Raw genomic sequence first — 288,358 nt, forward strand, 5'->3', positions numbered from 1 at the left:
CTTCAATGTAGTAGTAATTGTTAGATGGCAGAACCACAGAATATCAAAGTCTATTTTTTTAAATCTTACCATATGGGACATGATATCAGGAACAAAGTGGCTCATTCCTTTTATTAATAAAAGAGCCTCGTCTTATTTTTCCAGGAATCTCTCTCCCTTCAAGTCATGACATTAAGCTGTTCAACGCCTTGTTATCAGTGGAATTAAAATTCGGAACATCACACGAATACACAAACAGCAAGCTCACGCTAAAACCCTGCTTTGGCTGTCACCATCCTATTCAAAAAACGACAATCAAAGCACCAAACATTTTGGCATTTTTTCTGGGAAACGGGTGGCTGCGGCTGTCGGGACAAAAGAGGTTTTCTTCTGGATCACGTTTGTTTCCTTAGCCAGCCCACGTGAGACCGGGACACAGATCGCCAAGGCGGGACGAGATCCCTCCAGCGGGAGCTGCGGGAACCATTGCTCGGGACAGAGGCAGAGGCAGCCCGGTGCTCCCGGGGCACGGCAGAGTATCAGGGGCACGGCAGGGTGACCAGGGGCACGGCAGGGTGTCACAGGCACGGCAGGGTGTCACAGGCACGGCAGGGTATCAGGGGCACGGCAGGGTGATCAGAGCCACGGTAGAGTGTCACAGGCACGGTAGGGTATCAGGGGCACGGCAGGGTGTCACAGGCACGGCAGGGTGTCACAGGCACGGCAGGGTGTCAGGGGCACGGCAGGGTGACCAGGGGCACGGCAGGGTGTCAGGGGCACGGCATGGTGACCAGGGACACGGCAGGGTGTCAGGGACACGGCAGGGTTACCAGAGGCATGGCAGGGTGACCAGGGCACGGCAGGGTGTCCGGGGGCTCCGGGCGCGCCCTTCCCGGACCGGGATTGCAGCTCCCGGGAAGGAGCCGCGGCCCCGCCCCTCGGGCCGCACGGCCACGCCCCATCCCCGCCCACTGGCCTCGCCCTCAGAGGGAGGCGTGTCCTCCCGGAAAAGCCGCGCCCCTGGGGCCGCCGCGCACGCGCCCTCCACGTGTCGCTGCCGAGCCCCTCCCCGCTCTTTGTTTACCCCGCGTGGGGCCGCGCGCCGGCCGATGGCGTCAGCGCGCCCGGCCCCGCCCCCAGGCCGCGTCCGCTGCGGGAGCCGCCCGCGCTCCTCGGTGTGCCCGGTGCCCAGCCCCGCACACGCCGCTCGCCGCCCGGCTGCCGGCGGGCGCATGTTCCCGGCCGGGGTCGGCGCGCCGGCGGTGAGCGCGGGCGAGCATGGCCACGCCCGGGTCGGAGAAGAGCAGCAAGAAGAAGACGGAGAAGAAGCTCGCCGCCCGCGAGGAGGCGAAGCTGCTCGCCTCCTTCATGGGCGTCATGAACGCCATGCGCAAGCAGGTACGAGAGGCGCCGGCCAGGACCGGCAGCCCGCGGGCTCCGTGCTGCCCTCAGGGCCAGTCCCGAGGGTTTCCCGTCCCTCGGGCCCGACCGCGGGGGAGCCAACGGAGCCGGCACCGCCGTGCCCCGGCCTCCGGAGCCGCACGGCGAGAGGGCCGAGCTCCGGTTGGTGTGTGCCGGCCCCGTGTGGTGCTGCCGGCAGAAGACGCCGTGGATCTGTTTTTCCTTGCGGGCGGTCGGGCAGGATGAGGCTGTGGGTGATGGATGGCCCGGTGTCCCCAGCTGGAGCATTCACGGAGCCCGTTTCGGACAGAACCCCGAGGGCAGAGGGCAGGCGCTGCTGCTGGATTTTTGACCAGAAACTCTTCTCTGAACAAATTGACTGTGTGCTCTCTGAACAGTGAACCTGCCGCGGGAGGAGAGGGAAGAGTAGAACCATGGTTTGGTTTCACAGATTGTGAATACGTCTTTTGTCTTGAATACCTCTGGCCATCGCACTAGGAAGCCAGTGGCGGTGTAGGAGTGTGGTGGCTTCATCCAGCCTCAAGTTGAGAAACTCTTGCCTGATCAGCTTCCATGGTCAATATTTTAATACTGTTAAAGGTGACTCCTCTGTTCACCAATAGAGCAAGAGCGGTAACCAAAATCACAGTCATGCAAGTGCATTTCAGTTGAGCTGTCCAAACTGAACATTCATTTTTAATTTTTTTTTTATAAAAACATTGAACTAATGGTACAAGAGCAGAAGGATGATAGATGTAACTCCTTGCATATGAAGAAATCTGTCTTCTCAGAGAAGGATCTAGATTGGTTGTAGAACTTTATTTAAAAACAGTGATGTGCAGGCAGTTAAAGCTGACTCTAAACCCAGGCCATGTAGGGGCTTCACACTTGGCACTGTCCTGTGTTGTATCTTCTAGGGTTTAGTTGCTTGTCCTCCAGTGTTAGTCTTGCCAGAGGCTCAGCCCATCTTTTAATGCTGTCTGCACCAGCAGTCTGGGTCCTGACCTCACAAGTATTGGTGTTGGTTCTGCTTTTCTCTGGCACTTAGCCCTGTTCTTCTCTCAGTAATAGACAGTCAGTTATGCCGTCTGCATAAACCATTTCATGCAGCTAAGCTCTTAAGTATGAAAAGCTAATTTTTTTTTTCAATGACTTCAGGTAGTAAAGACTTAAGGCTTGTGATCTATGTTTTTTATGTAGGCTTTGTTTCTGATCTGAAAGTGTGAACATATTCCAAGGTGTGGCTGAATTAATAACTTGGTTCCTCAGTGTTTAGTTCATACCTCTGCCATTGTTTAACAGGACATGCCAGATGCTCTTGTGATTTGTGAGTAGATAAAGGAAATATTGCCCTCCTGTGGATATATGTGCAGTCCCCAGCACAGAATTTCACAGTGCTTTACAATGTCCCTGTTCCAGTGTGTGGTGCCGCATTGTTCTGTGGTGCCTCATCTTGCAGTGCCGTGGGGTGCCAGCTCTCATGTAGCCATGAGCCACTCCAGACAAGGAGTGAGAGGGTCAGGATTAAGTGCTATGAAGTCTGTGTGTACTTCTGATTCAGATTCCAGACTCTGTTATGCCCAGGCAGTAGCTGCTCTGAGTTTTGCCTGCAGACTTCTCATCTGACCTCAGATGAGCTTTACGTATCCCACACAGTGCTGACTGGTCCAGACATTTTTGCAGATTTCATGGAACTCATGCTTCTTTTATGAGTTGTTTGGAAGAGGAGCTCAAGTATTACTGAGGGAGTGGGGGAGGTGTGGTTATACAGGATAAATTTGGGAAGTCAGCAGGAGCCAGAGGAAAACACACTAGTTTCAGCTCATTAGTTGTGCTAAAGTTGTAAGAAGGATTTGTAGTCAGCTCTTTCCTCTTGTATTTTGGCAAGTCAAGAGCTGTGCTGTAGTTACAAAACCTGAATATGAGTTAAAATGTCCTGTGATGGAAGTGTCAAAGTGCACCTGCAGCTCTAGATATTTAGCTCATTAGTTAATCCTGTAGGAATCTGGACCAATGGGAACTTACAGCTCATTTTAAGGAGGCTGCTTTTTGTGTGAGCTGGGATCCTCCATTAGTTTGGGAGTTTACTCTAAACTGTGGGCAAACCTGCACTCAGTACAGGTGAGATGTTGGGCCAGGTGTGTTTAGTGCTTGATGCTTGTCTCCAGCATTGATGACCCACATCTTTGTGGGTTTTCCAGAGCTATTGGACAGCGTGTGCATAAATCATTTGTTGCAACATTGGAGCTCAGTGGAGGTCAGCCAAGAATGAAGTCATTGGGAATGAGGCTGGGATAGAGCTGCAAGGTGTTGCTGAACCTGTTATTAGAAGGTGAGGTGTCCTTTGGTTAACACCAGTCACCTGCTGCATCATGGAGGTGACCCCCTGACAACAGTGGGGCCCTCTGGGAAGAAGTGCAGCAATCCTCAGAAGAGCAGTAGTTGAATGGAACCATCACACCCAGAAACCTCCCAGGGAAAGAAGTTGAAATGATGGTCTGTTTGGGTTGGCAAATGCACCAGAGCAGCCTCAGAGCATCCGAGGTGTCACAAATGCTGAGCTGAGGCATTTAAAGTGTCTCAGAAATGCAGTGTGGAGCTCAAGCAACAGCTGCAAGTCTTGGCAAAGCTTGGCCATAGGATTTTATGGTATCTTGTACTGCTCGTTTCCAATGCTTGTTTTGAACCAGAAGTGTTAAAAATTTCAGCTTTTAAAGGATTTCCTCTGAAGCTTTTCCAGAACAGGAGATCATTTTCCAGAATGATCTCCTTTTGTGCTGTTGTTTCAATCATAAATTGCTTAAAACTACAAAGGAAGCTATCTGTCACCCCCATCTAACTTCCATTTCGATAATATTTTTGAAAGTATTAGTTTTATTTTGTCCAGTATGAGTGTCCTGTAAAAAAAAATAAAACTAGGCATGTTTAAAGGAATTGTAAATGTGGGTTATCAGCCCTAGATAATATTGTCTCCATGTGGAAAACTCGCATTCTAAGCAAGTATGTATTTCCCACACTAGAAACATTTTTTGCTGGGGCTGGCCTTGGATGGGTGTATGTAGATGTTTTTGAGAGCAGTTCCATGAACTTTAAGGTAATAGTCCAAAATTATTTCCTATTTTTTGAGGAAGCTCAGTTTTTCTCTTTTAGTAGATAGTTATAATTAGCTGTAGTATGATATGCATTTATTTCACTCAGTATGTTCTTAGAAGAGAGATCATTTCTGAGTGTGTTAAAATTATGTGGTTTTACCCCAATGGCCCCTGCCAGCTTTTATAAGTTATGTTTCCCTTCTCCTGGAGAATGACAGTTCACATGTAGGGGAGAAACTAGCTGCCTGCATATAAACAGCAAACAAATGAGAAATCAATGATGTTTTGTTTGGAAGCTAGTTGCTCATTGGGTATGACCAGTCAAACCGTTCCACAGAAGTGGTATTTTTTCATGCATTTTCTTTAAAATGCTCCATTGAGTGCTTTAAACTCATTCATCACTTTGACTCCAGTTGGGAAATAGGATGGCTGTCTTCAGATATGAGGTTCTTGTGAATTGTTTTGAAAATCAGTGGCAGAGTAAAGGAGAGCCCCTGGTAGATGAAAGCAGTGCAATATAAATGCAGCCCCTACTAGATGCTGCAGAGCTACATTATTGTAGGCTGACGTAAAAGCTACAGGAAATACTTTGATCAGAGTTGATGTTATTTGTGACCATCCTGTACAAATTCATGGGTAAACTGATGTTTGCTAGTTCTCCAGGCTACTGAACTTTGACTTCCAGAAAATCTTTTTGTCACATAATGCTCTTGACTTTTGTGTGTTACAAAAAGTAATGAATTTCCATAAGCTGTTTTTAAAGAAATGTTGTTGAAATATTTTCAAAAATGCTGATTTTTGTCTTTTTTTCCCTCTGATCCAGAAAACTCTTTGTGATGTCATTCTTATGGTTCAAGAAAGGAAGATCCCAGCTCACCGTGTTGTGCTTGCTTCAGCCAGTCATTTTTTTAACTTGATGTTTACTAGTAAGTCTTTTGAAAATTGATTCATTTCAAACTTTCATTATGATATGCTGTTATATATGTGTCTGTCAACCTGTCAATCTTATGAAAGTGATTAATTTGAGGGATAAGTGTAAGTGAAGATATCTCATTTTGTCTCCTTCCATTCATCTCTGTTCACCCCTCTCCTCATTTTTCCTTTAATTCTTGTGATCAAGTGTTACTTTATATATAAGCTCTTTTAATTAATATCTGGGGCCTATACACTGTATTAGTTTATCATCTCCCTTCCTTAACCTGAAATTTGGGAATTTCTTTTGTCCCATTACAGAATTTGTCTGCCATCAGGCATTTCTGCATATAAATTGGGTTATCAGAGGTTAGAGACATAATTTAGTGGCTGGAGTGGATGATCTTAGAGATCTTTTCCAACCTTAATGTGATTACTTTAACTCAGTGATTCTGTAATTATTTCATTTATGCTCTCTTTAAAACTTCAGTCATGGTTTAAAACTACAAAGGAAGCTATCTGTCACCCCTTATCTTTTCTATGCTTTACCCATGAATTGTAAAATTACTCTAAAATCAAAGTTGAGTGGAAGTGAAATAAATAACCATTCATTCTAGTGCTCCTTGAATGGAATTGCCCATCTGTGGGCAAACCTAGTGCTGTGTCTGGATGTGGGGAGCTTGGAGCTGTCTCCATTGTTATCAGCTTGAATGTGGAAATGGCTTTTGACAGTGGTAATGCCAACATGGCAGTCTGGCTGCAGTCAACAACGTCTAGGACTTTTTCTACTTAACACATTTTATCATAATTTAGATAATACAAGGATGTACTCACACCAGTTATCTTGTTTGTTCCACTGCCTCCTTTCCTGACTTGCATTAGCAATCCTGGGAAAACAGCAATCAACTCTGAGCAGTTTTTGGGAGGTTACCACTTTGAATAATTGCTTTATTTTCTACTGTTTGCAAAACATACAATAACTAGAGTGAGTTCTTGATTAAAAGTTTGTCTTTTAATCTGTTTGCAGCAAATATGATTGAATCAAAGTCCTTTGAAGTGGAGCTAAAAGATGCAGAGCCTGACATTATTGAACAGCTCGTGGAGTTTGCTTATACTGCAAGGTAGTTTTGTTATTTCAAGCTCATACTTTTCTAGGAAGCCTGCCAATTTTAAATGATAAAAACTTAATATAATGTTTTTGTGATTCATCAGTTTTGTTACCATTGAAATTCCTTCCTTTGTTTAAAGCCTGATGTGACTAGACCTTCTATCCTGCTTCCTTCTTCCTTTTTCTTTAACCAGTAGGAAACCCTACAGACTAAAGGAAACAGTATTTGTCTCCAGAAAGCAATTCAAAGCACTTCAAGCTTTTGACTTCAGTGTTGGAGTCAAATGATGTTTCCCACGGTTCTGTAATTCAGATCCTTATTGATGTCAGCAGGATCTCTCTTTGTGGCCCTGGTAGCTGTGGCACAGAACCATTTCCAGGAAGTTATACCTTCATCTCAAAACAGGCAGGGTGGATAACTCCTCTGTGAAAGTGTTTCCCCCCCATCTCAGCTTGTTCCATGTATTTGGGGGTTTTTGTGGGTCTTTTTTCTCTTCCAGCCCCTCCCCCCACCCAAGCAGAGCTCTTGCAGATGGCTGGGATTGTAAACAGAATGTAATCAGCTTTAATCCAACCTGTGCATGGCAGGCCTTTCATCTAATGGGGTTAACTCTCATTAGGGAGGCTTTCTCCTTTCTTTTGAGAGCAATCTTCTTGTGTAGCCGTCGGTGGTAAGAGACAGTCTGTGTCAACAGCCCACCCCAGCCACATGTTTGCCTGCCCTGATAGCCAAGCCCTAGATGGGCTGTGACTTCCATAAGTTCTCATGAAGCACTGCCAAATGTTCTGCTTATGCACTTTGGGCAAATCAGACACACCAATTCTGACAGAGTTTAAACAGATTTTGCTGATACCTGTTTGGAAGTTGAAAATCATCATTCAAAAGGTTCTGGATTTGGGTTTCTTTTACCTTTTGTGAAAGTGGTTAATCACACAACTCATAGCAATAGTATAGGACTGCAGAGGACCTGTGTTAAAGGCTTACTCTTCAGATCTGAGGACTGGTTACTCTTTGCCCTGCCTAGGTGAAGTAGAGCAAACAAAAGCAGTTTGGAAAGATCATGAAGGATGTGTCCTTAGACTGTATGTGAAAGATTCTTGGGTAAATAGGAGGGAAATCATTTTGCCATTTATTAAGTTTCTTTTTTTTTTTATTGCCACAACTTAGGTCATTTCAGTGATGCTAATTTTACACATTCTGTTTTGCAGAATCTCAGTTAACAGCAATAATGTCCAGTCTTTACTAGATGCAGCAAACCAGTATCAGATTGAACCTGTGAAAAAAATGTGTGTGGACTTTTTAAAAGAACAAGTTGATGCTTCCAATTGTCTTGGTAAGAGAGATAGACTTAAATTTGCTGTTTATTTTTTAACTTTGCTGTATTGTCTGTGTGTGGATAGCAATAACATGTAGCTAAATCCAGGCATGTAAAAATAATTTTTCTCTGAATCTGAACTGTTGCCCCTTGCCACGGGGTCTGCTGACTGTGCAAGGTCTCATCCAGCTTGGCAGGATGCTGGGGCTTCTTGTTTGTTAGAGAACTGCATGTGTTTAGTGAGGTGGAGCTTTCAGTTGTTACTGTACTTGCAAACAGAATTTTACATATTTGTAACTTCTCCAAAACTAGCATATCTTTTACAAGTATAAACAGAGTAAGTTTAGGCTACTTTTGGTTTTATTCACTTTTTATTTTGACTGAAAACAATGAATGTTATCTGGACAAGTTTGATATGTTCTGTAGCTCTGATGTGGACTCGGTGTTACAGAAAAGGTAAACAACAAGTAGAACTAAGTACTTTTTCATGCTTAAGATTTGGTGCACTTTATATAATCAGAAATTTAAGAGAATTTTTTTTGTGTTTTTTATTGTCATTGTTAGGTACTCTCCAAGTAACATCTCAGTCATGTTACAGATGTTTATAGCAGCAATAGAAATGTTTTGCAGAGTATATCTGAATTACAGTGACTCAGCTGACACTTCAGTGCAGCACAGCTGTGGCTCTGAAACAACTACTAGAAGAAAGGTGTTTTACCTAAGGAAAATACCACTTAGGCTTGCTTTGAGGCATATTTCTGCCCTGTGGCTTCTGTTAGGTGAAAAAAAATAATTATGGTCTCTAACACTTGCATACTTTGTTGCTAATTTATTGCAAAAAGATTGAATCAGTTTTTCCTTATGGCATTGTTTTTAAATTGGAACATGTTTTGTGCAGACTCATAAGCAAGTACACAGTTCATTTTTTAAAAAAAGTATTTGAAAGAATAATTGTCTCAATTTGAATCTTGAAATTTTGTCGTACAGTTTGCATTTTACTACTCTGAGCAGCTCAGACTAATTGCAACCCGCATGTTAGTGAGTCGCTCCTACCCCACTTGCCATTTCCTCTGTAAGAAGGAAGACCTGTGGCATGATGAGAAGTTGCTGCTGAAAAGCTCTGTGCTTACCTGGTTTTTAATGGCAAAGTTGGCAGTGATGCTTCTCAGCTGCTACTGCTGTTTATACCTTTATGCCAACCTTCTGTCCTTCCAGCAACATCAATTTGACTTTGTGTTGGTCTGCAGCTGACTGTGTTACATGTACAGAAAAATCCCAGTTCACCATGGCTCTTGAAGGAAACTGGGCTTGGCTGGTGACTGATGGTGCATGAGCAGGTCAGGAGAGGTTGTAAAACATGGATCCAGTTTCTCAAGCTGTTCTGGTTAGACGTGGTTAGGGTGGCTTGGCTCAGACTTGGTTAAGGTGCTGTTGTCTGCTTTATAATTGGGAAAGAAGCAGTGAGGAAATAGTGCTGGAGAGACAGTTAATACAGCAAGTGTTACAGGTCTGACTGTCCAGTCAGTTCAGTAGGGGTAGGGATCAGCAGCTTGCCCCTGTCTTAGTTTGCCTTGAATTGCAGATGAGTTGTGATAGCGTGTGTTTTAATGGGGGTAAAAATGGCATGGTAATAAATATTAAACTGGATTTGTAAGTATCACTGAAATTACAGTAATTGTATTCTATTTTCATATATTAAAGGTAATTGCAGTTCAAGTTTAAAAGGGGCTTTTTCTGAATTTTCCTTCATAGGCATAAGTGTGCTAGCAGAATGCCTAGACTGCCCAGAGCTGAAAGCCACTGCAGATGACTTCATCCATCAGCATTTCACTGAGGTTTACAAGACAGATGAGTTTCTCCAGCTCGATGTTAAACGTGTGACACATCTCTTGAACCAAGATACACTGACAGTGAGGGCAGAAGACCAGGTGAGATCCCTGTTTCATAGCAGCTAAAAGCATTGAACTTAACTGAACTTTTTTTTAATCAAGAACTGGCTTCAGATATTCAGGTGTCTCACTGATGTTCCTAGAGGATAGGATGCACATAGTGCTTGCTAAATTGTGGAGTAAAAGGTTCATCCTGACTTGGTCAAAACCAAGTATTAATAAATATTCACATTTCAGGTGTAGTTTGAAGATGTGTTGTTTCAGCAAAGTTGGAAGAAAGAAGTCAGAGAGGGAATAAACAGTTTCCTTTGTCATGATAGCTGTAGGGCTTCTGATTGAATAGTACATAGGCTAAATTATGTAACGGTTCTGTTACTTGTCATGCTGTGTGGTGATGTACCTTATCCCTTTCTCTCCTTGTCTCTTGTTGAAGGTTTATGATGCAGCAGTCAGATGGCTGAAGTACGATGAGCCAAATCGCCAGCCCTTCATGGTTGATATTCTTGCTAAAGTCCGATTTCCTCTAATATCAAAGAACTTCTTAAGTAAAACTGTTCAGGCTGAACCACTTATTCAGGATAACCCAGAATGCCTTAAAATGGTGATCAGTAAGTTGACCTCTAGCTGAAATCTTTATGATGCTCTATATAATTTTAAAAATACTTTGAAAAATTTTGAAAATTGTTTGCTCTAAAATGTTCTAACATTTTCACATTAAATCCATCTAGGATTGTCCAAGCTGTGTTTTAGTTGAAGTTGGATTAGCAGATTATTATGTAAATAAAACTCATCTTATGTAACAGTGTGACTTTCATTTGTTTTCTCCTAGCAAATGGCTTGAACTCCATGAGAAGTAATGGAATGGAGATTTTGTCAATGACTCCTTAGGGTAACTGAAAGTTAGCCTGCCTTTGTGACAGGCTTGTAACTTCAATATTGTTCATGTTTGTGTGTGCATTAATAAAATAAATATGTCAATATTTTGAATATTTTAAAGCTTTCCTAAACAAGTTAGAATTTTAGGTGTATGTTTTACTCTTTCTATCTGTTATATACTGACCATTGATCCTACAATGATTGGTCCTACATTTGCGTTCTCAGGGTGCAGACAAAATAGGAAACAAGCTTCCCTTTTGTTTTTAGACACCATTTGTAAAATTTTATCATGTAAGAAAGAAAAGCAATTTCAATAGCAGTTAACCAGTTGGCTTCAATTTAGTGTAGATCTAAAAACCAGTACACAAATGTTTTCCTTCACTCAATGAACAGGATTCAAATTAACCCATATGTTGGTAAGTATCTGCTGACATTTGACATCAGAGTCATACTTCTTGTGTGACACCAAGTTGGGTACATTGTATAGGAAATAAGGATTTTTGTCATCTGATTTTAGTGGCTTGTAATGTCACCGGTATTTTTGCACTCTTAGGAATGCTTTCTTTTGTCTGTTTCAATGCAATAATCTTAATTGCTTGTTAATATTGGATAAAAGAGCTGATCAATCAATTGGTACATAACATGAGTCTGTATCTGTCCTGTTTTCACATGGAGCAGCCGGTTTGGAATAGGGTGTAAATCTGGATGTATGCTCCCACCCTTTCATGCTGCTGTGCATTCTTCCATTTTGAATCAAAGCTGTATAGATGTCATGTAGAAACTTGGTGTTCCTCTTTTTCTTCCCTTCCCTCTCTCCCCCATGCCTGCCTCTGAAAGCTCCCAGTCCATGTGTGAGCTGCAGTGGCTCTGCAGCTGTTGCTGTTTTCCTGCAGGTGGGATGCGGTACCACCTCCTTTCCCCGGAAGACAGAGAAGAGTTGGTGGAAGGCACGCGGCCGAGAAGAAAAAAGCACGATTATCGCATTGCTTTGTTTGGAGGCTCTCAGCCCCAGTCCTGCAGATATTTTAACCCCAAGGTAATCGTTACCTCAGAATGCATTAAGATTCACTGCTTGTAATCGTACCTGTTTTCTTTGCTGGTGATATTAACTAAGACATAATGATCTACGAAATGGTCTTAGGAAGGAAGTATTCCATCCCTACTGGGTATACAGTTGGAAGAATATAGTTAATTAAGTATTTTTGAGTCTGTGTACCTAGATGTAATACTTTGTTTTGAATGGAATGATTGTGTTTGCTTCTTAGCAATATTAGATATGGAGAGCTGATCAATCTGTCTGAGTTGAACATTGACTGATATGTGTATTTCTCAGCTGCAAATAAACAAAAGGTCACTAAAGTATCATGCAGTTGGTTAGGAATATATGAAAGTCTGTATGCATGTGCATGCACATAGGTGTTTAGAGATTACTCAAAGCAGGTTTTTTTAGCATATTATAATTTACTGGCTTGTATGTTAGTGTAGAACCCAGTTTTTATTGGGATTTTTAGTGCATTTATTATAAATATGCAACCACTTCTAAATTCTAATGGTTCACAATTTTGTTTGTTCTTAAAAGTATATAAGGAGAAGAATGGGGAGCCAAATATTACATAAGTGGAAGAAAGTGAGTTTTTACAACAAAAAAACTTAGGGATGATCAATTTAGACCAAGCAAGTTCTGCCTGAAATTTGTTTCCATATTTCTTGAATAAAATCAAGGAATAGTGTAGATCTCAGCTATGCAGATTAAAGGGTCTAAAAACATCAACTGTATGCAGAAGGATTACCCATACCCTATTTTACCAGGCAAGCACATACAGTAATAGAGAACAAATTTGCCACATAAGCATCAGGGCTCTCTTAAGTTATGAGATCCCATGCATGTAGTAATATTTTGTTGAAGAAATTTTGGTTCTAATTCAGCGTATCAAATGCTTGTTAAAATTTCAAGCAGTTTTGTGGGCTGTGTGAACTTCAAAGTGTGCCTCATCAAATCTAATTTTGAATGAATGAGCCTTTGGGATGAGTTTTGAACTTTTCTTTCACATTCCTTTTGTAAGATAAAATTCAAGCCACCTCTGAGAACCACTCAAGTCTGGGGGTAAAATCCCCAAACCCACCAGCTTTGCTGGCTTAGCTTGAGAGACACTTAATATGTATTCCTATTGGGAATTCAAAATTCTTAACTAATGACTGCCTTTTTCCTTTATACATATACTCAAGATAAGTAGGGGTAAGGAGGTAAGGGGTACAGAGCAGATAATTCTCTCCTTCCCAAAATCTAAGTTTGGGAAGCCTTTCATCAGGGCATTTGTAACTTTTCAAGCAGTTGCATGGTTTTCGCAAAGAAATCTGTTTTGTAGGTAAAGAGTAGTGTCTGTGAAGGTCTACATAAAGCATAGGATAAAAGAGCTTTACCTTTCATAGACTGCTTGTCCAGGAATAACACCAAAAAATAACTTGAGTTTGGAAGAAATGTTGAAGAATTGCCTCTTAGTCAAAACTTACAGCCTTGCATGTGGGCTAAGGAGTGGGGGAAGAATGGGGCAGGGAAAGAAAACTAAAAATGGGTAATTTGAGATCTTTATTCTAACAAGCATGTGTTCCTTCAATGTTTTCCTAGTGCTTATATGTTTCCTTGGGTATTCTTAGCTAGCCTGTTATGTCTTGTTGAACAGCTTTTACCTAATTTCCAACTCTTAAGCTATTTAAAGGTCCTTTTCTGGATGTTTTGCTTGAGTATTTGATTTTAATCTTTAAACTCTGACAATAGCTTATTAAAAGCAACAAACCAATGATCCAGAACCGCTGCTGAATTACCATTTAACTCACTTTAATTGGTCTCATCAAAAGATGATGGGAGGGTCACAGAACAGAGAATTAAGCTTGTGTATGTACTTTTGCAAGGTTAGGTCCTTGGGAAAAATTGAAATTTTGCTTGTCTGTTGAACTGATTGAATAGTGACCTAGTCCCTCACTTCTGATATTAATCAAAACCAGAAATTTAATTAAATTATTACATGTCACATAAACAATTCAAAACAGAAGTTATATTTTTCCTGAAAATATTTTCTTGGTTGCAATATGAGTTTCCATAGCTGTTATATGGTAAAACTAGTGCAAAAATTTTAATTTTCACTGATTCCTTTGCACACAAAATTAGTCTCTAATGCTGATAGTCATTTCCTTGTTATTGGAAGGGTTCTTTAAATAAGACTGGATTGGATACTGTGTTTTATTTGTTGAGAATGTTAGCAGTATTATTTTAAGACAATATTTGCTCTCTTTGTTGCACTGTGACTGGTATTTCTATTGATGCATGTTCTTCATCAAGAAAGCAAAATGATGCAACGGGATAGATGCAGACGGGCATAACACTTGTGGAGCAGTCTGGCACTAATTTCAGTAGGCATACATGATTTCAGAATACTACTAGAAATCCTAGATGTTCTATTAACAGTTGTGGGAAGCATTTTCTTGTTGAATTTTTCACAGAATTAAAAAAAAAATCCCTGGGTTGGGAATAAAATACTTGTTGTTTTGTTTTATGAATTCTCATTACAGAATTTATTTATGATTGAGATTTTGTGTCAGCAATATGCTTCTTCTTTAGAAATTACTATCTCTAGTGGCCAGAAATGGTTGGAAGTTTTAAATTCTCAGCAGTGCAAAATTCAACAATGGCAAATAAAGAGTAACAGATGCCTGGCAATGCTATTTCTTGATGATCAAGGGAACCCAGTATATCTTTTAGGAGGACATAGAGCTGTAGTCAGTAAGCTGTTAATGGGGAGGTTGTCCATAGTGGACCTGTCTGCTGGTTTTTATGACAAACTTGGAAGAGGAATCAATTGAAAATGAGGAAAAGTCTTACACAAAAAAAGTACTTTTTCGCAGGGCCCGTAATTTTGTGTGCCATTCTTGTCACAGGGTCTTGAGGCTCTCAGGAGTTCAGGTAGTTTTAATAAGTGATTCAATAAATTGATGACAGAGAAAAAGGTATAGCTTTTGGCTCTGGTGTCCTGCATTGCAACTTGATGAAAACAGATCAGCAGGGAAAGAGTCACCATGTACTTACCTTGGTCCATCTTTCCCTACTCAGTCCCTGAGAACGGAGACTTGCACTACCCAGGGCTGTGTGGATCTTGACTGTGCTGTAAAGCAACACTTCTGCATAATTCTTTAATGTGTTCAATTAAAAAAGTGAAATAATTCTATGTGGTACAGACTAACTTCGAAGAGCATTGCAAGAGGATGACCTAAATTGCCTCCTGCTGAAAGAGGAGGATACTGCTGAGTATACTCAAGTTATGGCTTTTCATTTGATAAAGGTATGGATGAAATGGATACATGAATAGAAGCCATAAAAGTGGGTCAGGTCACTGCCCTTTATAACAGGAAAGGAAAACAACGGGATATTTTGTAAAATTGCCAGAAGTTTGAGCTAGAAAGTATGTTGATCTTGCACAATGCACTGAGACATTTTCTTAAGATTTATGCAGCTATTTATTTTGCCATGCTGTAGTATGGCTTTCCTTTCTAGGATGCCCCAGGACCTGTTTGTCACCATAAAAGGCCACATGCAGCTGACAGCTCTTCTTGATATGGGGGATGCTACAAGAAAAGATTGTAAGATGTTCTGGACTATAACATGCTCTGCCTCTCTTTCTTTGAACCCCCATGTAGGAGTCGCTGTTCTTCCTCATTGACCAAGGTGTTTGAAGTATGTCCTTGCTAAGAAAATGTAATGATGTAACGTCTTGTGTGAACCATTACAGTGAAGGTCATTCAGCAGGTTGAGGTAGACCTTCTTGAGGTGGCACAGATAACAGTTGAGGTCCCATACTTTCCTGTTCAGTATAGGATTCAAGCTATGCTCATGGAATATGTGAGATGCTATTACTCAAGAAGTGTTTCTTGTGCTGTATGCTATCCTGGTCTGCCATCAGTTGTTGAGTTTGGTGTTTTTAAGGCTTTGGGCATTACTGCTCATATTTGATACTTGCTGATTTTGCCAGTCTATGCAAAATCAGTTTCTAGGCATCATGACTGCCAGTATTTGTGATGGAGCATTACCCTATTTCTCATGCTATCAACTGTGGATAGCTATAGAACATTTGTGTTTTGTAAATTCTGTAAATAAGCTTCTAGTTGTCATGGTAATAAAGTATGTATCAGAGCTTTTTTACTGAGTTGCTTGTCAATTTGGATATTATCTTCTCCTTTTTCCATTGTCTTTGTTTGGTGCACTCTGTATTTTATTATTTTTTAGACATAATATGTTACTATATGTAAGATGTCTTTTTCCATTGCTATAAAAGAAAATGCAATCCTACTTTATTGGTTACATGCATTGTTTCTAACATTATAGCAGCTGGAGGTCAATTGTGTTGGAAAAAAAACACCAAAACTGTTTTTCAGGGAAGCTGTAGTGGGTGCACACAGGGAATGTGGAAATAGAATTTCTTAATGTCATGGTTCATTGCATCTAACTATGTCTGTTGTCTAAGAGAATTTTTCAAGAGTACGCCTGAGGAGTATTCTTCAATAAACAGTGTTCATGTTTGTTTTGAAAAGGAACTTAAAACTGACCATATCTAAATCTCTATGAAAAGCTCTGTTTGAAAACACTCACTGTACAGGTAAGTGTTATAATCTATTAGACATTACTTGTTCTTTGTAATGCAGGATTACAGCTGGACAGACATCCGATGTCCCTTTGAAAAGCGCAGGGATGCAGCTTGTGTCTTCTGGGACAACGTAGTTTATATTTTGGGTGGTTCCCAGCTCTTCCCTATAAAGCGAATGGACTGCTACAATGTGGTGAAGGATAGCTGGTATTCCAAGCTAGGACCTCCAACACCTCGAGATAGCCTTGCAGCCTGTGCTGCTGAGGGCAAAATTTATACATCTGGTGGTTCAGAAGTGGGTAAGACACTAAAAATCTTTAAAACAAACAAAAAAGCACAAAGAAAGATAGCTGGAAAATTTTCTGTTTTTTTGCATGATTTTGTTGACAAGAAACTGCACGTTGCCATGTTAGCCTAATGAGTTTATTTTCCCATATTTAGGATTTTATCCCCCTTTGCCCGTCCAATAACCTATTTGTGTTGTGTTTTGAAAATGGTTTCACTGACATGAATAGTATTTACATTAGTAAAAAGTACACTGCACCTCTTAAAGAGTTAATTAGGGACAAGATTTGATGGAGCTGTGAGCAACCTGATCTAGTGGAAGTGTCCCTGTCCATGGCACGGGGATTGGAAATAGATTATTTTTAAGGTTCCTTCCAACCCACACCATTCTATGATGATGTGATTCAATGAAATATATTTTGGGAGTCCCACTCTTATCTTTCTTCTATAAATCCACAGGATTCACTGTAGTTTAAAATTTTCTGGGATGTGTGACCAGAATAGCTGTATTTTGGCAATGGCCTTCCTTTTATGCAGCATATGTGCCTTCCTTTTATGCAGCATGTTGGGCCTAAGGAGGTTCTTTTAAGAAGGGGGCAGGCGTGGGGGGAAGTGGAAAAGAAATCTCTTATAATTACTGCTTTTGGTGGTGAAATTGTACTTTGTCCTGGTCAAGGAATTTGTCCAATTTTTTTGAAGTTATCTTCTGTTATTTTGTTTATCTGTTGGCTTACTTCCACAAATGGAGAAATGATACCTTTAGATCATTTCAGCATTGTAAAGTAAAAAAAAGAAGACCATTGGGATTTTTTTCTCTCTCCAAAAAGCCTAGAAGGTGACTTATGCTGTGGTGTTGCAGGAACGTTTTATTTTGTCTAAACATGGCACATCATCAACAACCCAAAGGTTGAAATGCAGGCATGGTATAGCCATAAAAATAGTTACAGTAATAAAGCTGTGTTCTTGGGAATAAAAACAAATGGGAAAAATCGTAGAAGTAAGATCCTTTTGAGGTCTGCCTTGCTGCAGAGGGAGGTGAACATGGGAAAAAACTGTCATGAGCAGTGCTTAACACTGATAAGTCACTTAATGGAGGTTGTAACATTTAGGCCATGTTTTCTGACCTCTAAAATGTGTTAATAAGTCTAATGTAGCAGCAGAATAAGCAGTTCCCAGCTGCCACCTCGTGTGGTGAATGTGAAATAGCACCTTTCCTATTACTTGAAATAGGCTTAACTAAGGCCACATTGGGCAGCTTGGAACACTACATCTCATGAATCTTTACAGTTTCCCATGTTTCCATTTATGGGGAATAACAGGAAAATTTTTTGATTGTACAGTATATTTTCTAATGCATGATAAATAGTTAATACAACTATAGTTGAAGTTTAATGTAGCGGTTTTCTTACAAATATACCCTCACATTACTGCACAATTCCACTTTGCTTTCCATTAACCATGTTAATCAAGACAGGGTAGTAAAAGCTAAACATAAATAATGGAGTTTAATTTGCCTGTACTTTTTCTTCAGAATTTTGTGAATACTGAAATTGGAAAGGTCTGTCTCCTGAATCTAGTATTTTTGAATTTGAAGCAGGCAATTATGTTGAAAGCATTAATCTGATCAAATGCTACAGTGTGTTCAGCTGTAAAGAAATCTAAAATTTTCATTTTTTTTCCATCAATTGAAGAGGTTGGATTACTGTATCGGTCCATTACAGACAACATGGCTCTTTTCCCCATCTTGAATTGATGGGAGTCCTGTTCTATTTGCAACAACTAGCAGAGTTTGGAAGCTGAAATATCAGATTCTTTCACTCTTGTTTCAGTGCAGGAGAAATACTTAACATTATACTGAAAATGAAAACTTCTGCCTGTTAAAAAAAGAAAAAACGGGTCTGATGGATTTTTCCATGGATGGGAATTTCTGCAACTTCAAAACAATAAGAATGTTTGTTTACATCAAAGAAAAAAATGTCCCACTCTATTCAGTTTGTGGTGATACTGAGAGTGACAGGGTGGGAGTGAACAAATGCACACTTTATAGGATTGTGTTTATAGGAGTCATTTTGGGTCTGGAAACATAGCATCCTGTTGAAGGTTCAAATCTTCAGCTGGTAGTAAGTGCTGCTAGTGTGACATGCTTAATTTTAGAAATAGAAAGCCAAGGTAAAACAGGCACAATAAAAGGCACTTTTAACTATTTTAGGTGAATATACCTTTTGAAACAAAGGGAAGAAGGATGTGGTTCTGTTCTGAAAAAGTTGTATTCAGCCTTCCCTGCCTTGGTTATGATTTGGTCACTTACCTGAGCACAAGTTTGAGCCCCCATCTCTCTTCAGCAGAAAAATTGCTTTTGATTTCAGTAAGAGTTTCCTTGGCTTTTGAGGGAAGAGTACACAGACCCTGCACTTCCAGGCAATAAGTATCTACCAGTCCTCAGGAAGAAAGTAAATTGGGCAGAGGTAGCTGTTTTCTGGTTGCTAATAATTCCAGGAGTATGTTATGACATAAGATATCAAATTCCAAAGGCAGCAAGTGTTCTGGGTATTGGACAAGTCACATTGCTTAGAGGAAAAAGACTCATGAACCTATAGTGAGTTTACAAAGCTGAGCTGGTTTCATCTTCACATCTGAAAGTTCAATATATTTCCAAGTAGAAAGAGTAGCATGAGCTGATGACAATGGGATGGGTAATTTATATACATCTCTGTTTAGCATTTATTTCCCTCCAAGAAAAAAAAAACTTACCTTTTTTCATGTTGTTTTTAAACACAAATAGCAATTTTATAAACTTACTTGCATATTTTGGAACAAAAGAATCAAAATAATTACAAGTATATGCTTTCTGAATAATCCCAAGTTTAAAGCTGGTTAGTTCTACTTTTGGAGGCAGGAAAGCAGCTTTCCCTTTTCCACTAGCAAACAAAGCATCAATTTGATGATTGCTGTTAGACTCTTCTCTTGAAAGACAACCATAAAGATTAATGCCACTTTGGTGGGTTTCTATTTTTTCAAGGCAATTCTGCACTGTATTTATTTGAATGCTATGACACGAGAACAGAGAGCTGGCACACGAAGCCCAGCATGCTGACTCAGCGTTGCAGCCATGGAATGGTGGAGGCCAATGGGCTCATTTATGTGTGTGGAGGCAGCCTGGGGAACAATGTTTCCGGAAGAGTCCTGAGTTCCTGTGAAGTTTATGACCCAGCCACAGAAACGTAAGTGTTGTTTTAAGTCAGGTTGGCTTTAGTCTCTTGTGGAAATGACTGAAGTGTAGATGACTACAGGAAAAACTCTGGTAAGGAATTTTCCCTGAGTCAGCATTAAGAAATCAGTTCTTTGTAGTTCTGCTTGAAAGATGTTTTTTCTTAAGCACCTTTCTTCCATATTTTATTTTCCTAATGATAGGTTATACTTAGTTTCTCTGAATCACATGGTGATTTGTCTTTTTTTTGTTTGATTTATTTTCCCAGGTGGACTGAACTGTGTCCAATGATTGAAGCCAGAAAGAATCATGGGCTGGTGTTTGTAAAGGACAAAATATTTGCTGTGGGTGGACAAAATAGTTTAGGTACTTTCATTCTGTTAATTCTAATCTGGTCACACAAAGTTTCATGGGGTTGTTTTTCTGTTTTGGAATGGATTCATTCCACTCTGTTCAGCTGTAGAGCTTTGAACAGCACCATCAAACATGTCTTCTTGTTGTCACATCAGTGTTACTTCTTCCTTTCACCTCCCCACTTCATTGTTACCTTATTTTTCAAATTCTTGTACTCGTGATAGTCAAGTTCAGATATGCATCCCTACTGTAGCCCAGTTCTGAAGCAGTTAATATGGCTAAACCATGCATCTGAGAAGATTTTGTTTGTTTGTTTTTTATTTTGGGGGGTTTTTAGTTATTCATGATTTTAGCATTCTTTTGAGAGACAGATAAAGGTGTAGCCACTATTTTAGAACTTTACTCTAAAGACTTAAATCTATTCTGATATTGTAGAATGGTGAAAATGTGAGACCTCTTTTGACAGCTCTAGCTTTGAAATATCATTTGCTGTCATGGCCAGGTCAATTATGATCTGCCTGTCTCCTTGTCTTTTAAAACTAGAAGAATAATACTTTACAAGAAGAATTGAATTTTAATTGCACAGAGTTTCTGAAATGATTTTCAAAATGGAAAAATTCTCATTTATGAGGTTTTTGAACTCACTATTTACAGTAAGTGGAATTCTTGATTTCAGATAAATGCTGTTTTAGAGTACAGCTTGATTTTTAATTGGCTACTGAAACTATTCCATCATGATTGATTCCCAGACATTTTATCAATCCATAATCTGCCATCTTGCAAAATATAAGTGTATTCACTGAATGCTCCTCTTAGAAGTGTTAAAAATTGTTCTTACTGTAGTAAAATGAGGAAGAGTTATGTCTGAGTTTAAAAACTCATATATGTTAATGTGACAGATTTTTTAATCTCTCAGATCTAATAATTGAGTACTAGAAGTAAAACCTGAGTTAAATAGGGACAGCAGCATGTTTGTAGCTATTGTTAAGTGTAATTACTAGCATATTTACTGAATAAGCAAATCTTAGTCACAAAATATACTCTAATAATTTTTTGCTCCTTTGGCCCTTTTCAAAGGAACTTAGGCTTTTTCACTTCGATGATTTTAGTATCATCATGACAAGAGACCTCCTCTATCAGTAAATTGCCAGTTTTGGTAAAAGTACCCATGAGCCCTCTAGAATGAAATGCCACTGCTGTAGGGAAGTTTCAGGTAATTCCTGAGTTTTAGTCACTAGCCCCAAATTCGTCAGAAATTCAGCACTGAAGCTTCTTCTGTTCATGAAGTAACATGTTTGAATCTATAGAAACCATCTAGTGTGAATTTGTGAGAATACATCTTACTTTCTATCTCCTCTTCACTTTTCCCTGGTTTTGTATTTATACAAGAATAAGCTGCTAGTTTAGAAGCTGGGGTATATTATCAGGTTTGCCTTTTTAAGTGTAGGATTTTTGAAACCTTGAAAATAAAGACGAGTTTGCATGCTCTAGTGCAGTCCATACAGTGCAACATAATAAGCAGTTGTCTATCTCTTTGCTTTGTAGGTGGCCTTGACAATGTAGAATATTACGATATCAAGATGAATGAATGGAAGATGGTGTCTCCAATGCCATGGAAAGGTGTAACAGTGAAGTGTGCTGCTGTGGGACCTATAGTCTATGTCCTGGCTGGTTTTCAGGGTGTTGGTCGCTTAGGGCACATTCTTGAATATAACACTGAAACAGACAAGTGGACAGCCAACTCCAAAGTCCGTGCTTTCCCAGTGACAAGTTGTTTAATCTGTGTTGTAGACACTTGTGGGGCAAATGAAGAAACTCTAGAGATCTGAAGACTCTAGGAGATGCCGAAGCATTCTTCAAGGACTTGGGAAAAGATGGTTTTGGTGCTTTGCTTCCATGTTTTACTGAATCGTGTTAAATTTAGTAACAGGAAGAAATTGAGATGCAGTCTTTTAATTTGTATATACAGCATATTGTATAATGTGGATTTTTGTCATGCCCATTTTCTTGTCTGTTGTAAAGAGATGGGGATGTGTTTTGAGAATCCACTTACCTAGGTGATATCCCATGGCATCTTCCTTTAAAAGAACTGTAGGTGTGGCCTTGTCAAACAGAGACCCAATCCAAATATCTAGAATGCCTCTAAAGCATTTGATAAAGAAAAAAATTCTGGTTAAATTTTACCAAGACCAGTTGCAGAGACACTTCTTTAATGAAGGCAAGTAAATACAGCTTGACTCATGAGGAAGAGGAACAACAATAATTTTTTCTCCTTCATACCTACCTGCAGAAATCTTACTGGGATGAAAAGAAGACATTTTCTCAGGAAAGACCAGGGACTGCTGTCTAATAAAGATTCCCAATGTTTCAACAACTCTCTAGATCATGATAGCTGCCCTCCTCCAGTGAGTTTCTTCCATCATTTGCATGACTGCTTATCAATTTTTTAAGGTTAGAGAGGCCACACATAAAAATTAGAGGAACACTGATGGTGTCTGGCATTTTGTGGAGCCTTCACAGAAAGACTTTTTTGATTTTATTTTTTTTAATTACACTGAGGTAGGGAATGGTGGGGCAAGTCGACGACAATTGTGCACTATAATTAGCAAGTTGGAAACTTGGAAAGAATTTTTAATCTATCTTCCCAGGCATCAGACTGTACATATTGTAGATGCCAAACCATTAGCAAACATGGGAACAGGAATGAGAAAAGCAAAGTCAATACGACACATATATTGATTTTCTTCTTGAAAATGACTGTTTTTAAAATGGCATGAACCAAGTAATTAAAGATACTTTACAGAAGTCTTCAGAAGTTGCGCATGGTTATTCATCTCTCGTTTAGAAGCACAGAGCTCTGTAAATGCTTCCAGCCCACATGATGGTAAATTTCTTCACACAGCCTCTAAGTCCAGCCTCTCAAGCTTTGGGTGTCATCGACATTGTGTGCTTCTTGCCAGTTCTGGAAAACTATACAAATGACATCTGTCCTGCTCCTGTGCTAGTTTATTCATAGCTGCATTGTAGTTTTCTCGCCTCTCTTCTAACTTGATGATTTTTTCAGGTCTGGTTCTATGAGACTAGTGAGTTAACTTCAAAATTTGGTGCTTGCCTGCCTCTACCTCGCTTGTGCTGTGGATTTTCATTCTGTTTTAGTTCTGAAGTTCCTCCAGCTTCTCCTAAGTAAATCCTGGTTTTTCAAAGTCAGTACTTCTTTGTAGACTTGATCCTCGTTTCCTTTCTCATCCTGACAACTCTGCCTGTACAGACAGGACTAGATGCACTCACGGCCTCCATTGTGGTTCCTGCAGCTCCCTTCTTTATTCAGCAGTAAGTGAAGGGTGTGCGACTTTTTTTGTTTACCCTTGCCTTTTCACTTCTCCTGGCCACGATACGTGTTCCTGGTGTCTCCACTCTTTGATTCCGCACTACTGGAATTCTGAAGGGAACTGTGTGCTTTTTGGACTGGACAGGCTCTTTTATCTGTTTTGCATCCGCTTTTAAAGTCGCGGCCCCCGTTGTCGCCAGGGGTGAATAGTCCCCGGCAGCGCGGGGCGGGCGCGATCGTCCTTCGGCTCAGCGCGGCTCGGGCCCGGCCCCGGCAGGGGCATCTCCGCTCTGCGGGCTCCGCACCCCCGGCGCTCCGTGCCCGAGCGCGGCGGGACCTTGGGCGGCTCCCGCTCCTGCCCCGGTGCCCGCTCCGTGCGGCCGCTGCCGGCGGGAGCCCCGAGCAGAGCGGGCCGGGCCGGGCGGGTCTCGGCTGGGGCTGTCGGGGCAGCCTCTGGTTCGGCACTCCCGGGATTGTGCGCTGGCTGAAGGACTGCGGGATGGGCCGCGGGAAAGCGGCCCGGGCATCTCTGCTGCCGGGAGCTGCGTGCTGTTCCCATTCTCGCCGCCCTCGGCGTGGGGCAGCTTCGGAAGGCGAGGCACTAAACGGAGAGCCGAAGGCAGCGCTTGCCTATCTTTATTCGTGCTCGAAGAGCCGGCATTTGCCAATTCATCTAATGCGTTTACGCCTCTGGAGTTCTGTAATGAATCCTTCGTGTCTCCCACTGTAACTGTTTCAGGACAAGACAATGTACCAAGTCTTTGTAACTATGGAGGGTGGTTAGAAGTATTAATCTGTTTTCTTGGAAGTTTTTGATTTTTCCTGTCCTTGCAGGCTTTTCAGATGTCTTCTTTCAGAAGAACTGCACCTGGAGTACTATGACAGCAAACTATGATTGAGAAATGTGTAAGCAGTTTAAAAATGATAACTTGTGGGGACAGTCTTTGGGATAAGACTTGTTACCAATCTTCAGGTGGCAACTCTTGACTTATCTCCCAACTCTAGGAGATGATCAGAATGCCAAAATATCCTTCAATTCCTGTGCACCAATGAGAATGCCAAAAAAGCAGCTGGTCCATATGGTCTACCATACCATCATCTTTTTGCCTGAGATCTCTGGCTCAGAATGTCCAATGTAATATTGCTCTTTATGTGAAGACATAAAAATTTGATATAAGGGCAACAGTAAGAGTATTTAAATGAATCCTGTATTAATAACAAAAAATTCATCTTTTCCCCTTGAAATGGAAGGAAAGCAAAATTCCTCTGTTGGATTAGTGAAGTTTCTTTTCTGATTCTAAATATTTTTGTTGACACACCACTTTTCTTTTTTTTTTTTTATTTTTTAAAGCCTTCCCCAGTAATAAAAATATGCACTTTATTTCTCTCCCTTTTCAGATAGATGCTGTTGAACTGTTAGCAGAACAGTGGGAAAATTGGCTGATACAGTGGAAAGCTTATAATGCGGTAGCCAAAGCAGCATTGGTAGGTGTTCACAAATGGCAACGTATCTGTGCCTGATGTCATTTTTAATGAAATAATGTACACAGATGTTTATTATGGCTAAAAAGAGATTTGTGAGATGTGGCAATTGTGATGTGCAACGTGGGCGTATTCTCAGGACTCCAGAGATCAGTGAATCCCAGGTGCTATTATAAAACCCTTCGGTTAACTGGGGAAAATCGTGCATAGGGATTGTTCCATGGTAGCAAGGCAGCAGCTGGATCACAGCTTTGGAATACTCTCATTGCAAGCCCCATGACATCTGGCTGCGTACATGACCAGGAAGAGGCCAATCCCCACCACACCTTTTTTTCCCATGTGCTGATGTTGACTTTTCCAAGAGAGGATCAGCAGACTGGACCAGAATTCCCCTCCAGACACCTTAGGATAAATGGAGCATTTGGCCAATGTCAGAATTGAGGGATAAGTGGGAGAGAAGCCTTTGGATACCATTTGAAGACAGAAAGAGCCATTGGTGCTGGGAAGGTGACAAACACTTGTGAATGGAGATGGGTTTGCGGAAGCAAATGCCTGAGTTCAAGCCCACATGAAATAATCAGGGAGGCAGAGGAAGTGGCTCTCTTTGAGTGCAGGCTGCATGAAGTGCAGGGAAGGTTGGGTGATGTGATCCCAGCCCTTGATCTCTTTGGTGCTGAGGGTGGACAAGCAGGATTTGGGCTTTACCACAGGAGACAGTGACAGACATGAATGTGCTGAGGACAGAGAAGAGAGTGAGTCAAAGCTGTGCCCTAAATACAGTCACAGAGCACAACCTGGAATGGTAAGAGGTGAGAATGAGAGCTCCCAGAAGGGATCAAGTCATGGACTGACAGGCAAAAATCGATCAGTTGTTACAGATTTGCATTTCTGGAGGGTTTTACAGAGAAGAGCAGGTATGGCCTTAGAGCACTGCAAGAACAGGCAGTTGTGAGGAGTGATCACTGTCCAGCATGGTTGGAGCTGGGTTCAGTAGGACTGGGCAGCTCTGGGTCTGTTTCAACTAGCTACTGAGAGAGAATTCCCTGTTTTAGAATCTAGTTATCATATATGTCTCTGGAATTTTTTCAGGTCTCTGCTTTCAAGGCCCCAGGCACTCAAGCAGCACCTGCCTTTGGAATGGGAGGACAGCAAACCTCAGGCTTTGGGCTGTCCAGTAAGTTCCCATGCTAAGAGCCAAAACATTTACACATTTTCTGTAGTGTGCTGCTGCTGCATCTTTGAAATTTAGTGGTTGTTTAGTATCCCTGGGGTACCAATTCTAATATTTTTTGTCAATTCTCTGCTTGCAGGCTTTCCTGTGAGCAGCAGCAGCACCAGTGCCAGCAATTTCTCCTTTAAAGCCAGTTCCAGCCTCATCAGTCCAGCATCATCTGGGAGCAGCCCTGCTGCTGGGAGCTCTTCTGCTGCTGCAAATCCTCCTGCATTTGGGACAGCATCCTCTCCCAGCACAGCCCAGTCCGTCGGCTTTGGCAGCCCGGCCGCTCCCTCCGCAGCCTCCTTCTCCTTCAAAGCAGCTGCCACAGCCGGTGCCTTTGGGACTTCTGGCTTCTCAGGCTTTGGCAGTGCTTCTGCTGGGAGCTCTGCAAGCAGCCCTGCAGCCTTTGGAGCCTTTGGTGCCACCGTAGCCCCTTCTGGCTCGGCCTCGAGCGGAGCTTTATTTGGGCAGGGCGGCAGTGCCGCTGCCCATCCTGTCACCTCAGCGTCTGCTGCAGCCACCAACGCCAGCCCTGCCTCAGACAAGTTATTCACTCCCAAGAGCGAACTGTCAGCGGAAGAGTGGCAGCAGTTTGAAGCTAAGGAGTTCACAATTGGAAAGATTCCTCTGAAGCCACCACCAGTAGAACTTTTAAATGCTTTTGACCTTTTAAGTTTATTCTGAAATGTTAATTTTTATTTCCTTTCTCAGTTCTCTTCTGCAGAAACAAATGCACAAGTATAAACTTTTGAACCTTGTATTGGGATGGACTTCTTACATCTGAAAGATGAACTGTTGAAACTAAAATAGAACATTTCCTTCTATATGCTGTCCTGTGAAATTCTGTACAAAGACTATATGAAAAATATGGTGTCAAAAGAAAGAATGTTTCAGTCAGATATTTAAAACCTACTCTTGTATCAATGTATTATCTCCAAATGTACTGTCTGTGGGATGTAGGACTGGCCACAAAAGCTTTTTTCCCCATTGCCCCAACAATTGATATTGTAAATTTTTTGGTGAGCCCTTACTGATAGTTATTACTGAATGTGTGCCTTTGCTGTCTGTCTATAATCTGTTGTTTTATTCCCCAACTTTACTGAAACTAGATGATCTGTGAGGGATGCCTGTATAATTTCCTCCAGTCCCCTTCACTAATTATCAAAATCTTCCAGCATCCTAATGTTTACATCTTTAAGTTGACCCTTCCTGTCCACAAATGGCACATGGATTCAGGTCAGAAGGAGGGGCCATTTCAGAGCCCAAAACCCCTGCCTATCCTTTTGACTTCTCTCATACCATTCTCTTCTCATCCACATTAAAAAGGGGTTCAATATAGCCTACATATCCCACTAATTAGGGCTATGAGTCAGCATGATAGTTTCCAAAAGCTGATACATTCCTTCAGGATTCTCTCATTATGAACCAACAGATCATTTCCAATTCAAAAAATCAAAAGTAGTACAAGGAACATGTCCAGAAAAAAATGGCTGATGCTCTGACCCCACTGCTTGTCTGTGCTCTATATTTTGAGCTGTATCCTCTTTATCCATCTCCACCCTGCTGTTTTAGGGGTGTGGAATGAAGGGAAGTAACATTTGCACATAAAACCTCATCCCCTTTTCCAACATCCACTGTAAAATAATATTAATGTGCAGTGACACATTTTCTCCATACTGCAATTTATAAAGTGGCCACTCATGATGACAATATCTCTTAATTTATCTTTAGTCTCTGGATCTCCCCTAAACACATTCCAGCTTTTGGAGATGCATCCTAGATGCTATGGGGAAGAATTGGGCATTGGCATGTTCCCATTATTTAATTTAATAACATTCAGGTTATGCAATTCCTTTACCCTTAGGTCCATTATTTAATTTAATAACATTCAGGTTATGCAATTCCTTTACCCTTAGGTCCAGACCTTCAGTAGTTACACAACCCCAATCCCCCTGACTAGTTACACTGATAAATATACACCATTTGAAAGAGGAACACTGGTGTACCTACTGATCCAAGAATTCTATTCCCCTTTTTGCACTTACTTGAGTCTCTCTGCAGCATTGCACCTTGAGACTGGAGAGGATTTGATGGAGTACATGCTGCAGTTCTGTCTCAACCAATTCTCCATTGCCAGAGGAAGCAAGATGGTCTAGTCAAGGCTTTTGGCCATCCCACCTGGACACCCAGAACTCCCAAGTATGAATTCCACTGGGTGCAAGAAGCAGATTTGCATGCAGAGTAGAGTTCATAGAATATCCTGACTTGGAAGTGACCCACAAGGATCATCGAGTCAAACTCCTTGCACAGGACCATCCGCAAGAGTCACACCATGTGCCTGAGCCCTGTCAGGTTGGTGCTGTGATGATTTCCCTGGGGAGCTTTCTTAGCACCCAACCAGCCTCCAGGTGAAGAACCTTTTTCTAATACCCCACCTAAACCTTCCCTGACACAACTTCAGGCCATTCCCTCAGGTCCTGTCACTGGTCAGTGGTGAGAAGAAGTCAGTGCCTGCCCCTCTACTGCCTGAGAAGTTGTAGACTGCAACTCATCTCATCTTCTCCAGGCTGAACAAACCAAGTGCCCTCAGCTGGTCCTCATACAGTTTCCCCTCAAGGCCCTTCTTGATCTTCACTGCCCTCCTTTGGATGCTCTCTACCAGCTTTATATCATTCTTCTCCTGAGGTGCTCAAAACTGCCCCAGGATTTGAGATGAAGCCACCCCAGCACAGAGCCGAGCGGGACAATCCCTCCCTTGCCTGGCTGGTGATGCCATGCCTGATGTACAGAGATCTTTGTTACGTGGCTGTGCACACGGGCAGTGAATCCCTAAACGTAGCACAGCCTCTGTGTGCCAGCCAGCCACTTTTATACACTTCAGACAGCAACAGCTCAACATCTCCGAGCTGTGCTGTACCTACGGTGAGAGAACTACAGAAAATGGCCTTAGCCTAAGACAGGGAGATTCAGGTTAGATATTAGAAAAAAGTTTTTCACTGTTAGGGTGGTCAGACATTGGAATAGGTTGCCCAGGGAGGCGGTGGAGTCACTGTTGCAATATGTGGTACGATTTTCCTAAGAAAGGATGTTGTTTAATGCCTGATCTTTATATACTTTCAAACCTAATCAACAAGAAGGGAGATTTAATCCCTGAAAGAGATAGCAGCTGGCAAGCTCTTAATGTGCTCATGTGTTAGAAAAACAAATTATTTGTAGGTAGAATTGCCTTGTTAGGGTTCAGGGCTGGACATGCTTCAGTGATCTCAGCCCTGGGTGAGGTTGATAAAGCTTGGGAAGAAGGAGTTACCACTGATAATGGACACAAAGAATGCAGAATTTACATGCCACAATAGTATTTGTCAGAACCCTCAAGATAAGGAAGAAAAGAATAAAAATAACTCAGCAACTGTGCTGAAACCAGCTCTGACTGGGTAAAAGGTAATTCCAGCAGGGGGATCTGTAACCAGCAGCTCATGGACCACCAACCCAAGAAACCCATGGGCCCACAAGAAGAAAAAGACTGAGCATGAGGACCAATTGACATGAGAAGTGAGAGAACAATTAACCAATAGAAGATAGAATACGAATTAGTAAGAGAGCTGTGTAACTTGTAGCTAATGAAGGCTAATTCCTTTGTTTGCTAAAATGTATAAATAGAAAAACTTTTGATAGTTGGTGTGCTTGATTTGTGGAGTACCATCTAGCACCCGGGCTTGTGCAACTGTGAAATAAAGTCTTTCAAATGTGTAATTATTGGCTTCTCACTGGGTAATTAATCCAATTTTTGCAGACAACATCACCATCCCTGGGGGTGTTTAAGCGGTGCCTGGATCTGCCGGGTGATGTGGTTTAGTGGATTGCAGTGGTAGGGATAGGTTGGTGGTTGGACTGGGTGATCCTAAAGGTCTCTTCCGACCCTGCTGATTCTGTAGCCGTGGGCTATACACCCCTTGGTCTACCCGTAAAGATACAGCGATACAGCACAGAAGCGCTTTACCGCGCAGGCTGTGCGGAGCTTATGTGAGACAGGGCCCGTCACAGCCGAGGGGCGGCTATTTTACTGTGTCCGCGCCTGCAGGTTTGCGCAGCACAAATCAAATCCGCATTTGGCTTTACCAGCAGCTGGTTACGGCGCTATCCCCAGCTCCGACGGGATGTACGCGCCGGCCTATTCCCGCCTCCCGCCGGCCCTGCCCGGGGCCGAGCCCGGCCCGGCCCCACCCGCGGGCCCGCCCGGCGCCCGCCCGGCGCGTCAGAGCCGCGCGACGGCGGGGCGGCCATGGGCGTCTGCCAGTTCTTCCTGCGCGGCTACTGCCGCTTCGGGGAGCGCTGCTGGAACGAGCACCCCCGCGGCGCCGCCGGCCGCCCCGGGCCGCCCCCGGCCCACGGTACCCGCTCTGCTCCGCGCCGGGACGGGACGGGACGGGACGGGAGGGCGGGGGGACGCGGCGCTGCCCGCCCCGGGCGCTGCTCCGAGCAGAGCGGGCCTGGCGGGTGTCGGCTGCAGCCTCTGGCTCCGCACTCGCCGAGCTGAGCTCTGACGGAGGGTCTGGGGCACAGAGCCTGTCAGGAGCGGCCGAGGGTGCTGGGGGTGTTTAGCCTGGAGAAAAGGAGACTTGGGGGCGACTTATCGCTTTCTACAAGCGCCTGACAGGAGGCTGTGGGCAGGGAGAGGTCGGTCCCTTCTCCCAGCACACCAGGAGACACAGCCGTGAGCTGCACCACGGGAGGGTTGGTTGGGCAGTCACAGAAAGGGTGACCGAACATTGGAATGGACTGCCCAGGGAGGTGGTGCAGTCACTGTCCCTGGAGGTGCTTAAGGAAGGACTGGATGTGGCACTTGTGCCATGGTCTTGTTGACACGGTGCTGTTTGGTCAGGGGTCTGTTTGGTCAAGGTGATGTTTGCTTGAACTCGATGGTCTCAGAGCTCTTTTCCGACTTAATTGATCTTGTGATTCTGTGGCTGCGGGATGTGCCGCAAGGCAGTGGGAAAACAGCTTGGAAAACTGTTCTCATGAGCAGCGAGCAAGTTTCCAGCAGCTGTACTCAGTGAAGGCTGTTTCCATTCCCTTCTGCTCTGGGTGTGTGGGAGCTTTGGGAAGGAAAGGGGCATGACAGAGAGCTGGGGGCTGCAGTGATGGCATGGCAGGAACTCACTGCAGGCAGTTGTCCTTATTCCTGCTGGAAGGAGGGTCGGGGTTTGCCTGTAACGACACACACAGGTGTGTCCGAGGTCTCAAAATGAAACTCAGGAGCTCCCTGTGCTGGAGCAGAGCCCCTGCTGGAGCTACAGAGGCAGGAGCCCCTAACATAAACTTACAGTGCATTCAATTCAGTCTTTTTCTTCTGGGGTAGTTACTTCATGAAACAACCTAAGCAAAACTGAGCCAGTGTCTTTAGTGCCACGAGTTGTTGGCACAGTGATGTAGTTGAAGGTGTCTCTCTCATTAAGGCACAGGGGCGATGGAACTAGATGACTTTTAAAGGCACCTTCCAACCCAAACTGTTCTGTTTGAGAAGCAGGACTTGAGAACTATCCTGGGTAACTCACTAGTTAAGCTGACTTAATAATGAGGTTAAGTTACTAGGAAAAAACTGTTTTAATTTCAAACATTTTATTGCCACTCTAAGACTAGTTACAGTTAAATACTTACTTTTTTCTTTGATGTTGATTCATATCTTAATGATTAAAAATTTGTTTGCTTTTTTGTTTGATTTGTTTGTTTTAATTGGCAGGTACTAGCGGAAGAGGAGGAGGATGGGGTGCCTCTAACCAGAGATACAGCAATGTTATCCAGCCATCTTCCTTCAAGTCTGATACGTGGGGTGGCAGCAGAGATCACGGAAGAGGATTCTTTGGCTCCTCTGACTTTGGATCGTCAGGAGGCAGCAGCAGAAATGCAGACTTTTCACAGAACAGGTTCTCTGCCTTAGCCAGCAGTCAGAGTGTTGCTGATGGCTCTAAAGATGAAGAGGAGAGACTTCTGTAAGTTACAGTCCTGTCTTACTGGAAGCATTTAGAATGAGCAGGTTGAAAGCTCACTGAATTCCTAGAGATAATGCAGAGGACAGGATCGTGGGGAGAAAGCTGGGACATGGGAAGAACCAGAGAGAGCATCACTTCATTTGGGTCTCTGGAATGATGCTGGCATGGGGAGGAAGTGATCCTTGTTTGGCACCTGGGCTGGGCAGACAGTCAATTGTGATATTATTAATATGGTGTGGTATTTAAGTTGTGATCAGGAAGATAAGCAAGGAAACAGATTTCAGGGCTTGAAAATAAGAAATCAAAGCCCCTTATACAAATGAATTATTTTACTTTGTTTTTTGTCACTTAAGACAACAAATCTTTCTGCCAACAGCAGAACTATTGGTTTCATAGAGGTGAATGTTACAGTCAGCTGCAAGTGACCAGCAGCTGCAGGCAGGTACTGAGAAGCAGCAGTGTGATTTCCCAAAGAAGCAAGGCTTTGGAAACACTTTCCACTACTTTTTTTAAGATTACATTAAGAAAACACTTGGTTTTCATGGTAGCAGGTTTTCAGCTCTGACCAATTGTTTGAATTGGTTGTTACTGGCATTTTTGGTTTGACCATGCAATTTCACCTTCATCTGTGATTTTGGTTTTTTTGTTAGTGAGTGTGTAGTGAAAGACATGGAAATTTGGCAATCTTCTGGACAATGGATATTTTCATGTTACTCACCAATGAAAGAAAAGCCGAATGTCTCAGGTAGGTACGTTTTCAGTGTTGTATATTGCTGCTGTTGAGGATGTTTCTGTGACTTGCAACATTGTTGTACCTCTGAGCAACCATTTGCAAGGTGATGATTTGCCTTGTCATACAACAGAAAGTAATATTCGTGGAGGGAAGATTCAGTTTGGACGTTCACACCTCTGACACTCTGTAATGAATGTTTTTTTTGTCTCTGACTATAACTCTCTTAAGAGAGACAATGTATCAAGGTCCATGTCCTCATAACTGTAGAGGGCAGTTGGAAGTATCAGTCTCTTTTCTTGGAGGTTTTTGACTCTTCCTGTCCTTGCAGGCTTTTCAGATGTCTCACCAGAAGAGCTGCGTGTGGAGTATTATGACAGCAGAGCAAACAATATCGTTGGGAATTATGTAAGTATCTATCAAATGTTGGCTGGTGTGGACTCTCTTTGGACAGGACTTGTTGCTGTTCTTCAGGTGGCAACTCTTGATTCATTTATCTCCAACTCTAGGAAATTATCAGAATGCCAAAATATTTTTCAATTCCTGTGCATCAAAGTGAATGCAATAATAGACACTCCTTGACTGAATCTTTCCCTGCTCCTGTGTGTTATTTGTAGAAGTTACTTGAATCCTGTCTCAAAAGTTTAATGCCTTATACACTGTTAGGCAGTTTGATTGTTATAGGTGGTTATTTGGTGCTTTAAATAGAACTTGGCCTTGTTCTTTTACATGCCTTTGTTGCAGGGAATTAATGATGAAAATAGCAGCTACTTATTTTCTAGAAACAGATATGTATATACTCATTTGGAAGTAAGGCATATGTTTTTATATAAAACATCTCGCAGTGTGTATATATCATTCCTCCCTTGTAGTCCTGTCAATACCAAGGAAGCTAACAGTTTATTGTTGTGCCAGGAAAGAAATTAGGCTGTTGGACAGATGCAAGTAATTCAAATTAATTCAAACTACATTGCACTCTTTCCTATTCTGGGTTCTGTGTTACAGAAGGAATTGCTCTTGTCACCATTCTTACTTCATAGGTTTAGATTTACCAGAATCACATTTTTAGAGACAGGAGACCCATATTTTTTAAAAATTTCAATTAAAATAATAATAAACAACAAATGATAAACAATCTGCTCTCCGTGGCTATTTAAATAAATAAATAAATAGTGATCTCATCAAAGCAGTAAATGCAAGTTTTTCTAACTCTCAGTGTATAGATGATAACTGTATGAAACAGTTCTCTACAAGATGTTTAAGTACAGCATGTCTTTTCCATGTTTCTGTTCTTAAACTGGGTCAAAATCTGACTTTTCCAGTTTGTTGTACAGGAGCAGATACCAAGCAACATGATCTTCCAGCATGTGACTAGACACAAAAGAATTATTGATGTTTGTGGTACAAGACTCTTTTGAAAAATGAAGGAATTTGTCTACAGAAAGATTACGCACTCAATTTTTGCAGGCATTTGTGACACTAGGTGTTTTACTTGTCTAGGTTTAGAGAAGATTCAATTAGGCCAGGCATCAAATTAGGTGTGTTGCTAAACTTAAGTATAAATGTAGGAAGTACACATTTGGAATTTCTGAAAGGTTGTTTGAAGACTTTTTAGGTTTTTGCTTAGTAGTAAATCACAGTTATCAAGACACAGATACCATTTATTGCTGCACTGTTCTGTGCAGTTGTCTGATGGATCACACTCAGGGGGTTGATTTAAATTAGGGAAGGTAATTTCATCAAAAGTGACTATTTTAGGATGATACAATGGAACTGTTCTGAGTTACAGTGGTTTGAAATTAGGTGGGGTTTTTTCCAAAAATGTGGAAGAAGCTAAGGTAAATCTTAGGACTTCAGCCTAGTGACTGAGTGCATAAGTGGAAAGGCGAGATTGTAAAGTCTGTTCTCATATATATAAAACTTACATATCTTGTTTTGTTTCTTTCCCCCCCCGCCCCAGCATCTAATTCAGAAAAAAATAGAACTTGGATTTGAAAAGTCCCAGAACTTGTCTGAATGTTACTCCTATGTAAAGTAAAAGGCTTGGTTTAAGGACAATAGTAAGAGAGTTTAAAAGAATTCTCTGTTAAAAACAAAGACATCAGCTCCTCACGTTGAAGTTCCAGGAAAGAAAATATCTTATTGGGTTACTGAAATTTCTTTTCTAATTCTAGATATCTTTTTTTCCTTCAGTTGCCAGATGACACTTTTGTTTTTAAGTCTTAAATAATAAAGCCATGCTTTTATTTCCCCCTTTTCAGATAGATGCTGTTCAAAAGTTAGCACTACAATGGAAAAATCGGCTGCTTCAGTTGAAAGGTTTAAATGCATCCACAAAAGCATCTTTGGTAAGTATTCACAAATGGCATCATGTCTCTGTGCATGATGTCATTTTTAATGAAGTAATTTACACAGATGTTTATTATGGCTAAAAAGAGATTTCTGAGGTGTGGCAATTGTGATGTGCAACCAGGGCGTATTCTCAGGACTCCAGAAATCAGTGAATCCCAGGTGCTATTATAAAACCCTTCGGTTAACTGGGGAAAAACGTCCATAGGGATGGTTCCAAGGTAGCAAGGCAGCAGCTGGATCCCAGCTTTGGAATACTCTCATTGCAAGCCCCATGACACCTGGCTGTGTACATGACCAGGAAGAGGCCAATCCCCACCACACCTTTTTTCCCATGTGCTGATGTTGACTTTTCCAAGAGAGGATCAGCAGACTGGACCAGAATTCCCCTCCAGACACCTTAGGATAAATGGAGCTTTTGGCCAATGTCAGAACTGAGGGATAAGTGGGAGAGAAGCCTTTGGATACCATTTGAAGACAGAAAGAGTCATTGGTGCTGGGAAGGTGACAAACACTTGTGAATGGAGATGGGTTTGCAGAAGCAAATGCCTGAGTTCAAGCCCAGATGAAATAATCAGGGAGGCAGAGGAAGTGGCTCTCTTTGAGTGCAGGCTGCATGAAGTGCAGGGAAGGTTGGGTGATGTGATCCCAGCCCTTGATCTCTTTGGTGCTGAGGGTGGACAAACAGGATTTGGGCTTTACCACAGGAGACAGTGACAGACACAGATGTGCTGAGGACAGAGAAGAGAGTGAGTCAAAGCTGTGCCCTAAATACAGAGCACAACCTGGAATGGTAAGAGGTGAGAATGAGAACTCCCAGAAGGGATCAAGTCATGGACTGACAGGCAAAAATCGATCAGTTGTTACAGATTTGCATTTCTGGAGGGTTTTACAGAGAAGAGCAGGTATGGCCTTAGAGCACTTAGAGCACTGCAAGAACAGGCAGTTGTGAGGAGTGATCACTGTCCAGCATGGTTGGAGCTGGGTTCAGTAGGACTGGGCAGCTCTGGGTCTGTTTCAACTAGCTACTGAGAGAGAATTCCCTGTTTTGGAATCTAGTTTTCACGTATGTCTCTGGAATTTTTTCAGGTCTCTGCTTTCAAGGCCCCAGGCACTCAAGCAGCACCTGCCTTTGGAATGGGAGGACAGCAAACCTCAGGCTTTGGGCTGTCCAGTAAGTTCCCATGCTAAGAGCCAAAACATTTACACATTTTCTGTAGTTTGCTGCTGCATCTTTGAAATTTAGTGGTTGTTTAGTATCCCTGGGGTACCAATTCTAATATTTTTTGTCAATTCTCTGCTTGCAGGCTTTCCTGTGAGCAGCAGCAGCAGCAGTACCAGTGCCAGCAATTTCTCCTTTAAAGCCAGTTCCAGCCTCATCAGTCCAGCATCATCTGGGAGCAGCCCTGCTGCTGGGAGCTCTTCTGCTGCTGCAAATCCTCCTGCATTTGGGACAGCATCCTCTCCCAGCACAGCCCAGTCCGTCGGCTTTGGCAGCCCGGCCGCTCCCTCCGCAGCCTCCTTCTCCTTCAAAGCAGCTGCCACAGCCGGTGCCTTTGGGACTTCTGGCTTCTCAGGCTTTGGCAGTGCTTCTGCTGGGAGCTCTGCAAGCAGCCCTGCAGCCTTTGGAGCCTTTGGTGCCACCGTAGCCCCTTCTGGCTCGGCCTCGAGCGGAGCTTTATTTGGGCAGGGCGGCAGTGCCGCTGCCCATCCTGTCACCTCAGCGTCTGCTGCAGCCACCAACGCCAGCCCTGCCTCAGACAAGTTATTCACTCCCAAGAGCGAACTGTCAGCTGAAGAGTGGCAGCAGTTTGAAGCTAAGGAGTTCACAATTGGAAAGATTCCTCTGAAGCCACCACCAGTAGAACTTTTAAATGCTTTTGACCTTTTCAGTTTATTCAGAAGTAATATGTTTTGAAATGAAATAAAATGTCACTTTTAATGTTTGTTTCATTTCTCAAGTCTCCTGCAGGAATAAAATTACAAGTGTAAACATGTGGACTTTATATTTTATAGTTTATTGGTTATTTTGGGACAGGCTTTTTACACCTGAGAAATGAACGGTTGAAAATAAAATGGAGTATTTCTTTCTATTTGTTGTCCTGTGAAATTCTGGGGAAACACTGTTTAGAAAAAGGTTCTGTCAAAAGAAACAGTACTTCATTCAAGTATTCACAGCCTACTGTGAATGGAACCCTAGAAAGACACATGCAGTTACAGTGCTTGTTATTGGACACCCTTTTCTTACACCTCTTTGAATTGTTTGTGCAGTGTTGGAGGGCTGTGTGTCGAGAGAGAGGGATGGCTCTGTGTGGTCTGTGCCACACTACACTTTTCTGGCCCCTGGGAGCCAGTTCCTGTGCCAGTTGACACAACTCAGCTGTTGCTAGTAGTATTCCCTGAGGTCACCAAGCCTGCAGGATTGTCATATGCAGCCCTGAAAGCATTCATCCTGCAGAAGGAGCTTATGGGTTGTTATTTTGGTGCCTCTTAGATGAAACTTTGCAAGTAGAAGCAAAACTGCCTTTCTGATGAAAGGAACAGTGGTGAATGATGGCATTTTGTTGTCACTTGATGGGTGCATATACTAATGTTACTTCTGCTGAAGTCATGATGTTAAGGGATCAGTTTTGTTGCCAAGATGCTCTAAAGCAGGAGTCAGGAGTCTTCCAGAGGATATCCTGGATTCAGGGAAGGAGAACATTTGCTCTTGACCAGGCCCTCCCCTTAGTAGTCTATAATTACCAGACCTCATCTTTAAGAGGAAAGCAAAAGTTTACTTCAGGATACACATAACTAAATCAGTGGTTTCTTTAACACTTGTAGATAACATTTCTACATAAAACTTCACCTGTGTTGTGTGTCCCACCACAGATCCATCAGAGACTGGCTTGCTAAAAGAGTGGGAATGACTGGAACAGCATCTAGAATGGCAGGCTGGGGGCAGACACTGCAGCCTCCATGGAGATCCAGGTTCCTCAGTGTGTGCTCAGTGCAGGTGTAGCAGATATTGCAGGAGTTGCATATCTCAGCAGCCCATTGCTGCTAAACTGCTCTAGGACCTTTTCAGGCTTAAAAGCGAGCATGTGCTGTTTTAAATGGAAGTATTTTGCTTTTAAAAAGAATAAAATTGTAAGGCCATAAAAATCTGGATATTCTCCTGCACACACCCAAACAGTATTGGCTAGATGTTCAAGCATCCTTCTAACACATGGAGACCTGGAGGAAGAAAGGAATTTTTAAGTGTTAGGTCATATTGCCATTAATAAACAAAGATTAGGTGAGGTATTCCTAATTCTGATGACAAAAAATAAAAAAGTTTGATCAAACATGGTTTTTAAAATCATCTCCTCACCTTTAAATTTTTTAAAAAATTACTGTTACAGAGGTACTAGGATTCGGTGTTTTCACAAATGGGCTTCTGAAAAGATGGCAGGGAGCAGCGTGATGTGACTTACCTGGCAAAAGGCAAGCTGGATGTTTGGCTGCAGAAGTAGGGATAAGGATAGAACAGAAGAGAAGGGAATAATATTACTCTAGGGGGCTCACTAAACTGCAGAAATTAGGCAACAATTTATTAGACCAAAGAAATCTATCCCAATATTTTCTCTGTGTTTCTTTTTTCTTTTTTTTTTTCTGTTCTTCCTTTTCTGCTTTTGGTATACTTTGTATCAAAATTAGCACAAAGGAGGCTAAATAATACCTTCTATTAGCTACAATTCTTTAATTTTTTTAACTTATCCTTTTTGCAACTGTGTTTGTTTGTTTGTTTGTTTGTTTGGTATATGGCTGCTCCCCAGAAAGTGATAATATCATGGTCTGGCATATGAAAACAAATATAGGGTGGCAGCAAACTCACAGATGTCACTTACTGTATTTTGATTTAGAACAGGAAACATGAGGTGGGTCTCCAAGCAAAGATGTGTAATGTCCCCTGATTAGCTGAAAATCTTGGTTTGTGAAACAGGCTGGAACATTCAAGCTCCATGTGATATTTTCAAGTACTTCCCTTACTTTGAAATAACAGGATTTATGAGTCACTGAAATTCCTGCAGTGTGGTGCAAACAACTAATTTGAAGAATTAAGTTTTGGTTTTCAAGATATCCTGGATTAATCCCCAGACAGCAGCACTTGAGGCTGGCTGTATGCAGGAGAAAAACTCTCTGCTGCCCCAGCTGAGGAAGCAACCCAGCATCTAACAAATGGAATTTTCTCTGCCCTTTTCCCTCACATACTGGCAGCATTGGCAGATCTCAACATGTGATTTAGCATCTAAGAAAGGAAAAGAAAAGAAACCTGGGAACCTCAGAAAGCATTACAAACAATTAGGTCTTAAAAATGAAAGATCACAGTAGGCCCATGCTCTGTAGTTTCACAATGTGCAGCAGCAAGTGGCAGGGTAGCCTTACACTGAATGAGGGAAGATGGACTGCAAGTAATCAGCTGAGTGGATTTGAGCCTCAGAGAACAAGCTAAGGGCACCCACAACAATAAATTAACAACCAGAGGGCTGAGGAAAGAAGAGCTTTCATAAATGTGCCTGGGGAGGGAAAGGAATATGAAAATCCTATTAATACAGGAACACTGAATTGAGATTGATAAGACTGAAATGGTGGAAATCTATTTAAAAAGTACTCGAAATGAGGGATGGTTGAAAATCAATAAGGATGTCATGCAGTAGCTGATGAAAACAAGTAAGAAAATATTTGTGAAATGTGAGCTTACTGCAGCATAGTGGAAGTTCAGATAATTTGCTGTACAGGTCAGCAAGGGAATCAGATAATGGACTTGCTCCAGTTTTGGTAAGTGATATCACTCAGATTAGTGGCAGAGCACCAGGGATTTGCTAGCAGACTGAGGAAAAAATAAACCTCAGTGAGCAAAGGTATTTCATTTGTTGACAGTTACAAATAATTTGAGGAGATTGCAAAGACAGATCAACTGGCTTTTAGTAAGGCATTTGATACAAGTGTTTAGGAGGTTTCAGAGGTTTATGTGACCATGATTAGGGTTAGTGATTAATCAGAAACATCTATGAGTGAATACTTTTGTTTCTACTCCAGTTCCCATGCCCTAATGTAGAAGATAGAGAGAGATTTACCTGAGCAACAGTGGAGGAAAAAACCACAAATTCTATTTAGACAACTTGTCTAAATTGATATCAATTTAAGTAGCTATCTAATTACATTTGACCCAATATAAGCCTAATGGAAGCTGAAGGAAAAGACTGGACTACTAGTGTTCAGAGAGTGGGAGCAACCTGTGGAGTAGGAAGGTGCTGACAGTGAGCGGGATCTGAAGCCATGCTGGTTCAGATCAGGAAAATGCAGTTTGAGCTGTAGGAATCTCCTATAGCTACAGTAATGCTGCGCTTAGCTCTGAGCCTGCAGCTGCCAGAGAGCTGCAAGATGAGTAGAAGGAGATTCAGAGTGCAAGTAAAGACATTGGAAATGAGAATTTAGGAGGGAACTTGAGAGCTGAATATTTACTGCTTGGTGAAAGCAGAGGCTGCAACATGCAATGACATCTTTTTGAAAGGGTGCCCTCTCAGGAAGGAGGAAACAGGACTTCCCTAGTAACCACAATATTGTGCTACTTTTCACAGACTTGTCTTAGACAGGAAGTTTCCCACCTGGAAAAGTCCTGTTCTACACCTCTGTTAAGTTTTTGGTTGGCCAAGCCAACCAAAACATGAGAACCAAGTCCCTGCTTGTCAGGACTAACAGCACATGTCCTCAGGGATGCAGCAGTCAGCACAAGTAGATTTTATCAGTTCCTTTGAACCAAAATACAGCAATACTTTCACAGAGAGTGACAGAGTTGCAGCACTGAGCATTTGGGGCAGGGAGCTTATGTGCCTGCCACCTCTCCTGGGAATGATTCAGGGTGCTGGCCATAAAGAGACAACTTCACTGAGTTTAAAGAGGCAGGTTAACTCTCTAACCCTGGGAGTGAATATGCCTCTTGGTCTTGAAACTCTCACTTGCAATTTCCTGGTTCCCCTCTTAAGAACAGCTAAGTAAAAAGCCACAGTTGTTCTTAGCAGCTCAGCCTTAGGGAATATGCTTATTTAATCTCCAACACCCTTGCAAATTTCCAGTATCGCACAACAGGTTCCTTGGTGGGACTGACTTCCCTTGCGAAAAAAACCAAGTCCAGATCTTAAAATGGAGGGAAGAAGAGCAAGCAGAACAAGACTTAAATGTCAGTAGGCTGATGCACATTTTTGTTCAGGTACATGGATTGCTTTGTCTTTCCTCCAGAGCCAGTAGGATTTGTTCTTACCATGTACATGAGGGACATAAGAAACAAGTTCTATGCCTTCCCCCTTCCAGCAAGCAGCTCTGTTACATTGCTAATTGCATGGCAGTCATCAGAAATGCAATCTGGTGGTTTTAAAGTACCTGCAGCAATTATATCCTGTTCCACCTGAATTTCTATTTTGTTGTGGCAGTAAGTTCTTAGCAAATTAAATGCATTCTGGGTAACATCAAGGAAGAACATTCTGTTCTTCAATGGAGCCTTATCTTTGCAAGTCACATGAAATATTCCCATTGCATATGCCCTACAAACTAACTAGTTCTAATTATACCAAATAAACCAGCCCTCCTGTGTGAATCAAACAAGCAACATTTGCATGTGTGCATGTAAAACCATGTCACTTCACATTTAAGAGGACACTGAGATACAGTTTTGATCTCTGAGAGCTTTTCCATCAGAGAAAAGGCTGCCCAATGTTGTGGTGGTTTTCTGACCAGCATCTCTGCATCTCTGGCTTGTGATGCACTTCAGTATTAAAGTACTCTTTACAGGCACATGAAACTTTGTTATTACAGTTTACTTGTGCAAGTGTGGCTTCTCTTGAAGTATCTGCAATGATTAAATAGAACTAAAATAACATAAAACTGAAATAAAAGTGTATAACCATGGGTTGCATAAAAAAAGAAAAAGAAAACAAAAAAAACCCAAAAAATAAAAGGCTGTTATCACTTACTGTTCCTGTATGATAAATAGACAATAGATGAGGTGAAGAAAAACCCTCTGTACAGGATACATGAACTCTTTGGGGCAGAAGAGAGCCTTCAGCATTCTCCCATAGCCTTGTTCAGGAGCTCCCATGGGCTGGGGGCCAACAGGCCCTTGCAAAGTGAAGCACTGCTTGAACTTCACCCCAGGAGCTTGGCAGAGCCTAAAAGAGAGCCCCAGCCTGCAGGCAGACCTGCCTGACTTGAGATAAGGCCTTTTCAAATTTTACTGCAGATCCTTCTGCCTGGAGTCTGCTTCAGACATCTCTGACTCTGTCTAACCTACCTGACTTGCTGGAGACTGATTTCTTTACTCCTGTGATGGTGTTCACAGGGGTCTTAGGATGAGGGAAGAGACGAGGATTTCACTCCATGCTTCAGAAGGCTTGATTTATTATTTTATGATATAGATGATATTAAAACTATACTAAAAGAATAGAAAAAAGGATTTCATCAGAAGCCTAGCTAAGAAGAGAAAAGGAATGATCACAAAGGCTTGTGACTGACCGAGACAGTCCGGACTGTCTGGATTGTGATTGGCCATTAATTATAAACAACCACATGAAGCCAATCACAGATCCACCTGTTGCATTCCACAGCAGCAGATAATCAATGTTTACATTTTTTTCCTGAGGTCTCTCAGCTTCCCAGGAAAAAAAATCATAAGGAAAGGATTTTTCAGAAAATATCATGGCTACATACTCCCTGCCCCATGTGCCTCCCAATCTTCCAAGCTCTTGCCCAAAGTCCCCTGCATCTGCACACATGGAGTAGTGATTTCCTCAGCCTCCCTGTGCAGGTTTAGCAGAGGGAAATGGCCACCAGGAACCCTCCTCTCCACACCTCTCTGCCTGAGCCTGAGCCTGCATGGGAACTCCCATGATATTGGGGTAGGGTGCTCATGAGCTGAGACATCTCCAAGCCAGCCCGAGCACCCAGGCAGGGCTGGACATCCCCCTGGGTGCTGATACAGCTCCAGCATGACCTGCCTTTCCTGCTGGTGCTGTTTCAAGGTTCTGTCCCATCAGTGCCCTTTGCTCACATATTCAAACTCCCTATCACATGGCATTTCTAGCAAAATGAGTCCCACTTAACCTCTGATCATGCTCTATAACCACTGGTGAACTCCTCCTGCCTGTTCTTCCCACACAGCTGTCTCTGCCTGCGCTTACTACATCTAGAAATTCAGGGGTGCTAAAGCTCCCCCCTGACCCTGGCAGGACAATGCTTCTGCTTCTCCAGGCACTTGTCTGAAACACATCTAAAGGTTTCTTTCCTCCCAAAGAACACTGATGCAGTGATGTACCTTCCTTCTGGCTTGTGCTCTAGTCCCCCACGCCTTCAGCGCCCTGGGGACAGAGGGGGCACCACGTTTTGTCATCCATCAGGTGTACAGCCTGGGAAAGGAGGAGACACCTCTGGGCTCCACACAGGAATGACTGTAGTCTGTCTGCAAACAGCTGCTGAATTGTTTGTGTCTGATAACAATCAAATTAACTTTCTCCTATTTTTCCCTTCTGCGCGTCACTGTACAGAAGATGAGGAAAAGACAGGAGAAAAAAGGCATAAAATACTCAGGCAAATTTGCTGAAATTCATTATACTGTCAGGGGAAAAAACCCAGACACTCTAACTTTGGGTTATATGGCTGAAACACAAGCCCATCCTCCTTTTCACAGCAAAGCTTCTGAGCAGCACCTATCAAAGAGCACACATGATACAAGTAATACAAGTAATCTAAGTCAGTTCTTGCAGAAGGAAATACATTTGGTTGCCAGTAATAAGTCCATACTGAAGTAACCAAGGTATGTTGGACACTTGATGACAGGCTGTTGAAAAAAACCAAGGATCTCTCTCTGACCTTTTCTTATGTATTTATCTGCCTTGTTTTGGAAAAATATTGGATAACATTAAAGATACTAGCAGAGTGTCTCAATACTACAGACAGCATTGAAGAACAAACAAATAAATGCACAAAAAAACTCGTGATCACAGCTGAAAGAAACTGGTTCTGGCAGCAAACTTCTACTTAAGTGGTCACTGAACAGATTCCATCCTTACGATGATCTATTTTGAGAAGGTTTATTCTTCCAACAATAACAGAAACAGTCACGAACAGAGGGAGTCCTATAAAGTAACTAAAGAGTACATGAGAACAATATGTGATTTTTTTGTTGTTGTTTTAAAAAATCTGTTAGAGTGTGTGTGATTGAAATTTATAGCTGTGCATCCAAAATAATTTACTTAGAAGTCTGTAGCTATTGCAGTACTTGGTGTAGAGGAAGAGGAAATAAATTGCATTTTCCAGCATTCCCACCTCTGATGCTGGGCCTGTGATGATTCACACAGCCCTGGAGGTCAGCCAGGGGACTCAGAAGCCACAAAGCCCAGTGCACACTGTGCACCTCCTGTGCTCTGCTCAGCTCTCACAGGCCCTCAGTGTGGACTCGTCCTTAGAGAAGATGCCCCAGGCTTGTGGTGCTGGCTGTTATCCATCTGAAAAATTCCCCATGATCACAGGACTCCCAAATACCAGTTTTAGTCTCTGACATAGAGCATGGGAGCCAGGAAAGTGCTGAGCTCCAATGCATTATGCTTTCTGATTTATATCCAAATTACTCAATTTTAGCAGGTTTCCTAAAAAAATTACATGGTTTTGATCATTCCATCTGATCCTCTATCTGTCCCTCTGCACCAGTCTTTTTTTTAACCCCACAACAAATTTTCAGGAAATTAATTTTCAAAGATGACCATATTCTCATAGCTATAGTAAGAATTGGCAAGGAAGGAAAAGCAGGCTGAGCTCAGCTGCTATGAATGCTGTTAGCAACTGGCTGGCTGATCAGCACACACAGAAATCCGGAATCTAGAGCAGTTTACCAGACTTTTGCCTCAATGGGGTACTAAAGAGGACAAAGGGCACCAAACTGTAGGAAACTAGGTTTCATACACACATTCTGTGGCTCAAAACCATCTTGTTTCAAGTATCAAAGCAAGATTCTTCCATGTTCAAACATGAAGTTAACCAAGGAACAAGGTGCTGTGTAAGTTCAGATGCAAAAGAACCAAAGCTCATGACTTCACCATGGGAACTGCCAACTTGCTGCCAGTTTCATACTTAATGGAAATCAATGAAATTATCCATGATCCAAGAGTTTTGCAGATGGACCTCAAGTGCCCTCTCCCAGGATTCCTAGGATCCTGCCATTGTAGAAGTTTCCAGCCTCCCAGAGCTTAGGAGAAAACCAGGATCATTGCAGAAGAGCTTCTCTGATGGAACAGAAACCATGAATGATCTTTCACTTAAATGAAACTGGAATAACAATCTGATTAAAATAAAACAATTGTTATTAATTTTTTTCCCTTCTGATCAGTTTCTAGAAATAATAGTGCACTAACCCATTAGTGTATCACTAACCTTTTATCCTGTCATATGACACAATATATTAATTTGCTTGCTCTTTCATTTGGCAGAGAATGGCATTTCTGCCAAAGCACAAGAAGTTTTTCAAGACATTTCATATATCCTGATTATTTTGAAGAAACTGCTGGCTCAGTTCAGCTGAGGAAATTTGCATATTCATTAACCTTCTAATCTTAAATGTAACTTACTCTATAAGACTTAAGGTACAGGAGAGTGGGATTGTGACTGAACAAATCCAGACAATAAGAGGTGTTTTTCCCTCACACACAGTAGGCTGAAGAAGCCCCAAGAGTCTCTGTTCAAACTGGAGAGAGTTGTCCATGCATCAGTATATGGAGCCTCTTTTACTCCAGAGGGCAACCATGGTCCCCTGAAAACATCCAAAACATTCAAGGCAACCCAAGTGTGAGTAAGAATATTTAAACTCACCAGTAAACTGAAGCTTGGGCAGACTCCAGAGCATGGCTCAGATGGGCTTTTCACAGGAAACATCACTGAACAGTAATCGCAAGTCCTCTAGCATGATGCAGCTTCTGCCTGTTTATATTCCATCATCTCCTGATAGGGATTTAGTTGTCATACAAGGCTTGACAGAACTTTTGAAACAGTCAGGCAAGACTTCACCCATTCAAGTGTAAGAGAAAGCAAAGAGCACAAACCTGCACAAAGGCAGATCAAGCCTTCATCCCTCTTGCATCACTCCTGGAATACCTTCACTGCCAGGGACAGAACCTCCTTCCTGCCTGCTTCAGCTGTGGCCCATTATCGCCTGAGAGGGTAAAAGAGAGGAAGCAGGTGTTGAGAAGTCCCTTACAATGATAATGAGAAAAGGATGACACTGGAAGTTTGCTTGGGTCCCCAGCAGGGAGTGGATTGCATCTCTGTGCACCTTTTTCTCTGTGTCCTGGCTCCCCAAAGTTTTGGTATTGCCCTACCCATACAAAAAAGGTGTAACTACACTGCCCGTTCTCATTCTCTGCTGCCACCCTCTCCCTGCGCCAGGTGCTGATATTGGTGAAACTGGAACTCACCAAGAGTCCCTGCTGATCCTGTGGCTACCACAACAGCTTGGGTTAATACAGGAGCACCCTTTGCTCTCAGTTAATCAATCAGACAGGTAATAGGAAAGTGCTAGGTCGGGTTGCATTTGTGCAGGACACCACAGCTGGGCGGAGGAAGGCTGGCTGAGCCAAGGCCGTACTGCAGAACCACAAGAGCACATGAAATGCTCCTGCAGTTCTGTGCTTGGCTGCCTGGATGGACATTACATGGTCATGAAATGCTTAGCACAAAGCAGCGATACCTGATTATGCCTGCTAAATACTGCTCTGGTTCCAGCACTAAGTGGCTCTATTAGCAAGTTCGTTTTGCCAGTTCTTAATTGCAGTGAAACTTGGGAAGATAAAAACATCAAAGGAATCCTTTTAGCTAACCAGATAAGTCTTGTTTTTATTCCCATGACCTTTTAAAATTTCTCACCCTATTCAATTTGAAAACCTGCGGTAGGCTGTTAGAATTTAAATTAATATATGCTTATTTGGAGACTTTAAAGGTAAATGAAAGGTTACATATACTGGACAAAATTGCTTCTTTTTAATGGTTTGCAGGTACATAAGAAATAGAATTAAATAGTCTTCTGGTTGCCCAAATTGTCCATTATAATCCCCCTGGCCAGTAATTTTTTAACTGAATTTTAAAGCTCTCACTAAGATTGTGATGTATCTTGAAGATGTATCTGCCTGCTCTCAGCCCTATCTCTACAAATTATTATTAGCAAAAAACCTGTGTCCACCAACTTTCTCTACACAAACTTCTGCAAAAGCATTAAAGGACTGACTTAAACACCAAAGGAGCTGGGATTCAAAAAGGAACTTAACCAAGGGGACTGAAAGGCTCTAAACTGAGGCCTAGCAAGAGAACCCATCCAACAAGAATGCAATGAGTAAAGATGGAATGTCTTTTAAGCTCTCTGCTTTGTTTTAGTCCATATTTGCTCTTATTTAAATAATGAATAGTTATAATTTATGTTCTAACCAGAATTAGCTCCTAAGAGCCAAAGCCTTTCTTATCATGGGTACTTGTTCTAACTAAAGCAATCTCAAACCTCTGGATGACTTGGTGGTCCCCACCCAACAAGAAATCACCTTTCCTCTTTTGTAAATAACCTGAAACTTTTCTTTTCAATTTAAAAATAGTATCCATTACAAATACATTTTGTGAGAGAGTTCTGCACAATTGAAAACATATGCAAAGCATTCAAATACCACAAGAATGAAAACTATAAAACATGTTGTAGATCAATACAAGATAGAGTTTGCACATCCCTCTGCTTTCAGTGCAGAGTTGTGATGAAGAGTTAGCTCTGTAATGTGAGCAAAAATTTCAAGGAGGTTGCCTTTTCTGGAGCTTTGGATTTCTATCTGTATGAACAGACTATGTTGAAGTTTTCCAACAAATGTCACCTGGAGTCCAAAGCATGTCACAATGGAACAGCTTAAATGTCCTCCCTGTGCCTTCCAGCACAATCAGATAATGTCCTTAACCCCTACTATGTTTGACTTCAAAAATTTCATAATGCTCCTTAACTTTTATTTAAAGTTGCTGTAGCTCTAAAAGTCTTGAAGACCTGGCACAAAATCCTTAATTAAATGCTTTGTGATTTTCACACAGTTTTCTACACAATTTAGCTAGCCAGAAACATTTTAGCTGCTTAAACAAAGGAGGAGGTGTCAGTGTGAGATCAATCCCAGGCAAAGATTGTATTAGCTCCTGGGAAGACCATGCTGGCTTATCCAGAGGGAAGGGGAGCTGGTTCATGATGCTTGGGTGGGCTGCTAAACATAATGTCACTTTCAGTCACTTTCTTTCAGAATCTTCCCATTTCATATGAACTGAAGAAATAAATCCAAATGTGTTCAATCACTGCAAGCACATGTCCTTAACAGAGCATTAGGGGTGCTGGGGGAATGAAGAGGGTCAGAAATACAAATTGCCAGTCCTCAGCACAGTGGGCAGAGCCTTGAAGGTGGTTATTGCTAATTACAGATACAGCTACATGGTACTTTACATATTGTTATACTTGCAGAGCTCATTTTGTTTAAAGCACCACTAACCCTCCCTTCACCTGATTTTCCTCCCTCACTTGTAGAATTATTAATAAATTTTTTACTCAAAGACTAGAGTGGTAAAGGAGTCTCCTTCTTCACATTCATGCATCTTTTTCACAGCTGCAGAAGATGTTTGGAACACTCCATTTCACTGTGCTTTCCCTCTCAGTTTGCACGGCTGAGATGAAGAAGATGATGAAGAACCCTTGTCTTGCAGATACTGCAAAGCAGCCTCACGCAGAATTGTTGTTTTCAACATTTTTTCTGAAAGTTCTCTCTCCCTTCTGTCCTCAGTCACAAGGCCCTGAGAATTTATTCTGAAGCTTTCCACCACGCTCCAGTTAGACAGGGAGATGTTCATTGTAACTCACTTCTGTGCTAAGTGTTAAGACACAAGCAAAAAATTTAAGCAAACAAACTGATCTCATTGTTGTGATAGTTCATCTGCAGTTTAACAGGAAAATTCTGAGATGCCTTGTCAGGTAAAGACATCTACCAGAACCCAGAGCTGGATTTCTCCTGAGGTAATGGTGAAAACCACACGCATGCAAAACACTGAGCCAGTGTAGCTGTTGCTGCCAGTGCACATTTTCCAACTGAATGTGTGGTTCTGTGCAAAGAGCATTTCAGAAATGCTCTTTGCACAGAACCACACTGTGGAGAGTCTGGTTCATGCATGGCTGAAAGAAAGAGGCCATGAAGGTATACAGTTGAGGGAAAAGTAAAAGGTAGTTGTAAAGCAATTCCCAGGCTTGATTCTATAAATAATTAGGCTCTCTCAAGCACCACTTTATAAACAATAAGATTCTCAGACAGTCTTCCCATAACAGGCAAAACACTCTGTCCTTGGGCTCTCTGGGACAAGATAGCTACTCTGGGAACAGATATGGAGGTTTTGGGAACTTTTCATATCACAGTGAGAACGCTGGTCCTGTTTTCAATAAACAAATCATAGGTATTGTAAAACAAAAGGAGGGGTTAGAGTTTTCTCTGCTAACCTATCATGAGCATGGATTTTGCAATATGCATGAAGTTAATTAACACTGTTATATAAGTGGCTGATTGATCAATAAATTGAAGTCAATGCTGATCAACGACAAGGTGGGTTGGCTTCCCTTCGCTTTCAACACCCCACATTCAGTTAGAAAAGACCTTTAAGATCCCAGTGTTAACCCAGTGTTAACCCAGCACTGCCAAGGCCACTTCTCACCCCACTGCCAAGTGACAACGCCACCACAGCAATGACATCCAATGGCATTGTCACTGTGGGGTGCATTTCCTCATTTTCACTCATCAGCGACCTTCAGCTAAGCTTTTCTACCTGGAAGATTATGCCTAAAAACATAAATATTTGTATTCTCAAAGTAAAAGTAGGGTCACAGAAGAGGAAGGGAATCTAAACGTGTGTCTGGGTGAAATCCAGCAATGTGGCTGCCAAAACAGGTAAACAGCTTCATCATTTGCTCCTGCTTTCAGACTTTTGAATTTCATCCTAGACAAATAAACAGCCTGAAAAGGTAAAGAAGCTCTAACTTCCCATTATAGTCGAAATAAAACAAACACAGCCATTTGGGTTATATACTACATTTCTTTACTTTTGTCAGTGTCTCAACTAAATTTCTTGATTTCTTCTTGATTTGAATAAAATTCAAACACAAGGAAAGGTATTAGTAATTAATTAGTGTTCTCTCAGCACTCATCTGATGTAGTTTTTATTTGTTACCAGAACATCCACAAAAGTTGAACTGATAAAAGTATTGCTCAGTGAAGAATTATTTATAACTTGAGTTTCCTTGGCCTCTATGTCTTAGCAAAACCTGATTTTTCTTGTTTTTATTTCTCATTCTACAACACACCATTCGATAACTAGTTTTTCTTGCCAAAAGTTCTTTTGCATTATGTAATAATAGAAGAAGTAGGTACTCTGAAATGTAGCAGAACAAAGAATTTGTAACTAAGAGATCAAATAATATCTATTTCCATTTCATAATTTTGTTATTAATTCATAAAAACTTATGGTTTGCCTTCATCCAAATACCACTCACTATAACAGCAGCATGAAAGTCAATAAATACATACTGAATAGTCTATATATATAGAATATATATAGTTAATATATAGAGGTTTGCATGTACAACCCATTTTCCTTCACTTATGCTTCTCTTTTCTTTACTTTCTTTTCTTTGGGTCTATTCTGTTTTTTACACTTTGATGCCAGACACAGCACAGGATTAAATTCAGACTATTCATATTGGATACAATAACCTTTACTGAGAGGAATGGCAACAACCACACATTGGATCTGAATTTTTTTAATAACTTTTTTCACCTTTTAAAATTATTTTAATAACTTTCTGTCCATGAGCAGCAGAGCTCACATTTGCAGTGTGAACCATTTGCAGTGGAGCCTCCTGTGCTGGGCACCAAGAGCTCTCCCTTCCTCCCAGAGCCCTGCATGCAGCAATGCTCTAAGCAACCAGCTGCAATTAAGCAGCGTGGCTGAGGAAAGATTTGTGAAGCTATTTTGTTCTTTTTGGGGAGATAGCTAAAATTATAGACCTAAGAAGCAGATTTTTCTATTACAGGATGCACACACATTTTCTGCAATGATTTTAATCATGTTATACAGTGTTTCCCATGCTGGGCCTATAGCTCTGGTGACCAGTGCAGTCTCCATGCTAGACAGATTTTACTCTTAGTATTTCATTTAAGCCAGGGATTGCAAGTAGGCTGCTGTATTAAATCAATTTTTTGGTTCTCACAGGGGAACACAGTAAAGCCATGTTAGATTTTCCAGTATTGGCAAAGAAAGCTGAAATAAAATAACCATATTCCAATGCAGATTTCAAACAGAACCAGTGCAAATTTACTGCTCCTATCACAGAGAGTATGAATAAAGGATATTGGTGTTCATTTAAGATGAACTCAGAAGATTAACTCCTATACATTTAATATATTTCCCTGCCCACATGTGATCAGAACTTTTAAAGATTGTTATGTAGTGCATTTGGGAGCAGGGCATTAAAAATACACGTTTGTCCCAGTCAAGCAGCAGTTCCTGCTGGATCCCCTCCAGCTGTGGGGCAGGGTGGTAACCCCTGATTTGGGGCTGCAGGAGCCTGGGCATCCTCCCCTGCCCTGCCAGCAGAACACCAGGGCCTGATGCTGCCACCTGACCCTCTGCAGCAGCTGGAGATGAGGCAGGGTGGTGATGGATGAGTGGGAAGGGGCAGATAATGGCAGAGCCAGGCTGCTCCTCCTGTGCCTCCCTGGTCAGCCCATGGCCTGGCAAGCTGTGGCCACGCTGAGCAAACGGCAGCAGGCAAACTTGGGAAACCCAACCCAACCCAACCCAACCCAACCCAACCCAACCCAACCCAAAGCCTGCACGAGCTCTTCCCCTCTATTCCCCCCCAGGCCCCAGTGAGGCCCCCTCAGTGCTGTCAGCTACAGAAGGTGGATCCAGGTGGATTTCAGTCCTAAGGTGATGGCAACACCTCCCCAGGAGTACAACAGCTCCACTTGCTCAGTTTGCCTCCCTTTTGTGCCATAAATATTAGTGCCTAAGTGGGGCATTTAGATAGAAGGCTGGTTGCTTTGTAATATATTTATCTTTTTTCTCCTCCCTCCATTGCCTGTATATTCACTGCTTGCTCTAGCCTCTAAGGAAGAGGTTACTCTTTGAATTACTGCCATGAGTCAGTGGGAATACAGTCCAAAAATGCAGCATTTTGCCAATTTTTTCTGATGTTAACAGATTAAAGAGTATGTTCCACTAAAGTTCAGCTGCCAGCATTTTCATTACTTCTGACTTCTATTTCAGGGAAGTGCTCAGGTTATTTCTTAAGCAGTCAAGGCAATTTCACTGGACCATAAAACAACTGAGCCTCTGTGGTGAACTCTTATCCCTCACCCATAATAAATGAAACAGCATATACAGGGAGCAAGGTGCAACTGAGTATGTTCAGTTTATTTCTTAAAAAAGCTTTAAAGGAGCTTTGGCTGTGAGACTACTTCTCCTTCAGTGTCCTCCCACCAAGGAGTCTACAGAGCAGATGTTCTTGGATCTGAGGTTTTTTTAATCACTTTTTTCACCTTCTGTCCATGAGCAGCAGAACTGAACCATTTGCAGTGGTTAAGTATATTCTCTTTGATAGGTCACTTTTTTGGCTGGGGTTTGCTGGTTTGATTGTTTCTGGATAATTTTTTTTAAAAAATTTTTCTCTTCTTCCTAGCCAAAATATCAATTAATGTTTTTAGAGAAAACAGAACTTTTCAGCAAAAATTTGCCCTCTTGGGCTGAATGATACAAAATCAATCTTTTAACACCCCTCTGAGCAACAGGGAAGCCTGAATTAATTTCATTAAAATATGATGAAAAAATAAGGGTCTCATGCAGCCATGATCATGTGCTTTCACTGCAATTATCCACTCTCCTGACTGGGAGAGCTCTGTGCCTCCATGAATCATGGTGACTATAAAATGCATCGTTAACAATTCATTAAATCAATATGAGAAAAGCAGCAGAGTAAAACCAATGTCCAAACTGTAAATTAACTCTGGCTGCTGCAAAACTGGAAGTGGGTCAGCTGAGATGCCCATACAACAGGCCAGGAGCTTACAGAGACTTTGGAAGACCATGGGCACTGCCAGGATAGCTGCACCTCCTCCTTGCACTGTCATCATAGTGAAAAAACCCACAACAAACCCATCCAGAGGTAATAAATAACCTTACTTCCTTTCCATACCTTTAGCAAAGGTGTGTGTTGCAATCTGAATGGTCAGAATCTCTTATTGTGCTTTGTCTTCAACTCCTGGTCTGCCATGGGCAGGGAAGACAAGTCCACCTGTGAGGATGAGTGGGCCAGGGCACTCTGTGGGTCTGTGTCTCTAGGCTGAGCTCTTGTGAGGATTTGCAAAGTGCTGCAGATGATTTTTTGGGCTCCCCTACCTTCCCCACAAGCTGCTTTCCTGAGGCATTTTGGGCCACTCTCACACACATGGCAATGACTGAGCAGGGAGTTTAGAATTTGTAGGGAGGGACCAAAACCAGCAGAGTGGCAGGCTCATTCAAGCCTTCCCTCAAGAGCAAATCTGCCCAAAAATTATTTGTATCACAAAAAAAAAAAAAAAAAAAAGCTACATCTTTCATGGTGCAACTTGAGGCCATTTCTCATTATCCTGTTGGCTGTCACCTGGAGGAAGAGACTGATCAGCCCCTGCTACAACCTCCTCTCAAGCAGTTGTAGAGAGAGACAAGGTCACTCCTGGGCCTTATGCTGTGGTCAAATGCCAAGATTGGAAAACCGTCTTTAAAAAAGTCTTTAAAATGGAAACAATTTTAGATTGGATATTAGGAAAAAATTCTCCACAGAATGGGTTGTCAAGCATTGGAACAGGCTGCCCAGGAAGGGGTGGAGTCCCACCCCTGGGGGAGTTTAATAAATGTGCAGATGTGTCTCTTAGGGAGTGGTTTAGTGCAGGGTTAACAGTTGGACTCAATGATCTTAAAGGTCTTCTCCAACCTAAACCACTCTGTGATTCCATGACCAACCCCAACACTGGAATTTGGGAAATGCAAGACTGCAGGAAACACCTTCCCATAAAAGAATGGCAAAATGCACAACTTAGCTACTACAAAGGCAAAAACCAAAGGTGCTGGAATTTCTAAAAGTCTGTTTGATCAGTTGCAAGGGTTAAATAATTTTTCAGTGATAAACTGAGATAGTTGATACTAGATACTGATCAGGAGTTTTTTTTTTTTATTTTTCCTTTCCAGTACAAGAAGAACTGCAGCCTGCTAAGGCGGCTTTGTTTACATGTTTGGTTCAATCAGCTGATGCCCACTGTCCCGTGTGAAGCAAGGCACAGATGATTTCTTCCCAGGAAAATAATTTGTCAAGCCCTAAGCAGAGTTCCCTTGAGAGATCACTGGTAATGGCAGACAACATTTACCTAAATGTACCTGGCTGCCAAACCAAGATTGTCTTGTTTTGCTTTACTTTCTTGGCCAGAAGCCAAGTTCATACTTCAAATCCCTTTTTTTTTTTTTTACCTTTGCACTTCCTTTTTTTAATTTTTGTTAAAGTTCCTGTGAGCAGCAATAAACAGTTCCTGTGTTGGTGTTGCGTTGATGGCGGTGTGATAGCAGAGTGAGCATGCCAGCTCTGTCAGTCTAGACATGCAGGTACACATGATGTGTTCACACCCTGTCATCTGACAGCCTTCAGGTAGCAGAGATGTGTATCTCCTCAATGAGATTTAATAACTCAGCTGCTAAAGCTGTGAAGTACCAGGCACTTCCTGCCCACGCACTTCTTTGTCAGATGAAGCCCTAAATCTCCCTGGATGTGTGTTTCTTTGCTGGGAGGATGTTTAGGATATATTTCAAACCTTTTCTCCTTTATAGCTGCCTGATTCAACTCACTCGTTTAAATTGCAAAGGTGTTTCTCAGAGACCAAGAATAATAATGTAGAAATTATAAAGGTAATTTAAGATCTGATGATGATCCATGGGTTTCAAGCAATCCTTCAGTGTTCCAGACACTCATTTTCAGACAAGTCAGCTATGGCTAAAACACTTAGAGAAATCAGCTCAGTTTTCAGATGGTCCCTTCAGTCTTATCACATTTTTCTTAGCTTTTTATTCTTTTCACTTCCTTTACAATTCTGTTCTGCCTGGCTCTTTCTTCCCTTCTCCTCTCCTCTTGTGAATGTTGGCTGCAACCACACCACAGATGGACCCAAATATTTTCTGTGTCAGCCCTGCAGGAATGTGTAATCTAAGGCCCAAGAGCAGAGGAGGAAGAATGTGAAGGACTGGAGTGTCACAGTAAAGCCACCTTTTAGTTATTACCCCAGCCCTGGTGGGTTTGGATTCCTCTAACCACAGGCCTGATCCTCAGTGCCTCTGAAGTCTATTTACAACATGTTTAATAATTTCTACCAGCTGGTTCTTATTCAGACTGTCACTCAAAACTTATGTAACAATTTCATGTATCAAATAACATGGCAAAAAACTCCATCGTAACCAACTTTATTGTTTTTAGGCTGATAAATTTTTGGTTTTAATTAACAGGCATTTGTTGTCAGCATTATTTCTCTGGAGGTTCTCAAAACCCTCTTGGGAATGAGCATTCAAACTTCCTTTCTCCCCAGCAGACTTTGGATCAGGCTCCCAGTGCTGAACCACAGTGTTTGAAGGTCACTTTTCACTTCTAGGATCAACAACCTGGAAACAAAGGAGTGCAATTAAAGTTAATGTCCCACATGGTTTAAAAAATAATTGTGAATGCCTTCGAAACCTGACATTTCAACTGGGAATGGAGCTGATTGAACAACAATAAAAAAAGCAACAATCACATGAGGACGCTGCAGTCATATGATTTTTTTTGCACAGTCAGTTAGAGCTTTGACTTGGATTTATGCTCCCCCTTGTTTCTGTCAGATAATGAGGGCTCAGTTTAAACAGGCCTGTAGCCCTAAGGCTGTTGCTGTCACCCAGCTCCTTGGCTGGCAGCAGCAGGGAGGGTTAGCTCCAGCCAGGAGGATGCTGAAGCACAGATTCTAAATATGCAACATCCACAGGACTGGACATCAGAGCCTGCACTACTGAGAGAAATGCTGGCTAGGGTGCTCCGGGTAGTGGTAATAACTTACACAGTTAATAGAAAACACTAGAAAAGTAGAAGAAACTACAAAAAAAAAAAAAAAAAAAAAAAAAAAAAAAAAAAAAGTAGTCAGAGTTCTAAAATCTCTTTCCATTGGGCAATGTCTTCATTCTGTTGACAGTGCCTTGGAGTGATGGACTTCCACCTGCCCTGCCCAAAATAAAAATGGTTTACTGCTGCCCAGCTTGCTGTTTTCTGGCTAGCTGGTGTCACACTTACGCTGTTCTCTGGGACCACTGAAACTACTACTCAATTCTCTCTCGAGGACTGTACTTGGCTCTATGCCTTGCCATCTCACCAAAGCCTGTCCTTTGCTGCAAACAACAGCCAAAAACTTCACAAGGCTGCCAGGGCTTCAGTGAAAAGCAGCTGCTGCACTGCCTGTAGAAGAACACCTGGCTTGGCAAGCCCATAGAACCTGAATTTGATCCACCAGGTGCAGTGTTTGCCAATCTACTCTGCTCCTCTTGAGCCACTGGTTATACCTCATTGTTAGGCTGGCAGCAAAGTCTATTTTTTGTTTATTGCTAGAATCCAGAAGTTTATACAATCAGTTGTCTGTGTGGGGGTCATGGATATTGAGTGGCCATCAGCACACAGGGGCTGTGATGGCACCTCTAGCCATGGTTAGATTGGATGGGCATCTACCCACTAAATGTTTAAATAATATTTTCCTTAACAATCACCTCTGATCAGGAGCCCAGTCAAGAGATGTGTTGGAATTGGCCATGTTCCACTCAGTTTAGAGTTGTTGCCCAGCATACGAGATGAGCCATGTGTTTAAGGAGCGATGGGTTCATCAAATGCAGGGAGCTGTGGCAGCAACACTTGCAAATCAGGCTGGGGCAAGAGTTAATTTGGATTCCTAATTTAAAAACAAATTAAGCACAAAAATTGATCACAGCGCAAAACTAGTATAAGAATGCCTGTGAGGTGAATGGTGTGGCTCCAAACAGGTCTCTCAGTAATCCCAGGGAACGCTGAAAGCAAAGGGAGTGAGTCATAAGCACATGAGCCGAAAGAAGCCGAAGACAAAATCATGCATCTCTGCTTAATTCCATCACATGATGAGTCCCGGGGCCCTTCATTTAATGGGAGAGCGGAGCGGCGGGGCAGCTTCACTCTCGCTCCCGCCGGCACCGGAGCGGTCTCGGCGCGCAGCTCCGGCAGGACCCGGCCCGGCTCTGGAACCATGGGCGCCGCTCGGCCCCTCGCCCTGCTGCTGCTGCTGCTGCTGCCGGCCCAGGGGCTGCTCTACGCTGCCGCCACACGTGAGTGCTCCCCCTGCCCTCAGCCCTGCCCGGAGAGCTCCGTGTGCCCAGGCAGCCCGGCCGGAGCGGCCGCTCCCCGCGCCTGGAGCCCGGCCCGCCCGGGAGCGACAGCCGGCCCCGCCGCAGGGCGGCCTGGCCCGGGCTACCCGAGCTGCCGGAGCTGGAGGAGCGCGCTGAGAACCGCTCGCTAATCCGCTCCCTGTGCTCCACAGGTACACGGAGCCGGCTGCAGCTGAGGCTTGGCTCTTGGCAGCGAGTTCTTAGCGATGCTTCCCCAGCTCAAGCGTGGCTAAAACGGCAGATGCAGAATGGACTTTGCGCAGTTGGCTTGGCTCAGCTGTGCCTGCGAGGGGCCAGGTCAGAAACTGTGCTCCCCACTGGGACACTTGGACCTGGGTGTCCCAAACGTCAAGGAGCCCAGCCAAGGAATTAGATCTGCAAGCCACAGTGGGCAGGGAGTGGGCTGAGCTGCTTCTTTCCGGGCTCCCAGCTTGACTCCAGTCATAGGATGACTGAGTTCAGGGCTGGGAATGTAGAAATGGGATTTTAAGCTCAAATTCCAGAATGTACAGTATGGAAATTGAAAACCTTAAAAGCTGAATCCATCTGAGCATTCACCTAGCCTTGTACCTGCCTCCAATGGAGAATAGTACTGGATGTATAACTGTGCAGGTCAGGGCACTTTCCCAGCTTTTGATGATTTACAGCATTTATAGAATTGCCTCTGTCAAATGCAGAGTCATTGTATTTAACAGTTTTTACTAGACTTTTTCCATCTGTTCATGCATTTTGGGTTTTCGCTGCAACACGTGTAAAATTTTGGGACACACTACGTCCTGCCAGCAAAAAAATTCACACCTTAATTGTACCTTATGTGAAGAAGTACCTTTGATGTGCTTAGAACCTGTAACCTGCTGGTTTCATTTGATTCCCCTTAACTTTTGTTCCTTCAGCTTTTTCCTCCATGCTGTTCATGGTTCTGTTTTTATATTCTCCCCCGTCACCTCTTCCCCAGGCTTCAAGACACAGTCTATACAGCTGTTCCTCATATGGAAACAATTCTATCCCTTTGTAGCGTCCCCACCACCTCTCCCTGTATTTTTTCAGTTCTTTTATAGTGATTGAGCTGCAGAGAACAGAGCATACAGTACTCAAGACATGGCATTATAAAATGCTGTAATGATGTTCCCATCTTTGTTCTCTATCTAGCCTTTTCCCAGGTTTTCAACTACCAATGAGTGCTGCATTCAAAACTGCAAAGCTGAAAGATTCCATTTCTGAGTTTAAAGCTAGTTTAGAGCCCCTTATTCTCAATGTAAGGTTACATTTAACACTGTTGAATTTCATACAGTTTCATTCTTGAGTCATCTAATTTCATACAGTCCTCCCCTTTATTACTTTAATGCACAGTCCTCAGCAGATTAAAGAACCACGCTGTTACCTGTTTTCCAGATTATGAACATTTAAATTATTTTTTCAATGGAGAAAACTGGGCACTTATTCATAACTTTTTTTTTTTAATATCCTAACCAATCATTTACTCATGTGAAATCAATCCTTCATTCTTATCCCACGGTAACTTAATTGCTTTATGTTCCTTTAGCAAGGGACCTCATCAAGTGCTGTCTGGAACTCAGGCAGACTGTAACAAGCAGGTCAGCCTTGTTCCCATGCTCTCTGTCTCCCTTGCAAAACTCAGAATATGTTTGTGAGCAATGCACTCCTTTTATGGCAAATCATATTAATGCACTGTACCTACTTGCTCTGTTCTTCACTGCTGTTCCTACCAGCTTCTCCAACTTGAGCCCCAAAGGGTTTTTTTAATCCTCTAAATCTTCCCTGGAAGTGTTTTTAAAAACTGTCATCACATTTGCCAATTTTTGTTTCTCAGTCACTGAAGCAGTGTTAAGCAAGATGTTACATGCTATGGTTAATAGCTCATTTATTTCACTCTTGAATAACTTCCATACTTGGGCCATCCTATCTAGACAACTTTGTCATTTTGTTGATTTGTTCCATAATTGGGTTTTATGTGCCAACACTTCATTTTGAGAGATATTCTCTGTCATTGTAAAAAAAAAATTCTATCACAGAAACTCCCTATGTTCTTCCTTTGTGAATGAAAATATAAACCAGATGACCTATTCAACTTTTGTGCTACTCCTTTACCTTCCCTGAATGCTTTTTTTGCATCTACATCATATTTTGGCCCCATACATCCTGGCAAGCTTTCCAACTTATTATCTATTTGGTGAAAAAATGTTAATTTGTAGTTTTTATGGTTTTTTTCAAGTTGCTTCTCAAATTCTTTTTTGTCCTGCTTTATTATGTTTTTATACATAACTTTAGAAAGTTTATGTTACAGTCTGGTGCCATTCCATCAACCTTTTTACTTCTAATACACTTTTATCCTCTTTAGCTGGGTCATCTTTCTATTTCTGCTGTCCTAACATTGCTCTCATTCTCTCTCTCATGGCTAATACACTTTCACAGGAAATACTGAACTTGTCTCTGCTATGTTTTTCATCAAAATGAAAGCCAGAATGAGAAAGAAGAAAGTCAATCAAAGTATAGGATCTCTTCCCCTATGATCACCTCACCAAAACTATTACAGGAATCTGTTCCTTGGAGCATAACATTACTCTGTCTATTTCAAACTGAATTGCTCTAATTTTGGTTACGACCAACATCTGTCCTTGAGTGGTTTTCATTGTTAAAAAAGAAATACAGTAAAGCTTTTTGTTCCTTTAAATTCACCAACTGAAAATCTTCAGTTCCATGTGTCAGAGAAACCAGTGCAGAAGTCTTTCCTCATCTGAAAAACCATCTTTGTCTTGTCCTGAAGCTTGTGAAACATTTTATATTTGACTGAAATAAACAAAGCACATCAGAGAGGCAAAGAAATACCTAAGCAGCTTGTGATTTAGAAGCAGTAACAACAGCTATTACTGGACTAGAAAATGAAATCTGAATTCAAGGATTGTTAATGAGAACACAAAATTAAAAGCATTTATAAAATTAAAAGTGCTCCAGCTGTTTTTGATAAATTGAACATTTGGGAAAAAACAATGATTGAAAAGTTTTGATCTGACAAAATCAAAACATTTTTATTCATAAAATAATTTTTACAGAAAATCAAGGAGAATAGGAAAAATAAATTACAAAAATTATGTAGCCATTTACTTTTGAATGATACATTAATTTAATGATACCCAAAGTGTAATTGAACTTGCTAAGCCTTTGTGAAGTACTTTTATAGTTGCTAATTTGTTTTTTTCCTGAGCAAAGTTTCTGAACAACAACATTACCAAACTCTCCTTCTGTCCAAGACTCAAAACAATACAGCATGTGATACAGGTCATTAAGTCAATACCAGTCATAACGTTATGCTTGCTCACATCAAAAAATATTAAATCTGCAGGAAAGACTTGATTCAAGTGATTTAAGTGAGACTGCAGGGAGTTCCTGGAGGGCAAAAGACTGTGGGAGATTGTGTCTCTGAGTGCAAAATCTGTTATTTTCCTCAAACCCTTCAGTCCTCAAGAGTGGGGAGAGAGCTACTGGCATCAGCTCAGAGTGGGGATGGGGCTGGCCAAGGGATGTTCTTCCTGCCCAGCAGAAATCTCACTGGGCAATAAAACACCAAGAGAAAGCAGCTCCACTCTTCTTCTGAGCTGTTTCTCTGATTCTCTCTTGCAGTAAAATTAGGAGCCACCCACCTGTAAAGACCATGCTTGAACTGGCTACACCTGCTCTGTGTCTTTTCCAAAGCTTGGAAAAATTCCAATACAACCAGTTTGCTTACGGCATACAGGGCAATTCTTGCCCTTCTTACAGGCCTCTGCATTTTCCTTGAAGTCATCCAGAACTTTGTTGCACTTGGGTATAAATCTAAGTATAAATCTGCATCAGCTGTACCTTTACAATAAACCATGGAAAGCAGAAATCCTAACTCCCTTAATATTGTGACAGAATGGCACACCCAGCAGTTACCTTACCTGATTAACATGGCAGAGCCCTGTAAAGCCTCCAGGCTTCCATGGAACTATGCCCATGAGCCCTCTTATAAACATATTTTTATGGCATCCTACAGTGGCCAACGTGTTCCTACAGGTTACTTGGATATTTATGTTGCTTTTCACTATGTATCCTTTGTGACAGAAAGAGGGATCCTAGAAGCCTGGGAAAAGTTTGAGCCCATCATTTGTAGTAATATGAGAAGAAAGAGGTTATTGAAGTTATTTAATATCGGAGCCATTTCTAAATAAAAGGCATGAAGCTAATATGTTATTGTTGTTCTATTATAAACACATTGAATTTACTATTCAGCTCTAAATTTCCTTTTCTGGAAATACCAGCTTCTGTTATAATTGGTTCCACCCCTCCCACCCAAACCACCAGCCAACTCACCAAAGGAGCTGCACTGGGTCAAAACTAATTCCTGGCACAACTTCCACTAGAGCAGAACTCAGAATGAATTTATCCCATTAACCTTTTACTTGTAGATTTATTACCAGGCAAAGCAGTCAGAAATCAAGCAACCTCTGTGCAGGGAGCCTGACTGTTGCAGGGTTATGTAAACTCTTGCAAACCATTGCTCTGATACGGTCAAAACATTGTAAACATATTTATTCTTTGTCTGGGAAGTTTGCAAGTCTGCAAGTAGAAAAATATGTCAGTCTGACAATGGTGGAATTGTCTTTGTGTTGATTATAGTTGATAAGTGTTTATAGCTGCAATGATAAAATTCCATCATTTTCTACTGGTGGAAAGTTTTCTACTAGTGCATGATTAAAGTTCAGCACAAGAGTAATGTTTTTATAGAGTAGTAGGGAAAATTGCATTACATTAACACTGATGTTTGATTTTCTCTCTAGGGTTTCAAGATGTGTTGAACCATGGAAGCACTTCTCCTGTGACATCCTACAAGAAGCTACATGGCTGGTCTAGTGATCAAAATAAATGGAATGAAAAACTTTATCCTTTCTGGGAAGAAGGAGATCCCAGATGGAAGGACTGCTGGAAAGGTGATAGCACATACACATTTCAAAGACACTTGAAAAACTGCAGCGGCCACAAAGTCCATCACAGTGCAGAGTGCAGGTGCTATAGAGCATTTTCATAGGGGCAATATCCACTGCTGCACAGAATGGTGAGTTAGAGAGGATTGGGTTTGATACCATCCCCAGTGGGCTGTCTGAGGAAGCAGAACAGTGAGTTATTTCATAAAATGCTTTCCCATTATGACTAATCTCAGACAGACATTAATACTTACCAAGAAGTACTGATGGTCAGGGCTCCAGCACAATCTGTTGCAAGAAACATGCTCTGGAGGACAGGCAGCTTCAACCGCTGCCTCAGCAGGGCACGTGGGCTTCAGACTGACAGCTTCAGCAAGCACCATGTCTGAGCTGAGGGTCAATGACTGTCCCTGGGGAGAAACGCAAATTTTCTCCTTTGAGATACACTGACCGCCCCACAGGTAGAAAATTACCTTCTTAATTTTAGGAAGAACATTAATGGCAGACCAGTGAGTGATCTGGGGGGATATGCTGAGTCCCTCTGATTGTTTGAAGTTGGGGTTTTGGTAAGAGCACAAGTGACTTAGGAGCACGAAAGCCCTTAGAAACAGAGTAACCACGAAAGCCTTTCCACTGTAAATGGTGCAAGTTGATGGCAGCTTCTGCTGCAATGCATCTTTCACTGCAGCAAAGACCAATTTTCTTTTTTCAGGCGGAAGGGTGACAGCCAAACTGGACAGTGACAGCCCAGCACTGGTAGGATCCAACGTGAGCTTCACGGTGACTCTCCAGTTTCCCAAGTGCCAGACAGAAGATAATGATGGCAACATTGTATACAGGAGAAACTGTACCCGGGGTAGGTAATGGCAATGTCCCTGCACCAGGCTCACACCTGCCTGTGCTGCTGTGTGTCACTGAGCTCTGACAGCACCGCAGGCACACCCAGGGAACAGCAGCTGTGCTGATATCACTGATAACTGATAACTGATAACTGATAACATTTACCTGTGCATGCCCAGCCTGTGCCACACCAGTTTTTTCCTAAGAAGATCACTGTGGTATTTTTAGTGCTCTGCCCCACTCCAGATACACGGACCAGGTAATTTGAGACTGACCATAGCTATAAACTTGCCTTCCCAAAGCAGTCACATAATCTGACTTCCCAACAAAACTGTCACTGCTTTTCAGCTCAGGCACTATGTTGCACTGTTTTCATCGTTGCACAGTTACACTGTTTTCTTTCAAGTTTATAAAGCTGTCAAATTATAAAATTGGAGGGTTTGTTTTTTCAATTATGAATTGTAGAATTCACTTATCATATCTGCACAAAAAAGCAAATCTCACACTTCCACATTTTAGGAATTAAAAAATGAACAAATAAATATCTAAAAATCAAGCAATATTTTTCTCAGAAAATCACCCTTTTTCATCTTATTTACTACTACATGGAGAAAAAAGCCTATCATAATTCCAGTGTTTTAAGCTGCTGGATCTAGAACAACACATGCTGTTGTACCTTTCATCCTCTGAATGCATAAATGTTCAACAAATTTTTTTACTGATCAAAGTAATTTTCATTTCATACCAGCAAGTTTTTTGTCAGCCTAGGTTGCAGTTAACTATCTATTTTTTTGTTAGCAGCTTATATCCATATTCTACTTAATATCTGCTGTGCTGTTTGGGGGAGGAAACTTCCCATTTACTATTCAGAAAATGACAGAAATTAATTTCTAAGTTATTTAAAGGTGCCATAGAAAACTTTTCTGACAAAACAAACAATAAATAAATAAAACCTTAGAGTGCTTTCACAGCCACTCTTTGTACTTACAATTTTAGATTCTGCCTGCCAAGTATTTAGGTAGCTCTGTTATCCTCAGTGGAACAGTAGCATCCTGTGTAATCAACAGCAAATTTTTGGGCAAGCACTTCTAAATTGTGTCTGGCCCCTGAGACAGTAAAGTTTTAAAAAAAGCTTCTTAACAAAATAGCACCAAGACAGAACCATTTTGTGTTTACATTAAAAACCAAACAAAGCACAACTTCAGGAAAATGAATTACCGTCAGTCTAAAAATACCCCACTTCCCCTGCTGTTTAAATGCAGCCATTGCTATAACCTGCAGTGCTTGCCTCCTATTTTCTGACTCTCTGCACACCTCCCAGTTGACCAGAACATGTCCTCCTTCTATCCTTAGATCCTCCAGCTTCCATGGATCAGCAAGTCTATGTCTACAACTGGACTGAATGGACTGACAGCTGTGGCTGGGAAAACTGCACAAGCAACCACAGCCACCATGTATTCCCAGATGGGCGTCCTTTCCCTCATCACCCGGGCTGGAGAAGAAGGAACTTTGTCTATGTGTTTCACACTTTTGGTTAGTACTGCAACACATGCCTTGGCTGGGGTGATGTTGCAAACCTTTTATTCCCTTTGTACACAACTCATTTGTCAAGCATGTTTTACTAAAAGCGCTTTTTAAATGATTCCACACTCTTGAGTGGAAATACTGAATTAATTCCCCACTTTTCCAGAGAGGCCATCACTTGTTTGGTTTAGGAATCATGGATTACCAGAAGATTCTCTTTAAACCTACATTCACAATACTACCACTGAAGAAAATGAATTTCCTTTCAGGATTACTCAAGATCTTTTTCTAGGAAAATAGAGAGTCTGAGCAGGTCAGTCAGACGATTTATTGACAGCTCACTGCCATTTAAGACTTTCAGATTTAAGAGAGAACGCAGTGCTGTGTATCACCAGTTTAACAGTGCAGCACTTCTTGTCTCTAGGGAGGCAAGAACTGCCACTGACTGTTCTGCTGCTCTGGTCACAGATGCTGATTTTCAACGTTTCCTGATCCTGAGTATGTAATGGTTGGGCTATTCCTGCCATTGGCTACATACTAAATCTTAGTGCCTTCAGTTCTCCTGGCTAGATCACTATTATTGTCAGTATCAGTAGTAGTAGTAGTAGTAGTAGTAGTAGTAGTAGTAATAATAATAATAATAATAATAATCCAAATTTTATGCAGAGGTGATTACTATCAGTCAGCTGTTAAAAAGACAAAAAATCAAATATATAAAAATGGTTCTAGAATATGAAGCAAGAGGTATTTTATCTTCTGGCTACGCTGAAAGCAAACACAAGATCACTGAAAATGCCTCACACCATCCACTACATAATCTTAATGACTTAATGTATTGTAACTGCTTTGGAAAGAAGTAGATGTCTTGGCAATTTTTTCTTGGATTAGTGAAACTGGGGACATCTTTTTGACAACTTTAAAAAACCGGAATTTATGTGAGTAAACACACTGTAAAAGTATCCAGTCCTTCAAAATCACCTGTCAGATTATTGGAAGACATTTCTAAACTATTAATTTTGATTTTGACAATCTAAGATTCTCAGAGACTTTGCCTCTCATAAACCAACTTGTGGTGAGGCTGAGGGGGAAAATGGAGTCTGAGATGTTCAGACTCCATTTTAATGTTCATTTTCACGTTCTGAGTTCATGTTCTGTTTCAGGTCAGTATTACCAAACAACGGGACGATCTTCAGCAAAGTTTTCAGTGAACACAGCAAATATCACCCTTGGTGAACACGGGATGGCAGTGTCCATTTACAGGAGAGGCCACTCAGGATTTGTTCCGGTTGCAAGAGCAAAAACCACCTACTCTGTGACAGGTGAGCGTGCTGGAACTGGCTGTGCTGACATGCTGGGGGTGTTTGTTGCTTAGCTGTTAAAATAATTCAGCACAAGCATTGTCTGGCATGAAAAGAAGAACATTGGCCTGATAAAGGTTTTTAGCATGAAAGTGGAATCTCTGGTAAATTGCCTTGAGTAGCTTAAGTAACCTTATTGTCCAATTCAGCAGTGACTCCTCCACTTTGTATTGGAAAACGATTTACGAGAGATAATGCATTCTTCCACAGATGTCTGTGATTCCTCATTTGTTCCCATATTTTTCTGGCTCTTTCCTACTGACATTCACTCCTCAGGTCATAAATCAAATTAAAGTACACACCTGTGTTAAAGATACCATGTTTGCATCTCACACTCTGGCTGCTGCTGTTCAGGGGCTTTGGAACTGTTTATTGTTTGCAGCCAGGTATCTCTGCTGTATTTATTTACCTCTTTTTTCCCCCCTCCAGACAAAATTCCAGTAATTGTGAGTATGTTCCAAAAACACGACCGCAACATCTCAGACTCCATTTTCATCAAAGACTCACCAATTACATTTGATGTGAAGATCCACGATCCCAGCTACTATCTGAATAATTCTGCCATCTCCTACAAGTGGAACTTTGGAGATGGAAGTGGCTTGTTTGTAGCCAGTGGTTCTAGTACATCTCACACCTACACTCTGCAAGGAAACTTCACTCTGAATTTAACTGTCCAAGCCATTATACCTGTACCTTGCAGGCCAGTAACACCCACTGCACCACCACCCACCTCAGCAGGTAAGCACTTTTCAAACAGCACTGGCAGTAGGAGCTATGCTAAAACTCTATATTCTGATGTTTTAAGTTAATATCTTTAGTAGTTTTACTGTCATTGTGAAAGAGCTGCAAGCCTCTGGAAGCCCTCTATAAAATTGGCTTAGAGACAGAATCAATAAGCATTAACTCCTCTAGGATTCTGTGGTAGGGATCACTTACACATTTACCTCCTTATGCATCCAGTTCCACCACCACACTTACAGCATACAAAGGTCTTCAGGTGAACATAAATATAAGTTTGTATTATCTCTGCCACACTTGGTCAGGAGATTCTAGCCTTGTCTACTCAGGGTCATCTTCTGCGGTAAGATGTAAATTTCAAGTGAGAAAAGGGAATTTAAGAACACTCTTATAGCAAGCTCCTTTCTGGATTGCATTAACTTCCGTCCAAAACTAAATAAGATTGGATTGAACTAGAAAAACCTAGTCATATTCAAAAATATGGGATTTCCACATGGTATTAACCCAGAACAGCTTTTCCACTTTAAATTTATTGACTAACATATTTCAGAATAACTTTTATTATGTTCAGCATTGGTTTATCCTCTCAGAGGGTTTTAAGAAGGCCTGCAGTTTCAGCCATAATACTACTACTGTGAAACTGTAAATGTGGCTATATTTTTCAAATTTCATATTTTTAATATGTGCTCTTACCAAAATATGGAGTGAGAATGAAAAATGAAAGGAAAGATATAATTTTCACCATTTCCCCTCTTCATTTTTCCACTAGCTGTAATGTAGAGCAGTGGGAAAATACCAGCTTTTAAAAAAGCATTTTAAATGTTTTATTGGCCTTTGGATTTCTTATATAATTGATTTGGGGATTTTAAAGAAGTATTTAATTGTATTACACCTTGTAGTCTCCCTTTTATTTCACAGAGATGGGTGACTAGCCAGGTGGCTTTTGGAGTGAGTGAGGCTCCCCAGGCCACTCTGGGGTTCTAAAGCTGGGCACTTGTGCTTTCTTTAGGGGTTACAGCCATGAGCTATTACACAGATACACACATGACTGCACAGCTGCAAACCAAGGCCACTGACAGCCTGTGGAATGCAGGAACAGCTGGAACATGTGGCTGTGCTCAGAATACCCCAAAGCAGGGCTTGTTCTAAAGTTGTTGCATCTCTATCTCTTCTGCCTCGAACAGCTCCAACAGGAGCATCTTCTGATTCTGACTCTTCTCCCACTGTGGAGTCAGTGCAGGACAATCCTGATGGAGGCTGCCACATTTACAGAAATGGATACTATGGAAGCAGTATTGCTGTTGTAGGTAAGGATGTGTGTCAACACCTCCACAGAGGAATGATGTTAACAATGAGCAACAATACATGGTAGAAATAATGTTTATTTAGACACGTCTTTATCAATTACATAAGATCCACAAAAAGATCCTTCTCATGGACATAGCTGAGAGTTTTAGGGATTAATGTGCAGACATCTGACTGGCTGACTTTGGTTTCTGCCTGCACTCTGCCAGGGGCTAGTTGCAGAGGTTGTGACCCCTTGCTTTCAGACACGTGAGGCTGGACCTTGGTCTGGATCCCTGCTGATGGCTGACCCCACGTGCTGGTGGGGACGTGCATTGTGTCACTCCTTTCTCTGTCACCACCTTCTGAACATGCCACAGCAGGAGCCCATGGGCTGGGGAGGAGGTTTACCTAAGGTTGAACTGGCCTTTGAATGCAGAGAAATCTCATGTAGTGGGAAGTGATTTAGCAAAATAAGGAAGTAAATAACAATAATGAGGGGGAAAAAAGGCAGACCAGAAAGGAGCAGCCTCACAGGGAAAGCACTGGAAAATTTCTCAGCTTTCAAAGCCTTCAAGAGGAGTGCTGAGGGAGGGAGGAGGTTATGAAAAACAAGACCTGAACTGAGCATCAGCCAAACACTCGAGGTTCAGTACACACGGACTTCAAGGCTTGTCATGTGTCCTACAGTTGATATGTGTTTCCTCTCCCAGAGGGAATCCTCGAGGTAAATATTATTCAGATGACAAGCATCCAGATGACAGAAAGTCAAGCTGAAAACTCACTGGTTGACTTTGTTGTTACCTGCCAAGGGAGGTAAGTGTGTGAATGAAGCTGTCAGTCTTCCCAGTTTAAAACTAATTAGGTGCTGGAATGCTATATGCACTTAGATGCATATGAACAAAATTTGGGAACTGCAGTGTTTCTATTTCTTGATGGGAACTAAAGATAATGCAAGTCTCATTTTTAAACTATGCCAACAGAGGCTACTGCCAGGGACTTAGGATTCAGAGCAAACATTCAGTCTCAGTAAAAATAAGGAACTGATTGTGGGGGAAAACACAATTTATAGTCTCCTGGCCAAGACAAGATTTCAGCACTTACAGTAAAGCAGGAAGCAGTTTACTGAAATTGTAAGGAAATCCTTTCTATTTGGCCATGAGTTTTTGACACTTGGAGTAAATGGGTGAGTCCAAGAAACTTCTTGGATGCACAAACATTGGACTAATATTCCTAGGTCTTAGAAGGTTAGAGTTGAGAGGACCAAGAAGTACAAGAAACACCATGGTAATACAACTGGAATACAATTAACCTCTCTTAAGGGAGTATCTTCTTTTCCAGCACATGATAAATACTACTTAAAAGAATTTGCATTCCTTTCTTAAAGATGTGTATTAAGTGTATGAAAGATCAGGGACTTTAAAAGTTGATGCAGGTAATCCTGCATCAAAACCATAAAAGGTTAAATGATAAGCAAAACAAGCAGATAATTATACAGATTGTATACAAGCATTCTATATAAAATCCACATGTACATATATAAATGTATAGGTATGCAAAAAGTAGATATAGTATTAATAAAATACACTTAAATCACTACAGTGCCACTGATTTCAACAGGCACCAGCATAAAACTGGTGCACCAGGGCAATGTGTCTGTGAACTGGGCTAAGTGGGCTGGCAGGACTCCACAATGCAATGAGCTCTCTCTCCCCATGCCAGTCTCCCCACAGATGTCTGCACGGTGGTTTCTGACCCCACGTGCCAGGTGTCCAAGAGCATGGTGTGTGACCCCATCGACGTCACAGATGAGTGCTTACTCACCATCAGGAGAGCTTTTGAGGAACCTGGGACCTACTGCATAAACATCACCCTGGGTGATGACACAAGCCAAGCCCTTGCCAGTGCCCTGATCTCTGTAAATGGAGGTGAGTCCACAAAGAGCAGATGTGGGTTGTTGGTGAAAAGCTTCTTCCTGTGGTCATTTCCCTGCAGGGGAGAGAACACAGGAGTCCATAGTGAGGTTCTTGTTATGCCTGGAAGCCTCGGCTGAGACTGCACCAGCTTGTCTAAGAGTCCATGCAAAGATAAAATGATGATTATTTCCCTGGGGGAATTTCAGCTGTTAGACCTTGGTTTGACTTCTGTTTACAATCCAATGAGTACAGTAATTATACAAGCTATTCAGTATCACAGAATATGAACAGTTCTTAAGCCATAATGTAATTTTCCACAGAAAAATGTTGGGCAGAAAAGCAGGTGGGGAACATGCCAGCCAATCCATTCCACACATGGAGAGATAGCAGAAACAGAGGGGAATTCAGCTCAAGAAATCAAAGTCTGCAGCACAGTTGGCTGCCCTGGGACTTCTTTACTGCCCATGGGCCTCGACATGGTTTCTATTTCTACATGAGGATAAGATGAATTATGTTCTGGAATGATCTGTGTTATATCCAGTGACTACAGAGTCTGCCCAGTTTTCCAAACCGTTTCCAAACTATTTCCAAAAAGGAGCTTTACCTTTGGTTGGATAAATATCACTGTGTCTATCTCATAGCTATCAAAGCAGTCTTGACAGAACCAGCTATGAAACTCAGCCTCAGTCAGAAGTCTAAAAGACAGTGCTGCCTCTCTGCTCCCACTTCATTGCCCTCCTGACTTCCTATTACAGTGTCCCAGTGACTCTTCTGAACTCTCTAATTACTATCACCCAAACAACTGAGCCTTTGCAGTCTTTTTCCATAGCATTTTTGATGGTTTGATTTAATCTAGGTGTAAGTTTATCTGAACTGAAATCAGTTCATTATGAATAAGGCACAATGCCTGACCTCTAAATGCATTCTGGTTCCTAAAGGTGAAACTAAGCATGCAGAAAGGTTTTTCTCAACTGTATGCACAGAGACTATAGCCCAGTAAGCCTGGTCTGTCTGGGCAAAGCTGACTTGAACTTTTGGGCTTCTGCTATATTCAAAGCAGAACTAGGATCTAAGAGAGATTGCTGCTTTAAGTTGCCTTCTGGATGAGCCTATCTAATTTTGTCAGTTATCCTATAGTCAGTGTAAACATTTCTTCAGCATAACAAATGGCAAGGATCAAATTAGCTTCACCTTGTGCAGTGCCAGCAGGGCCTTTCATTCCTGTCCATGCTGGAAGGGTAGCCACGTGTCTGAGGAGCAGAGCTCATATGAGAAAACTGGCAAAGCACAACTCACACTCTGGTGGAATCAAGAATTACGTGGATTAGGATGTGAAAGCACCACCTCCTGCCAGCCACTGACCTCCAGTGTTTAGCATTTTAGAATTACTAACTGTGCTTCAATTCATACAGCAATAAGTAAAAATGGCATTTTCTTTGGAAAGTCTATCTCACTGTAAAATAGAGGCTAACTTGTAATCAATCTACTTTCTGAACTGTAGGAGCATCATCTGGAACAACAGCAGGTGTCTTTATCTTCCTTGGCTTGTTGGCAGTGTTTGCTACCATTGGGGCATTTGTCCTTTACAAGTAAGTTGCTAGTTTCTATGATTAAAAACAGTTCCAAGAACTGTCAAAATATTATTTAAATTAACAAACTGAACAATTTAAATTTGCTTTAGCTACATTTTTGTTTAGTTACTATTGGAGCTTACAAATATTCTGGCAAATATTTAAGAAAATAAGATTACTGGTTTAGGCCACAAAACCATTGGAAATTATGCAGATGTTAAGGACTTTCAGAAAAAAATGGGCACATTCTGTGCCCATTAGCACAAACAGTAATACTAGCAGGCCTGGGAACTTCATCTAAGCAGAAAGCAAACTCAAACTGCATGATGTGGTTTATATATGCAGTGAAACCAAACAAATTCTTCATTAAATAATTGATTAATAAATTCTTTGGGCAAAAGGTGCTGAGCATGCAGGCTAGTAGTTGACAGAAGCACACACTGCTGCATTGTTATTATTCTCATGAGACTTTGGAAGTTTCTCTTTTGAGACTGCCCGAAGACTCCTGAGTCAAGTGTGGGCTCACCCTTCCCAGTGAGTGGTGAGAAACACACACACCCATGGAGCAGCAGTTCTCCTACTGCCTATCCAGGCCCCTGTCACCACTACTGACCCATGGCTGCCAGACACTGGATGTGTTTGAACGGGGAGGAGGAGAGGGAATGCATGATGAGCACATGATCAGTGCTGCACCCTCCTTTAGAAGTCTTCCAGCAACTGACTGTTCACATTCCTTGCAGGAGATACAAGCAGTACAAGCCCATTGAGAGGAGTGCAGAGCAAACACAGAAGCAGGAGGGATTTACTGCTTACTTCAGCACTTTCAAAGCTGTTTTCTTCCCTAATAGCACTGAGAGAAATCCTCTGCTGAAGAGTAAACCTGGCATTGTTTAAACCTTTAGTGTAACACTGACTATTAGATTAAGTACAGCACTTGTATCTGAACTATACTTTAATGAAGCTTTCTTCTTGTTATAAAAAAACCCGAGGGAGTAAGGGGAAAGCACATGTAGATAGGATGCTAACTTTTGGGGCTTGGTGCAATTAGCAATATTAAAGTAGTCTTTTGTAGAAAAACGAGGTAGTTTTAAGCACTTGCTGTTCTTGCTTGTGATGTAGGATACAATCTTCTGAATTACTAATACCCCCCACCCCCTTATCTGGCTTTTCTTATTTCTAGGTTAACAACGTGCAAAATTAATCACATCCAAAATCTGGAAGGGGGCGGGGGGGAAGGTAGAGAAGAAGTTAATTAAAAAAAAAAAAAAAAGACAAAACCCCCCACAAACCAATGAACTTGTAAACACTTAGCTTTTATTGCTGCTTAGAGCCTTAGCAGGATTCATGTCTTTGCTGTAAAGAGAGACATGGGGGGCAGGCATGTGTTATGTCCATGGCCTATTGCCAGGCATTCCCAGGCACTGGCACTGAGCTGCTGCCACTGCTGCACTGCTCAGGAGGTCCTGGCACAGACTGGCCCCAGGCCAGCCAGCTCCCCACCAAGCAAACCCCACATTCTGGGAACCACCAGAGGCACTGCCCCCACTGTGAGCTTGGCAGCAGCCACCCTGTGTCTCAGGGTTCAATACCATGGGTGCAGCTCATTCAATGCCAGCTGGCCTCAGGGCCAGAAAGCAGGGCTGGACACACTTAGCTTCCCACTGGACATGGCCAGCCGTGCATGAGCCTCACTATAAACGAGACCACAGACACCCAGGCAACAAGATGAGGCCCACTGGCTTGGCTCTCCCTGTTCAAACTTTGAGTTCCACGTAAAATTCTGAGTTGCAGCTGCTGATGCTGCCTTTGCCTCCTTTGCTTCCACTGGTCTTGAGACACTGGACTGGCACCACTGCTCCCAAGGGGGCAGATATGATCTACTGTAAAATAATAATCCACGTGACATAACATTGCAATACAACAATCTATGTCCAATGAAGGGTCAGCAGAAGAAGGGATCTAGCAGGAAGGGGCAGCATTCAACTGCCTTTTCCTCTTCTCTTTTCCTTTCTGTCTTTCCTGTTGTAAAGAGACATTAATTTCTGCTTGCTCCTCCATCCCTCTGACAACTCAATCAAATAAACGAAAACCCCAAGATAACTAAAACACTCTGCTCCAGTTTCTGCTTTGACATGATGCACCTTAGAAAATGTAAATTTATGCAAAATCAGTGTGCCTTCACTTGTTCACTCTAGCTGCAATTCTGTTAAAAGAACTCATTCTGAGGCCTTCCACAAGTGATCTGGCCTCACAGCCACACGTGCTCATCACTCAGCATCATGGCATTTCACAAACTGCTGAAGGCTGGCTCCTTGCATGATGAGAAAAGGAGGGCATCTTAATTGCAGAAAGGGAGGAGGTTGCTAAAAAGGTTCATGGAGATGAGCAAACAGACCAAAAATTCTTTATAGCTCATGTTTCAAAAAACTCCTTTGTTGTTAGCAAAGGTTATGGCCAAAATGGAGGCTGGGCAAATGACCTTACATAATCCATTTCTAAACACTGAATTCTTTGAAGATCTGTATTTCAATATAATTAGCTTATTTAACATGTCTTGAAATATCTCTGATATATACTGTTTTCTGTTCCTGTGGCAATACATAATTATAATTATAAACAAAACATAATTATAAATTTCCCTAGTGTTTTAGCAGATCTTCAAAATGCTTGTCATTTGTAATCTGAATCTAGTCTTCACTCCCCCTTCCCAGTGTGCACAGACACCTTCAATGACTTAAGGATATTTTTTTAAAAATGCAGACTCCAACATACCTGTGAGATTAATTCTTTAGCTCTAAAATTCAACAGTCCCTTTTCTTCTTTTGTTTCTAGGTTCTCTCATTATTTTAATTCTTTTGTGGCTATTTCAGCTGTATTATTAAAAGCAGTGTATTTGCTATTGTTCCATCTTCCTCATATGTAACATCCTATTGTCTAAGAACTACCATCTCAAGTTATTTTCTGACTTAAACAGGAAACACATTTTCTACAAAAATTACTCTTTAAGTGTGTGCTCTGTTATCAGTCAGGCAGGACTGTAATTTGTATTTGTTGCTCTAGCTTGAGGCAGGACAGGGGTTTAGTGGAAAGTTTAAGATGACTTGTAATGAAGCATGAAAACATAAAATCTGTCACAGCTCAGGATCAGTGAAGATGCAGGCTCCCACCTGGGCTACATGCAGAAAACATCTTGTTTCTGCAAAATGCTGCATCTTAGATGACATCTTAAGACATCTTAAGCTTTTGCATAGAAAACTCCTTTCAGGCATTTGTTAAGAACTTTTTTATACTTAAAGTATTAGGAATATCTTGCACTGTATCCCTTTAAGTGCCATGTCAGAATACTACATTTTTATATTACCATTTTTCCTTTTCAGCTGTAACTTCTATTTCATACATCTTTACTTTTATACAATGGAACTTAACTGCTGCACTGACAAATAAACCATGTAATGATTTTAAAAGAGTTCGCTGCTTTGTCTCAGAACAAGAAACTGCAAGATAAGCAACTTGATGGGTTGCCCAATTATTGATCAATAGAGTGTCTAACCCCATAAAACATGGGATGTGCCTTACCCTCAGCCCACACCTGGCTCTACCAGGGTTATCAAGCTGATTTTGCAGTCTCCCTTCAAGTGTACTCAGAGAAATGGCCCCACAAACCTGAGAAGCAAGGAGACTTTCTTAACACCCAGATGACACAATTTCAGAACAGATCAGGATACAAATGAGCTTCATGTCCTTCAAAGGCAAGAACAGCTGACAAACAACAGATTTGTGAATGTCAGCAAATGTTACAAGACAGGTTTCAGGCATTCCCTTTGGAGAAATAACATCAAGAATGACATCAAAGATAAATGTACATTGTCTTCATAGAAAGAACATCCTTTCAAACATGTCTTCAAAAGAAACAGAAACATCAATTGGGTAGCAAGTTTGTTAAGAATGACTTTAAAAAATTGAGTTGCAATTTCAAACCACTTATTTTGTTCCTCCCCTCTTTTTTTCTTGAATATTTTTTATAGCACACAATTAAGGCTCATCAGATGTGGCACTTTTTTCTTACCAAAAGTATTATTAAGCTGAAATCAAGGCTTTAAAACACCAGTCTCTGAAGGAATTGTAGAGGAATGAAACAAAACTTTGCAAGAGTCATCCAGACACTGTGGCTTATTAGTACAAACAATCACTTCCAGCTTCGTGCAGCATAGTCAAATTTTCTTTAATGATAAACTTTTATCACTACAGGTCCTTACAATTCACACAGAATTCCATAATCCCAGATTTGTTGGGTTGGAAGGGACCTCTGGAGATCATCTAGTCCAGACCCCCAGCCAAGGCAGGGAGACCTACAGCAAATGACACAGGAGCGTGTCCGGGAGGGTTTGGAATGTCTCCAGAGAGGGAGATTCCATGACCTCCTTGCACATCGTGTTCCAAAGCTCTGCCATCCTCAATGCAAAGTTCTTCCTCATGTTTAGGTGAAACTTCTTGGTTTTAGTTTATGGCCACTGCTCCTTGCCCTGTTGCTGGATCCCACCAGAAAGAGTCTGGCACCATCCATGACTATGTCTTTTAAACCTTAATATTTGACCATCATACTTCGTGAGAGTGGGAAAAACATTCTGAATGGTAATTCTCTTATTTTAGTGTCCCTTTAAACTCCTGGATTTCTAGGGGAGGGAGGTGGAGGGATATGTTTCACCCACATTAAATACAAATGCTTAAAGGCCATAATTTCTCAGCCCTTGACAACTTTCTCCATAGCAAGACTACCAGCCTGTGCCCATTAACACCATGCAGGAATTACACAAACAGAAAACACATTCCACAGCAAAACCATGTTAGTTTCAAACAAGGTGCAGTTTTTTAGGCAAAACTTTAGCCTATAAAAGGGGGCAAAAGGCTTGAGCTGGGATATGTGGTTTAGGTGCGTATGGAAGTGCCCATGTACTGTACCTGCCCTTTCCAGCCGCCCAACAACCCAGCATGACACAGTGGTGTTTACAGAGCAGGAACGATCTTTCCTCTCAAATCCAGACATGTCAAACCATCTTTAAAACTGACTCTTCTGCTGCCCTCTGGCCCATGTTCCCAAGGCACGGTACCAATCAGCCCCCTCAGGATGTATCCCCAGGTTAACCTGCATCTGCGCTCTGGCTCCACAGTCCCACAGGCCAGCTGCAGCTGGAAACCCGACAGGGCAGCTGCACCTGCCTGGGAGGACAAGGGACACCACAAGGCTGAGGAGCAACAGAACAAGGGGAAGCGGCTTCAAATTGAACGATAGTACGTTTAGGTATTAGGAAAAATTTCTTTACTGTGAGGGTGGTGAGGCACTGAAATAGGTTGGTCAGAGAAGTTGTGGATGCCTCATCCCTGGGAAGTGCTCAAGGCCAGGACTCTGAGCCACCAAGGTGTCCTTGCCCACGGCAGGCAGGTCGGAACGGGACGATCTTTAACCTCCTTTCCGACCCAAGCCCGTCGATGGCTCTGTGACCCTGTGTGGGCCCACCCCACCGCCCGCCCCCGGAGCCAGCGGCCGCTCCGGGCGGAGGAACCGCGGGCCCAGCGGGGCCGCCCAGGGGCCAGCGCCGCGTGCGCGCCGCGGCCCGACCGGCAGCCGGCTGCACCAATCAGGAGAGAGGGCGGCCCCGCCGCCGGCCAATGGCGAGGCGCTATGCCGGGAGGGGAAGGGCGAGGCGCGGGCGGTATGTGGCGGGCGCTGGCGGGAGCGCGGCGGCTCCTGCGGCCGCTCGGGGCCGCGGCCGGGGGCGCCCCGCGGGCGGAGCCGCCGCCATCCCGGGCCCCGCCGGGTCGGGGCTGCGCGGCGGCGGCGGGAGGCGGAGCCGGGCCCGGGGCGCTGGGGGCGGCGGAGCAGCGCCAGCCGGCAGGTAGGGCCCAGCCCGGGGCCGCGCTGCGGAGGTGCCTAGCGGGACCTTGAGCGGAGTGTGCCGCCTCTTGAGGAAAGGGCACACGTGGAATCGCGCCTGCAGCTGCGGGGGATCCTCGCCGTGCCCAGTGCCGTGGGACCGGCCGGGACCGCGGGCTCGGGGTCACGGCACCGGGCCGGCACGGCCTCCGCAGCGAGGAGCCGGCCGTGTGCAGGGAGCCCGGTGCCGGTCCGGGTGTGTGTGAGGGATCCCTGCCGGCCGCACGCCGTGCCGTGCCCTGCTGTGCCGTGCCGTGCCCTGCTGTGCCGTGCCGTGCTGTGCCGTGCCCTGCTGTGCCGTGCCCTGCTGTGCCGTGCCCTGCTGTGCCGTGCCCTGCTGTGCCGTGCCCTTCGGTAACAGCCTCGGCACAGGGACAGGGACACTCCGGGCACAGGCCGGGTGTGCCCGGGGCTGGGCTGCGGCTGTTCCGCACAGCTCCTGTCGCCTGGATCTGACCGAGACGGGCAGTGCCTGGTGATGTTCACCCAGCCGTTCTCCAGACAGGCTCTGGAGGCTTCTCAGGTGGCTATCAGGCAAATATTTGCTTTCTGTAACACCACTGTGTCCGGAGGATCTGTGGCCACTGCTGCTTTTCAAGATGTGTGACCACAGCAGAAAGTTGAAAGAGTGCCCTGAGCTGAAAGCCTTAAGTTTACAGAGATCTGATCCAATTTCTTATCCCCATTCATGCATATAATTGTAGCTATTGTTCCTTTGTTTGGCTTTTTCGTTATATTGGGAAATATAAAGCTTGGCTTTTTGCTGTTGCTCAGTCTGCACTAATGTTCGTTTTATAGTGGCAGACTAGCACTGCTGACAGATTCAAATTATGCCTAAAGTGTGCATACAAGTTGCATCTACCTAATTAGGACAAATTAGAAATAAACTTTTTTCATGGTGTGAACAGAACATAGTTTCACTGATTTACTGTTCTGTAAGCTGGCTTCCTTAAACTGTTGAAGGACTAAAGCTTCCTCTACAATATCATAATGCTCTGCACCAGGTCAGGCTAGGGAAAAAGGAAAAAAAGTGGCCTTACTCTGCCTGCAGATAAAAACATGTCTTCACTCTGCATCATGTCAGCTCCATTTTTAAAATATTGGTTTCTTCTACTTGAGATTCTAGAACAGTTTAATCGCAATGTATTATCACAGATTGTTGAAAAGCATAGTTCTGAAATATTTTTCATTTTGTCTGTTGTTTTAATAATGTCTCTTGGAGTCCTTAGGTTTAATTAATCTACATTGACAAGTGAATGATATTATTGGCTTTTAAATAGCAACAACAAGAAATAAGTAAGTTAGCAAAAACCACAGTTTCTTTTGGGTAACTGTTACAATTAGTGATGGTGTTGTTTACTGGAAGAGTGCTTACTTCTCCACTTTGGTGGCTGTAAAAGTGATTTTAAAAAATCTGCAGTTCACGTTGCATTGTCAGTATCAAACCAAACTCAGTGAGTGACAGGCTTAGGCTGTAATTCAGGTATTGTTATTTTATGGCTCTCAGTGATTTATTTTTGCAATTAAAAAGAAAATTTCCCACTGTACTATTTTTCTATGTGCTCCAGATACTGTTCTTCCCAAGTTCAACATTGACTTGGCTGTAGCACTGCTGAGGCAGGAAAATGCTAAAGACATCTGTGTCATCCAGCTATCTCCAGAACTAAAATACTGTGATTATTTTATAATTGTGAGCGGATTTTCAACACGGCATCTTCATGCAATGGCAAATTACATGCTGAAAATGGTAAGACCCATAGTTCTTGCTGCTCTCTCTGAGTTTTGGGAATGGTTTAAGTGTTGTGATGGGAATTACCCCAGGATTGTATGTGTAGGGGTGTACCAGGTAAGATAAAACTGATGGCATTATGTAATTTAGTCCTGAATACATCTAGGAAGTAACTGGGTTTTTTCCTTTAGCAGTACTACACAAAATGCAGGTATTAGGTTTTAGGAACAGACCTCTCTGTATGTGGAACGCTGAGGACACAGTTGGGTGACTAGAACGTGAATGATGTGAGATGGTCATGATGGTCTGTGTCTGCCTTTATTTTTGTCCAGCAAGCACCAGTCCTATTCCCAGTCATTCAAAAGAGCTGTTCTCAAGCCTCAATCCTTAACATTTCCACTTTCTCAGATACATTGTAAGGCTGGAAAAAAAGTTGGCCTCTTAAGAGGCTCAGGATCCGCTCATGAGCTTTAAGCAAACTGGTGGTTAATGGTCCCCCTGCTGTGCATGTACTGCAGGAGAGGAGAGGCAGCAGCAGCCATCCTTGCTCAGAAATCCTCTGCTGCTTGCCTTTGGAAGAAGGAGAACTTTTCAGTACAAGAATGGAGGTCAGAATAAAATTACCGGCTGAGCTTAGAGATGAGGGTGAAACTCAGGAGGGAGAAACTTTCTTTCCTGAGAAGAGCCATGCAGCTGTTAGAAAGCACAGCATGAGGAATATGACCAGCCCCATCAGTCAGCTGTCTGTACTCAGCCTGGAGTTTGCCTTCTCACCACCCACTTTATTTCCCTTCCTGACCCTGGTTTTCCTTTCACTCTTGGTTTTGCTCTCTTCCTTCCTTTGCTCCTTCCCATCCCAATGGTTTCAGCTGTGAGACTCAGGGGGGAAAGGAGAGTGGGAGAGATGGTTTAGCTTTTCAGGGCCTTTCAGAGCAGGTATGGGAAGTTTCTTGTGTTCTCTGCAGGAACTGGCTCATCTTTGCAAACCAAAATGTTGCCTTAGGCTGGAAGTTGCATTAATGTGATTTGAGTATGCGAAATCAGAGTGTTTAGTATGTACTCTATTGCTTGTATAACTTGTAGTCTTAACAGTTTTTCATTTCCCCCAGACCAGGAGAGATCAGTGAGTACCACCTGCCCTGCAAAAACTTGGCTGGGCTTCATGGCTGCACCCTCTGGTGGCTGTAAAAGCAGCAATTTTGCAAGGGCAGAGCCTCTTGGGAGGCTCCATGGTGTCCTCCTGGGCATCCTGAGAAACTGGGGAGCCTGGTCAAGTACTTGGGGCTGGCTGAGTTTGTCTCACACTGGAAATTTTCTAGGTAAAAAGTAGCTGAAGCTTAAGAGGTAAAGCACAGCAAGTGCTCCAGAGTGCTGCCAGGCAGTTGGCAAGCTTTACTGCCATTCCTACACCCTTGTGATTTACTCACAGTAAAGCTAAGAGGTGCTCAGGTGTAGCATGAGATCTTCCTGTTCTGCTTCCAGAAGCTTGTGAGTGGCAAAGGCCCACATCCCCATCTGGTTTGCTGTCAGAGGAGGAAGCTAACACTTGGCTGTATTGTAACTCCACCTTACACAGCTCTAAAGATAAGGCTTGCAAACTTGTAGCAGGGATCAGCTTTTGCAGCCTGATGATAGCTGATGGCAATTCACACTGGGCTTTTTAGCGTTTTGAGCAGACTGTTGGAGTCTTTTGAAGATACCTCACAAGCCATCTTAAAGACAGGAAGGTAGAAATGGTTCTGAGTTAACATTTTGAAAGTTTTCTATGCTGGTTTGCAAACTAGCATCATTACCCAGCAGCTAACAGCTGCATTTTGTGGTAATTGCATTCCCAGTGAAGTGAGACTCATTTGCCATGCTGGTACAGTTGGTTTGTGTTCTGTCTTCCATGGCAGAATGGACTTCTGGAGCCATTTCTGTCAATACTCCTAGTAGAGGAGCAAGTAGGTTATGGCCAGATCTGAAAGTGGCCATACTTCAGCCTTGAGCTGTCAAATTCCTCCAGCCCTGGTGGGTGTTTGGGTTCTTCATGTACTGCCTGGGGAGAGCTGAGCCTCTCAAGCTGACACTACAAAAGGCACCACAGGGAGCTGCCCACTTTCCCTGGCTGACCTTGTGCAGCCCTGCTTTGAGCTGCCCCCCTCCCCTGACCCAGTAATGGAAAGACAGTTTTATTTAGTATTCATCTTGATAAAAGATACCTGCAAAATTCTTGGACAATGGCATGGGAATCCAGAGCATTAGGATTTCAGATTTGAGAAATCTGTATATATTTTCCATTAGTACAAATGTATATTAGCCTTTTTCTTTTGTGCAGACCCCAGGACCAGCATGAAGCAATCTAACCCATTTAAGCTTTGAAACAACTCAGCAAAGTCAAGCTTCTCTATTAAGTTTGAGTGCTTTTTAAATAAATGTAAAATACTTAATTTTCTGCCATTCTTTTTTTTTTTCTCAGTACAAGCATCTCAAAGAAGAAGGTGGTCCTCATATTCAGATTGAAGGAAAAGAGACAGATGACTGGCTGTGCATTGATTTTGGTAAATATTTGTGAATCTGGGAAAAACAAAAGTTCTGTATGAGCTCTTTGTTGACAGAAGCATCTCACCATGGACCCTTGTTGCTGTGGAAAGTTCACAGTTCTCTGCTGTTTGGGAATTCCAATTGTTGCTTGAACTCACTGAGATAATAAATGATTTTCCATTAAATATCTTTGCCATTGAGAAAAAAACCAGTAACTACTCTTCAGTGGCTAAAACAGGTCCTAATAAATTGAAGGTAACAGTAGTGGGGAAAAAGCTACTTCAGTCAGTTTCCTGAGGTTTCTGTAATCCATGTTTGGGTAAATGGGAGCTCGCTGTACACTGCCTTACTAGTGAACTATTGAACACACTTTTTCACTGTCCAGATCATACCATCACATGGGGTAAAACCTCAGTCCTAAGACACTGAGTTTAATTCTTTATTCTACAAGTGTGGAACTCTACACAAATACAAAAGACTACATTCAAAAAGCAGTTCTCCTTCACTGCTACTTTTAGAATCTCACTCCCTGGCTTGGTGTTTTGACCTAAAAGATGAAAGCTTCACCTACAGATGAGTGAGGAGCACTGCAGCCACTGATGTTAAGCCTTGGCTACCTTATGATAATAATTATTGAGGGTAATAACTGAAAATTAATTGGAATTCAAGGGAATAACTACAGAAAAGTGCATTAGACGAACACTGGAATTAATATTCTCTGCTGTTGGCACAGAATTAATGAAACCAGAAAAACTTAGTACATCAAAGTCTGAACCTATTTCACTGTAAAAACCACCTGAAAAGTGTGAGCAACACTCCTAGGAAGAATTACTTTGGCTTTAGCAGAATGCTGACAATACAAGAAAGCTTAAAATACATCTATCACCTTAGGGGACTCTTTCACTGAAATTCCTTTTGTATTTCTTCTGTCCCATAGAAGCCATAATTTCTTTGGTTTGGAGTCTTGTGATAGTGTCTTATTTTAAAGAATTGTGTCTCATATATTGTTACTGTAGTCTTGGAGTTTTTTGAAAGACTGACAAATTCCTAACACTGAGAAAGTGGAAGCAGCAGCTTAGGAAAGGACTTTTATCAGCTGTCGTGTTGTATCTGGCCAGAACGGGGGTGGAGGGCTTGAACTCTGCTCAGCTGAAGGTGTAGTAGTGCTTTACTGTTGTCATTAATTCATTGTGAATTTCTGTTCTGTGCAGGTAACATAGTGGTTCATTTCATGCTGCCAGAGACACGAGAGGTTTATGAACTGGAGAAGCTGTGGACTCTTGGTCCCTATGATGACCAGTTAGCACAGATGATTCCACAGTCCCTGCCAAAGGACTTTATCTTTGGACTGACTCCCAACAGCAGTGATCATCTTGAGACAAGAACTTAAAGCAGCTACTGCATGGAAAGAGGATGAGAGTGCCTGAGTCACAGAGTCTTGAGAGCTGAGTAGTCAGTACAGTTGATCAGTACAAAACTGTGGTTTTATTGGGTGTGCCCAGGTAGAGGTCTGAGCAAGCTAAAGTGAGCAGCATCATAGAATCACTGAGATTGCAAAAAACCCTCAAGATTAGAGTCCAACCATGAAATGTCAAAGGAATCCTATCAGAGCTTCCCAGGGGAGCCATTGGCTTAGTGGAGTTTGCAGTGAGAGGAGCGGGGCGAAGACAGCTGCTTAAGCTGGAACTCTTGCTCAGCCCCTAGAGTAATTGTTTTTCTAATATCTTTGGAAGACACCCTGTAGTGGCAGTGCAAAACAGAATGGAGTGCTGCAAGGAAAAACTGTGAAATACTACAGTTGAGATGACACTTCTTGTGTTGAGCCATTTGCTTCTGGTCACAATAAAGCAAGTCATGGTCTGAAGGGGGGACAGAAAACAAACTGGTGTTACTGAGAACATAAAAGCCAAGAGCAACAGTGACAAATAAATGTGCTTTGAGTTATCAGAACAGTAAATCAGTTTTCCAGCCAAGGCAAACCTGGTTTTAATAATAATAAAAAAGCCCCAAACTGAAGTGCTTCAATTACTTGTTTTCATGTGAGAGGATTCAGCTCATCCTTGTGCAGTTGACTCCTCTTAGCTTTCCTCTCACCTGCTTTCTGAAAAGGGGCACTGAGACAATACACTATGGCAGTGAAAACTTTCAACTCTTTGAAGTGGGAATGGACTGTTCAGCACTTTCAGAAGTCACTGCTCAGTGTTCTTAGCATGACTGATGCATGGTCTGATAACCAGTTAAAGAACTTCAAGGTGGTAATCAATTTGTCTGTATAAGACAACATGCTTTTCTGTACTACAGGACAGGAGTGTTACCACTGGAGTAGGATCTCTTCCTCTTGGGGAAGTTTGCTCTGCCATGTATCAGAAAGCAGAAACGGGAGATCTGGAGAATGACCTTTTTCTCCTCATAGCCCACAAATTTCTGCAAGCCCTGTCTGCATCTCTGCCCTGCACAGCATCTTCTGTTTGTAAGGCTAAAGTGAGCCTGGTCTTTGTGCTCAGTTTGTGTAGCTGTGTTGGTCAGGAGGAAGTGTGTTTGTTTAAAAGAATCCAAACAAACCAAAACCCACTTCTCCCGCTATTTCAGGTCATGTTTTCTTGCTGTGTCTAACCTCTGTTTTTAATGAATGATTGCCTCCAAGTTCACCTGCTCTTTGATACAAGGCAGCAGATAATTCTGCAATGAGGGGCATTTGTTAAGTGTAGTTAAACCATACAGGTAAAACATCTTTGCCCACAAAACAAATATGTTGTTGGGAAATATAACTGCAGAGAAAGGTTTTCAAAATGCTTTGTGACACTTTTTGAAAGTAATCACAGGGAGAAAGATAGCCTTGGCTGTCTTACAGCCTCATGGGTTCTAAATCAGGCATTTCCTCCTAGGAGTAACTTCAACTCATTCCCTGAAACATTTCCCTTTTATTGCTATTGTGGATAAGTTATATGTGCTGAATAGAGATAGGTGCAGCAAACATTACACCATCATATGAACCCACTTTTAGTAACCAGAACCACGTACAGTATCCTGTCTGAAAGAGCAGTAACAAAAGGAGTACCCAGAAAACAACAACTGTGTGAACAGGCTAGGACTCTTAGAGGTGACAAGGGTTACTAGTCTAAAAGACAAAAAAGAAACAGAAGAGAAAAAAACCCAGTAAATTAAATATAGCTGACTTAACTGGCAAAGGATAATATGAAAAGGAGTTCTGTGAACATCTACTGGTTGCTATTAAACAATCAGAACTGCCGGCCTAGGGAAAGAACTTGGTTCTCATCCATTTAAAAGAAGCATTTCTAATCTCTGGTGAGCTGCTGCAGTGCTCCAACCACGTTACCTGCCTGCCTTGGTGAGACTACGGCCTGATAGTCCCAGAAGCTGGGAGGTAGGAATTAACTCAGCCTGGATGATCGGTACTGTGCAACACTAAGGCCCTATTGGAAAGAAGACGTTTGGGAATTTTTTCATTTGGATAAATCAGGTGGTTTCTGGGTAAAATAAAAATACCAAACAGTTTGTGCAAGGAGTGTGTGGATTCAGCATTCAGTCCTTCTGGACAGGTACATGTAGGTTTGGCTCTGTGAAGGATCCCTTGATGAGATGAACAGGAGAAACCATTAAGTGAAACATTTGTCATCATTTCTCTGATTTCTTGCACTGCATCTGAGTAACTTCATTTTCAAGCAGTGTTTGTGTCAGTCACTTGAGCTAACATCTCTGTTAGCACTCAAACTGGGCTCTTTCTCAACAGTTTCTCATGTTTGTCTAAGAATCCTCCACCTCACCCATATCAAGCCCAGGCTGTCTTGCACAGCACACATGCTCCATTTAATGGAAAAGAGCGCATGCCTCGGAAATTGCAGCTTAAGAATAAAAGCTCTGGAAGGTTAGAAGCAAATAAGAAAGTTATGATAAAGCAAATGCTTAAAACAGTCAGGGGCTGAGCTGTCACAATGCACCAGCAGTACAAAGCAAGGCTTGACTTTTTATGCTGCTCAAGTGACAGGGTGCTCTTTGCTGAAAAGAAAGTTTGATATTGACATGGAGAAATGAGCTTAGGGTGCCCTGTAAAATGCAATACTCTATGCAGTGCCTTCTACAGACATAATTGCTTCAATTCCCTCTTTCTGCTGGTTGATCCCAGGAAATGAGCTGTGAAGTAGGAAGGTGAAGGAGTTTGGAAAACAAGTTGGGCTTCCCAGTTCTCTTTGAAAAGATATGGAATTGTGTAATTCATGATGCTCCTTGATTGCCCAACTCATCCCTCTCATGTAAGCATTCAGTTAAACATCTGGTCTCGTTTTACTCCAAATAATGTTAACAAGGATCTAAATGGAGAGGTGATACCAGCTCACTGGCAAGTGGTGTGTTTGGGTGGTCATGGTAGGGGTGAGAGATTGCCAGCCATTTGTTTGCCTATGTGACTGGTTCTGCCTGTCCAAGATTCTAGGGCCACATTAATGACAAAGCTTCATCATTCCAAGACCGCCACAGTAAAGACTGGGTAAAAACTGCCTCGCCTCTCCCCTTAACCACCCCCCCACCCCCCAAAAAAAAATTTACTGCATTTCTAATCTCATGTTTGTCCTGACAGTCAGGACTGTCAAGTCCACGTTCCTTCCACAGCAAATGAGCCCAAGTGAATGGTGCAAGGCAAACCATAAAGCATGGGCTGTCCTACAGACAATATGGCATTGTTAGATGGGAGGGAGAAGATTCATTACAAGCCACAGAAGTCATAGCTTCTATTGGGAAGTGCAAACATTGTAACCTGGCTGTCCTAGCAGCTGTGGAATGAATACCTCTAGGTTACTGCTCATCCTTATCCAGTTATTATGGACAGAAAAGCAACTTGATCAAAGCACCGCAAGTACTCGGGACGGTCTGTCCCTATGCCTCAATAATTTAAAAAAACACCACACAACTGTATCTGATGATAGGAGTTAAACTCTTTATTCCATTCAGAGGCATCTGGCAAGTAGAGCTGCATTGGGGGGCACATTACAGATGAAAAATGATCCATACTTTCTGGATATTGAAATCATTTACAGTATTTACTTTCTAGCTATTCCCAAATACTCCAAATTACCAAGTCTCAATTGAAAAGAAAAACATGAGATACCATATTAAGTCTAGAAATTTAAGAGAGATGACAGTATTTAAATCAGCAGATGTAAATGCAGCGCCTATCTGTAAAGTAATTTTTAATGGAAAATAAGTCAAATCCTTCTCAAATGTTAAGAAAGGAACGTCCGACTGACTTAAGCCTCAACAAAAATTAAAATGCTATGTACTTTCCATACTTCAGTAATTTTAAATTCATTGTAAGAAAAAAAAATTATCCTAAAGGCTAGATGAAGGTCACTGTCAAAAAAGGAAAAGAAACTCATTTTCTTTGCTAAAACTACAACATAAGTTTGTGGTTTTTAAACCAATTAGTAAAGAAGAGATGCAGGAAAAACACTTCAGACCATTTTCAAAATTATCTAATCTGTACAACAATGATCTTTGGGAAAATTATCTAGTCTATGTAGTAATGCCTCTATTTCAACATGAACCTAAGAGGTAGATAACAAAATGATGAAACAAATGTTTTTGCTCGCTGTGCCCCTCAAATCAGTGCAGCATGGTGATTCTGATCATCTCATGCACAAAAAACATCACAAAAAAAGGTTCAGAGGTAATAGCATGGCTCTGTCGACCACACACACACAGGCGCGCACGCGCACACACACACACAGCAGTCTTTATGCACCATGTGTTGCCACATTTTTTTTTTTCTTAAACTGAGGTAGACTGAAGTTTATTGTAGAAACTTGAATGTGTCACTATTACCACAATCATCATTCAAATTACATTTGGAAATTTAAAAATTTGGTAACTTTCCTGTTATCCCTGCCTTTTGACATTTTTTTTTTGTTCTCCTCTAATGGTTGGTTGCAGAACGTGCATAAATCCTGCTGCATCTATTATAAGCCAGGCTAGAGAGGTTGTTGTTTTGTTTTTTTTTTTCTTGTAATCATTTTCAAAACCTTCAAAGTGGCTTAGTGTGGCCCATAACAGCGGCTGGATATGTAAACTTAGCCTTTCATTATCTTTCAATGTGATCAAACACTGTTTGACCTTCCCCCATCGTGGTAACTGAAAGCAGTATGATGTGATCTGCAGACAGCAGAGACCCTTCTGGCCTCAAAAAAATGCTCCAGCAGATCAAGTGTTCTATCAAACTGAAGATGAAGCTTGCTCTTTGAACAAAATGGCAAAGTCCAAATGGGCTGCAAATGGTTAAATGTAGCATTATTAGGTAGTGATGGTCAAAGGCACAAAGGGTTCATGCATTCAATCAAGTAGCACAAAAAAAAAATTCAGCCTCTTGCAGCCTTCTAAATTTTTCCCCCAACCCCAGCCTCTTGCCATCACTTCCTTGTCCTGTTCCCAAAAAAGTACCGTCACAAACTTTTTCATCCCATCTTAAAAGAAAACTAAACGGCATTGCTGCTATCAGAATGTTGGCATCATTCACTATCTTTTGAACATTCACTGAATTTTTTTTAAACAAATGATGGTGTTGAAGCCCTCAGGAAATCTGAGGCTGTGTTTTTTTTACCCACCTTACTCCCATCAGCCAGCAGCTAGAAGTGCTCTACTATATTTTTCCCCGATAAGTCTGTAGTACTCCTGGCTGGTGGCTGATCAAATTTTAATTTTTTTTAAAAAAATAAAATGCTCAAGAACTATTAGCTTTATAAAGTATACAAAATACCAAAAAAAAAAGCAAAAAAGGAACAATTTCTCATTGAGGTACTAAATGCCTGAGGTAGTTTAGTAAAATGCATATTTATCTTTTTATGCCCTGGCCAACACCATTCAACACTTCCCTTAGGTTATTCATGGCAGTGTTATGTAAAAATGCAACCAAATTCTTTTTAAAAAATGCCACTTGTTTCAACATTGGGACTAACACTTAAACTCTTGTCAATACCCTTGCTCTAACCCTAGCCCACCCGCAATCCCACCCTCCAAATGTGTTTATTCTTTTACAACTGGACCTATAAGAGCAATGCCTTTTCTTTTTTTTGTTGGTTTTTTCTTTTCTTTTTTTTTTAACCAGTGAACTCAGAAGAGAAAGCTTCATTAAACCAAGTTCTAAAGTTGTTGGGGAATAATAAGAACAATAAAAAAGACTAACGAGTTTATGTTAAATTGTGAGAATAGAACAAAAGGGAAGTGAAGGGGTCCTTATTTTAAAGCTGGGTTTCAAAAGTTTGAGAGAGCCTAAAGAATACATTCTCAGAGACAGCGTTCAACGGTTGCCTGGTCCTCGAACAGGTGATTGGCTTGGTGGATCTTCTGCATAAAACTTCAACAGGTGCTCACCACCTGTCTCTCTGTCACACAGTCTGTCTTTGGTCTGGCATCTGTCTCTGATGGGCCATTTCCTAAACCTTTATTTCCGTCTTGGCTGAGGCTGTCCGCTTTGCAATGTTTTTTGCTGTTGCTGCTGCCTTCTTACCTGAGCCAGTATTTCCTGAATTTTTCTCTGAGCAAGCTGAAGGACAAAAAGAAGAAGAAACAACCCGTCATGATGCCATGCTGCAGTGACAGCTGTTTACAACCAACAAGAGATGCTACTGGGATTAGAAAAATCTGGAATGACTGAATTTCTAGTATTGACTAGATTACTTGTCAATTAAAATACACTTGAGATTAATCATGATGTACAGCCTAAATTTTAATTTTTCTTCTCTTTTCGACCTACCTCAACTACTTGCATGGTCAGTTTTCTCATCTGTAGCATAGAAAGCATGAGAATAGGTAGATGACTACCAATGTTGAGATTATTGAAGCTACAGCCTTAATTTTACTTCTCTGGAAATACAAATCCTTTATAAGAACCACTGTTGTAATAAAGAGGGTACAATTTTTTTATACACTAGGGTAACCAGAAGGTCAGACTTACAGGACTTCCCAGCCCCCTCATCTCCTTTCTAAACTACAAGTCACCTGCAGCAAAGTATCAAAAGGAATAAGTCTGAGTTAAGTGAAGGAAGGAATCTTGTGACCCTTTTCTTTATCATATTATATCAAGAGATTGGGCAACGTGGATGAATTACATATCTGGGTGTATTCTTTCCAGATACTATGGTATGGCTTGTGTCTCTGTTCCTTCTGAATTTCAGCCCAATCACAACTTGGGTTTTCTTTGGGCTTTAGCAAAGTTTTAGCAGCGCCAGAGCCTGCATAAATTGACAGAAGAATTTAAGGAGACTGTTTTGCATATGTGAACGTGCAGTATTGTTATAAATCTCTCTCACAGGCATGAGGAAAGCTTATTGCAGCAAGACAACCAGAGGAGCCTGGCAAGCACTGCTTTCTGTATCCTGAGCAAAAGTCTTCCATCCCTTGGCTCCTGCACATGGCTATAAAAGAAAGACCATGGAAACATCAAGGCAAATACAGAAAATCCTTGCAGTCCTCCTACCTGGCATGCATAGAAGTGACCAGTTATTTTCACAACCACCTGATCATTTTCATCAGGTGTCTGGTCACGAGGGACTACAACTTCTGCACTTGTCAAGTTTTGAAGCTCATTTACCTATAAACAGATAGTAGAAGTCAGAAAACTTTAAACTGACAAATGTTATACAACCACCAAGCCTCAAAGACACAGACCATTGAAACATCATCCTCTAAGCTACATTTTTTTAAACCCCTCACTAACAGAAAGCATCTTTATGCAGCAGTGTGCACTCTGCAAGCTGGGCCTCTCGTGTCTCTTAACATAAATTAGCACCAAGTCCTCTGGGTTTGTAAAAGTGTTTTAAAGACTAAATACAACACACAGAAGGTGTTAAATACATGACTTTAAAAAAGCAAATAGTTGCCACAGTATTTACAGTTGAGTTTAAAAGTGTAAGGTCAGAAAAATCATACAATATAGGGAAGAAAAATGCCAGAGTGTTTATATATTTTTCCTTCAAAAACCTATACAATATAAAGAGCTTCAGACTGAGCAGGTGGGAAATTCTATTTGTTCAAATTCTTTTCAGCAGCTTGTCAGGCTTCCATCATATTAAGTAGAGGTAAGAGTCTTTGTCTCATTAAACGAATTTTATTTTAGAAATGCTTATCTTTGTGTAAATAAAGTTTTAGATGAGCAGCTTCTCAGACATGTTTGTCCTTAAACCTCTTGCCACTGCAAGAAAAGGAAGAGGCCACACTGCCTCTTGACACTTGACCTAAAGACCCTGTTGCACTCAGGATGGACCCCCAAGACTGAACCAAGTCTTTGCAAATATCATCTAGCTCCTGACTTTACATCAAATGAAAATACCTGAGCACCAGCAGAGCACCAGCACCTTTTTAGGATTGAAAAATCTCAGTGATGTTATTTTATACAACAAACTGAGCCTAAGAATTGCCATCAAGTTAATTGCAACAAAGATAGGTATGATTTTTTCGGTAATACTGACGTCTGAACATGTCTTAAATTCCTACCACTTATTTAGAAATGAAATAAATCATTCTAAGATTGGCTTCAACTCCACAGCAGAAGGAAGGAAAATGTAACAAGTACAGCTAAGAAAACAGCTCCTGCTTTAATGTAACATCAAAGAATTAGTTTAGCTAAAAGTTTAAGCTTTATGTGTATGTACACACTGAATATGAAACAAAATTAAACAACACTAAGGGTTTTATTTCAGCTACTTACAGTTTTGCCTCCTTTACCAATAACTCTACCAGCAGCATAGGATGGCACTTTTATATGAGCCTCAAGTTTCACTTCTTCTTTAGGTCCAAAGAAATTTTCTTCTTTAAGTTTTCCATAGATTCTCCCTTGAGCCTGCAAAATTGCTTTCAGTTAGAGAATGTTCTTCTTGGAATGTAGTTAACATCAAGAAATTCCACAGAAAGGTGAATTCTTAGTACACAATCCTGACAAAGTGTTCTCCCTAATAAATATACTACTTTTCTAAAAGAAGTCTTTGTACCAAACTAGTAAGTACCAGTGTCCAACTCCAAGGACTGCTTGACAAACCAGGGAACCACACAGCAACTTAACAGAGATCATTATTATTATTATGCTTTTCAGTATGAATATTGCTTTTAAAAGAAACTACCACATTTCTGTAGAGGTAAAGAGTGGTGGAGTGAAGAACTGTCAGGCAGAACAACAATCCCAATTTTTTTATTACACCCAGAAGCACAAAATGCAACTAATTGATTCAGAAACCCATTCTTTTAAGATGCTAAACTAAAAAAGCCACAACACCCCCAACAAGTCATGGTCTAAAGACTCCAATTGAAGCAAAGAGCTTGCTTTTACAACCCATTACTACATATTGTTTAAAAATAAATAAATTTGCACTTGCTCAAATTTCCAAAGTAAAGAAACAAACTGCCCAGATCTAAATAGTTCCATGGGAACAGTATTATTCCAACCAGCACACAGTTCCTTTTTCTGGGATGCACACAAGTACCAGATAGCAAGAAGAATGTCCACTGAGAGTAAGGTTGTAGATTTGCTGATTTCTAAACACATTTATTTCCTTATTCACAGACATTTTCAGTGAATTTGTGAGAAATGGTAACCAAGTCTTCTACTCTTTGGCTCCTAGATGCTTCAAAAGTACATACATTACTACTGAATTATAAAGAAAGAAGGGATGTGGATGACTTTTAAAAAAGGAATGTAGATGGTCTTCCAACATCTCCAGTCTTTCAGTTCTTGAGAAGGTCTTTAGGAAAGGAAACACCTAACTGGGCTGCAAGCCCCTGCACAGTAAAATGGTGGCTGAAATGTGTTGTCTCCCCTAGATTCCCCTTCACTTTCATCTACCCCAGATGCAAGGCAGCACAGCCATGCATGAACAGTGGTGTCACAGGGATGCCAGAGCCCTCAGGAGCACTGCAGCAAGGCTCTGAACAGTGCTGTGCTCCCTTCCCAGTGCCTTGCCAACAACTGCCCTGCACACTGCAACATCCCCAGGCTGCAGCAGCACAGGAGGAAAGGGATGCAGCCACTGCAGCCACCAGGGACAGGAATCACAGAGAGCAGAGCACAATGGAGCAAGGAAAGGATGCCCAAGTCACAGGCTCTGAGATAACACTGCCTCTCCCAGAGCTCATTACTCATCTGAGCAGCAGCTATTCCCTCTCCAGGTTGTTGAGCACCAGTTTACACTCTTGGTGCCCCAAAAACCACTGTCCCAGGAGAGGAGACCCTTCTTAATGAGAACTTAGGGAGAGCACTAATGAAGTGTGGACCTGGCCCTAAAGCCAGCTTCAGGCTAACAGTAGTGATCAAAGGAAGGATTGAGCTCTGCCCATCCCAGTCAAGAGGGCATTGCTCAAAGAGAAGCTAAAACACTGCAAGTTCTGGAGCTGAATAAAGCCCAAGGGATAATCCCTTTCCTTCATAAGACCAGCATAGCCCAGGAGCGTGGACTGTGCTACTACACTGATGCACCTTTGCAAGAAGAGCTCAAGTGCAAAGTAGTGATTGATTGGTGTTAAACTACATATGAGGTGCAGAACAGGGACACTTTCCTCCTTGCAGGAGTTAGGTTGGAAAGAAGAGCTTCCAGAAGAGCCCTGTGGGACTCCCAGTTTATCTTGGGGAGGAAACCTGAGGACAAGCCTTTGCCTACATGAAAAGTCAGGATAAGGGATGCCCAAATTTCCTTTGGCATGCTACTCCTTGAAGGTAAGTCCACTGATATCTGATCAGTATCTGACCTTTTGCTGATCCCAGACCATAAGAGTACATGTGGCCAAGCCCACAAGCACACAGAAAATATCAAGGACACAGAGCTTCCTAGTCATGCTTTGCCTTCAATGGCATCTCAAATGCATATGGTAACTGAGCAACAATCACAAATGCATCTAAGTTTGTAATTACCACTGCAAAATACCTGCCCTGATAATTTTCCAAAAATCCTAAAGGCATTAATGAAACTGATATCCCTGAAATTTGTGCACCTCCTTCTTGCAAGATGCCCTGAAGCAAAAATACAAAGTCAAAAATGAGAATAGGCAAGAAAACGATGCCAGGACACAAGAAACTCTCAAGTGACTTTCTACATGCTCCAGGCCACACCTGTGATGATGCCAGGCTGCTGCACTGAGCTGCCTGCATCACTCCTAGCACAGTCAACTCCTTTTGGGGTAACTAGATTTATCCCTTGACATTTAAGGCAGAAGGCCACTCTGGAACTTAATTTGAGCACAGATGGGATAATCAGGTTGAATATCTCCTTGTAGTTGCAGTGGAAATACAATTAGAAATCTTACATTTATCTGTAGAGCTACCCAAAAAGCATTTTCCATTTGGCACAAAACAGCAACCTGGGAAGACTCAATTTCATCTTGTCAGCTTTGTTATTTCAATTAAGCACACAAAACTGTTGCACATACCAAGACAGATTAAAAGACTCAACTCAAAGGTGCTTGTAGATAGAAGAGACTTTTAGGAATGTAATATGGCCATATTTTTATGCTAGACTTGATTCTCACTTACATGGAACGCACATGTTTTTTCAGATGACCAGAATGTGGCCTCTAATAGTACTGTATTACTCATATTCCCATGAGACCTTCCAGCAGAAGGAAAGCAAAATTCAAGTATTTTCTGAAATTTTGTATAAAATGTGCTTGGAACCAAGAGTTTAGTTTTTAATATTGTCCCTTAGGATCCAAAGGCCACTACATACTGACAAGTTTTTGTATGTTGTACCTTGAACTGAGCTTCTGGAGGTCCAGTGATGATAACCATTCTCAGCTTAGCATCTGGTCCTTCAGCAGGGGCAATCTGGAATGGATAAACATAGCTATTGGTAGTTGTCTTTTGAAGGAATAGTTTAAAGCCACCCCCTCCCCATTTCAGTCTCACATTCTGTTCAGGAGTGAAAAATTATTTGTTACAGCAGCAGCATCACACTTCAGTCATGATGGGTTTGTTCTCTTTAAAGTGCATTAATTAGCTGTAATGAAATATGGAGAAACTGGCTAAACCACCATGAGTAAATTTACTTCTGAAAATTAAAGACACAGCTACTCGTCCACACATGGCAGAATCCCACACGGCGTTTTCATGTGGCTATGAGTGATGTAAGACATGTAGCCTTCAAAAAGACAAATCTGGTTAATAAACTGAGATTCTCATCCCTACACACTAGCTTGAATAGTCTTTCTAACAAGTTTTGCTCATTAGCAAAAGCTCTCATCCATTCCCCTGAGAACAGAGGATCACTTTACTGTTGTAACTAATCAGATCCAAAACATTCCTCCATACCGGACAATGTGTGACCCAAATAAAAATTAAGCTCCACCAGAGCTGAGACAGAGATGCCTGTAGGGTCTTTAGCAGTTCATGTCACCACAACAGTAAGATTTCTGTGGGTGTTTTTCTCAGACTCCAGTGGCATTGAATAATTCAAGCTAGCCTCTGACATTCCAAATGAATCTTTTGTTTATCACAACTGACATTTCCATTGTTGCATCTAGTATTACATAGCTGCTGTTGAATGAGCAATATATTAAACACTACAGAATTTCATCTCAGCTGTTGGCATAGGGATGTTATTCATATTTAACAGCTGTAGTTTATTTCAGACAAATTACCAGTCACCAGGCATCATTTTCACTAAAGAATTTTGCTAAGGAAAGTTTGTAACATTATTCATATTGTACCCTAAGATGGAGAAGGCATTACATACTAGTTATCTGGTTTGCATATCTATTTTTCATTATTTATGAATTCCAATTGGATAGATCTAAAAATACACATTAATTTTAAAGCAGTACATTTATATGTCATGACGTTGTAAGAACAAGCACAGACTAAATCCATTCATTCTTTGGAAAAAGTATTTTAGAGGAGCAAAATTTCAGGGCACATTTAGAGACAGCTGACTGAACAGAGCTCAGCCTGACAATTGTCATTTGCGTAAAGTGGACAGGTTTGTCTCAGCCACCTCTAGTTTTCTTAAACACCAACACCTTCATTAAAATTTTAGGAAAAATATTTTCCATCAAACCTTCATTACATCCTATGTGTGTCTAAATGTTCTGGAACATATCTTGCTTTGATTTTATCCTAGAATATTCTGTTCTCAGAAGCTGGGGTAAAACATGGCTGAGGGCTGCAAAAGAAACATATACCAACTAACATTTCAATGTCTGAAGAGGTAATCTAAGACAATTCTGTATTAATTTTTCTGTCTGCCTTTGGAAAAAGTATTTATATACATACAAATACTATACAAGTGGTGAATTTAACTTCTGAGATTAAACAACTTTTCATTCCTAACCAGAAAACAATCTTTTATATGCCAAAAGCCACAAACTGACAGCTCGATACACCCAAACCCAGCTTTCATCAGGAAGGGCTGCCCTGCAAGGAATTTTTAACCAAGGAGATGACAAGTGTCATCAACAGGTCCCAGCAGCACAGGGTGGGCAACAGACAACTCAAATCTCTTTTGCTGGCTCTTCTGCTGAATAATTGAGTCTGGAGTCCCACAGTGAGCCTGCACTGCCAAGCAGCACTGGGACACAACCTGAGCTCAGCAAGAGCCATGTTCACCTCTGAGGTGACAGCCTGGACACTGTAGCATCATACAGAACCCCAGTGCATCTGGGGTTTACTCTTACATCGTGGGTTGTGAGTTTCACCAGACCTACAAAGCTGAGCACGAGCACAGAGGAGATGCAGGAGGATGTGAAAGGCTTTCAGCTGTACCAAGCTACAGCACAACTCAAAACAAGCACTATGCACAGACTGACTTCCTCCACAAAGTATGGTTACTGCAGTTGGGCAAGTTAGAAGTTACTCAGGCAGCACTTCCTCCAACTCTTAGCTAAAAGCACAGATTCCTTGATTCACAATTTATCATTTCCTTCCAAAGTTATGACAGAGGGCAAGTTGAAGTGGTCCCATTTCAACATGAGGGAAGTTTAGAAGTTTTGAATAATTTACCAGTTGCCATATTTGATACTTTCACATAGAAGCAAGCATAATGCTCCACATTGTTCTGCCAGATTACAGGTTAAGTTGCATTATTTTAATAGATAAGTACACATGCAGCATCCCAATTTTGCAAGCATACCCTGAATCTGTGTACTTTTGTTAAGATTTACTCATGTTTTCACAAAAAAAAAATCTTTACTTTATTCCTAGTGAAGGAACAAAAGACCAGAGCTTGAGAAAACTTTTATCTGAATTTAAATTAAGACAGAAATGTTAAATGCATGGGGTAGAGGGGTGCCAGCCAGTAGAGGAAGCCCGAGGCCACTGTTAGCCAGATGCATGAGAAATACTGGAAATTCCCTTTCCACTAAACTCTCTTCCAAGGACCAACTGAAGAACTAGTTTGGACGGGTTCTTGGAGGTCCAGATTGTTTCACATTTCTCTCTCCACCTAGCTGTACCTTCCATAAACTTTAGATAGAAGCTGCAGAAATGGAGAGGAGAAGAGGAAATGCATATGATGCATCACAGCCCCACGCAAGACAGATTTGATAAAGAAATATTGACACCTACCACTTTCTCTTGTTTCATTTTCCCCCTAAAAATATGGTTATTAGTGCTCAATTAATGTAAACCATCTGGGTAGTACAACTATTTAACATTCTGCTCAAAAAAGGATGGAGTTGGGCAGTGTGTCATTGGCTGACTGGCCAGTAAACAGATCAGCACTAAGCAAACCACTCACAAGACTCATTCATCAGGGTTCCCCATTTATTTTGCTCTGTATACTTAGATGAGCACCTTCCAAGCCAAGCTCAGCTTCACCAAGTTCAACTCAGCATAGCCAGCTCCTGCCCTGTGCCCCAGACTTTTGGCAGATCCCTGCCATAGCACTCACTAAACACATCACTCCTCTGAAACAAAAATAAAGAGGGCTGAGAGAAAAGCATTTGTTTTATCTGTGCAGTAAAATGCCCATCTAACAGCATACTAAAGCTACATGCTGCTGTTCTCTAAACTTTTCTTTTTTTTTTAATTTAGGCCAAAGCATTATCATTACAGCATAAAACAGCAGAAAATATTATTTGTAAGAAAAAAGTGCTCAAGCATTTAGAGTAGATCTTTGTGGTTACAAGGGCATTAGTGGCCAACAGCCAGGGTCTTCCTACAACTGCAGCTGATACTAACTAACCTCTGTAGACAGCCAAGAAAGATTTGACCAAAATGACTAAAACTCAAGCTTCTATTAGAGGTCAGCCTCTGCAGACCATCCTGTTCTTGGCTACACTGAGGTGGTCAATACACAAACAGCTGGATGTTAAACCTAATAACAAGAAGGTAAATGTGCTGTTTGAGGACTGACTGGCCCCAGGAGCTTGGAGAAGCACATGGGTGAAGTTCCACCAGCAACAATTCAGCATGGAGCCATTTGAGCTTGGCAGCCCAGGCCAATCCATCTGGCACAGACCAGGGGCTGCCACGAGGGTAGGGACTTCTACTGGGCTGCTGTGTTTAGGAGGGGAATTTACCCCACCAATTTTCACTTTACCTAAAGCAAGGAGAAAGCCTTTAACCACTGTATCATTAAGGCACAAGTCTGTTTCTAAGACCACCAAAGTAGTTTTCTTTGCAGCTTATATTTCACACCTCAGGAGACGTCTGAAAACATGCTTCTAATTATCTTGTCTCAGGGAAGATTAAAAGATGATTTATAAACAAATGTACTATTTATCACATCATATTCTAAGCATGGAGTGGGGGAGGATGTTCAGGAAAGCACTGCTTGTGCAAACTTGCTGAAAGTGTCACGTAGAAGAGGCAGAAAGTTATAGCTGGTGTAATAATACCTTAATAGATGCGCCTGCGAAACGAGAAAGTTGTTTGATGTGCTGTCCCTGCTTGCCAATAATAGCTCCAACTGCCAAGGCTGGGATGAACAGATGAACAGTTTCAGACTCGGGCTGTTGCTGTGGGGAAGAAGCAAAAATGCAGTGAATGTTTTTGAACATTATGAATCAGACTGACAGGAAAATGGGTACAGAACAGGCATGCATGGAAATGAGGGGGAAATAAGATTTCCCCCTGTGATGTCTGAGTATTAAGGGTCTGGCTTTTTTGGGAAATCACAAAATCCACAGAACAAGAAAACCAGTTTGAGCCAAAAGAGGATTCTTTCGTCTTGTATAAAATACTCACAATTTTAATGCATAGAACTTTAACAAACAATTGAGGAGCTGTTTCTTTGTGAGGCTTTCGCTCTTACCTGTAGCTGTCTGGATTCTCTTCCACATGCCAGACCCTGCAGATGAGGCTACTACAAGCAGAAAGAGGCTACTACAGCCTGAGCAGCAAACTCTTTCTAGTTTCCCAGTTATATTTTTAATTTTAGATTGTGCTGAGAGCAGTACAAAAAGCCTCAGAGTTACATATATGCTACAATTTCCTTTGTGTGGGAGTGATCTGGAATGATAGCCAGCTTGAAATCTGCCAGTGATTCCTCCTGTGTAACATTATGCAACAGTTGGAGCCCTGGCAGCATTCCTCACACAGGCTAGTAAATTAAACACCGTGTTTCTGAAAAGTGAGAGGACCCCAGCATTGCACCCACTGGATATCAGGCATCACTGCATCTTCCTGTTGCTTCCAAGCAGACACCCCAGCTGGAGAGCATGACACAATGCTCGAGATCCTCTCTACGTGCTGCAGAGCAATGATCAAGCGGCAGGGGTGCATCTGCCACAGTAACTCACAGCTCTGTTAGCAGCCCCAGAAGAGCCTGTCTCAAAGGAAGGGAGCACCATCAAGCACACACCATGCTACTGGACCATTGATCCATCCACTTGCATCAGGGCTACCCCTAAAAAGCATTTCACACAAGCCTCTCTTTGAACTAGGAGGTATTTAAGACACTACACAGCTCTCCTTCTAAAGTTTTTCTTCCTCTGTGTATCCCTCTCATGTATTTTTGAAATTTGTTTTGCTCATCCTCACTAAGACAAGCCAACAAGCCCTTTTTGTGCAGAGGTATTTTGAGACAATGCAGACAATCCTTGTCCTTGCTTTTTCAGTGCCCACCATGCACTGAGCCCCAGCAAGCAGAGCACATGGGACCAACCAAGCTCGTTGAGCTTTGCTCAGCTCTGTATTTTGATAGGGGTACAGGCACATAGAGAAGCTCACCCAAGCAGCTTTTTCCATGATATTTTCAGAAAAAGCCCCACACTGCTATATGTAACACAAAGCAAAAAGCAGATGCAATCCTAAAAGCAACACCCCCAGCTTATTTTTAAATTTCAGTAACTCCTTTCAAGGTTAAGTCTTTCAAGGCAAAGTCCCACTGCACTAACCATAAACAAATCTGAACAAAATGCTCGTTTCCAAGTTTTACCGCTTCATTTTCAGTAAACACAAGTCAACTGTAACCTCAGGGGATACAAATTCCAGGCACAGCTCCACGTACCAGGTGAAGAAACCCCAAAATAGGATATTGGGAACAGAAACACTTGAGGCAATTGCAGTAGTTGCACAGTTTACCCTGTGTTTTCACACATACAAGGCATTAGGATTCAGAGGCATTTCATGCTGGTTTGAATCCACATGGATGCAGCCCTCCACTCCCAGCCTCCCCACTGCCTTGCATGCTTTGAGGCCAGCAGCTTTGCAGATCCAGCTGGTTTTTAAGGCAGGCAGTAAGTCCCTGACCCAAATAACCAGAGCAACACACAAGTGGCAGTCTGTGACCAAGGGAGGAAGAAACAACAATTAGAGAATGGGAAAAACTGGGAGCACCTCTTTTAATCTGCCTCCAGATCAATTTAAAATGATCTCAAAACTACACCCTAAAACTACATATTTGTAATGAAAGATACAGCCACTTCAGTATATACTTGTATATATAGTTTCCAGAAGATTACTCATATTCTTCTCCTATTATTACAAACATCCTGAGTGTTGTCATAGTAAGTCCTTTTACATGTTCACTGTGAATCCAGCAAGATTTCCAGCAATTTGGAAATGCTACTGCAGGTACTCACTTGATCTTAGCGCTTCAAAAAACTGTTTCTAAATGGTTGCAAGTTCATGAAGCATTTAGGTTTTTCCAGTTTTGTTGCAAGGACCCATTGCACTGAGTGTAGAGGCAATCCCTCCTTCCAGTCCTGACAGCTTATCCACCCCCTTGCTCGCTCTTCTTCTTCTTGACCCCTACATTCAATTGTCCACACATACTTCAGCTCCTGCAGAAATCCACTGCTGAAATTTTCCTGCCACATGCTTCTCCAGCCAGCCTCTTCCAGCTAATTACTACAACACTGCAGCAAAGCAAACGTGTAACTTGACTTGGTTTTCAAGAATTTACACAGCTTCTACCTAAACCCACCTCCAGACACATTTCTGTACCATAGAAACAAATCAAACTTCATTATTTTTGTTTGCATATATTTCCTGCCTTCCCTCTGTTGCCCATCTGCCTGCTGAGCAGTTCTCCCCTCTCCTTCCCAAAGCTTGGTTTCAAGCCACTTTCTTGGCTGGATTCAATCCACCACTGAAATTCCTTTTTGCTGCCTCACCCTCAAACAAAAAACGTGGGCAGCAAAGGCAACAGAAGACAAAAGATGTACCTGTGCCTTTCTAACTGTTCAATCACCTCACTGTAGCACCTTCCTCCCATCCTTCCTCATAGTTTTGACTTTTTGATACATTTCAACTTATTTTATTGTAAAGGATGTTTTTTCAAAAGTCCTTCTCTGTGAGTTACTTAGCAAACTTGCATTTTGCTGTAATAATGATACATGTTTAAGGAATAGTGGAGAATCTGTCAATATTCAGCAGTTCAAACATTGGAATTTTTAAAATTCTTGTCTGGAGCACCACACTGGCATATATATGTAACCAAATTCATCTCCAGTATAGCATCACGCAAGATTTAGAGAAATTATGTTATACACACTGATTTTTAACCACTCAAAAACCATATTCCTCTTTCTTTTTTTCTTCTGGCAGAAATCAAGTCTAACTTTAAGGCTTTTGAGAGTATCACAACACCAAGTTCAAATTACTATCTGTCCATCTCCTTACCCACAATAATTTTTAAATCCTTTTGTATTTACTGGAAACCTAGCCTGCAAAAGAAACACATCAAAACCTAATGCAATGACTACACCACCCATCAATCTTACAGATGCTTCTGGGGATCTCAGGATGGAACAAAATCAGCTATAATTTAATCTTACCCATGCCATGCCACATAAGTCATAGAGCTTTCCAGGAACTCCTAACATGAGTTATAGCAGAAATAGATTCCTAGACCTTAAACATATGTTAGAAGCACTAAATTTAGGGAACTGATTTCCCACTCTGTGAAATCTGAGCTTCAACGTTCACTCCCTTATAGCCAAGTCTGCTTAAATATATACTTACAATTTAAAAGCCAAAATATGTATGTGTATATATTTTTTGACAAGAGTAAGGTCTCCTGGACAATTTTCTCTTCTTCTCCATTCAGTTTTTTTTTCCCCCCTACATAAGGAAATATTTTATTCAAAGTCAGCCCAGCCCTGGGAACAGACAGGAATGCAGAAAGAAAATCTTTTAGAGTAGCAGCCTAGGTTCACAAAGATTTGTAGTCTATCCATCCACCCTAATTTGCAAGGAGCCCTCTGCAGTATCTGTGATGCACAGACCACCTCTTTCTTCTTTCTCAGCAATATTTGCAGTATGGGCTCATGGCTTGTACACCCAAATAAGAGAAGTTTGTCTTGTGTAGCTGTGGCACACAGACCACTGAGATATTCACTTCTATGGAGAATCTAGGTTGTTTTGGGGTTCTGTGGCTTTATGTTTTAAGAGAAGAGCTCCAGAAACCAAGATTCTTAGATATACAAAACAGATTCTTCAAAAGCATGGTGACCAGAAACAATTAGTTCAATTCATAAATAGCTGAAAGTACTTGCTTTGTTTCTGCAAAAATCAGTCTGCTTTAGTCACAAAACAGGGTTGATAAGGAATTTTTGTCTATATCCAGCACATTGAACTAATGAAAACAATTTTAAATGCTGGTTTTGTTCATTAATTGGATTCCAATTTCCATCCAAATGTTGCCTGATGAAAATCAGAAGTTAAAATTAATCAAGAAAATAAGAAAAGCATCATTCATCATTTTTAACAGGAAAAGGAAAATATACATTACCCAAAGCAAATGGGAAATTGCATACTTGTATAAATAGACATATTCAGTGTAAGCAAAGGTACAGACTACTCTAAGGCTTTCAGAAAGATAACTAAAGTACACATATAAAATTCAATAAGTCAACTTAAATCAGATTTCCTGCTTGCTCATTTAAATCATGATTGAAAATGGTGATCTAACACAGAGATGGAAATTAATCTACCCCACTGGATGACACTAAGCAACTGCTGCAGCACACTATTAGCTCTGACTTTTTACACTAACACAACTCTTTCCTGGAGCAGCTTGGATACACCTCCCTCCACACCTCCTGCAAGTCCCTGAGCTCCAGCCATCTGTCCCTAGCCCAACAGTCCATACCAACTATTTATCTTCTTTTTTTGATATTTCCCTTTTAAATTCCCGCCATCACCATCCAAGACAAACTGATCTGTTGGTAAATCATGTAACTCCTTGCTGGTTCCCCATTACTCTGGGCTCACCTGGAGCCCCTGCACTGCATGTAGCATCAGGAATATCCCCTTCACTCCAGCCAGACCCTGCAGCCCTACAGGAGATTGTTCCTTCTGCTGCCAACCCTAGCACATTAACTCTTAGGAAACCGGCTTAGCACAGCCATCATTTCCTGGTTTCCAGAGTTTCAGCAGGAGTGAGGTTCTTCCTCTCCTTGGGATATTGCCACCAGTCCTTCAGCATGAGGGCTACTGCTGCACACCAGAGCTAGAAGCTGAGGAGTCCCAGCCAAGAAAATTCGCAGATTCACTCCTCTTTCTGCAATTCTTGCCTGCAGGGTTAGAAAGATTTGTAGAGACCATCTGCCCTTAGGATAAGGTTGTTATAACTTTTCTCTGCCAACTCCTGGTGCATCAATCCTACAAACTGCAGAAAGTCACACAGGAGGAGAGCTTTTCCCTTACCTGTTAGATTGTCAGAAGGAAAAGCATTGCTCCTCATCTCACACTTGGGTAACAGAGCCATAGCACAGCCAGGCAAGAATGAAAACTCAGGAAAAGTAAGCTATGACCCTCCAGAGTAGAGGGTGGTAGGTAAAAAAGCAGGTCCCAAGCCACTACAGCTGAGGGAATGGACATCCTATTTGAAAAATGGCATTTGAAAAACAAAACAAAGAACAACAGAGAACAACAAATAATACACAGAAAAACCAACAGAGATTTGCCTCCTCAGTTCTTCCCCAAGACGACCCCTCCTCGCTTGATTTTGGCTGATGATGCTGCTAGGTCAGTCCACAGCTCCCTCAGTCAGCATGAGTCAGGGCTCATAAGGGGGTAGGTTTGTTATTTATGTCCCTCAAGTTAATTTGAGCATTAATCTCAGTCTTTTTCTGCAAGCCTGCCAACAATACAAAATTTTTTCCAGTCATGTACGTAAGTGTCTCCATAGACCCCTTGCTCCATCAAATGCATGTGGTTGGTAAATCCTTGGCAACATTTGGGATGAGGCTGTAAATCTTTTAAAATATTGTACCCACTGAAGTAAATAGACTTTTAAGCCAGACATGAATGGGAGAAGAATCAGATCTTTCCTGGTTCCTAAGCTTGTTATGTTTCATGTTGCAAATAAATTACCTTAGCACGAGACATTTATTTTAAGTCACAAAGTCATGTTATCCATTTTAAGTCAGCATCAGGATTTTTAGTTATGAAGGCAATAATTAAGAACTGTTGTAAGACTGCATGGAGCTACCATTTAGCCTAGTGAGATACTGGTGTTGTTTTTTGGTTTTTTTTTACATAGTAAACAAATCCACTTGGCAGAAGTAAATTAATACAGACAGTAAGTGACTGCATTAAAAAGTTCCTTTTTTTGCTTTTCTATCCTCTTCCCAAAAACCATGATTACCAAGACAAGGCAGATTTGCAGACAGCTCATTCAGTCTTCAGAATACCCTGAGTTTGTCAGGAAGTGAGGTATCATATTATTCAAACCCTGTACCAGATCCAAAGCCAAAATTTAAACCATGTTTTTGCAATGTACTGTGAAGAATTATCCTGGCCCACAGCTACATTAAATGCTCTTATTTATTCAGTAATGAAAACTTGCAGCAAGGGGAAATGAACATTTAGCCAAGTATCCTTGAAGACATTCTAGTTGGATTCAATGCAATGATAAGAAATAAGCTTGAGATGATGGTGAAAGAAATCCTAGAGTATTCATTTTGCAATACTAGTGCTAAAACTTTAAGCCTTCATTGGAAACAAGGGGCTCATTAAGGAAAACAAAGTTTTAGCAGATAGGTTTAACATGATCCACAGTTTCATAACATCCTTGCAGATACCTTGTGGCACCATCATGTACAATCACTGAGCTGAAGCGCTGCTGCCAGCACAAATCAACAAACTGCGGCCTGAACTCTCTGCACCCTCCAAGCTTTTTAGGTCTACTTCAAACAGATTTAGGTCCATGCTGAGAGTCTAAAGCTTTCTGCCACACTCACTGCCTGAAAACCCAGGATCACACTCAGAAGGATTCTGCATTGCTGAATTCAGTCAGTCAAGCAGTAGCAAAACAATTTAAAAGAAGCAATGCGTATTTTTCACTTTGATTTGCACATTTATGCACTGCTCATATTGCCATGCATGAACTGCCCAGCCACCCTCCAGCCAGGGTTCCACCTTCCCATGAGCTCCAGGTGAACCCAAGATGCTCCCCTTTAGCGCAAATGCTGCATTATGTGAGAAACACTCATGTCACTAGACGAACCAAGGGCATGACCCTTTCTGGGACACACAGCCCATGGAAAGGCCATGCAGCCCTACCTCTTTCCCCCCTACAATCAGCCCCAGAAATTATGTGTCCATCTAGCTGAGCTGGTCCTCTCCTCTGGGTTGAAAATCTAAGAATGACCCACCCTGTCTACATTTCCATTTTGGAGACTACCACATTTCAACACCTGAAACTCAAAGACAGCTGTTCTTACACAGTGGTCAGTACCTTAAGTGAGATGCCACTGGAATAATTTCACTTAGTACTACTCATTCCACTTCTTGGCTCTCAAATTTACTACTTTTCATCATGATTGTCTCTGAACTGAGGATCTTCTTGGACTACTAGAAGTCACTAAAAGAACCACACATAGAAGTTTTTCCAACATGACAGCCTAGCTAGCAACAAGGGAGTACAAATCACGGAAGCGGAGAAGGAACATTTTCTGGCAGGCTGCTTATAAGGCAATTTACAAGCAGGAACTGGTTTGACATATTTCTGAACATGGCATGAACTTTTTGTTTTTGCAAAATCTGACTGGCCACAATGCCAAAAAAAGCAATCTGCCACCTTTTATTCAGAACAGACAGCCAAAATCAGAAATCAACATAAGGAACAGATTGTGAAACTACGTAAGCAGGAATTTTGCTGGTCATTCACAAGCAGCAAGCATAGGTATTCAGTGTTGCAACACTGTATGACCATCAAAAAGTGTATGCATATAAACACTTCCACCTCAAAAATAATAGCTGTGACTCAGCAGTCATACGGACACTCAAAATCCATAGAAGTTGCCCATGAAATCAATGGCTTTGGAAGATGCAGGTACTCATCAGCTCTGGTTTATAAAGGGACTGTTCTCAGATTCCTTGACAGCTGCCAGCAAAGCAGGTTGTGTAAACACAAAGATCACTTATTTTTCCGTCATGTTTAACAAACAAACCAGAGATGGAGCCAGATACAACAGAATGAGGACTTGACCTACTTTTGTTCTGGCCTGAAGGAGCTCAGTACACCCTAGTAACAAAATATTTGGCACCTTAAGGAATTAAATTTCCCATGCAGTTTAACATCCAGAAGGTTTGGAGCCTGGTACTTAGGGCTTGAGACTCTGAGATGGTCAAAGGGAGCAACAATTAAATCTTCCCACAAGAATCTAAAAGCAGGGAACCAACACAAATTCTAATTCTCTTGTTCCAAGAAACTACAAATCTCTACAAGTATTCAAACTTGCAGCGAAGAAGAAACCATTTTTATTTTAAAAAGCATGGATGACTAGTGATGCTATTTGCATTATGACAACCTGAGAACTCTAAAAGAAGCTATTAAGAATAACTGGAGGCTTCAACACCTTGACAACCTATACCACTGACCTGCCAGATCTTGGAACATCATCGGGTGCCAGTTGCATTTTTCCTTCCCTCACTGAGGGGTTGGTCCATCTCCAGAGGCAGAATAGTCTGACTGCTCTGGACACATGTCCCTGCCAGCACAGCATGGCAGAAGCAGGAGACTTTCAACACAGTGGAAAGACCAACCATTTTCTCCACAGGGCAAAACAATCCCACAATGTTACACACCAAGAACTAAATTTTTTTAGTTGTCAAAAAAATGAAAAAAAAAGCCTCATTATGAATGTAAGAAATTAACCATCAGTAAAGGTGTATTTCAAGGCACTGAGGCTGCAGTCTTCAAAAGGAGTCTAATTAGCAGGTAGATTTTTTCAGACAGTGCTGTTGTCCTACAGTGCCCTCCTCAAGATTGCATGTGCTGCACATGTATGGTTCTAATTTCACCAATGTAAAATCATTTTGTAAAAGCACTGGCAAATCCTTCTTCATCCCCCAAAACCACATCCTCTTTTGGCTGCAGGACAGCTTCTCAAAGATCATCTACTTCTTAACAAGCTGGGCAAATTAGGGCAAAGCCACTTGCAACTACACACATCATAGATGAAGAGACATTACTGCCTCTGGGTAGATCAGGCATAACAGTTGCACAAACTAATCCTATCAAACCCAGACATCCAAAGGAGCCCAACTTCACCAAGTAAGAGTCAAAGTACCTGGAAACATAGGACAGTTTTTCCTCTTCCTTGTGTTTCTCATCTATGCTCAGGGCATCAAATGAAGGCCCTCAATGAAGCAATTTTTCATTTTAAATTACTTTTCTTTCCTGCCAAAAGCACAATGCAGTTATTTCTTCTCTTACTTCTATTCAATATAGAGGTTGTCTTCTTTACTATTATTATTTAAGAAAATGACTGGAGAATAAAGAAGGAATCTTTCTCTTGACCACAACATCTTCTAAGGAGAAAGTTTTCCATTGGCATGTTCCTCACCTGCAACAAAAAGCTTCAAGAGATGGCAAAAAAGAATAAAGGAAAGCAACCTATCAGCCTAACTGTACAAGAGTTTTTTTGTAATCAGAAAAAGGTGGTTTGATTTCTTGGGTTTGTTTACTGTATGAAATGACCTCTTCTTTGTTTTTGTTGTTTTGTTGGGTTTTTTTTTTAATTTTCCTGTTCCTCTCTGTCTCTTCCTAGAAGCCCATATGCATAGCACATAAAAGTTCACTGTGAGGCTAAAGGAAAGGTTAGAAAGAGTGCTCTTTTTTTTGAAGGCAGAGCTTCAAGAAGCCACAACAGGTGTCCAAAAAGGCCAGCAGAGAAAGCAGTCCCACTGCAAGCAGAGGAGCATGTCTTCACTCTAGCCAACTTTCACAGGGCACAAGTTCATGTATCTCTTCCATGACCTTACAGAAGAAGAGGAGCAGCTGGTGTGAACTTCTCTTATGGAGAAAAGCTCTCTACTTCTCACCTTACTTTGAGTTTACCTGCCATGAGACAGAATTAATTCTACTACCCTGTTTCAGGGCATTTAAGGGCAGGATGAGGTCTCCACAGGTTATCCCTTCTTCCCCCATGCCCTTGGGATGCCAAATTTCAGATCCAGAGGCTGCAAAAGAAATGCAGTTGGATGTAAAATTAAACATGCAAAGTTCCAATTATAAAAGGAAGGGCACAACCCACTTAACCCCAGTAGGTGGGCCAGGTGTATTAATTGCATGACTGTACACAGTTGGATTTTAAGATAAGGATTTCTTGTTTGCTTGAAGCTTTAAAACCTTCAGTGTTGCATGAGAACAAAATTCTATTCTTGAGAGACAAGTACGTGCATATTCTCCCCACAGTTCAGAAGACAGAAGCAACAACTCCATCAAAACAGCTTTGAGCAGTACAACACTACATCTGAAGCAATTTGGCTGGGATACTTGCTAAAAGTACTTTCTTTTTTTTTTTTTTGGTGGCAACATATCTTCTGGAAAACATAAGCATGGGTGATATTCCCTTTTGCAGAACCTTACTTTCCTCCTCACAGAAATCCCAGCACTTTGTGCAGGTGCTCAGGTCATGACATTTGTTACAAGTGACAGTGGGCAGACCAACAAAGCTCTTGGCAATCGTGTCAGAGCTGCAACACACACAAGCATTTAAGTGCACAGCTAAGGAGAAAGATTTGAGGATAAACAGAAAGTGGTGGTTTTCCAGGTCCAAAGGCAGCTGGACAAGACATTGGGTACAAATAAGCACAGAAAGGCTACTGGTCCTTAATGTGGTCACACAAGGGCATTGATCAGTCAAAAAAAGACCATTAGCTTGAGCCTATCACCAGGATCATAAGAGCAAAATCACAGCCATTTGACAGTAAAAAGAATTTTTAGCTCTTAATACTTTTAAATGTCTCAGTTAAGTCCTACTTTTCCCTCAAACCATAAAGCATTGCAAAGATTCTCACATTCTGATTTGTTTGTATTTTAGGAATCCAGGAAAATATCAAACAGATCTTGGACTTTTGCAAGAAGAGAGAGGAACGTTCAAGAACTGAAGCACAATATGCAATTCCATTGCATCCCTTTTCAGCAACTGCACAAAATGAGTGCTTTGAACAGGCAAACAGAACCTGGATTCTGCAAAGAAACTATACAATTTCAATATCAAGGATTGTTGCTAGCAATAGGTAAAAATACAAGAAAATGGATGGTTAGCCTGCACTGCTGTGGTAGTCAGACACTGTTAACCACGTGCAAAGGCCACGTGCCCGTGTGTGTGTTTGTATCTGCCACCAGACAAGTACCAAGGACAACTTGTGCCTTCCTGTGGGGGCTCCACTGCCACGACAAAGAGTAAAAGCAGCACCCAGATTATTACTGAGACACAATCTGCATCTTTTTAGATTAATTTAGCTGAGGTTTTGGTGCTGTACATCACAGTTAACCATCATGGAGCAAGGTCTCTGAGTCACATGGAAATCATTCTCCTGAATGTGACCCAGTCCAAGGAACTAAATGCAAACTAGTGTTTGATAACTGATAACATCACCATTTCCTAAGTTTGTGATACCAGAGTGTAGCTGAAGCAGCTGGAGAACAGTGTTTATGCTCTTGTCAAATGTCTTAAAGGTTTGCATGAAGAGGGATAGGATGAAGCATCACACATGTTAGCACAGCCAAACCTATTTAACTACTCAGCCTCAAGCTCCTGAGTACAGAATGTTTCAGGAACACTTGGCTCCAGCTGTGTGTATGAGCATTCAGAACTGTTGCTAAGCCCTGGCACTGTTACAAAATCCTAGATCTGTCTATGCAGGTTTTTCCTCTTTATACCCATGTTAAAAACACAGAAGCAGGAATGTGACAGATCATTGTTTCAATAATTAAGATAACACTTCAGTTTCTTTGGGAACAAGTCCTATACAAGGTCACAGCCACACCTTGTCACTTGAAAGTAGTTCATATGAACCATCAGCTCCATATGGAAACCCTGCTGCAAACTCCCAAACTCAACCACCTGATTCTTCTGACCCAAGGGAGAGCCCCAGGCAAGTCCATCCCCACAATGAGGTGAAGAAAAGTTCCATACACAGATTTTGCAATAAAAGCTTCAAACCCACTCTCAGACACAGCACAGGAGTGTCCCAAGGCTCTCTGTACAGCTTAAGCACAGACTTCAGACACCTGGATGCCAAGTGATGCTGTAGCTGAGACTGCTGGGGAGCACACCTTACAGGAGACGGGGAAGAGACAGCCCTGAGCAGAAGGAAAACTTGCACTACACACAAATAAGCAGGGCAGCAGCAGGATACACTTCTTTAGACCCTGATGCCAGCAGTGTTTTCAGAAAGGATTTCCACTTTCCTGAAAGGGATATCTTCAATATCCACTAATCCCTGCTCCCAAGCATAAAAGGACATGCACTGAAAACATGGTAAAGGGACTTGGGTTGTCCAAATGCTTTTGTCAAAATAATGAACTTGGTAACAAATAGCTCATAGGTAAATGGACATAAAGTCTCCCTGGGAGTTTTTCATTAATTTTTCTTCTAAGACCTTGTTTCCCCAAAGCCTCTTTTAGACACACTGATTTTATTTTAGTTTTTAAATCCCTCATGAGTTCTCCTAGATCTCCCCCTGTGGTTACTTTTAGCCTTTCAAAATGTATCAATTTCTCCTTCAAAATATAGCCAGACTTTTTTTTCTCTTTCTACTTGTGAATGCCTCAATAACCAATTTAATCAGTGTCTGAAAAACTGTTCTACTAGGGGAAAAAGTTAGAGGAGAGTAAAGCTCAAAAGTTACAGAAAATTAATTCATACACAAGACTTAAAAGTCTTCCAAATGGAAACTAATGCATCCATTAAAGGAATAGACTCATACTTTTTCTTGTTTTCTCTCCTCAGAGAGCAACAAGCACTCCAAGTAATTTGAGGGGCTGACTCACCTGAAGCCCACAGAGCCACCTGCTCTTTTCCAAATACCGACACATTTAGTTACAAACAGGTGAGATAATTCCCTTTGTTCATACATTTGCTGTAGAAGCCCTTAGTGTCTGCCTCAGGGGCTGTATCAGTGCCACCCCCAGCCTCCACAAAATCTGAGTTCACCTCCCAGTCTGTAAGCTCATCCCTTCTCTCTGCATGTTAGCTGGTCACACATCTAGACTGCACGGAATGAGAGCCATTTCAGAGGAATGAGCACAAACAGAAGCAAGAGAGTTCAGACAGTGATCTGAACTTCCAGCTGCACAGTTTCTGCACAATGACATTTGTTTCTTGATGCTTTTTTCCAGATGTTGCCATTATCCTCTTTCCAGAAACCTGGATACTGCCAGAGATCTTTGCAGGCCAAAAGAGGTGCATTTGGGGGGTAAAGGTGCACTAGCAACAGAGGGACAGACAGGAGTAACCACCAAATTCAGCACTGTTTAGGTGCATATTTAAAGCAAAAGGAACCACAACAGGGGGGGGGAAAGTGGGAAAGAAATGAAAATAAACTGAGTGATGAACAGAACTGTGGGCTTACAATATGAATCTCAAGAATAGCAAAGTAGTCTGCAAATCTGGAGTAAAAAGACAGGAAAAGCCACACTTTTAATTACCAATATAGAAAGTTATATACTTTTAACAAACCACATCTAGTATTTAAGAAAAAACCGGAGGCAATTCATTACCAGAGATGGCATTTTCTATAATGCAGTGAAGCTGAAACCTGTATTGTTTAGTTTAGTCTGCCAATCTAATTGAAGTGCAGAAGGACTGTGAGGGAGAGAACTTGTTTGTCATAAATGGAGGCTCTGCTATTGACAGTAAAATAACTGAGTATAAACATATTTCTATTGTAGCTTTCATTGAAGCACATTTTTCTGATAAAGCCACTATTATACTCAAAATAGTTCATAATACATTCATAACACCAAAGTTGTTCATTCTTACAAACAATGCTACAAGAGAAGAATTTTTCCTGGTCCTTGCACTGACTCTCTCTTGGCTTCTTCCTCTGGGAAAAATATTTATACCACAACTACCCTTTAGTACAACATAGCTTGAGTTATTTGATGAAGTTTAGTGTTGTGCTGCATTTTCACATTTCTAGTTCATGAAGAGTCTCAGACTTAGCTCTCTAGATGTCACTGTTGGGCAAAGAAGGGGACCAAGTCAAACACAGCAGAGTTTGTAAAGTTCTGCCATCTACTTCTTAAGAGACTTGTTAGAATTGTTTCGAAAATTCACCTTGCATTGAGTTGCTAACAACCAGCAGCACAGAAACAGAAGAGACATTAAAAAACACCACCTTTTCCTTGTAATGAGGTTGTCTTTTCTTGGAAGTAAAGCACCATCTCAGCTCCAGACTGACTCTGGAGGTTTCTGGTACAACGAATCACCTTCTGCACCATAGTAAAATTCCTCATTTATGTTTACGAATCAGCAAAGAATTCGAGTAAGATTCTGTTAAACTTTTTCATATATTTTTTAGAGAGCAAAATGGCAAGTAAATCACAGCTTTCTGGAGACTGATCCATGCAATTTACATACTATATATTTAGCAGTATTGCATTTCAACAGGGCATTTATAAAACTGCTACATTCAAACAAACACTTTAGCTACACATAGATTCCCACTTCATGACAAGAGATAATTTCTTTTCCTTCCATACCACAAGGAATAAAACTGCAGACTAGCATTGTTAATTGCCAATTCCAGCAATTTTGAAATGCTATTTTATGTGGAAGTTCTTTGTGCAATAATTCAAATTCTATATAAAATAAAATCTAACACTTTTCTAAGCAGCACTATTTTCCAGTTTCACTGAGCATTTCACTAGAAAAACAACTAATGCCTGCTCCCAACTGCAGCCACATGAAATACTTTTCAGTGTGCAAGCAGGAAGACAGACAGCATTTAGAAAAATGACAGAACACAGCAAAACAGCCTTCCAGATTTTCTGGGGGAAAAAGGCAAAAAATGCAGCATTGCAGCCATTAGTATCACCATGCACTGACCATCCACAATCAGAGCTTCCCTTACCCCAAAAGGTGGATATGAAGCAGCAGCAGCAGCGGAGGCAACACTCACTGCGGGAGGTGGTATTCCTGAAGAAGAAGGTGGGAACAGACCCAAGGCATTCAGATTTAATCCAGGAATTAAATGTGCTTGAAGCTGCAATGGCAGAAGAGTTAAGATTTAGAGTCTTGGTTATTAACTCTAATAAAATCCCAGTTGGCATATGCTATTAACCTTTTGGGATGTTATTTTAAAAGAAAGTAATTTCCATTACCCAAAGGACTCTCATTCAAACCTGTTTCCCAGACACATGTACAGACCAATAACATCAAAAACACATAGTAGGAAAGGCAGATGGGGATCACTTGCTACAACTTAGTCATCAAAACACATTTCAAATTTTACAGCAAGATGTTCAGATAATAGTACTATTTACTTTCAGAGTGAACAAATTTATCAGAAAAACAATAGTTTTGTCCTTATACTAAAAAGACAGCCCTGTAGAAACAGAGAAAGATCATGTACAAAGCCCTGCTTTTCTTACACTTGGGGAACATGTATGTGACACTATCACCCCATCCTCCCTCCCTTGCAAAAGATGAAGTGAGATATTTTCAGCACTTGCTGGGAAAGGATCAGCTATAAAGCTGCATGTCCTTTGCTTGACCACAACTGAGAAAAGTGACATCGTCACGTGGTAGGAAGCATTTGTTGTCTGATACAAAACTTGTCAGCACCCCTTTCCCTTTTCCAGATTATTACTCAAAAACATGAACATGCTTTAGAAATATTTCAGCTAGAGAGACAAGTGCTATCTCAGGCCATTAAGATAAGTCAATCACAGGACACCAAAAAACCTCAAAACTTCACCACCTCAAAAACTACCTGAATAATCACTACAAACTAAACTCAAAACCTATACAGTAACAGAGGTAGTTTTTTGACTTTCCGTACCTTTGCCAAATAGCAATAGAGTCTCTAACTCACCCCATGTTCCTGCTTGTTGTATGAAACAAAAATGCACCATTACTGAATACTTTGTTCCTCATGAGTACCTCATGTATTGCAATTTGCTTCGTGTGGGGGACACGGGGGGAAAGTGGGGAGAATATTCACTTGGTAGGATAAGCATGAAAACAGACATTTCTAGAAAGTCAGGACTACTGTAAACTGAAAAAACATTTCCATTCCAACTCTAGACCATAAGATTTGGATACACATGCACATACAATGCTTTTCCTAACTATCAAAAATCTCAATCATTTCTCAATATGCATTAGTAATACTTTGGCAAACTAATGAGGTATGTTGTTTTCATCATATAATCACCAATCATCTTCAAATAGGTAAATGCCTTTATCATCTACATCAAGAAAAAAACCTTAATAAGACCTTCTTAAATGAAATAATCAAAAACAGGAGGGATCTTTCTTCCACACATTATTATGCTATTTATGTGATAAGACTGAATCACTTCTTTAAAAAACATGCAAGCCAGAGCACATAAGCCACAACAGTACAAACATACCCTGCTTCAGGTCCTTGCAACAAGAAAAAAATTAAATGCTCATTCATTTCCTCAGTCTAAATAAAGTTCTCAGTTCTCCCACTCAAAAATAAACCAGAAAAAGTCTCCATTAAAATAGCATACATAAATAACAAAAATGCTTGCCTACACTCCCACAAATAAATGAGGCAACAGAGAGGCTGCAACAGAAAATTCTGATGTGATATTAGGAAAAAAAATCATCATGAGAGCAGGGAGACAGGGCACAGGCTGCCCAGAGACACTATGGGTTTCTATCCATGGAAATGTTAAGGAGAACTCAAGTCCCTACACAACCTGGTTTAAATTTGAAGTGTGGCCTACATTGAGCAAACCCACTGCTGGGCCAGGCAGCCTCCAGGGGTCCCTCACACCCAAAATCCTTCTGTGGTTTTAGTCCCAGAAAGAGCCCACACCCTGAGGAAACTCACATTCATAGCAGCAATATCATTTTCATAGGACTCCCTGATTTTTTTCATGATTTCTTCCTCAGCCTTGGCACAAGTTTCAATACTGCCTTTAACTGTAATGGTCCTTTCTGGATTATAGAGTGTCAAGTCCTGCAATCTGCAATGACACAGAAGCACAGTTAATTAGCAAACAAAGAAGATAATCCAGATTTATCGTTTGAGTGTAACAACATCCAAGCATGTCGAGTTTGCCCTCCAAAGGCTGTAGTATCAGTTCATAACAGGGTTCAAACACATCCTCAGATAATGTGGGGAAACTGTCCTCATGGGAAACCCAACAAAACCCTCACAGCGAGGTTTGGGGTGGGGGGAGGTGGCTGGGACACACTTGGCTGCTGCACAAAACAGAGCCACACACTGTGCATGAGCACACAGAGCTGCTGCAGGGCAGCACAGCCGTGTCCCACCTCACACAGCACTGCCAGCTGGGACAGGGCTTCACACACATTTTAGACACCTCAGAAGCACACCATAAAAACATTCTTTCCTTGAGAACTATGGTATATTCCTTAAGGAAACTGGAGAAAAGCCCAGCCTCAGTGAAACTGCAGGAGAGCCTCCAAACCCTCAAAGTGGGGAAAAGAAAAGCTGTGTGCAAGTCAGCATTTGCTGCTCAGCACTAGTAACTCCTCAGGGAAAATGAAAGGGTGACTGCTTTAAACCAGTGCTCTATTTGGCAACAGATGCAAACCTACTGTGGTAACGTGGATTAAACACACTGGGAAGCCATGGCATAGCCATGCACTGAGGAAAGGTAGAGGGGTGCAGACAAAGCGCAGAGCAGGATGCAGAGTGAGGAAGCCCATGGCAGGAAGGACAGGAAGCAGCACACGAGGCCTTGCCTTCCTGCACAGCAGGCAGCATGGCAGCCTGCACAGCTCAGCCGAGCAGGGGCAGGCACAGTACACATCCACTTGACTCTCTAGTGCATGAGCACTGAAGTACTGCCTCTGGAAGGAAAATGTTGGGAAACATCCCAGAGAAGAGAGGAAACACTTTCCCAAACCATCTGCCTTTAAATTTATGGACAAGCTTACCCAAAGGCCTGAATAAAGAGATCATAAGAAAGACTAATTAGAAATAGCAAAATCAATGGGCATATATGCTCTCATTTTTGTATTGATTACACCAGATGACTTCAGGGGGCTATTTTAGGCATAGTATGACAAATATAATCTTGAGGCCAAGATTTTAATGCAAAGAAGCCTTTAACTCAGTAAATTAAAAACTACTCTGTAGCTATTTACAGACAATGTGTTATTTGTGTCATCATCAATAAAGACAACTGGATTTCATGGAATGAAGACCATTTTTGCATGTACTCTGTACTCATTTTTCTCCTTTTAGCATTAATAGTCTGTGTACTGTTTGCAGATAAAATGTTTATGCAAACATATTCAGGAGAGCATTCTAGCCCTATAAAATCTATTCTTGAAGCACACCTATTTAGGTGCTTTTTCTCTATTTGTTTATTTTCCTCTGATTAATTCATAAACACACACACACCTTTAAGGAAGGCCTCAGGTGCTTTCATCTAAATTTGTTTTCCTCTTTTTGAAGAGCCACATTTACTCGCAGCTTCCTTGTCCTCATTTGAGTTATTTCCTGCACTACTTTTTTTGTCTCCTGCATGTATTCACACCTCTTCACACATCTTCATGTGTCTTCCAAACCTTTTCCCTTTCCTACAGCCTGTAAGCCTAATTCTCACCCTTCCTGGCTAAAGCCAAATCCAGGATGCCTTCAAATGCTTGGAAGTTCATGCCAGAGCATTCATTATTCAGAACAGGAGGTTCTCTGAAGATATTACTCCAGGGTAAAACTACTGTTGACTGCCAAGCTTCTACAGAGATGTTAATCTAATCAGTGATTTACAGATTTCCAGTAAAGGTGAAAACTCCTGTTTAATCTCAGCTAAATTTGAAAAGGTCTCAGATACCCTCACAAAGTCAGACCAAAAAAGCTATTACTTTGCACCAGACTAGCCAATGTGTTGTAATTTGGCTGTCAGTGGTCAAGAGGGACAGAACTGCTACTAAAGATACCCTTTTCAGTATTCATTTGCTCTATTTCTTTCTTTCCAGTCCAAGAATTTAATATATACTGGTAACTAAAACATCACTAATTTCACTCATTTTCACACATAGCTCAGAACTGATCCAGACTTATAGTTTCAAACAATCATCATTACATATGGTATAATATATTAGAAACAACTGACACTTAAAATATAGTCTAACACAGGCTCCACATAGCCTATGTTATTTTTAGGCTTGCTCTTGACTGAGTTTACAATGAAATTTCACTGTTTACATGAAATTTAACTGAGCTTAAGCAACAGTTTAATCCATATGATGGAAAGGCCTCTGAAGGGCTGTTATCTCAGCCTTCAACACACAGAATATTTTTCTAAGAACTCTGTACCTGAACATCCCACAGCAGTACTGCTGCCATTTAACATCTCACTGAAAATCAGGCCACCAAAAACTTACGGTGATATTGTGATTTTAGTATCTGTGTCCTGCTCAATTTTCTTCAGGTTTCTTCCTTCTTTGCCAATAAGTCGGCCAACAAAGTTGTTGTGTGCCAGTATCTTCAAGGGAATTTCTTCTGTACTGTAATGGAAGTTATACCTAGTGAGACTTTTGGAGACCAGAGTACAAGCTTTTATGCATGTTATGGATAAATTTAATTTTCATTGAAATACCCACAATTACATGCTTTCACTGGATGCAGAATAAGTCCAAGTGCAATGGGCTTTCAAGCATTATCACCTATAACTCAATTGCAACATACCTTTAACTAAATAAAGCTCAGACTGAAGTAACTAGAGCTGTTGGGAGGGAAGAAATAGATCTTAAAGCTTTTAGTGAGGGCTCACAACTTGTTATGCTCATTCAGACTAAAAGCTGTCAGTTGCTCAAGAAACTTTCATATTTGCTCCAGTTCACCTCAAAATCACAGCCAGACAACAACTGAAATCACAGAAGCATGCTGGGGCTAATTAAGCAAGTAGACTACCCTGTAAGGTAAAATATCTCAGTACCTTTACCTACTTAGATATGGATAACAGCAAATATTCACTTGTTAACAGCTTTAAAGACTATGACTTTAAATGGAGCTAGTGAGAATTCAAGACTTTTAATGCTTCCACAATGAAATGCTTTTTACTCACAATTTAGTATCTTGAGCTTCCTTTTGCATGATCTCCATAATAATTTTACAAGCTGTTGAGCAGCCTTCAGGAGTTGAGTGGATGGTAATTGGTTTCTCAGCAGCACCTGCATTCTCTTTACGATGAATATCAATTCTTGAAAGAAAGAAAAACACTCTATGGTAACCACACACTCTATGGTAAGCCTTGTGCACTTCCAACTGTTGTAAAACTAACTTATTTTGAGCTAACAGTGACTATATGTTAGTAGTTTAATTTTGAAAAGCTTACAACTACTTAAGCATTTCCTACATACAAACTTGAGTGTTATGAAGAGCCTCTCCTCTCCTGATTTTACCAGCTAAACCCCACTTTTGTGGACACTGGGATCTCCTTTTCTTGGTAAACTCCCATCAAGATGTTCAGGAGAGTTAATAGATTGTGGCAAACCCCTGAAGATAACAGCATCTCATCAAGCTTTCCCAGTGCCCCATCTCCAGCCCCACAGCTCCACTTAGAGTGACTGTGCAGCTGCAGGACAGTCAGACTTTGTCCCATCTTATTTTAAATACCTCAGCAGCAGAGTTTCTCAGCACTCCTCTGCTAGCAAGTAGCATGGTAGTACTTTGCATCCATCCACAAGATTAGTTTCTTATACTTGTCTGGCCAGATTTTGTCCTTATATTACATTTACTCTGTGCTCTACCACCCTGAAACTACTAGCCTTGTTCTACAACAGGTTTATGCAGCTCTAAGAATTTAACAAAAATTAGTTATTACCTGCATAAAGACAATTCCTTGGATATTACTTTTCCCTGCCAATATTCTTTCCACCTCTGCTTTTTGTTTTTGCCCCTCTTTCACATGTAACAGCTGTTTTCTAACTGAAACAACCATGCTGCTTTTCAAGTAGCCCCTTTATTTTTGCAATTCTTTCAAGTGTTGAAAACTCATTTTGTTTTACAATGCAGCATTTTCCAAGAAACCCATCTTGGCAATCCTTGGTGGAAATGAAAGTAGATGAAATTTCCTTTTTTTTAATCCCCAAACCAGTGAAAACATCATTCTCAAAGTCACATATCTGTAAAGTTAGCAACCTGCAATTATTTCTCATCCACCCACCCTTCTTCTAGACATAAAACTTTTCTTATGTCAATCTTCCAGGATTTTTATAGTCCAAGAATTAGATGTTTTATGTATCACCTGAAAAGTTGGTTACCCATAGAAAAATTACAACCAAGTCTTGTCAGGACACCACAAATCTCTTAAACCTGTGTTGTTAAACATGCTGAATAGTCTCCTGGGCTACATTGTGCTAATGAGAGGTTGGAGGGAGCCTTATGATAATCCTGGGTTTGGGGAGGGGGGCAAGCCTGTTTGTAGGGGGTTGGGGTGTAATTAGAGAGGAGTCCCTTATCCTCATTAACTACTCTCATTCCCCTCACACACAGCTCATTCCCAAGTCCTGCTTGCTGCAACTACACAGCTAGGGGCTCCTACAGTGGGGGCTTCTGAAGGCAGCCTTTCAATTCTCTGCTTTTAGGGGCATCCTAGAAAAACTCTTGCAATAAGAACCCCACCTCCCTCCCTCTGCATCTGTGCTGAGCTCTTCCTTGTGGGCAGGATTTAACGCACACTGGAAACAATCTCTTCTTCCAGTGTCTCTAGACCCCAGTGCTCTAAGCTTCTTAGGTCACTTAGCAGCTTGCTTTTTGCCTCCTGTGCATTTCCTTAATCTGTGTTTTGGTGTGGTCTGCAACTTGATATCAACAAATGTATTTTCCAGAAACAGAGGGGGAAGCAGGGAGATAAAAAAAGTTCTTGGTTTAGGGCTTTTCCCCCCACATCTTGAAAGGACAACATTACAAATCCTAAAAGTGCCCTTATCTAACTAAAACTAGATAAACACTTGAAGTACACTTGGGACACTTGGGTACATCACCACACTGACTGTACATCCCCCAGAACATATTACAGCTTTCAGTTTCACTTTTTGTGCCAGACCATATTAGTACATCTGAAAGCAAAACTCTCCAACAGAGTACCATCCTGCTAGCACTTCTCTTTTAAAGAGGGATAAAAATGTCAGATAGCACTTGAACATGTATCAGGGACAGAATCCAGTCCTTAAATAAATATTGCAAAATATTTCCTGTTCTCTGTCATCTTCATTTGCTCTCTGACCATGCAGGTTAGTATACTGAAGTTTTACAAACTCCTCTTTACACAAGCAATGATGACACAACATTAAAGCTATTAATCAGTTTTGTAAAATGACTTACTTGGACTGTGTCTGCTTGGTAATGTTTCTGATTGTTGCTCCTTCTTTCCCAATAATGGCTCCCACAAACTGAGTGGGCACCAGCATCCGTAGCGGAACGTCCGACTGCGGTTTCTGCCGAGTGGTTGCGCCGGGTGACCCTTGCCTGGGAGGGCCCCGCTGGCCAAATCCACGTCTTCCCTGGGGATGTTGCTGTGGAGGTTGCTGGGCTGCCATCTCATCAGGGATGTATGCAACTTTCAAGGAATAGTTTTCAAGCTGAAACCCGTTCAGTTTTTCTATTGCTCTGTTTATTTGGAAAGGGGAGGAGAGAGGAGATTAAAAAAAAGCCCCACGAGCACACACAGGGCCTTATGAAATGACAAGTTATTCAGACAGACTTCTGTCCTCTCTGACTTGTGTGGTGAAACTAAAAACACATTCCAAGATGAAAAGTTACATTTGAAACTCTTCAGCCAAGATTTCGATTACACAAAGCCACTGTATTAAGCACTACAAGTTAGCTCTTGCTTGTCCTGGGCTTCTTTACACTTTAAAGATTTTGCTGGTCCAACCCTACCAGCCAAACCTCACAGGAGACAGAGCTTATACACTCAAAAGCATTCTTTTGCCTGATTTAATTTAAATCAATTTCCCAAATAGAATTAAAGCTGCACCAGAGGGAAAACTTTTTAGCTGCTATCAGAGCACCTTCATTAGGGTTTTTGCCAGCACAGCTATTTGGCTGGAGCTTTCACAATAACTGATATAGCTGTGACAGGAATGAAAAAACACGTTTTTATGAAAGAAGAGAGCACCTTCACCTCAGCAGGAAAAGAAGCACTCAAACCAAGTCAATGGCATCTGAAATGCCCCTTAGACTGCAACAGCACCTTGCAACTTATTAATTAGTCACGTTGAAGGTAAGTTTAAAAGTTAACAAGGAAATTAAAGCCCCATGTCTATCTTAAACTCCCCATGAAAGCAAAGTTGTTAGAAGGCACTTAAAATGTTGTTTCAATTTCTCTTGTTCTTACAGTAAAGCATCGAAGAGGGATACTGCCCAAATGTACCCAGCCCTCTCTCGCTGTGGTCTCTCATGCTGAAAAGCTCCTGGTCACTCAGCATTCCGTCTGCTCTGTCGCTCTTCCTAACCAAGGACAACTCTGCAGGTGCTCTTGGGTCTCCTCTTCCCAGGAGGAACACAACTCAACTCAAAAATGACAGATTTCCAGAAGGTAGGATACCTTCCACTCCCAAACAGAGTAGAGTCAATAAGACTAAATATCTAGCAAACAGTAGGGATAACTAAGCTACATGCAACACATGGGTAAACCAGTGGAATAAAATAAACACGTTTGCCCCAAAAAGGAATTTAAAGTATTACTGTTCAGATTATCATTAATATACTGGTCACTGAAATATGCACTGAAATATGCCAGACTTAATATTGGACCAAAGATTACTGACAGATTTTCTTTAAAACCAAAATTTAAATTGAAGGCCTTCATGGGAGGGAGGGAGTCTGTATCTTTTACTAAAGAGCTCACCAATACTTTCATTATAAAGCTCCAAAAACTATATGCTCTGGAGGTAGGTCTCTGAATTCAGAAACTTAACCCAGCCCCTCCATTCATGAATATTTGCAGGACACTACTGCCAGTTTACCAAACATTAGCCTCAGCAACACTTTTATGCCTGCCTCTACTACAGAGATAAAAGATTATGATAGCCAGTTGCCTACATTTTCAAGGCCAGCAAGTGAAAAATACTATTTGTCTCCTGGGTTTCCCATTTCACAGTCTGGGTCACAAGAGCTGTTGAAGCCCAGTTAAGAAGTGGTATTTGGATACCAAGGATAACAGGTCCCTCTTTTCCCAGGGGTTGAGCCAGCATCCTCAAAATACTCCAGCCTGACAGTAAAGAGCTTATGAGAAAATAAGTAATTTGTGTCTTTGGAACAATGTTTAATAAGGGCTGATAATAAATAAGGCCCAAGGCAATGCCAATGAACAAAGAAAGCAAAATATTGAATAACTGATCACTGTTCATTAAATACTACTGTTAACCAAATGAGACACAGGTCCTTTGGGAATTGCCAGGAGTGTAATTACTCCCATAATAGAGGAATCCTTTACAGCAAGTGGCAAACTAGCTGGATTAAAATTTGGTGAGGTTATTTCAGAGCTGACATTTTTAATCTTTTACTCCATGGACTTTGAAGAGCATTTTATTACACAATAAAACATGTTTACAAAACAGAAAGAGGAGTGAGCATACTAGCGAGACTTACGTTTCTATGGATTTGTCTCAATTTTTAATTTTTGCATAGATTTCCAATGTCTGAAAGACATTCCACTGAAGTCTCTCTCTCTTTCTGGACATCCTACTTGGAAAAGGGGTCTGAGACATTTCCTTTCCATACACCCTGAACAGGCTAATTTCTTGTTGGTTGCAAATATCCATGACCTCTGTTTCTAGGCTGAGTTTCCCTGAAATCAACCAGAAGGCTGAATTTCTACCATGAAGGGAAACAGCACTGCCAGACCATCCAGTTGCACAAGCCCTGTTTCTTTTGGAATCAAACATCAAGATGTTGGAGAGATGAACACCAACAATTTTGCAAATGTGCTCATAGGCTCCAGATTAACGTCCATCCCAGCTCATTTCCCTCCAAGCCTTTATTTGACAAGTTCAGGCATTGCTTCTTTCCCAAAATGCATCAGCCTCCTCTGGCTTTAAAACATCTTTGACCAGAATCCCAGCATTAACATAAAACCTGACAGTAAATCAGGGCAACAGGCTTCTCACTCTTCCTTAGAAGTGGTTGGGAAAGGAAAGAGTAGGCTTATTGTTTGCAACCAGGCTTCATACCTATCATGCTTTCACAAAAAACACTTTACAGCAACAACTATGTATATATACACACACACTTGCATATACACATACATGTGCACCACACTTTTCCTAGAAAGAAGGTTGGAATTTTTCTTCTTAATAACAATTTATAAATTGCTAAATGGTTCCATCTGTCTATAAGTACCTTAAATTCAAAGCAAACTGAGAAAAGTTCATTTGCCATTGTGGAAAATTAATTATGTCAGCAGTGAACAATCTCTGGCCACCAAAGCCATATGATGACATGGAAAAACAACACACTAATAATTCACCCTGTGAGTCACTGAGTTCTCCATATTTTACAGCCTGACTTGTTTTATAATTTGACTTGTTCAAATGATGGGAAGTCAGAAGAAGAATCAGTAATTAAATACTGATCTCTCAAGCCTTTTGTGGAACTGATATTTCCTGGGTATGTGGTTCCATATTCTACACTGATTTGGGTACACAGACTGGAATGCCAAGATACCTGATTTGCAGTGGATGTAGCACATACCCTGTTCTAGTGCATTTCTTACAGAGAAAGGTCCCTTTGGCTTGTTGATTCTGGCCTTCACGTTCCAATATTTGACAATTTTCACTGGACTTTTAAAGTACAGTCATACAATTTTCTTCAGCTCTTCTGGACTAATTTTTACCACTTTTGTGGCACTAAACGTAGGGCTAGAATTAGGCAATGTCATGATTCAGCAGCCCTTCAGCACCATAACAAGCTCAGCTTTAGAGGCATCTAGGCACTGCTTTGGGGGCTGGAGAGACAGATGTGGAAGAAGACCTAGGAAGAGACAAGTGGTTAAGAACTGGCTTCTAGATGGATGCAAAACTGCTGTAGAACAGCATCTAGGACAGCACTTGCTACCAGGAGAGCCAGCCTTGCTCTCAGGGGAAGTCTGAGCCTCAGCTCAAAGCAGGTGACCAGCTCCTCACAGCACTAGGGGCATCTGTTTCAGGCAAAGCTATTGTCACTGCTGCACTCCTCCAACCACAGGTTACACCAAGCTCCTTCTGCAAAGCACATGCTCTCACTGACTGACCACCTGGAGGCTCCAGAACACAGCAGCACCACCTCTGTCCTCCCACAGAGACCTCTGCCTTCCCAAGCGCTGGGGGCTGTCCTTCCATGGGCACAAGTTAATAAAGGCCATGCAGACCGCCTCTGTCAGGGAGCACTGCTGAAACCAACCACAAACCACTTTTATACAGAGTCTAAAAGCCTAAAGAGCCACCCAATGAGGACAAAGATGGAGAAAAAAATTCAGTTACCTGCCCCATTAGGAGGTGCTCTCCTCCCTGAAGTCATTGTTTAAAATTTATTTTTAGTAGAAACAGAAAATGTTTCCATTTCACATACCAGCGAGAGCTGGTACACAGAAATCTCTTAGCATAGCTCTGAATTTTTTAATAAAATGAATTCATTAAGAGACTGCAGCAACTACTGTCTATGCACTGATAAGATGGATAGCAGTCTGGCTCATGTTCATGTGACACTTGCTCAGAACCAAGAGTTTCTACATGAAAATGAAACCTTAAACAACTAATCTGTAAATTAGTCACCTGAGTTTTTCCCATCAAAATGACATCTCACCACTGTCCTCTCATGAGTTCCCTACAAGAGGGTGCTTGCCCAGCCTTCTCCCTTTTGATATTAGTGGAATTTAAACACCCTAGATAAATTATTACGGTAAAAGCACCAAGTCTTGTGCTGGAAATCATTCTTCCACTGATAGCATGATGACACTAAGCAATAGAAGAACATATTTCACTCTCACATGAGGCTTTTACATACACCACTTTTCTTTTTTCATCCCTGACCAGATACAATTGCATATGAGAAGACATATATGGCAAATTTTCTTTAGCATAATTTTTTTTTACATTAAATAAAAATCTGGGTTTCACCAGTACTTCTGAAAACAAAGCCAAAATGAAACCTAAGCTTTTAATACACCACTGAGTTTTCAGTATTATGATTCCTATGGTAACATTAGCCCTGACCCACAATGGCATGTAAAAGTATTAGTTATGTGAACCCTCATTCATTCAAGGTTACATGTTGTGCACACACACACAGATGTGTTTTTCATTGAAAGGCTAATAAAATTTTTTTTGCAATTATTCTGATTAAGAGGTAATCACCAGTGGACTTTCAAAATCCTGGGTAGAGCTAAATCCTGTAGCATGTACTAGACTCCTACACACTGGAATCTTTGGGGCGGGAAAAGGGAGGGTGGTATAACTTTTGAAGCCAGCAGCCATAATTTAGGTGGCAGCATGTCACAAGGACACAGTCAGCGTGTCCTGCTGGTTGCAGCCAGGGATTGATATTGGGAGAAGGGGGATTGTCTTTTGGCAAGCACGTGCCAGGCTGCCTCAGCACCTGCATGCAGCTGCTTGGGTTGTGCAGGGTGAACCACGGGCTCCAGGCTCTGTCCCTCGCCCTCTCCTCTCTTTCAAATATCCCACAACCCACTACAACATCCAATCATTGCCTATGCCACTAACCAAGCAGTACACACACTTCGTAAAGCCCTCTCCAGTTTCTGGGAGGGAGAGCAGCAGGGGCAGTTTGAGAGCTCAAACAAATCTCTTCTCCTCCCAAGTGCTTGCAGGAGAGGAGAGGAGGGATGTGGTGTCAGACCTGGTAGGGCCAGCCTTCTCTTTGCTACTCACAGCGCTAGAGAGCAAAAGTGGCTTTCCAAGACCCACACATTGCTCTGCACATCCCTCCACAATGCTCCTGGGCTGCCAAACAGTACCTGATCTGCCATGCTGGCTCCCTTGCTCTGGGGTCACAGAAGCAGCATCCTGCTTTTTCTGACAGGACACACTGTGCCTCTCCAGTAGGAAAGAGGCACCACCACAACATGTCAAAGACACAGACCTCTGTCCCAGCTAGAAGTCAGGAACTGTGCACATCTCAGATTTTGGGTGCTGTCTGTTCTAAGACTTCTTTCTCAAAAAGACTGCAACAATCTTCAGTGTCTTCATTTTCCAAGTTAATTTTGGATGCAGACCTGAATTGAACATGCCACAACTGTAGTACCAGCCTAGAGGAAAAAGCCTCTGCCACAACTACTTAGATTTGCAAGACAGAAGGCAGCTTAGTTTCCCAGCTGGGTGGAACCACAAGTTTTATTCAAAAGTACTGTCCTCCAAGCAATGCATACCACACTTGCTTAGAACTGCTTATCAAAAGTATCTCCAGATTGTGTTGCAGCACCCTCACCTCACACTGCCAGTACACACTCCAAGAGTCATGGCAATGCCATACAGATATCCAGCAGGGAAGTAGCCAACTTTTGCATGTTCTCTCAGCCAACACTACTGAGAGGTTAGTGTGTGCATTGCAAAAAGTACAGCTGAGGTGCAATTAGAACTAGGGACCCACTGTATGTGGCAGCATTGAGATCTTCATGTCATGGTGTTTGATCCAAAAGCCATGGCAAAGCACCATTTACCCTAAAGAGCTGAATTCCAAACTACAAAGCTTGTTACCAGCTGCTGACTCTTTGCAGCCCTAAACAGCTTTTGATAAAGTCAGTTCTTGTTACTGCATGTCCTTCATGGGATGACCAGCACTGCCCTTATCAGCTATCAGCACTTGCACGCTGCTCCCTCTCCACTGCCATCCCCCACAGCCAGTTCCAAGCAGCAGAGCTAGGTCAGGTCTGGGAAAACCATTTCACTGAAACAGTCACTGTGGAAAATCCACACACATGCAGGTCCTGTAGTGAGCCTTCATTCCAATCCCTCACAGTTTTTTCCCTAAAATTACCTTGATCTAGAGACTTGTCCTAGGGGTTTCTAAACAGTTGCAAGGTCACCTCCCAAACTCAGACAGTCTGAGCTAATATTTTTTGTACATAATATGGACTCATCTGCTTAGAAAACCTGTGTCATGTGAAACCATTCACAAATGCAAATCAATGTTCCTCCACTTTCTCTACCTGTTCCAAGGAACCAAACTGCCACCATTCAACCTGCATTGCTTCAGCTGCCCTACAACACCCATGCTGCATGCCAATTTGCCTGCTTCAAACTCAACAGGTTCTCAGTTAGTGTCACATGGTTTCTTATGGAAAAGAAAAAATTATCATCTTAGACACTTCTTCAGAGTCTTTGCTTATCCCAGCATTTCCTTGGGATTGACCCTAAAATTTAGCACCTAAAATTGGAGAAGAAACTGTTATTTTCATCTTCAGAAGGGAGTGGACAAGTCCAGGAACCCACATCACAGATGACAGCTCAAAAAAATATATTCTACTTCTTTCCATGATATTTTTAGTACTTCCTTATATTTTCAAAGGAGAAACCGGCACACGTAGTACTAATCTGTAACACTGCACCATGATTTCTTCAGAACTAGAAATACAGCCTTTCTTAATTGCTATGCAGCAGAATCAAAAGCAACAGAAGAACCTGAAGGACTTGTTAGAACAATTCAGGTTTTGAGAAAAGTTAAACAGTGAATTCAAGAAGACATCATTTCCTTTGGCTCCAGCATACACAGAGATACCACTGACACAAGTTTCCCATCACATTTGTTTATAATACATTTACAAGTAACCTAATGCTTTGAAAGATTAAATACATGTGTTGCATTCAAGTTACGCACAGATGATAATTACTTAATTATATGTACAAATATTATTTCATTTGTAATTTTGAATTAATGTACACCATAAGCACACCCTGCATCTTAACTGCTGGTTTTAGTTTGCCACAAGGTGGCAGAAATTTCAAAGTTAAAATAGATTGTGGTAGGCTATTCCATGAGTTTGGTTTTGTTTGATCTGCCATGACTAGAAAGAGAGGAAGTAAGTTTATGTCACCAGGTTAAAACTTAAGAACCACACAAGTCCTTTTTTTGCGGTAGAGAAGCAAAATTAAACCTTTAGCATGGTACATAATACAGATTTTTAAAGGAAAAGTATGCACAAACAATGATTAAGTAAAACATTTTAAAAATGTTAATAACTAGATTAAAAGTTCGCAATCACTGAAGATATAGGCAAGCATAAAGTAGGCAGCCTAAATTTCAAAAATACCAAATAAATTATTTAAGGTATGCATATTATGCCTTTTGTGTGTTGGGAAGCAGCATTAAATTTTCTAACAAAAAAGTCCTGTATTCTGGTTAGCAGCTACATATTTTTCCCCTGTTATTTTTGCTATGATTGTTTGTTAAGAAACAGTCACAAAACAATGAACACTGCAAGAAGGCATTACTGAAATGTGGCTAAAAAATCATTAAACAATAACTCCTATCCTCCCCCAACTGGCAAATTAATTTTCTGCTCTCCCCAATAAAAAAAGTTTCTTCAATTTTTCCATTTTTTGAAATTATTAATTTACTTTTCATCAAAATGAAAGCAAAGCTGATTTTAAAAATTGTTAATTAAGGTGAATTACACCAAACTTTCTTAAAAGTCAAGCCTTAATTTACTGTTAAAATAGTGACGTGATCAGAAGCAAAGTCACACATAAAGTCACAACAACATGAACTCCAAAATGCAAGTTAGGTGACAGAAACAGCTAAAAAAGATACTTACTGTCTAGCCTGGTCCTTATTGCCATATGTTACATTTACAACTGCAGTCTCGGTGTCAGTGTTCACTAGAAAGGAAAATGCAACAGGAGGAGGGTAAGTTCAGTGTGCATTCACTTCCCACTTCAAATTTAAAAGCAAATTCAGAGTAGTAACAGTACCTTGCTCACAGTTCTCCACAGTTCCATACTGAGCTAACAAACTATCCAGCACCTATAAGAGGTAAAAAAAATTACAGATTTAAATTTCAAAGCAGGTTAACAAAACAAAAAAAGTCTCTAAAAACCACCAGAATATTTTAAATTATTGTAGGAGAATATAGATCATTTAAGACAGCCATTCCAATAAAGAAGAAATTATTATTCCAGGAAGAACAAGCATACATTGCTTTTTTTCTCTCTCCTGTCAGAAAATCAGCATTTAAAATTTCATTAATGTGAAAACACAAAGTAAAACTTCAGGAAGGCACACTGCACTGTATATTCCAAACTTTGAAAATAAACCTTCAAAAAAAATAAACCTTCAAAAAAAACCTCACTGTTCTCAGAGTGGGCTAAAGGAGAGGCAGAAAAAGTTAGAGGACAGCAAATCCAAAATAAAACTTTCTCCATGTATTCCAAGAACATATATCTATCTTTGTCCCTGTTTAGAATTATTGGGGTTTTTCCTCCCAACACACTTAGGTTGTACATAAAAGTGTCATTCTCTTCCTTAGTGGAGAATTGTCTGTGTGGAGAAGGTAACAGGAAAAACCAGCACATGAAGAGCTGTTTCAGAATTATTTTGACAGATTTCTCAAAGATCACCATGCCAGAGGAACCATTCACAACAGTACCTTCACCATTATTTGAAAATCACAATTAATTTTTCCTTCAGTAGAAAGTTAAGAAGAAACAGGTAAAATGTATGTGACAAGTGGCAAAAGAAACCTAAATTAAGTAGTTGTATTTTGCATAGTTTTATTCTTGTCAAATGGAGGATGAAGAAGGGGGAAATACACAAGCTTCTGGAGAAAAATCAAGGTGTCAGAGTATTCCTGTAAAAGCATTAACACACCCACAGTTGTACCACATCTAAAATTCACATGGTATAGAGTTTTATTTTCTTCCTGGTGAGAAATAATGTTGCAGAAAATGGTGACTCTGGCAGTAACTAGCACAGACAGAAGTGCAGCAGCATTGTGGTGTATTGCATCCTAACATTTTGTCTCAAATTTAACTGATGCTGGAAAGGTTCACAATTTACATTAAGAAGTGAAAAAGTAAGCTTGCACACCCTTCTGTAACCAAAATGACATTTCTTCAGGTAATCTCTTAAGGAGAAATGTAAGTAAGAAAGGGAGGAAACCCCTTAGGGAAAGGAAGAAAACAAAGAAGCAAAGATAAAGGAAAGCAGTTGGCATAAAAAAGCATCTGTGCCACTTCCCTTTGCTAGAACCAGCAATCAAGTGTGCACAAACCCCCAGTCCCTAAAAATGTAAAGTTGTAAAATTCAGACTACATCTCCATGAGATTACAATTCCTAAATTATAATCTATCCATCTACCACATACTTTTACTACAACTGTATTTTATATGCCAAACCCAAAGACAAATTATATCAGTGCAATTTCCACTCTTTACCACCTACTAAAGTTTAAACTGCACAGAGATGTTTCAAAGGTAACATTTCAAACCAGGTATTTAAAAGGCAATTCAGTGCTCACCAAGTTTGAGAATGCATTACTGCTTCTAACTGCAGAATTTTCCCATCCTTCTTGTAGAGACTCTAGTAAGTTTTCTTGGCAAGAATTTTGTTTTCATAGACAAGTTGTTAATTGTCCTCTCATTCTACAAGTAGAGATTAGCTTAGTCTGAGAATTTCCCTTTTCAATCCCCTAAAAAATAATTTTTCTGCTGCTCCTCGGATCTGACAATTGGAATCTAAGTGAATGTCTGCACTGAAATTTGCTAAATATTACTGAAGCAGAGATGCTCCAGGGGATTAAAACAAATTAAAAGTCTCTGGAAGATCCTTTTAAGACAATTAAAACACTGGCACAGATGAGTGGGAGAGTTGTGAGGTCTTGCAGGTCTGCAGCTGTACCTCACACAAGCCAAGAGAGCCACAGCATGAGATTAGAGGAAAACCTCCTTTCACAGACTGCTTAAGGGATCCACTGAAACCAGTGGGTGAACAGAACCCCAGGTGGGGTCAGGGATTTAAAACAAGAAAAGCAAAGCTTTTCCTGGCTTAGAGATCCTTTCTGGGATGTTTAGCTGAAATTAGATACCAAATAGTTCATTAGTCTGATTAAGCAATTCCTTTGTCCCTACAGTATGCCAACACCTGTGCTGCCCTACACCACAGACCGTGCCACGACATGGGCAAGTGTGCTTAGCTGTGATTATGTTTGAACTGTGCAGACCACCACTCATGGCCACTCTGCCCCCAAAGCTCCATCATTTCAAAACAGAATTTCATTTTCATCCTTATTCATACAGGCAAAGAGTGCTAGAATACCAAAGGTACCGCAACAGTTTGCTTGGTAATAATTAATCAATATTTTATAAGGTATTTGTATATTCAACTTATATTCTGGGCTAAGCATACCTTTATATTGCAACCCACATATTAAAGTCACCATCTTCACTAATAAAATAAATACTTTAAAGCTGAATCCACACAACTGTTAAAAGACACATTTTCTCTAAAAAGCACTTTCAGCATGTTTGTGATCAGCCATCAGAAACTTCTCACCACTATCCCTTGCATCTGCTCCCAGGAGCCTAAGAACCCCAAGACTGCTTTGCTGTTAATGCTGAGGAGCAGCCCAGAATGGCATGTACAGCATCACACCCCTCTCCAGCAGGAGTTCTCCACTTATACTGCTCCTTAATCCTCTTCTGATCCATTTCAGTCAGAGACAGTGTCCATCTGGGCTTTAATCCAAGTGATTTGGGTTCCCATCTTTTTAAAAGAGTTGCTTTACTGAAAAGATTCATGAGAAGTTTCCTCAAAGGATTGGAGCTTGCTTTAACCAAAATGAGAAACAATCCTCTTTGGTCAAAGACACTTGCTCTCTACAGCACGGTCTTCAGGAGAAACTTGAATTTTCATCTCCCATCAGCCTCATGCAGCAGGACTTTAAGTGTGATCAACACTCCAGAGGTAGCCTTTTAGATAAAAATGCACTAGTACAAAAGTTCCAGCAGCAGTTGGGGTATGTGTGAGTGAGTGTGAGGAGCAAGCTTCATGGGTGAGAACACTTTTAACTGAACCAGCTGATCCAGTGGGGAAAAGTCATTGCAGTCATATTCAAAGCCAGATCCTCTATTGTAACTCACTTTCAAAACACAGAACTCAATTCCTGCACAAGTTCCTTGCTTTACATGTATTTACTGCAACAGTCAGTTTCTATTCACATCTTTCATTTCTTCATATGTCGCTCGCTATCTTTTCACTCTCCCCAAATTTTTCTCTCTAGTCCAAAGCCCATAGTTCTGCTGCAAAACAAACATGTTTTGTTTGAGCTGCTCTTCCGTAACACTCTTCGTGTACAGCCTTGTTGGGCAATCAGAACAAAATTCAAAGCCAAGTTGGTGGTGCAGCAGCAATTCTGATGAGCAGCTGAAAAGTTTATTTGTACAAATATTTAATCTAAGCTAGAAAAAAAAGGTCTTTCCTTTTCTTGAGCCCTCCTTCTAGCAGTTGTCTAAATTGGGTCTCCTGCTCTTGTTATAGCACAGATGTCTCTCTCACAAAAAGCTGCAGTCTTATACTGTGGACTTTCATTCATCAGGCTCTAAAAGCCAATTCTGACTTCATTATAAACAGCATTACCCTACACCAAGCCCCACAAATCAAGGCTGCTTTACATGGAAAAAAAAGGAAGGAAACATTACTCTTCAGTGAAACCGAGAGCTCGATGCACACGTTAAAATACCGCAGCTCTCGTACAGATTTCACAGGTTTAGAAGCAGCACTTTTGAACAAATCAGAGCAGTTTTCTACACTTTCAGAACAGACTATTTTATACACATCATCTCATAGTGCTGTAGGACTTCTGCTGTACACTGTAAGGAAATTAGTCTCAAGACATCTGGTCTGTAAGCACAGTTATCCATTCTGTTTCTCTCTCACACATGCACCTAGCGACAGGAACGTCACACTGCTGCTGGAGAAGCTGAAATTATTTTCTCCTCTCATGTAGACCAAATCCATTAGACCACCACCACCACCCCCTTGTTTCCATGACTCCTGTGTCATGTTGACAAGGAATTAAAATTAGACAACACAACTGAAATCATAAATAGCAGAGGCTAAAAGAGACATAAGTATTAGGGTAATTCAGTTGAGAAACCACATAGAAATGTTTGGCTGCAAAGTCTTTGAGTCTACAATGTGATCTAATAAACAAAAATTTTTTATTTAATTGGGGGGGTGAAGGAAAACAAAAGAGCCAGGTAATGAAAGGAGGATGTGGGTGGGGTAAAAAGCAGTGCTGATATCACAGATACTGAGCCTGGCTGAACCATGAATGCCATCTCCATATTTCAAGTACTTTCTTGATATACCTAAGTCAACAACAAAAAAAAAAAATTCACCATAATGTCCTTTTCCATTAATTATATTAATTGAGCCTAACTAGTCTGATGTGGCCCCCACCAGGCCCTGGTGTACTAGAATTTGCAGTGCAGCAGGAGCAGACCTGGCATTTTGTGACTTGGAGGTATGATATTACCTTGGCAGAGGTGCTGCTCCTCTCACAGCCACATCAGCTGCCAACAACTGACCATGGCAAAAAGGCTCCTCAAAGCACCTTCAGTTTGGCATTATTTTTGGCTGGTAGAAAAAAATCAATATTCCCAACAAGAATCCCAGCTAGCATGGCTTTAGAAGGAAAATTAAACTGAAGAAGACCCTAATAAATTCCTGAGGGTTATTTTTGAAAGGTGTAACTTGGATAACACTGCATTGCCTGAATGCAGACTGTGGTGGACCGGTGAACTGAGCTCCAGGTCACCCAGTGCATTGCTCAGCCTCTCTGCATCACTGCCACCCCCCACAGCCCAAACACAGCAACTTTGCCCATTTTCACCAAACAGGTCAGAGCATGCTGGTTCCTTGTAAAGGCAAAGCAGCATGGACGTGGAATACCCAATTCAGTCTGCCAGGACACAGTTATTTTCCCAAAACCTCGTGAAGGCATTTGAATAGGCAAAGCCAGTCTGCAATGGCTCAACGCGCTGCAGCGTGTGGTGATGGTGTTTTTCATCTTGTAGGCCCTCCAAAACCCAGTTTACTGTCTCATGAAACCATGACCATAGTCTGGAAGAATCAGAAAAATAAGCCTGGAAGCTGCTGAAGTCATTGTTTGCACACACCAGAAAGGCAGCGCCTGAAAACAATAACTCTGGCTTATTTACCACATCCCATACAAACCCTGGAGTGAATTCTTCTCCTGGGAACTTACAGTTATATCCAAATGTTCAAAACTAATAATAAGTTTACCCTATAATACAATTCTGTTTAGGTGGCATTACCAGGGTTTTAAGAATGTAATGCTGAACCACAGAGAACAAAGACAAAATTGTCAAAGGATCTACTAATTGAGTGACCAATTTGGACACCAAGGGCTTGATTTTCCATAGTGCTCAGCACGTCTGTGTGTTCAAAGGGCAGCTTCAGTGCCACTTCTGGTAGTAAGGGGAACACAGCACTTCTGCAGGAAAGACCTCAGGCTCATCACAAGACAAGCTGAAGGCACTGTTAGCAACTAATAGCAACTTCTGCTTAGGGAGGGGAGCACAGCACCAGAGACCAGAACGTGCAGGATTTAGTTTGCCATGGCAACAAATTCAATTCCCCTTAACCAAAAGGGTTTGTCTTCCTCAAAGCCCTCGACTTGCTACCAAATTAAGAAAGTGTGTGGTGAATAACTGGGTCACAGCTCTTATGGACTGCTCATCTCCACTGCACAGGCTGGACTTGTTGGTGGCAGCAGAGCCACCCTCTGGCCCCAGCCAGCATCCCTCCCTGCAGGGCTAAGAGCAAACAGCAGGTCCCCATTTACCTTGGTGTAACTGTGGAACTTCTGAAATGCTCAGTTAAAAGAAATAAGGAGGTAAGGGATGTTGTAAACGATTTCAATTTCAGTGTTTTGAATTAAGCAAAACATAGGAAGCAACTGAAAATAGGTATCAGGTAGAACATCATGTGGAACTGTGAGTACAACTATTATAACTAACTCCACATACCACATGTGTTTAAGTATTTCCAGATAATACTGCTGGACCATTTAAATTGTTATATATATATACACACAATCCCTGTATATTTAAAAAGGTAAAGGAAAGAGAAGGCTAAATGCTTTAAAACCACACTAATATGAAATAGCATTTAAAAGTACCTGCCTTGAATCTGCTAAGTCAGAAATTGCTTAAAGTATAATTACTATGATTTACCAATAGAAGGTTGGTTTCTAAATAAAAAAAAGGAATCCAACAAGTATAAGCAACATGATAAATCATAACAGATAACATCAGTATCAAAACTCCCTCCCTCTCCTTTTTTCTAAAAAAACTAACTCATACAATAGAAAAATTCACTGAGAGAATATTCTAATAAAGCTCTGAAAATAGAAGAAATTTCAAAAGAAATTTTTGGGCTACAAGATTAGCCCAGGTGCTGAACACAGAACACAAAAAGTTCTCATGTGCTTTCATGTTCCCACATTACACCCTAAGCTGGAAATAGTCTCTTTAATGTCTGATAAGGACGAAAGATTAGCGTACATTATGCTAAAGATGCATGAGATGAAGAAAGAAAAATCATAGTATCAAGGCTGACAAATGGCATTAAATGGTCTGCAAGGCTAAAAAAAGTACTTGAGACATGTTTAAGAGAAAAGCAAAAAACCTCACTTATTAGATGCATGGGTGGCCTCCTTCACAAAGAGATTAAAGGGAGCAGGATAATTCAGTTTGGAAAGGACTGAGAGGGAATATGATACAGGTATTATGAAATAACGAATCATGTAGAGATGGCCAAATTGGCAGCTTCTATTCACCCTTCATCTAAATTAAATGAAAACAAGTTTGAAAACACAGAGAAAAAGTATTTATGCAACATTATCTGAACACAATTAAGCACCTCACAATATCTGCTACAATACTTCATTAATCTCCCCTCTCTTCACACTAAGGGTGTAACTTCAAGTGCAGTTGCAGATAACGCTGGAGTTTATGAACCAGGTTAACACTAATGTTAACCCTCCTGATTCAGTACCCATCCTTATTTCCAGAAATGAAAAAGCACTGTCACACTGATTGGTCCTTAAAGGCGGGAGCTGCTGTTTTATGGAGCTGATCCCCATTCCCAGTAGCTCCTTGTGGGCACTGTTGGGGTCCCTCCTCCTGGGGCAGACGGGCTACCAGGACATTTCTGGGCTCGGTGTGAGGGAGGGAGGGAGGGATCCCACGCCGGGCTGGCACATGGGGGTTGTGAAACGTAGCAGGATGCAGCAGCAGCACCAGCTCGTGTTCAGCTGCCTCCTCTCCAGCTGGGGAGGCCAGCTTAAGTGGAAACACTCCTCACTACTTCTACCATGTCATTTGTAGTTTGCCAAAGGGAAAGAAAAGAAAAAGTTTTAAAAGCATTACTATCCGCTGAACGCTCATTACTCAACTCTGATTAAATGATAGACTACACAAAAGCAAGGGAACCGGCAAATCTTAAAGGAATGTTTGGAAAAGACACTGGGATAAAGGATGATTTTTCTGCTTTACTCACAGGGCTATACTAAGATGCAGTTGGTGCCTTATTGGCAGTTTTGGCCCTTTCTTGTGGAGGCACCAAGCACTGGTCTCCATCAGGAAGGCCGTGGCTCAGCCTGGCAGTGCAAGCTGCCATGTCCTGTTCTGGGCCATGAAAACTAGAACAGAAACATCTATGTTTTTTCCTGTCCCCTTCATCCTTTCAGTCCTCTCAATTTTGTTACCTCCATGTCATTACAGAAAATGTGTTCTTTTTAATTGTGAGCTTTATCAGGGAAAATTGTATTTCTCTTATACACTTTACTCTCTTTTGTCTGTGTGTGCAAAAATAGCACTTTTAAAAGCTATTTTCTGTAGCTATTTAAAAGTCTTGATGCCACTTCATTACTGCTCTACAAGGCTGGTGCTAGCCTGATATTTTTAGTTTCAGCACAATAATAGTTTGTGCATTCAAAAAAATGCCTTCTGTAAAGCTGGAATCCTGCAATTATAACAAATATCTGTCAGACTTAAAAAAAAATCAATTTTCAAATCATCTTTTGGAACCTATCAACAATTACAAATTCCAAGAAATCTCTCCACAAGGGCACAGGCATAATTTCAAGAAGGGGCCACATGTATGAAAAGTGTTCCCTCTGGTACAGATATGACTGTGCTTTGTAGAAACAGAGCCAAGCCAGAGCTTGATACCAGGGAAATCTTTCCTGGGAAGGTTGTCCCATATTTTAACATTAAGAATTTCTGCTAAGATCTGCTTGCAACGATCCAAAAATGATAGAGGGAATCACAGAGGAAAATCCTGTAAAATGGATTTAGTTCACAGATTAATGCAGATAAAAAAGTAGTATATTATAACTCAGATGGAGATCACATCTGAGACATTCCCTCTATTGTGCACAAGATGCAAAATGACAAGCTTCCAGGAAAAAGATAAGTCCTTAACAACCACTTCATGACTATCTCAAGTCTCTTTAAACCAGGAAAAACTATAAAAAGATTGAAGCATTTTTCTGGAGCTGTAAGATTCCCCTTCTCCCTTTATGAAATGGTCATCCATAGGATGCATGGCCTGCCTTTGGCTTCTCAGCAGATCTACTGAGGACAGCACTGCTGCGGAGCAGAGGTGTAGGTTTGGCCTCCAAGCAATGAGGCTCTGACAGACAGGAGACTGCTGAAGGGAGGGAGCTGTTATTTGCATTTACAGAGGCTTCCAGGCACATGGGTGCTGGATATCCTCATCCAAAACTTTCCCTGAAGCCGTAGGTGCACACCATGCACTTCACTTCCCTAGATGGGCTGCCATGACCAAACTCCTGCCCCTGAGGGCAGACCATCAGTAGCTGTCCTGTAACTCACAGGGCAGCCCAGTTACCCAAGCAGTTGTAACACCTATTCCTGAAATTACACAAGTCAATCCCCCACAGCTAGAGAAGACTTTTTCCCTTTTTTTTAACCCACCTCTCCTAGTTTGTGTGGGTTGTTTCCAGGGAAAGGGGAGGAAAGAGGGCAACCTTACCTAGTCCCTACTGTGAGGGCTGGGCACTGAAAAAAAAGTAAGTGGAGAGGAGTTGCAGGCAAGACTCAAGAACTGAAGCCTGGGATCAAAGAGAAGCAAAAATTATACACACTTTATAACATGGAGTGATCCTGGTGGAACAAGTACACCATCTTCAAGTGCTTGAGTTACCTGAGTTGCAAAACTGAATTGAAATAAAATCCACAGTAAAGGTTTCCACAGTGCTAACACAGAGATGAAAGCTTTGCAAACGACAACAATTACATGCTGCCAAAGCCTTCAGACTCCAAAAACATGAACCTTGGAGCAAAGGGGAAACATGGGTTTTTTGAGTGCAGAAAATTTCTGAAGTAAAACACGCAATCTAGTGGCTACCTAATCACTCAGTCATCAAAATTAGGGTGTACATATTTTAAACACTCAAAACCAAGCTACTAAAATCCACACTAAAGTTAAAGAAATATTATAATGAAATTCTGTTAAACACAAATTTACCAAGATGTGTGGGATTTCCCAGTCTACCTTAAAGAATCCTGGTATTAAGGCCAACTCATGCACTCATCTGACAGGTAAGGTTCAAGATGTTTACAAATAGCCACAAATTTTTCAATGCAATTATCTAAACTAGAAATTAAGATTTCAAGAGATGCACTATGTTAATAGCATTTGACCTATATGTAGCAAAACAATTCAGAGTGCGAATGCTGAGTATTAGCTGACAGCTTATGAACTGTGAATTACTTTTAAGAATCAGTTTTGAAGGAGAAGTCGAATGAAGAGTAAGATCACTGGAACAATTCAATGGAAAGGGCCACAATTAAATGAGTTAATTATACCTAGGGTGTAAGAGTGACCTTCACTTCCATCTACTTGCATTCAGGGCCTTCTACAAAGTAGTGAGCTTTCCGTTTGCAGAATGTATTCAGTCCCCAGCAAACTCTCAAATGTTCAAGCTTATTGTTCAACCACATTATTAATAAAATTAGGATGTTTTCCCTCATTTTAAAGGGGAAACAAAAGAAATGCAATCACAAAGGAGGCAAGTTTACACTGTTGCACTCACTCTGCAGTAATTATCACTCAGTAGTTATACAGATCTGAAAAAACCTACCCTCATTTCTTACAAGCATTGGGATTCATAGAGGAAAAGGAGAATATTAAATAATGTAGATGATATAAGGTCTTGAGGTGTTTGCTGTCCTTTTATTCAGTAGAGTTGTCCTTTGCAAAAGTCATCCTTGAGCAAGGATCTGAGCAGTTTGGTTACACCAGACTAGACTGATACTCTTGGTCTTAAGAAAAACCCCTCAACACAAACCTGCTGTTTACCAGAAGCCTGGACTCAGTTTTGATGCAACCTCCTCCTTACGCTCTGAACAGGCACTGCAAATATTTGAATAAGTGGCTCAAGTTGTGTTTCATTGCTACTCCATAAGTAGCTGCACAAGCCATCCTCTGCTGAAAGTACTATAACTCTCTACAGCAATGTTTCCCTGAACATTAATAAAAACAATCTGTAGCACTAAAATTTAAGAGTAAAGGTGAAGAATACTGCACAGCATGGAGAAGTTGTATGCCATTTACCACTTTCACATTTACTGTACAACAAACTATGTTCCCTTGTCAAAACAACTCCTTCTCCTTAAAAAAACTTTAAATTTAAATTTTTTGACATTTAAAAAGCCAGCACTGTTTAAAATAAGGGAAGTAGGAGTGTAAATCCCAGTATACGCCTGTATGAATGCACACTTCATTCTGATTTTTTCACTGATTCATAGCTAAATACTCAGCTCAACAGAAGGGGAATTAGATTTTTAGGCACTGAGGGAAAGAGTACTTCAGTGCATTGCTCTTGACATGGAAAGAAAGAGGAGGCGGTGTAAGAGGAACTAAGAAATCTTGGTTATTCGCCTGTTGAATATTTAGGGAGTCACAGATCTTGAAATCCTTGCTCATGGCATCTGGATAAGAATGAACATTCTATTCAGAGCTAAGGATGGCAAGAAGATGCAGAGAGCAGTAGTAGAAGACTGCTGGAACAGGGCAAAGCTTTATTTTGAAGCATTAGAGGCACGCATGAGCTCAGCAGCTGTGCACGAGCAGCAGCACCAAACCAGGGTAGCCCAGAGAGCCTGCAGGTGCAGCCAAGGGCTGCCTGGACAGCAAAATGCACAACAGGCAGCTGAAGGAGGTGTAGCCTAGCTGGGAGGCTGGATGGACACCAGGAGCTGTGGCCAGCCTTTGCCAGGTCTCCTGAGATGGAGGTGAACAGCGGGGCAGGAGCGGTCAGGAGGGATTTCTGAGGGAACATGATCTGAGCCCTGTCGGAAGGGACATTGATGAAGTCTGAGCTATTGTGGAAGCAGTAAGTTCTAGAGGTGCTTGCAAAACGAGGCATCATGAAAGCCATCCAAGAAAACCTCAACAACAGTATTTAGGGACAAGCCGTATCATCACCAGGTCAGAGAAGGGAGCAAATAGGAAGATCAGGATCCCAGGTCAGAGGCCACACAAGAGCAGCTCACCAGTGCAAGGGAACATAGGATGAACAAAAATGAGAAGGATGGAGAAACACAGTAGCAGAAGTCTTAGAACTCACCTAATCCACACTCCCTTACAACCACATACCCTTACACATAACACATCCCCTGGTGCTTGTTTCAGGGAGATAGAAATAGCTCAGCATGCTTAAGCAGTCATATACCAGAAGCCATAAAACACAAGACAACACTGACAACATGATTTTCATCACCCAGATACTTGAAAGCAGGGGAGCAGGATGGAGAATCAGAAGCATGACAGACAAAATCCTCTAATAAACACAGAGCTGTGCTCAGCACCAAGGTACTCTGAGATAGTCTCCATACAAGAGTCAACTGAATAAAGGTGGGCCTGGTTGCACATATTCTACTATAAAGAGATGTTCTTAAATTACAAACAGAGACCACAAGACACAGAGCACAGCATCCCAGAGGAGATGAGAAATATTTAAATGCCAAGAAAATAAATGCAAAAACCCAAACCCTCCTCTTCCCCTGTGAAACTAAAAGCAAACTTCCCAATAAGCAACGAGAAGGTGTCAAACTCTAAAAAAAACATGGACACTGAATGTGGAGAATAGGCTTCTGCACCAGCACAGCTCCTGGACCAGCACAGCTCCTGGAAGCACTACAAACAGTGCTTTTCTGCTGACTTACTGCTCCAAACTGCAAGGCAGGATAAGCTGAGGACATCACAGGGTTTCTTTACTTTAAAAATAGAAAATGCTCCATGCACTGGGGGCCTTTTACCAACATGTAATATCTTTGACTTTAAATGAATGTGGGAGTTTCAGACTAACAGGCTGCCATATTGTCCCCTCCAGGACATCACAACATCCCTGGCAGCAGGGCTGACAACACCAGAGGAGCTGCTGCCAGGCACAGAGGCAAGCTTAGAAACCTGAACACCCTTGGCTAGAATTTAAAGTCTAAACACTCTGTACCACCCCAAAAATACATGCAAGCATTTGGCCATTCTGCCACATAGCAACAGTAAAATCACTTTTCCCTCTGCTTACTTGAGAGCATGGTTAACTTGCAAATCAGCACAAATAGTAAGCTCAGTTATGGCAGAAAAAAATTATGGGATGGGGTAACATGGCCGAATGTGCTGCAGCAGCCTGTGGAAAGCAATACCCCATGAGGTCTGGCAGCAGATCAAGAGCAGTCACTTCAGTTGCTTTTCAGATTATATAGCTTTGTGAAATTATTTTGGTAATATTCAGCCTTCTAAAAACCTCCCTATGGAAAGTGGTCTTTTCCAGTCCCTTATTGTTGAGCTCTTACCCACCAGCGCACAATGTGCTACTGTAGTTGTGCTGGCCACCATGCCAGCAGCACAGAAGTGGTACATGCTGCTGAACCAATGAGACCAGCCCAGAACACAAGGAATGTCTCCCTTTCCAGCCTCCTCTTTAATTTTAGTGCACACACGGCTCTGCTGCCAGGACAGGCCATGCCAGGCAGATATTTGATTTGTAAACAGACACTCCAACATGCTCATCTTTGCTGCAGGCTCCAACTTATCTGCTGCTATTCCCAAGTAGCATGCAGGAAAATTTCTGCATGCAACCTGATCTGCAATAGTGAACTTTCACAAGAAAAAGGCAGATAGTTCAGTACATGTGGAAGACCATATTAGTTTTTCCTTGAAGCAAGGGAAAACCCAACCCAGACTTTTCCCTTGTCACCCTCCAGCCCAGTTCTGGGGTGTTCAGGAACAAAAAGCATAATTAAGGCAGACACACTTTGCCTCTGCACACTACAACATGCACAGGGTGTGCCCTCTTTGTGGTTAATGAAGGCTCTCATGCCTTCCAATATGATAAAGGAATCACCTCAGGGTTAACACTCTGGAAATATGAATAGATGGTGACAAGGAGCCATGCAAGCTTTATTCCTTGCATTGTCTCCTACCAGGACAATGCAGGGCACTCCTTAACCTCTTATCAGTGGTGGCCATCACAGAGCAGCTCTTAAAGTACACACCAGGTGTTATCACAGACAGACTTAACTCTGAGAAATCATCTTGGACCCTCCTTTTTCTGGCAGCCATTTCAATACTCAGTCTTAGATATCCAATTTCAATCAACCGGTGTCTTCTGAGGTTAAATTTTGATTCATTTAATGATCATTTCTGCATGCTCAGAGACAAACAAGACAGATTTCACTTTCAGTTTGCTTGGTATTTTTTTCCTTGACCCTTTCAGAAGAATCCTCACAAGAATGGATATGCACAAAAATGTCAGCAGCCTACTTCTAGATGAGAAAATGACCAGGCCTTCTGGACTGATGGACCAACTGCTCCACTCTCAATCTTCCCCTTGAAGTCATCTATCTCAATGCTAACTAATAGTGCTTCTTTTTAAATGTTTTTTTTCCCCTTCCATGAGTCTTGACTAAAATCAGAGGACAAAATTTCCCCTCAGTACATTTTTAAGAACAGGGCATTGTATGTGAAGGTATCTAACACGAGATTACCAAGCAGTGGGCTTTCCACTTTTTCCTCCTGTCTTCCACCTCAGCCCTATCCACTTTGGGTTCTTTTAAGTAGAAAAGTTACCTCTAGTCATTTTTCTTCACAATATCTAGCTAACAATGAAATTCTGATATGACAATGATACAGAACCTAAGTCTCTGAACAACAATGCCTGTATGAGAAGATGTTTCTTACTGTTTTGGCTGCATTAAAACTCCTGTTAAAATCTTCAGTGCTTGTGATATTTTTATATCTGCAGACAAGAAATGAGGAAATAACTCAAGAGATCTCTGTCCAAATTCTGGGAAAAGGAAGCCTGATTTATCTGCACTCTTGACTACATCTGTGACTACGTGTTACATAAATACTTGGTATAATTTTTTAAAAAGCTAACAAATAATCATTACCCACATCCTCTCATCTGTTTCTTGTTATGGTACAGGTAACACCTTCAGCTGGCTTTCCATCACAGGAGAAATGCTAAAAGCAAACTTCAACAAGAAAAACATGAAGCTAGTGAAGATACTTGTCATATTAACCACCTTAGTACATTCTCCTAAGTAATACTGTAATATGGAACATTGTTCTCCTAGAAACCTCTTAGACAAACATTCAAATTAGTTTTGGCAGTTGGCAGATGTAAGTCTAAGCAAATCCATCCTTGGGATAAGTTACATTTGTTCACAGAAGTGGTCCAGCCCCCCATTTCTCTCCACACTCCTGCTCAGGTCTTCACTGCCACTGCTGCCGATGTGGATGGCAGCTGCTTGTGCTTCAATGCATGCAGCTGACTATATATTTTCTAAAAGTTAAAATAGTGTCCTTCTACTGTGTACAAATGCATATCCACACACACAACATACTGCACATATTCATTCATACCCCTCCCACTTGCAGGGTAGCAGGACTCAGCATGGAAGAGCAAGCTGACTTTGGGCATTAAAACACAGGTTGTGGGATGTGCTCACAGCACACACACTTTAAAGAACCCTGCACAGCATCAGCATTAGGATAGCATGAATATTGGTCACTTAACTCACAACTGGTTCATTTTAAAAAGTGACATTTCAGAGTCTGGTAAGACATATGGAATATTGTTTACTGAATTCAGCATCTTGTCATAGCATTGTGTTTATTATTATAAACACAGTTCAAGTGGCCTCCTAAAGGTATTCATAGCTAAATATTCCTCGGGCCAAACATAAAAAACATGACTAGAACTCACATCAGCAGCTGAGAGCAGGTCTACCAGGGACAGTTTTACAACACCAAAAATTACTAATTTAGGAAAAGATGTACAGCAACCACACAGTAGGCTTTGTACACATCCTTTTGTAAGACAGAAACCCTGTACTCTGAGACCTGAATACTGTACACTGGACATGTACACACCCTCTACTTGTGATCCCGTATCTCAGTATTGAGGCACCTGTGGTCTTTCCCCCACACACACCATTTAGAAGAGGACAATGCCAACATGGACGCACACAAAGCTGCATGCACAGAACATTGGCTTAAAGTTCAAATGCTTTCACTGGCCTTCAGTGTCTGCTGAAGTCCAGTCAACCCAAGCACCACCACTCGTGTCACAGTAGGACTGCAGCTGAGGACCAAATCTAGACCTTGCCCCACCACAACTGCAGCTACCTGGTATCAGAACAAAGACCAGCCTGATGCATTAGGCTGAAGTTGGTTTTGGCTTTTGGTGGGGCTCCCAAATTCTGTGAACAGCTATAGGAAACACCATCACTAGAGTTATTCAAGATCTAAACACCAGGTCATTTCACCCAGCATAAGGCACAATCATCTACACCTCAGTGATTTTGAGTGAACCTTTGAATCTGTACGGTCCGAGTATGGATGAATTTTAGACACTCACCACTCCAGATATCCTTCCCATATCAAGATTTATTAAGACTTCTACCATTACCCAACAGGCACTGAAACATTTTATGCACTCAAACACTTTTTTCTTCATGAAAGGCAGTAGAAAGACTTAATGCCCTTAGGTCTTTTTTTGGTCAGGTTTTACTCCTGCTGGAGATACCCTCAGTTGTCCACATACATCTTACAATGGCACACAAAGAGCAAACTCCAGAGAGACACTTGGGTAAAGACACTAACAATACAGAAGTAGCAGAGAGGAGGATGTTCATCTCAAAGGAGGTGGCAGTGTGAAGTAAAGGGAAACATCCACAGTCATTTCACTCACAGTGGGAAAATATTAAAACTCTTGTCTCTACAAATATAATTTGATATATCAGTAACTGGCATAGAGTAAGCCTGTATTCATCAAATCCTTGAATAAATTTCATTTTTAAATCATCCAAGATACTCCAGAAAATGAATGCTTAGATTCTGCACTTCATCATTCTCTATTGCTTCAGAAACAGTACCAAGGTGTTTGCAAGCTCCTTAGTTTTGTTCTCAGTTTGAGCCAACTACGAAGTGCAAGTTATGAGCATTAAAAGACAGAAATGGGGTCATAAAGCAAAACATCATTTGCTAATATAAATCTGTACATGAGTGTATAGGCAAAAAACATTATCATCCATCTTTCATACAGTTCACATACTGGGGGAGCAAATAAGTACAGCTGTGTAAACACATTTGCCCTTTAAATGCAAAATATGTAAGGAGCAGTATTACAAGGATTTGTTTTTTCTTCCCTTTAGTTTTTCCAAATCTACTTTCTATTGTGTTCTTAAATGGAAATTAAAAGCATTGTAGAAGTATCAAATAGGTGTGCAGTGATTTGAAGAAAAAGGGAAAACAAAGCTCTAGAGCTGGTGGATGCTAAGAGTACATGGAGCTAATTGCAGCTGTAAAATAGAAAAGGTAGCAAAGCTTTCATTTGGGGGTTTGAAGGCTGATATAATTTACATATGATTTCTGCCTTAAAAAAATTCTCTAAATATGGCAGTGGAAGCCAAGCATGAAAAGCAGAGTACCGCAGAACAAGTGACAACACAAGAACTCCTCACCAATCACAGCAGTGCCATGAACATAACAGGCAACGATCTGAGTTTGTAACAGAGGAGCATCAAGATGCACAAACTACAAAATCTCTTCATTCTTAGCCATCATCAGCTTTGGAAAATAAAAATCTTAATAAATTTCCTTTAAAAAGTTTGAGGAAACACTTGCAATTCCAGCTTCAAAGCTCTGAAACTGTTTAAGTGCAATATGTAAGTACACATCAGCAGCACATGAGCCCCAAGAAGGGCTGTGAGCATAGCAGGAAACCATCTGTATGCCTGTCCTTCATTTGTTACACCACGAAGAAAGAGCAGCCATGGGTCATCCTAAACCTTTCAATAAAAGCTCATTTTCTAACCATTAGAGAGAAGGCAAACAGTTCAAGTTCTGGAGTTACCAACTCCAAGCTCAACTAGAACCATAATTACAAAATTCCAAGTGGTAAATTATGTATGGAGAGGCTGAAATATTCTGGGTTTTTGTGTAAAATACAATCACCTCTTTGCACTGGCCAATAATAATAAAAACTGAATAAATGCTCCATTGTATATACCTCTAAACTACCCCATGCAAGTATATGTTGGGCTGTTGCAGTGGTTCCAAACCACCAATCAGCTCCAAAAAAACACTCAGTTTTCTAACTTGGATGTCAAAACTTAAATTCCATAACCCAGAACAAGCCAACTAGCAGAAGAGCTCAGCACCCCTGCCCTTCCCAGCAGAGACAGCAAATATTCTAGACCCTCAAAAGTGTGTCCAATCTTACTTATTTGGCTTTAGAAAAATCAAACCCTCACAGCAAGTATATGGGGGTTTATTTTGTTTCTGGTGTCAGCTGCTAAGTAAAGAAAGCGGCACAGGTCTCTACCAGGCATCACCAAGAAGAATTGTATCTGTGCAAACTTTAAATATGCAGGCAACTCCACAAACAGCACTCACACACAGCTCCAAATGTAATAATGAGCAGGCAGTTGTAAATCTGGTAGGAAGCAGACCCCACGAGGATGGGCCTTCTGTGTAAGGACTGCGAGGCACGGCACTGCCGAGGCGTGTCCTGTTCCTCCCTCGTCACAGGCACCAGCACAAAACCATGCATGTCAAGCACATGCCTGCTCACAACAATAACTTCCCAAGAGAAGCTCCAAGGCCTGCAGAGCTGGCGACAGGACCATGCAGTTCAGCCCCACACAGCTGTGTGAGGTGCCGTGGAAATGAGCTCACGGCCTGCAGTGCCCATCCCTGCCGAGGAGGCTGCGCTCCCAGCACATGTGAGCACAGCCAGAGCCCAGGGATCCATGCAGGAACGCCTGGGACTGGCTGCAGCAGGCAGAGCTGCCCTTTGCACTGCACCTCTGAGCACCTGAGCAGCAAGAAAGGGGAGCCTGCCTTGTAACCAAGAGAGAGGAGGGACAAAGCCTTAGGTGGGAGCCAGATGTGCACCTGCAGCTTCACCAGCAGCAGCCCATGTTCTCCTGCACCACCAAGAGCCATTGCAGATGGCAACAGTGGGGTGAGAGGCTGGAGAGGGTGGCTGGCCACAAATCTCACAAAGTGAGACCAGGCACTGCTTACAAAGCCGTGCAGCCACTCCACCAAGGGTGTCAACCTGTTGGGTGCCAACAGAGGAAGTCCTTTCATGCTTAGAAATTTTTTTTAAGCCATGTTTCTTCTCATTTTAGATTGTTGCTTATGAGCAGTGAAAGACTTCAGTGAATTATAGATTTTCATGCATCATGAGTCACGTTCCACCCCTTGTCTTTGTCCCAACCATACGCTGTTTCTGCAACTGATTCAAAAATGCAGGGACATGCATTTCTCTCATACAACAGGGTTTTCAGAATTATTCATGATTTAGAAATGCACAGCTTAATTTGTACTGCTTTACAGCCTGGTCTCTGTCTTTTAATGCCATGTAACTTGTTCTTTATGGTGGCTCAAGCTGGGAAAGAAACTAAGCGCAGCTTGCAAACTCCTCAGTTCTGCTTCTAAAGCAATAGAGAATGATGAAGTACAGAGACTAAACATTCATTTTCTCAAGGATCTCAGATTATTTTAAAGTGAAAGTCACTCAAGAGTTTCATGGGTATAAGTGCCAAGGAATTCTATGCAACACTAAGTGTTGCTATAAGGCAGGATATGGTGCAAGCCCTAAGAGCTATTCTGTTTGAAAGGGCAATCATTTTGGCATAAGCCAAATTATTTTTGCAGAGCCATGGCTCCCTGCAAATGCTGCTTCCACCACTGAACCTCTGAGTCTTCCCTCTACCTGACTAGTCCCATCAGGTTTTTCCCCACAGCACTGGTCACCCTCCATGTGCCACCTTTTGAAAAACCATGCAAACTGCTCTGAAGGCATCTGCAGCACAGAGCCCTCCAAAGCCCACAAAACATGACCTCAAGGAGCAGCTGAAAGGCTTGCAGTCATACCAGCTACAAGAGAAAGGCTTGAGGGAAGTCTTGAGCCTGTGGATGCATATGAGGAAGTGGAGAGAGAGAGGGGGCACAGGGAATTTCTGCACCTAGAGCAGCAGATGTGCTGAGTTGTAAGCTGGATACAACCACACCAAGAGAACAGGAGGCTGATTAGCAAGGCCATGTGAGGAGGCCATGAGACAGACCTCTGCTGTCTCATCAGCACCAACCTAGCAAAGCAAAGCCTTGCCCTACCAAAATCAGTGCTTGCTCACATCTCTTACACTTTCACAGCCTGTCCCTGGCCCACGGATGCCGCTTGCTCAGGCGGCCCCGCTCTCCACATTTCTGCCGCTGCAGAATTTTCAGGGCTGCCAGACCAACATTTCCACTGAAGGGCTGGGGGATGAACAGAGTCCTTGCTCACACAGCAACCACCTCCAGCCCTGTCCCCTGCTCAGAGCCTGCTTTGCCTGTGCCATCCTCACACCACTGCCACAGCACAGGGCACAGGCACGCTGGGAGGACAGTCTGGGGCAAACCCACCCATTTCTTTTGGGCAGCACGTATAAAGACACACAGACTATTGTATGCTCTTACTGTAAAGGTAAAGCAGGGGGCAAAGGAAGCAGGGAAGGAAGGAAGCTACATTAAGCTTTCAGTTAGTTAAAATAAATCTCTCTTCCCCTCCCCTTCCCCCTGGCCTCACATAGCCAGCTCTAAACATCCCCCTTACACCCAGCACAGAGAGCTGTCTCTCAGGATCAGGCTCCAAATGCAGGCTTTGTGCTTCAACCAGGCTGTGCTCTGAGGAATTGCTTCCTGAATGACCAGAGGGAAACACCACATGGTGTCACAGCACACAGGTCCAAAGCACAAGTTTTGTGGAACACATCTGAGGGAAGTACAGCAACCTTCGCATGGTGCAGCCAGTGTCACGCCAGTAAAACAGCATGAAACGCTTTCAGGGGCTTAACTAGTTCAGCTTTTTTGGAAGAAAAGTATAACAAAAGCACAGTCAAAAATAGACCAGCTTTGGCTAACATAACTGATTGTTCTTTTAACAAGGTCTCAACCACATCTGAAATGGTTTCAGTAATGGTGACAACAACCAGGACAAAAAAACAGCAATATGATTTCAGAAGTGAAACAAGTGCTTAAAATACTCAATAAAGCACAAATATCATAAGGGGCACAGATACCTTAAACAGGCCAAAACCCACCTCTTCTCTCTTTCAGTGACATTATAAAAAGTTACTGAAAGCATTACAGATATGCTGCCCAACCTTGCTTCATACACAGAAGAAATAAAATTGGAAGTTCCACGTATTAGATTAGGACACAAAAAACCCACTCCAGAACACCTCTTGAGTGAAAACGTGCCTACTCAAACGACTGCTTAAATAAGGGAGTGACTCTTCAGACAGCTAGGAAGCCTGCGAGTTTGTAGCAATGTCAAACTGCCCTATTTTTAGCATTGTGTGTCAAGGGCACATGCCTAGAAAGCACTTTCACTGCTTCAGCAGTTTACAGGAAAAACAAGGTAGACAAGCACATGCTTATTTACAGACAGATGAGCCCAAATCTTGTGTGTGAATAATCACATGGGACTGCTTCAGTTTTACAGGGTGACTCACCAGGGCAGCATCAGGGCTCCGACACAGCCCCGGAGCTCAGCACTAGCGGAAGGAAATGGCTGCGCAGCACTCAAAAATCCTGAAGCAGCCGAGGGGCTGGGCAGTAAACAGAAAGCTAATGGACTACATTAATGTCTTTCAAGTGAAAAGAAAGTCTTTCAGATAGGCAAGAATGATAAAGGGTCTGCCAAAAAAAAAAAAAAAAAGTGAACTGTTGTCAAAGACCTTACGTTCCCCACTGGTTTTCTATTTTAGGTTCTACATATGACTAATTTTCAAACTTTTCAGTACCTCTAGCATCAGCTGTTCAAAAAAACCCCAGAAAAATGTTTCACCACTGGATGAAAGCTTGTACAGCCATCTAAAGGAAGCAAGAAGCCCTAACCCTGACCATCATTTCTACTGTTATTCAATACTTCCAAAACTCTAACACTCTGTGTAACACCATAAAGTCACGCTTTACCAGGTAGCTCTCATTTTTAAATAGGAAAAATTATCAAACAATAAAGGTTTTGCCAATACATATAACATGTATTGACCCTCTGCTTTTAATTAATACTTATATACCCACTACTGTCTCCAGCCACTGTCACAGACAAGTCTGCTGCATTGTCCACTATCAAGTGTCCTTTATCTGAAATCTCAGCTGGGTCATTTCAAGAAAATTCTTTACTGTGAGGCACTGGCAGACTCACTGAGAACCTTTACACTTAGCTAATAAGCTTTGCAGTGAGGAAGACAACGAGGACTAAAATTTGCACAATTTCAGAAAATTGAATATAAACTTCTTCTTTCTCCACTGTAGTGACATCAGGGCACCACAAGAGCTGTGCTTAGGCCATCTAAAAGCAATTAAACAAATCTTTTTTGTCAAAGCAAGGTCAGATCTCCAAACCTTCACCACCTGACTCAGAATGCTAGCATAGCCATGTGTGAATGAACAGAAAACCGTGAAGCACTGCATTGCCTGAAAACATGGCAATAACCAAATAAAATAAGATATTAATAGGACAAATGTATGTGCAAGACAAGCAGCATTCTACCTAAGGTTACAGAATGCTTGGGTTCTGTACCCAAGAGTTTTATTCTTCAAAGCTATGTGCATTCCCATCCCACCAAAAAACCTTACAACTTGGTATGTGGTCTGCAGCATCCTCAACAGGTTTGCAAAAAACAGAAATACTAGAGCAGGTACTAATTAACAGCCTGTGGTAGGCTCTGCTCATTCTGAACAAAAATATGAAAATTAGCTGCCACATGCTCTCCAGAGTTCTAGTGGCAAAAGCCATTCAGCTGTTACAGGACTGAAGTCAGAAATTGGAAGAAAAACAACCTAGGTCAGTTTACTTGAGTTTTGTAATTGCATAGAAAAATCTCCACAGCTATGCTGACTTCAACACTCATTTTCACTAGCTTGAGAAACTACCTTAAGTTCTGTTTAAGCAAAGTTAGCAGAACTTTCAAGAGTGTCTTCTTTTCAAACTCTCATCGACAATGAAACACAAGTGCTGTGTGCTGACCAGCATGGTCCACAGACTGCAGGTACTCCAACAGCAAGTACACGTGACAGCTACACCCAGGGCTATCCAGAGTTCAGGACAGAAGACAAGGTCAACTAGCAAACAGGTCAAAGGCAGGAGCAGATGGCACAAGAGGTGGTCAGACATTGCTCTGAAGGGTTAACAGAATGGCAGTGTTGCTTTGGCCTTGGCTGCTGTGACTGATGTGCAAACTGTGCTGTTCTTAGGACAGTAAATAAGGACAGCACGGGACCACTGTAAAGTTCCTGTTGCCAGCAAAGCGAGAAAACAAATACAACTTGGGACTGGGGGGTTGAGGGGGAGGAACAAAGTGGAGAGATATTTGCATCTCTTTTTGGCTGCATTAGTAAATAAGGTGTTGAGAAACAGAGATCCCACTAATCTTCCATAGGAACAGATGTTTGCTTAACACTACCTCACTTTCAACACTTGCTCATAGAGAATACATCACACAAAACACACTGCTAAAAAACAAGAGAAAACCGAATTAAACAAAAGACAGTTCCAAGTTACTGTGTTGGGATAAGCAAAGTAGGACTTGGACCTAATCCCCATATTGCAGCTTCTCTCCTAAATATGATCATACTCCTGTGCTACTACTCAGGTAATCTGTGTAAATCACAGGTGACATTTTCACAAACTAGCCCAGCACAACTGCTTTGTGAGCATCCACACTGCTGAAGTTTAGAGAGCTCAGCTCTAAAGATTTGTGGATTCTACTGCTGAAAAATTACCCAGCTAAACCCAGGGGTGAAGGGTGCAGCTAATCTGCCCTCCAAGCCCAAGCAATTACTAACTGGGTTGCTGCATATTGACCTCAAAACCTTGATCTCAGGTGTGGCATGTGGCTACCTTTGTCCTTTCCCCACTCTCCCTGTCATGCAAAGCACAAATTGTGCCACTCCAGGCCACCTTTAACCCTCAGTTCCAGTCAAAGTCTGCCTGCACCACCAGCCCTCCAGAGCTTTGACCCTCTGGGACTGCCTCATCCAGACAGCGTTCGGGATCCAAACTGGTCAGTCAGTGCAGCACTCTGTCGGGAAAGGGACCAGGGAGAACAGGGGAGACTCAGGAAAGAGAAGCAGCAGCAAAGTGGAAAAGCATCAGGAAAGTAAAAAAAAAAAAAAAAAAAAAGGAAAGAAAGGGGAAACAGGTATATAACCACATAAATCTGAAGGCATCAAGGTTATGCTCAGGGTTGTTTTTTACCATTTTTTCTCAAACTATCAAGTAAAATTCTCCATTCTGAAATAATTTGCCTTAAATGAAAGCAAATACTGTTTTAAAAACACTGTCTTATTACAAAATGCAACAACCTTTCACTGACATTTGTTAAAACTATCACACCAATTGTCCATCCAAGTCAATCGCTTGCTTAAAAATCGTAGGTCAGTGTTCCTAATCTAACAGCAGTAACATACTACAGTGTTCTTCAAGGCAACTGTTCTATCGTAAACCTTCAGTTAATAATTCTAACTCTTCATTGGAACTGTTCTGAAAGCATGGTTGCCTTTTTTTTCTTTCAGATGAGCAGAGGGTCTGACAGAAGGTTCAACCAAAATCATGTGCATCTTTTAGATAATGGAAAAGAACTATGGATTTCAAGACCTGATTATACACACATGAAGAGGCAAGGCTGAGAAAAGCAGACTGGTTTAGAACCTCCCACGAGTCACTGAATTTGGAGTTCCCATTACTTTAAGCCTAGACTATCTTTAGAATTAAGTTCTGCTAATTGGAAGATGTAAAAGCAACAATATTACTAAGAGACAAATTGCTCAAGTGCAGAACACACCTCGATGAGTTGTTTTTGCTGCAACTCCATGCATAGGCAAGTTTTTGTAGTAAAACAGACAGGAAATGACACTTCTTTGAAATTTAAATGCATGGCTTTTTTATCAGTGTATCTTAGTTCTTATATTTATGCACATTTTAGGAGGCATGCATGTTCTTAAGTCCAATGCTCTCAGTAAAGTGCTAAATAAAACAGAGTGATTTATATAATGAATCATAAAAATAAGCCTTGCTCTGAAGAACTAGCATATAAGAAAAGATACAGAGCTTTAAGTCTTCTAAAACTTAATGACTGTGAATTTTTTTCTTCTTAAGATTACTACCAGTGTTCAAGAAAAGGCATTTTCTTGCATATAATGGAATTGGCCAGCCAGAATCACTGAGGGGGCAACACTTCAAAAAAAGTTAGAATTACACTGGGTTTTAATCATAATTTCAGTTCAGTAGGAGGATATGATCTGGTACTGTAACAAGTATCAAAATTTACCATCATTTTAACATCACCTTCATTGTAGCCCTTCTTTAAAGCTGTATCTTTAGTTAGCTTTCCTGGCAGCAACATTTCCCAGTTTGTTGCCACTGTATTAAAGGAAAAACCAAAACCAGCGAGGTGGGCAATCACGGTTGCACTGTAGAGAACTCTTAGGATTCCACTGAAAGTAACTCCCAAAATAACTTTAAAAAAAACCAAACCACACACACAAAAATAGCTCTCACACAAACAACCACGTTTCATTTTTACTATACTTCTTTTAAACCATTAATGAGTCATCACTTAAATCATTAGCTATGTTTATAAAGAATTATTCACACAGTAAACTAGAATTCATAAAATGAAACTGTATACATTTCATATACCATCTTTTTTTCTCCATTAAACTAATTAGAGACACAGGAATTCACTGATTTGCAGGAGGGGGTGTTGATTTTTTTTTTTTTTTACATTAACATTTTGAAGTGTATTTACCACAGAAGTTATGTTTCACCTCATGGCAAAAGCTCAATGTCTCCTACTTACTTAGCCTACACAAAATTTTCCTCTTTACCAGAAGGGTTTTCCACCAAAAATGAGACCAAGAAAGATTGCGGTGTAGCTGAACAACATAAAATGCAATTAGTGGTAAAGTCTTTGTAGGTTGTGTCATTTCATATTCTTTCCGTGCCTTCATGGGGCAGCGAAGGCTTCGTTAGAACACACTCCAAGCAAAGACTGACTCCTGCAATCACTGCCCACTTTGATTAGTCTTAATCTCGGTGGAAGCTCAGCAGTTTTCTCTGGTCGCTTGTCTGAGGGCCCGGCAATTTGCGCAATGTTTATTTTGGGCCGTGGCTGAGGGAGGGGCGCAGCCATCGGGCGCTGTCCCAAGCCAGATCGCGCCGAGCCCGGCGCTCGCACTCGAGGAACATCCCGGCCCGGCCAAGCCCAGGAGCCCGCCTGTGCCGGGAGGGGCCGCGCTCCGCAGCGCCCACCCAGGGACTCCCGAGAGATGCGAACTGCCTCTCCACGCCCGGCAAGCCCCACCGGCTGGGGCACGGCCCAGAGAAAGCAGGAGGGCTGGGGGGGACAAACTCTGCCACAGGTCACCAAGTGAGGAGCACAGATGTCCCCCAGTACTGTAAGAAGCACCTGTGAAGAACTGTGCGACACAAAGTGGACTCATCATGAGCAAGAGGGAACAGCGCACAACACACTTCAGGAATATTTTAAAAAAACCTATGTTCATCTCCTAAACCAAACTAGAAAATCAAAATGACAAATACCTTTACTTATGGTGGACTTCCATCCACACAAACCCCAACCTTTACTTATGGTGGACTTCCATCCACACAAGCCGCAATTTCACTAAATCAATGACATACACAGGACACACATTGAAGAGCAAGTGCCCTGCTCATTCAAATGCCTCTGATGATCCCAAAACAGACTTTAAGTGGAGCACACCACTTCCAATGCAAGTGGTAGGCATCATGGTACCTGCATCCAGAGTCAGTATCACCCTGTGGGTTGTGTATTTTGGGTGATAGCACATGTTCAGTGTTCTCACATTACTCAGTGAACAGTTTGATGAAGTAGCTCTTAGAAATAAGAAAAAAAATTTTACATTCAGATATATTGCAAAGTTATTCTGTATATCTTACATCACAAGAAAACAGAAAGGAAGAATCCATGTCTTTTAGTTTCCCACGTTTCTCTCTAATCTTCCGTTTTCTTGCTTCCTGGAGTAAAGATCCTCTCACTGATAGATTGTGAAAGGCTAGGCTGACTGATAAATTTGATAGATACACAGAGGAGACAACAGCTACAATAGCATGGGACTGCAGGAAAGAGCAAAGACCATGTAAATGACCCCCTCACGACTGCAGCTGGAGTCAAGGAGCAGGATTTCCTTAGACAGCATTGCTACATCTGGATCGCTCTCCAAGGGAAATGAAAAGCAACGCTTCTACAAGATATTCTGCCAGATATGCCAAAGCTACAAAAGCATGCAAGAGGCAATGATGATATGAATTGAAATGATAGCAAAAATAAAGGAGAAGTTAATGCACCCTGGCACAATAGTTACCTCTGTTTCAGGTGACCATCATACCTTGGCAAGGAAAAACACAAATATCACCTAAGAATGATCACTAGAAATTAGATACTATCAGATGATAGGTATTTAAACAACACAAGCAGTGAGGTGAAAAAAGCAGTTTCATTAACTCAACAAGGTAAGGGAAATCCCAAAAAGTGTGACCAAGCCAAGTATTATTCAGACATTTTTGAAAAGAGAATGAGTGTGCAGAACTGCTAACTAATACCTTTAGAGCTTGGTTCTAGAAGTGGTTTGCAGAACAGCATAATGCACAATCAGTTCTGTACGAAACATTTGCTGTGCTGATAATATTTTTCTTTCCCAAATACAATGAATATTCTTCTAAACCCCTAGCAGACTATGACTTGACAGCAATGGATAGGGAATTAGGAGGTCTAAGCTTACTTATGGTCATTTCTGTCCTGTATATCTCATTTAGCAGATTTTTGCATTCATAATGACCATTAACAACTGATGGAGGCTGTGTATTCTATGGGTTATAGCTTTATACACAAGATAGGCACAACATAAAATCTCTACTTTAGGATCTTGTGTGCATCTGATACACATGATCACAGGTGCAAAGACACCTGTTATGGGCTATCACAAAATATGAAGGCTTTTTATTAAGAATACCACCTTGAGCTAGCACAATATAAAACTTCCTTGCAGTTCTTGTTATATCAGATTTTTTGATATCTTGTTATGTCAGATTTTTTTTTAATTTAGAAAAATAATGCCAGTTTTCCTTAAAATTAAATAGAAGCAGACATTTTAGACAGAATTCATAGAAAGCATCCATGAAGTTGCAAGTGGTGAAGCAATCTATTAGTTCTAAAGTAATGTTTGCCACATCACCCACCAGGTATTTCTTATGCCTACAAACAATCATAATGTTCCTACAATTTTAATTTTCTCTCTAGAACAAGAAAAAACAAAGCAATCTGAAAACCTACTTATTTTGGCGAAAGAAATACTCACAATTCTATAATTCCAACTACTTATTCCTCACACTCCCCAGAAAGAATAGGTTTAAGATTTCCCACCCCTTCACTCTGAGCATCTTCAAGTACTGCTGGAATGCTGACCATCTCTGTATCCTCCAACTTTTGGCTATCAAATTATTTGGAAAGAATGATATCTTCAGCACCAGGACAACACAAAAACTGAGGGAAAAAAATCCACACACTCAAGACTTCAAGCTCATAAAAGACCTTCTCCATAACAATGTAACCTGGCACTGGTCCCTGGCAAGGAGGATAAGATGCCCTCTATCCCCACCCTGTCCTGATCTTTGAGGGAAGCAAAAGGCCCAGGAAAGCTGTGTGCCCTACAAATCCAGGAGGCCCTCTAGCACCCATGGAATACAGCATAAGGATGTTACCATGCAGCTGCTGTGCTTAGAGGGCATGGAGGACCAGGAGGTGGGAGACAAGAAAATAAAAACAACTTCCTCCAAGAGTCTGTTGAAATGAAAGAAAAAGGGAATTGCAGAGCTCTCTTACTTGGCAAACAGGACAGGACCCTTGGCTCACAGGCTAGGAGTCTCCTTTTGGGGCAGTAAGTCTCCAGGTATGAAGCCTCACCCAATAGGTTGCAAGGCTAGAAAGCCACTGGGTAAACTGCCTGCTGAAAAAACACACCCCAGTGTGCACCAGGATGGCTCACAGCACCTACACTTCCCTGCTAACACCAGCTTCAGAAAGGTTACCAAGCAGGTAAGATAACAGAAACTCTTTTTTTAGCTCACTTTTTGCTCAACCCAGAGAAAGAAACCAAACAGGTGAAAAGCAAATACTTGGCAAGTAGGAAGATGGGGGACTTCAAATGAGAGAATAATTCATGGACAATCACAGTGGGTTTTTTTTCAGGTAAAGTTATGAAAATGCTTATTATCAGGTTTTAAGTACAAACCAAGAAAGGGTTGGGTTTTGGGTTGTTGTTGGATTATTTGGGTTTTGTTTTTTAACTTTTCCTCTTTGCAGACAAAAATTGGGATTCAGCTCATGGTAAAATTTTCCTTTGCTGATTTATAGAAATACCCCATAACTGTTCATCTGGCATCACCCTAACAGTCTGGGAAGATCTATTTAAAAGCATTTTTTAAAGTTTAAGTAACTGTGCATGAGATGTTAGAACTCAGCTAGAGACTTTAATTTTCAACCTTTTTATAATCTACATTTTTCTTTTGCCAAGTTTAAGATGTCAAAAAGAAAAGCAGAACTAATATTCAATATCTATAATTAACTTCCTAGACACAAATTGAATGTGATGATATCAGTGTCCTGAAACCTAGTATTCAAATGATCCCTCACTTGATTATAAATTTACCATTGCCTGAATGAGAGAAAACTCTTGTGAAAGGAAGTTTATACCTTTATCTACCCTAATTAGATGACAAAAGATAAACATGCTTTAGAAGTATTTCTTTTTCCACATTTTCAAAACAAAGAAGTCTTTAAACTCTTAACTTTTACAGCTAAGAAGCTTTTGCCATGACCCAAAGAAGTGACAGTGAACAAAGTCAACATGCTGCAGAAGTCAGTGGGGTTTTTAGGGGCTTCGCCCCACACAGATCTCTCTAGCAGAAAAGGTCAGCAGTACCCACTCTTATACTTTAGACATTAGCTTTATCATTATTCATTGAAAATTTCCCATTCAGACTGAAGGCAACTTTTTCTCTTACTTGCAAAATGGAAATTTCTTCTGTCCCAAACTCAATCACATGAACTTGGTTAGATATAAGAAGGCAGGAGAGATCATATTTTCTACCACATACAGAGTAGAAAATTGTCAAAGTTCTGTTGGAACAGCTGTTGATCATTTCTAGTTGTACTTACTTCCATTAAAACTGGAAATTTAAAGAGAAAAACTGTCAAAAACCACTGTACCATGATGATTTTTCATTCCACTAGTTATAGGGCAGTTTACAACCTGCTTACTTCTCAAATATGACCTTTTTTTAGAGTCAATACAGAAAACAGCATATTACTTGACTTCCACTCCACCTTTTCACACAACTGTACCACCTGCTTCTCTGAGAGGGGCAAACTGCTGCAACTCAGAAGCTCTGTAGTCTTTTCATTTGTGTATTAGATCCAGTGGTGTGCATGTTTATTAAAAATATTTTTAGAGGCCTTAAACCCTGCAGAGTTCCATGTCTGTGATGGCATGAGCAGGGCAGTGCCTGTGGAGACCCTTCCTGGTGCCAAGCACTGCAAGGGATGGGCTCCAGGAGCAGCAGCAGGCATCTCCAGCAGACACTCTTGTGCTCCACCACCACAAACCTGCAGCCCCCCAGCCCAGCACAAACACCTCCTGCCCTGCAGAATCCTGGGGCCAGCTCCAAGCACCTTTGCATCAGCAGCCTGGCATTGTCAGGGACAGATTTTCAAGTTTTCCATCACCCCCAGCACAACAAAGGCCATATAACAGACAGACCTGATGAGTTTGCTCTTTAATCTCAAGATCAGCAGGTCTCCCCTGCATTTGGGAAGCTCCCATCAGCTACTAAAACAGCTGGTCTCATTGCATCAAAAATGCAAGCAAAAGACAGCATTGTACCTTCCTTGCCAAGCAGAAAGACATCTTACAAGTTACATGTAGGAGGCAATGCTTCTAATCCCACAAAGCTCAGGAGATAATAGCAGCAGAACTGGGAACAATACAGAGCAGTCAATGTAATCCCAGGATGCTGGAGGCTGCAGCTCTAACATCCCTTACACATTGCAGTCTCAGTGACCCATGCCTTGCTCACCTCTGTGAGGTGCATTTTTTCACTGTCTAAACCATGGACAATTAACAGCCACTCCATGGAAACATGAACAATGGAACACAAGGGTGGCCACAAAACAGGTTAGTTATGACAAATTAGATAGAACTGTTGACATGCAAAGTCTCAGAAAATCAAGTATTCCTACTGCAAGAACAAAATTCGTTGTTCCTGTCTTTGCTCTGCAGACAGTAACATTCCAAAAGGATGGAGGAGGTGATTGCCTGCAGACTTTAAACAGGAAGGCACAGAGGGCACTTGCAAGCACATCAATGCCTCATGCATCCTAGGGAAGCTGCAAGATCACTTTGACAAGCTGAAACAAAGCATTGCATAGCTTATATCTATTTTGGAAACAAACCCACACTTCCATGTTGAAGCAAGTTAAGATATTTCATTAGTTAGGTGAGGAAACCACTTTGAGAGTTCTCCTGTTCTCCTATTTGTTTTGCAAAGGCAGAAGTTACTTTTGGAACATATGGCCACCCAAAGAGTCACCATGGTGTGCATTTCCATAGGGTCCAGAGGCACCACGAGACATTGGCTTAGACTGGAAGCTGGCATGTAGCAAAGTGGTGAAGCATCAGTAAGCAGCACCTGATTTTTTTTTTCCTCACAGCTGCTGAGCTGGCAAAAGCTTATGATCTCTTTTCATATATTTCATAGTCCTTCCACCCTCCTCCTAGATCCCAGAATGAATTCTACAGCCAGTGAGCTCAGATACCTGAAGGCTGGCTTTGGAATGTACACTACATATCCAAAATGTTCACGCCTTTTGTACAGCCACCTGCATCTGCTAAAGGTGTTCAGAGTCCATCACAATTCCCAGAAGATTGCACAGCTGGGACAGTCCCAATCACTGATGTGTCATGAATCCCCTCTGCACACTCCCACTGCAGTCCCAGACACAAAGCCAAGTTTTCAAGTATTCCCACCACTGTGCTGATTCTTCTACTACACCTTTGAAAAAAAAGGCATGCCACCAGGAACAGATTACCTCCTGGGTATGAAACCCAAACTGCTGATCGACTACACACATGCTAATTACTGAACATCAGCAAGAGGCCAAAATTAAATGGCAACAGGGTTGCAGTCACTAAAGTACTTAAGCCATCCCTGGTTTAGGTTGCTTGTGACCATTAGGGTTGCAATAACCAATACCTACAAATCATAAAGTTAGGAATTATGAGCTGATCCCACACTGCCTGTGAGAATGCTGCACGTCCACATGAGTCCTGTACCCCAAAAGAAGAAAACTATTCCTGTAGTTGGGATGTAATACACATCTCTTCACCTTAAGCTTCCATGGTGGTTCCTGTAAATTTCTATAGATTTGGACAGAAAAGCAGAGATACCAGAAAACAACAAGCCAAGAAAAGGAAACAAAGTGCTGAGAAGGTAGGATGTAAGACTTGCCCAGGCTAAAACTCTGCTGAATCTCCACAATGACACTAGCACACACTCATGGGCAGCGGATCAACTACCACATCCAAAAGGGCAACAGCTGCTATATGCAATCATGAAGGCTACAGGTTTCATTATAAACCCAATGCAAAGGGCTGAACAACACCTTCCTAGAAGCCACTGGCACATCATTATAACCCCTCCACTTCAAAGTACATCGCTGAGGTTGGCCTCCTAGCTGCTTCTCACACTGGTAACTATAAGTTCAGTGAAGGAGCTACGTGAGCAAATAAGTGAAATTGTTGCATGAACAGCTATCTACTACTCACATAACAGCAGCATGATTTTATTACTAAGAGCAACAAAAAAGACCCCAGCACCCAATAAAAGGTGTTGATTTGGATTCATTTCTTACACATGCATTCAATCCCCTATTAGGTTTTATAACAAAGCAGCTGTTTGCAAGGATAGTTTAAATCTGTCTTCCCTTCCCCCAGCAAGTTAATGGTGGGCTACAGTTTTCAGAGTGATTTCCTGTTTGCATTATATTCTAAAAACCCTGCTCATTTGCTTCACTAAAAGGCATGTGCTTGGAAGTGGTTTTGATGGCTTTTAGTCACATCCCCCCTTTTTGATTGCCACAACACTCAATGTCTGAAAATAAGGGAGCTATTTCAAGTTACATTCCCATCCCTCCCTGCCCACATGTACTTGGCTACCAATTTGGGACATGGGATCAGAGGGAGCTTTGGGCTTTAGAATAACACAAAATTAACAGACCTTTACCTCTCTTCCCCCTGCTCAGCAGATTTGGCTCTGCTGGTGTTCACCTACATCTTAGAGACCTCCTACCTATTCTTCATGTCCTCAACTGCAAGTTTTGAAGGCCTGAGCCCAGCAGGCAGTACCCAAATCACCCAGCTCCTGGAGTGAGCACTAGCTGCTGGATGGAATGGCATCATGCAGCTGCAGGTTGGGTTGGTATCTCTGGCCTTCCTGTAAAAGTGACGTTTTCCTGTGCTTGATACAACAGCTCCACTGCTTGCCTCAGTTGAAGGTCTCTATTTTCTGCAGGAGATCCTGCAGCTGAACTCACTTTCTTCCCCTATTCCCCTCATCCAATAAATAACTTAAGATTTTCCTGTAGCACTGGATGAAAGCAAATAGGAGCTGCAAGAGGGGACAAAGATGGGGCCTCAGTCTTGAATGGTCAAGTTCAAGGCTACAACCAAAACTGACTGTGGAAGGGAGCACAGAGACAATCCAGCAGTGTACTTGTACAAGTAGCAATGAAATATTTGCATCAGGACAGCCCCACAACAGAGTTGGTCATTGAGAGATAGCCCAAAAGCCAGTTTCTACTTGGCTAGCAAAGGAGACAAAAATCCCACATGCCTAAGCACAGCTATGAGCAGAAATGTTCCGACTGCCATTGCATTATAGCATCAATAGGACTGGAACTAGCCAGACCCTTGGAAATAATCACATTTTGTTTCCCTCCCTCCACTAAAGAGTCAGTTGCATAAAGTTAGGTCAACATGTGTTAGACATATGATTCAAATATAACATTTCCTGGCAACCAGCAGCGTGCCCAGAGGAGGATCTGCGCCACTGACTGATACTGTCGATTTTTGCCATGGCCATCATAAAAAATAAAAGTCTGCTAATCTCTTGAGACATAAGAAGCAAGCCCCATTCCACTTATTAGCTTTCTACAGGTTTTACTGCAAGTTCTTGTTGGTTGGTTGGTTTGGGGGGGAAGGGGTTTGTTGTTGTTCAAAGGAGCAAAGCCTAACACATACACAGAGAAGTCTGACAGCAACTGCCTTGATAAAGTGAAACAACCTAAAAATAAGAATGTGCAGATTTCATTTCCCAATTCCAAACCAATAAAAAATTCCAAGAATGGACAAAGATAATCAAAGAATGGGAAACGGTTTCCAAAAAACAGCTAAGCAGGCTCTACCTCTCCAGCATGAAAAAGAAAGGGCTGAGGAATAAAGGCCATTGAAACAGTAAGGAAAATAGAGAAGGAGAAAAAGTTAAAGATATTTCTATTCACTCTTCCTTCCAATACAGGAGCTGGGAGATGGGTGGAAGTTCAAAGCATGTGAAACGGGATGGTTCTTCCTTCAACATGCCCTAAGAATCCACTCACTGCAGTGTATTGTGGATGTCAGGAATTTGCATGGTTCAACAACATGCTTGCCAGAAACTCTAGATTAATTTCTCAAATACAAACTCACTGGTTTTAGGTCAGTAGGTTTCAGGGCTGCAAAATGCCAAAAGCCAGTAGACTGCTCTGGTGAACTATCTCTATATCCTTGCCCTTATTGCTGTAGCCCTCCAAAGGCACAGCAAAGGTGGGTTACTGTACATTAACCTCCCTTCTGACCCAGTGTTGCTGATTTCCTGTTCTTCATCCATTCTTCTCAGTTTATGTATAAAGAATCATTGAGGCCACTTGAAATCAACATTTTTCTATTCCTTTGGCTACTGTGAACAAGAACTCAAAATTTCTTGTTCTATTGCCTGAGGAACAACTCTTCTATACATTTCCTCCAATTCTTTTTCAAATTATACAATAGGTAAGTCAGTCTGAAGCAACAATCCCTGCTAGTGGCCTCTTCTTTCAAGGCCAGTAACTGAAATTAGTTCAGAACTTTCAGAACTTACCTAAGAGCGGGGCAGGAGTAACTATTTTCTTAATCACACCAATTTTACAACATTTGAAGGGTCTTTTTGCTTATAAAAGCATGTAGCTTTACCAGCAGCTTCACAGAAAAGGTATGGATGTTTAATTTCTTCAGGAGTTTTTGGGCTGCACTCTCAGCATCTAAAACCAGCACCTCAGCAGAAGACTTAACACCAGTAGGAACTACTGGCTCCTTATTTGACAGAGAGAAAACTGAGTAAGATTTTGATATCAGGCAGCATGAATAATTAATTAATAGACAGACAAAGAAAAACTATGTCAATAGTTTTGACAGGGATAAGTATATATTTCTTATAAGAAAAGTATATTACTTTGTGGGCCAAAAACACACTTTGGGACTTGCTATGAGGTTGCAAAGCTTCAGAACCTACCATTTTCAGCAAGCAGTTCCTTGGCAGTTTGGGGTTTATGCTGTTGGAGTACCAGTGGCAATGAACCTGTGAAATGCAGCTCTTCCCAGTACTGTGGTGGTGCTACTCACTTGATTTCCAGGCTGCCTCACTTAAGGGTGGTTTGAACAATGGCTTAATTTATCACTGTGTTTAAGGAAATTCATCCAGCAATGGCATACAACATCCAAGATCTATCTGCAGAGCTGCAACACCATTCCCAGACAGGTTTGCCTGCTATATATATAGGTTAGAGACTTGCAGAGGTTCTACATTCAGCCCAAATTCCAGTAATGATGCTCTAGTGAGTAACATTAGGGCTCAGAGGATGGCACCCTACCTGGCCACGTCCTACGTGGAGGGAAGAAACAAATGTCTGATCTGGCAGCAGAGGAGGTCAAAAACATCCTGCATTGACAAGAACACAGGCAATGGATGGAGTAAACCTAATAAATACTAAATAAAAGGGGATAACCACTCACAGGAAAAAACTTCAGCCAGTTTTGGGACCTCCAGTACAAGACAGCCATTGAGAACCTGGAATAAACTCAGCGAAGGGCCACCAAGGTGGCTGGAGACTGGAACACCTCTCCAGTCAAGGAAAAGCTGAGGAAAATGGGCGTGTTGAGCCCAAAAATTGACGGCTTTGGGGAGAGCATAGCAGCAGCCTGCCCCAGAGGCCACTGAGAAGACAGACCCAAGCTCTCTCAGAGGGGGAGCGTGGAAGAGCAGGAGACACCAGGTTCAAGCTGGCACAACAGATGTCCTCACCAGGTACAAGGAAAATAATTCTCACCAGCATGATAATCAATCCTTTGAACTGGTCACCCAGGGAGGTTGCAGAACTGCAGTTCTAGAGATCTCCTAGAGGGGACAAATCCTTAAGCAAAGTGGCTTGAATTCAATACAGAGTTCTGATTTGAGCAGAAAGTTGGTCTGTGGACCTCCTGAGACCCCTTTCAACCTGAATGGTTTTGTAATTCTCAGAACAAACATGTCACAATGCCGGATAAATGGTTGCATTCTGATTAAAGTGACTCCTTAAGTAGAAATTATAGCTAAGGAGTGCAGCACCTTTACAACTGAGTCCTTGAACAAAGATCTTCACCAACATGTTTCTAGAACTGCAGACAAAAAGGAAGGATTGGTGGCTGGTTTCCCAAAAAGTTTTGAAGCAAGAAAATTTTCTATGTTAAGATTTCTCAAGTTTTGGAGTCACTGTTAGTGACAGGGTAAGCAAGTAACTATTATTCTAGGCTTGCTAGAACACATTGTTTTAACAGTGCCAAGCAACCCTATGGTGACAATGCCAAAATTCTTGCACACTAACAGCTGTTTTAGGTATTAGAACATTTCTGAAAAGTTAAGAGATTACAAGTTGTAATTTCCTTTGTCACAGAAGACTAAAAACCAGTAATGAGAACAGATTTTCTCATCTGAGTCACAGGAAAATGGAGCAAATTCGGATGGGAGAAAGTTTTTGGTCAAACAGTTGCACTGAAACATTTCTTCCTTTTTCTATACCCTTCACATGGCTATTTCTAGCATTGAATTCTGAAAGGGAAGTAAGACTAGTAAGACCAGGCTACAAAAGCAGTCTCAAAAGACAAATATTATGCACATATTAGCTGGAATTTAACACTTAAAACTCACCAGTTTGCTGTGTTTTGACAATTAGAGCCCATCACAACCAAAAGCAGTTTACACTCCTAAAGCAGATATGTAGACAACTCACTGAACCACAAAGTTGTGTGGCCCAGCTTAAAAGTCTCAGGTCCAAATGGAAGCTTTTCTCCACTCCTTGTCCCCTCCACAGCATCTCGCAAAGCTTGCTCCAAAGTCACTGCAACTTACTACTCAGCCGGCTCAAGGTCATGATCAAAAAGCTGAGACACCTCAAGGCACAGTTTAAAACTTGCTCAGCCAAATTTCTTGCCTCTGCCATATGAGTCCTGTGGCTTCATGAACATCCACCCACATTTCCTGCAGCACAGCCCAAAATCTTCCACTTCCTCTTCTTTTGGCTTAATTTCCTGGGCCACCTGGAGTAAGAAGAGCAACTTGCACACCTAGGAATTAGGTCAGTCAACCAGCTCTGATACCATGAGTCTCCTCATTTCTCTGAAGCAGGGTTTTAACACTAAGTCTAGTTCCTCTGGTTGGCAGATCACTTTCTATATCTTCTGGGTGCTTAGTGCAACTGAGCCCTGACCTCACCTCTAACTTCCTTACTCACTACTTCGCTACTACAATACAAGTTTCCTAGAGAAACCTTTGTATTAACTAATGCAATGTGACTTTTCTAAGCCTACAACTATAATAGAAGAACAACAAAATACCTTCATTAGGGACTCTAGGACATTAAGTCTTACAGAGGGGCAGACGTTTGATGAAAGTATCACTATCAACTGTTTTTAGTAGGACTCTGATTTAAATTAAAAAATGCTGCAGCCCAAATCTCAAAGAAAATTAGCTTTCCTCACTGGATTTTTCCCCTCTTTAACAACAACTGTATGACAATTATCAGCAGTGCTGTAACCAACACATCTGTAAGAATAAATCAACCTAAGTGAGAAGTATGCTAATTGCATATTTATCCCAGGACCTCCACTCCCTCACTGTATTTTAAACACCTGCAAGTGGTGTTGATTACCTCACATATACCTGTAAATATCACCCTCTATAATTAAGCCAGGCAATTAAAATCCCAACATAAGCCAGTATGTCATCTGAAGTGAAAACTGGGTGGTCTGCCACGGTCACTTTCATGTATCAGATTGCCTCACCTGCAGCTAAGCCCAGCCAGATAATGGGAAATATACATGGATGAGGAAAAGCAGTTAATTCAGAGTGGGTGTCCCAGGTCAGATAAGAAAGGAAAGATGATCACCCTCTCTTTTCTTCTTGTCAGAGGAGAAGCAAAGGCAGCCCCCCATGCTCCCCTGGATATAGAGCCAAGCCCAGGAGGAAGCAGTGCCTTTCTGAGGATCTGCACTGCCCCAGAAGGTACCCTGCCCTCTATCCTGTAGTTAGGAATCAAATGAAGCATGTGATCAAGATTCAAATTTTGTTTGATGTACATAATTCTTGATAAATATCTCCAGTTTCTCATCCTAAGAGAATTCATCAGGGAAAGGAAGGGGATCTCCCTTCCAAAGGCTTTTGACACTCTCCCGTACAACAAGCCCATAAGGCAGACACTGCCAACAGTACAACAGCAGGTGAGAGGCTGACCCTGGGATCCCTGTAGGTCACAGTCATCACCAGCCCACTGCCAAACCAAAAGGCTCAGTTTCACAGGGTTTGCAGGGAATACACCATCTAGTGTTATGTCAGGTTTCTGCTCACTAAATTTGAAGATGGCACAAAGCTGAAATGGAGTGACAATATACCTGGTGCCAAGAGCTCAAAGCAATCCTAAACTATAGAAATTACTCTGGAGAAGCCTCATGGGACATTCCCAGGCAAGAGACTTCACAACAATCAATAGTCTAGAAATAAGAGTCTTGAGAAGAAGTTGAAAGAACTTAAACTCCCTCCTTAAACCTCCCAAAGCATCATAGGTCTTCCAGTATGTAAAAGACTGTTGCAGGGAGCAGAATAACATGTTCTCCATTCACCTGCTGAGTAGGACAAGTAGCAATTGACAAGAAATACAGCTTAGTGCCTGATGTAGCACACTGTTTTCTCAAAGATCCCTACCAGAGATTCCCAGATCTAGCAGGCAGCAGCAGATTTGTGCATGCTTAGCTTTCTGCTAGCGTTTTTATAGCTAAACATTATTTTTATAGCACTACATCATGTTAGGATTCTTAGAGGAAGCTTGAGGTGAGAGACCCTATTTTGATATATTGTATACATCTTTACTGTTGACTCACCCTGCTTGTAGAGTTCTTTTCATTTTACTTACAGCTCATTCCTGCAGCTCCCATTTACATCTTGGTTTTATGAGAAATATCTCCTTTACATAATCATAACTTATTCTTAATTGCTATAGTTTCATTGGTTTTCTTTTCTTAAAACCCACAAAATCCCCACCTGTCCTCTTCATACCCTGCATCTTAAGCTCACAAAGACTAGTTTTTACACTGCATCTCTTCAGAGATGCAGTGACCCCACAGAGCTTAGCTGCTTTATTCAAAGCAGCAATACAAGCTACTACAGATCCTCAAGACAGTTACTCATGCACTGTAAGGCTTACAAACATTTGCCCAGTGAGAATCAGTAGCTATTCTTTTAGTGATACTCAAAGTTGTCTTACAAAATATGCAGATAGGTTTGAGACATCTCCACCTTCCTCGCACGGTCGGAAATCTCAATGCGGAAACCGGACTCACTTTGCAGCTCTAGAAATCCTTCTCCATTACTACTTCTGCTTGGGGAATCTGAAACATTGGAGGTCTCAACATAACTATGAGACTTCATTTTTCATTTCCATGAAAAAGTGAGGAAAAGCAAACCCTCTTTAGTAACATTCTTTTGCTTTCAGAAGAGCTAAATCAGACCTTCCTTCCCACACATTTCTGTCCCCGAAAGCAACCTGCAAGTCTCACAGCAAAGCTAGGAATACACATTCACAGCATTTTTCCTGCTTTCTTTGCTCACTCAACAGGTTCACACTTCACAGGCTCAGCTTTTAGTCTACCTTTTTTGTTACCAAGTTCATCAACACTATCTGTTTATCTGCTCCATCCAAACCGATAAGGAAATAAGCCCACAGAAGATAAGTGGGAACTCTTCAACAGCTACCTTCCTGCTGAGCCAGCAAGTGCCATTTCTGGCACCATCTGTGTCCTGAAAGTCTGTTCTCTAGTGTTTTATTCACTAAACATGGAAAAAATATTTGGAGAGAAAATCTCTCGAAGCATCTTCTACACCCATAGATGTCCGTTTTAAAATGTTTTAAAAGAAAGAGAGGTAAAAGGGGATGGCATTGCACAGCTCCTTCTCAGAACTCTGTTTGAATTCCCGTTGTGGTACACCAGAAACATAGGTACTTGAGTTTTAAATCACCATACCTATATCTCCTTCCAGAGGGCCTATAATTTTGTCTTGCAAATACCCCTCCAGTGCTGAATATATACAAGCTAAGAGAGACAGTACTTGCCATTACAAACTAGGAGTCAAATCAGCTACAGACTGCAGTTCAGGAAAGAGTAAAAAGACATCTATTTACTTTTCTGCAGCAACAACACAGCCAGGGTACTTGTTTCCAATGATTAAGAGATAAGTTTGGTATATCTAGAGCATAGGAAACAAGGGTTTTCCAAATCCTTCACTGGTCATGATTCTTAGCATCAGTCTGGGCTCTGTATTTCAAAAATGAGGACAGAAAAGGGGAAGAGTACTACCACTACATATTACACTGCTACTACCCACATATTACCACTAAAAGTGATGCACTAACTGTTCGACAATTTGCTTCACAAAAGAGACTTTGCAACAAGATAAAAGGATTTATTTAAACAATAAGATCTGATCATGCTTGAGTGCTCCAAATTACAAATTATGGATACAATAACCTCTATAGGCAAATTATGTGTAAGCAGCCTAAAAGGAAGATTATGCATGCAGAAGTCATTATGCTTCTATGGAACCAGTCACTGATCCAGAATCCTCAGAGACAGCCCAGTGAGGGTAGGGGCAAGATGCAAGTGAATTCATGGATGAGTAGAAACTTGACCCTTTATCAGTCCAGACCCCAACCACAGTCTAAGGCAACTTGTACATTTTCTAAGCTCATACAGAGATGCTGTCTTCCCTCCACCTCCAGCTTCTCCTATCTGGGCAAGGAGCACAAGAGTACCCAACCCACACATACAGAAACCTACAGAATCTTGCCAAAAATCTTGTGAAGTTCAAATTAATTACCAGACAAGTTTTGTACAAACTTAACCTTGAATGACTTGGAATAAATTAGAATTTTATCTTTTACAGCTGCACTTTTCAAGTGAGCTCTTCAGGATAGCAACCTTACGGTTTTGCTTCAAAGTAGTAACTCAGCAGATTACAGCAGTTCATTATCTGCCCTTTTCTCCACCACTTAGCTCTGAATACGGTCTAAAAGGGTTATCTTACCTTTTTTGCCTATACCATGATGGTCTGATAAGTGCATAGTGAGGGCTTACATAACACAGAGGAAACAAGCCCAATTGCTATGACTGCTTTTGAGAGTCATATTTTAATCAGTAATGTCAACCTACATGAAGGAGAACACTAGTTGGAATATTTTTGTCAAAAGGGACACTCAGAAAAGCAAATAGCTACTCTGAATTTCAATAACTTCATTCCTGACAAGTCTTGTTACTCTCTGGCCATTTATACCCACTGTTTCCCAATCTATATAGAATAACTGTGGGACAAGTGCCTTACCATGAGTTTTCAGGACACATAGTTACATCTAGGGGGAAGTCAAAATCTCCTTATCACTAAATGATTTCTCTCTTCTCTTCTACTAATGGCACTAAATTTTACTAAATAGATATGCACATCTCTTAGAAAGATAAGAGGGTACACCAGTGGAATGGTTTCTAGGTTTTCACCAGAAACGGATTTACTCCAGCATTCCACAAATCTCAAAAGCCAGCTTCTACCTACATGGAGAACAAAGGACCTATATCAACAGTGGGGCGCCTTCCTCAGGTGATGGAACTCAAAACATTCTCAGTTCAAATTAACCTTCAGTATTCCCTGAAAAATTTTCTGGTTTTGGAAACCAGGATGCAAAACTCATCTGTGGTGCTCAGAAGTGGGAGCTGCTACCAAGCTCTGTTCCAGATGAGCTGTATTTGAGAATGTTATAGATGCATCCCTTTAAAGAGGGCCCTGTGGGTGTTTTGTTATGGGCCATCTCTGTGCACAGAGGTCCTCACTGGTCCCAGTCCCACATGGCCCAAGGCATGCAGGAACCACTGTGTGACACCCTGGCCACAAGGGCAGCTGTGACTCACAGAACCAGAGGCAAGCACGCTGACTTCTAGGGGCACTCCCATGGGCTTTTTATAAAGAGCTTGTTCTTATAAAGAAAAAAAAAATTAAAACAAGATAGTTACTACAGCTTTTGCAAAGGATGGCACCAGAACCTTTTGAATTGTGGCTTTACTGGGGTAAAACAGTTCACAGGAACATTAATCTGCTGTTCTTTTCACATATCCTGTGTCACAGTAAAAGGAAAGGTGCTGCAGAGTACAAAGTGTGTTTTGTATTTCAATCTGGAACATACATGAGGGCTGGACTAACTAACCTAAAGACCTCTTTCATCAGTTGTTTTGCTCTGGTTCTAAGGATTTCACACCTATTAGAAATCAGTCTCGATTCAAGCAATTAACAAAGGGGTGATGAGGCAAGTGAATTGGCACAGAGGGACTATAAAACACAATCTAAGTAAAATCACTCCAGCTGCTACACATGCACATTCACATGCCATCCACTCAGAACGTATTCTGCAAGAACATTGCTTCAATATAAATACCTTTTTTGAACACATACATTTCTACTCTCTCCATTAAGAAAGACTTGTTTTAAGGGGGAATCATCAAAAACCTTCTTACAGAGTTCAAAGGAAGTTTTTTCAAGGATTTTAACACCAAAAACAAGATACCAGAACCCAAGGTAAACTGACATAGGACAATTCTCTGATGAATTAAATCACCGGTCACTGTACTTTATCAGCACTACTATTTTAAGGACAGACAAAGCTTACCTGCTTGAGCGCAGAGGTGCCAGAACACCAGCATTTACAAAGAAAAGTTTTAGGAAGTTAGTGTACAAACTGGACTTGCCAGGCAACTCTGGTTGCAGGAGAATGCAAAAAAAGTATTGTAGAAACTTTTGGGTCTATAAATTCTGTGCTCAAGGGGTCAGGTCTGTAAAAGTAACTTTAGAGCATGTAGGCAATGCTGAGATGATTTTAACAGGGACAATTTTGGCTCTTCCTTGGGAACTTTAGGAAGACAAAGTGTTTTCAAAAAAGATGGGCAGAGAAAATATCTGTCTGAGACCAGATGTCACTACAGAAACTGCAACAACAGAGAAGAGGGATCATTTCAGTCAGAAATCAAATGGGAACCAGGTTAGATACCTGTATTATACTAGCAGTATCAGCTACATGTGTAAGGAGTCATGAGCAGGTAGAAGCATTTTTAAGTACTCTGCTCTTCTTTTAACTACTCAGCACTTCTGTTAAACATCTGTTTATTCACATTTGAGTTGTATGCCTCTGCTCTGATACTTACTATTCCTACACAAAGTCCTCAGAGGAATTTTGTACCAAAAAATAACTTCATTTTCAAATTAGTCAGCCTCAACCATCTCTATTACTATGCTTCCCAGAAGTTTGACATAAAAAAGCAGTAATGAAAATGAAATAAGAGATACCAAGTGGATACTGGTAAGCTGAGGAGTGTGCAAGGCTTGGGAGGTGCAGAGGAAAAGCTCAAAGGACGGCTGGCAGCAGAAAGGCAGGCTGGAGCAGAGAGAGGTGCTGTGACACCGGACAGAGACCCTGTGGTGACAGCCTTGGTTCAACAGACCAGTGCCTCCATTTTCCTTCAAAGCTAGGAGGCAATCAGGCAGTGCAAACAAAGAAGTAGCTGCAGATGGAAAGTCAGATGAAGGCAACAGACCAAGCTGGAGAACAATGCTACAGGAGCTTTATCCCCAAAACCACCATCCTCCAAATCCCCTCAGGCAGGAGGGATGGCTTGACACTAATAAAACTTGAAAAAAAACATTTTAGACATATACAAGGCAGAAAAAAAGAGTAAAGAAGACTTATTTATCTGTTCTCACAGCTGGCAATCTACTGCAAAAATTAGAACACTATTTGTGGAGTGTAAATAGCAAGTACATATTATACTGGTGAGAGCCAATAATCAGAATACTGCGAACAAACAATTTGCCATAATGCCACCAATACAGAGGAGCAAGGAAAATAAAAGCCCCCCAAAACACCCACACCCAAAGAGGGACCAGAACTAAATTTCTGCTTCTGTAAAAGTTTTTGACCAATTATTTAAATAAGAACTTTTATTAAGTTTGCTGAACTCATACACCAAACACCAGCAAGGTCCAAAATGGATGAGCTTTCAGTCTAAGAGAGTGACTGCATCAGGAAGTCAGCATTCACCAAGGAATCCATTTCAACATTTTTTATGGTTAACTTGGAAAACAGAAATGAAGGCAGTTATCTGAATTGCTTAGAAGGCTCTATTGTTCCCTCTTCCAAAGGATTTCTCCCCAGAACAGAATGGGTGGTGTGTGCAATGCAAGTGGAAGGTGGGGGAAGGGGAAAAGTCCTGTGGATAAAGAGAGAAACAGAAGCATAGTTTTTAAGCAAAAATAAATTTTTTTTTAAAGTAACTTCCTACCTCCCACTGCAAGTGAGGCGGGATATTCCTGATCTGAAGCTTCCGACTCCTGCAGATAAATTAAAGAAAATAGTTTTTAAAAAAACCCAGAGAAAACATTATTGCAAGATAGACTATACATAGCAGTGTCATACATTTTAGCATCTGTCATACTAAAAGGGGCAAAACCAAATACAGAATTCAAAAAAACCAACAGATCGCCGAGGGGGGAATGTCAGGTCAAAACCATTTCAAGTCCAAAGAACTGTTACAGAAATACTTGTTACACATTTGACAGCTGTTACATTTCATGAAGCCTCCACTTTTCCTGAAGAGTATTTCTATTTTAGCTTTAAGGCCTTCAGTATCTAATTCTCTGTTATAAATGGGTGTGATGATCCCATGTATTTGTACTGGGTTCTCCTTTACACACTTGAAGAGTTTTTTGTTGTTTTGTTTTTTATAATTTAACAAGACAATGCATCACAACGTCACAATCCTTCAAGTTAAGGAATACAAATTTAAATACATTTGGTTTAATATTAAGCTTCTCATTAATCTAATGATGGACTATTTTCTAATATTTACATGATTAACATTCTTCATTCCTTATTGGGAGGAAAGGGTAAGAATCAGTAAATTTATTGTATCTTCACCCCAAATTTACATCAGTTTTCACTTATCTACTAAACAAAACATTCACTTTGAAGTGCTGCTGCAAAGCCTGGCAGTGTGCTGGCTGCCTTCACAGCCAAGTCCTTTGTCTTCTCCCTTCCCCCAAAGTGAGAGAACAAATAAATGCCAGAGATGCCACAAACCCCTTGGGATTTACAAGAATGTGTAGATTAACACAGTTTCGGCTAGGCTCAGGTATGTTGAGCCAGTAGGGTCAGCCTGACCATCCTGGGGAGCTCTGGGGAAGGGAGAGGGGACAAGAGAGAGCAGACACTTCAAAAGTCTCAACTGCATTTTGGTACACCAAAGCAGCTAAAATAAGTGTCTTGTGTTCAAACACTTAGTTCTACCTCACATTTTAATTATTCAATAATGGCCTCTCTCAGAAAAAAAATGCTTAACACTTTAAGGATTTTTTAATAACAGTTAAATTTATACAAGCCAGTGAAGTCTTCAAGCAAAACAAGTTTTTGAGATGTTCCTGTCTAGCAATAAAATCAAAAGCTTTCCTTTTCGCCCCCAAATCCTTTTAAAATACACTCCTTTCCCTAACACCACCACCTACCCAGGCCTGCAGTGAGTGTTTTACATCTTAAAATGCTCTTCCCCACAGGCTTTGTTCAAGGCACAAGCAGAGGTTACAGCACAAAGCCACTTGCCCGAACTGCTCCTCATGTGGAGGTGCCATCCCCAACACTACAGCGACCGTGGATCAAGCAACAAACATGATTTGGCCAGAAAACAGAATCAAGCCTTAGTTTTGTAGCATTTCTCAGCTGTTTTCACTCCCTCTCAAGCAAGTAGGAGCAGACTTCAGCATTTGATCATATAAATAGGCAAGGAAGGGAGAACGAAAACGCAAACCACACACAACTCTGTTAAGGTTTCATTTTCAGTAAAGCAGGGAAAGTCAGGAGCTGCCTCACTATAATAGAGAGAGCAGAACATTTCCTTGAAGCCTGCAAAGTTTCCCTCAGACCACCATCTCAGCTAGTGATACTGCTGCAGAACAGTCACCCTAAAGCAGTGACATACTGCTCTGGAACATCAAAATAATCTCACACAGCAACCTGGAACTTGGGTCCTGAGGTAGAACATAAAAGGGGATGTGCATACAACATTAAAAATACTGGGCAATTTTAATACAGTAAAACCCCAAACCACAAAATTGGCAGCCAATACACTATTCAATGTGCTTCAAGCATGTTGTGCCATTACTCTCAGACTTGTAGATTCAAATTAAAATTCATGAGTTTCCTAGCAGGGAGCACCATTCACAGAAGGACCCAAGCCCAACACCCCCATACCCACAGCAGGTCTCACCCCAGCCCCACACCCGAGTTTGGCCACCAATGCTCCCACTGAACAGGGGACATCCACTGGTGAGAAGGGGCTGGAGGGGAGGAAGTCCTTTCCAGAAACACTTATACAAGTTTAACAAAGCTACCACCTCACATCTCATTTCAGAAGGAAATCCTTCTGAAAATCTTCTCTACTGCTCGACTCCCGAATGATGGACCAAAAAATGCAATCTGTGCTTTTAATCATCTAATGCTAAGGACTAGCACAAGGTTTGGCACTGGGCTTTTTCCTTCCCCTTGTGGCTTCAAGGGACTGAAAAAGTTTGATACAATTTAAAACTTTAGCCAGCCAACATTTGTAGCCCAGAAATAACTTGAACATTCTGAAAAGGAGAAGGAAAGGACACAAGCAAGGAAGAAATGTCACCTTAAAATTACTGGTTCCCCTGCCACATTCACAAACAGCAAAAGAAAACGGCAAGCTAAGTACAAAACAGGTACAGTCCTGTTGTGCACCTCAATTTATGGCAATAGTGAGACACCTATTGTACAAAACTGAAAGGTCACTTCAAAAGTACAAGAGTAGCTATAAACACACCACTTAATTTGGAGCTATTTGTACCTTCATCAGTTTCTTGGCTGCAAGTAATTTTAACTTGTCACCTAGAGCACAAGTTTGAAATCTGCTGTTTATCGCTGCATGTGAAATTTTTTATTTCGTTATTTCTGTATCGCAATTAGCCGTGGGGGAAAAATATAATTGAATAAAGCTTTGCATGGCCGAGAGAGGAATCACACAGAACCTGCATAAGATCACGGACACATTGAGATTTCGCCATTTCGTTTGCTATTAGAGAAGTCCCAATACATTCCTTAAGGACGCCTACAAGCCCACAAAGCTCGTAGCTGTACACACAGGAGGGAGGGCTGACAGGAGCCGGCTGTTTGGCGCTCGCAGGGGCTGAGGAGCGGCGGGCAGAGCGCTCCCGTCCCGCACGTGGGGCCGGAGGCGCGGATGCAGCTCCCGCCCGCCCGCGATCGCTCCTCCCGCTGGCTCCGCCGGGCCCGGCACACCGGGATGCGAGCGGCCCCGCCGGCACCCGCCCGCAGGAAACCGGCCCTGCGGCTCCTCGGGAAAACCCCAAACCCAGCGCAAAAGTGTGGCAGAGGGAAAGGGGTGAAGCTGACAAATCCTGACTGAGTTTAACGGAGCTGCAGCTGCTTCCGTGAGGATGCGGTCTGGTTTCTGCAGGCACTCCTTGCACGGGGTCAGAACTCCACTCAATAGGAGGGGAAAGGAAAAAGTATAGAGTATCTTCCTGGAAAAACACTCCCATCTCAGGCAGTTAGCTCTTTCAGGATGCTTTCCATCTTCCTCATCACCCTGCTTTCCTCAGCAAAGTAGAAATATGCAAAGATCCTAAAGCTTTTTTATGCCAGGCAGCGGAACCCTACAGAGGTTTTGTTATGTTCTGCTTTGAAATAATCTCAAGTTTTGTTACTTTATGACTACTTACACTCACACCAAGTGGGTAAAACAAAAACCAGTCCTTTCTCATCCCATGAAAGTATTTTATTACACTTCAGTTTCTTTTAATATTTAGCCCATCTAGTCTGAAATTCTTAGTAAAATCGTGCCAGCACCTTTCATCAATGTGACTCACATAAGACTTGTGTATGCACTTTTTCCAGTTTAAGCAGATTTCTTAATTCATTTCTCCCATTCTAAATAGGTATTGCAAATAGATGTCAACTGAAAAAAAAAAAAAAAAGTCTGGGCAAATTAGGTTTGTGCTCTGTATAATACTAAGGTTTTGGAAAGCTACTTATGTCCACAGAATGTGAACAGGTATTCCCACTCATTTCTCTTTTTCAAAGATACCTAAAAAAAAGTGTTTTGGGTAAGAAAAGAGACTTCTCTGGTTTCTGTACTCCATAAGCAATTGTTTGGCAATAATTTACTTTCCTTAAGAGGAATTGCACACATTCTGATTCTTCTTTTCAAGTACTATCCTGGTAAGAGAATTCAGTTGCTTTAAGCCACTGCTGACAACCATTTGCCAACATATTTCTTCTGGAGCTTTGTATTTGGGGCACACAAATATATCTGCAACACTGAAAACAAGTAAAACAAGCAGCCACCACTGTGCCCCTTCACCAGGCAAAATCAGCATATTTGTGCTACATGTGTGCACAGAGATGGAAAGGGCAAAGTGCCACAAAGATGGATAATTTACTAAAAGCCATTTTAGTGATCTCTGAAGGGGCCACCTCTCCTACATCAATACGCAGAACAAACATGTGCAGGGACACCCAGTGCTCCCAGCCCACAGGAACCCTCCACACATATGAAACAATACTAAATATGTCTTAGGAAGAGGGTAGTGGGAGAAAGAAAATGCTGAAATTGTGGCTTTTCTTCTTCACTTTTATGTATACCCTTTCATTCTCTCTCTGCCCTCAATATATACACCAGGATCTTTTCCTTCAATAGATCAAGTTCCCAGTAAGTTAAAAGGGTGTCAAAATTGTCTATTTTTGCCTCCCTGTATTAAGTCTCACTGTACACTTTCGCTAATACAATCTCACTCTGTATTTTTTATGACACTTAGCAAAGGCAAATCACATCAGATTGCACCTCCCCATAGGGGAAAATAATTTTAAATAAGATAAGATAGACAATTATAAAGCAAAGAATAAAGTATCATGCTTTTGCTCACAGTCCCCAATTATTTTTTATCTCATAGATGTGTGAAAATTTTACAGAGGGAAACAAATGCAAGTATCAAAGTGACTGCACTTCCACACGGTTGTACCTACACTCTCACCAGAGCCCTTCTTGCCATCCTCCCTCCCCCCCAGAGACATGCTGCCTCCTACTCCTTAATTCCCATTTCTCAACAATAACACCATTAATAGTCTCTTATTTCAGCAGCCACATGAACTACACACAACATTAATGCCTTAAACCCACAGAGCACAAACATACTCCTTTTCAACAAGAGCCTATGGAAAAAGACTTAAACATGTTTGAAAGCAGATCAAGTGAACATCCACAATCTTAGTCCATTGAACTGTTTGAACTCAATACCTATGGAATAGAAAGCAAATGGTCTACCTTTGCCACTCTTAAGAGCAAGTAAAGAGCAAAAGCTTATTCATTTCTTGTGTTCTAGGTCTGTAACCATGCTGGTTACCTGGAACAGTCTTGGCACAGGTGCAGAGTGTGCCAATACCCACAGAACCAAGGCTGGTACCCCCAGTGCTGCCTCCCAGCCTGTGGTGCCCCAGCTCTGACAGCTACACGTGATGCCACTGCAGACCCACTCACCAAAACAGCCCCTCTTCTCCCCGAGCTCCAAAGAATGGCAGGAAGACAAAAATTGTCAGTTCTCAGCCTTCCTTCAGTGACAACCCAAACTGAACATAGACAGCTGGAGATGAAACGTTAACAAAACACCACACAGCAAAAAACCTTCTATGGAGTGTGGGTAACGCCATACGGTAAGAAAGGAGTTCTGTATGAAAAGTCCTGACAGGAACAGCCATGGAAACAAAGTTAGCAACTCTCCTAGCCAAATGGAAAACTGCTGGTAATCAACTGAATTTATAGGGGAAGGGAAAGAGGTGTCTTATTATTTACTCTGCAGCCAGCAAAATAAAAACAGGCAGGGAAAATCCCACACAAAAGCTACCCCCACACAGAGTACATTAGTTTCTCCCCCTCAGGTTGCTTCAAGTAGCTGATGCTTGGGCACAACAGAGTGAATCAGTGTTTTTAACACATTTCTAGTGGGAAGAAAGAGGGGAAAAAAGCAGCCACGTGTACAGGACAAAATAAATAATCCTTAACTCTCAATTCAGATCAGTGCACTTGGGGGAAAAAGCAGTAGTTTTCTAGTTACAGGGTGTGGGAGGGGGAATTGTCATTATTTTCTTTATGGTAAGTGGAAGTAATGACAGACTGAGCCACTGGAGTGGTTTGTCCTGCAAGAGGTGCTGCAGTCTCCGCCTGCCCCACGCTTCACACTGAAAATTTTGACTTAAGCAATCTTTTCACTCTAAATTTTTCACATTTCACTCCTGAAAGTACCTCATAAACAGCAGGAAGTCCATTAAAATAAAGCTTATTGAATGGATATTCTAAGCCATCTTTATCTATGAAATTTTGTATGCATATACTCATGCAGTTAGATATCTCAACGTGTTTTTTGTTCCTAAAAATTAGTTCTGACTAATACAAAACCAAATGATCACACTTCCTATCTTAAATGAAGGTACTCTGAATTTCTTTCAAAAACAAACTCAGGTTCAGTTAACTGATAAACAGAGGTGTTTATGTCACTTATATTAAAAGGTATTTAATTTCTAGTCTATATTACAAGGCATCCTGATGGCACAATTACTGTATTTTGTCTAATCAAGCTGTTAGCTCATGAAACAGCCAGTTCATCTTCAACTTACCTACCCTAGAATAAAGGAGAAGGGTTTCAAATACTGAATTGTTAAGAAACATCACCACTTTTTATTTCTACACACTGATCTGGTCAGCACAATACTTGAAGAGGAAATGTTATTGCTCCAATTTCAGACCCAATTCAGCAATTCAAGCAGACAAAACTTGGCTAAGCCACAGGCAAACTGCAGCAATACTTCTCTTTGTGTTGACTCATTTAATCCCAGACCCAGATTTAAAAGCAATCTATACTACTGCTCAGAATAAGGATTTTCCATAAAATTTAGACAAAGAAAATTTTTTCCCAAAGCCCATGCAAGACACAATAGTTGGCTCCTAACTACACTTTTCCCCTTTCATCTCGCACATACAGCCCAGCAAAGCGGCCGCTTCGCAGAGGTGCATTATCTCAGCATTGAGAATGAAAATATGACTCTTGGATTACCTCACAGATCCCTCTGTGCTGATGATCAAATTTCCTACCACTGCCTGCAAAACACGGGGTTTGTTTACTACCTCTGCCCGGGGCCAGCCATCGGAAAGCTGCGCACGGGGCCAGCAGTGCCGTGTACGGGGCCAGCAGTGCCAGCTCCACGCCCAAAGCCACCAGCCCGCCCAGCCACCCTCTCCTTGCACGAGAAACTCGGGCACTCTGAAGGAACCTGCAGCTTTGTGAATGCACTGCCAGCTCCACAAGGGCGGCCAGAAGGTTTGCATGGGCACGTCCAAGCCCCATGGTGCAAAGCAGGCACATCGAGCAGCGTAAGCCCAGCTGCGGTTCTTGTGTTTGAGTGGATTACCTGGAGAGTAGGCTCTCACCTGTTGGCATCTGCTTTTGGGTTTTAGCCCAACAATTCTTCACATCACTAATTAAACTAAAAGCTTATATTTATTATTTGTGAGTTCCCTTGAGTGGACCATAAAGGCACTTTAAAAAGAAAATTCTGAAGATTCTGCCATTGCCATATTAATATTGAATTTTTCATTAAAAAGGAAAAAAACTTTCATTTTTCGGGTGTTGTTAACAGAAAAGGTTGTCAAGATTTAATTTTTTTTTTAGTAAAGAATTAAACACTGCTTTAAATCTAATGGCAAGTTTTAGTGCCCTTCAGAAAAATGGCTTTTTTCATCTTTGTGGCTTGTGACATTTGTGGTTGGGTTGGTTTTCTTTGGTTCCACCCCCTCTTTTTGGGGTGGGGTAGGGGTGTAAGTTTTTTTTTTCCAAATGTCACACTCTCTCTTTCCCTCCTCCTCTGAGCAGGGGTCTCTATTCCTTAAACAACTCTACTATGAAGCTGATTTTGATGACCAAACTTTTTCAAGCTATGGTCACTTATCATCTATTCTCTCACCACACAACTAACTTGCTACTAACTGGGATATAGACAAAAGTGAAAATACACATGAGGTGCACAAAGGATTGAAAATAATCACCTTTAAAAGCAAAAGGACTTCTAAGCATGCACAAATATTTTGTTTACTTAATATTCTTAATGGAACACTGTGCTCAGCTTTTTCCTTTCTTCTCCCCACCCCTCATTTTCTTCAGCCACCAAAATAGCCAAAGGCCTCTTCTCTCCCATCACTTGTTTTCCTAGTGCCCACAGGGCCCTGCCACTTGGAGCAGTCACTAGTTCCATTATGAACCAGCTAAGAAAATCTACATCAGCTGTAAGAAGCAGTCCCAGACCAAAATTTGTATCAGGTTCCCCTGCAGTACATGGCCACACAAGGGGCTAGGGAGCAGCAGGTTACAAAAAAAAAAAAAAATTCTTTTATCTTTTTTTTTTTTTTTGTAATTTCCAGTGAATTCAGCTCCCTTTAAAGAACCCGAGCAGCAAAAAGGAAAGGTGAAGGATACTTGAGTCATTTCTGAAGCAAAAAAAAGGTACCAGACTGCAATAATCAAAAAGCCAACAAGATACTTTGTTCTAAGTAGCTGCTGGATAAAGCCTTGCAGTGTTTTTGTTTTCCACCTCTTCCCTACTACCATCTCTTACTTGGCAACAGTTTGCAAACCAGTAGAAATCCAATGGAAATAAGGAACACGTAGCACATGCTATGTAAAATTTTGGCAACTTTTTCTTGGTACGGGAGGTATGGCACCAGATTAGATCTCATCTAACAATAACTCAGTGATTCACCCTTCTCAGACTGAAATATCCAAATAAAATTAGCAGCACTCGTAGAGGAATTCAGTAGCCACCATGCTGCTGAGACCAACTGCTCAACCACGAGCCCGTGTGTGCAGAGAACATGGGAAATGCTTCCCAGATTCCTGACACCACAGCGATAGACAGGGAGCACAACCTATTTTGGTCTCCTTCAGGTCACACTTAAGGGAAACTACAGTTGTTCATACTCAATTTGAGTTCACTGTACCCTCCAGATTAAACAAATTCAGTTGTGGGAGGGGAAACAAAATAGCAAGAGTTGCTCTCCTATGCACTTATAACATTTAATTGGAAGACCTCTTTTACACAGTCTCAGCATTTGCTACATTTTTTTTTTTTTTGCACTATCAAATATCAGATTTAAAACATTCAGGATGAGAACAAGCTATTTCAGAACTTAAAATGAGTGTGACATTAGGGTAGTTGAGGGACTCACCCCACTTCACCACCACCTCGCTGTTTCACCCTACACATGCAGTTTTTAAAGAAAAGCCTGCTCACTGGCTCTCTCAGGCTACTCCACAAAAACTGACACAAATTAATGTCCAATTCCTAAAAAAGGATCTCCGTAAACAAAGATTCCTGTGGGGTCTAGAAAATGGAAACACAAACACTCATGCTGCTGAAAACACCATCTAATTTCAAAAAGCTTACCAGCTATATCTTCAATAATTGAAATATTTTCTTAGTCTGGTTTTAAGTGTAGATGTGAACTTCAGCTACCATACTGGCTCCCTGACATTTTCAACTCTCTTCCATGATAAAAAAGGATAGAAACAAGGGCAAACTACTTCATTTAGGCAACTATATATATAATAATATCTAAAAATATTAATAGTCCTAGTGCTTAAAAGAACAAAATACACCAAAAGTAAAATTAACAAATGCACAGAGCAAATCAACACTTACAAATGGAGCTGCAGGTATCAGGCTCTTTCCAGTGTTTAGAGCCACTCAAAGTATTTAGAGTGGGTGTGTGTGCACATGCATGCATGGCTTTCCTTCTGCATCCACACTGATTGAAACTTCCATTTTTATTACTTGCAAGAGGACAGCTTAGACTGACATGATAATTGAGCCTTTGAAAGATACTATGCTCATCATCTGATGTTCCAGCAAAGTCTGGAACATGACCTGCAGGTAATTTGCTCACATGACAAAACTTTTTTTTTTGTTGTTAAATTAAAAATAATTTCTACCTTTCAATCTCAAGGCAAATCAAGAAAAATTTTAAAATTGCTGGAAAGACAAACTGTTTCTTTTAAATTTTCTAGACGACACTAACGGGAGAAAAAGTAGAATACTCCACCAGTTTTACATCAGAAATGTCTAGCTCACTGTTTTCCCATCATCTTTAAAATAAGTAAGTTCTTCTATCTAAACAGCTTCAGTACAATAAGCCTTATTAACACAAGTTTAAGACAAACTTTTCAAATATAAATTGATGCATGCTGTAGCCAAGACTGCACTGATGCCAACTCTCACTTTGGTGCTCTAGCCATCATTTCCCCAGCACACTTTGTTGCACTAACAGAACACCAGCAAGAAGAGCTCTCAAGTGCTGTCCCTTACTAATGGCAATTCCACGTGGCCTTAAACTGATTAAGTGACCTAAATCAGATGGGATATAACACCTTCACCAGAGGAGTGCTGGAACCTTTAGGGTTTGTACTCTCACCACCAAAGAGCTCCCCTTCCTTTCACCTGCCCTGGCAAAACCCAAAAGTTATCAAAGTGACCACTCTGCTGTTTGAACTTGACACTTTTATGCTGAATATCAATAGATGCATTTCCTAATTTATTTCCTAAATGCCATTGTTTTCTCTATATTTCTGTTACTTCTTACTTCTATTATTTGTTACTTGCAAAGAGAAACAAATTTGGTGTATGGTTTTCAAACATTATTTTCATTTTTTCAGTAATTTTCTCTGAAGAATTGTCCTCCACAAATTCAATGTTATTCACTTGCACAAAAATTTTGTGCAGAGAAGAGCACCAAATGAAATTATTTCATAGCTGTATTTTCAGAAAAATGTAACATGTTATTTAGAAGACCTGCACAGTCTCCCATCAAAAAATTTTATACCCTTTTTACACCCTTGAAGAATAGAATGTGCCATCCTTCAGCTGGTACATAGAACTAAAGAGACACACCTTGCACACGTAAGCAATATTTTATATATTAAGGTGTGATCTAAAGACTGGTTACTGAAAAAAAATTAGCTCTCCAGCTGACATATTTTAAGAAGTGAATCTATGCAGTAATAACCATGCAAATTTTTTTTTTTTTTTTTTTTTTAAGAGCAATAGGTTTGGTCAGGGTAAGTATATCTATACCAGCAAATCCTCATGCACAGTAAATAATTTGTACTGCCATAGTTAAAGCACCACAGATTGTGTGTAAACAGTCCTTTGCAATATTTTATATTTTTATATTGACTTAATAGAAATGCTGTTAATTATATCTTGCATTGAACTTCATTTTTACGAATTACCAAAACAATCTTCTGTGCTTTTGTCATAGCAGCTTTGATTAGTGCACACAGGCTTACATAGTATAATATATGAAAGCAATCCCTGAGCTTTCATACCAGGGCTTGATTAAAGCCTTAGAGTATCATTTCATTCTGTTCAACTGGAAAAGTCAACAACTAAAATTCAATTGTTCACTGACTTTAAATTATGCAACATTTCAATTCTACAATTTCTTTCAAAGGGAAGTTATTCTGAAAAATTGTTTGTATATAAGAAGTGTGAGTGTATTTTCTTTAGCAACATTTACAATTAATATATAATCATTTCCTCCACATTAGTAATGCTATTAAAAAATTTACCCTGACTTTAGCTAGTGGTATATAGAGCAATTATAGGATAATACTATCACCTTGTAAATAATTTCTTGTTTTTTAAATTTCTTTTTCACAGAAAACAGGATATAGCATCAGGTTTTGAGGATGAATTTCACAGACAGCACTGACTTTTTCACAGTCATTGTAGATTTGAATACACTGCCACCACCAGAGAACAAAAAATAGATTTTACATTTCTGCACTGGAAAGTACACTCTTTACAGAGCATTTAACATTGACATTGTTTTAACTCACTTCACATTAAGCAAAATTGTAATTTTTGATTAGTTACTCTTAAAGAAGAGAAAATGCTTATATCATGCTACAGCTAACCAGTTAAATCCTAAGTATAATTTATAAGTTAATCATCATTAGCGTTAAGATTATTTGCATTTAGTAAGTTGCAGTTTTCAAAGACAAGGCGTTTTGCAGGGTATTTAAATTAAGATTATGACCAAAGTTCATACGAACTAAGATGATAATTTTGACCACATTTAATAAATTATTTAGCAGACAATTAGTTTGACTTTAGTTTGTATACAGATGTTCAAGCTTATTATCACACAAGATAGTAATTATCTTATTTTTACAATCACATGGCACTGATTCATAAACAGAGATACCCAAATTAGGTGGTACTTGCCCCCACAAACAGATTGAGTTGCTTTTACCTGAGAGCACAGTTTAGCATAGTTTAAATATGTCTCTCAAAGCTTCTAAATTCAGCCTTTCCACCTGGATATAGATATACCCAGCAATTGAGGATTTAAGAACATTTTTTTAAAGACCTGGAGAAAGTTAAAAATAGAAAAAAAAAAAAAAAAAGCTTAAGGAAGATTGTGGTGTTGTAAGGTATTTAACCACAGATATAAGTCACCCTTCTTTGGGGGTTACTGATCACCTTTTGCTAACACTACTGCTTGTGCATCTTCTTTACTTCCCACCATTATCACCAAAAAAATTCAGCTTATTTCAAATGATGCTGTCACCAGCTTCATGCCTAGAGCTGGACTATGCAATGAGACAAAACTAGCAGTAACAACCAGAACCAGAATACCAAAAACCCCAAAACAAAGCAATCACTGCCTCTCCCAAACCTCAAAGACATGCTTTAATACTTCACAGCCACATCCACATTACACACAGAGAGCAAGGGAAGTTCACAGGGATGGATGTTAGAGGGAAAAGAGATCAGGGCACCTCCTCAGCCCCCCCCAAACCAGATCATCCTCTCCTTATCTCGCCCCAGTCTCAACAGATAAGTGACATACCACAGCCACCTCCAGAAAACTATCACTGCTCTAATGCCATTTGGAATTTGTAGGCTTTCATCATGGTAAAACATGGTTACGTTTTGGACAGACTTTTCCATGCTTTGCCCTTTTTTTTTCCTTTTACTGCCCTTTTTGTCCAAAGGTACCACCCAAAATGATACATCTGGTGACACAAGGGAGAACTATGTCAAAGAGAGGCTTTCTGGAATACAAAAATCACATGTGATTTCCACCAGCGGTGGAAATCCAGCTTAAAAAGTTAACCTCAACTTCAACTTTGATTTGAAAAACCATTTTTTGAAGTGTTCCAGCACAAAACACAGAACACAGCCCTGCCATGCAGCGGGAGGCTGAAATAGCCACGCGTGCGGCGCTGGATCCGAGCAGAAGTCTCAGTTTCACGTTAAGATGCTGAGCTTAGCGTGTGCAAAACCAGCAACAGTCACTCTGGGTGAACTCTGTGGATCAGGTGACGTGAGCCCAAGGGCCAGGAAGAAAAGCAATATGCATAAGCTCATTATTTGCCACAGAGGCAGGCAAAAGCCAACCGCGGCCACTGAATGAAATTCTGTGATTTTAACGAAGCTAGTCAAACACAAAGGTAGAGCAATCCTTATAATTTCAAGACTTCAGTTAATGACAAGTCTTCAAACTGTTTTCCCAAGACTACTTCCAAGAAAAAATTGGTAGCTTCAACTATAAACAGGTTAAACACAATTCTGCTCGTGCTTTGAGTTCAACTGAACAACTGTCACAAAGCCCAGTTGCACAAAGGGCGTGTCCACCACTTTTATCTAAAGCTTATCAAACTATGTTAAATGCAGAATTTGGGACATATTTACATGTCAACAATCACTTCTTGTTTAAGACTAGCCAGTGCAAAAGAATGGGAAGAAATCACATGATTTATAAAAATCCTCTCTCAAGTACATGACAGGAAAAAGAAAGAAAATTTCTGAATAGAGGCGTATAATACATTCTAAATAAATACAATAAGCAGCAGCCCTGAGCAAGGCATCAAATAGAACAGAAACTCACCATTTGCTATTAAGACTCAAATCATCACTGAGGAAAAAAATATCTTAGTATTTAATAAAAAAATACTCTCTACTTTCTGACAATGTGGTGTGTTTGGTTGCTTTTGGGGGTGGATTTTTTTTTTTTAAGTATTTTAGCGGAATAAGCATTCTGATGGATCTTCAAATGAACTAGTATTAACAGGACAAGAAAAATTTTACACCACTCCTACTGAGTTCCAGAATTAAACTCTGACAAGAAATTTAGTAATGACTACACAGTATTTAAAAAAAAAAAAAAAAGTAAGAGCTGTCCATTTCTCAATTATTTCTCATCCTATGTTAAAAGCTTCTGTGCATGTAGAAAATTCATACAGTCAAGTATCAAACAAGTACTGAGATACCCAGCACTTCTCCCAGGTCAGCAGTAGTGCCTCCTGACCAGCAATGGCAGTTTTTAACACTTTTTGTTAGCACAGCACCAAGTTAGGCAGCTGCCCACCACCACCTAGAACTCGTTTCAGTAATCAAGCTCCTGTTAACACAAACCTCACCGTGTGACAGCTCCTGCTGCTGATCAGCCCCAGCACCCACTGAGATCGAGACCTCTCAGCATCCAATCCCTCTGGCCTGGCCCTGGTGAACAGCTCCCTCTGGGCACCAGAGCAATGGTTTGCCATGAAGAAAGATGTGCTTCACTCAGGAATCCTCTTGCCCTGGTAGGAAAGACTCCTGTGCTCTCCACAGCACAGAAGTACATAACTCTGACAAACCAGCAGCTCAGTGGTGAGGGGAGCCTGTGCAAGCTGGTGCACAGTTAGCAACATCATTTGAAAAATAACTTCTAAGTTAGCTGCAAGTCCAAGATAGACAATTTTTTTTCCCTAGCCATTACCTGCATAAGTTTGCCACCAAACTTTCACCAGAAAATCATTTAAAGCAGGTATATCAGAATTAATATTAAAAAGGGATAATATTTACATTATAAATATAATCTATTGTCGTAGATTAAAGTACTACCTAAATTCCATAAATATAATCTATTGTCATAGATTAAAGTACTACCTAAATTCCTCAAGCATCCCATAAAGTATGTTTTGTCCTAAAGAGACTCTTCTTTGAAATTTTTAATTTAGATGTAGGAGGAAAAATTGAACTATTCTTCCATGATAACCAGGAAGCCACCACAGCACAGAATTTCCCCAATGCTTATAAACCAAATAATCCACTCTATCACCAAAATTAAATTTCTGGATTATCTGTTCTGTAACTGCTTTAAAACTACTGTTTTGTTTGTTTTTTGTTTTGGTTTTTTTTTTTAAGAAAACACAAACCAACAACTGGTGTCTTTTGCCTTTGCTAGATACTTGCATTTTCCCTACCAAAGCCAGAGACATTTTGTCACCTCTGTTTCCCAGGAGTCTCCCTGCTGCACACTGGGGGCTCAGGATTCCCTCTGATGGCAGGGGAGGGGGGCAGAGAGTGCAGGAGCAGGATCTGGGATAAAAGTTGTGTGGAGCACCTGCACAGCACAACTCACCTGAGGCAGGGACTGCCCCAGCCCTGCCCTCCTGCCCTGATTGTTCCTGGAAAATTAGAACCCGACCTCCATCAACCCATGCTAGATATTTAATGAATAATTCCAAATCCAAGCCCAACAAGGTTTTTACTCCATCTCTGACCGCTCTTTAATATGAAATTTCAGGAAAATAAGTAACTGCAAATCCAACTAATAACTTAAGCTTATTATTTTTTCCAACAGAAATTTCTGTTCACACACACACTAGAATTCCCTTTACTGGGAATTCTGATTTCTGCTCTACAATTTTTAATGCTCCATTAAGGTGAAGTGAGCTCCATTTTTGAGGGAAAACACACAGAACATGTATATTTAACATTTAAAAATTAGAAAACAATTTACCAAAACAATAAAACACTTTTACTTTCAAAGAGGAAAAATGCATTAGACACATGGTGTAGACTACATATTTTAAAATAACATTCCTAAAGTTCAGCTGAGCATGAAAGTTAATCTTTCAAAAGTGAACATTCAGCTCCAGTTGTGTTCAAGGGTATTGGTACTAGGAAAAAAAAAAAAAAAAAAGAAAACCAAAAAAAACTCCCAACCTTACTATTTTTATAAATTCTCTAGATATTTTTAGCTGGTCCCTTCTTAAACTGCAAATTATTTTATGGTAATAGAATCTTTTAAAATGCATATGTGGCTATATATATACACACACACGAGAGACACACATATACATACACATTCTCTTAGAAACCACTGATTGGTGAGAAATAATGCAGAGGCTACAGCCACAAGATAATCAAGACACCAAAAAATTTAAAATGGAGTAAAGCCCTTCCCAGCTGAAGATTCTCTATTTCAAGGCAGTTTCATTTCTGTACTTAGTCCCATACCCAAGAAGACTCAGATCCCTCCTTTGACTCATTATTTGTGATCGTATCCAAATTTTGACTTAATTAAAAGCACAGAGCACCTCATTTTGCATGTGAGTGGCAGTTTTCCATTCATTCAGGCCTGCAGAAGGACAGTTTGAGCAGATGCTGATTCCCCTGCACCATGAAGAGGCAGGCTATGGGGGAAGCACATGGCTGCTGGGGCTGTGCTGAACAGGAGACATTTTATACTATAGGTTCCTCTTGTGCCAGCTGTCACAGTGATACGAGTCAGCAAAATAACAATTAATATTGCAATTTTTCATTTTGAAATTTCAATGCACTGGCAGAAAAAAAAAATTGGAAAACCACCTTTTTTGGCACCACTCTTTTACTGCCTTTACACACACAGTATTTTAAGGTTTACTAGGGTCAATTAATATTGATTAATATGCACTTCATTTGCTAAGTATTCCACTACATATATCAAGATTTCTTTCTGTGTTAAACATATCTGTCTTTGAAGACACACTCACAAACCAATATTGCAGATCTGGAAAGAAGCAAAACCAGGAGATAGTACAAAATTACAATTTTTTGATACTTACCACAAAAACACGGGAGCTCTTGCTCCCGCACACAAATTTTTCAAAGCCAAATCACACATTCCCATTGATGACAAGGAACAACCATCACTGAAGTATCCAGATGGACAGACATGCCCAGAGAGCCTGGGTAGCACCAGAAAGCACTGGGCTATCTGGTCTCCCCAGCACACCCCCAACACAGACACACAGGGAGATTTTTGGATGGCACATCCAAGATATTTTCCTCATTTGGACAGCAGAGGTAACACTCATCCAGCAAAGATACAGGGTGAAAAGGAATTCAAGTGCCTACATTTGACATGCCCAGGAAAAAAAAAAATAAAGGAAAAAGTATGAAAGCCTGAGACTAAAACTATAAAATAATGCTCAAGTATTTGAGCATCATGATTCTAGACAAAATAAGGGAAAATTATGGTTTTATCTTAGCTTTCAACAGTAATTAGCAAATAACTTTACATAGTTCTATATTCTCCATCATTAGAGATGAAGAATGGACTCATGTGGAGATAGACATTTTGCATATGAAAATAAAAGTGCATTAAAATAAAATGGTCTTGAAACACGCTAGAACCATGTAAAGCACCTTGATATTGCTAAATGGATCAAACCTATTCAAACTTTCTAATCCATCCCCCTCTATATACAAAGCAAGAAGTTTTCACCCATACTTAGATTTTAGAGCATTCCATTTTTGCAGGTGTTCTCTATCCATTTACTTAATGACAAAAAAAAAGGTCCTACATCAATGTTGTCTTGTCCCTATCTCACTGAGCTCATTAAGGATGAACTCACCAGAACAAAGAGTGTCTTTAGCTGTGGTCCATGCCACTACGTATTTTTTACCAAAATCACAGGACAATAAAACACTAAAAGATAAAATGACCCTAAGGAGAGGAACAGGTTTAAGGAGTGAAGAATCTTTTGTGTGAGGTTCCCTGAAGGACTAGCCCTGTCCATGGCTAAGCATTAGGTGCATTTTAATTCTGCCTGGGTCCCTCTCTCACAGGCATTATGGGAAGCATCACAGTTTCTGTTAGGTAGGTAAATCTTAGACCATTTAAAAATTTTCAGGTCAAAACTAAGCATTTGAAGTCCACCCAGTAGCTAGCCAGAAGCCATGAAAGGACTCCAGCACTGTAGAGTCCTATGCTCTGCACTTAAAAGAGTGACTGAAATGAACACAGCCCCATTTTATAAAAATGCCACCTTCAAGGTCTCAAAAATGTGGAAAATGTTATTACCCCATGCTTGAAGGGAAAAAAAGGGAGAAATAATAAAAAAAATCTTAAACATTTCCTGGTCATATTTTTACTACCCTTGAATTACACTTCCAAAATGTTATTTTTTATTCCACTCCTTTAAAATTTACCATATCTATGCACAATTTAAAGTCCACTACAAGTATATTTCTCAGGCTACCTTCTGTAAAGGGAAGTTAGCAAAAGGAGAACAGGACCAACCTTTCAGGACACACATTTACAGCTGTGTTTCACGTGTTCCAGCTGATTTTTAAAAACTGCAGCAAGAAGGGATTTTTTCTTAATTAATGATCAAACAGCATGAGGAACTATAAAAATTAAATTTCCCACAATGTAACAGTTAACACGGTTGGTGAAGATTATCTAGTTTTTTCATAACAACTCATTGTCTGTATAGGAATAGTCACAACTGGTGTTTCCACTCTAGTTGTAAAATTTCAAAGATTAAAACAAAAAAAAAAAAAAAATCTGTTCACATCTGCAAAAACAAATGTGGAAACAGAATAAAAACTTTAAGTCACTATGTAAAGTTTTGGCCCTGCACTCTCAAAACCAGTAAGTTTGCACACAGAAAAGAGAGCAGATACAGCAAAGGTGTATATTCTAACATGTCTTCTTTGAGCATATCGCTACCTTCTTGATATTTACAGAAGCAAAACTAAAAATCAATGCCACTAATTTATTTTTTTTAATAACTATGACCATTGCAGACTCCATGAATACTTTAGCTTCACAAAACATTTCCCACCTTGTTGTGCACATGGGACACAAATCCTCATTATACTGAAAATCAGCAACACAACACAGTTCCCATCTAATGGTCACTCTTGGAACACAGGTGGCTGCAAGGAGGACTTGGGGCCTGTTTTCCTCAAATCAGCCTTTGGACACCTCAGCATCAGAGGTGAAGCCCAGCTGGCAGGCCATTACTCCCCCCAAGAAGCAGCATAACCTCTAGGGTGCAGCTCTGTTACCCACTTCTCCTGCTCCCTTCCCAAACAAATCCCCCAGAAGAGACACAGGGAATTTATTTTCTCAACAAGGAGCCCACCTCGAGGTGGGGGGGGAAAAAAAAAAAAAAATCAACCTTCCAACTGGAAAAAGCACATCATGATTAGCACAAGTGAGGTGTTTGTGAGCATTTGAGGTACCTGAGGGCCCCAGGAGCAGGCAGAGGGGGTCAGGTCTGGGTGGGAAGCCCACCTGGGCACGGAAGGCAGGCCGGGAGGCTGCGCCAAGCACACCCCCAGGTGCCCAGAGCCAGGGCTGCCCTCCCCCCTCATTACGCACAAGTGACATCAGGGCCATTTGAATAATCAGATTGCAGCCTACATCGCCTTGTGAGATGCCAGCTGCTCCTGGGCCGCGCCGAGGCCGTGCCCAAAGCCTCGCTCCACAAGTTCCACGTAGGCCATGGGCAGCCACCACCCTCCCGCCGCTTCCTCGAGAGAAAGCTCAGCTGAGCGTGGATGTGACTAACGGTGCCCTGCCTTCCCTCGCAGTCAAAACCATTACAATGCCTCCTCTAACTCCTGCATAAAGTGACCTAAACCCTTAAATATTGCAATAGCCTTCTTCCACACCGAGGGGTCTGAATGCAGAAATGCTGCATTCCTTTGGCATTCCCTCGAGATTTCAATAGTAAGTCAGGAATCTACTCCTGAGCTTATTAAATGCTTTGCACCTCCCCCAAAGTAATTCCCCACCCTTCCACCAAGAAAACCTTGACCAGGACTCTTTTTTTCAACCACAGCGTATCTCCTGGTCTGTTTTTTAAATACTTCCAGGGAAGTGGTGGGGGAGGAAAGCCACACACAGGCTCTCTCCTTGCTTCCTTCCACAGCAGGTAGGAAGGCAATTTTGCAAACCTGGGTGTGCCCACTTCAAATCAGAAGATCCAGCAAAGGCTGGAATGCAGTGACTACTGGGCCCAAGAATTTCGCCCTGAATAGCAAGCCAGGCACACTCCATGTCTTCCAGATTCAGCTCAACTTTATGGCAGCCCTAGCTGACACCACCTCTTGACCTTCCTTTATGTGACAAGGATATGGATTACCAAACCCTTACCCTTTCCTCCTGTGCACCTCAGCTGTCCCTGGAGAAAGATACCCACAAACTACTTTTGTGAGTGATAATCTACATACCCTGGTAAAAAAAATTTAAAAATAAAACAACAGAAACCTCCATAAAAATCGTGTTTAAGGAGGCTGTGAGGAGGGGAGCTAGGAGTCTCCATGAGGCCGCCTCAAAGCAGCAGAGGTCAATACAATGTATTGAATAATTTTGTTGCACTACAAAACAACTTTTGCTCTTACAAAGCGGTCATTTGACCAAACTATGAATTGTACTCTCATGCTGAAAGACAGACTTGACGCATGCACGTTTGGTTTTTTTTTTTAAATGGCGTCACTTCTCCAGCCATGTCTCTGCAGCCCGCTGGAGAGCACAGGGCCCTTTGGAAAGCGCTTCCCTTCCCGCAAACACACTGGGTGGGCCTGGCCAGCGACACCCCCACCACACCCCAGCTGCTCCCGCACCTTCCCCTGCTGCAAAAAGATACAAGGACTTCAAATAAGCTACTTTGAAACCACCTTAACCACTTTCACCAACAATACTCAACATTTGGAAACTGCACTTTTACATGTAACTAACAACTCGAAATATGCGCCCAGTAAGCAATGTTTAGAAAAACAAGGGAAAAAAACCCTCCAACTTTTTGACACCCTCCTTCCCCCCCCCACCCAAAAAAATTATTAGACATTTATAAAAGGAACAAGAGAGTCACTATTACATATGGAGGCCACTGAATGAATTTTAAGTGGCTCTCTATATTAGATGTGGGGAGAGGGGGAGCAGAAACAAAGGGGAAGGAAGTACAGTCATGAGAAATACAATTTAATTTTCTGTTAAACAGTAGTATAAATCTGAACTATATCTAATGCATTCCAACAAGATAATGCACGGTGAAACAGTGTTTTAACAAATAAGGGCTTTGGCTGAAGCAACGTGGGTATGCTGGTACAATTACCTCTGCAATTTTTTCAATATGCCTATATGCAGGCAACACATGCCTAGAAAAAGTGCTTGAAGCTCAGTGCAGAATTCTTTTCAACAAGTTACAGACAGATAAATGTTTCTGATAATTGCTAATTCACAAATAGGACACGGTACCCAAGACAAAGAATGGACTTTTACACCATTTCAGCTGGCAGCTGAAAGAACTGAGAAATACTTTTAAACACATTAAACAATGATTTAAAAACAACAAAAAAAAAAAGTTGGGGAAGCACCAGTGATTTTATATTTACCGTTATATGAGTGTAATGAATTTATTTTCAAAAGCATAAATAGAATGCTCTTTGTGCAAGCTTAAGATTAACAAGCATAACAGTAAATTTATTAGACTAATAGGAAATCATCAATTTTTAGATGTCCCATGGAATTTTCTTCTTAAATCTAAAAGTATATTCCATCTACAACAGTATTTTTCTATCCAAAATCTATTAAATGCAGGCTACTGTAATTCAATACTATATGCATTGCACATTAAAGGAGAAAAAGCACATATACCATAATAATTTTCAGTGAAAAGTATCAAATAAATACAACCATAAAGAGTCACATGCAATGAATTTGTCCAGAGAGGGGTTCCCCCTTCCCTTAACTAGAGCAAAAAACCTCCATACTTTCTCAAAGTGAAGCTTTCTTCTAACACTAAACAGATGATCAAACTTCTAATTCTCAAAATACCATGATAAAGTGCCTATCGAGACAGATAAACCATCTTCTCCAATCAACCACCTTAAAAAGACTGCAATTTTGAAAATAATCCTGAAATAGTAGAAGTCCCTTGTAATAAAGTTTCACAGACAGACATACTTCCCAGATTGAATAATAGAGTGCAGGAACAAGCACGTGGAAAGTTTGATCTATTTTTTTTTTTTTACTCTCTAGTGCATGCCAGGTTTTCTATCATATAAATATTTGTGAAAGAAGCAGGCTGAATTGCTATAGGCAGCATAAAAATACTACTGCTTTATTCCAAATATTGCTTCTTTACACGAGGTCCAACAAAGTTACTGCTTTGCAAAAATTAAACGTATATTTAGAAATTAAGGATGCATAAATCCTGTCCTTACTGGGAAGGAGTCCTTCTCCTGCTGCTTCTATAGACTAGCTCAAAATAGCGATGATAAAATCCTCTCAAATACAGATGAGACTTCTACTATGTGCCTGTAAAATGCTGCAGATTCCAACATGGCAGGATCAAAAAAATATAACCACCAGTATATTTACAAGGTGCTTTTTGTTGCTGAAGCAGAGCTCACGTGCTTGCCCGTTATACAGTGCACAACACCACATTTCATTTCCTGCTAGCACACAGATTTTAACTCCTCTCGCGGAACTTTAAATTTTAAAAATCTACACGATCATTTGCCATCAGACCACAATAATTTGCTTCTCCCATAGAAAGGTGTTTTTTTAAAAAAATAAATTATATAGTAACACTGCTGCCTGGCCATGACACTACATTATAAATACATGGGGTGATTCTAGAAAACCTCTCGGACTGCACTGAGCGCACGCCTGTGGGTTTAAGAAAGCGGTCCATTTATCTACAGGGAAGAGAAACACAAACCTAAGCATTTTCCAAATTGCTTCTCACTGGATAACTAAGGGCAAGGGGCGGTGCGGGGAGGGGAGGGGGGGGCTGGGGGGTGTGGATAAAAATAAATTACCTTTGTCTTTTCGGGACCGAATGTTCAACTTCTATGAGTTTCCCATGCAGCTCCACTTTACCTGCCGAGATAAACAGAAAGGGGAAAATATTCGAGCGCGGCCGTGCGTCCCCGTCTCCAGGAGCGGGCTCGCAGGGGTGCGGAGCAGGAAACGGGAGCGCAACACGTTAGCCCATTCATCGGCAGCCCGGGCGGCGGAGCGCGGCAAGGCGGCACTGCCGGCGCCCGGGGCCGCTGCCGCGGGGGAGCCGCGCTGCCCTCGCCGGGGCCCCTTCCCCGCCCCGCGCCGCCGCTGCGAGCAGCCCGCGGAGCGAAGCGTCGTGTGCGGGAGCCGGGCTCGGCCCCGTCTGGGGAGGGCAGCGGGGGCTCCGCCACCCCCCGCGCCGCCAACTTCGGGCGATTTTGTGCGCGGAAGCGGGCGGGGAGGGAGGCGCGGAGCGCAGCCCGAGCCCGTCGCCGCCGAAGCAGCCTCTCCCGGCGGACCTGAGCCCATCTCCTCCGAGGCAGCCTCTCTCGGCAGACCTCCGCAAAGCCGCTTCACGCGAAAATAATTTTTTTTTTTTTTAAGCATACAAAAACAGGATGTCGGGCCGGGAACCGGCGCTGCTGGAGGCGGTGATGGGTGCGTGAGAGCAGCGAAGAGAAACCGAAATAAATAGCAGAGCAGCGCGGGGCGGGGGGGCGGCGGGGCTGCCCCCTCCCAAGTTTGGAGCGATTCAGCGGCTCGCCCCCAGCCCCGCGGCCTAAGCCGAGCCTAAAGGAGCCTCAGCCCGCTCCGGGGGGAGGCGGCCCCAGCGCGGGGCTGCGGGGGAGTCCAGCTGTGCCCGGGGGGTGTGTGCGGCGCTGCCCCGCGCAGGGCTCCGCGCCCGCAGCCCGCCTCCGCCTCACTGCACTCACCGCCCCCCCCAATGCAGCGAGGGCCCCCGGGCGGGCAGGGCTGGCCGTGGGGCTTGGAAAAACATGGGAACCGCCGCGCCGCGGGTCCCTGGGCCCAGGCTCCCGCCCCTCCCCGGCCACTCCCGGGGGGCCGCCGCCGCGTAAGCCCCGCGCAAAGGCTCCACTGGAAGGCCGGGCGGCTCCGGCCGCGCTCGGGAAAAAACAGTTCCCACCTCACCTGAGGGCGGAGGGAACGGGAACCCCCCCGACCCCCCTCAGCACCCCCCGGAGCAGCGGCGCGGCCCAGGCCGCCGCTGCAGCCGCTCCGCGGCCGCGGAAAAGCTCGAGAGGCGGGAGCCGTCGGGGCTGCGGGGAGAGGGCGGGGGCGGTGGAAGGGGCCGCTCACCTGAAAGTGCCTCGATGGCCTTCATGGCCCAGCTCTCGTCGGGGCAGTCCACGAAGGCGTACCCCGTCTTCACCAGGAACTGGCCCGAGAAGGGTATCTTGGAGTCCTTAAAGAGACTTTCCAGGTCGAGAGGGCTGACGTTCTCGCCGAGGTTGCCGATGTAGAGCTTGTTCATCTTCCTGGCGGCTCGGGGAGGCGCGCACCGCGGGCTGCAACCCTCGTCTTGCGAGAGGAGGTGGGGAGGAAGGGGGAAATAAAACAAAATGCGATGGAGGAAGGAGAGAGCGAGAGAGAGAGACAGGGAGAGGGGAAAAAAAAAAATCAGATCTGCAGCTTGTGTCCCTCCCTCTCTCTCTCGAGGGGTAAAAAAAAAAAAAAAAAAAAAAAAAAAAAAAAAGGGAAAAAAAAAAAAAAAAGCGTGGCCAAACGGGAGCCCTAAGTGCCTGCCGTGCTCGTGCTACCCGGGCGCATGGGGGGCACGGGGGAAACACCCAGCGCCGGGGCCGCGGATGGCGGGCTGAGAAGAGGAAAAGGAGGAGGGAAGGGGAAAAAAAAAAACTACTTTTTTTGTCTTGCCCCCAAGCCCCTTTGGCAGCAGCAGGCGGACTATGAAAATGTCACACTACGTGCATGCAGGCGCCGCCTCTCCGTATTAAAAAAAAAAAAAAAAAAAAAAAAAAGAGAGAGAGAGAGAAGGGGAGGGGGGAGGGAAGGACGGAGAGAGAGAAAAAAAATTACTTGAATATTCCGGCTTTTTGAATGAGCCACGTGTTCAAACTACAAATCAACTTCTCACGTGAGGAATCCCAGCTCTTCAATTAGCGAGTGGATGGGGCGCACACACACTCACGGAGGAGGAGGAGGAGGATGGCTGGGGTGAAGGACGGGGAGAGGGGTGGGGGGAGGCTGGACAGGACAGGACAAGTTTAGAGAGGGCCGGAGGGCGGGGGAAATGGAAACCGGAGTTGGGTGGGCTCCGGTCTGCGCCGCCTCTGCCCTTCCGCGGGGGAGTGCGCTCTGTGCGCCCCCTCCGCCCAAAAACGGCTGGGCGGCCGCACCTCCCCCCGTGTGAGCGGGGTGTGATCCCGGCGAGGGAGGGGAAAAGGCACCGCAATGCCCGCCCCCCCGGCCCGCTCCTCCCCCGCCGTGCCAGGCGGTGGGGATTATTCATCGGGGTCGTGCCTGGGCGATCCCGCTCCCCGGCAGTATGGGCTGGGGGGAGGAGGAGGAGGAAAAGGGAGAGGAAAAAGAGGGGGTGCGGTGGCGGGGGGGAGGCGGCCGGCGAGAGAGCGGGATCCGCTCCCGCGCAGCGCGGCTGCGTGCTGGGGGGCTGCGGGCGGGGGCGGGGGTCCCTCCAGCCCCGGAGGAGCCCCATATGGTAATGATCCCGCATTACTCGCGGTGCCCCTTGCGCTGCTGAGCCTTACGGAAAGGAGAAAGAGGGGGAGAGGGAAAAAAAAAAAAAAAAAGACAAAGGGGTGGAGGAGAGTTGGGGGATGATGAAGAAGAGAGTCCTGGGGCGAGGGAGCTGCCCGGCCCGGGGAAGGGCGGGGGGGCCGCGCTCCCTTCCCATCTGGGCGATGGTGGACGGCGTGGGGGGAAACGCGAAGGCACCGTTGCCCTCGGCTGGTAACGGCACACAAAGGGATTTGGCGACCCCCCCTCTTTTCCTCCCCTCCTCCCCCTGCCCGGTCTAAGGAACCATTCATAATTCTCCACATTCGTACAGATACAATGGTGGGCTTGTGGGGGAGGGGTTTGGGGGTGTGGAGCCTTTCCAGTGCAAACAAAACGTTGCCTGAAGATGAAGAAAGGATACGGAAATGAAAGCCAGCACTGTGTTTAATATAGCGATCTAGTAGGTTTTGTTTAATAATTCAACGCACTTTAGCCGAAGGTTTCATTTATTCCGTGGTAGGCTTCTTGTGGTACGTTTTAATAGGTATATCCATGGAAAATGGTTAAATACTTTTATTAGTGAGCAGTGACTGGATTTCCACATGTCCTGTAGCATGTCTGGAAATCTCTGGTAAAGGGGAACGCTCCCTAGCTTTGTGCCTAACTTCTAATAAGTACACAATTAAAGAGGGGTGGTTTAAATCTCCTTGGAAGCCGCGCAGGGGTCAGGCTTTTGTTACGCACGCTGCGGCCGCCGCAGCTCGGCGATGGTGGCGGTGGTACCCAGCGCTCGGGGGTGAGTCAGCCGCTGAAGGTTTCTCTTGTGGTGGTATGATGATGCAAGGAGCCATGGCTCACCATGAGGCTGGAGCCCCAGACCATTGTGAAACCGTCAGGGGCTGGGGGAATGCTGCAGTAAGTTGGAAACACGGCCCTTTTGTTGTGCGCATCCAAGCGGTTGGTTGACCAAAACCCTAATATTTGTAATTTCGACCCATTGTTTAATCTCAGGGTTATTTTAATGAACTTTTAATTGTCAGGTTGTGATTGAGGAAATCGAGTGTTTTGTGTTTCACTAATCAGAATTTAATCACAACTTCCATTTTGTAGGAAATTAGCAAATAATTATCTTGGGGATAGAGAGAATTTTTTTTCCTAGGGATTTAACCTGTTTATGACTTTTTGATGTTGCATGTAGAATTCTTTCCTAAATGAATTTGTATTTCATAACCCCACTCTGTATAGTCTGCTTAAAATAAATAATTGCTTATCTAAGTTAAAAACAGCCCCCTCCAAACAGCTGAATTCTTAGTTAAACTTGTGAAAGGAATTAGTCACTGTTCCTGCAGATTAATTGCATTCTTTATAAATTTGATTTTTACTGCATCTATAAGGCAGGCTGCATGTGCTCATTTCTACATGGTTGGTGTATAGCATTATCTGGTATTTCCTCTTAAATTGCTAAACAGGGTGCATATATTTCTTCTAATAGTCTGATCTGAAAATCTGTTTAGTTATGAGATTTCTTTAAGAAATGAAGATTGAATGTTCATGATAACACTATGCATCAGTTGCCCAACAACACCATAAACCGCTTTGTAATCAGATGGTTGGGGGAAAAAAATCCCCTTACTTATTAGCAATCCCCCCTCTTTTTTTTTATATTCTGAAAACCTCTTGCTAATAAGCTGAAATATTTTCTGTAAATCTAAATAATGTATAGCTTTGTTTGTTAAGAAGTGTGGGCTGGTTAGTGGTTTCAAGAGTAATTCCAAATCTTGAATGCCAAAAAAGGCAATTCAACAACAAAAATTGGTTCACGTTGCCTGACAAATCTCCACTTCCCTGCACAGATGAATACAGTTCAGACCAGTTGGGCACCCCCAAATGTTAACGTTATTGAGAACATAGCTTTAAAATTTGAGATGTATTTTATTTTGGCAGTCACAAATCAAATGCGTGAGCACACAACAGAGCATTCCCGCATCTTAATGTATTTTATTATTTACTTCTGTAAGAAAATGCATTATTAAAAAATTAAATTTTTTTCTGTATTTCATTTGTTTGTGTTTATTGACCACAGAAGCCAAGAAGAAGTTGAAATACTTACATAAATATTGCACACAAGGAAGCACAGCCAATCTTTAATTAGCAAGGGCTTTTACGACATTCTGCCGTTTAGAATTAAAACTCAACCATGTGCTTCTCCCCACCTCCGGGTGAGAATCCGCGGGCCGCCGCCGTGTCCGTCCCCCCTCTCGCACGGCCGGGGGCGGGCAGGGCGCTCCCTCTGCCCCTCCCGAGGCCCGAGCCCCCCCCTCTCCGCGGGGCTCGGCGCACGGTGGGTGGGTAGCACGTCGGACCGCCCGCAGCCCAAATATTTCCCATCAAATTTCTTTTTTTGGGCTGGGCTGGGTTTTGGTTTCGTGGGGATTTTTTGGACTGCGGCCGCCCGCGGAACGCTCCCGCGTGGGCCGGGGCGCGATGGGCAGCGGGGCCGGGCGGGCGGCGCGGGGCGAGGCGGCGGCGGGGATCCCCGCGGGCTCCGGGCGGCCGCCGCCACGACGGCGGGGACGCCGCGCCCCTGCCTCCGCCACGGCGGCGCGGGCGCGGAGCCGCCGGTCCTCGCGGGGCGGACACCCGCGCCGACGGGACGGGACCGGACAACCGCGCTGACCCGCCCGGCCCCCGGCCTGGCCCGGCCGCGCCCCCTGCCTCCTCCATCCATCCGCCCGTCTGTCCGCCCGCCCGCCCGTCCAGCCCCCTGCCCGCCCTCGCCTCGCCGCCATCCCCGGGGCGCGCAGCCCCCGCGGGCGGCCATAGCCGCTCGTAGTAAAGCGGCGCGGCGGCGCCGCCTCCCATTGGCTGCTCCCTGCGCCTACCAGCGCCGCCCGCCGCCGCGGCGCCGCCGCCCATTGGCTCCCGCGCCGGCCCCCGGGGCGCGTGGCGCGAAAGCGGCGGCGGGGGCGGGGAGGGGAGCGCGGAGCGGAGCAGACGAGACGGGCGGGGGGCGCGGCGCCACCGGCCGGGGCAGGGCAGGGCCGGGAGGGGACGGGAGAGCCAGCCCGCCCCCGCCCTCCTTCCCTCCCGGCGGCGGCCGCGGCTTTGTAAGGCGGTAAGTGGGTGCCACGCCGCAGAGGTGCCGGTTCCGAGGGCCGCCCCGCCGCCGCCGCGCCGGGAGGGCCGGCGAACAAAGGAGCGGCGGCGCGCGGCTTGGCACGGGTCTTGGCCGCGGCGCTGCCGGTGCCGCGGGATGCTCGCTCCGGGAGCCGCGGTGTGCTCGCTCCGGGAGCCGCGGTGTGCTCACTCCGGGAGCGGCGCGGAGTGCCCGGCCCGGGGCGGGAGCGGCCCGTCGACCCCGCAGCGATCCGCGCTCCCGGGCGTGCAGCTCCGCTCCCGGGGAGCTTCCCCAGGCTCGCGCCGCCAGCCCGCCCGGGCGGCTCCTGGAGGCGGCCACGGCTCGGTGCCGGCGGCCGGTTCCGCTGCCGGGGCTGCGAGCGGCTCGGCTCGGCTCGGCTCGGCTCCCCCGACAGCGGGGCGGCCGCCGGGGCGGGCCGGGGCTCGGCGCAGCGCCTGCGGGAGCACCGGGGTCCGTCCCGCTCCGCTCCGGCTTGGAAACTGTGATCGTAAAATGCTACAAAACTCGATGAATCGGCGACGGAGAGCGCGGCGGTGCCGGCGTGGAATGAAACAAATAAACCTGCACGATGCATCGGAAGTTTTAGAGCTTGAGATAAAACAATGTAGCCAGCTCTGTTCGAGTTTTTTTCCAATAAAAAAAGAATTACAAAGAGGTTAGCTGTCTGTGCTCTTTTGCTGACCGGAAAGTTGCAGGAGTTCTTGATTTTGTATTGCAATGTGATCACAGTGTTACTGCAGTAAAATAATACAAACAATTTCTAAATAAGTAGTCCGGTATGTGAAAGGTGGTGACTGTGGCTTAGAACGAATCTCTACATGCTGATTTGAAAGTAAGTAATTTTTTTTCCCATTTCGTTCAGGGATCTCTTTATTCAAAGTACTGAATGCTCCATGTATCTTGTTTTCATCTTTCAAACAGATCTTTGCGAACAGATCTTGTAAAATAAAAATCTGATCACCTACATTTTGATTACATGAAAATAATTAACAGTCTTTATATATATATTATATATAATACATAAACTTTTCATCAGTGTTCACTTCACTTGGCACAGCTGGATTTAAAATGGGATTTTCAAAGGAGAGCTTAACCATATTTCAGGTCGATATCTGAAATCTGAGATCTTTGCAATTGTGTTGGAAGGAGCACGTAGAAAAAATATAAATATATCATATATATTACAGCCAGACAAAATCAGAACTTTATTTGATCAAATGACAGGAATAATTGCCAATATGGCTTCCTCTAGGTAAAGAATATTTTGTGTGGCTTTTACAAGGAGTGAAGAACTGAAAATGAAGACGCTATTTAAGAAGTAAAAGTGTTTCTCACGAGTGAAGTGTGTTTTAACTTGTTTCAGATGGGGTTTTGTTCTGGTTTTGTTTCCTTACAATTTAGAGAAATCAGAATATATTTCTTGTTTGCTCCTCCTTTCATCGAGGAGATCTTTTGCCAAGAGGAAAAAAATATCAAGTAAGGGAGTAAAATGGGGCAGCAACCCAAGCATGAAATCCCTTTGGCGAGAACAATGAGACCCTCCTCTCCAGAAAATGTCTTGCCTTACTGGTATGATAACGGTGTTTTCAGCTAACATTTTCGTAGATCTGTTGTGAATTCAGCCCCAGGACCTTCCATATCTCAAAATTATAGAGAAGGAATGTTAAATTTGCTTTTTAATACCTGGTATTGGTTAGATTTTGATGGCCAGATTTCCTTCCAAGTAGCCATTATTTTTTAATAAGGATATATCCCCTCCCTTTCTCTAAAAAACGCTAGTGTAGTGTTGGCCTTTGAAGACACTCTGCAACAATTTGTTTTTAATATTTTAAAATATCTTAATTTTCATACAAATTAGTTATTTTGTTGTATTTAGGCAAAAAATTTAATATGGTAGCTGCTGAAGTTTCATACTTTACTTTTTTTTGTTTTGTTGTAATTTGTTTTAATAACTTAAAATACCTTTGTTCTGTTGCTGGATCCAGTTCAGGCAATCGTTTGGTCTTTTACAAATTTTGTCAGGAATAAGCATTCCAATTTCAATGTAACATTCATGAAAAGAGCTGTTTAAATTGGCCATTAATATGTATATCCTTTGAAGAATGTGGTTGTGAATGTTTGTATTTAAAGTGTGTTTTCCCACTACAATATCTGCTCTGTCGTTTGCTATGTATTATTTTTCTCAAGATCAGAACCATCCTAATGTTAATTATAGTCATGTTTTTGTTTCCGGTCTGTTTCTTAATAAGACTGAATACTTGGTTCTGTGAATTATGGATTATATGGCAATTTAAAAGTACCTGTGAAACTGAAGGCTGAGCTTGTGGCATTGTTGGCCCCTCCTGCAGACATTAGTGCTTAGATATGAATGATTTCGTTAGGTCATTTCAGTAATTGTTTATCTGGTCTAAAATAAATTAGGTTCAGCCTTTTGTGTTTCTCATGAAAGCTACACCATAGAATTATTTCCTTTGCAATGGATTACCTAAATATATTGTACATGGTTTTGGTATTAAATGCTGGGGAACTTTGATTGTAAGAGATCTGTTTGGGTAGGTATTGTCACTATAATAAAATGGCTGGCACAATCTTTTCATGTAAGGAAATCTCCATTTTTTCCCCCCCAAGTTATGGTTTTCTACAGCTAAATGGTCAATGAAGCTTGGCTGTATTATTTCTAAAACACTTTGTGTAGAGTCTAGTTATTTCCCAGAGTAAGGTGAAGTAACTAAAAGTTGTACCAAGAAAAGTATATAAGTAGTGGAAGAGAGACCTGTAAAACAAAAATGCCCTGCAACCCCATAAGGCAAAAGCTGTGAAAATAAATAGAAGCCTTAGTCTGATAAAATTAAAGTGCATACATATAGCATTGGTTTCATGCTAATTAATTCCTGTTTTAAAGCTCAATTTACATCTCAATTGAGCAGTCCTTGATACAACTGGAGGCACACAAACATATCTTAGACTAAGTAGTTGTTTCTACAAATTTCAGATTCAAGTTTTTCTTCTAGAAATGTTTTTGGTTTCTTTAAAGTTTTGCAACAGTAAACAGTTTATCTGAGCTATTAAATGCTCTTAAAATACTACTCAAACCAAAGCTAGAAAATCAAGCAGGAAAACATGAAAAAAGTGATTTATTTAGGTAAACCCAAGCCTGCAAGGCGGGTTTGAGGCTGTTTTTTGCAAGCCTGTTTAGAGTCCATTGTTTGAACGTATAGTCATGCTGTAGGAGTGGGGCTGAGCTCACAGAATGCACACTAACAAAGTACCGTAATGGGGTCACAGAGGCCAGAGAAAAAATTCAGCTTTCTTGCATCAGACCTGTGATAAAGCCCCAGCCTGTATGTAAACACTGAAACATTCTCACAGGCAACAGCTAGAGGCAAGGCTAATACCTGCCTTATTTGCCTTAAGTTAATAATGTAAAAAATATAGTCAAAGCTGCATTACCAAAGAAATGACAAAATGTGTTTCTTTTTGTTCTTTGGGTGGAAAAAAAAATGTCAATTGCATGCTTCAATCTACTTTCTTACATTGAATGATGGCTGCAGGAAAATTCAAAAGTGCTTGTGCCCCTTTGTTTTAGTCATGTGTGGATTTCTACTGTTAATATTCAATGCTGAAATGCTAATTTTGAGCTGAAATATGGTTCTAGTCAAAATCTGATCTTAATTTCTTTCAAAACAAAAAAATCCAAATATCTGTTTTATTATCAATGAAACACAGATACAAAGTAAATTAATTGAATTCAGTGTTCAAATTGCTTAAGTAAACCCTGAAATTTACACAGTTTTATTTAAATTTCCCGCAACTTTGACAAATTCGTAAAAATAGAGCTTTCTCTCCTGGAGTTGAAATAAAAATAATCAAAATAATTAAATCACTGTTTGTAAAAAGATAATAATACATGGGGATGTTTCATATCAGTCATATAATCTAATTATTCGATTAAATATAACTTTTTGATTTTAATTGCACCCCTTTAATATTGCCTTAAGCTTTAGGAGTCTAAAGCTCACCCAGGAACTGCTAGTTTTGGAAGCTCAGGTTTTTAGCAAGTTGTGGTTATTTACTCAGAGGAGAAGTGTGGGCAGGGGGAGTTGAGCAGTGGGAGTAGCGAGACAAGAGCGTTTCCTGGCTCCACCAAGTCAGAGGCCAACAGGTGCCCCCTCAGCTCCTCGGGAAACCTCTCCCTGGCCTGGCTGAAGGTTACACTCCTGAGCTGCAAAGGGCATTTTCAGTTGCTGCCTTTTGAAGAAAGAGAACAAACCAGATCAGCTTTCTGGATGCAAAAGCTGTCAACCTAATTTATGGTTTTCCCTGTGTCCTGTAAATAACTTTCAGAGGTTCAAAACAAACTTCAAAGTAGTTCATGGGTGTATTCCAATGAGAAGCAGCAAAATGTCAAGTTTCAAAGTTCAGTTGTCTTAATAATTAGAAAAGAGGGAGCAACCCTTTCTTTTCCCATAGAAAAATAAAGTTTACCCCATACATATTTCCAGGCAGCCTAGAAACTCATTTGAGCAAAAAGAAGAAAAAAATCCCCCCAAACCTTGACAAACTGTAGCCTGAGGGAATATTTTGTTTTATCTATAAATTATGACTGAAAAAAATGAGTGAAAAAGATATGAGATTTTTATACCTGAAACCCCTACAAGAACCCCATTGTACAGACAGCCACTGGTTCCATCTGCTGCAGATAAAGTTGCAATTGATTTAGTTTTAGTCTTGTACAAAATGTTGGGTGTTTTTTTGTTGGTTTGGGTTTTTTTCTTTCACGTTGGACATCTTGTTGCAAACCTATAGCACGAGACGCATCTGTGCAGGCATAGTCTCATCCTAGAGCTTCTGTGGAGCCTGGCGAAAACAAGCCAGGACATGCTTTGCAGTTCTGAAGTTGTAGGTCAAGCAGCAGAAAGCTCTGAACACCTCTGAGTTCTGGTTATCAAATGACTATTTCTGGTTGTAAACATCATGCTTGAAAAACTCATATTCAAATTTTAAAAACATACACACAATCGAGAAACTTTTTTTTTCAAAGCTGCTGAATTTCTAAGCTAATAATCCTATAATTTTGTTTTGCATTGCATTATGCTTCAGAAGTGTATAATTTTTCTTCTGTACTAATGTTCTTGCTAAAATGTTAATTTTCTAAATTTTTTAACAAATGCATTTTCTAATTAGTTGGGGGTTTTTAAGATTTTGTAATGCCCAAACCAACTTAATTGATTATATCTTTATTATTTTTAATTATTTGCTCTTTATACACTTTAGGGATACAAACAATTTAAAGTCCTGAAGAAGTATATCCTAGATTAGCAAATAACCTTTTAAAAAATCAAGAAATACCAACAACATATTAAAATAAAAACGGTGTTTTGTTGTTTGGGTGTGAGAGGTGAAGTCTTCCTTGCAGTTAAATACTGAACACATTACTTAGTCTTTCCAGGGTATCTGTTATTTTCCATAACTCTTTTTGTACATGATCCCTGAAATAAATTTGGAATAAGCTTTAGATATGTGAAAACACTATACCCCTGACCGCATTAGGAATCCCTATCAATGACTAACCAAGTAACAGATGAAAACCTTTCCTTGTCTTGGAATGAGGACCTGCACTATGGTTAGTTGCCATTTTAAACTCTGATCTAGGTGAAACTGAACTAAACAGAAAACAACACTGAGAGAGAATATTTTAACACAATTTTTAAAACTCATTTCAGCTCTGGCCAATGTTGTCTCCTAACAGTAAGGAGTTGTCCTAAAATAAGAATGGGTTCCTTTCTAGCAAAATTCTTCTCTGAAGTTCAACAGTTCTCAAGGAAAAAACTCAACAGGGTGGTGTGGTGAGAAATATCCTGGAGGGAAGTGGTGGGGCTGCCTTGACTGCAGCCATCAAGTCCTAAAGGAAAAGCAGAGCGATAGTGGCCAGTGGAGCTCATTAGCATCACAGAAATGCTGCCTTTTCTTTGACACATCCTAACACACTTGCATGTGGGCACAGAGAGCTGTCCTTTGGGAATGGGGGAAATTACCATTTTTCCACTCATCATCTAGTATTTCTTCAAACAGGACACCCATGTCCCACAAAGGAGTCAAATCCACGCTGGTGCTGCGGGTACTAGGTGCCTCCAGATACGCCATTTTCATTTCAAATGTAAATTTTTTTCTGTTCCTGGTTTACTTAGGAATTCCCTGATTGGATGCTAGGTAGAAACATGCACTACTTGCTGAAACCCAACAGATTCAGTGCCATTTACAGGATCAGAAAATAGGTTCTGCAAACACATGGCCAAACAAAGAGATAATGTGAGGACAGCGGCAGAAGTTGGGGTTACATGGACACTGTCCCCTTACAGCTGAGTGCCTCAATAGAAAACTCTGGGGTGCATCGTGTTCACCTACGTCCAGTGGAGCACCGACAGCAAGGACACTGTGATGTACCCAAAACACGAATGGGGAGGCTCAAAAAATTAAAGAAGATGCCCTCCCCTCTGTATTTTGTCTTTGCGAGAGTTGCTGCCTAACGATGCAATGCGGAGCCTGTCGAGGCGCGGAGGACAGGCTATCTGGGAGCGGGGCAGGGAGCGAGGGAGGGAGGACGTGTGTCCGGGCCGGGGCTGGGGCGCGCAGGAGGCAGGGCTGAGGCAGCCGCTCTGCGCTGCTCGGGAATGCGGGAGCGGTGGGTGGGCACCGGCGGAGAGCGGGCGATGGCTCCGGGCCGTCGGGCTCACCTCCCGGCTCCCTGCCCTCGACAGCCGCTTCCGTCGGATGCTCGCTCTGGGCGGGGTTGGCGCACGGCGGGGACGCGGGGGGCTCGGCCCGCGCGATGGATGCGCTGGGGCAGCCCCGGCCGCCCCCGCCGCCCGCAGCCCGGCCCCGCCCGGCCCCCGAGCCGGGAGCCCCGCTCCGAAGGCGGGCCGCGGGGGCCGGGGCTGCCTCCCCCGAGGGCAGCGGGCGGCACCGGCAGCGCCCCGGGAGGCGCCGGCGCGGCCCCCGCCGCCTCCCCGCGCCCGCGGCCGCCGCCGCTCTCCCAGCCCCCCGCGCCCGGCCCGCGCTCCTTCGCACCCGCGGCGATCCCTGCCCAGCCCCGCCGCCCCCGCCCCCAGCCCCTGCCGGGGTCGCGGAGTGCCGGCGGATTGCGGCGGGGGCCCCGGCTGGAAGAGGGCCGGGAGGGCAGCGGCCGCTGCAGGACGAGCACGCGGTGCCTTCTGGAAGATGCTCCTTTGCAGTAGCCACAAAAGACCAGGGATAAAGACAACAGAGATCCCGGTTTCCAAGCAGTGGGAAAAGGGAAGACATCGATATTTTCCTTTGCGCTGACCTCGAGAAAGAGCCCCAACCTCACCGCCAAGGAAAAGCCAAACCACCCCAAAATGTTTGAGCATGTGCGGGCTTTTACATTAACAATTCACACTTGGCTCTATACATATTTAAATTGGGACATTATTAAGCTTGTGCCTATTCAGACATATGCCCCTAGCAGGGATGCTGGCTCCTCACATTTTCTTTGTGGTGTTGAAGATAGTGGAGACAGAGGAAGAAGAGTGTGTACGTGCGTGGTTCCTAAGAAAGTGGATTTCACATCCCTGCATAGATAAAACACATCATTCTGATCTCAGAAAGACTGATATCCTAGGCAGTGATTTTGAGAATGTTTCCTTTTCTGCCAGCAAAAGCCAAAGGGAAAAGGGTAGCAGGCTCTAAGCCAGAGAGCAGGTCACCCTGTGGGAGCTGTATCCCACAAACAGACAGGATTCAGCCCTACCACGGTACCGGCACTCTCCTTGCAGACCTGTTCAGAACCTCTTATTTTCATGAAATACAGTCCTATCCTTGCCAGTGCCTTCACATTCTCATTTTCAGGGCAACAGGATCCTTGCTGTTCAACAGAGGCAGCTAGTTGTGAAGTTGGATGTGTATTTACACAGGAAAAGCGTGACAAACCTCTGGTGCTGCTTATTTTCCTACTCAGTCTCTACTCTTCTTTGCCGGACTTGTAGCCATGCCTTTCTGATTTGTCTGTTTCTTTTCTACCCCTTCCTTTCCTTTACAACTCTTGACCTTAATATTCCACCCAGTTTTCTTTCCCCAGCCGTTATTCTCTGTCTCCCTGTCTCTCTACCTGCCTCCCTCCCCTCTTCTCCTTATTGAGCAGTATTTGGTGCCTCTATCCCTCTGGAAGCCCGTTTAGGCACGGAGCTATGGGATGATGTACTCCTCGTGTAGGTTTCCCCATTTGCAGAGTTCCCATTGCCTCTGAGAACAGATTTGGTGAGTGTCAGGCTTTGCTGGAGCTTTACTGCTGCTTTAGGGAACCCGGTGAGTTCCAGCTGGGTTTTGGAGGGGGCAGAGAAGAAGCAACCCCAAGGGGCAGTGAAAGACTAATAAATAATATGCTTGAGCAGTTCCTTCAGGGGACTGTTCTTGAAAAACAGTACTCAGATATCTGACAACTATTTTGGTGAGTGATCTCCCACGAGTAGGACTTTGGTGGTGGAAACATCTCACCAGACGTACGGGTGGGGCAGCTGTGGGCTCGGGAAGCTGCTGCTGGTGGAAATGCTGGGGTCAGCATGCTCTGAAGCTCAGGCAGACACTGGCTACAGCAGAGGCAGTTTCTGCCAAGAAATTGGCACTGTGCTGGAGAAGAAGCAGTGCAGACCCTGAGCTGAGAGGAGGAAGTTAAAAGCAGATGAGATCTTTGTGGGTTTGCAGTAACCGATGTCTGACAGGAAGAGCAAACTCATGCCAGCATAAAGGAAAGCAAAAAAGGGAGCAGAGTGGTAGTCAAAAATCCATATTGTTCACTCAGTGGCTAAAGACTTGTCTGACTCTAGAAGAAAAACAGTGTATTATCTGCAGGAAGAGAAATAAAACTCTTTTTGTAGCTCACTCTGAAACTGAAGTTTTTCTTCTTTATTAATGACTTTTAAGACTGTAAACATCACCTTCTCCTTCCTGCAAATCTCTCTGCTGTTTATGTAATTTTACAAGTTCCATGGCTATTGATTTAAATGTTAATAGTTTGTACTCAGCAATATACCATACAAATGGATTCATCACAAATCAACTTTCTGTAACAAGAACCTTCACTGCAGCTGGAAGTGAGGAGGCGACAGTGTTGCAGAGAGATGAGGTAACAGAGAGGGATAGGCAGGAGGGAAACCCTTAGCACTGGTTGCAGAAAGTGGATAAAACACTAAGCTCCAGGTAGTGTCATCCACTGCCAGAAGTGACTTCTTGGACAAGCATAATTTCTTCTTCATTTTCATCTTCATCTTGCTCAGTCCCACTCTTCTCCACCGGCAGAAATCACAAAATTTCCCCAGCCACCTGCTCCAAAGTGTGTTTGTCCCATGGTGTGTCCCAGAATGTCCTCTTTCCACAAATTGTTTCTCTCCAAATTCTTGACTCCCTTCCCTTCCCTTCCCTTCCCTTCCCTTCCCTTCCCTTCCCTTCCCTTCCCTTCCCTTCCCTTCCCTTCCCTTCCCTTCCCTTCCCTTCCCTTCCCTTCCCTTCCCTTCCCTTCCCTTCCCTTCCCTTCCCTTCCCTTCCCTTCCCTTCCCTTCCCTTCCCTTCCCTTCCCTTCCCTTCCCTTCCCTTCCCTTCCCTCTGTAACTTCCTGAGCAATTTCTGAATTTTCCAGTTTGCACTCCTGTCCTCTGCCTTGTACCTTGTGTCTCCCTCTCCTTGCCCACATTCCAGTGTGGTTCAGCAAAGCAACAGGAAATTCCTTCCTTATGCCTCCTTTCTCTCTTCACTTCTGGTGCATTCATTATTCCTGTTGCTGAAGATCACAAATGCCATTTAGCTTTTGCCACACACCCAAATGAGTGGCAAATCCTTCCTATCTCTCTCTTACACATGACAGTTTTCTTCTTCCATCTTTGCCAAGGAGGAACTGTACTTTGATTATAAAGGTGATGCTGATTTAGGTAACACTTTGTCTTGTTAGAGGGGAAGACCACCTTCCCAGCACAGGAAGAGAATCAAAGCTGAGCCTTTCCTGATTAAGCCTGATCCAATGCACCTGGTGGAATTTGAAAATTCTTGGGTACCTCCTCAGAGTTCTACTCACATTCCTCCTGATTAGTAGAAGATTATGGGAAGTTTTTGCATGGATATCACCATCAAGGAAGTAAGCTGGCAGCACGTTTCAATGAGCCGTTGTCATGCTGATATTTAAGAAGCTAACTCATAAAATTATCACTATTGCCATGGAGGCTCATCTTTCTTACTCCAAACAAGTTAGAAATCATAGAATCAGAGAATCATTAAATATCCTGAGTTGGAAGGGACCCACAAGGATCAACAAATCCAACTTTTAGAAAGGAGAGTGTGACAAAAAGACCTTGTCAGTGTTTGGAGCTGTCAGAGTTTTTGGGGCTGCTTCTTCCCTGGGGCTGTTATTAATTAGGGACTCACCACTGGTCCGTGCTGATTTTCAGCAGCAAGCGGGTCAAGCAGCTGCTCAGATACATTCAGTTGCCTGTGACGTGCCTTCAGTAAAAGGCAGTGAGACAGCAGAGTGTAGTCACAGTGGAACTAATGAGCTAAAAGTAGAAAGCAGGAGGGGACAAGAGCAGGTGGCTTTGGCAGGCGGGAAAAGGAAGGTTTATATTTCCACATGCCGCCGAGGATGGTTTTAGCTATCTGGGTAGGTATTCAAGTGGAAATCCTCTCTGCTGCTAGCCAGGCTCAGCAAGAGATGAGCAGAGATGCTGCTCTTAGAGCCTGGTTACCTCCCCATATCCATTTCACCAGTCCCAATGGGGCAAATGGGTGCTGAAGCCCAGAACTGGATACATCGACAGCTGCTCGTGGTTCAACCAGAGACCATAGCAACTCCCTTCCTTGGATTTGCTAAGCTTCCCTATGGGTGTGCTGCAACAGAGGCAGCAGCTGCAATTTACTTTTTCCTTGAGAAGTTGTAGAAGGAATGAATTTCATCTTTGGGACACGGACTTTGCCAGAGACAGCCATAATTTATCACCTGCAGCCTCAGGACGATGCACTGGGCTGGCTTACAGGCTCGTGCTGGTGGGGGACAGCTCCTCCCTTGGCACTGTGAGGCTGGGCAAGCTGGGAGGGCAGGGGGGAAGCCCAATGCTCCTCCTGGGTGAGACAGGGATCACTGTGACACACACCACAGGTGCTGGGGGGTTGTGGCTGCAGGTCTGTCCCAGGCTGACAGGAAGCCCATCAGGAACCATGAGCTTTCTGCTGAGCTTCCAGGGAGGTTTTCCCTATGCTCTCTCCTCTGTGTGCTTCACAGGACAAGTAGGGAAGGGGTAAGAAATCAGGTGATGCAGAAAAGCAATCCCCAAAAGAGAGCAAGCTCTTATAGAAGCTCAAGAGGTTTTTATAGTGTCCCTGTGATAAACACAGCTTTGCTGCCCATCAAACACATTAATAACCTGATGCTTGTGAGACACCCCAGTTACACCTCTGGAACCACTGTTCCTGTCAGAGTGCATGGGCTAAAAGGTGCATTCTGTACTCAAATCACCTTCAAGCAACAAGTGTTTCCAAACTTGTGAAGGTTGCAAGGGTACCCTCAGAGCACTCAACATCTAGAGCACTCCTGAGGCACTTTTCTACTTCTTCAGCCTTCTGCCTAAAGATTAACACTGGGAATGGTTTTACTAATGAAAAATACAACTTTTTTTTTATCCAAAAAAGTTACCTTAAATGCTTGGAGTGTTGGAGGTTTTGCTTAACTTCACATATCCAGCGGCTGAACCAGGTGCAGAAGCTGAGGCAAAACTGTCCCAACTCAGGAGACAGTGCAGAGGTGGGAAGCCACCAGACCTGCTCTGCTTTTTCTCTGCTAATGCAGCCCAGCTCATCCTCAGGGCAGCACAGACTATCTGCATGGAGAGACAGAGTGACACTGTCTCAAAGGGGATATCTGGTCATTTGGGTTGCTTACTTTAGAGGGTGACACCTGTGACACCTTGCAAGCTTGCAGTTTAAGAATGTTATTCAGTGCTTTTTCAGGGCAGAGGAGGGAAAAGCAGATGAGTCTCTACAGCGATTAGTCTGTGGACATGGAACCAAGCATTGTCATTTGGAAGGTTACTATACTCTATATAAATAAAAACTGTCTGTTGAGGATGACTAAACTTCACTATTTCTGTTCAAAAACAAGAACATAAATGAACATTACACTCTGTTTTGCCGTTGTTCCCAGTATATTTCTCTAGCGAGTCAGAAGAAGCTGCAGTTCTCTCCAGGAAACAAGTGGTGGAGTGGATACATTCCTGCTCCCATCCTCCTCTTCCCCATCCTGCTCTTCCTCCTGCTTTCTCGTTATATCTCCTCTGTTTCAGCAGACTAACAGTTGCCACAGGAATTGAAGAATCTGTACCTATTCCAGGACAAAGGGACTTGCCATTAAAATGTCCTTAAAAACCAGCTATTACCAGAAGTTCTGGTCAAGAAAAAGACATGAGGATATGTTTTAAAAGATCAGAGAGGTTGGATCCGGGCTGGAGCAGATTTTGGTCCTATTCAGAGAAGCAAAAGCCGAGGTCTTGCCCCTGGTGACACAAGGAGTTGCTCCCCACTCACTTTTGCTGTCTCCTGCCAGGAAGGAGGAGCCCTGATTGCTACAGATTGTGAGTGGGTTTCTGACCACAGGAGAGGGGAAAGGAGGAACTGCTTTTCTCCTTGTGCCAAAGTGGAGCAATAAGAAAAATTTTTGAGTGACTTACATCCCCAAGGGTAGGACATGAGAGTTCAGGTATTTCTGTCAATAACCCAGCCCTCATCTCCAGCCTTGCTGCAGGAGTTTTCATGGCATTGCCTGTAGGTCTGCCTCCTTCAGGTCTCTGTGGTGCCTCTCTCATTAAACAATACCTTCCTCTGACAGTGGCTTTCTTCCCCTGCTAAGCTCCAAAGCTTAGATGCTAAATCTCTCCACTTCCTCAGAGATACATTTCTGCATGGGAACCCCAATGTTCTGAGGCAGGTTAGTGCAAAACCATCAGCTCTTCTACTTTTTTCTCCATGGAGTTTGAGCTCAATAGCCCTTGCAGAGGGATAGGTCCACGCTCAGAAAACAAAGGTCTTGCTTTTCGATAAGTTTTGGCTTGCTCATTTTGCTTCAAATTTTAACAAAGTTTTCATTTGACTGGCTCCTCCACACTGCCCCCACCGTGGATACTCCAGCCCTATTATCTACTTAAGTCTCATTATATTTGCTTACTTGCCCCTCTTGTGCATTAGAGATCTCTTGCCCACTTTCTCCTTTCCAATGCAGCTTGCAATACCCCAGAAAGTCAGACACTAGTGGCTACAACAAGAATGGGAAAAACTGAGAACTGTAAAATGTTCACTTGTGAAAAAACATTTTGAAGATGCAAAAGGAAGAAATAAGTAAGTGATCTGCCCACTGTGGGGAGTTAATTTAAAAAACAGGCATATCCTTTACAGGTCTAGCAATTTCCCAGCTACCTGCTTCTATTAGTTAATTAAACTGATTAATGGTATTTTTAGTCAAAGAAGAATTGCAACAGTCACAAAAAAAGAGACATAGAAGCAAGCAGATGCTGCTTTTGCATCTCTGGTTGTGCACTTCCAACAGACAATGAAGATTTCCTCTCAGTGAGTAGCTGGAAATCCACTATTCCCCACAGAATTGTTTCTTTTTGCAGTTTGGGAACAATTTCATACAAAGTTTTTCCAGTTTAAGGCTTTGATAGATTCTAGCATAGATTCCAGCCAGGTATCAGACTCTTGGCTCTTCTTGCCTCTCCCCTCAGGAATTCATGAGTGCTGTCTGAGCAGTGTTTAACCCGGCTGGGTTGGCACACAGGGTTTGAGCAGTGTTTAACCTGGGTGGGTTGGCACACAGGGTTTGAGCAGTGTTTAACCCGGCTGGGTTGGCACACAGGGTTTGAGCAGTGTTTAATCTGGCTGGGTTGGCACACAGGGTTTGAGCAGTGCTTAACCTGGCTGGGTTGGCACACAGGGTTGGAGTGGACACCTCTGCTTTGGTGCTTTTGGGCACACAGGCACACAGAGCCAGCAGCACCTCACTCACCTTGAGCTACACCTGGGTGCCAAACTCTCACCCGGTGCTTCACCTGGACACAGCCCAGAGGGGAGGTGCCCAGCTGGGGGGTCCAAGCCCCCATTCTGGCTGAGCACTGTGCAGGCTTGCCTGGAGCCACTGCTGTGCATGGCTGGGACTTGGATGAAGGCTCCACTGAGTCTTCCTCACTGGTGCAACACAGAAATATCTTTCTCAAACTGAAAAGGCAAGGCAGGGGTTAAGCACAGATGGAAGAGGGCAGAAGCAGACATAGATTCTCTTTCTCTGTACTCCCCTGTCAGAGATGGGCACCAGGGACCTTCATGAGGAAAAGATGAACTTTTTTAATCATTCATTTCTGGACTCCTCTAGCCATTTAAAAAGAAATTTAAAATCTGGAGCACAAGTAGCACCTTCTTCCCAAAGGATTCAAACAACAGGAGGGCCACAATTCAAACTTTCTAAATACTTCTGCTTCCACAGCCCAAACACGATACCAGTTATTTCCAATCCTACCTGCTCAGACAGCCACTGGAGCAGCTGGCTTGCAGCACAGTGTGGCTGGTGGATTTGGAAGGTGCCCCAGAGCAGGTGATGGAGCTGCTGAGTCTCTGACCAAGCACATTTCTCTCCCTCTTCACCTGGGACTGGCAGAGCAAAGGATGGGGAATCCCCAAGGTGCTCCTGGCTGGCATCAGTCAGTGCTCAGTTGCAGGAGGTCTTCAAGGTTAGAAATTCTCAACCCCCAGGTTAGGTAGCGGAGAAATGGGAGAATATTTTGGAGGAGAGAACTGAGAGAATGTTTTGTCTTTCCTAGGGCTAAGAGTGGGTAGAGGAGCCCCAGGTTTTTGCCCACAGCAGTCCCCCTGATTTCAGCGTGGGGAACAGCTGCAGCCCCGGGACCCCTGTTTGACAGTGGGGGGTTGTTGGTAGGGGAGAGTGAGCCAAAATCCACTTGGGTGCTGCTGGTGGGAGGTTGAAGCTGTATGGTCAGCCTCTGGACTGGGCTTTTTGCTTAAACCAGGGATAACCACTGTCCTGAGTGACTCTGATTTCTGTGGTTAAGATCTCGGGCTTCCCTGGCTTTGATGACCTAAATTAGCTCAGTGGTGCAACTAAAGATCTGCTAAACTGCAGAAGTTTAGGGGAATATTAAAATGTGGATTCTGTAATATTTTTTAAATGTCTTGGTGTTTGAGGCTGTGTTTCCAACTGCTCTGCAATGTGCAGCTTGCAGGCACTGCATGGGTGCTCGGCAAGGAGGGGCCTCCCCACCAGCACTGGGCTGGGGACACCAGGGGTGGGTGGGATAAGCATGGACTGAGACAAGGGGCTCAACCCCTTCCTCAAACTGAAGACAGCGCTCTGCTCCTTCGGCATCTGAATCCACATGAGAAAGAAACCTCTTGTATTTTTTAGTTCCAGAACTGCATCCTCTGAAAACTCATCTCCTGTGACATCTACTTGGGATCAGACAGCCCAGTCCTGTGCATGAGGCTACTCATTAAGGCTGTCCCTGTGCCTGAGGCCACTCTTACATGTTCTGCATCTGTCAGTGCTAGATTAGACTTTATAAACTTATTTTTCAATTATATCACGTTGTTTAATCATCTTTCACAGATCCTCTTGCAAATCGCCCACCATCTTCCAAAGCTGGAACAGACAAAATAAAAAAACATTGGAAGAAGAGCATTTGTTAACTTCATATATGGAGAACTGAGAGCAAATCTTCTCTCCAAGGTTACCCATGTACCCATCCAGTTCTCCTACATTCCCACCACATCACATGACTCAATCCCAGTATGAATTTTCCTTTCCAGGGAATATTTTCAGCTACGTCAATATTTAGTCCAGCTGTTAACTTCCATAAGGTTTTGTCTTTTTATATTTTGAAGATTTGTTGTTCCTAACTCCTTTCTATGAAATTCAACAGAGTGAGTTGCTGCATGGGCTCCCTTCTAGCCTCCAATAGATAGAAATTAAACACACTGTATATAAAACAGTCTGGAGATCTAGACTTCAATAGAATGTTTATCTTTAAAACATTAAAAACCCTGCTCTTTATGTTCTACTCTGGGTGTGAGCCCAGCACTGGGGATTTTTGGGGTTTTTTGTGAAGTTTTGCCCTTGCTACCCTTTCTCTTGAGTGCCAGCAGTGGATGTGGTGGTATCACACACACCTTGGCAGAGCCAGCTGCACTGGAGGGATACCCAGGCTGCACAGCAACAGCCGTGATTGTTTGTGCTACTGTCATTGCTCAAGCAGAAGATTTGGCTTCAACCACTTTAAATATGACTTATATTTGTTGTAAACACATAAAAGACACTTTTATGGACACAAGCAAGAATCTGGTCTTCAGCTTGGCAAATAACCCTGCTCTACCTGCTCTAAAGAGGCAGCAGGTCTGCGAGATGTTCCTTTGGACATGGCCCAGTGGGATGAGGCTGGCATCTTCCCTGTTCAGGTGTCCGCTGATACACAAAGAAGAAAGGCTTTGGAATGTGAAATGCAGGTTAGGACCTGTTATCTCTGCTTTTTTCCCCTCTCTGCCAAGGAAAACAGAGCATTCAGCACACTTTCCTATGCTCCACACCTTGCAGTGGGGGGAGAGGAGAGCCAGCAAGAGCAAGAGGTGCTGAGCAGCAGCCCCTCACCTGGCGGGGGGCAGCAGTGGGGAAGTCAGGGCTTAGCTAACCGGAAACTCGACTCCTTGTAATTAACCTTCCTCTAAAGTTAATTCATTGCTCTGAAGGCAGAAAAATATTCATGTCTCCTAGAACTATAAATTGTCAGACTGAAGTTGTATTTGATGCACTGTTAAAATCTTTGGGGCTTGAGGTGGTTTTTTGTTGTGGGGGTGAGGATAATTGTTTTGGGGGATTTTTGAGTTTGGAGTTTTGTTGTTTGTTTGTGTTTGTGAGGGTTTTCTGTGTTTAGGGTTTTTTGGTTGTTTGTTTTTTTTGGGGGGGGGTTTGTTTTTTGGGGTTTTTTTTTGTTTGTTTGTTTGCTTGGGTTTTTTAAAGAAACCAGTTCCTAAGCATTTACCACACAAAACTGGCAAAGATACAACACAGAAATCCAAATTAGCAGCTCTGCCTGGAAGTGAGGATCATCAACCAGAGAGAATTCAGCTGTAAAATAACTGTGGGATTTGACATCTGGGATTTTTCAGTGTGAAAGAGATCACCTTTTTGTTCCCTAGATGATACTCCGCTCTGCCCAATCCTGCACTGAATCCAGTGGTCCGGAGAAAGGGGAAAGCTGACATCTAGATCAAGGAGGAGACAAGAAATAGGAGCACTAGGAAAGCATGTTAGACTGTGAAAGGTGAGAAGCAGGAGACAGCTGCTGGCTGGCAAAGTCCTCCATTCTGTTGCCATCCTACCACAGTTCAGATCACACCAAAATATCCCAGCAGTGCATGTGAGAGTCATCAACCAGTCGAATGTTCCCTGGTGAAGGCAGTCCGTGTGTTTATTGAGAGATTAGATGCTAGACAGTATTTGTAATGATGTGTGCTGTTAGTGTAGTGGAATCATGTGTCATCAACAGTGATTTAGTAATCAATGCTCCATGGTTCCTCTCTCCGGCACTGCTGTGGGAGTTAGGCATCTGCTTCCACAGAACCTGTTAAAAACAGGAGAGCCACTGCAAATTATTAAATCCCAATGTCATATAGGATATGATACCCTACCCATCAGCTACCTTTAGCCATCCATCAGGTTCTCTTTATCTCCATGATTTTTACGAGATTTCTACCATGAGACAAAGAGGGCCGTCTTAAAATTGTTGAGGTATTACTGCAAATACACATCTCCCTCACACCCTTGGATCCACAAACCAAACTGGCAAAAGGCTGGCTACTTAACATGCTGAGAACAGGAGCAAAAATGGAACAGTGAGAAAAAGGGGTCCAGGCAGCCCCTGGTTCGTCTATCTAGAGAGCTGCAACACTGCACTCCACACAGAACTGATCCACTGTTCTACTCCAGTTAGTTTATGGATTTTATTTATTTATTTTAAAGCAAATATAAAGGTCTATACAAGCCCCTGTGATACACCTTGAGGAGCTCTCTGTCTGTACTTTCCTTTGGGGTAAATCCTGAAAGACAAAGAAGCATGGTAGAAGATTACCTTGTGCCTGTGCTGCTTACCACTGCTGCTATAATCCAAGTATTATGGGACTGGTCCAGCATGAGAAAATTGAGCCTGGAAGTTTTGGCAGATTCTAAATTACTGAACTTGAGATTCTGTGCAGAGAGTGCATCCTTGTCCTAATGCAGTACTGGAAGAAGAACACGGCTGGAATCACAGATCAGAACTGGTGGAACTATTACACCAATATTGGCTCGTGGTAACCACAGCTCTCCATTCTTGATCCCTAACGTATCAGATACCTTCACAGTTGGAATGCTCCACCAAAAACAAAGGAAAAAAAGAGAAAAAGGGGGGTACAGAGAAACAACTACATTTTAAGCTTAAAAAATAATCTTACACAGGAAGCACCATTGGCCTTTTGCACAGTGGGACAATTTGCATCATAGTATTTGCACATAAAGAAAGGTTTGCAGACCTTTGTTGACAAAGATCTTCTTTCATGTTTTGCCAAAACAATTTAGTTGCTATTTGAATGTGAAAGAGATCTACCATTAGATATCAAAAATGTAGCCTCAGTTGCTACCAGAAAGGTTAAGAAATCATTCTGTATAAGGTGGTCTCTCACTTCCCCAGGAAATTCAACAACAGACTCACTGAAGTCGCTTATAGCCTTTCCAAGGCCATTAGTGTATCTGCCAGTTTTAATGAATGTTTTAACTTCTGTATCTAAAGCAAGAGAAGGGAAAGTATTAGGCTTTATTTGTTCCAGTTTAATACTTCAAACTGAGAAAGTGTGATGGTGGCATTTTTTGTGCTCTCTGGACGTACTGACCCTTACTTGACCAAAGTGTTGTCTTTACAAATACAAGTGTATGAAAGACACAAAAGCATTCCTCTGCTGAACTTAACAGTCCCTACCTGTCTATGTACAGATGCAGTGCTACCTGAAAGATTTGATGCAGAAGTAAAACATCAGCAAATAAGAAATTGTCTACTGACACTGAAGGAGAGGTGGCTTAGGTGAATTTGTGTTCTCCTTTATGCTGCTGTTTAAAGGCAAGGGCAGTGACTGTGAGAATGAGGGAAATTCATTTGCATCATTTGCCCAGCCAAAAAAACCAAATTGCTTTTGGTAGAAAGCAATAGAAAATGTTTATCCCAGATTGTTTTTCTTCTCTGGTTTTTCACATTAGCTCCAGAGGACTGCAGCAGCCAAGTGGATTGATAGTAAAGGGTGGCAGTGGTGCACAGTCTGCCTGACCAGTTGTTACTTTGTGAAGCCATGCAGTAGAAGGTGCTTTCCCAAAAAGCATGCTTGAGCTGCCTAGGCCTCACCATTTCCACATCATGCAGCACCACAGTCAAATGCTTTGCTGAGTACTGCAATATCAAGTCTTAATGTCATTTCAGATTTGAAGTATAGTTACACAGGACAAATGGCTAAACAACTGTCTTAATAAACTTCCTCTCGTGTGCATTGTCTCTGTACACACACCCCCTCTTGGAAGGTATTCGTCTCCACATGTAAACCAGCATGTCTCCTAACTGTTGCCATCGGGTGCAAATTTTCCATTACATGCACAGCCTCGGACTAGCCTGGGGAGCAGCTGTTGTGAACTTCTTGTGGCCACTTCTTGGAAGCATTTGGGAACAGGACATATTTAAGAGCAAGTGTTATCTTGCAATCTCTAGGCTACGCCTAGAATTGAGGCTATACATAAACCTAGATAAACGTCAGGTTTGTCTAAAGTAGGTATTTAAATATTCCCTGCAGCTCATTCTGAACTTCAGCTTCTTATGTCCTAGCACAGAGCAACATCAAGTTTTTTTTACTTAGGTTGACTTGTCACTCTGTTGTAAAGTGTAGTATTTGTTCAGAGTTCCGACTACACTAACAATCCACCTAGGACTAGAAGTACAAAAATGTCTAGAGAAAACCGCGTATGTTTTAGTAGCTGTGTTTGCAGAAACAGTTAAAATTACTTTGGCTAATTAATTTCATACACAGAACTGGAGCTTAAAGAAACAGTGTTCTTAAATCCATTCATAACAAAGCAGAGATGAGACTCCCATTCCTGGGGAGAGTGCAAGCCATGAAAGTTAAAAAAAAACCCTGCTAACCCAGAGATCTCTGCCCAAGTGATCTCAGTTAAAAAACCCCAACCAACCAACCAAAAAAGCCCCACCCACAAATGAGGAAACAGCTGCAAATGACCCTTTCCTTTTCAGGACTGCCAGTTTTAGAGCTGGCCAATTAAGTCCAGCAATTATTCATACATTTCAGGCATCTACAAGTATGTCCAGGACAGCAGGAATTACCACTTTCACCTGTTCTTCAAGTGGACTGCCTTACATCACTGAACATGAAGCACAAAATGAACCTTGTAATACAATGCTGCTCCCACTGATAACTTTATATGGACTTGTGCTAAGTAGGATGTTAAGTTGACAGATCTATCTGTTGGAAGCAACAATCTCCAAGCTCAGTATTGCAACCCTCCTTCAGCTTCCAGGCAGCATATGTGCTGAGCTGCTCCCTGGCTGGCAAAACTTCCCAAGCCTGGACAACTACAGGCCACAAACGCCATACACTGCAGAAAGTAGCCACCTCTCACTCTCACTTCCTGTTATCCTGATTCCCTGAGCCCGAATGCCTCCCTCAACCCACACTGCAGCCACTCCCCATGCTTTTGCATCTGGCTGCCTCACTGCTTCTGCACACTGCTTTCCATAATCCACACAGAATGATCCAGGCTGGAAAAGACCTCTGAGACCAAGTGCAACCTTGGACCAATCAGGGATGGTGACTCCACCACCTCCCTGGGCAGGGAATCCATTCCAACGTTTAACCCTTTCTGTCAGGAGATCAGAATGCCTGACCTGAATCTCCAGAGGCACAGTTTGGGGCCATGGTCCTCTTGATGTATCACTTACAGCCTAGAACAGACCAATCCCCAGTTCTTTACAGCCTCATTCAGGCACTTGTAGAGTGATGCAGTCACCCCCGAGCCTCCTTTTGTCCAGGCTAAACCCCCTCAGCTCCCTCTGACACTCCACACAAGATTTGTGCTCCAGACCTGTCCCCAGCTCCATTGCCCTTCTCTGAACACACTCCAGCACCTCAATGTCTTTCTTGAACTCACAAGCCCAAAACTGGACACAAGATTCAAGGTGTGGCTCTCTAGGGCTGAGTAGAGCAGAACAATCACTGGTAAATCTTACTGGCCACACTGTCCTTGATCCAAGCCAGGCTGCTGCTGGCCCTCTTGGCCACCTGGGCTCACTCCTGGCTCACTCTCAGCCAGCTTGCGGACCAGCACTACCAGGTCCTCTTCTGCCAGGCAGCTTTCCAGCCACTCTGCCCCCAGCCTGCAGCACTGTCTGGGGCTGCTGTGACCCAAGTGCAGGACTTGGCACTTTACCTTATTGAACATCAGCCTGTCCAGATCCCCCTGCAGAACCTTCCTACCCTCCTGCAGATCAGTGCTCCCACCCATCTTGCCATAATCTGTGAGCTTGCTGAGAGTGCACTCAATCCCCTCATCCACCTCCTGAGACTGGCCAACAGCTGGATGTGGCACTATTCCCCTCCACCCTCTGGGGCCAGATATCCAGACCGGCTTTTTATTCAGTGAAGAGTGCACCAGTCCAAACCATGGGAATACCAGCTTTTCCAGGAGAATGCCATGGGAGACAGTATCTATAAATGGCCTTGCTGCAGTCCAGGTAGACAAGATAAACAGCCTTGCCCTCTCCCACTCAGTGGGTCACTGGGTCATGGGATGAGATCAGGTTAGTCAGGCAGGACTTGCCTTTCCTAAACCCACACTGGCAGGGCCTGATCCCCCAGTTGTCCTGTATGTGTGATGGCACTCAAGACAGCTGCTCCATAACCATCCTGGGCACCAAGGTCAGACCAATAGGCCTGTAAGCTCCCTGGATCCTCCTTGCAGTCCTTGTGCCTAGGTGTCACACTGGCTAACTCAGTGTTTCTGCACACTGCTTTCCATGGTTTGGAAGAACAAAACCAAAATTAAATATACCAATAGTTCTTTATCTTGAGATATTGGGACTTTGGTTTACAGAGAAAAAATTTCTTAACATTTCCTAATTTGTCTGGATCACCAATTAATACAGTTAAATTCATCAGAATTGAAAGATTTGGCTTCAGTGTTTCAGCTACTCTGCTTTCAATTTACTAAGAATTTCCAACTGAAATTTATGGTAAGACATCATGGATTCAAAGGTATTGAGCAATAATCAGTTAGAACTTCTTTTGTCACCAATTTTTCTGGCATATTCCATCAAGCTTTAAAGATGTGTGCTGGTGTTTCTTTTAACTACTTCTTAATAGTTCCTGGCACCAACACAGAAACAGCAAATGCAATTACATTTCATACACTTACACTCCTAGAATCATGATAAACTCTTTTGGTGGCCTTCCCTGACAATCAGGACGAAAATTTGCTGCAAGGGCTTTTTGGTTGTATTCCTTTTGGCATGGCAATATCAACATTCAACCAGCCACTTGTCAGAAAACTAAACAAAGTCAACAGGGTTTCTCTTATTCCACCATCTCACCACAACTCCAGCAAGTGACAAGGATGGCACAAGAGAAAGCTGGACTACCCACCCAGCTTAGCCACCCCAAATAAACACATACTGATTCTCAGGGAAGACAAGGCTCCTGAAAAGACAGGTAAAAGCTGACTTTATCATCCACACCCCAGTATCAAGTACTGTTTAATCGACGTTCCAAAGTGACACAAGACACAGAATGAAAGACAAGAAACACATTATCAGTGGACTTAACTTTTATTGAGGGGAAAAAAAAAGCTTTACACATAGCTGTAGGTTTTTCCATCCATACTTCCAAAAGTTCAAAAAGGACTGGAAACAAAACTTGCTCCATCATTATTTCAATACCAAAAAATTGGCCATTTTTTTCTTTCATGAACAGCAAATTATATAACTAATTGCTATGTTCAATAAATATTTTTCTCTTGCACCAATTAAGAGGAAATATTCAATGAAGTACCACAAAGACCCCAGGAATTTAACAATTTCAATTTCAACTGTTACCCACTGTGTAGCAATCCAGAAACTTTTTTCTATAAAACACATAGCCTTAATTTTGAGTGTACAAGGATCTATTCTCCCAGTCAGTCAAATACCAAACTCTGATCTAGCTCAAATAGTCTACTTTCAAAGCAACTACTTGACAAAAAAAAAAAAATTAAAAATCCTCTGGTTCATGACTATCTAAGCAAATTTATCATTACAGAAAAGACTCAAAGTCATTACTTGTTTATCAAAGTAATAGGTAAACATTTTAACAGAAAGATTAACAAGTTACTTGGAAATGCAGGTTTATGTTAAAGTATCCGAGTGTGTATACTACATATGACATGCAAGCTTTAAAAATATCAATGCTCTCTTCTGATTAGTCAGGAGTCCAACTGTTTTAGAAATAAAATAGGAATGACTTCCAAAATGTATCAGCACTTTGGGGTTTTCTATTTTTTTGCTCAAGATGTTTTACTACACAAAAACTACAACAATTACAATATTTAAGAGTATTACAATAAGAAGGGGTGGAAAATAGGAATACTTCAACTGAAAATATGTATATTCTAAATGAACCAAAGACTTGTGAAAGAGCTGGAAGGAGGACAAGAAAGGGAAGATGGAAGGGAAAGCAGTAGGGAAGCTAAAGATCTGAACTTTGTATTTAAAAATCAAGTCCTCAACTGTAACTCTTCTGATCTTCAGTAGCGCCCTGGAAAAAACAAAAGATGACACAATTACTAATCACACAATCATAAACTAACTGTACACATTTTCTCAACTTAACTGTGCCCAACTTTTTTGCTTTCACATTCAGAACTCCCATTGACAATTCATGTAACAACGTTTATGTCAGCCACATCCTGTTTATTCACTTGTATTTACTTACTTGGACTATAGGAACGGGATCTTGATCGTGATCGGTATCGACTATAATAGGGCGATGGTGATCGTCTCCTTTAAAGGAAATTAAAAAAGAAACCAAACAACATCCATTATGAAAGGAGCCTTATTCACATCACTTCTACAGAACAGAACCACTTCCTTAGCACTGAAAGACTTGGCCTGCATGAATGATTTCTGCTTTATTTGGCTGTGGCTTATGGTCATTTAACAAATGCTTTTATATTTCTCTATTTGATGTGTTTAAACTCTAAGATATTCCCAGACAAAGAATTTAATAAACTCTCACTAGCCTTACAAACACATAAAGTGCTTTTCCAGATGCCTACAATTCTTGTTGAACAACATTCTCTGAAACCAGATAACTTTCAAAACAGCAAGATGGTTATGAAATGTCAAGCATTAAAAATCCCATCTACAAATAATCCCTTTTTAAACAGCAGTGTGTATCAGCTGTCCCTGGTTCTATATACAGCATAGAAAAATTAGTTCCCTTTTTATCTGTCCACTTGATTCCTGGGATGGTCTACACCTCCTTAACACAGCAAAATTAACCCCTTGCCCAACAGAAAAACCAAATTACATAAACACTGAAGATTCTGACTACTTCAGTCCCATAAAACCTAAGGGAATGAGGCTCTAACACATAACAGACATGTATGCAGAATATTGCTACAAACTGAGTATGTTTTGTCATCTGACTTTCCAACAAATCCACTGTTACAGAAATGAAATAAAGATAGGGTACCTGTATCTGTAGTCATATTCTTCATATCTGTCATATCCTCTGTCATACCCCCTATCGTAGTATGAGTCCCGGCGACGACCCGCTCCACCGCCACCACCTCCTCCACTGCTATTAGGGGAAAAGAAAAAACAAAAACAAAACCCCCTTCATATATCTAGTCTTCATCTTGAGTTAAATTATTAGATAGATAAATATAAATTATTTAAAATATTTTTAAGTGGTCTTGTAGTAAATCAGACACTTAAGACTGTATCACAAAAATATACAGACAAAGTAGTTACATAAAAACACGTTCAAAATCTCCCAGAAAAACGAGGGATTTGATGTTAATTCCCATCAAAATCAAAGGCAAATGGGCACCTTAGTATTTCAGCAGGCTAAGGATACATTAATTGATCATGCTGGATATTATTTTTTATTAACAGGTCCTTCAATATTTCTACAAATCAAGATACAATAAACAACAGTAGGATTTAAGAGGTGTATGTTAGTAATTTCTTGAAACAGAATCTAGCATTCAGTTTAAATCCAGCGAACTCACTGTGTTGGCCTGCCCATGTAGATGCCTGGGGTGGGTGTATGTGCTCTTTTGGTGATTGAATAATCCACTCGAATCCTTCTGCCATCCAGCTCCATTCCATTTGCATGCTCCATTGCCTGCAGGAGAGACAAGGAACAGGGATGTGACATCTGCAACCTACTGGTAACTATGGAAGGCTATGCACAAACACATTATTTTCCACCAGAAAAACAAGCCCGGAACTGGTCTTGTTTAGACTGGTTACTAGTGCCCCACTGTGGCGACTGGCTCATCTCTTGTCCCCATGCCTGTGTGCCGGTGGTTACAGGGCTGCACTGGGGGGCCGAACTAATGCGACTCTCAATCCTGCTTAAGGGAGCACAAGCTAACCACTAACACAGCCACTCTCCCTAGACTTTATCTTCTACCCATCTGAAAGGCAAACCGAAAGTCAAACCAGCTTTTTTCTGAAAGCTGCATCTTTCCCAGCGCCGTCTCTGCCCCAGAGGGGACGGGCGGATTCAAAAGCTGTGCAAAACAGTGGCTTCCTGTAGGGTGCATATGGCCGGATTACTGCTCGTCGGCTGCCATTTCATGCTCTCCCAGCCTCCTGCCATCTCCCTTACAAGGACCTACTTCAGCAGAGCTTAGTAAAATGGCGGGTTCAGCCTACATGGATACCTAATTACAACCTTCCTCCCCACTCCCTCTCACAATAGCAGCTCGCTTAAGTGATACACACAAGGCTCTGCGCTCAGACGCCCCTGCCTTCAGAGCTGCCCGCAGCCCCTGCACGCACTCGCTGGGTGTTCCAGCCCCAGCTCCTCCACTCTGAGAATCAATACAATGGCCTTTAAACTCAAACCATCAAAGTAAGTTATTCAAAGGAGCACAGTGAACTTTTGAGACTTACATTCATGTAAAAATAACCTAAAAACCCAAACCCCAACAAATCCACAACAATTAATTTTAAAAGCTAATGATGGACTTGAAATGTTTTTTTTTTAAATTTGCTTTTTGAATTTTAATAGCTTTTGTTATCTGCTCCCTGAAATACCAATACACACCACTTACTTCTCAAGACTAAGCACAGCACTTAGTCCAATACACATTATTTCAATTTTTCATGCTGGAGAAGAGACACTGTTACAATCTTGAGTTAAAGAACATAACCACTTTGCTATTTTTTTATCTACAAAAAACAAGACACAACCTCAAAACATGAAGGTGGCTCTAAACAGAGAACTTTTTTTCTTCTTTTTAATAATAAAGCATTTATTCAAAAATCTCAACTCTAACAAGAGCCTCACTGAACTTACATACAAATTGTAAAGGAGATACAGAAACCTGATATCCATGTGATTTAACTGCTGTGTCCAAACTGGAGGTGACTGATGATCACTGATGTATTTATTGAGAGTTAGTATTTTAGTAATGCTGTTTGTGTCCATACTATATCGCCACCTAGTGATTTGTATTCCTGTACAAAACTAACTACATTTAGCCAACTGCAAGGCACAGCAAAGAGCATTTCAAGTCTTTCAATATACACTCAGGTATATTTTGTGACTAAAACACATTCCTCAGCTTTAGTCTTCTAGCCTTAACACTTTTTTTTTCCCCACAAGGATGATATAAATGAAAATAAATCTGTGTGTGCATCCTAGGAAAGTGTGTGTGCACAGGCCTAACAATGAAGGCTGCAAATATCTGGCTGAAAAATTATCTCTGTGATGAAACACATCTTTCTGGAAATGCAGTAAGTTAAATTGTAAGAAATTTTCTGCAGCATGGCATTTTCAAGTCCAGTCAACAACTTTCAGAATAATAAGCTTAGCTGACAAGAAGCCACCTCAAATACAGAACATCTGGCGTGTTTGTCTTATTCAGTTAAGCCAACAAACACCTCTTCCAGAGGAAGAATTCTTTGACAGAGGGAGCAGTATAGAGAAGACCAACATACCAGCAAGAGAAATGAAGAATTAATTTTGAGAGCTGGCTGTTTGTTTTAGAAATACCAGGAAATGTGTTACATTTCAGTGTATAAAGATCATGGTTACCAGACTGCACAGAACTCCTGACACCCTAGTCATAATATCTAATGTCCTACCAAATATTAAAACATTTTCCTTTTACAGCTGTTAGCAATAATTGCCAACTAAAAAATTTAAAATAGAGAAAATCTTTAATAGATAGATGAAAACAATAAAGCCTCATAGTTCTGACTGCATCCCCAAACAGGAAGGCCAAAACCTACAATTAATAGTATAGATCACTCATATTCAGTAATTAGCAACTGGAAATTGCTTCTAAAGAGAAGATTCTCTGCACCACTCTTAACTGCACACCTCTGGGTCTCTGAAGTGAAGTACTTATGCTGGCATTATTAGGTAAGGACTGCTGCAAGATGACAAAAAGCCCTCTCTTAAAACCTGAGTTCATGTAACTGATACAACAGTATTTATTTTGTATGAAGGCTGTAAAAATATGCAAGTGATCCTAATCACTGCCGCTTCTGTGCTTTATTGAAAGTTAAAGTAGTTTACAAGAAAGTTTTGGGGTTTCACAAAATTTTCTTACTGCATGTCATATTCAAAACAAATTTCACTTTCCTTTTCTTGATGGTTTTGGGTGTGCATGATAGCCATGTTAAGAATATTTCAGTGTCAAAGAGAAAAAATTACATATTATCTCTAAAAACGCCAGATTCTCAAATACTGTTCAATAAATTCTCAAATACTGTTTAAGATGATGAAATGAAACTTTAAAAAGAAAAAAATCAAATAATATTGGATTTTAAGACACACAATACCCTCTTAGGAGTCTTTAAACAGTCAACAATCTATTTTTATTACAACCTAGATTATTTTCCAAATATCTGAATGTTGTTAAAAGACTTGCATGGCTTTTGCAAGAGGACAGTAAGCAAGAACACAGCATTCCTATAAACATATAATAATAATTCTAGTTGCAAATTCTATGGAAAACTTGATTTTTGTAGGCTAGAATACACACCTACATGTTTGCAGTCAGAACACAGAACTAGGATTGGGAATGGCATAGGTTCAATCTTGGATCACATTTTTAAAGTTTTGGAGCAGACTATCCATAAGAAGAAAACTGATTATCTATAAGGTGTTAATTTCACCAAATGGGCAGTTCCTGAACTACAGTATCATCTCCAGTGGCTCAAAAAAGTCAGAAAGCAATAAATTTAAGAAACATTTCAAGGTCATTTGATATTTAATGCAATATGTACTGTTTTCTATATGTATGACCAATTAGGTAGATAGAGTAAAACAAGTTTGGAAACACAACTTTTAATTAAATGCACAAACTTACATGGGTGGCTGGTATTAGTTAACCAAGAATTCACTAAAAAAATTAAGATAACTATTTCAATAACTTTCAATCACTACAAAGTTAACAACATACAGACTGAATATGCTTAAATAGCCAAACACAAGCAGTTTATATTGTGACTTATTTTGAAAATATGTTCTCACAACTTAAAAATAACCTCCCAAAGTACTGCCTTTTTTTTTCCTCACTGTAGTTTTGGGGGTTTCTTTGTTTGTTTTTTACTCGAAGTTCTTGTCTATTGCATTTAATGACACTGAAAAAAACATCATCTCCATTCCATCACAGGTACAGCAAGGGATGAAAGACACAATGGATTAGATTCCCCCCTCCAGTAACTGATTACTCATTCACTTCTGGATTTACTGAGAACAACTGAAAAAAATTCTGAAAAAAAAATCTGATGGAATTAACAAAGAAACTTATCTTTTTACACTTGCTGCAGTCTGCCAAGTTCAATTCAAGTATCCATTTCACTTTCAAACAACATTCAATTTACATTCTCTAGTTTGAGATTTCAATGACAACTTTTAAACATATACAATTATGAGCTTCAGCATTGATGGATTCAATGTATTATTTTTAAAGCATACTGTAGAGCTTCACAGTCAAGAAACACAGGCTTTTAGAGAACCAGAATGAAGAACTGGATGTTTCTACAAGTATTAGCAACTTCATGGTATTTCAGAGTCTCCAGAAGTCTGTAACTTGTAATTCCAAACATCTGAGACCTTCTAGTGCTCTTTTCTGGTATATCAAGGGTTGTTTTTGATACCATGAACAATACTTAAACCATTTCTTCAACAAGCCATGGGAGTTTTGTTCAATAGCATTGGTTCTAAGTTAGTCTGCTTGCACCACACATTTTATGTTTTTCAAGTTGAACTGATAAATTCCATTATTATTCTGGTTTTTGGCAACTGAATGATGTTACTGGTTTGTGTTGATTGTTAATGAACAGCACTTCAGAAAATGGTTCTGAAAAGATGCTCAAAACTTTTTGAAGAACACCTAACTAGCATTAGAAAATTCCATATTGCCAACAGCTGCTGTAGCTGATGCTTCTTAGATGAGTTCCTCCTACAGACAGTACATTCATAGTAGCCTCAGTTGAAACAACTAACACTTCACAGTCTGAGCTACTGAAAAGCTGGTTTAGCAGCATATGACATCCCTGGTAACTGTAGTAAGAACTACGTCCCTAGAACAGCCAGCACTTTTCACTCATGATTTTCTCAACTTACTGTTAAGTAAAACCCTGACACAATCAATTCCTCCTCCATCAACCTAATTTTTTTCTCATCCTAGTACACAGAAGTTAGTAATCCTCTTAAACACAGAAGGAAAGTCCTTATGTGATGGGCAGATGAATATTCTCTATAATTTAGTGAAAACATTGCAAAACAATATTACAACACTGAAGACTACCTAAGAGAGTGTGAGAAACAAGTCTTGAACAGATGTTTACAGATATTGCCCTTTGCATGGTGCACACACAAAGGACTTGCACATTCTGAGGACTTGGAAAAGGGTGGCCAAGACAAGACACTGCACCACCTAAGGCAAAAAAGCAATACTAAATATTTTTTAAAAACCAACAACTTCTTGAAATAAAATAACTTTACAATAAATTAAACCCACTATATACCCATTCTAAAAACAGGCACATAATGACAGAAGCTTTTCAAACAGGCTTTGAACAAGCTGACAGACAAGAACATTGGCACAGCAAATCCTCAGGTTCCCATACAATCATTAGACACTCATCAGTTGTTTCCTAGACATCCATCAGTCCTTGACATTTACTGTCTGCTATCACGCTTTGAACTGAAGACAGTGTCCACAGCATCTTCAATATGGATCAAACCCTAAGAATCCAGTAGAGTGTTATTTTGCAAACACTATGCAATAAAAGACATCTGATGGAAAAGGAACCTTCTGTCTGATCATGAAGTTTCATCTTAACCTTGGCAGGGTTTCAAAGAGAATAGAACATATTCTACAAGAAATCTCCTGGACTGGACACATGCTTTGAAAACTTCTTTCTCAGTCCTGTTGTAGTGGAATGTCTGAAGCTACTGTGATGCCTTGGCAGCTTCTCTGTGTAGTAGTCATCAAAAGCGAAGCTTCTGTTCCTCTTTATAATCAAGATGCTCATGAACAGCTAACAACAAGGCTGCTATGGTGTCATAATCTGAAATTTTAGAACACTTAAAGTAAAAATACACTTTAAAACTGCCCCTTCTGTATTTTTAGGACACTGAGAAGTATCACCTTTAAGAAATGCTATTTTACATTGTCTTTGGAGTTCCAATACATCGATCTAGTTGACAACTTAAAATGTCTTTACCACCATATGGCCACTGCACAACTTGGTTTCAGAATCACGACTCACAGCAACACTTTAACTAGTTCAATAACTGATCCAGTTTGTAAAAGTGGTAGGATGACAAAGATCCTGAGGGATTTTTAGCTGCATGAGAATCCATGCACAACTGACAGTAATTAATCTTTATTAAATTATGAAAGCTTAAACATACCTACTCACAATTAATTTGATGTAAAATTTTAGTATTACCTGTATTTCAGAGCAGGTCTGCTGAGAAGCTTCCCTATGCTAGCCTTCCTGAAGGGCAATAGTAGAGACTATGAAAAATCCAACTTTTTCTCTAGAATTCTACTCTCATTTAATCCATCTATCTTTATATGGGGTTGTAATTTAGTTCAATATATCATCTCTTTATTTACATGTTTTGGATGTTGAAGGTTTGGGATTCTGGTTATGGTTCTTGGTTGGTTGGAGTTTTAAAAATTATTATTATTTTTAAGAGGAGTTAGTTATTCAGAACAGAAGTAATTCAAGTGTCATTACCTTTAGTCTGAAAAGTTGAGTATGCATATCTTCCAAACAAAGAATGCTACATTTCTTTCAGTGTTCTTCTACAGGGACTGTTGCAAAATTTCACACCTGTCACATACAGCTGTCTAGCTATATGTCTGTATATACCTACTTTATATATCTCTCCTTTTTCTACACCAGCTGCCACTTACTGTCATCTTCAAATTTGTCCTCAAGGTTCATGAAATAAGTCAAATAAACAAGTTTTGCTTCTGTCCTTTTTGCCAAAATATTTCAGTTATTTAAATTCCAGGTGTTGGGAGAGTTTGCATCCTTTCCCCCTTTTCAGGCACCAATCCATTGGAGAAAAGAAAAATGGGTTTAATTACATTCCAAATTATTCTGGTTCCTGCTTAAAGCCCTAATCTTTACTTCTGTATTTCTGAATGGAAGTAACATCTCTTTTTGCTTTCCTTTGCATTCCAGTTTCATAGCATCTGCCAAAACAGCTTTATGCTAAACAAATTACTTCATGCTATTTACATGGAACATTTTAAGAAATGCATGGTATCACGCATGACCATTGCCCGTGGCAACCAGGGAAAAAAACATACCACTAAGGACATATGAAGCTTTTTTTAAAAAAAAGAAAAGAAAAAAAAAAAGAAAAAAGCTGTACCAGCAGACAAGACTGGTACATGGATGTGCCAAGGAATACTGTGCAAATATTTCAGATGCAAAATGTTTTAGAAAATAGCCACTTTTTCAAAATCCCAACAAATTCAGTGTGCAAAGAAATACAAGTCTAGAAGTGAGAACAGAGCAGGCCATCAAAGACAGATGGATATACAGCTATCTATCCCATTAATCTCTCGACCCACCTCTCCAACTGAGACTGCAGGAGAATACAGAAGGGACACTACAGGAAGGTTTGTGTCCTTTTACTTACCTCTGTAACTTGCAACAAGCACACATATATACATCTACAAGACTACTCTTCCCATAAACTGATTCTGGATCATACCAGAAGTCAAACACAAGAACTTAGTTCAATCAAGTAATCCAAGTTTTTTTTTCATTTAATTATCATCAAGTAGCAGCAGCAGCATTCTTATTTTTCAGCTCCTGATAGGTTCCAGAGCTGTCATTCTCCCTGCCTTCAATACTAAATGATCTATAAAGAGAGGAGTCGTATTTAATATCTCCTTATAAATAAAACCTGGCAAATGCACACAGAATCAAACAGCACATCTGCCCAAACCTATTAATCCATGAACAAGATGAAGTCTGTCCCAAAGAAAGAGATGCACACACGCAGACCTTAAGTAGTTTTTAGAGGGTGTCTTTACTTTTAATAGCAACTTTATCTACGAATTTCAGTAAACGTGGTAAAGTTCACGGTATCATTATAGGGACAAAAAAACTACTGCTTAATTTGTGGTGGATCATAACACAGGCTGTTCATATTCTTTGATTCTTTCCTTACAGATCTATTATACTAACAACTCTGTCTGGCTATTAACAGCTACCTGTTAAACAACAAGGAAAGCAACTGGCCAAGGCACAAATCGAGACAAACCCCACTGTTTTTCAAATGTACAATAACATGCCTAAAAGGAGAAAATACACAAGGAATCACCAGAATTTTCATTCAGAAAACAACTTACAACTTTAACTTCCAAAATGTCTCAAAAATACTTGGGATATAGAAGCCTTAAAGATTTATTTGCATTTTGAAGTAACAGACTAAAATCAAAGTCCAGAGGTCATTGGTGATTTAATATGATATTTAAGATATTTAAGATATTGAGCATAAGCTTATGCTCAATATCTGCCCATGTACCTGAACTCAAATGCTTCATTTGTTTAGAACTGCCACATTGCTTGAACAAAAGATTTAAAATTAATCTCAGTGTGAGAATGTGCTAGTGAATACACACTCAAAAGCTTGTTGTCTTTTTTTACAGACAGTTAATGAAGATAATGCATAAAGAGCACACCTGAAAAAAGTAGCAAAGCATGCATTTACCTCTTTAGAGTCATCAATTCTCTCAAAATAAACAAAAGCAAATCCTCTTGACCGTCCAGTCCGCTGATCATAAACCACATTGACACCAGTGAGAGGTCCGTAACGGGAGAAGACTTCACGTAAATCTCTCTCAGTAGTGTACAAACTGAGACCAAACACTCCAAGACAGGTATTGGGATCTGGATTAGCCTGGTAACACAAATGTTCAACTCAATTAGTTTTATTAAACCCATTAAGCTTTCTCTACCTTGCACACCTAAAGATTGCATGGATCTCCAATAAACAATTAGTTTTCGTTTCTAAAAAATTATTAAAATTTGAATATTCTTATATCAAAAATTATCAATTATAAAAAATTTAATCTGAAGAAAACTAAACAGGTAATACACAGTTTAACACATTAACAGTTATCATTCTAATTGTAAGATTGTTTCAAAAAGCAACTACTTCCAATGGTTTTAATTTTAGAAAAAAGACCACCAAGACAAGTTTCTCATGTTGGTAAAAAACAGTTGATAAAAATCATCATTCTGATATACAGAAAAGCTACAGAAGAAGAGGAACCCATGTTACTAGTATTTCATATTTAAACTACCAAGGGGCAGACACCACACACAAATCCGTGCTGCAGACAGGTCAGCCCTCTTGCATGGTCATCACAGGCACTGTGAGCGCACACTGCCTCCAGCTGCCCACACTGCACGGGAGCACTTGAGCTCCTAAGCACAGGCAACTGAACTATCATCTAGCTCCTACTGAAACTTCCTCCACCTCAGCATTTCCTATCCAATATACTGAAGGTCAATATTTACACTTGTAAGTTAATCTTTCCACTTGTAAACTGGATGAAAGGCACCCGATTCTTTCATCTAGAGAGCAACAAGTGTTGAAGGCCAGTTCTGTGAAACTGTAATCCAACAGCATGCATATTTCTTTAGCACAAAACTTCACTCTCTATCATGATGTGGGATACTTAAAAAAATTCACTTCATCTAGACAAAGTCAAATATGTAATAGTACAAGGTACAAGTTGTCTTTTAGGTTCAAAATTTCTTTACATGCCAGAGAATTTGTATCTAATGCCAAATCCTCTGTAAGATTATTTTGGTCAAAACGTTTTTCATGTTTTTCAGTTAAGTGTCTGGCACCTGTACTACCAGATGCAGCAATTTAAAACACCAGCAACAAGCACAGAGATTTATTGTTTCTGCCAAAATAACAACTAGAAGCTGACACAACTGAAAGTTGTATTTCAGTTTCAGTAAGTCATCTATGAATTATAATTTATGCCTCAGTGCCTGCTTTTCAGCCTGATTCAAAGACTGAAAAGGTTCAGATCTTCTGTCATATTTTTTTCAGCACATTTGCTCAGGAACCTATTGTGAAAATAAGATGCCTGCACTATTCATATGTTTGAAATTCCTTTCTTTCCATTTGTCAAAGTTCAAACTTCTGTTTTAAGACATGAATATTCTGCAACTCCACATTATAGCTAAAGAGCACAAGACTTGGCAGTTTGTAACTCAAAAGTTTGAACTATACACATCAAGATTTGTATTTTTTACTCCATATTTCAATGGCACTGGCAACTATACTAATTTTATTACTAAAATCCTCTAAGTATAATGAAATCTGTCAGTTAAATAATTGTTCAGGTAAATTCCTCCCCACATCCATACCTGTTGCATGTTTTTAACATCCCTCTTACACTTAAACCCCATGAATTCTTCCAAGGCAAGAGACTACTGAGATCAGTCTGCAGACCCTAAGTGCCAAGTGACAACTGCATCACCACTGGAAGGCCTAAAATGATTGTGGATGACTAAAGGGCAACTTCTGTATTAGGTTTTTGTACTGTCTCCCATCAACCCAGTATGCAAGCTCTCTCTACAACAAAAGAAGTGGCAAAATTGCTTTCCAATTCTCAACCCCAACCACTCTGCTGTTACAAAGAAGGACACAAGGAGAAATCTCGGAATGACAGGATTAGTATTTTAGATTTTGGTTGGTGTAGCTATACTTCCTCCTGCTCATACAGAGACACCTCTCATCTATATTTTGAAAGACTTACTGCACCTCCTTTCCACAAATGTAAATTTTTCTAGTCTACTATAAAGATTTACTTATTACCTAATAACACAAGGCTTTACTTCAAGGTAAATCAAATGAAACAATCAGAAGCCTAAAATCACAAGCAATCTCCCAACATATGCTCTATAAGCAAATAAACACTTGGGAATTTCCTTCTATAGATCCCTATGTCAATCTTATCAATACTTTCAGGTTGCCAGCATACACAGATGTGGTCTCATTTTTGTAAAGGTTATATACTTTTTTAACAACAACAAAAAAAATCAGAACAGCTTAACTTCCAGAGCTGACTGAAGCCAAATGTCATCATACCTGCACATACTGACTTGCAATAGAACGTTTTTCAATTAAATTCTACAACTTCCCTGCCAGTTAGTTGCAGGTCCAGGAAGTAAGCATTCAGCTGTAAGGACAGAGATTGCACCACACATAACCCCCACTGCCATCCAATCCCTGTATCCTCCAGCGACAAACCAGCAGGTCAAACTCAGCCTGCAGTAACCTGGGCTACCCTGATACAAGGAGCAATTGTTGTGTGGATACTCAGCCTTTCTGAACATGACATACTCTGCTGCCAGTGTGCCTTCTCCTGTTGGACATTGGCGAGTGACTGCGGCTCCTGCGCCGCCGGTACTCTGGCGTGTACGATCTGCTTCGAGAGCGTCGCCTATGGGAATGAGAATGGGATCTGGAACGGGTGTAACGTCTGTGCGAATGTCTTCTGGACCTGGATCTTGGACAAACAGAGAGCCTCCAGTCAGGGCAAATGTGTATGGCCATCATTTATTGAACTCTAAACAGTACATCTTCTAGAGAAAAATCTTTTCTTAGATGGTGTCCACAATATTAAACCCATTAAGCTTTTTCTACCTTGCATGCCTAAAGATTGCATGGATCTCTAATAACCTGCTCGGTAGCACCATTTTTAACTCTTTGAGAGTACTTCTGACATACACTGAGGATTATATTCACAACAGCTTTCAGCAATTTCAGAGTTTAAACTTACATCAGCTTGGCTGTAACAACTGCACAGTGGCACAGAAACTAGATATGCCACACTATAAAGTACCATTTTGACTGAAAAATTGAAATATCTGGCAGAACTACAGTGCTGCAATATCTACAAGTAAAGTTTGTCTAGGCATGAAAATTACTCCAGACCAAAAAAAAAGCAAACCCCAAACATCTGCTCTAATCCTCAAACACTTCTTTGCAAATGCCTTGCTGATAATAAGTTGTTTAAAACAGGTAGGTAATCACCTGGCTAAACACTGCAAGAAACTGTAACATGAGTTGAACTTCGGCAATTCAGAGCACAGCAACTCTTTCAGTTGCTCTGGTATAAAGTGTATAGATGGAGAAGATGTATTACTGATCTCTCCCAAGAACTGGGAAGGAGAGACAACGTTAAGACTATTCCTCTTTCCCCTATAGTGCTACAAATGCTGTTTCCTGTTTTCTCTCATGGTTGGTAAAAGAAAGATTCAGCAGCTTTCCCCGTTTTCATCAATATGTTGCTAGAAGGGAATAGAGAAGATAGGTAACATAAACCAGGTAATATTTATGGCATATTTAGAGAAAAAAGCCTAAGACATTTCTCTTCTGATCCATGCAAGCTCCATCAGACCTGAAAGCTATAAAGCTTTACCTCCACACATCCATACTTGGGGTAGAGAAGGACAGAGAAGACATGTGCAGCATTGAAAAATGAATTTAAATCTTAAAACTCTCATAAATTAAGACCGCACCCAATGTAAGACATAGTTTTTGATTATTTTTTTAAAGCCTCCAATGAAAGAATGTCCAGAACATTCACAAACACTGTTTTCCAGTATTTCCAACAGTTAGACAGCTTATTCTTTTTATGTAACCCTGATGCCTTTGCACCAGGTCGCACTTGACTTTTTTTACTTCCCCCCTAAAGGAAAGGTCCACACAAGAATTCCCCCATAAACAATTTCTGGAGAAGGAAGCAGCTTCACAAAATTGAAATGCAATCCATTTTCTATCTTCTGGAAGAGAGAAACCTACATATTTCAGCTGTGATTTCTACATGGCTACTTTTAATTATAGTATTTTCTCTATTTGTACCCATGAAATCATTTCCCAACTTTGTCCACCTGTATGAGCACAAACAGACAAATTAACATATCCCTGTTAATACGTCCCAAAAAATTTGTAATTTTTACAGCAGGGGAAAAGAAACTTCACCAACCTACCAAAACAACAGCAGTAACACTGAGCTGACATGAATAACTTTCTGAACTTACCTTGATTTTGATCTTGACCTAGAGTGCGACTCAGAGTGTTTGGAAGCCCTCGATGGACTGCGAGATCCTGACCTGCTCTCTGATTTTACACGAGCAGGACTCCCAGCTGGAGATTTTGACTGGGAGCGAGACTCCTAACAAAAAAGACAGTATTAAAAATGGTATTGGTTGTGTAAATGCCTAACTCCTAACATTTAAAGTACAGTAATTCTATTATATTGATTGCTCCTGAAAAACAAATGGTTAGGCAATACCCTCCAAAACAAATTTCGTTTTGCTAACCCACTGTTAATATTGTATGCTTGCCTCAAATAGGTCCCTGCTTGAACCAGATCACCAATTCTCTATTAACTAAGTAATCATGCAAATTCATCTACAACTTGATCATACAGACACTGGAACATAAACCATACATTTACTTAACCTAGGACCCATTCATTCTTCCAGATTCTTTTAATTCTACTTCACTCTTGCTTTCTACTTTTCTTCATTCTTCATTGAGTTTTTCATTTTTCATACTTCGTGTATTCTTCCCCAATTCAAACAATTCATTATAGCCTTAAAAAAATATTCAAGTGCTTCTATCTGACCAATCTTCTGTTCAATTTTTTCCCCCATTCAATTTTAATTTTCTGATCTTTAATACTTTTCATTAGCCTTCTTTTATCTTGATTTATCTTCCACATTCTTGGAAAAAACTCTTCAATTTCTTCACGAACATTAACCTTAATGGAAAAAGAACATTTAGTATATTTAAGCACGTGGGGATTATAAAACTCTGCTGGAGTTCAGATGTTATCTACCAAATTGAAAAGCCAGCAGGTAAAGTGCAAGAAACTATTTTATAAAACAACTTTTTAAAAAAATTATCTTTAAAACTGTATAAGTGTCTATGTTCTAACAATAAGCTTACTGAGTTCTCAGTGTTTTACTGCATTTGCAAAGCTACCCTCCTCCCCTCTGAGATTTTTTTGTAAGATACATAGATACACTAAAAACTAATTAGCACAAATATATTGAAGCGTTGATATCAGTGATTCCCCCCCCTAAAATAATAACTATGTGCTTCTCAGTATTAAATATCCCAAATTTTACTCCTACAGATTACTAAGACATTCAATTCAACAGAATGGCCAAAGATTTCCAGTCAAAACCTATCTATGCACATACTTACTCACAAAACACATGCATATAGGTATAAGCAACATAAATTATTATTCTTGCTACTTTTTCTTCCTCATTGTTATCCTGTTTTCCTTATATAATCCATATAAACTAAGATGTAGAACTGTATAGTTAAAGCAATCCAACAGAAGTAAAAACAGGAGGGGTTTTTTTCTTGCATGGTAAGGCACACAAGAGAAAAACTAGGAAAACAAGCAAACAAAGAGCAGGTTAGGATCTCCTCACATTTTATAGTGTACAGCATTTCTAGGGAGCTTAGCTATAGAAACCCCTACAGAACAGTATGCTATATACATTTGTAACTTCACAAAACACTTAATGAAAAATGGATACCAAGTTCCCTTCCCACAGGTGTCACATTTCAGGTTTATTTGCACAATTTCTCCGTCTGACTGTCTTCATAATTTTTTCTCTTTCTTACTCTACCCATGTCCACATTTGCAGTTTCTTTTGCAGTTAAAATTCTTCACTACCTTGGGCTGGGGTTCTTTTTCAAAGATGCTGTCTTCATATTTCCAGACAGTAAATTCACCAGAATTAGAACCTGAGAAGCTCCTTACTAACAATTATTGCAGCCACACTACCATTCCCCTTTACCTCAATAAAAAGGACAAAGGACACATGGAGAATGTCACCTACTAGGATGACAGGCATTGCCAAACTTTAATAATGAAGGCCAAATTCAAAGCTTGGCTGTGAGCGGCGGCCCATACAAGCCTTACGAGGATAGCTATGTACTGAGCTAACTACAGGATTTCACTGAAATAAATTATGTACATGCTTGTAAATATTACCAAATTCGGTGGCTTGACATTTGGAATTCACTGTTTGCAATAAACAAAAATTTCTCTTATAACCACTAACATTACTTTTTTATCACCTCGCCTCTTTGTACTCTTCAATGTCTGACAGCCTCTTAAATTCTTCTCTTTATAACTCATCACTTGCAACAACTGCCAATTTCTCTGGGAACTATTTGTATTTCTCTCCCTAGTAAAAAATGATCAGTAATAAAGAAACACATTCAAAGTTACATCAGATTTTAAAAAACACCCTTGAATATAAAAGACAAAGAATTCACCCTCCTCAGACACTCCTTCTTCATAAGGATACTGCATTGTCCATACTTTTTACATCTGAAAGATCAATTCTTGAACGAGAACTCTGGAAACTTGAACAAAAATACAACCCCCACCCCCTCCCCAGATCCTGCACAACCTACAAGTGTTGGGAGGTGCCAAAAGTACCATGGACACAATTGCTCAAGTCAGCTTAGTGTTCTTAGCTGTTCAACTGAAGCATCTTACAATACCACCCATAGAGTCTTTAATAATATCAGCTATGACACCAAATCTATATAAAGTTGACAAAAGCAAATATTACATACTTCCAAATTAGCCTATATGAAATTATCTGTTTTAGTCCCTTATGGGTTATATTCACAAATACACAACTTGAAAACTGCAGTGACAGAGGGGACCATGTAAATTCTCAGAGATTCTGACCTTCCTCAACCAAGTAACTGCAGATATAAGCTGCAGCTGAAGAGAGATTACCTGAGAGCAGTTGCACACTGTTACTGGCAAGCAATTACATCTCATCTTCTAATGCAACATAGTTCACCTAGTTACAATTCCTACAATGCTTCTAAAGGAGACTAAGAGAATCACAATAACTTGCAGAAGTTTAAGGACTTAAGGATGATGCTGAGAAAGTTCCTAGTAATATTTATATCAGCAAAACTACAGGCAGGGATTAAGGGATTCAGAGCTTCAAGGAATCACCAAGAGAGATTTTAGAGAATTTTTCTTCTCTACTTACCACTATAATCAAACAATTAGCAAGCTGTATATTAGTCTACACCACAGAACAACCCAATTGTTCTTCATGAACCACTTATATCCATTCTGCAATATGTATGACAAAAGCACTCAACACTCTTAGTATGTCATCTTTAACATAAGAAAGCAGACAACTCTATTACCCCAATGCACTGAAATACCTCAATTTTGTACCAGCCTTAAAGCAACCTATGCATTCTCATCTTAGCTCTGTTATTACCACAGAAACTAAATATTGTGTAGGAGAGAAAAGCCTAAAGTTGCACTTTGGATTGTCAGCACCTCTTTCTCATCTTTCTGTCCTAAAGACCCTTAGTCATTCAAGGGCCACAGATGAGACTCAGTGTAAACTCAGCTCCTCATCCCACTACCTTCCTACAGACAGTACCTATCTTAAAGCCTTGGGCTTCCTTATGCAGCTGTCCAGTCACTACTTTCACCCTTGCAAACTTGTAGGCAGATAATTCACTAGCCCCATGTCAAACTATCTAAGTTTGCTGCCACTAGAGTCTGCAGGAAAAGAAACAGAACTTCATAATACTCTTCAGATCAGACTTGTCTTTCAAAATAAACCCGGCATCTGCCACTAACACTTCCAGGAAACACCTCTCCCCAAAACACCAAAAACCCACCCACACAAAAAACCCCAAACACCCTCCCCCCTGCCAAAAGTAATTACAAAAAACTGAACTCAGTTGTAAGAGTGTGCTTCTTCAGAGTAAGATGTAGTGGTTTCCTCAAATACACACCAGGAAATGGGACTAATGATTCACCAAGAATTGGAACTTGGAGCCAAAATTGTAGACAAACACAAAAATAAAAAAAATTTGCAGATTCAGTTACTGATTCTCTGGATTAAATGCTTCTAGCTGTGCATTTTAAGAGAGTACTGAGGAGTATTTTTAATCCTGGTTATCTTCCTTCATTCCCAGGAAGTAACAAACCAAAGTGATGTCTCCTCCACCCCCACTACTCCATGATCACATAAACCCCAACACTGAGCAACTACCAACAACTTCAGATGATCCATCTGAGCCAGGCATCAGTCAGTCCATGTATTTCATCCATACTGATAAAACTGCTTAACTGATCAAAAAGTTCTATCTACCACTTAAATTCCTTGAGTCTTTCAAAAGAAATCCCACTTTCCAATGTCATTACTGTTTTAAAAGCATTTAAACACTTCTATACAGAGGAGAACTGCAGAAGTCTTGAAGAAGTATTCTTTCCATTTTCCACCCATCAAAAGAAGGTATGATAAAGAACACGGGGGGTGGGCCCACAACAAACAAAACAAACAAGTGACCAACCAACCGACCCCTTTATCAAACCAACCAACCAAAACAATTTCATGTTCTTTCACACTACTCTTCTGTCCTGAACTTGTCATTCCTTACCCTAACTCTCACCTTACAATTTCAGAGTATGATGAAAGGCTATTAAAATTTAGAGTGAGGTGCTAACTAAAAATAATGACATAAGTTTAAACTAAGCTTTCTATAGCAAAGCATGGGAAAAAACCCCCAAAATATTAAATCCCACAGAAATTTCAGGTGAAATTCAATTGACCTGGAGTGAAAAGAAAAGGATAGGACAAGTGGTCGAGCAATACCATTTCCAAAAATCTTGTTAAAAACTCCTGCCCAAACAAAAAAAAATAAATGAAGTCAAACTCTATTAAAAGGGGACAGAAAAATATAAGCAGTCAAAAAAGAAACATGAATTTAGCAGCAGCCCACATTCACCGGATAAAACTGTTAAGCTAGTGACATCCCATTTATGAGGACAAGATTATATTTTGGCAGGAATCTACCAACCTTCTTTGAAACTCAAAAGAGAAGTTAAATCCTTTTTGTTTCATACTGTGATCTGTCACTATACTAAAAAAAAAAAACGGATCCCTTCATTAGCTAATCCTCTATGACTATGACAATAGTACACATAATAAGCTTCTGTATAAAAAGCATCTTTTGAGTTGCTACCTAGAAGACATGGATATTTTAAAAGTTACTAACATAAGCAAACTCCATGTATTTCTCAATGATCCCACTTATGAAAAGAAAGAAAAGGCTTCAGCAATAAACTTTTTGAAATTACAAGCTCATCTTCTCACTGAGGCTTGAAAGTCACCTCTTCAGGGAGGGTTCTGTAGTCATTCCTCTACCAGACACGGAAGACAGCAAAAAAAACGTGTTCAAAAGGAGCGGTTTTCCCAGCTGGCAAGGTCCAGAACAATGCAAAATTTATGAAGCTTGATTAAAACAATCACAATGAAAAATCAGGCTTGCAGAAGAAAAGCCTCACACACACTGTCATCAGCCGCTGCAGGGTGATCACAGCACCCTCCAAGGGAATGCACAAGGCCTGAGCACCAGCAGTCCATTGTGCTCGTGTTTGAAAAAGTGTGGGAAGCAACATTCCTTCCTTTCCACAGAGGTGGCAGGCTGCCACTGCAGGAGAGGTGTAACACAATAGCTAAGCAAGCCCTTGGGGCTTTTTTTGCCAAAGAAATAATCTCAAAGTTGATCAGTTCGGTAATTCCGTAGGTATTTTGCATCCAAACTTCAGGAAGCAAACACAAGGCACTCTCCCAGCTGAACTAACCCAAAAGCCACTTGTGTACCTGTGAAATCTGCACCCTCCCTTCAACAGGATGGGCCACGTGCAAACTGCTGCATTTCTTGAAGTGGTTCATTGCATTACACTATTTATTCCACTGTAAGACCCTGCACACAGCAGCACCATTAGAAGGAAGCCAATCAATACAGAGTTGTAAAATGGAATTTTACCTTTGTGGTGATAAAAGGTTTTGCCTATGTAGACAAACAACACATTAATACTGGAGAAAACTACTAAACGGTTAAGATTACAGAAATTAAATGTTACCAGAAGCTCAACAGAAAAAACTGATCAAAGTTTCAAGTGGAGCTACTCAAGTGCAGGTTTGTTCAGACTCCCTTCTGTTCATTGCTCTGGGAAACATCTAAAGTTGCACCACGGATTGAACACCAAATAAACAATAGCCTAATAAAAAAATAACAAAAAATATGAAAGGAAGTAAGAGTTGCCTGCCATCTGACAGAAATAAAAGATAAAAAAACCTCATTTGTCTAATCTGCTCACAAAAAACATCCAATGGTGATAAAAATTTGATGTTTCCAAAGCCAAGTCACTGGATAAGAAACACAATTTAAAATATTTTATTATTCTTAATGTCCATAAACTTAGCTCTAGCACATCCACTGTATTTTTAATTCCTCTGTAAATTTCTTTCTATTAAATCACCTTGCTTGAGGAGGGGGCTTTCTTCTGTTCAACCAGGCACAGTCTTAACACAGAACTTGCTTGAAACAAAGTTGAACTTGCTTGAAACAAGTTGAAACAAAATGACAGAAAACCAGAGCAGATGTTGATTAGTCTGAGCATATTTGATAAACATGGGCTTTAAAAAAAAAAAAGTCAATAAAGGAGTCAGTTCAAGAAGGAAAAGCTCTACAATGATTTCACACACAATACTTTAGAAATGGAAGTTTTAAAGAGTACAAACTAAGTAATTTAATTGAAAGTTATTTCCATCATTATTAATAGCCTATTCAGATAAGTTAATATGATTTTAAAATCATAAATTAGAGGCAAAGCACATACAGTATCTTACTGTTGATAAAATTAGCATTTTAAACAATTCTGCTGATACTCAACTTTCACTGAAGTGCTTTTGGGACAACATGCATTTACACAGATGAAATATAAAAGACCTTACACTAAACTTAAAACACCCTTCCTCTCTCGCATTCAGTTTTTAAAAACACATCACACTAATTAGCACTTAAACTGACAGGGGGTGGAAGAATTGAAAGGGTACTCAGAATTCTTATTCGTGCCAAATTCCATGAAAACAGGTTCTTTACAAACTTCCTTGCAGTTTCTGCAGTTCTCTCTCTCAATGAAAGCTTCTGCTTTCCTCTCAGTGCCCAGTGCCTGGACGCAGCAAACTGAAGCAGCAGGACATTGAGTGTCTGACAGTCCTGTCTGACTGGGAATAGCACACTAAACACTACAGCCTCAAAGTTCTAGCTGCTTCATTTTATGCCTGTGAGCACTTCCAATGGAAATAAAACATAAAGCATTACTCTGAAATAGAGTTCCTTATTTCAAGAATGTTAGTATCATCACAACAAAGCAGTATTACTGAAGAAAAAAAAAAAACCAGAAAGGCTTACAAATGTTCTTCAGTAGAACCACAAAACTCCCAACTACAAATCAATCAAGTACCTGCCATTATGCTCAGGCATGCCTTATTGATTGAGAATTTCAGTGTAGGGAGCAAAAACAAACGAAGTTTTCCAAATGAACACTCAACTCAGCAGTTCTTTCCAACAGGTAAATTTTCCATCACAAAAAAAAAAAAAAAAAAAAGAACAACTGATAAGCAGAAGTCACAGAAACTGCTATCTGTAGGACTTTTCAGACTTCATGCTCTCTCAAAACATTTTACTTCTACATCTGGGAGGAGGTGGTGTGCAGAAATGCTGAAAGTCCAGAGCTATAAGAGCTTTGTAACAAAAACAACAGACCCATCAAAGAGCCCAATACCGATGTTCTGACAACTAACCTAACTCAATTTCTTTCCTCACAATAACCCACACTGGGCATACAGACAAGAAAATAATCCTTAAAGATACAAATCTTGACTGTAAAATGGGAGATTACTGTCATCTTTAAAAAGAGAAAAAAGCAACCAAGCACGCTCACTGCTCAAGTTTCTGAAACTTAGCTGTTTCCCCTTCAAAGATCTGTTTATTTACCCCAATACTGCTTAGCTACCCAGCCACCTTTTGTCCAAGCAATCAACACAAGGCAAGGTTTTGTTTACCTCACGCGAGGAAGCAGCAGCAGTTATTGCATAGGTAGGTAAAGAACTTGCAGTCTATAGATTGTTTTTTAATCACCACAAAAATGGCAACAATAGTAATGCAAAAATAATTTGTGGAAGGTAATGCCGTTTTTCCAAGATTTTATTGCTTGTTTCCCCAGACAGCAGCTATGTATGTAACTGCAAGGCTGCTGTCACTGGATCATCAGAGTCACCAAGGGGATGCTCAGGTGTTCTTCTAAAAAAATCTCTTAAAAGAACAAACAAAAAGAAAACCTCTGCAAAGTTAAAAAAAAAAAAAAGTAAATTGTGATGGAGGAGCACACATTTTGTTCCTCTTTCAAGCAGCTTCTAAACCCTGCTTGCCTTGATCATCACTAAAAAAAAAAACCCAAAAGCACAAAAACAATAAAAATGGAAGGGACCTGTCACACGTGTACGTGAAAACCCGCAGCCATCAGAGGGAAGACACAGGCCTAACGAGGTTACAAAGCCACAGCAGCTCGCTGGAAGCCTTCAGCTGCACGATCGATGCCTTTCAATGGTTTAATAACGACGGCCGGAGCTCCCCAGTGGCGGAGGGGCCCGGCCCGAGGCAGCTCCCAGCCAGGAGACACCGCTCCCCTCGCACAAAAGGACGCGCGGCTCCCTCCTCTTTCGGGCGGGAGGAGGCCCCGGCGGCCCGGCCGGGGAGCGGGAACGGGCAGGACAGGGAGCCCCGGGCCCGGCGGCACGCAGGCGGCTCCGGACCGTGGGAAGGGAGCAGAGCAGCGGGGAGGAACCCCGGGGCTCCAGCAGCGCTGTCTGCACAGGCTCAGCCTGCGCTGGCTGGGCAGGGGCCGGCCCGCAGCACCGGGAGCCGGCGCCCTCAGCCCGCCGGGGCGATGGGAGCAGGGACCGTGTGAGGAGAGACGCGGGCAGCGGAGAGGGACGCGGGTCGTCACCCACGGCCCAGGCAAACCTCGGGCGCCCGAAGGAGCCATTTTAGAGCCAAGATGCGCTGCCCCCACCCCCGCTAGGCCCGAGGACGCCGAGTGCCGCCACCCACCGCCCCCGGGTCCGATCCCCCCCGCGACACGGCCCGCGCAGGGGAGGCCACTCACCCTCCCCTCGAAGTTGTTCTCCTCCACGTCGCTCATGTCGGCAGAGTCCTGGCCAAGGGGCTGGGGCGAAAGGGGGACGCTAGTCCCGATTAGCAACAACACCCACGGCCGCTGTTACCGCCACCGTTACCGCTATTGCCGCTATTACGGGCACTACCACCACAACCACCTCCCGCCCGCGCCTCCCGCACCGCCGCAAAATGGCGCCGCCGCGGCCGCTCCGTCTGCGCCCGGCACCGCGCTCGGGGCGGGGCCGCGCCCGCCCCTCACAAAGGAGGCGACGAGCGCTGCGGGGAGACCGCCGCGCATGCGTGCTCCGCCGGCGCGGGAGCGAGCGCGCTGCCCCGCGGCCCCGCCCCGGCCCGCCAGGTAAGCGGGTGTTGCTGCCGAAATGTGGAATTTGTAAACAAATGTTCTTAAGAAAGGATGTTCTTTGATGTCTGATATTCGTGAGCTTTCAGGCCTAATGAGTAAGAAGGGAGGTTTAATCCCTGAAACAGGCAGCTGTCAAGCAAGCGGTGAGTGATGTGCCGGCGTTAGAAGGACAAATTAGCTGTCGGTAGAATTGCCTTGTCAAGGTTCAGGGCTGGATATGTTTCAGTGATATCCGACCTCGGGGGAGGCTAACTAAGCCTGGGAAGAAGGAGTTACCACTGATAGTGGACACAAAGAACGCAGAATTCACGGGCCACAAGAACATGCGGCAGAACTCCCGAGATAAGGAAGAAACTGCTCAAGAGAACTTGGCGACTGTGCGGAAGCAGCCGCGACAGGCTAGAAGGTAATTCCGGCAGGGGGAGATGTGTGACCGACTCACGGACCACCGACTCAAGGGAAGAGAAGCACTGAGCATGCGGGCTCATTAGCATGAGAAGCAAGAGAGTAATTAACCAATGGAAGATAGACTACTAATTAGTAAGAGAAGGAGGGAACTTGTAGACGATGAACATTAGCGCTTTTGTTGCTAAAATGTATGGTGTGATAGAGAGAAGTTTTGGGAGTCGTCGTGAAGGCTTTGTGGATTTCTCACCCAGCAGCGCTCTCTGCGCAGAGCTGTCAATAAATCAAATACCTCGACTCTGTGTGTGGACTGGCCTCTTGCACACCGGCTGAAAGGACCTTATTTAGGGACAAGGCGGGGCACCCCTCCTGCACTCCACGCACCAAGGCCTTCTCCTCTCTGCTACGAGGACTGCTCCTTCACGCCATGAAAATTATCACCCTGTTCCTCTGCCCCTTATCTTCCACCTCCCCCAGCAAGTTCTCCGGGGTTCTGCTCCCGCCGTGCAAGGAAGAACATTTATATGAATGTGTTTATGCAACCATATGAATTTCTGTGAGTCTGTGTCATCAGGGATGCTGTGTTATCGCAAGAGGATATTTAATATGCAAGGCTGGGGGGCTGCTTTTGTTGTACACACATGGAGGTAAAGTCACAGGATCCAGTCTTGCGTGCTTCTATGAAACAAAGGCCTAAATTTTGACTTGCAATCATGAGAATTAACCATGGTTTTATTAAAAGCTATATCCTTTCTGCTCAGTCACCTCAGAAAGGTTTCCCTGATCCTGTATCCTATACAGTTTTGGTGCCTCCTCCTCCAGCATGCACCAATAGCTGGTACCTTGCAGGCATTTGAGACCAGGTATGCAGTTCCTTAAGTCAGAAAGTGTCCGAAGATGATGAAACATCTAAACTTGCTCTGTCAGTGCAGGAAAGCACTGGGTTCCCAACAGGTGCTTTGTCCCAGTGGAGACATCACACGAACATTGGTAGCCAGTGGTCACCACAGCTTGAGGTTTTAACAGAGCCTTGACATGCACTCTTCTTTACAGGAATGGTTCTGCTTCTTCCTGCCTGGACCATAAATGGTGTTGGTTGTTTTGTGCTTCTGTTGTCAATGGAAGGCTGGAACGGTATATACAACCATTGCTCTTTTTCCTTGGTGATTCAGAAGCAAATAATCGACTGAAGAGTAAATTATCTCACAATGGAAAAGAAGGCAGTATTGAGGAAAATCTTCCTTGTCATTAGGTCTGCAAAATATGTAATTTTGGGTAAAAGTTTCTTGCACATCACTTACTTAAAAAGTTGCAGTCAATTCCTTAGTCAGTTCCTGTTCAATTACAAATAAATCTTCATTCCTAGGAGGTTGGCCTGAGTTTTAGCCTCTGCTGATGTAAAAAATAATTCTGAATCCATGTCATAATGTATTTTATAGCAGCTCTACTCTGTTCAGCTCTGGTACATAGATTTGTTCATCTCCCTTTTCAACTGTAACTTTACTAATAAAGTACTTATTCTACTGCAAGATCACTTACTGTTCTGGCATATTCTGATCCTGTCTGATGTTGCCTATATTCTAAATACAGGAACAAAAAGGAATGAGCATGAAGGACATGCTTAAATTGTGAGGTGAAAATACTAATCGGTTTTCTACCATAGAATGGATCACCAAAAAAAATGGAATATGAAGGACCCACTGAAAATACATAATGGTTACACTAAAAAAAAACCAAAACCAAGCAGGGGAGAGAGGAAAAGGTCAGGAGAATAGAGAACAGGAATACAATTTTTGTTAACATGTACATGTATGAGATCTAGTTACTGTCTATAGTAGGAGTCCTAGTAAAATCTATGTATTGTATAAGTGGCCTTGCCCCAGTCCTAGTTGTTCTAAATGGGCTGCAGCTGTGATGTCCTTAACTGGGTGGCAGCTGTGGCTAATGAGGATAACTGGGATAAAAGGGGGTGGGTTGGCCAGTCAGGGAGAGCCTTGGAGGAGCCCTGATGAAGAAGCAGGAACAACACTGCTGTGAAGAGCTGCTTGTGAGAAAACCAGCCAGAAGGCATGGGACTCTAGAAACATGATAACAGCAATAGAAGATAGGACAGCTGAGAGCTGTGGCAGCCTGAGAGCTGGCACTCTAGAAATATAATACAACAACAGTCCACATTGTGATTTCAGTTCCTGAGGGTTAGACTAGACCTGATGTGCACATTGAAGATATTTGCATTATTCCAGCAGAATTTTTCATTCCTGTTATCTTAAAATGTTCTGGCAATTGAACCTAAAATAAAAATGGCAGTTGCTGATACCAATATCTATTTTTCAAAAGTCTCAGAAATTTTACATTTTGAATTGAAAACTACATGCTGCCTTCACCATTTTTTCCTGTAACTTATCTGCCTTCATTGTTCTTTACAATGACTTTATAATGACTTCACCTGAGTTTCCTGGACCTTAGAGACAATTATTATTTTATACTATATTTTAGCTTTCTCTATTTATAGTTAGACTCCAAGGTTGGTCTGGGTCTTTGGGAGTGTCTCTCATAAATGGAAGATGGTTTGGACCAGAAAACATCTAGAGCTGGCCTAAAGGATACCCTAATATGACATAATTACATGTTCTTCAAGCATGCCTTATAGAGGTTTTTCAAGAAATATTAATGCACTGGTTTAATACAGTGGTAGCTTTAATGCAGTAGTAAGTATAGAGTATTTGTGATTTTGGAAAAAAATATGGTTTTGAGGGAAAGATAGACCCAGATCAGGCCCATTCCCTGAAGGGAAAGGATATAAACAACTGATAAGGGATCAGGAAGAGGGAGAAATAGTGGTAGTAAAGCAAGTATAAAGTTGCATGTATTCTTATCTGCACATACAGATTATAGGATTAACTAGTTAAGCCAGAAGGCAGAAACTATGCTAATCTTGGAGCATAATGACTACTGTGCTGTTCTCTAGCCATTACCATTTAGCAGTTTAAACATATTAGGAGAGGAAATTCTTAACTCCTATTTGAAAAGGACAGGGCAATAACTATGCAAATTAAATTTGAAAGGGCTGTCTACAGATAATGATTGGCAGGAGAGGAATGAAATAACATTGCAGCAGCAACCTAATTCTGGTGGGGTTTTTTTACTTATTATTATTTTGACAAATAATATAGGACACTGTAACATACCTGCAATCCTGGGCTTTTATCTACCCCTTGAAACGATACCAAGAGTATTATAACCCACAAATATAAGAACTATATAAACACTTTTAAGGTTCGATTTTTGTATGCCACTGAAAAGAAACACTGTGCTTGGTATTGTTTTGTCATATAGTTTTTATCATACATCTCAGATTCATCACCTGCCAAGAGTTTTGTCTGTATCCTTAGGTCGAGGCCCCTCTGATGTATCAGTATTCCTTTTTCTAGAACAGCATCACATTTAAATGCTGACTTTTCCTGCAGCTAACGTGTACAGAATATGCAGGTTGAAAAGCAGGGAGAAGCTGTGTGGCCTCTGACGCATGCTGAAGGGATGGAGATAAGGTGACCAACAGGTACTTCTGAATGCTATCAACTCTGCTATCAACTCTGTCCAACGTGTTCTTTACTTTGCCCTTAGGTTCACCTTTCCTTAACTGGTACCAGCTTCCTTTAAACAGCACCTTGCAGGAAGAGCCTGGGGTGACTCTAGCACAGTCCTATCCTCACAATGAATTTTATTTAGATGATTATCACGGTGAGGGCGGGAGGCAGGGGAGGGGTTTATGTACCACGCCACCCACGAACAATCAGAGAACCCTCGGGGTTGGAAGGGACCTCTGGAGATGCCCTAGTCCACGCCCCTGACAAGGCAGGGTCACCTAGAGCAGGTGACACAGGAGTGTGTCCAGGTGCCTTTTGAATGTCTCCAGGGCCGGAGACTCCATGACCTCCCTGTGCAGCCTGTTCCAGTGCTTTAACACCCTCAACGTGAAGAGTTTCTTCCTCATGTTGAGGTGGAACTTGTGTTTTAGTTCACGACCTTTGCTCGCCGTCCTGTCGCCGAGCACCACCAAAAACTCGGGCACCATCCTCTTGGCCGATAACTCGCCAAGAGTTATTTTGAGATATTTAAAAACACTGATGAGAACCCCTCTCAGTTTTCTCCAGACTAGACATGCCCATCCCCGTTCCGCAGCTCAGGGCACGGACGAGCACAAACTCCCCGCAGAGCCGCGGGGCGCGGAGCCCGGCCCCTCACGCCGCTGCCGCCGCTCCCTCCCGCCGCTGGGGGGCGCCCGCGGCGCCGGGCGGGTGGGGGGCGCGTCCTGCGGAGGGGGCGGAGCTTGGGGCGCGGGCGGAAGCGGCGCGCGGGTGCGGGCCGGGAGGAGGCGGCGGTGGAGGCAGCGAGCGGAGGTAGCGCGGGGCGGCCGGCGGGGGGCGCTGCACGGGGGTGAGGCAGAGGGGGCGCCCCGGCAGAGCCCCAGAGCTGCGCATTGGGCCGGGGCGGCGGGACTGTGTGTGTTGGGAAGGCCCGCCCGTCAGTCCGCCCGCCCGTGTGTGTTTTCCCGGGGGAAGGGCTGGGGGTGGCTGCAGGCTGGGGCGGCACTGGGATGGCGCAGGGCGGCTGCGGCTCTCCCGCGCCCGCGGGTGCGCACCGCGCCTGAGCGGCCGCCTTGGTCCGCCCCTCCTGCGGGAGCTGCGGGACGGGCTCGGCTTCCCTGGGGCTTCCTGCGCGGCTGTCGGGGCGGTGAGCTGTGCCTGGGCGCTCCGTGACCCAGGGCGGTGATGCAGTGTCCTTGGGTGGGCAGGAAGCGGCGGAGCACACGAGGGTTTGCTCGTTTCCTTCGCCGCATTAGCCGCGGTCTTCCAGGCTTAGGCTGTGACTGCAGTGACTCTGCAAGATCGATGCCTTCTGCTGTAAGGACATAACTCCCAGACAGGTAAAGCATGGTTAGAGTGATGTGATGGAACTCACGGGAGGGAAAAAAAGTCATATTCAGGCAAAGGCAGGGTCCTTTACAATGTCAGGTTAAGTGATTTTCCGGCACTAGCAAGTCTGCGTAAAAAAGCCCAAAACAAACGGGTAAATATTTCGCCGGAATTGGTCTCGTTGGTACTGTTGAAGAAATAGGAAAAAGTAATACTGAATGAAGGCTGCAAAATTTGAAACATTCCGTTTTAGGAGATTATAATATATGGAATTTTTTGACGGTAAGAGTTGCAGAACAGCGCTTCCTTCTCACAATATAATAAAATTGGTTTTGTTTGTAATCTCTGATGTTTTGACTGCACTTACCTTAGATTTTGGTAAACATGTATAGCGTACTATTATCTCTGCCTTATTTCGGTAGCTCTGTTCATCATTCATTATTAATAAACTCTCTTTTCGGTTCCCTAACCTAACATGGTAGCATTCTGTAAATTTTCTTTTATGTCTCTTGTCATCTAAAAGATACTGACAACTAGAGTGCAGTGTAATTTCTGTGTTTGTGTGCCACAAAACAAGCATAGATAATTTTTATTTATACTATGACATGATGTGGAGTTTCCTTAGAACAGTTCAGATTGGGTTAACTAGTTTTTTTTGGTTCCTGTTTTGGGGGCTTTTTTTGTAGTTCCCCCCGCCCCCCCAGGTGGGTGAACTGGGGGCAGATGGATGTGTTTTTTCACTGTGAAAAGTGATCTTTGTAAGAATTGCAACTTTTTATTTTAAGAGAGCCCTGAGAATGTGAACATGATGTACATCCTTGTGTGCATGTGTTTTGTCCTGACTGTAACGTAGTATTGATTTTGGAACAAATGTAATGAATTGCTGCTTTACTCTCATGAGACTATCAGAGAAAGGAGACAATATGAAGATGATATTAGACTGTGAGTAGAGTAGTGCCACAAGCAGTGTGATTGCAGTTTTAGACCAAATGTAGAAATTTATTGTTATCTTTGTTCCTGTTTTGACTGTAGATACCCATATGTATAAAGCCTAGAGTCATTCTGACCTCTTTTTGGTATTTTAGGTGTTAAAATCTGTAGCTGTTTAATAGATACTTGGGAGCTCTAGGGTATTAAGCAATTATGCTGGAATTCCTTTGGTCCTTTTCCTAAAGATTTTTACTGTTGGAAATAAAAGTACTTTCTTTCCTCCTCCTCCTCACCCCCCCGCAGCTTTTTCTTTTTAAAGCTTTTGTAGTATCTGCTTTTAGAGACTCCTTTTGGCTGTTATCGCCTTGAAGGAGGCATTGGTATCAGCTAATCACAAATTGTGATGTATCCTGGGGGACTGGATGTCATTTAGCTGCTAAAAGTAAGATATTTCCCCTGGAGTTCGTGATCACTTGTACCTTTTCCAAGAATAGTAAAGGGGAGTAGTTCTTGCATCTTGCATAAACTGTAAGTAGGATAAATGCATGCTGTCAGCTGAAATTATCAGCTGTGTAGTCAGTGTATCTGAAAACTAGTCAAGTGTCAAAAATAGCCATTTTCCAGTTGCTGTCAAAAATCTGTGAGGCTCAGTCACTCAGATGAGTCTGTTTTTCCCGGTGCAGGTTTACTGATAAAATGTACTTTGTATGCTGTTTGTTTATTAACAACCTCTTTCACCTGCGATTTTTAATTTGTGCCATTTTATGAGCTGAGTTTTCTCAACTGAACATTATTAATAACAGCCTCTTGTATTTTCTTCTATGGTTTACTAAAAAAACTTTATGAACTTTACAGAAAATAGGTATGTTAGTATTTGCTTATGTAATTTAAAAGATTAATTTTGGATTGCTCAGAACTGAATGGATGCTTTGCCCATGTAAAATAGGGCCTAAACTGGAGTTGTAGACAAGGGAATGTAAAACTTATTCCAATGAAATTGGTTTCTTCAGTAATACTGAAGAAATAGCAGGCTACCATGCTGTAAATAATTCAGTTAAATTTCTGGGTACCTTTCCCTTGATGTTAAGAATAAAGTATTTTGCAGTGCGCACCACTGAGGTGTTACAGTTAACTAATGTCTGTCATAATTCATTGCAAGCTACATTGAGCTGCAAGTCAATCCAAAAATAAGATTGTAGAAGAAAAGAAATCACTTGTCTTTAATATTTCCTCCAGTGTTATTTTTCTGAAATCTTCACCTGGGTCAGCCTTCTGGGTAAGAGCAGGAATCCAAAGCCTTGTCTGTATTGCAGTTTTGCCATAGAAACATAATTTTCGTGGACAAATTCATAGGCAGTTTGAATTGTACAGGTTTCTTGAAAGAAAATCAGGCAAGGTAAATTCTCCCCAGTGGAACAAGTGCTTTTTTTGTTGCCATTCTACAGGAATAGTGTTTGTGTGGTGCGCTGTGTGTGCATGTGTGAGCAGTGGCAATCTCTCCCCCACTGCAGCTGTCACTTTGTTAGCTGTCTCTCCCCTCTTTATTCTATTTAATGACTCCTGCCTTCCTTTTAGGTCTCTTTAAAACGTTCAGTGAAAATCCCTCTCTTACAGTAACCTACGTGCATCATCTTGTGGGCTTGGCTCGCTGTAAAACTAGTCAAAATTAGCTAAACATGTCAGGAGGAAGTTTTGGAGTCTCAGGGGCTTTGGAAAGAGGGATACAAGGACAGCTGTGAAATTTCACAAGGGAGTACTATGGAGTGCTTGTTGTAGCCTGCAATTAATAAATCGTGGCAGTGTTACTGGCAAGTGAGAAGCCAAGAAAGAGCCTTGTGCTCTGTCATAAGTGACTCTTCTCAAGGAGCAAGGGTCCTACAGTGACCTCAGTGGTGGCAAAAAGCATGAAGAGAAACCAGAGAAAAGTGTGCCAGGGAAAATTAAGCTGATTTTTTTTTTTTTTTTAATTTTTTTTCACTATTATTATTTTTAAAAATCTGATACAGAGATGTAGAAATGTTTTGGGGCCCAGATGGGCCCAGTGGGAGGAGGGCAAGTTCAGCAAGTGTAGCATACTGTCCCTATTGATGTACTGTCCCTATTGATATCTGCTTGCTTTAATTTTCTTGCCAAGCCATTTCCCCTCTCAAAATCTTGAATGTTGGCTGACTGCCCACAGGCAAGGAACAAAGAATTTCTGTTTTTAAATGGTTGGTTTATTTTAGAAGCATTCAGTGGCAGTAGTAGGAAAAATAAAGGGGGAAGGTGTTGAAAAAAAAAAGATACTCTAAGGTACTTAAGAAGACTTCTTAGACACAATGCAAAATGAAAATAATTATTGGTAGAAAGTGTGAAACAAAAGCAATTAAAATAGGAATGAATACATTTAAATGGAAACAGCTTTCCAGTATTTCTAAAATACTGACAAAAGGTGGTGGTCTAGTGTTTGGGCTCTCAGATAATTTCATACCAGAGCTGTAAGCTTGCTGTGTGGGTTTTCAAGTCAAAAGCAGTATGTTTGTGCTCTCAACTCAAAGTTCATCTACAAGACAGATTGGTGCTGTTCTTAGAAGCCTGTAGGAGGTAAAACCTTTCCTGGTGTAAGATATGTTTGAGGTAGTCCCAGCAGCTCGTCAGCAGCAGCGCTGTGCTTGTTGAGCTGTGACTTTTTTTGCCCCATATTTCCTTTGGCTGTGTTGAGAGACAGGAACTGTTAGGAGTATGCAAGATTTTTCTTCTTTCTTTGTAGAAGAGTAGGTATTTTTGGTAGTTACCCATTTTTGCTATTGCCTTAAACTTCATGTTTCTTTCACTTGGAATATCCATTAAAGATGTTTCCTAAGAGGCAGGTAGCAATAAGGCAAAAGGTTTTTTTTTTGGGTTGTTTTTGTTTTTTTTTTCAGTATGCCAAGATACTTGCAAGTCTTGGGCATGTAGAAGCAGGGAATGAAGGAACACATGCTCTAGGAGAAGCTATAGAGATAGATGTCCTGGAAAAGACACAAAGGCACACTCCTTTGTGGCATGCTCTGAAAGTGGTATCAAGCTGCTAAAACCTACAGCCCAGCAGCCTTCATAGTGATAGGGCAGCCTTTTTTGTGCTCAGAGGTATGCCTTCTTACCTGTTCTTAAGATAGCAGCATGTTTTATAGTATTGATATTTTCACATGTGTCTAGCAGCTATTAATAGCAATGGGTGCTTCTATCTACTCATCTGTGATGCAGTCTGGAAAGACCCTTGAGTTTCATCACTTTTGGTGGGCTGTGTTATGTCAGGCATTGCTGATGTTTTGTCAGTACAGATCCTCTTTTCCCTCTCTGCTGTGATATTTTTCTATTGACCAAATTTTACAGCAGCAATAATAGGAATACTGGAAGTGCTGAGAGTAAATTTTACCAAAAGACAGCTAAATGTGGTTTCACTTGTCTAGGAACTGGCATTGCTGTTAATGGTTGGTTCCAAGTGGAATATCCTGCTCTTTTATGGCGCTGTGCAGCTGTCTGAGTGAACCTGATTAATAAACCTGGGAACCAAAGGACAGTCACCAGGAGTATGGATGTGCCAGTACAGGACAGTAGTCTCATTGGTCTCTTCTCAAGAACTCCTGTACTCATGAAAAAATGAGGAATGTGCTTCTTCCTTACACACCAGTTTTAATCAGAGCTGTGTGTAAACCCTTCACTTCTCTGGGCTCCTCTTGGCCAGCTGCGCCTCATGTAGATTTTTCATCTGCTGCTAAACCAACAACCATCTAAGACTGCAAATTACCAGAATACAAACATCATTTTTGGCATTCCAAAAAGTCTCAGCATGTGAGCTCCTGGGCTTCTAGGTGCTTACTTCATTGTCTCAGTCTTTTACAATTAATTGTCTAGAGTTTATTTTCTGTACCGTTCTGCTGTATGTCAGTCATTCTTTAGACTTCCCATTTGCATTGCTTCACAGAACTGGCTGGGGGTTTTCCAAATAACATAGAACCAGCTCTCAGAATGGTCAGCACAATTGATTCCTGTCAGCTGAGTGATGCCAAAAGTTTTCTGTGGGAAAATTAGAAAACAAAATACTTTGGAGGTCACAGAGGTACATGGGTCAGAGGGTGCACTCTGTAAATAGATGCAAAAAAGGGGGAAATTATAGAATGGAGTTTGATGCTACTGTGGAATTTTTTTTCCTGGTATTCTGTAATGCCCAGTGATTCTTGTCTTCCTGAAATGTTTGCTGGAATAGCAATGCAATGCTATTGCAATGAGGTATCACTCTGCATATTTAGAGGCAGTTTTTTGTTTACTGATACAGTACTCTCTCTGTACTGAGGGATGTTTGTTGCCATGAATTTAATAGTAATTTCTTGTACAGATGTAATTCTACTATGGTAATTTAAAATTGTTAGCAATTTCATAAACTTTTTGTACTTCCACTGAGACAGTAATAAATTCTAACTTTGTACTGCATAATTATTTTATAGCTATTATTAATGTCAGCTTTTATTTTTACTGTCCTGATTTCTGTCTGCTCTATTGCAAGATTTTTTCTACTTACTCTTTAATTGGGTGTGTGCCTCAAGGACTATGTATGGCTTTTTTTTTAAGCTCTCGGTAAATCACTTATTTTTATGCAGTTTCTCTGGTTGCCAAACCAGACCTGCTCTTGAATGCACAGTGCCATGTTGTTGTTTATCATAATTTGAAAGCGAGGAACTGATAAATATTGTGGTAGTAAGTAATAGATGGAGTAAAATTCCCACTTATCAGACCTACCTTCCTAATATATGAGTGCATTAGAGACTAGGTCTCTAGAGTGTCACTGAGGAACTACTGCCTTAGTATTTGAGATTCTGTCTTTCAAAATATATGACCAAAGAGGTGACTTTATTGGACTGTATCTTAGTAATATTCTTTTCATTGCATTTTTCTTGGCTTTATTCTTAAAAGTATTTTTGATCTTTGAATCAAGTGGGTTTCTCTTAGGCTTTGCTTTTCTGTATTCTTTGCATCTGCAAACTGCTTATTAACAACAACCAAAAATACCTGATGGACCTGCTGCTTTCTTTTTCTCTTACAAATAATTACCATCATCTGTCCTGTACATTTTTCAAAACTAGAAAGTACACAGATAATCTCTGCAGGATAGGTTTAAATTTGCCCTGCAATTGTTTCTAGTGGTTTAGGAGGCTGGAGTCTCTTGGGCAGGCTAGAAAAATGCTGATGAATATGTGCCAGTCTTTCATGGGCCAGTTGACTGGCAGAAGTGGCAGGGCTGTAAACTGAAATAAGCTTTTAAGGATTTAGGTATGCCTTGTTTTCCTGATAACCTGAGGTTGTTTCAGAGCACGTACAAGGTGTTCCTTTGCATTATAGGCCATTTAATTTTTGCGTTGTATGTTAGTATAATCTCTTGTTTTTTCTGGGAATGAGTAAAGAGGAGAACTTTGCAACAAAATTCAAGAAGGATATTTTGGAAGTATGGGCTAGTTTCCATGGAGAAGGATCAGTAGTCAAACTGAAGTCTGATGCCAGTTAAGTATAACTTTGCTATATTGTGGAACATATAATGCATTTTCTGTAGCTCTTTTTTAATCTTTGCTCCTTTTGTTTTGTGCAGTCAATAATATAACTTATATATGCCTGATTTTGAAATACAGGTGTACAGGATAGAGATGTGATTTTATTGTGGGGTGGATGAGTGCTTTAGTTCATTGTTTTGTTGCCAGATGGATGTCAGTGTTGTGGTACCACTGGACAAAGTTGTATCCACATTGGTGGGTTTTTGGCAGTATTTTCCTTAGACAATCAACAGTGAAGAAAGCCAAGCTGTTTATATGTCTGTGAAAGGCAGACCTAGTGTCAGATCCTCATTCAGGAATTGGTTGTAGCTCCAAGTTCTAATGCTGCTCCTGGCTTGGACTTGCAACTTTCAGAATAATTAAAATATGCATGCTGATTTAAAGTACTTTGGGAAACTGGCACTTGAATTGGTTACTTTAGGCTGCTAATTGAAAGGATTATCTGGAAGACATTATTTTCTTTGTGGATTCTTGGATTGCCATTTTGCCTGCAGTTAATTCAGGGGGTTTATTTGATTTGGGTTTGTTTTGTTTTGGGATTTTGTTTCTTTTCTTTCTCTCCTTAGATTTTTAAATTTTGTTCTGGTTGTACTGCTTCATCTTCATGGTTGTCTGCCTTTTGTCTCAGTCTCTGTGATTGGAGATGGATTGGAATTGCAGAAAAGTGTGGCTCTGATGCATCCTTTTTCCTGTTGCTCTCTACAGTGCTTTGCCTTTGCCACAAAAGTCCCTCAGCTGTGGTTGGAAGAGTGGTATGCCAGCATTTCTAACCAGGATAAATCAGTGTGAAAAAGGAAGTCTCAGCTTCTTTTCCTGCTCAGGGAGGATTTCCAACTCAGCATATTGTGTGCTTTGAGAATATGAGGGAGAATAAAGGTCACAAAGTACACTTAATTTCTTTCATGTGTGCTGTTATCTTTTGGGATACTACCTCTAAATTACTGAAAACAGAGGTCCATGCTGAGGCCAAGTTTTGTTGAAACTATAATAAGTACACTTCTTGTACAGAAGTGCTGACCTTTCAGGGCAACAAGAGGTGCAAGAATATCCCAGTCCATCCATCTTAATGTGCTGATTCCTTCTTAATATGTGCTCCGATACTCTTTTTTTCCTACTTCCAAATCATTTGGGCATAAGCTTACTTTTTAAATATTTTTTTTAACCCCAAGAGTGTTGCAGGGAGTGTCTTATGAGTCACTAGAAGTGCATGCACTTCAGGGGGAAAGAGGAGACCAGATCTCCAGAACTTTGAGATTACACTGGAATTCATGAAGAGGGAATGGCCTTTAAAAATGTGTAGAAAAAGTGGCAAGTACAAATAGTTCCCTTCATTTTGGTAAACCTTGCTCTGAGTTCCTTTGCCTTGTGTCAGTATATGGGTGTTATGCAATTTCCCAGCAGGTGAAGTCCTTAATTTCCATTAGTTTCAGTAGTCAGCGTGTGCACTGTGAATCAGATATACATGGCGATGGCCCAGACTGCAATTCCTGCTGCTGCTTGGCAGGAGTTTATTCAATCTGTTCCTCTTGGCTAGACCTCTTATCCTGGCTTGTGGTCTTATTTACAGTGTGATGGCAGAGTTATTTCTACTCCAAAGGACTGTAGTGATACTGTCTAAATGCTTCAGGGTGAGATATGGCTGGAGATCTGCAGAGAGATGAACTCAATTTAAGTTTTGCAAGAGCTATCTGTTCTTTTCAGTGTTTTTGGGTTTTTTGGGGTTTTTTTAATAGAAGTAGAGACTGTTGGGAATGGGGTTTGGAACTCATGGTGTCTTCTTGAGAGATGCTGTTTGGTCTTCTGAGCCATCACATGAATACTCTTCTCCTGGACCTCATAATGTTTTCCATCATTTTTGATACTGTTCAGAGATTATATAGATACATAATGATGTGGGTGCAGTTTATCCTTTAAAGTCTGAGTGAAGAGCTGTGGATTTGGCAAAGAGCTAGGGAAAAGAAATTTTGGTTAGTGCATGTTAGGGAAATCTTAAGCCACACAATTCCAGATATTCATGCTATGGAATGTAAATTTTTATTGTTTTCCCACTTATTTTATGTACTTAAGACAAATTAGTATCTGAAAACCAGTTTTAGGGGGATTAAGCCCATTCCTTGAAGAAAGTATGTCCCACTGCATTTACAGTGGTGTCATTGTCATATTTTCTGAAAAGTCCCTTCACCAGGATTTCTTCTCTCTGATAAGCCTCAGAGAAAAAGGAAAAGAATATTATCTCATTTGCTTCTCCCTGTTTAGCTGCTTTGGAATGTGGTTGGAGATTGGTCATTAAGTTAAAACAATTCACATGTTAGATAAACAATAACCGTCTGGCTGTGTTGGGATTCTGGAAGCAGTCAAGAATTTTCAGTTAGCATCTTGTTAAGCCTTCTGTATGTATCCTTTCTCTATTCTTTAGTATAGTTTTAGTATAGTATTCTTTAATATAATATAGTAACATAATAAATAAGCCTTCTAAGAACATGGAGTCGGATTCATCTTTCCTCCCCACGACAGGGGACCCTGAAAATACCACACAGTGAGCTCAAATTACTGTGTGTTGGCTGTCTGTCCTTGTGCACAGTCACACCCCACGGTGGAGGGTGAGCTGTTCCTCATTCAGTGGCTTGGGATTGCCACTTGCACTGGTGCACCCAGCAGTCAGTCTATGTACTGGCAGTGGCTGCCATATGGCATTTCACACACAACTGGTTGTTACTTTACAGCAAGTAACCTGATGTCGTCCCTGCCTTGGGTTAATCATTTTCAGAATAATTTAGATATGCATGTTGATTTTAGAGCACTTGAAAAATTTGCCACTTGAATCAGGCACGCTGGCTGGCCTGTTGAGGGGATTATGTGAAGGGTAGGGACAGGCAGGGCTGGCGGTGCCACTTGTGTTGGCAGCAGACAGGGGGTGTTGGCACAGGGCTGATGGAACTGGTCAGTGCAGGGCATGACAAGTGCCATGGAGGCAGAGTTAGGGTTAGATGAGAGCTCAGCAGCATGAGAAACTTGGTCTCAATATTCTGATACAAACTGAGGTGTAAGTGCCACTACAGGAAATCTGGTGAGGAACTCTATTACATGGGTAATTTCAGTCCAAAAAGTGCTTGTGTCAGGTAGTACATGGGGAAGACCTGGGAATAGTGAGGAAAAATGTAACTATTGTGTAAAATGAGTAGCTTTATTTGGATGATATTAAATTATAGAATTCCTCTTTTAAGAAAGTATTGAGTAATTGGAGTAGTGTCAAATTGGAGTAGTGTCAGAGATGCATGAAAGATGAGAAATATGACGTATGCACATGGAAAGGGTCAAAAATGTGGGATCTGTTTGAGGCGTAAAAATTAGTAATAGAATGATGCCTGTAAATACATGTATGATGAATCTGGACCATCTGTTATCACTGCCTTATAACAAAAGAAGGAGATGCTCATGAGATTCTTACCAAGCTTTTTTTTAAAAGTATTTTTAAGTCAGTTCCTGGGCATTCAAGTGTATGCATTCATAATAAAATGGAGAGTATTTCTATGTTCTTCCCTAACAATTGCTTGAAGTTAGGTTTGAAAATGTAGTTCTGTTTTAAAAGCATGTAGCTTGAAGCCTTTGACTGCAACTACTCCACAAGTAAATGAAGATATCTTCACTTTTTGTTTAAATCTTTTTTTTTCCCAGTACAGATATCCCTGAAGATGTGTGGCTCAAACTGCTCCAAACTGTCTGAGCATTTGTTATTTAACTGATGAAGCTTTCCTACCATTTGCTTTCCTCCTGAAGCCTTCAGCTATTGAAGGATGAGAATTGGGTACTATGGTAAGGCATTTTTTGAAGTCGAAGTAAAATGCTGAAGTGCAATGTGCCAATTTGTTTTTTTTTTATCTCTTTATTCAATAATAAGACATCACAACAAATAAAAAACCTTAATGGTGTACAGAGCCAGGAGAGGAAGCTTTGAACTAGCTAACCAACCAAGAAACATCATTCTATGTGTTGTCTGTTCACACTTGTGCTGTACTTGAAAGTGAAGAGTAAGAATCAAGTGAATCATTTCACAAGATCTTGTGCCTAGATGTATGTGTATAACTCATCACAGTATTGTACAGAAATGTTATACAGGTTCTCTTCTAGATACTGCATCTTCTTTCAAATGCATTTGAGTGTAATGTCAGTTTAAATTCCAATATTTAAAATACTTGTGGTGCTTTGTGGAAGCACAGAAGTTTTGATTTTTGGAGGATAAAAATTGGTAGAAATAGGAAGAGGAAACCCTGTAAATAACAGGTGAGAAGGAAATATAACTGAGCCTGAACCTCTAAGCAGATAAAAAAAAACTTGTTTGCTAGATGATGCAATAATACCATATTCTGAAACTGATATTTGTTCTTGATCTCAACAACAGTAGCAATTTTGAATAACCAAGTGGTTCTTTACAAATTTCAGGAATCAAGACCAGCTGAAACATGAGAAGATATATTCAAGATGATCCAGCCAGAAGATCTTTCACTTCATAGAAATATTATTGTTGTTTAATATGTAATATAATTAGACGAAGCCAAAATCAGTTATTTTTCTCGAAATTAGGACGTGCCTGTGGCCTTCATCAGAAATGTTTCTAACATTTTCAAGAAAAAATATGTCCCAGAAACTGAGTATGTTTTTACTAGTCTTTGGAATCATTTGGGGTTTGATGTTGCTACGCTACACTTTTCAGTATCCAAGACGCCAAAGCAGCGCTGAGTTGCGTGGACAGATATTAGATCTCAGTAAAAGATATGTCAAAGCACTGGCAGAAGAAAATAAAAACCTGATGAATGGTGGTGGTGGAGCCTCTATGTCCGGATATGGTAAGAGGAAAAAAGCCATACTAGTTACTTGAATATATTACTTTTCTGTAAACTGTAAAGTTATAAATTTTCTTTTTTTCTTTTTAAGTAGTATATGCTCTTCATGAGAAAAAAAACTTCTCTGTATTAACTGATTTGATTTTAGTTTATGCAGTGAAGTTGAAGATTAAGACGAGTTGCAAAATCAAGCTCCATATGTGAAATTTTTGCTTTCCAGGATTTTTTTAGATCTCTTCAGGTACATGAATACAGTTACTTGCAGAATTAACAGCACATTTGTCTTTTTCCAAATCCTCAGCTATTGAGGAATAAGCATGTGCTTGATACAGGGACAAAGTTTTATATTAAGTCACTTCGACATTCCAGATTCTTCTAGTACCTTATTGCTGACTTCCTGCTTTTATTTATTGAATTTTCTTCTTCCTGAAAAAGCAATGAAAAAGGAAGATACTAGTTGAGTTTGTGGTCTGGAGACTGCAAGGCAATTATGAATTTGGCAAAATCTCTCCTTGTTTTAGAAGGAGCCATAATAGACAATGTCCTTTGTCTTGTGAGCTATAATACTTGATGCATCATATCTCTGATTTGCCTGTCTTATGAATTTGTACCTAACTTGATAAATAGGTTCCCAGTATTTACTATCTTGTGAAATATTGAAAAGATAACTTAAATTGTTTATTTTTAAAAATAGTATTTCAAAATATGTAATGAACTTTGATCCCCTTAAGATTTACTTAAATGGCTCTGCCTGTTGTAGGATGCCCTTTGCAGGCCTTTGGTAAGAGTGCAAGCAGCAAAAATCTGTCTGAAGTCTTTTTGCTGCTGCTAAGGAAGAAGAAAGCAAGTCTGTGATGACAAGAAGTGCAGGAACAGCCCAAGAGGAGTAGGAGACTAAAAAGTGTTTAAACCTTTAATCCTTTCATTCTTAAAATTAATTTTTATCACAGTAAGAGACTGCCTTCTCTTCCCTGTTTTCTCCTCCCACTTTTTTTTTTGTCATCAAGGACTTCCTTTACTGTGTAATTAGGTTTTTCTGTCATTTAGGGCATATTTCCAAGTGAGACTTGTCTTCTGTGTTTTTTTTCTGGAGTTTGATATAAACTTCAGTCATATCTTGATCTACCTGCTGATCATCAGAATTAAAACTTGGCAATTCCCTCCATCAGATTGTTGAGCACAAAATGATACTACAGAGTACACGACCCACTCTCTGTACATGACCCAGACCCTGCTCTGGCTTGAATTGTTTAGCAAATTTTTTTCTTTAAAGCTCACATTACTAAACAAGAACTAGAGGGAGGTACTTATTTTTTTTTGAAATTTAATTTACTACTAATTTTTAATTTTACCTGTTTTTTCATTTTGATGCCTGTGATCTTTCTCCCCAATCTTCCTGCTTAGTTAACTGATTAGAGGGCAGTGGGTAGAGACTGAGTTTGTAGATTTCTTCATGGGGAAGGGGAATCTTAACAGCTTGTAAAACCTGGTAAGTTTGTTAATGTTTTTCAAATTTGAAAGAAGATGGTGATTGGCAACAACATAAATAGTTTATTGGAAGATGTTACTGTTTTTTTGTTCCTGATCATGAGAATTTTTTTACCATCTTTTCTCTTATTTTTCAGTCAATAAAGATGTAAATAGATTTTTTTAACCCTTGCTTTATAGCTTATGTAAGAAGCAGTAAGATAGCTTTTAATGACAGCTTTTCTGTGGGCTAAATCTGTCATTTATGGGGAAAGCTATTAGCTACCTTTTTTATGGTGGTAAGTATTTGGATATATTCTCTTGCATCCAAGGCTAAAAGATGACATAGCTGAGTATTCCAATGCTGTTGTCTGGATGAAATTTGAAATAATACATTTGAGTAGCCACTTCTAATGTTCCAATTAGTGTTTTTGCTCTTATACTCTAATATTTAATTGGCTGCCTTCACAGTTCCGTGTTATAATGGTACCTCCCTTCCCTAAAATAAAAAATGAATGTTATTAAAGAAAATTCAAACAGCTGTTTAATTCCGTACTTCTTAATCAATCTGCACTCCTCTCCAAAAAGTATGCTAGGGAGAATAGCAAGTCTTAAGGTGTGAATGTGTTGAAATGGCAGTTCTTTTCCACACAGAGTAAATAACAGGCTGCAATTTGTTTTTTCCATTATCTTCAGCTGATCTTAAGAGAACAATTGCTGTTCTTCTGGATGACATCTTACAACGCCTGGTGAAACTGGAAAACAAGGTTGATTACATTGTTGTGAATGGCTCAGCAGCAAACACCACTAATGGAACTAACCACCAGGTGCCAGTGACTGCAAACAAACGTGCAAAGCCAGCAAGCAACATCAGATAGCAAACGGGCTGCTTCGTGTTGCTGCACCATTGATGGAGAATATTTAAGATAAGCTTTTTGTCTCTGGCTAGGGCAAAGCAGTAGTTGACTCTAAAGCAAGCATAAACTATTGTATTCTACAACATGCTTGGATCTGTGTAGGCCTAACGTGCTTAGGTTCTCAAAGCGTTATTTCATTGCCTTTGAGCAGTGCTTCTGAAGTGATCTTTGTTGTCTCTAAGGATATTTTGATATGGTTTGATGTAGTAGGCCATTGGATAATAACAATACATGGAAAGCAATGGGAAAATTATGGGTAGATTTCAAAATATATTTATTTAAGTATGAATATAACATATCTTTTGGATAGGTGAGCAATATTGTAGTTTATTCATTTTTTGTGGTCCGCATTAAGCCAAGGTAACTGAGGAAAATGTGTTGCTAAACAGATGTTAGAAGATGTATACACTTAAAATATTTTCTTACTTATTTACTAAAACAATATTAAATTGAGGATAGCGTTGGTGGTAATATTTTAAAATTGTGACCCAAAGAATGTCTTTATTTGCACTATCTGTCAGAATAGTTAAAGAGAAGTTACTGTATATTTAAGAAAATTTATTATAATAGGAAATCATTATAGGTAGTAACACTGTCCAGGTTTATCTTTATGCCAGAGGTAGGGCAGTTAGATTATGAAAAGCAAATCATCATCTGTGATATCTTAGATGGTTATTTCATAAAAAGATATTTAAGTGTATGTATTTTGTAATTGCAGATAAAATTATTTAAGTGATGGAAATAAGTTTTGAATATGTGAATATAGTTTATTTTTATTCATTGTTGTTTGTTTTAACATTTTGATGCCTTGCAGTTTGTGTTTAGTATAGCACACCATCTCCCTGAATTGCTTTCTTGATCAGAAGGAAAAGCAATGAAGGGAATCAAGGCATCTCTGCATTTAACAGGGGTATGTGTACTAAGGGTGTCTAATCATGGAATAGTTGAGAGCCAAGGTAATGTTTGCCTTATGTCTAAGTCAGCCTTACAGCAAAGTGAATTGCATGCAGTGTTGGGTGCACTGTATCTCAAATGTTACTGAAATCATATTGAAGTGCCACTGAACCTGTTTTTTAAACTGTACTGAATGTTTGGGGGGGACAGACTGTTCAGGGACTTTTGCCAAAAGTGTCCTGTAAATGAAGTTTTGGGGATGAGTAAAACCAGAGGCACTGGGTGATATACCAGGCAAAGTTATGTGGTTTTTTTCCTTTCTTCTGTTTCCCTGCTTATATTCTTGATGGCTATAAAGGAAAATACAATTGCAATCTTAATTAGTACTTAGTATCCAGATGATTTTTTTTGTCACATTGTGTGTAAACATGTACTCACTTCAATGCAGAAAGAGAAAAATAAATTTTTAATTGTACTTGTAAATGTTCCTGGGTTTGTTTGTTTGTAATTAAATGGTCTTGTCATTCTTGCTACATGTGCTCTGTCAGTTTCTGGATTGGGAAATTGTACATCTGAGTTTTAGTAGTGTTCTTTCTGGTATTCTTCCTTCTTAGTCACTGACTTCTGCTCTTGAAATTCTAATGCCCTGAAACTTTCCTCAGGTTAGAGGAGAAAGGGGAGAAAGAATTGAAAATAAAATAACTGATTTAGATCTTTAATGGCAAAGACTTCACTGTTTAACCTAAGAGTAAAGATCTGTGCAGAACTTCTTTTGAACCTGCAGATGGACAATGTGAAGATAGAGAGATAGATTTTTATATCCATCTCTCTTTCTCTATCTGTCTGGTTTTTTCCTAAATATTTGGTTGTTACAAATTGAAACCTTTGTGCTATAAACATGTAGTTGTTTTCAGAGTAGCAAAACTAAACTTCAGGTGTGCAGACTAAGGTAAAAAAGGGTAAGGAAGGGATAAAGGGAGGGTCTCAGCTGACTTTCCTGTTAACAGTAGTAAGAAAACATCTGCATGTTCTAGCCTGCAGCCTCTTGTGTAGGACTTATGAGAGGTGTGGCAGCCCTACCAAGGTAGGAGGTTGTGTAAAGAACCCAAGGGCTTGTGAAGAAAGCCTGCAGAAGGCTACAACTTAGCCCAGGTCCAAAATGCTTGATAGTATCACAGTTTTTGGTTGTGTTGCCAAGCATATTTTTCTTTTCTGAGCAATATTTAAGTAGTATTTCTGCTGCAGTTTTTATGATGCAGCTGTGGATTTCCCATTTCAAATGACATCACAAAACCTCCCAAAGTGACCTCATTCAAGTCTTGTGTGTATGGAATCTCCTTATGGTTGGTTGGTTCTTAGGCTGGATGTGGTTTGGGATATTACTTCCTTTTCTTTCTTCTTCTATTTTTTAAAAGGCGGGAGGACATAAAACCTCTCTTATATAAACAACTGCTGATTTGGGGCATGGGGGAGTGTTTTGGTTTTGTTCTTGAAATCTTTTGGTAAATTAGGGATTTGAATTTTCCCAGCTGTAATTTGCCTCATGCGTGTTTATCAGCTGATTTCTCTAGGTAATTGGCAGTACTTCTGTGCCTCTAAGTGATTGCTTAATGTAGGTAGCAAAAAATGACAAGGTTCACTTCCAAACAGAAGTTCTAATGAAGAAAAATGGAAAGAGAAGAGTATATATTCATTGCTGTCTAAATAGAAATAGCCCGGGTCTCAATACAGCCCTTGCGTTCTACAATGAAATACCTGGCAGGCAAAAATCTTGGGGAAATTGTCTTTATTTGCTCATCTTTTCTGTTGCTTTTCTCATCTAAATAGATAGTTTTGAATCTCTGCATAGTAATCTTAATGTAATGAAGATAACCAAGCATTTTTTCACAATTGTATGTGAAGTGCTGAGCATTTCCACATTAAAGAACTTTCGAGATTAATGGATGGACAGACGCTCCTTCTAAAAACACTGATACAACTCTTAGCAAGCTGCCTATGCACTGTTGAGATCACAGAAGTTTGCTGATCTGTTTTAAATGAAATAATTTTAAAAATACAGAAGCGTGGCCCAGGATGTACAGGTTCTTCTGTTTAGTGTGGTGAAACATCAGTATCCTTGGCAGCCAGTATTATGCATCACATATTGCACAGTTGTCTGTTTTTCCAAGTGACTGCTAAATCCTTTTTAATAACACAATCATTTAAAGAAGCTGACTTGATAGATCTGAATTCTAATTAAAAATATTTGCTAATTCAGACATTTCCAAACCACATCATGTTTGTGATGTGTGCAAGTTGCTTTAGCAACCAAGCTCCTCCTGTGCAGGTACATGTTCTGGGGGTGTTTGCGGCTGTCACAGCCTTTGTTCATGGGAATGCAGAAGCAGAGTAAATTTGGATACCTCTATCAAGAAGTTATTTAGAAAAATGATTGCATAAAATGTAACCTTCCAGTTTATTATCTTTTCTTGAAAACCTTTTAATTCCTAAAAAGACACTGACTTATTGAATTAGCTGAACATCTGAAATATTCTTATGTAAAATTGGTGTGGTATTGCGGTATTTTTAAAGGTGATATAAAACGTAAATTAGCAGTTAATCCAAATATGACCCTCCTTACCTAACAACTGTGCTCTTTTATAATTTTGTACTTTACAAAACAAAGAGTCTGCTATTTTGGGGTTCAATTTAGTGTGTCTGATAGCATGCCACCTTCAAAGGCAAGAACAAAATGGGAGACTTCCCTTTACAGCAGCCAAAAAAGTGAATTAGACTTCTGCTATGTTTTTCATGTGTGACTGGTACTGAATGGGTATTTCACTAATCTCAGTTTACTAGGAATCATGTACACAGGCATTTGAAAATAGCCTTTAGGTTATTAAAAGGAAGTCAAATTAAAAAAAAATCGCATTATATACATTCATGCATTCACATCTCTTGAGCACCAGTGGCATTACATGCTGCTGAATTATCTTATCTCTGAGTGATCTTAATTACTACAACTTTCTTAACTGTGTTTTCAGTACCTCCAGCAAAAACTTTCATTATTAATTGATCCTTGCTTGCGCATGAGCTTCCACATTCCCTGTGGCATTCATCAGCTTACTTTGTCAGTTGGTGTCTAATCGGGTTCTGGTTTTCTAAAAGCAAAACTGAAGGAAAATATGTTTACATTTTAAAATTCTGTAAACTAGGCTTAATAATACACAAACTAATTTTTATTGTAGCATAGTATATGGTCATGGTTAGAAGTTTATAAAAGTGAGTGCTGCTTGCATTTGTTTTCAAGTATATTGGGATATTGATAACACATGTGGAGGGAGGAAACAATTTGATGGAAACTGTTTCTGTTATGCTTTATGCCTCTTAAATTCTTCTTGCTTTCAGAAGAGCTAGTCAGATAGTCATTGACCAGATCCATAGAAATAGAATGACTGACTACTACTTCAAAATGATGACTTGAGGTTTAAAATATTAAAACAGGTTTTTCCTAAATTAATTACTTTTGCATTAGTGAAGTGACTATCTTCAATTTATAGATGTTTCACTGAGAATAATTTTAAGTGCTTGTCAAATTTGTAAGGGTTTAAAAAAATATAAAAGGTCACACGTTTTATTGTTAACAGAGGGTGTTGAGAGAGACTGTCAACACCCTGTGAAGCATTAAGCTGTTGCCTTTGATGTGTAGGCAGCACCTTAGGTCTCACAGAGCTGTACTGTAAGTATGTGTCCATATGTTCAACCCACTTTGATGTGTTCAGAGATCTTGGGCCAGCAGTATCCGTATGCTGCATCACAAGTCCAGGAGGTAAAACATGCCATCTGGGTTCCTGGTCCTTTTACTTACCTTGTGTCATGGCTTCTTCATGGCAGCAGAAAGCCTTTTTTTTTTTCCCTGCTATTCAAAATTATTTGGTAGTTTACAAAATAATCTGTTTCGAGCAATCTGTAATGAATTTTATTTTGGCTGTCTATTAACAATCACCTAGAAGGGATGAGGGACAGGAATGGGTTATCTAAATTCAAAATATATTCCAATACTCCTGCTATGACTGTAAAAAGAGTGTTTGAGATACCTTTTGTTGGAGATACCTTTATTAGCTAAGAACACCATTTCTGGGTTACAAAAGTACCTTTTATATCCGTAAAAGATTACAAAGTACCTTTTATATCCCAAGTAAGTCTACTGATCTAGGTTTGGATCCAAGCAGATCGTGTGAGGGTCATATTAGCACTGGGTGCTAATAAACTGTACATTGTGTTGCAAAACTCTTGCTGTGAAATCTGGGGAAAAATCCTTTATTTTTTGATGGAAAGTAGTTCATAAGACAGATGCCTCAGAAAAAAATGACTTGATTTCCTAATCTCAATAAGTTCTCACTGTCGGTTCATGCATAAACACTGACATGAGTGACATATAGACTAACATTTGTACCCCTCACTGAAAACTGCCTTATTATGAAACCTGGTTCTTCTCTCTGAACCCAAGCTGTATTTCAGGGGGCTGTTTCTAACACAGATCTTGCACAGATGAGGCACATCAACCCGTTACACAGGAGCTCTGCTCATTCTGTGTGAACCAGGCTTGCCAGAGCTCTTCCCCCCACCTTTATTGGCAGGGCTGGGATCTCTGGCACCAGCAAAATGTGCATACAGATAAGCTATCTCAGAGATCTTCTGTTTTGTGCAGCTCCTGTGGAGCAATGTGTTCCTCAGTATATTCAAAGTCTGTCTGCAGAGCCTCTAGTCCTGCTTTCAAGGTCCCCTTTCCCCCATCTGTTTCTTTTTTGAAGTTTTGGTCACAGGAGGAATTTCCCCTGACTTTTCCCTGACAATCCTGAGGGTTTTGGTGTGATTTTATTTTCTTCCACTAGCTTACTTGAAGACTGCAGTGGGGATTTGCTCCCTTATCTTCCTGCCTTTGAGGGTGACCTGTTTGTGTTCAGATCTCAGTGTGACAGGACGTGTGTGTTGTGTTCCAGTGCTGCCTGCTCTGCTGAAATTTCTTATACATGTGGCATAGCCACAGGACAAATGCCCAGACCATATGCCCTATCACCTTATTTGGATACTGAGAGTGTCCCTGTTGTTTCATCTCCTTCTGGGGGATGTTTTGGCAGCACATTGCCATGGTCCTTGTGACATTCCTTTTCACCACCTTCTGCTGAATTGCTGGTGGCTTCCCCAGTTCAAAACTATGTGGAGATTTCCCTGAATTGCTGAATTTTTTTTTTTTCTTTTTCTTTTCTGTTTTTGTTTTTAATTTTTTTCCTCCAGGGAAGTATCATTGTATGGTATGGAAAAAGCCTTTCCTCTTGGATCTCAATTTGACAGTCTGAAGGCTCATAGCTTATGCTAGCAGGCAGAGCACAATTTAAATACCAATTTCCTAAAGCTCGGATAAGGAAAACATACTATATATTTTTTTCACATATTTGATCACTTTGTGGCCAGTCTGTTTGTATCAAGGGGAAGCAGTCAATTTACACAGAGAGTGCGGTGTCAGAAATAGCAGCCTGTGGTGGATTCACTAAAAACACATTGGAGGAGTTGTTCCAATATGGTTACATTGATTGTGGCATATGGAGAGGAATTGGGACTTGCAGGTTGCCAGTCTAAGAACCATCTTTGGTTAGAAATGTTTCCCAAATTTGGCCTTCTGTAGTCTTGAACTACGAGCCAAACATATTTTCTAATGGAACATACATTTTATTTTGTAAAGGAAGAGGAATCGGTGACCAGCCAAAAGTACCCCTCACCTACCCACCAGAAAAGTGGGGTCTAAACAGAGGCAGAGGGCAACGTGGGTGCAGGGCAGGCACTGGGAGGGTTTGGGTGCTGTGCTGGGTGGCTGCTGGCGCCCAGGACTGTGGGTGCCCTTCTGAGGCACTGCACTGGTGGGTGCGTGTGGCTGTGCCCTGGCACTGCGGCTCAGGGAGTGACTGCCTTCCTACAGAGTGTGTGCACACTACGCGGGTCCTGTGCTTGACATCAACCCCCTCAAGATTTGAATCAAACTTTGCAATTTTTTTTTGTTGTTAATCAGTAGCCATAGCTGGACAGTTATGGTTGAGCAATTGCATTGTGAACATTGTACGCTTGGCTAATTGTTTGTTTTGAGGAAAAGAGAAGACAGTTCCAAGATGAATGGACTGTCTGGATGAGAGCCACCAGGAGTGAAGCCGGCAGTACTGAGCAGTGACTGTGGGAAGGGGAATTCCACCTGTGGGCGATCATGACCACCTGCTCAAAAACAGACCCCAGACTCAAATGGGCAGAACTGTGCCCGTGTACTAATTAGCATGACCAGAGGTATGACTAGCAAATAGGGGGCTGAATACTAATTAGTAGAAAAATCGTGCAATTTGTAGCCAATTAATGCTTATGCCTTTGTTAAAAATGTAATAAACAGTGTAAAGTTTATTACTTTATTATTAAAGGCCTAGCCTTTTGTGGGCAGCCACCTAGCTCCCTGCTTTGCACGTGAAGCAAAGGTGCATCTCGCCCCGCTGCGCGCCTGGAAACGACAACACCACGGCCGGGACAACACCCGGGGTGGGGCTGGCCGTGCCTGGCTGGTGGCCGTGCCTGTGGGGCTGGCCGTGCCTGTGGGGATGGCCATGCTTTTGGGGCTGGCCGTGCTCTCTGACCTGGCCGTGCCCGGGAGCTGGCCGTGCCCGCGGGCCCGCACACGCCCGTTCCTCAGCCGCCGGTGCGGAGCGTGCTGCGGCCAGCTGCCTGCCTGCGCCCGCCTCCCCTGCGCTGCCTCCGGGTGCCTCCCGCCTGTCCCCCGCCTTCTCCCGCCTGTCCCCTTCCGTCCCCCACCTCTCTCCTGCCTGTCCCCCGCCTTTCCTCCGCCTGTACCCCGCCTTTGCCCCGCCTGCCCCCGCTGTCTCCCGCCTGCCGCTCTCCGTGCGCGGCCGGGCCCTGCCCGTTGCCAGCCCCGCGGCCCGGGCGGCCCGGCGGGCATGGAGCGGCTGCAGGTGGATGCGCAGGCCCTGGAGGAGTACGCGGAGTACCGGCGGTGAGCGCACGGGGCGGCGCGCTGGGGTCGCTGGGGCGGGGGACGGGCGTTCCCAGCCGTGTCGCATCCCCTGCAGCCGGCCCAGCATTCCTCCCGGAGGGATGGCCGCCTCTGAATTGGCTGCTTGGGGGTGTGCGGCGGCTTCGTGGAGCCGCATGCAGCCCCCGCCGTTCGCTGTCGCAGCCGGAGGTGCCGTGGCTGGTGTGCCCCGGTGAGGATGTGCTGCAAGCCGTGGCTGTCAGCGGTGAAGTCACGCATCGTCCCTCGCATCCAGGAGGGCGTGAGATGGGCTGTGAGAGGCCATCTGGCCTACCAGCGGCATCCCGCCCACGGCAGGGCGCTGGAATTAGGTGGTCTTAAAGGTCCCGTCCAATTCAAGCCATTATTTGATAATCTGCCAGCCGTACTGCTCCTTCAGAGTACGAGGAATTCCGTGCATCGTGACTTCCAAGTTTTGCATTGTATAAATCCCTTACACTGCTGCGTGTCTTTGCTAGTCTTGTCAGGGCTTCTCTCGAAAGGCTGAACAAAAATAAACACAGTCGTTGTGCTGAGATGAGATCTTAATTTAGTTTAGGAAAACCTTGAGTAAAACACCAGAGGAAGGCACAGTGGCATTTCTTACATAAGATGTGCAGTGATTCAGTGGGTGTTGGCTGGGTTGACATGCAAATGGTAGCGTTGTGTTGGCACATTATTCTGGTGCTCTGCAGTGCTGGCAGTGCACAAATCCACAGAATATTTGACAAAGAACCACTCGTTTAGCATATTTTAGCATATCCAATAAATAATAACTGAAATATTTACAGACATTAATAAAATCATTTTTAGCATAGGTAAGTGCTGCAGTTAAGTCTCAATTGTATTTTACGTATTTTATTTTTTGTCCTTAATTAATTCCATAAATGCAGAATCCAGATGCTGCTCAGGAGTTCCAGGTATTCAGTGACCTTGAATTTGACCATAGTGATAGCTCAATTGAGAAAACAGCATAGTCTTCTTGCAAATCAGAAGACGACTTGGATGTGATGTTTGTTGCTTTGATGGCGGTGGGGTTGCCTGCTTGCAGCTGAATACTCAGATTAGGCTAAAATTAATCTCCTGACACAAATTTGCAATACAGTTGGGTGTAGATGGGTGAAGTGACTTGCCATAGGTCAGTCAAGAAGTCTGAGGCAGAGCTGGCTGGTTACATGACCCTTGATGCTCCTTGCTTTTTTTTTTTTTCTCCAAAAGTACCCTTGGTAGTTTGCTGTGTTAAATTTTTCCTTCTCTCTTAGAACTGGTTTTCAGTCCATCAGAGCAAACTTTTTAAAAGAGCATTATTCAAAAAATATTCTCTAAAAATCAGCTATTGTTCTGTTAAATTATTAGAAGAGTAATATGAAATACAAGATTTGTTTTGCATTTACAGATAAAGTTCTGTTATATATTTTAAAAACTCTGAAAAATCTACTTTTGTTTTTATTTTCTTATGTGGTTTTTTTTTTTGGGTTTTTTTTTTTTTTTTTTTGCCTTGTATCCAGAATTGTAGGTGATGATGATGGAGGAAAGCTCTTTACTCCCGAGCAATATGAAGAGTACAAAAGAAAAGTATTACCAGCTCGGCTGCAGAACAGGTTGTATGTGAGCTGGAGATCACCAACTGGCATGGACTGTAAGCTTGTGGGACCAGAGACACTGTGCTTCTGCACCCACCGGTGGGTAGCTTCCCTCCTTTCACACTTTAAAGTTTTCAAAAATCAGGAAAATGTGAAGTATTCCCAAACACATTAAAGTAGTGCATTGGCAAATTTATTTAAGGTTTATGGGTTGAGAAAATTAGGTTTCAAATAGCAACAACTGTTTGTAAATGCAAATGTCAATATATTTTTGAGACCAAAATGGTTTTGTAGTCTCGATAAATTCAGCTGCAAGGCATGAGTTAATGTGGATTGGATTGATTCTAGTAGTGCTCTCAAAGTGCAACATAAGGATATGTGATATTTCTGTGATGAATAGATGCAAAACCACCTGCTAATATGCATTTAATTGAAATTTCACAATTAAGAGTAAATTACTCTTAAATTTAAAAAAGGTAAATACTCACAATTAAGAGTAAAAAGTACAATTAAAGCTACTTCTAAACAAAACTTGTGAAGTGAATAGTAAGCTTTTCAGGTAGTTTTCTGATAAATACCAGCCAAGTTATAAAAGTCATTACTTTTCCTGTTCTAGGTACAAACAACACAAAACAGACTACGAGGAGCTGCCCAAGGAGCGCCCCATCAGCGTGCCCTGCCGAGTGAAGGGCTGCCCGTGCCAGTCCTACCGCTTCGTGCCCCTGAACGGCTCCCAGCCCGTGCGCTGCCGCTGCAAGCACCTGGCGGAGCAGCACAGCGCCGCGCCCGGCTTCCCCTGCAACGCCTGTAAGCCAGCGCTGCGGCATTCCCGGGGGGAAACCCGGCGGGAACAGCGCCTAGGGAGCTGTGCTCTGCCCAGGGCGTGCGGGGTGCGCTGCCCTTGGCACCGTCCGGGAAATTAATCCACAAACAACAGAGGTCTATGTCCTAAAAGGAGACCGAGGAGTCGTTTTTTGGCTTTATTCGAATAAGGGGAGAGGCCATGGGGCATTCCCTTGAGATCTCTCGTATTTTTGGAGGACGCAACCTCCTTTTTATCCTGTTTTCCCGGCCGCATTTCCCTTCTCTCTTTCCCCATTGGCTGAGGTACTTGAGAGGTACAGACTCCCGATGCGCCTAATACCAAAGACTTCCCTCTAATGTATAACTCTCCCTTTTAATTTTTAATTCTTGCAGATTTTAGATGTTTTCCTTCCCCATTGTTTCTTTCATCTTTCAATGTCTAATTTCCTTTATCAGCAAACCTAAAATTTGTAAAAGCAAATATCTTTTTCCATTCATCAATCAGTGGAATCCTTCCCATTGTTTCTTTTATCTCCCAGTGCTGGTTTTATCTACCAGCAAACCCACAGCTTGTTTGTAAAGACAAATCTGCTATTCCTCTCATAACCAATGTGTGTTTTCATGCTTGAGAAAGGATGAGAAGTGGGAAGAAAGACATCACCTTTTGCACAGGAGGGTTTAGAACAACATCCTTAGTTTTGCCTGGACCTGTGAAGGAGTTTAAGTCCCTGAATGCTTCAGATAAGTGATTATGGAGACAGATGCCTGAAGTTACACACTATGAAAAAATCCTGTTTGCAGTTTGTCACTTCAGCTGCATGCACGTGCCTTTTCTACCTGAACTTGGTAGCTGGGAGAGAAAAGTGTTGATCTCCATTCCTCTATTGCCTAGCTGTATAGAACATTAATATAATAATAAAAATATATTATATTTTAGTATAATTATATTATATAATAATAATAACAACAATAAATATATTTTAATGTCTTTTCTCAAGTCAACAGGAAGTAGTACTCTGTTCCCAAATAATTCTATTGCCAGCACTCTAATGAAGTGGTTCATGACCATAGAGATTGTGGGTCTAGAAATGCAAATGGGAATGGAGTTTCAGCAAGATCTTAGAGAAGGGATGAAGAGGAAGCTTTTTGCTGCAGTTGTTTGAGGTTAATATTATGAAACAACAGTAATTATTAAACACAGGAAATAAATAATGCATAAAGATCTTTTAATTTGAAACCTCAAATTACATAAGATGAAGATTTTTTTTTTTTTGCTAGAGTTCTGCACTGTTATTAAATTTCTTTCATGGAATGTCTCTATTTTGTACAGAAAAAAAGTGTAAACAGCTTTTGCTGGTTGAGAATCATATCCCACAGAATAAACCATAAAATATCTACATGACAGCCTTCCAAGAATTTGCACTATGTAATGTGAAAATCTTAGATGTGCAGTTGGATAATTCAGACTGAATCCATAGAACACAGTGTTTTCAATATTAATATATACAATGTCTTTTGCTTAGTGTTTCTCAAACACTTCTGAGGGCGTCACAGATTTCACGGTTAAGTGCCAAGAATTACTTCTATTTTGGACTTGTTTTGTTTTAATGTAATGATATCAGTCTTGTCCAGTGTTGATAAATCTAAGATGACAGATAAGTTATAACTGAAAAACTTAACTGCTTGTTGCTCTGTATATGTTGCATATACTGTACTCTGTGTCCAAACATAGAGTTCTGTTACTGAGGAGTGCCCAAAATAATACTAAAAAACCTTTAACATTTTCAAGAATGTGATCAACCTATTATGAAAGACTTAAAGAAATTTTTTACGGTGCTCCACAAAATGAACTGTGAGCTGGGACAAGGGTGATTTGTATAATGAAACATTTGCAACATCACTTCCTCAATTTCTTGGTCACATCATTGCTCCAGAGGGGCTTTGATGACAGTTTTAGATGCAGCTAGGGCAGACAGGTCACTTTACTCTGTTTCAGAATGTCACATAACATTTGTATGACTATTTCAATTCCATCCTGTGGCTGAAGCTTAAAAAAATCCCTGAAAGTCAGTCTAATGATACTCCTGTGTAGAACCTATTTTTTGTTGCTTCCACAGTCTCTATTTGCTACTGAGAAAATTTTGCTAATTTTAAAAGATATTTAAATTGTGATTTGTGTAATAAGTTGTGGTATGATTAGCCCTGCAACAATGATATGTGCTATACATGGAGGGAATTCTGCCAAAATGCTGGCAGGTTGTCAGCTTTACCCATGTCAGAACTTTTATTTTTATTTGTTTTAAGTGGACGGAGAGGTGTGTTGCTATTGACAATAAATACAAGTTGCAACATAGGAAATGCAGTTAGACATCAGAAAAGAAATTTCTGATCCAGCATTGGTCCAGGCTGCTCAGAGAGGTGGAATCTCCATCCTCAGAGGTACTTGAAACTGGGCTCAGTAAGATCCTGTGACTGGATGGCCCTCATGATCTAATCCCAGGAGTCATTCCTTCTCTTTTAAACAGCCTTTTCACATAAACTGGATGCTTAAATCCCATCACCATCTCACTAATTTATTTGTTTCTCAGGTTCCAAGTGTTCAGGCTTTCACAGCTCCTTTACCTGTGCCTGTGGTCAGCCAGCATTTGCTCACGAAACAGTTGTGGAAACCAAGGAGGAGCGCTTAGCCCAAGGAAAGCCCGTGGGGCAGGATGTTCCTTACGCTGCCATGGGAGGACTGACTGGTTTTAGCTCTCTAGCAGAAGGCTACATGAGGCTTGATGACAGTGGAATAGGTATGTGCAGCTGAAATTTTAATTCTCCACCTTTGAAAAGTACTAAATCAAAATAGAGTTTCAAAGTTTGAAGGCAAGTTGGATGAATAGGAGTAGAACTGCAGAAAGACTTTTCCTTTCCAGCTGTCCTCAAGGTTTTAAGGGATCACATTGTCCTACTTACTGTAGCAAGTTGATAAAAAAACTCTTTTCCAGCTATTCTGATGTTCAACCCAGTTGCTTTTGCTTGAAATGCAGCATGTCCTTTAGAGAGAACCTATAACTTCTAACACTTCCTGTAACCTAGTACTTCCATGTTCTATTTATGTTAGTCCTTTAGCCTAATACTGTCCAGGTATTTCTTGGTTATATATTCACAGCATTTTTGTTTCCAAACTCAAAGGTTAATAGCTGTTCAGCATAAAAAATAAGAGGTAGAATTGGTAGAAATTTTAACACACATGTTAGTTGATCTTGATACTTTTTCTGCTCTGTAATTTTGTGTCATTTAGTAATGCACATGTTTTGTCCTGAAATACTGTTTTATCTATTATTGCCACATACCCATTATTTATTTTTTAAATTCTGATCTGGATTCCTGAATTTTTCTGAAGTTTAGAAATGAAAACATAACTGTAGTAATTGAAGAAACAAAGCTTTTCAATGCCTTTGAAGCCATCCTTGTAATGCTTTAGTTAACTCCAGTTTATGAGGTCTGTGCTGAGAGTTGTAGATATGAATCTGTAACCTTGTTCTGACCCCAGCATGTGTATTAGGACTGTATCTCCTGGAGTTAATTATTGTTTCCATTCACCTTATTTTCTGACAGGTGCTCCTTCTGCTGAACTTTTAGAAGCCCCAGTTACTAGCATGGATCATCCATTTCTAAAAGCATTTCAGGGACCTTCGAGTTCCGCTCAATCCATGCCACAAATAGCAGGTGATGTATAAATAGGGTAATACTGTTATACAGAAAGAACTTAATATATAATTAATTGATCTTATTAATGAATTGAAGGATGCTCAGGGCATTAAAATGAATATTGAAGCTTTGCTATGGGGTTAGTACAACATTCATGTACTTCAAATGCTTAGAATAACTTAACGCTTGTTATTTTTGCTTGCGATGTGTGTTTTACCTGAAATTATTTTTTTCTTAGTACTTGTTATCTTTCCCATCAGTGATATCATGTATTCATTGGATCAGTTTTTAAAATTCTTAATTTCTCTTAGAAACTCATCATATCTGAATGGGTTGTACATACTCAGCACAATCCAGTGAAACTGCCTTGTTTTCTTTTAAACTTTTAAAATCTAAACTGTTTTGCTATTTTGCTTGCTGGCTTGCAACAAGGTTTTGTTAAAGAGAAAGCTGTTCTAGCTTTGTGAAATTCAAAATAGTTTTCATTGCTTTGTAAATCATCAGAAAATACGGACAGATGTTACAAATATTACATTGTTTCACAGAAAACATCAGAAAGCTTTTTCTATGTGGGATTATGTGTAAGTAATAAGTGTAAGTGATTATGGATCACTTACACTTATTATATGTCCCTAATTTAGTACAAAAATGTACCAATAAATATAACAGTTGAACTCCTTTAAAACATTTATAGTATTTGCAAGCCTATTTGAAAAAGGTTTCTCTTTGGTCCCAAATACTGGGTTTTGTACTTGTCTATAAAGGTGAGTTCCCATTTTAAATGGGTTTTGCCAAATGTAAAATATAACTAACGGAATAGCAAGTATCATTAATAAAAAAAGGGTTTTGTTTTCTGTTTATGTTTTGTTTTTCAGGTAGTTCAAGTGCCACAGGGCAGGTTTCTCATGGAAAACAATCAGAAGCTGATGACATGGCTTACTTTGAAAAACGCTATCAAGAACGGGCAAGTTATTACATTTATTGCTTAATTTAAATACACTTTCACAAGAGGATATCTAAACCCCATAAATGTATGATTTAAGTAGCATATAAATGCATTATATTATTCCTTCTCAATTACTGGGAAAGCTAGCTTCTTAACATAAATTTTAAAGTACAGTTATGAGCTACTACAGGATTTCAGAGGTCAGTCATGTGTAGGATGGCATTTACCTTAACCAGGCAGATTTTAATTCAGGTAACTCTCTGTTACAGAAAACCAAAACATTTTACTATGTGACAGAAAGAAACAACAATGCAGAGTCACAGAAACTCCCTTTGACATTTAGGACTAGGTGTTTGTTACCTAACTTATACAATTCCAGAATGTTTTTTTTTTTTTAATGACTGTCTGTGTAAGTTTGGCTAAATTTGGTCTGTCTTTCTTAGATGATCTGTAGCACCCTCTTAGAGGTGCCACCTCCACCACACTATTTTTAGTTTAAATGCCCTGTGGTGTAGGTTATTCACATGTTTAAATACCTATTCTTTTCTCACATTACCCCTGTAGCTCCACCATCTCAGCTGAAGTATGTTTCAACTGTTTATGAATTCTTTTGTAAAGCAATGTTGCATAATTAACTTTTAAAATCTAAACTGTTTTGCTATTTTGTTTGCTGGCTTGCAACAAGGTTTTGTTAAAGAGAAAGCTGGTCTAGCTTTGTGAAATTCAAAATAGTTTTCATTGCTTTGTAAATCATCAGAAAATATGGACAGATGTTACAAATATTACACTGGTTCATAGAAAACATCAAATTCAAATTTCTCTGTTTCTTTTCCCCCCTGAGATTTTATTTTCTTTGCAAAAGGTTGTAGAAATTTTAGATAAAAACCTCAAGCCTCCAAAGGGGTAAAAGTGATTTAAAATGCATTTTTGTGTAGACCAACAACATTTGCTTAGCAGTATGTTAATTTGTAGACATCCCAATGAGGTCGTGTTTCCTTTTGGTATTATTTTATGACTGGAAAAAGCATGTTAATTCTTTCTTTCTAGCATTTTAAACAGCAGTGTATGTGTTAGATGGGATGCAAAAGTCTCCACATCCCTTTTATATAATTACTCTAAATATGATTTCATTCACTAGTATAACAGTACTTGTAGCCTCTAAAACCAACAGATGTATTTGTTTGGACAAATAGTCTTACTACGAAATGACAGAGTGAAATGTGTATGTGTTGATAAATTTTGCAATGCTACAAGAGGCTGTGGTGTAGAAAAAATCTTACAGGAGGAAGTCATGGCCTTGTGGGTCAGCAGGGAGGCTCTGAGATGAAGGTTCAGCACCCTTCCCGTGTGGTTTTATGTGTGCTGGTTCACCTATCTGTGTCTGTTAGACATCTGCAATAAAACTGCTCCACCTTCCATTGACATGGAGATAAACCCTGGACATTCCTGAGGCACACTGGCCTTGGGGGATACTCAAATACCTGAACTGCCATTAGCAGAGATAAGGCAGCCTGGTTTCCTTAGGGAAGGAGCTGCAGCGCCATGGAAGTGCTCCTTTGTGAGCAGTGCTGGGTTGGGATAATAATGTTGTGTACCTTTCTCCACTGGATGTATCCCCCTGGTAAATTTGTGACTGGATGTAGACATTTAATATTGCATTGTTAGCTGATTTGCAAACCAGTGTTTGAACCACTGCTGGTGTCTTTTTTTGTTACAGCTGAAAATGGAGAAGGCTGCCAAACAGAAAGAGAGGAATCCAGTGCCATCAAAGAAGCAATGAGATTAATAAATAAATACTTTTTATTTGGCACATTGGTCATTATTGCATGAGTATTTTTCTCTGTGCCTACCTGCATAGCTGTATTTATTCATTAATTTATTCTTTTTTTTTCCTTTGCTGAAATAAATTTTCAATTATCTCATGGTAATAAAATTGGTTCTTTAATCAATGTGTTTCTAATCTCCAGAACTGCTACACAGATATTTCTTTGAAAATGGAGAAGCATATTTAGAGAGTTGCAGGTCTGAGGGTTTAAGCTCTGAGAGTTTAAGGTCTGAGAGAATAACCTTGTATTTATATATTAGATTGTAGGCAATAGATATGTTATATATTAGATTGTAAGAGGGCAAACAAAAGATGTCTTATTCTTAGAATTTATGATACATCTTCTTTATTTGTAGAGTCCTTTAAACTCATCTTGGTTATGGGTTTTATATGGTAAGATTTGTTCTGTTAATATTGACATTTTAATATTTTCTTTAAACCTTTTCCCTCTTTCTGTTGATTTCATCTCCTTGACATAAAATTCAAACATACCCTTCTTCTCTCACACTTCTGTAGGCTCCATTCTTGCCATCATATAAATGTTTTTTTAAAAATATGACATTCTATGCACTTGCAAACCCACTTCCATGCTTATGAGCTACTTGAAGGGATCTTGCTTGTATACTTTATCCCAGATTTCTCTAGTGGTGCTATTCCCCCAGTTCTATTTGTCTGTTTTACTATCCATAACAATTATTACACTAAAATTCTGAAAGCCTTAAGTGGCAATAGATATGTTATTTATAGCATATAAAGCAATAATTGCATGCTGTTTGGTACGTAGTTATTTATCCAAAGTTTCATCATGTCTAATCCAACACTGACTGAATCACCTCAGGGAGATTTGCTTTTGTTTTCTTTGTTCATATTCACAGATGTGGCAACTTCTGTTGCATTAAAGGTAGTGAACAGGAAAATATAAAATTTAGTGAATGTGTGGTGGATGTATTCTGCAAAGCAGCACAGCAAGAACTTGGTACAGAATAACTGGCAGAGAGTGCAGCTTAGGAGGCAAAAGCAGAGCCTGAGTTAACTGATTCTGCTTTGAGAACAGAGAGGTGTAACTCAGTTTCTTCTTAAAAATACCTGGAGGTGTCTCTTGCACTGGAGAGGAGACCTTACAGGAGGTGTACTGAGACTTTACAGCAAGAATTGGGAGAAGCCTGCAAAACTTTGTTTTCCATTGGAGAGAATGCCTGATTGTGCCTGATGGGCAAAGGAAAAGAGGTGAGTTTGAAGGCATTTACTGCAGGGCAACTTGAATTTTGTTCAGATATCACCTGTAGTGTGGAGGTTTAGTTTTAAGAGAGCCTTGAACCTTTAACTCTGGCCTATACTGTCCTTACTAGAGATGCCAATCAGAGAGACTGATCTGTTGTTTTAATTTAAATGTATAATGCATCAAAGTCTCTAATTAATCTTTTAAAAGTACCTGTACTGTTAAATTCTACAGTTACAAGCTGCTTTAGCCTAATAAATGAAAGTACTCATTTGAGCTCCCTCTTCTGGCCCTGGCAAGCAATCCATTCTACCCATCCTCTGCTTGGTCTTGAAAATAAATGGGGTTTTCACAATGTAATCACAAGAAACCAACAAACATAAATAACATTCATAAAGAAAAGTAAAAAAACCCAAAAACGCTAAAAATCATTTTTCAAAGAGATTATTACAAACATAATTGTGGAAGTTTACTCTAGTTTCCTACTTCTCCCTGTTACTACACCCATTGGGGAATGCAGCTCTGGAAATGTCTGTGTGCGTGTTGCAGAAGTCAGCTTTCTCACAGCAAAATATTGTTAAAGAGAGAAGTTACAAATAGTTACAAAAACTTTTATTTTGTGTTCCTTTTGATACTGAGAGCATATATTCTAGGAAATAATTTATTGCTTTACATTTTGAGTTGACATTATTTGTCTGTTTTAAATGTTAGCTCTGCCAAATTCAGACTAATTGTACTAAACTGTACTTTAATAATCAGAACCTGGTTTTATTAAAGTAATTTAAAAAAATATTCTGTGCTTTAACTTATTTGCTGCTTCCACACTAAGAATATAAAAAAGTTACTACATTTATTTAGTAGT

General features: G+C 41.5%; 9 protein-coding genes across 13 annotated transcripts; 7 read left to right on the forward strand and 2 right to left on the reverse strand.

Annotated features, from left to right (window-relative positions):
• The first annotated feature begins 1,193 nt into the window (after nucleotides 1–1,193).
• Nucleotides 1,194–22,858, forward strand: KLHL7 (kelch like family member 7). The gene is made up of 11 exons (XM_058018240.1): nucleotides 1,194–1,377; nucleotides 5,296–5,398; nucleotides 6,412–6,505; nucleotides 7,702–7,826; nucleotides 9,561–9,736; nucleotides 10,131–10,305; nucleotides 11,467–11,609; nucleotides 16,265–16,505; nucleotides 19,511–19,712; nucleotides 19,968–20,065; nucleotides 21,599–22,858. The coding sequence occupies exons 1-11, from the start codon at nucleotides 1,258–1,260 to the stop codon at nucleotides 21,880–21,882; spliced, it is 1,761 nt and encodes a 586-aa protein (XP_057874223.1). The 5' UTR covers nucleotides 1,194–1,257; the 3' UTR covers nucleotides 21,883–22,858.
• Nucleotides 22,859–22,959: 101 nt separating this feature from the next.
• On the forward strand, nucleotides 22,960–26,978 carry LOC131080135 (nucleoporin NUP42-like). The gene is made up of 5 exons (XM_058018251.1): nucleotides 22,960–23,383; nucleotides 24,216–24,287; nucleotides 24,780–24,866; nucleotides 25,953–26,037; nucleotides 26,174–26,978. Exons 2-5 carry the CDS (start codon nucleotides 24,273–24,275, stop codon nucleotides 26,761–26,763), a joined length of 777 nt encoding a protein of 258 aa, XP_057874234.1. The 5' UTR covers nucleotides 22,960–23,383; nucleotides 24,216–24,272; the 3' UTR covers nucleotides 26,764–26,978.
• A 3,380-nt stretch (nucleotides 26,979–30,358) lies between these two features.
• LOC131086201 (nucleoporin NUP42-like) lies at nucleotides 30,359–37,142 on the forward strand. The gene is made up of 7 exons (XM_058029112.1): nucleotides 30,359–30,467; nucleotides 31,817–32,066; nucleotides 32,717–32,811; nucleotides 33,128–33,204; nucleotides 35,058–35,144; nucleotides 36,235–36,319; nucleotides 36,453–37,142. Exons 1-7 carry the CDS (start codon nucleotides 30,359–30,361, stop codon nucleotides 37,061–37,063), a joined length of 1,314 nt encoding a protein of 437 aa, XP_057885095.1. The 3' UTR covers nucleotides 37,064–37,142.
• A 20,268-nt stretch (nucleotides 37,143–57,410) lies between these two features.
• Nucleotides 57,411–75,320, forward strand: GPNMB (glycoprotein nmb). The gene is made up of 11 exons (XM_058040713.1): nucleotides 57,411–57,642; nucleotides 62,520–62,669; nucleotides 63,376–63,519; nucleotides 64,857–65,036; nucleotides 66,188–66,346; nucleotides 66,815–67,123; nucleotides 68,308–68,430; nucleotides 69,121–69,223; nucleotides 70,130–70,335; nucleotides 71,825–71,912; nucleotides 72,635–75,320. The coding sequence occupies exons 1-11, from the start codon at nucleotides 57,411–57,413 to the stop codon at nucleotides 72,786–72,788; spliced, it is 1,848 nt and encodes a 615-aa protein (XP_057896696.1). The 3' UTR covers nucleotides 72,789–75,320.
• Nucleotides 75,321–77,607: 2,287 nt separating this feature from the next.
• On the forward strand, nucleotides 77,608–84,094 carry MALSU1 (mitochondrial assembly of ribosomal large subunit 1). Its single transcript, XM_058025494.1, has 4 exons — nucleotides 77,608–77,788; nucleotides 79,395–79,573; nucleotides 82,014–82,095; nucleotides 83,290–84,094. The coding sequence occupies exons 1-4, from the start codon at nucleotides 77,608–77,610 to the stop codon at nucleotides 83,466–83,468; spliced, it is 621 nt and encodes a 206-aa protein (XP_057881477.1). The 3' UTR covers nucleotides 83,469–84,094.
• Nucleotides 84,095–87,009: 2,915 nt separating this feature from the next.
• On the reverse strand, nucleotides 87,010–198,741 carry IGF2BP3 (insulin like growth factor 2 mRNA binding protein 3). The gene is made up of 15 exons (XM_058038220.1): nucleotides 198,567–198,741; nucleotides 197,285–197,345; nucleotides 174,555–174,603; nucleotides 129,836–129,887; nucleotides 129,679–129,742; nucleotides 121,251–121,535; nucleotides 118,990–119,124; nucleotides 118,307–118,429; nucleotides 115,776–115,911; nucleotides 113,823–113,954; nucleotides 98,897–99,016; nucleotides 94,815–94,889; nucleotides 91,791–91,922; nucleotides 90,561–90,674; nucleotides 87,010–89,627 (listed from the first exon to the last, which is right to left on the reverse strand). Exons 1-15 carry the CDS (start codon nucleotides 198,739–198,741, stop codon nucleotides 89,526–89,528), a joined length of 1,755 nt encoding a protein of 584 aa, XP_057894203.1. The 3' UTR covers nucleotides 87,010–89,525.
• A 27,298-nt stretch (nucleotides 198,742–226,039) lies between these two features.
• TRA2A (transformer 2 alpha homolog) lies at nucleotides 226,040–250,299 on the reverse strand. 3 transcript variants are annotated; one of them, XM_058040315.1, is made up of 8 exons: nucleotides 250,073–250,299; nucleotides 241,071–241,204; nucleotides 239,368–239,527; nucleotides 236,710–236,898; nucleotides 228,503–228,618; nucleotides 227,962–228,069; nucleotides 227,200–227,267; nucleotides 226,040–227,022 (listed from the first exon to the last, which is right to left on the reverse strand). In XM_058040315.1, the coding sequence occupies exons 1-8, from the start codon at nucleotides 250,106–250,108 to the stop codon at nucleotides 227,012–227,014; spliced, it is 822 nt and encodes a 273-aa protein (XP_057896298.1). In that variant the 5' UTR covers nucleotides 250,109–250,299; the 3' UTR covers nucleotides 226,040–227,011. The 3 variants fall into 3 exon arrangements, with proteins under 3 accessions (XP_057896298.1, XP_057896217.1, XP_057896133.1); XM_058040234.1 differs by having other exon boundaries at nucleotides 227,962–228,066; nucleotides 239,368–239,533; nucleotides 250,073–250,297; XM_058040150.1 differs by having other exon boundaries at nucleotides 239,368–239,533; nucleotides 250,073–250,297.
• A 16,408-nt stretch (nucleotides 250,300–266,707) lies between these two features.
• CCDC126 (coiled-coil domain containing 126) lies at nucleotides 266,708–270,864 on the forward strand. The gene is made up of 2 exons (XM_058027762.1): nucleotides 266,708–267,106; nucleotides 269,267–270,864. The coding sequence occupies exons 1-2, from the start codon at nucleotides 266,869–266,871 to the stop codon at nucleotides 269,446–269,448; spliced, it is 420 nt and encodes a 139-aa protein (XP_057883745.1). The 5' UTR covers nucleotides 266,708–266,868; the 3' UTR covers nucleotides 269,449–270,864.
• A 6,437-nt stretch (nucleotides 270,865–277,301) lies between these two features.
• FAM221A (family with sequence similarity 221 member A) lies at nucleotides 277,302–288,249 on the forward strand. Of its 3 annotated transcripts, none has more exons than XM_058027977.1 (7): nucleotides 277,302–277,405; nucleotides 278,932–279,105; nucleotides 279,623–279,813; nucleotides 282,399–282,605; nucleotides 283,414–283,524; nucleotides 284,382–284,470; nucleotides 286,170–288,249. In XM_058027977.1, the coding sequence occupies exons 1-7, from the start codon at nucleotides 277,350–277,352 to the stop codon at nucleotides 286,230–286,232; spliced, it is 891 nt and encodes a 296-aa protein (XP_057883960.1). In that variant the 5' UTR covers nucleotides 277,302–277,349; the 3' UTR covers nucleotides 286,233–288,249. The 3 variants fall into 3 exon arrangements, with proteins under 3 accessions (XP_057883960.1, XP_057883951.1, XP_057883968.1); XM_058027968.1 differs by lacking the exon at nucleotides 277,302–277,405 and adding an exon at nucleotides 277,447–277,845 and having other exon boundaries at nucleotides 278,940–279,105; XM_058027985.1 differs by lacking the exon at nucleotides 277,302–277,405 and adding an exon at nucleotides 277,789–277,845.
• The last annotated feature ends 109 nt before the right edge of the window (nucleotides 288,250–288,358 follow it).

The sequence above is a fragment of the Melospiza georgiana genome, chromosome 1 (assembly GCF_028018845.1).
Source record: "Melospiza georgiana isolate bMelGeo1 chromosome 1, bMelGeo1.pri, whole genome shotgun sequence".
NCBI lineage: Eukaryota > Metazoa > Chordata > Aves > Passeriformes > Passerellidae > Melospiza > Melospiza georgiana.

What these genes read in the sequence shown, in the direction of transcription:
- IGF2BP3 (XM_058038220.1), bottom strand. Translation starts at nt 198,741, where the DNA reads ATGAACAAGCTCTACATCGGCAACCTCGGCGAGAACGTCAGCCCTCTC. An exon ending in ACCAAGCAGACACAGTCCAA is followed by an intron (nt 119,125 to 121,250) that starts GTAAGTCATTTT and finishes CTTTCTTTCAAG; the next exon opens with AATTGATATTCATCGTAAAG. An exon ending in TTGGTAAAGGAGGCAAAACT is followed by an intron (nt 90,675 to 91,790) that starts GTAAGTAGCTGA and finishes ATCTGTTTATAG; the next exon opens with GTAAATGAGCTTCAAAACTT.
- KLHL7 (XM_058018240.1), top strand. Translation starts at nt 1,258, where the DNA reads ATGGCCACGCCCGGGTCGGAGAAGAGCAGCAAGAAGAAGACGGAGAAG. An exon ending in TTTTAACTTGATGTTTACTA is followed by an intron (nt 5,399 to 6,411) that starts GTAAGTCTTTTG and finishes ATCTGTTTGCAG; the next exon opens with CAAATATGATTGAATCAAAG. An exon ending in ATGCCTTAAAATGGTGATCA is followed by an intron (nt 10,306 to 11,466) that starts GTAAGTTGACCT and finishes GTTTTCCTGCAG; the next exon opens with GTGGGATGCGGTACCACCTC.
- LOC131080135 (XM_058018251.1), top strand. An exon ending in CGGTAGCCAAAGCAGCATTG is followed by an intron (nt 24,867 to 25,952) that starts GTAGGTGTTCAC and finishes GAATTTTTTCAG; the next exon opens with GTCTCTGCTTTCAAGGCCCC. An exon ending in CTCAGGCTTTGGGCTGTCCA is followed by an intron (nt 26,038 to 26,173) that starts GTAAGTTCCCAT and finishes CTCTGCTTGCAG; the next exon opens with GCTTTCCTGTGAGCAGCAGC.
- FAM221A (XM_058027968.1), top strand. Translation starts at nt 277,623, where the DNA reads ATGTGCTGCAAGCCGTGGCTGTCAGCGGTGAAGTCACGCATCGTCCCT. An exon ending in ATCCATGCCACAAATAGCAG is followed by an intron (nt 283,525 to 284,381) that starts GTGATGTATAAA and finishes TTTGTTTTTCAG; the next exon opens with GTAGTTCAAGTGCCACAGGG. An exon ending in AAAAACGCTATCAAGAACGG is followed by an intron (nt 284,471 to 286,169) that starts GCAAGTTATTAC and finishes TTTTTGTTACAG; the next exon opens with CTGAAAATGGAGAAGGCTGC.
- GPNMB (XM_058040713.1), top strand. Translation starts at nt 57,411, where the DNA reads ATGCATCTCTGCTTAATTCCATCACATGATGAGTCCCGGGGCCCTTCA. An exon ending in AACCACCTACTCTGTGACAG is followed by an intron (nt 66,347 to 66,814) that starts GTGAGCGTGCTG and finishes TCCCCCCTCCAG; the next exon opens with ACAAAATTCCAGTAATTGTG. An exon ending in GTTGTTACCTGCCAAGGGAG is followed by an intron (nt 69,224 to 70,129) that starts GTAAGTGTGTGA and finishes TCCCCATGCCAG; the next exon opens with TCTCCCCACAGATGTCTGCA.
- CCDC126 (XM_058027762.1), top strand. Translation starts at nt 266,869, where the DNA reads ATGTTTCTAACATTTTCAAGAAAAAATATGTCCCAGAAACTGAGTATG. An exon ending in AGCCTCTATGTCCGGATATG is followed by an intron (nt 267,107 to 269,266) that starts GTAAGAGGAAAA and finishes CATTATCTTCAG; the next exon opens with CTGATCTTAAGAGAACAATT.
- TRA2A (XM_058040150.1), bottom strand. Translation starts at nt 250,108, where the DNA reads ATGAGCGACGTGGAGGAGAACAACTTCGAGGGGAGG. An exon ending in AGGTCAAGATCAAAATCAAG is followed by an intron (nt 239,534 to 241,070) that starts GTAAGTTCAGAA and finishes TGTTTGTCCAAG; the next exon opens with ATCCAGGTCCAGAAGACATT. An exon ending in GAATTGATGACTCTAAAGAG is followed by an intron (nt 228,619 to 236,709) that starts GTAAATGCATGC and finishes TCTCTCCTGCAG; the next exon opens with GCAATGGAGCATGCAAATGG.
- LOC131086201 (XM_058029112.1), top strand. Translation starts at nt 30,359, where the DNA reads ATGGGCGTCTGCCAGTTCTTCCTGCGCGGCTACTGCCGCTTCGGGGAG. An exon ending in CGGGCCGCCCCCGGCCCACG is followed by an intron (nt 30,468 to 31,816) that starts GTACCCGCTCTG and finishes TTTAATTGGCAG; the next exon opens with GTACTAGCGGAAGAGGAGGA. An exon ending in AGAAAAGCCGAATGTCTCAG is followed by an intron (nt 32,812 to 33,127) that starts GTAGGTACGTTT and finishes CTGTCCTTGCAG; the next exon opens with GCTTTTCAGATGTCTCACCA.
- MALSU1 (XM_058025494.1), top strand. Translation starts at nt 77,608, where the DNA reads ATGTGGCGGGCGCTGGCGGGAGCGCGGCGGCTCCTGCGGCCGCTCGGG. An exon ending in GGAGCAGCGCCAGCCGGCAG is followed by an intron (nt 77,789 to 79,394) that starts GTAGGGCCCAGC and finishes TATGTGCTCCAG; the next exon opens with ATACTGTTCTTCCCAAGTTC. An exon ending in CAAATTACATGCTGAAAATG is followed by an intron (nt 79,574 to 82,013) that starts GTAAGACCCATA and finishes TTTTTTTCTCAG; the next exon opens with TACAAGCATCTCAAAGAAGA.